Source organism: Citrus sinensis, chromosome 9 (genome assembly GCF_022201045.2).
Source record: "Citrus sinensis cultivar Valencia sweet orange chromosome 9, DVS_A1.0, whole genome shotgun sequence".
Lineage (NCBI taxonomy): Eukaryota > Viridiplantae > Streptophyta > Magnoliopsida > Sapindales > Rutaceae > Citrus > Citrus sinensis.
In genome coordinates, this window is record NC_068564.1 from 18965105 (window position 1) to 19253462 (window position 288358).

At 34.3% G+C, this 288358-nt stretch overlaps 10 protein-coding genes, 2 long non-coding RNA genes, 3 other non-coding genes and 7 pseudogenes across 24 annotated transcripts; 3 read left to right on the plus strand and 19 right to left on the minus strand.

Moving 5' to 3' along the window:
- Window positions 1–38: 38 nt before the first annotated feature.
- LOC102609344 (trans-resveratrol di-O-methyltransferase-like) lies at window positions 39–1769 on the minus strand (annotated as a pseudogene).
- Window positions 1770–30144: 28375 nt separating this feature from the next.
- LOC127899693 (trans-resveratrol di-O-methyltransferase-like) lies at window positions 30145–31460 on the minus strand. Its single transcript, XM_052433302.1, has 2 exons — window positions 31302–31460; window positions 30145–30675 (listed from the first exon to the last, which is right to left on the minus strand). The coding sequence occupies exons 1-2, from the start codon at window positions 31341–31343 to the stop codon at window positions 30373–30375; spliced, it is 345 nt and encodes a 114-aa protein (XP_052289262.1). The 5' UTR covers window positions 31344–31460; the 3' UTR covers window positions 30145–30372.
- On the minus strand, window positions 30145–65973 carry LOC102613513 (trans-resveratrol di-O-methyltransferase-like). 3 transcript variants are annotated; one of them, XR_008051631.1, is made up of 3 exons: window positions 65155–65973; window positions 64163–64522; window positions 30145–30315 (listed from the first exon to the last, which is right to left on the minus strand). XR_008051631.1 is itself a non-coding variant. In XM_052433294.1 (2 exons), the coding sequence occupies exons 1-2, from the start codon at window positions 65920–65922 to the stop codon at window positions 64220–64222; spliced, it is 1071 nt and encodes a 356-aa protein (XP_052289254.1). In that variant the 5' UTR covers window positions 65923–65973; the 3' UTR covers window positions 63984–64219. The 3 variants fall into 3 exon arrangements, 1 of the variants encoding a protein (XP_052289254.1); XR_008051632.1 differs by having other exon boundaries at window positions 30145–30258; window positions 64105–64522; XM_052433294.1 differs by lacking the exon at window positions 30145–30315 and having other exon boundaries at window positions 63984–64522.
- LOC127899906 (F-box protein CPR1-like) lies at window positions 37313–38352 on the minus strand (annotated as a pseudogene).
- Window positions 65974–67635: 1662 nt separating the features above from the next.
- LOC127899907 (F-box/kelch-repeat protein At3g23880-like) lies at window positions 67636–68660 on the minus strand (annotated as a pseudogene).
- A 12242-nt stretch (window positions 68661–80902) lies between these two features.
- LOC127900164 (small nucleolar RNA R71) lies at window positions 80903–81006 on the plus strand. The gene has a single exon (XR_008052181.1). It is a non-coding gene; the product is annotated as a small nucleolar RNA R71 (small nucleolar RNA).
- A 20497-nt stretch (window positions 81007–101503) lies between these two features.
- On the minus strand, window positions 101504–103575 carry LOC102624084 (trans-resveratrol di-O-methyltransferase-like). Its single transcript, XM_052433295.1, has 2 exons — window positions 102756–103575; window positions 101504–102122 (listed from the first exon to the last, which is right to left on the minus strand). The coding sequence occupies exons 1-2, from the start codon at window positions 103521–103523 to the stop codon at window positions 101820–101822; spliced, it is 1071 nt and encodes a 356-aa protein (XP_052289255.1). The 5' UTR covers window positions 103524–103575; the 3' UTR covers window positions 101504–101819.
- Window positions 103576–105232: 1657 nt separating this feature from the next.
- Window positions 105233–106272, minus strand: LOC127899908 (F-box protein CPR1-like; annotated as a pseudogene).
- Window positions 106273–124213: 17941 nt separating this feature from the next.
- Window positions 124214–126438, minus strand: LOC112498277 (uncharacterized). Of its 3 annotated transcripts, none has more exons than XR_008051634.1 (5): window positions 126142–126438; window positions 125271–125436; window positions 125039–125152; window positions 124668–124771; window positions 124214–124568 (listed from the first exon to the last, which is right to left on the minus strand). It is a non-coding gene; the product is annotated as an uncharacterized LOC112498277 (long non-coding RNA). The 3 variants fall into 3 exon arrangements; XR_008051635.1 differs by lacking the exon at window positions 125039–125152 and adding an exon at window positions 125540–125644; XR_008051633.1 differs by lacking the exon at window positions 125039–125152 and having other exon boundaries at window positions 126142–126428.
- Window positions 126439–129069: 2631 nt separating this feature from the next.
- LOC102619743 (arogenate dehydratase/prephenate dehydratase 2, chloroplastic-like) lies at window positions 129070–131697 on the minus strand. Of its 6 annotated transcripts, none has more exons than XM_052433296.1 (5): window positions 131110–131697; window positions 130931–131016; window positions 130776–130825; window positions 129976–130021; window positions 129070–129430 (listed from the first exon to the last, which is right to left on the minus strand). In XM_052433296.1, the coding sequence occupies exons 1-5, from the start codon at window positions 131384–131386 to the stop codon at window positions 129425–129427; spliced, it is 465 nt and encodes a 154-aa protein (XP_052289256.1). In that variant the 5' UTR covers window positions 131387–131697; the 3' UTR covers window positions 129070–129424. The 6 variants fall into 6 exon arrangements, with proteins under 6 accessions (XP_052289256.1, XP_052289257.1, XP_052289258.1 ...); XM_052433297.1 differs by having other exon boundaries at window positions 130751–130825; XM_052433298.1 differs by having other exon boundaries at window positions 130931–130998; window positions 131110–131695.
- Window positions 131698–132534: 837 nt separating this feature from the next.
- LOC127899909 (isoflavone-7-O-methyltransferase 9-like) lies at window positions 132535–133752 on the minus strand. The gene is made up of 2 exons (XM_052434055.1): window positions 133608–133752; window positions 132535–132818 (listed from the first exon to the last, which is right to left on the minus strand). Exons 1-2 carry the CDS (start codon window positions 133750–133752, stop codon window positions 132535–132537), a joined length of 429 nt encoding a protein of 142 aa, XP_052290015.1.
- Window positions 133753–139913: 6161 nt separating this feature from the next.
- LOC102613804 (pluviatolide O-methyltransferase-like) lies at window positions 139914–141014 on the minus strand. Its single transcript, XM_052434056.1, has 2 exons — window positions 140247–141014; window positions 139914–139988 (listed from the first exon to the last, which is right to left on the minus strand). Exons 1-2 carry the CDS (start codon window positions 141012–141014, stop codon window positions 139914–139916), a joined length of 843 nt encoding a protein of 280 aa, XP_052290016.1.
- Window positions 141015–143352: 2338 nt separating this feature from the next.
- LOC127899910 (F-box protein CPR1-like) lies at window positions 143353–144522 on the minus strand (annotated as a pseudogene).
- Window positions 144523–176026: 31504 nt separating this feature from the next.
- LOC102624371 (nucleolar GTP-binding protein 1-like) lies at window positions 176027–180241 on the plus strand (annotated as a pseudogene).
- Window positions 180242–180535: 294 nt separating this feature from the next.
- On the minus strand, window positions 180536–182327 carry LOC112495636 (pentatricopeptide repeat-containing protein At1g08070, chloroplastic-like). The gene is made up of 2 exons (XM_052433060.1): window positions 181351–182327; window positions 180536–181242 (listed from the first exon to the last, which is right to left on the minus strand). The coding sequence occupies exons 1-2, from the start codon at window positions 182174–182176 to the stop codon at window positions 180650–180652; spliced, it is 1419 nt and encodes a 472-aa protein (XP_052289020.1). The 5' UTR covers window positions 182177–182327; the 3' UTR covers window positions 180536–180649.
- An 8310-nt stretch (window positions 182328–190637) lies between these two features.
- On the minus strand, window positions 190638–191227 carry LOC102624653 (peroxiredoxin-2-like; annotated as a pseudogene).
- A 491-nt stretch (window positions 191228–191718) lies between these two features.
- On the plus strand, window positions 191719–193268 carry LOC107178493 (uncharacterized). Its single transcript, XM_015533756.3, has 3 exons — window positions 191719–192166; window positions 192776–192850; window positions 193158–193268. Exons 1-3 carry the CDS (start codon window positions 192038–192040, stop codon window positions 193185–193187), a joined length of 234 nt encoding a protein of 77 aa, XP_015389242.2. The 5' UTR covers window positions 191719–192037; the 3' UTR covers window positions 193188–193268.
- Window positions 193269–217137: 23869 nt separating this feature from the next.
- On the minus strand, window positions 217138–218890 carry LOC112499558 (putative F-box protein PP2-B12). The gene is made up of 3 exons (XM_052434057.1): window positions 218621–218890; window positions 218067–218185; window positions 217138–217866 (listed from the first exon to the last, which is right to left on the minus strand). The coding sequence occupies exons 1-3, from the start codon at window positions 218888–218890 to the stop codon at window positions 217458–217460; spliced, it is 798 nt and encodes a 265-aa protein (XP_052290017.1). The 3' UTR covers window positions 217138–217457.
- Window positions 218891–242174: 23284 nt separating this feature from the next.
- LOC102625778 (F-box protein PP2-B10-like) lies at window positions 242175–243383 on the minus strand. Its single transcript, XM_052433197.1, has 2 exons — window positions 242878–243383; window positions 242175–242687 (listed from the first exon to the last, which is right to left on the minus strand). The coding sequence occupies exons 1-2, from the start codon at window positions 242955–242957 to the stop codon at window positions 242285–242287; spliced, it is 483 nt and encodes a 160-aa protein (XP_052289157.1). The 5' UTR covers window positions 242958–243383; the 3' UTR covers window positions 242175–242284.
- Window positions 243384–268293: 24910 nt separating this feature from the next.
- LOC102626743 (uncharacterized) lies at window positions 268294–269612 on the minus strand. Its single transcript, XR_001509226.3, has 2 exons — window positions 269286–269612; window positions 268294–268905 (listed from the first exon to the last, which is right to left on the minus strand). It is a non-coding gene; the product is annotated as an uncharacterized LOC102626743 (long non-coding RNA).
- A 3302-nt stretch (window positions 269613–272914) lies between these two features.
- Window positions 272915–273022, minus strand: LOC127900084 (small nucleolar RNA R71). The gene has a single exon (XR_008052113.1). It is a non-coding gene; the product is annotated as a small nucleolar RNA R71 (small nucleolar RNA).
- Window positions 273023–277443: 4421 nt separating this feature from the next.
- On the minus strand, window positions 277444–277547 carry LOC127900093 (small nucleolar RNA R71). The gene has a single exon (XR_008052120.1). It is a non-coding gene; the product is annotated as a small nucleolar RNA R71 (small nucleolar RNA).
- Between the last annotated feature and the right edge of the window lie 10811 nt (window positions 277548–288358).

A 288358-nucleotide genomic window follows, 5' to 3' on the forward strand; every position in this document is an offset into this window, starting at 1 on the left:
CATACAAGAGATTTGCGGGAATACGGTTGCTCAATTCTTTATGGATAGACTTCAATGAGTGACTCCATGCTAAATATAGTGACTGAAAGCATCGAGGAATAGCTTTGCCCATTCACTTTCAGTTCTCTCTTTTCAAGTAGCGTTAATTCTCATCATAATGTCAAACAAGAACTTTGTTACGGTTAATCATGTTCCTCTTCCCTTGCATTGATAACAATATCTATTATTATTACCTTTCCTCTCTCACCATTGCTTGCAATTGCTTCTCTGCGTTTCTTCAGAATCTTCAACCCATTCTCATTACCTAATCCATAAAAAACCAACTGCAACAATGCCAATCACTCATTAATTAATATCCACCAATTATAGTGCAGTTCCGTTGTTTGATCTAACATTTTAGTTAAAATAGACTTTTTCTTTTTAATAAAATTCCAACAGTTCGTGCGTGCGTCTATCTATCTATCTATTTATCTATCTATCTATACACACACATACACAAATCACACTTTTTAGAATGCAGATTCGTTGTTTTAAATATTGTAAAATAATTTATAGTGTTGTAGATAAAACGTTTTACTACTCCGCCTATAAACACACGCACAACGTCTTACTACTCCGCCTATAAACACACGCACAGACACATGTATACATATACATATAAGTTCTGAAAAAATAAGTTTCAATGTTATACAAGCCTTTACCAATATGGTAAACTTCGAATCTACACTTGAAAAAATGCGGGCAACCGCACTAGAGAATCACTACGTAAATGATCATGCTCAGGCCTAAACTTCTAGATTCTGTAAAATCCAAATGTTTATTAAATTTAGAGTTGTATAGCATTTTACAGTTACTTTAAATCTGATTTGAATCATTCAAATCCTGATTTTGTAAGATTCAAACGTCCGGATATATGTGCTGCACACAGAACAATTGAAATAAATCATCTGGTATTCACGAAAACGGTTAAGAAATTTTAAAATTTCAAAATTGGATCTTACCTTGAAGAGAAAGGCATCTGCCGGTGGGATAAACTGAAACATGTCACCTGCTATGTATTTCAAGTTGTCGGTCTCAGGCAGGTTAGCAACAACATGCGGGAGGTCCAGTACAGTGCATTTGATGCCAGGGAATGCTTCAGAGATGATTCTGGAAAACGATCCGTTGCCACCTCCTACGTCAACCAATGAGCCCAATCCTTCAAAGATTTGCTTGCACTCGGCTTTGACAACAAAGCTTGTCATTATTTCAGAGTCACTGGCCATTGTTTCATTGAACCGCTGGTTTATTCCAGGGTTTTGATTCAAAAATTCCCAGAACTTGATTCCATGAACAGTTCCCCACAACGTGAGCTCAGTCCCTTTGAACCAACTACTTAAAGACTGAAATGGAGCGACAAAAAATGGGTCAACAAATACTGTAACAGTTGGTGACAAACAGTAGGGTTTTCTTTGATGAGCAGAGTAGAAGAAGCTGTGAGCCCGTATGCTTCTTCTTGTCCATTGACTTTGGTTTTGTTAAAGCAGCCCGAGTGAACTAACAAGCGCATGAGCCTGAATAGAGCAGTCGTTTTTTGTAGGCTGAATATCAAGTGCCAAGACCAACTCAGAAAGAGAGATGGCCCGTCCGTGGCTGTGAATTATATCCGCTATGCTTAGCTCAATCGCGCACTTGAGTGACATCGAGCTTAAATGATTAAACATGAGCTTATACGGTTGAGCTTGACCTTGAAACTACTCTTTTGCTCCTTGATCTTGATTCGCATCCATAGATACTGATGATCAATTAAATTAAGCTTGCCTGATTGATCACACACTATAATAGAGAAGCACATTATATATAATCACGTTTGCTCGCAAATATGATTTGTTATAATCTAAGTTACAACCTAACAACACTGTTAGCAATGACTTCCTAATGATGCATGCGCACGAGAAAAGGACAATAAGATATATTTACTGATCAATGATTCAATTATTAGAACACCGTGATTGGCAGGGTGTGATGTATATACAGGCACATTTTACATATTCAATGTGCTGGTCTGTTTTTCAAACTTTTAAGACATTAATTTGAGTCAAAATAATTGCACTCGGAGTAGCCAGTAGAGTTTTAAGTTAATTTTATTTTGTTGTCTATTCAAATTTAAATTTGACAAAAGTTAGAGAGTTAAAAGATTAATTTGAAATCATTTATCTCTCTATTTTACTATTTATTCATCGGTTGGCTGACAATACCAATGTATAAGAAAAAAAGATAATATAAAAAATAGTATGCCATCACTAAAAAAAATAAAAAATTTCATTACAAGAAGAGAATTCACCACAGCACAAGAATTTTTTAATTTTTTATGTTTTTGTAATAAATTTTGTGCTATTTTAAATACATGCAACATTATTCATTCACTAAACGCATATAAAATTTCCAAATTAACCATCTTTACTAAAAATTATCTCTAAATTCTTTCTACCGCCAACACTTAGCCAGCACTGTTCCTATTGCAAACTATAGTGTATCTTTTGACAGCTACAAAAAGATAAGAAATTTATAGCTTGTGCCCACCAAAGTCTCTTATTCTATGGAGTTGTTGAAATTTTGACTTGAATATAAAAGACTAAGTTAGGTTTTGAAAGCATGAAAAAAGTTTTGAAAATCTTGTTCGTGCAATTCGGTGATGCTGAAAATTGACGCTAGCAACAAATTACACATGCAATTGTTGACAAATATGCATGACTTTAATGCATACAACGCAAGTTCCAGCACAATGTTTTGGCCAATTGAACCGAACTTGGTGCAAAATGCTCTCTCTAAATAGAGAAGCTTTTTGCAATTGTAAGTATCCCAATTTGAGAGAAGTAGAGAGTAATTACAAGTGAAGTGATTTGAGAGATTTGAGAGAACTTCAACTTGAGTATTCTATTAAGGTTACATTTGGGTGTACTGGGGTTTGGGGTGTTGAGAGTTTCTCCAACTTTTGTAAATTTCCGTTATTAGTAGAATTATCTTCCAGTCTTTGCCCGTAAACGTATGCATTACACCGAACCACATAAATTATTGTCTTTTTTTTATATTCAATATGGGCTCTGTTAAAAGAGCTACAAAGGCACTAGGCGGGGGTGAGCCACCCCATATATATCATGCAAAAGAAAAGGAGTAACACAAGCTGGGCGACTATTCAATCTATGAAGGCCAATCGGAAGGTCAGAAGCATAATTTGCAATTAAGTCAACAACATAATTTGCCTCCCTGTAAATATGGTTCACAGAAATGTGCCAATTCCTGTTTATATGCTCTTTGATGGAGAACACCAGCGGAGAGTATTCATTAGTCATTTCTTCAAGATTACTCAGCATATGAACAATGCACTGACTATCAATTTCAACAAGTAGCCAGTGAACACCATGGTCCCAAGCCATAACCAAACCTTGATAAACCCCATATAGTTCTATTATTGTGACCGAACAATACCCAATATTCATTGCAAAACCACTAACCCAATTCCCGTTGGAGTCCTGGAGAATTCCTCCAGCAAAAGAACCCCCATTTCCTTTACATGCCCCATCAAAGTTAAGCTTGCACCAAGGCCATATAGGGGGTTGCTTCCCAATCTATTTTTGCACTTTTCTAGCCAGACCATTTTGACCAGACTTGTTCGAGCTAGTGATCTCCTCTGCACAAATAAGAACGTCTTGAGCCATGCTGGTTGAATTTGTTGATACCTTATTAAACCACTGAAAACCATTCACTATGCATTGGTTACTTCTCAAATTAAGAGTTAACCAATCATTAAGATTTGAAGAGAAAAAAGATTATCGCTACCCAATTGGGAGAAGTTAGTTCCATAATCTTCTTGCTATAAAACAATCACGAAGAGTCAGATTATTTTTAGATTTTATTAAAATCGACATGTGTTAAACTTTAATTGATTGCGTAAGATAATTAAAATAAACCCACACACACACAATCACGGGTATATATATGTTACAATTTCTTAAATCTTCATTTCCCCCAAAACAAAAGCTAAAATCAAAGATTCAAAATCGAAACCAAATCACCCACACAAATCCACTACAATCACGGCTGACGCTGCTCACCGGTGATAGTGTCACCGCGCAACACCTTCTTCCACCACGCAACACCTTCTTCTCAACACGCGAAAGCCGCAATTTCTTTTCACCGTGAGACAACTTCAACTCACATGCCTGAAGCCACCACGCAACAGTTTCTGCTTTCCTCGGTAGCCAGTAGCCACCGTGCTCCAATAGGTATGTCAAGCCTTGTTTCTTCAATTTTCTAAAATTAGTTGGTGTGTGAGTGAGAACTAAGAACAGAAGATATATATGCATGCTATTTTCTTCAATTTTCTAAGTGTTGGCTTAGTGGCTATCGATTGATTTTATTTTGACATGGCTGCCAAATGTCTATTGAGAATTTTCCTTTTCAAAAGTTGACAATGTAAATGAATCTTTGGCAGCCCCTCCTAGTCTAGCTGCTCTTGTGTTGTATCAAGCAAAGGCAGCAGCCAAATAAAAACAAATGTTCAACAACTTTTTTTATTTTTTTAATTTCATTTTCCTCCCATTGTTTTAATGTCTATTACTGTGTAGAGATAAATTGCATGATTTACAAATATAACTGTTGATTATGTTTATAATATGGCTACTGATTGTATGTTGGACAGTGGTTATATTTACTTTTTTAGATTTTATTTTGACATTATAATTGTTCTAATTTTGTAGGATGGTTGACAATGTTGGTAAAGTACAAATTAATGATGAAGTGCAATAAGTTAGTAGTGAAGAAGAGGTTAGCGGGAGTAAACAAAGAAAAATTGAGTTGAGATCATTTGTGTGGAAGCATTTTTCGAAGCTATGTAGAGCACACAGAGCTAAGTGGCACTATTGCTGCAAAAGTTATACAACCCATAGTAATTCTGGAACAAGTGGTTTGTCGACTCATTTGGATAGATGTAAAGTGCGTAAAAAATTGAAGGCTGCAAATGATGCAAAACAACAGACATTAGTTTGTAAAAAGGGTAAAGGTAAAGATGATGGTACTGCTAAGGTTATACACATAGGATTTAATAGAGAGGCTTGTAGAATGGCACTTGTGAAAATGATAATTAAAGATGAGTTGCCTTTTATATTTGTACAGGCTGAAGGGTTTTTGGAGTTCATGGAAACTTGTTGTCCGAAGTTTGAGGTACCATCTTGAAGAACAATTATAAGAGATATTCTTGAATTGTATTAAAATGAAAAGGGGCTACTGAAAAGTGTTTTGAGTGCAAATAAACAGAGAGTGTGTATTACCACTGACACATGGACTTCAATTCAAATGTCAAACTTTATGGTAGTTACGGCTCACTTTATTGATGAAGAGTGGGTTTTGCATAAGAGGATTCTCACTTTTACACCTATATATAATCACAATGGAGATGGCATTGGGAAGTTAATTGAAAATTGTTTAATTGATTGGGAGATTGAGAAGTTGTTCACAATTACAGTGGATAATGCAAGTGCTAATACACTTACAATAGCTTATGTGATGAAGAAGTTAGCAAATTGGAGTGGAAATTCGATAGTTTTGAATGGTTTATATATGCATGTGAGGTGTTCGGTGCATATAATCAACTTAATTGTGCAGTATGGGTTGTCACAAATGAGTCAATCAATAGCTAGTATCCGAAATGTCGTGAAATATGTTAGATCCTCTCCGGTATGATTACAAAAGTTCAAAACATGTGTTGATAAGGAGAAAATCTCACGTGGAGGGCTTATGGTGTTAGACGTATCGACTCGATGGAATTCAACATATTTGATGTTAGAAAAAGCAGTAGCAGTTGAGAAAGCATTTGATAGGCTAAAGGAAGATGATGGCAATTATACAAACTGGTTTGATGAGGATGAGAATTAAAAAGGAGGGTGGGGCCACCGACTGATAAGGATTTGAAAAATGCAAAGAGGTTAATCAAGTGTCTTTCGGTTTTTTATCATGTGACTTTAAAATTCAACAGCTCTTTAATAGTCACTTCCAATAATTTCTTGAGTGAAATGTGGAAAGTTTATATTCATTTGAAGTCATTTGTTGATTCTAATGATTTTTTGTTAAATCAAATGGGTTACAAGATGGAGGAAAAATTTGTCAAGTATTGGGGTTATTTTTTGGAAAAGGTTAACATGTTGATTGTGGCAAATGTGCTTGATCCTCGCTGCAAACTTGACTTCGTTATATGGTGTTTTAGTAGCTTGTATGATACTAGAAAGGTTGATGAATTGAGAGCTAACATTAAAGAGTTGTTGTTGAAGCTTTTTAAAAGCTATGGTGGTGAGAGTAATCTAAAAAGATGTGAGAGATATAGAGTTGTGCATGATGGTGCTAGTAGTAGTTTTGGGTCATCTGATGCCACCCCACACTGGTCACAGGTCCAATCAATATGGATGTGTCTTCGTCCAATCTCAGCTTTTGTCTTTAATCGATCATGGAGTGCAAACCATTTAAAGGTCTGCACACCAGGTGGTCCCTTCCATTTCCAAACAATGTTCCACCTAGAGTTTTCGATACCAGTTTCGTTTTCAGTAACAACTATATGGGTAGACTTGATAGAGAAATCCCCCTATTGAGAACTGGCCCAAAAAAATTTATCATCGCCATTTCCTTCCATTGGCGGCTGAACAGCTGCAATTCTTAAAAAATGCAATTCAGGAGGAAATGCTCAAACTAGTCCGAGCGCCAGTTGCCATTAGCATCGACAAAATCAACAACTAAATTTATTAAACTCTCGATAGGAATAGGAGCCACTGCATAAGAGCTTAAGGGTTTGTTCTTAGTAACCCAACAATCTAACTAAAAATAGACCCTCCTTCCAATTCCTATATTCCATCAAAGCTCTTTTAGAGTATCAGACCAGACCTTTCCAATTGATTTCCACATATGCGACCCACTGCGAGTTGGTAAAGCAAGAGGGAAATTCGAGTCAGCTACACCATATTTGGTATAGAGCACTCTACACCAAAGACTTGTCATCTTTAAGGCTTTGTTTATCATCTAAAAAATTTTAAGCCTTAAGCCTCCACAAATTTTTAGCTGACAAACCTTATCCCAACTGATAAGACTTATTTTTCTACACTTGTCCGACCCACTCCATATAAAATGCTTACATATCTGATTAAGGTTATTAATAACCCCAACTGGAATCTCCGACGTTTGCATAGTGTATACTGGTATTGTTTGTAAAACAAACTGAGTAAGCGCAATTCTTCCCGCCAGAGATAACTGGGAAGCATTCCAACCCGAAAGCAACTTTTCTGCCTTATCAATAATATCATGGTAAGTATTTCTTGTTACTCGTGAATGAAGCAAAGGCATTCCGAGATACTTCTCAAGGTCCTTTGTTATTGTAAAACAAAGGAAATTGCCAATACGAGAGGCCTCATCATTATGGACATTCTTCGAGAAAAATAACTGAGTTTTAGTTATGTTAATATTAGCTCCAGAGCTGAGACAAAAATCTTCCAAAATGAAGTTGACTATCCTTGCCTGTTCACACGAGGCATTAGCCAACAAAAGTAGATCATCTGTAAAAAATAAATGTGAGAAGGGGATTCCATTCCGTTATAGGTGTACAGGTTTCCATGCATTGTTGGTCACTTCTTTAAAAATGCCATGGCTCAACATCTCAATACACAACACAAAGATATAATGGGAAATAAGATCCTCTTGTTTAATGCCCCTGGAAGGTTCAAAGTCCTCCGTAAGCTCACCATTCCACAAAACATTCATTTGCACAGTGGTAATGCATTCCATAGTAACCTGAATGAAATCTAGAGAGAGTCCCGTCTCTCATTAAATATTGAAAATAAAACTCCAACTTCACCTGTCATAAGCTTTTTCAAGATCCACTTTAATAGCCATATAACCTCTCCTGCGAGACTTCCTCTTCATAGAGTGGACCACTTCCTGAGCTACAACAATGTTCTCTATAATATGGTTCCCAGGAACGAAACTCATTTGATGCGGCCCAATGACATGAGGAAGGATAGTTTGAAGCCTATTAGCAAGTAGCTTGGTCACGGTTTTGTAAATCACAGTACAGATACTTATTGGCCGGTACATCTTTAAATTGAGAGGATTAGCAACTTTCGGGATAAGGACTAAGAGGGACTTATTAATCTCCCTTGGGATGTGCTTATTCTAAAAAAATATTCTTAATACAACGACATACTTAGGGCCCAACGGTAGACCATTGAAATTGGTAAAAACTGCATGAAGTCCATCAACTCCAGGGGCTTTCAGTGGTTTCATACTGAAAATAGTTGATCTAACTTCATTATCGTCTATAGGAGCTTGCAACATATGAAGCATATCTGCATCAACAAGAGGGAAACAGCCCATGAGGGCATAATGATGAGAGCCACCGTATCCAAAGTGTATAAAGAAGAAAAAAATTCGACAGTGTGCTTCGTAATGTCATCACTATTGTATAACCAATGGCCTGTAACATCTTGAATAACTGTGATTTGATTTTTCTTCCGTCTGGTAATAGTTTTCCAGTGGAAGAAGGTTGTATTACGATCACCCGAACTCAACCATTCTTTTTGAGATTTTTGTAACCATAATAATTCTTCGTGATTCAGCACTTCCTCTAGCTCTCTGCGAAGTTTCCATTCCAAATGGTGAAGGCTTATGGAATCATAATCCTCTAAAGCACTTTGGATTCCCCCTAGGCAAGCTAGTAGCCTCTTTTTCTTGCAAAAAATATTCGCAAAACAGTCCTTGTTCCATTGGATTACCTCGCTAATAAACATATGAGCAGCCTCTATATATAGAACATTCGAACTTCAAAGAGAAGCAACAAAATCAGCAAAGTCTTTATTTGTAATCCAAGCAGCTAGAAAATAGAAAGGCTTGGGACCATGCATACATCTTTCCAGACTAGTAAAACAAGCGAGCAAAGGTCTATGACCAGACTCGATTTTTGGAAGACGTAAAACCGAGCCTTCAGCGAAAGTTCTGAACTAATCATTATTACAAATCACCGTATCAAGTCTTTTATAAAGATTACCTGTAACCTAAGTGTAATGCGACCCTTTATAATGGAGATAATGAAGCTTATTAGAATGAAACCATTGCCGAAATAAATTACAAACTCCACTTCTGTTATGGGAACCCCCTTTCCTCTCTAAAGCATACATAATAGCATTAAAATCGCCACCTACAATCCAAGGGCCCTGAACAAACTTTGCAATTTGATTAAGATGGACCCAAATATGCTTCCTCAGAACTGGGTTCGGACTAGAATAAACAATCGTAAACCAAGAAACAAAAGTATTACTCTCAGAAATTTGCATGTGAACAAATTGTTTATGATTCAACACCACTTTAATGACAAAAGCTTCTTGTCAAATAATCTAAATTCCCCCAGAAAATCTATTAGCCTCGATACGACGAGACCGAGCAAAACCACTTTTCATAATAAAATCAACCGCCTTGCAACCACTAATTCTTGGTTCTAAGATAACAATAACGCCCCATTTGTAGTTATTTTGAAGAGTTGCAAAAGCTCGTCGAAACTTCTTAGAAGTTGCACCTTGCACATTCCAAAATAAAATAGACTTAGATATAAAATATAAAAAAAGAGTGAAAAAGACAGCTTTACTTCGTCCTTTCCAAGAACTCATGGTCCAAGTTTATGTCATTTTCATTGTCTAAGGATACATCATCCTCTATTGAGTTAGAGTTTCCATCTCTAGTCTCATGCATGAAGTCACTATCATTGCTATCATCCTCAATACTTTCAATTGCCTCTAGAGTTCCAGCATCGGGAGGCTCCCTAGTGGCTGAGGGGTTTCTGCCACCATGGTGTTGGAGGATAAGAGCTCTGTTGGGTTGAAAGGCGTTGACATAGGGTTGTTTTTTGTATCATTTGGAAAAGAGATAGCATTGTGGAAAAAGGAGTTTAAGCTAGTATGGGCGAAAATAAAAGTGGGGTGATTAGGTTGATTTGCATGGTCTTGGTTCAGGTCACGTGGATCTTGTAAATTCTGCATGGGGCTTAAGACTGTTTGGGTTTTAGGGATGGCAATCTTTGGTTACGGTAGTACAGGTTGGCTGCATGGGAAGGAGGACTTTTTAAATGAGAACTGATTTTTAGGTTTTAATTTGTGTGTTAAGGTTATTGGTGGGTCCATGTGGGTCTAATTTAAGACTAAAACCTTCACTGTTTGCTTCCTTGTCAATCTCTCCAGCCATAACACAATCCAGCACTCCAAAACGGGAACTACTACTAAAATTATTCCGATGATCAAGGTCTGGATCCCGTACTATCTCTTTGCCCTTATTAGCACGTTGTTTTCCTTTTCTAGAGACCACCATCCATGGGCCAAACTTCGGTTCATCTGGAATAGCCTTTCCAGCATCTGTCTCCGGTGCAGCTGAAATTCTAGTTTTGCAACCCAAGAGGGGGGTGAATTGGGATTATAAAAATTATTCAATTTTTAAAGCAATAACAAATAAATTTATCACAATATAAAAAGATAAGGGAAGAGAGATTTAAATACGAAAAGTTTTACGTGGTTCGGCCAACCTCACCTACTTCCACGCCTCCAAGCTTTCCGGGCTTGAGGATTCCACTAAGCAAGCCTCTAAGGCTTCAAATGCTTACACTTGACTTTTAAGGTGTCAATAAACCTTTACAACAAGAGATTATCTCCAATCTCTTAACCCAAGTGTATCTCAACACTTACAATCACTCAATTTGATTTTAAAGAATGTTACAAAATAAATCTCTCTCACACAATGTGTTTGATTACAAATGAAGATTCAAAGTATGAGTAAGTCTTTATAAAGTGAGAATGATGATTTAAAACTCTATGAAAACTATTTTGAGCTTTTAAAAAATTAATCAATCTTAATCAAGTTTGCTATCATCAAAATCAATAATAAAGAAATATTTATGTTAACAATCTCCCCTTTTTTATGATGACAAACTTTTCAAGAAAATGCTTGTGCAATTTTACTCCCCTTAAATATGTGCTCCCCCCTAAGTAAAATATTTATAGAATTTAACTCCCCCAAAATATGTGCCCATCAATTTTTAACCTCATAAAAAAATAAAAATTTAACAGAACAGATTGATAAAGCATCTCCCCCTTCATCATAAAAAATAAATGAGTACGAAAAGATTAAAAAGAGAAGTTTAGAGATTACCCATGTTGGAAAAAATTTGGCATAATCTCCTCTTAAAAATGAACATATGCTTAACAACAAAAATAGTTAAAACACTCCCATACATAAATTCCAATTTAGCAACCAACCTCCATACCAACAAAATCAACATAATCATAAGCAATAACCAAACATGTCATCAAAATCAACTCAATCATAAAGTCCACACATCCAACAAAATCATCATAAAAGCATCACAGCAACTACATGAAATGAGTAATGTCTGTGCGAAAATCCTAGGTGCTAAAAACTAAAATGGGGGTTGTGAAGAGGAGCTGCCTAGATCACAACCAAGATGACCAAGAATGCGGCGCTGGCCAGCAAGTAACTCCATTTGCTGATCTAATATCTACTGCTGAAAAGTCGCAAAGTCAGATTGAAACTGCTGCTGCCGCTGGGAGAGGGCATCCACTTTGTCGAAAAGCTGCTGAAAACGGTCCTCAGAAACAGAAGAGGCTGCAAGAGGCATAGCTGGCTCGGCTGGCTCCTCATCCTGAGATGGGGCTGCTGCTGCTACTCGTCGGGGGGCACGAGGTCTAGCTCTAATGCGAAAGTCAGGTAACTCATCCTCCGATTAAACGTCATTGAGCAGTCGATCATCCTCGGGAGCAACCAAAGTGTCTTCATTCTTAGAGGATTGCGTCTTCACTCAATTGCCACGTTGCTTAAAGAATCCAATCGCAGAAATAATTTCTCTTCCTAGTTTGCGGGACTCGACATACACAGGCTCAGTAAAAGGTACATGATAATACCTCAAAATCCTAGTAATGATGCTACCATAAGGAAGAGATCGGTTGGTTACAGCTGGTGTGGATAGCATATGACGCATGATAGTGTAAGAGAGATTCACATGTCGTCCATGAATAAGGGAATCTAATAACCCAACATCAAGTCGAGTTACTTTATCACTATGACCCTGTCTAGGAGTAACCATGTGCTGTAATATGCTATGAAGTAAGCGAACTTGGAATGAAAGAAGTTGAGACTTAAAGGACAAAGAGTAGAGGTCATCGGAAAGATCCCGACACCTGCAAATGTTCCGTACGCCATCCACATGACAGAAATCACTAAATTCAAGCTCTTTCTTAGTGGTGTAAATGTCTAAGCCTCCATATTGAATTCCAAGTATAGTACACAAGTCTTCCTCATTAAACTTAATACGAATTCCTCCTACAGAAGTAAAAATTTGAACTTGTCGGGAAGAGGAGATTTCCATATTAGAGTAAAATACTCGCACAAGGTTTTCATAAACATGCTCTTCTATACCTAAAGCCTTATCCCAATGACTAAGCATGGTAGAAATATTGCGACCACAAATTGTAATATCCAAAAACTCTTTAATGGCAAGAAAACAAGAGGGAGTTACTAGTTTGCCCATGAATTTGTCATGAAATTGCTGAACAGAGAGCATTGGGATAATAGAGACTCTCGAAGTCCAGAGAAGGAGGCCTGGAGGGATTGGAATGTCGCGGGGCAGTGTGTTTGGTTCGAACACGCCTTGGTCGGGAAGCCATTGATGATTTTGGAGAAATTTAGATCGGTAGAAATGAAGTTTGAGAGATGAGAGAGTGATTACAAGTTGAAATGTGATTGAAAATAGAAGAAATTCGAGTCAAATTTGGCAAAGGTAGTGTGACTGGTTCTAGGGTTTTAAGTTAGGATTTTTCAATTTTTGAAGTGAAAACCGATTTTAATTTGTTAAAAAGGGTCTAAAGATGATAAGGATGGTTTTTAATGCTTCAATTTGGTGAAAAATGACAAGAAAAATGATGGATTTGAGAGAGAAATGAAGTTGCAGTTGCGGTTTTGGAGAGGAAGAGAGAGAGAGAGCAAGAACGAAATGAAGAAGAAGACTAAAAATTGTTCACTTAACGCAAGATAACGACGATCCGTTGTAGAGATATCGGCGAGCTGACAACGTCCAGAGAGTTCCCAAAAAATTTTTTCATGAAAACGGCAAGCCGTTAATGAATTATCGACCACCAGTGAGCTCCCAAAAAATTTTCATAAAAACGGTGAGCCGTTTAAGTATTATCGGCAAACCGACAGTGTCCAGAATGCTTACCATGGTTTCTGCCCGAAAACGGTTAGCTGTTTACTGAAATAACAGCAATCCGTTTTCTACAACTTATGATTTTGCACATTTATTTTAGTATTTGGCCAATAATTAAGACATTTCAAGATCATTTTATTGATCCAAAATGTTTTAAGTGCCAGTTCAATGCATAATTCATGAACATATATGTATTTCAACAATTAATCATACATATTAAAAAATACACACACTCCACATGTATATTATAATTAAGCATTCCATAGATATTAAATTATCAAATCATAAATCAATCAATTTTTAATAAACTCAATAACATGAATAAAGATGTTAATGCGAAAATTTCATCATCCCAAGTTCATGCCGAATTTTTGAAAATTGTTCTTCACAAAGTGGTTTTGTAAAAATATCGCAAAGTTGTTTTTCCGTAGAAATAAACTCTAATACAATATCTCCCTTTTGAACGTGATCTCTTAAGAAATGATGTCTAATTTCTATATGCTTGGTTCTAGAGTGTTGAATGAGATTCTTTGAAAGATTTATAGCATTAGTATTATCACACTTAATAGGAATTTGTTCAAGATTAATGCCATAATCTCTAAGTGTTTGTTTCATCCAAAGTGCTTGTGCACAACAACTCCTGGCGGTGATATATTCGGCCTCGTTGGTTGAAAGTGCAACCGAATTTTGTTTCTTATTAAACCATGAAACAAGTGAATGACCTAGTAAATGGAAAGTGCCACTAGTGCTTTTCCTATCAACTTTGTATCCAGCAAAATTCGCATCTGAATAACATGTTAAATCTATATGAGTGCCCCCAGGATACCAAAGGCCAAGATCTATGGCTCCACTTAAATAACGAAAAATTCTTTTTACGGCAAGTAAATGAGATTCCTTGGGACATGATTGAAATCTTGCACACAAACATACACTAAACATGATACCGGATCTACTTGCGGTTAAGTAAAGTAAAGATCCGATTATACCTCGATACATTTTGATATCTACTTCTTTACCTTTTTCATCTTTGTCAAGTTTAATTGTTGTGCTCATTGGAGTGCTTTGGTCTTTGAATCATCAATGTCAAATCACTTGAGTAGGTCTTTCACATACTTGGCTTGATTTATGAAAATTCCTTCCTCATTTTGTTTTATTTGTATCCCAAGAAAGTACTTCAACTCTCCCATCATGCTCATTTCAAATTCTTTACTCATAATTCATTAGTAAAACAAAAAATAATATCATCAACATAAATTTGAACAACAAGAATATCTTAGTTCTTATGCTTAACAAAGAGAGTAGTATCCATTTTACCTATCAAGAAACCATTATCTAATAAAAAATTCTTAAGTCTATCATACCATGCTCTAGGTGCGTTTTTTAATCCATAAGCTTTAAATAATTTATAAACATGATTTGGAAATTTTCATTTTCAAAACTAAGAGGTTGCTTTACATACACTTCTTCCATAATATAACCATTTAAGAAAACACTTTTCACATCTATTTGAAATAAAATGAAGTCTTTATGATATGCAAATGCTAACAACATTCTAATTGATTCTGATCTAGCTACGGGTGCAAATGTTTCATCAAAATCAATTCCTTCTTCTTGGTTATAACCTTGAGCAACTAATGTAGCTTTATTCCTTACAACCACACCGGATTCATCCATCTTATTCCTAAAAACCTATTTAGTAGCTATGATAGATTGATGTTTCAGTTTAGGAACTAATTCCCACACATTGTTTCTCTCAAATTGATTTAACTCCTCTTGCATTGTCATAATCTAAGATTCATCATTTTCTGCATCCGCAAAGGATTTGGGTTCAATTTGAGAAATAAATGCATTATGCTCACAAGCATTCCTAAGTGATGATCTAGTTGTAACACCTCGTGAGGGATCTCCTAAAATTACATCCTTAGGATGTGAAGAAATATACCTCCACTCCTTGGGGAGTGCTTGAGAAGTACCTTCATATTGTTCCATATTTGTTTTCTCTTCTTGTCCGTTCTCTTGATTTCTTTGTGGTGCATTCTCTTGTTTATCCTTTGATGATTCTTCTTGTAACTTTCCATCTGCATCATCATAAGTAATTCCTTTCTCCGCAGAGGAGGGGTTAGATTCATCAAATGTAACATGCATAGATTCTTCTACAATTAGAGTTCTTTTGTTATAAACTCTATAAGCTTTACTTGAATTTGAATATCCAAGAAAAATACCAACATTGGATTTTGGATCAAATTTGCCAAGATTATCTTTTGTGTTCAAAATAAAGCATTTGCATCCAAAAACTTTGAAATAACCAATATTGGGTTTTCTATCTTTCCAAAGCTCATATGGAGTTTTATTAAGATTAGATCTAATCAACACACGATTTAAAACATAACAAGCGGTGTTGACGGCCTCGGCCCAAAAATACTTAGGCAAAGAATTTTCATTCAATATAGTCCTAGCCATTTCTTGAATTGACCTATTCTTTCTCTCAACAATTCCATTTTGTTGTGGAGTTCTAGGTGATGAAAATTGTGCACAATGCCAAGATTATTGCAAAAGGTTTCAAATGCATAGTTTTCAAACTTGCCTTCATGATCACTTCTAGTGCATACAATACCATACCCTTTTTCATTTTGAATTTTCTTACAAAGTACTTTAAAAGCATCAAGAGCATCATCATTATTAGTTAAGAATAATACACATGTGTATCTTGAAAAATCACCAACAATTGCAAAAGTGTAATATTTTCCATTCAAGCTAGCATACCTTGAAGGTCCAAACAAATATACGTGAAGAAGTTGAAGTTGTTTTTAAGTGAAAATATGATTTTTGTTTTTAAAAGATGTTTTGAATTTTTTTCCAAATTGACAAGCTTTATAAATTCTATCCTTTTGAAAACCGATTTTTAGAAGACCTTTGACTAAATCATTTTTCAAAAATTTTGAAATCAAATCCATACTTGCATGTCCTAGTTTTCTATGTCATAACCAACTATCATCATGCAATGCCGAAAAACATTTATCAAGAGTAGATGCACATTCTATGTCAATTATATAAACATTACCACATCTATTTCCAACAAATAAGATCTTGCCATCACATGAATTCTCAATGACACAACTAAATTTATCAAAAATAATTTTATAACCTTTGTTACATAATTGACTAATACTAATCAAGTTTTGTTTTAAGTTCTCAACCAAACATACATTCTCAATTAGATTTGATGAAACTTTACCAACATTTCCAATTCTGAGAATTTTGCCTTTTGAGTTGTCTCCAAAAGATACGTCTCCACTATTTTCAATTTTGGTGAAGCTTGAGAACCATGCATAGTTTCCGATCATGTGCCTTGAACAACCATTGTCCAAGTACCATTTATTTTTCTTCTTCTTCATGCCCTGTAGAGCAAATTTCAAGTTTTATGTACTCAAAGCTTTTTGGGTCCTTGAGAATTAGCAATGGTTCCTTTTGGAACCCAAATGCATTTCATACCATAATATGTATTTCTTTTTACTGAACACCTATTTTTCATATGACCATCTTGATTATAGAAATGACATACAACTTGATTGCTACTAGATGTACTCTTCACAAAGTAGTTCTTATAATATTTTGTTTCAAGTTTGGCTTATACCCAATACCCTTTTTGTCAAAAACACATTTTTTGTGAATTGAGCATGTTATCCAACATCTTTTGCCCATTTGTAAATTTTAAAACAATTTCATTTAACTCATTTCTTTTTTTCTTAAGCGTTTCATTTTCATTTTTCAAATCATCTATATGTGATTCTAAATGCTCATGTGAGGTGCTAGCTTTCTTATTTGATAATGCAATTCTATCATGCAATGTTTTGTTCTCTACTTCTAAGCATGTAATTTTTGCATTTAGAGATTCATTTTCATTTTTGAGCTTTACCATTTCCTTTTTAAGACATACATTCTTTTTATCAATCTTCATCAACTCATTATGCAATTCTTTAAAAGCATCACACAATTCATCATAAGTAGGATTACTTACCTCATTGAGATTATCATCATCTCCTATTGCCATGAGTGCTAGGTTTGATACTTCTTGCGACTCTTCTTCATGACTTGAATCTTCATCGCTATCATCCCAAGTTGCAACCATGGATTTCTTCTTGAGTTTGTTGATAAATGGGCACTTCGATCTTATATGGCCGGGCTTTTTACATTCATAGCATGTGATTACCTCTTTCTTATCCCTTTGGTTCTTGAAGTTTTTAAATTTTCTTCGTTCATTGGTTTTCTTGAAAAATTTTCTGAACTTCCTTGCTAGCATGGCCAGCTCTTCATTATCCGGTTCACTCTCCCCATCACTCTCATATTTTAAGGCTTTGAGAGCAATATTTTTCTTTTTCTCCTCATGTCCTTTCTCTGCTGCCAAATATTCTTCATATGAAATGAGAGAACCAATTAAATCATCAAGGGGTAAAGTATTTAAATTTTTGGCCTCTTCAATAACAGTTCTTTTAGGTCTTCATTCTTTTGGAAGTGACCAAATGATTTTCTTAACGTTCTCGCTATTTAAGAAGGTCTTTCCTAGAGCTTCTAGGGTGTTTACTATGTCCGTAAATTTAGTATACATAGAGTACACACTCTCAATTTGTTCAATTTGTAACAACTCATATTGTTGAGTGTACCTACTAATCTTCGACTCTTTCACTTGATTTGTGCCTTCATAGACAACTTCAAGTTTGTGCCAATTTTCAATGGGACTCTCACAACTAGATACTCTATGGAATTCTTTCTTGTCAAAAGCACAAAACAAGGCATTAATTTCCTTGGAGTTTAAGGACATATTTCTCTTTTCTAACTCACTCTATTGACTTTATGGTTTAAGAATATCATCTCCTACTTCATTTTTAATCATAGGCATGAATGGACCATCACAAACAACTTCCCAAATTTCATAATCTAAAGCTTGCAAATAGATTCTCATCCTAGTTTTCCAATACGCATAGTCATTACCGTCAAAGAACGGTAGTCTAGTTGTGAATTGTCATTCTCTAAAGATTAAGTCATTTAGGGTTGCCATGGATCTTTTACTCTAGATGATTAAGTCCTAACAAGAGAACAAGGCTCTGATACCAAATGAAATTCTAGTTATGCAACCCAAGAGGGGGTGAATGGGGATTCTAAAAATTATTAATTTTTAAAGCAAAGCTGAATGCAAATCTAAAACAAATTTAAAGCAATAACAAATAAATTTATTACAATATAAAAAGATAAGGGAAGAGAGATTCAAACACAAGGATTTTTATGTGGCTCGGCCAACCTCACCTACGTCCATGCCTTCAAGCTTTCCGGGCTTAAGGATTCTACTAAGCAAGCCTCCAAGGCTTCAAATGCTTACACTTGACTTTTAAGGTGTCAATAAACCTTTACAACAAGAGATTATCTCCAATCTCTTAACCCAAGTGTATCTCAACACTTACAATCACTCAATTTGATTTTAAAGAATGTTACAAAATAAATCTCTCTCACACAATGTGTTTGATTACAAATGAAGATTCAAAGTATGAGTAACTGAGATGAATACAAGAATTTAAGGTTAATGAATGTTGTATTCTCAAGGTCTTGCTCAATAATAATTGTTAGAATCGTTAAAGTTTGAATTTGATTGAGTTAATTTATAGTTGGAGCTGAAAACTAGCCGTTATTGACTTTCTGCACATTGTCGGATCGTCGTTAACTAGATATCGGATCACCGTTTTAAATAGTCAATATGACCGTTGGACTAAATTTTTAAATTGTCGGATCGCCATTATCTAGATGTCGGATTACCGTTACTGTCCAGAGACTAATCTTCAATTCTGTTCGATGTCGGTGAGCCGTTATCAAGATGTGGGATCACCATTTTCAGCAGTGATTGCTACAATGAACTATTTTTGTAAAATTATAGCTTGGCCCTAAAAATTTTATAAAATTATACTATGGCCTAAAACTTTATAAGACTTGTCAAATAGGTCCATTGATAGGATTTGAAGCAATACTTGTTATTATCAAAATTCTTAAAGCTTTTTCAATTGAAACCATTAACATGAGAATAACTAAAAATATTTTCATAGAATATAAAGTCTTTATAAAGTGAGAATGATGATTTAAAAGTATATGAAAACTATTTTGAGCTTTTAAAAGATTAATTAATCTTAATCAAGTTTATTATCATTAAAATCAATAATAAAAGAATATTTATGTTAACAAAACTTCGGTAGTGGCTTTCTCACCACCGAGCCCCTTCTCTCTCATTGTTTCATTTCTCGTAACTCTATCAGGGTAGGCCTCATTATAGTAACCATATTTTCAACAGCTAAAACAAATAATTGGGAGATTCTCATACTTGACTTTCTGGACCTTACCATCCAAAAGAAATTGTAAGACCAGAGGATTTGAAAATGAGACTTCAACTGCAATTCTCACAAACTTGCCTCTTGTCGCGAACTCCGTATTATAATCTATCCGAACAACATTGCTATTTTCTGTCCAATCATCTGAAAGATGCGCTTATGATAGTAGTGAAGTGTCATCCCAAGTAACCTAATACATAATGTGATAGAATCACACTTCTTCTTCAAACTATCAAACTGTGGCGACCATGGCTAGACGATTAAATAATGCCCAATTATCGTCCATGGTCCTTGTGTTAAAATAAAACCCATGTCTTCTTTGGATTTAAACCGGATTAAGAAATACTTATTTTCCAAATCAATAACATTAAAACTTGTAGTTGAATTCCATAATGCTCCCAAACGATTACAAAGGGCTCGATAGCGAATCGATCGCCCAAGTAATTTAACCACCACCGCATACTGCAATGGCCTAACCAATTGTGCATGCATTCTCAGAGAGAAAGAAATAGATGGCATAGTCATCCCATGTTCAACCATAATCTCTTCGGGCTCAAACTCCAATGCATCATCTTCTGTAATTAGATCCTCCGCAACAGTTCTTTGAGACTCCAACAGTTTGTCCCTGAAAGAGAGAGTGACCAGATTATCTCCTTCAGCTCCTAAATTGAAAAAAAACTGGCATTCTTGGTTGAACGATCATCTCTTAAGAGCAGGGGGTCGGCTTTTTCGAAATCCATATTTCACGATCTAGATATTTTAAGGATATCTATTGTTTTAATTTTTAATTAAATAGAAAACAAGTATTGTGTAAGCTAGCAGAGTAGAGCGGGGCAAAAATGCAACACTCCACTATATTATTTACTTAAAAATACTTAAAAACATAGTTACTTTTAATATAAATACGAATTCTAAAAGTTTACAACAAACAAACATTCTTACAAAAAGTAAGAGTCATATAGAAACTCCTTAGTATAAAAACTTTATTTTACACAAAACTAAGATGTTTATTTTTATTGAAACAAAGCTGAGCCCAGTATAAACTCCCAAGGTCTATTATGCCCATATGCACTTCGTCTTGATTAGGACTTGACACCAACTTGCCCTACTCATCGTTACCTGCAATCTAAGGACTTAGGGAGCTAATGTCAAGTAAGATAACACTTTGATGCATGTATAAATTATTATGCATATGGATTACCATATTAAGCTCTTAAAATAAACTTAGAAAATACAAAACAACTTTATTTACACCCTAAGTATATTGCACTACAAAGCTGGCACTTTTACTCTTTAAACAATATGCCTTTGGGCCTCATTAGTTAATCTTTTGGGTGTTACATATCGCCATGCCCAAAATATTTCTTTTAACTTAGCTTTGAGGGCTTCCCCTCCTTAGAATTTTGCCACCTGGTAGTACAACTACTTATTTTTCATACATTCATTTTTTGAAACATTTTCTTTATAATGTAGTCCATGATATGCATGCATGCAATGCAACTTATAACATTTTGAAATTCCTCGATGCATAACAAAATCAACACACAACATTATTTAAAAACACGAGTCTTTAGTATAGGCAGCATACCCGACCATAGTATAATTAAGTATAAGTATCACATATTAGGCGGCAGAGTCGACCATAACATCACATATTATGTGCCAGAGCCGACCATAGCATTATATATTAGGCGGCATGGCCGATCATATAAAGATATAACTAATCACACTATAATAGCCATCATAATATAAAGAAATTGTTAAAACTGAACTTAAGTATGAAAAGAATTTTATCCTTACATTGTAGTTGAAGTGTTACTTACCTCTTGATCTTCACTTCTCTATATCTTTCTAAATTAAGGATTCATTTACTCTTGTTATTATGACTTAGAATATAAGGGAATTAAATTTTTAGGTTGCATTGAAAATGAGAAGCGGTGGGGGGTATTTATAGAATTTCTTAAAGCTAATGGATGGTTAGGATTTTGCCACCACAACTCTTGATCAATGGTTGAGATTAATCTTCATAAATAACTTACTAAATTCAATAAGTCTTAACTTTCTCTACATACTTCTTCTTACATCATCACTTATGTCATCATTTCTTATATCATTACTTATGTCATCATTCCTTAAAATTAAATATTATAAATTTTAGTGGCTTGTTAGATTAAAATAAAATCTATTATATTTAAGGGAGAAAATTGTACCTCACAATTTCCTCCCCCTTTTTAAAAATTTCATCCTCGAAATTTACTTACTTAATAACTTAGGATGCTTATTCTTCATCTCTTCCTCACGTTCCCATGTTGTCTCCTCTACTGAGTTATTTTGCCAAAGATTTTTAACTAAAGGGATCTTCTTATTCCTTAAATCTTTTATCTTTCTATCAAGAATTTGAATTAGACGTTCTTCATAAGTTAGGTCTCCTTCTAGTTGAAAAGGTTTATAATCTAGCACATAGGGGGCGTATTTCTTTAGCGTGGAGACATGAAAGACATTATGCATTCTTGATAATGATGGTATGATGGCAAGTCGGTAGGAAGCATTCCCGACACGATCAAGTATTTCAAATGGCCTAATAAACCTCGAACTTAATTTTCCTTTTTTCTTAAATCTCATCGATCCTTTTATTGGGAAACCTTTAGAAATACTTTGTCATCAATATTCCAAAGGCTTTTGCCTCTTATCTACATAACTTTTCTGTCGACTTTGAGCTGCCTACATTCTTTGACGTATTTTCTTGATCGCTTCAGATGAGGTAGTAATTAACTCAGGTCCAAGATGTCTTTACTCGCCCATCTCATCCTAATGAATAGGCGATCTACATTTTCTACCATATAGAGCTTCGTATGGTGCCATGTTAATTGTTGCTTGGTAACTATTGTTGTAAGCGAATTTAACCAATGGTAAATACTTGCTCCATGATCTTTGAAAGTCAATGACACATCCTCACAGCATATCTTCAAGCGTCTGAATCGTTCTTTCTGATTGGTCATCTGTTTGAGGGTGAAATGTTATATTGAACTTCGATCTTGTCCCCATAGCCTTATATAACGTTTCCCAGAATGTCAAAGTAAACCTTGCATCTTGATCAGAAATAATAAAAATGGGCACACCATGTAGTCTTACTATCTCTTTTACATATATTTCTGCAAGTTGGTCTATGGTGTACGTCGATCAACAATCACCCAAATGGCATCATGCATTTTGGTAGTTTTTGAAAGAATAACGACGAAGTCCATCGTGATTTCTTCCCATTTCCATTAAGGGCTTTGATTGGATTACTAAAGTCCTGCTAGTCTCTCGTGCTCCACTTTGATTTATTGACAAGTGAGACATTTTTTCACGAACTCCATTATATCTTTCTTCATTCCAGGCCACCAATAATTCTTCTTTAAGTTTTTGTACATTTTTGTTATACCAAGGTAAAGTGAACATGGAGTTGTGTGAGCTTCAAATAGAATTTCTTTCTTTTTTATCTTTATTGTCTGGCACACATATCCTGTCCTTGCAAACGATGATTCCCCTCACTGACTTTTAAATGACATCTCCTTTGAGTTGGCTTCTATCTTCAACTTCTTCAAGTTGGAATCGCTTTCCTGCCCCTCTTTAATCTTTTCTAATAAAGTTGAACCAAGTGTCATGTTAGCTAATTTTCATACTACTAGCTCGATTTCTGCCTTGCATATGTCATCTTGTAATGGCTTAAGTAGAATCCTTAAAGCTGACAAGCTAGACTTTCTACTTATTGCATTTGCTACCATGTTTGCTTTTCTAGGATGATAGTTTATTTCACAATCGTAATCCTTGGCAAGCTCTATCCAACGTCATTGTCGTATATTTAACTCCATTTGTGTAAAGAAGTATTTGAGGTTCTTATGATCAGTGTAAATCTTAAAATGTGCCCTCATTAAATAGTAATGCCATATTTTTAGTACTGCCAACTCTAAATCATGCGTTGGATAATTTTTCTCATATTCTTTCAATTGTCTGGAAGCATATGAAATGACTTTCCCATTTTGCATGAGGACACATCCTATGCCATTTTAGAGGCATCGTTATAGATGACAAATTCCTCAGAGCTACTAGGAACGGCTAGGATTGGAGTAGTGATTAGTCGTCTTTTTAGTTCTTTAAAACTTTTCAAGCATTCTAGAGTCCATAGAAACTTAGTATTTTTCTTTATTAACTGGGTCAGTGGCATTGCGATCTTCGAGAAACCTTCCACAAATCTTCGGTAGTATCCAGCCAAACCCAAGAAGCTTTTGACTTTTTTGGCATTAGTCGATCTAGACAATTGGTTTACATCTTCCACCTTTAAAGGGTCTACTAAAATTCCATCCTTAGACACGATGTGTCCAAGGAAAGTTACTTTTTCAAGCTAAAACTCATATTTTTTTAGTTTTGCATAAAGTTGCTTCTCTTTCAAGGTCTGAAGAAAAATCCTTAAGTGCTTAACATGCTCTTCCTTTGATCGTGAGTAGACCAAAATATCATTGATGAATACCACTATGAATTTGTCTAGGTAGTCTTTAAATACCATGTTCATGAGGTCCATGTAGGCTGTTGGGGCATTAGTTAGACCAAATGGCATTACGACAAACTTATAGTGTCCATAAAGTACTCTGACCTATACCCAGCAACCCAATCTACACCAAAATCAATCAAAATGCCTAATATTATCAAATGCATATCATCTATACTACAATCCTTAACAACAACCTTTATAGTTTAACACTTCAACTTTAATTTCAACAAATTGTAACAACTAATAACAAGGTGCATCTATAGTTTCATACTTATACTAACCAATTTGCAAATGCGACAAGGATGTGGAAAAAAATGGTTAGCCCACTCCAAAAGAACCTCATTAAGTTCATCCTGAGTGTATTCCTTCTTTGCATTAAAGTATTAATTGCAAGATTAATATTGTCAAACTTCAAAAATAATGCCACAGATATAGTATAAAAGCAAGTAGAGATATATACTATTCAAGAATTTTCAAAATCATCCCGCTTTCATGCTTTTGTTCTTCAGGCTTGTTGTACAGAATCCTGCATAACTCCTTCCAATTTCTTAGTTTTTATCCCGAGAGGGACCAAAATGTGCATTTACTCACCTAAACTTTTAGCCTCAACATAAACTTTTTAACTTTAGTCTGGTAACACTTGCAAAATTTATCAAACTCATCATCAAGCCTCCTAAAAAAATAATGCTGCTATTTCCCTTTTTCCTCAACAATCTTCAAAATGTTTTCAAAACAAAATAGTCCAAAGAATTGCTAAGAGCTGTTTTGACTTTAGAACACAGCAAAAAGCCCCTAAAAATCTACAAAGGCTGTCTTATTTTCGTTCTATAGTGAAAACAACCCTTGCAATTTACCAAGGGGTGTTTTACTGTAGAAAAAAAAAAGCTCCTGTAAACTTTCAGCAGCTATTTTGACAACAAATCTATTGCAAAATAGCTAAAGTTTGCACTAAATTCTCAATTGATACCTTTAGAAGAATTATAAAAGAAAGTAATGTTATTTATGATAGACACCATTGTCGAATAGCAAATAGCCTGCAAATTAGTAATAATAATAGCATTTGCATCAGTTTATTAAATTGTTTTTATTTTTTTTAGCAAAGAAATGTAAATGGAATAAATAATTCATTTGCATATATGTGAATTATCTAACTAACAAAGAAATGTAGGCTAAAATAACTATATGCATTAAAGAAAAAGAAATTATCCAGAACTAGAAACATCACCTTTCCCATAATAATTAGTTCCATTAGAGTGAATACATTTTTTTTGCAAGAGATAACTTAATACTTCACAAGTTCATGGAAGCCTAGAATCTATAAATGAAATTACAACTTCTAACAAGAGAGTTGGTAGCATGTTCGATTCTTTTAAAATGACTAAAGTTTTATTTTTAAATTCCTTTTTGTCCAATAAATAATTGGATAAGCAAACATTGAATTGCAATTCAACTTTCAGAAAAATCTACATCATAAAAGGTTGGAAAAGTTATTAGATGCAAAGTTTCTTATATTATGGCAATGAATCAAAACAACAACATAAATAAAAAAGAAAAATAAATTAAATTTACCTAAGCCCATGGATCATGTTGAGATTTTACCTTTAACCCAAGTTTGAAACAAAATTAGCCACTTATTATTGAATAAGGGGTAAACTGATAATTTTATTAAAATATGTAGAAAATACAAGATGGTGAGAGAATTATAGAAAATGGAGCTCGAAAATGAATTCAAGGGTGTTAAATTAGGCTGAGGAGCCCTCTATTATATATACAATGGGTAAATCGTGACCATCAGATGAAAATAATTCGGACGCTCACGATTGCGCCACATGGCAAGCTTTGATTAGTTGGTACACATCATTAGTCAACACCACATCAGCATTTCGGTCCCATAAGATGCTGCCACATCATCAATCAATGCTACATCAGTATTTTGGTCCAGTAGCATCCTGCTACATCATTGCAATGCCACATTATCATATCGTATATGTGAAACAATGCTGTACTTGTGAATATTACCTTATATTTGAACGGTACCACATATATGTCGAATACTCATTTATACTCCTCCTAAAATTTTCAACCATTCTGAGTTCAAAAATGCCATCCGTTTTGCTGTCTGACTTCTCGTTAGTTATGAAATGACCAAAATATCCCTGAAATACATAAAATACTTAAATTATAATAAAACACAGATAATAAAAACTTAGAGAATTTAAACACGTAAAAGTGAAAATGTTAGTGAGACATTGAGCATAAAATGACAATTTTACCCTCTATAAATATGCATTCTCTAGTACTCAACAATAGATTTAGAATAGCAAAGTTGATTTTATGCTTTTTTTTAACTTATATATAGAAAACAAGCACAACAAGCAAGAGGAATTGAACCAAGTCCAAACTTATTCATACTACAAGTTCGTCCCAATGGCTAAGCATAGAAAAGAAAATGGGAAGATAAAATATTTGACTTTGCTCATAAAAGAAGTGCGTTTATTTATTATGATCAAATTCAATTTCAATTCTTTATTGCAGTAACAAATAGGTACTGAACTTAATCCACTTAATTTATTCAAGATGTTTCATGTAAGGGGACATTGGCAAGTAACAAGGCAAAGGAAATGCATGTGTGTATTTGATATTAAATTTTCATAATATTCCTAATTTATTTGCATGATTTCATTACTATATGCACTCGCACAAATGTATTTATTTATTATAGGAAACAATGGAATCAATGAGATCCACTATTGTAGATCAAGGCTTGCCAGTGGATGAATGGAAAATATATCGAGAAGTGACAAGAGAAGCAGCACATGGTCGTGTTGTTGGTCAGGGAGCAGGCATCAAAGGCAAGGATGTGTATGTTTCTCCAAGTCAAGGACGTAACAAGCATCAATGTAGTAATTTAGAAGTAAAAGTAAAAGACTTAGAGAAAGAAATCCAGAAGTTGAAAAGAATGATAAAACTTGTTCTTGGAAAGTCTGTACAAGAATCATGTCATAAGGTATAGGTTGTTTATTTCATTTTATTAATAGATTAAGTGAATGAATTTTTCTATGCTTTGAGTTCTCACAAAAAATGATTGGTGACTTGTCATTGCTCTATTAGTTGATGAACTTAAGTAATTATGGACAATTTTCTAATATAGGTGAATGATGAAATAATTATTAGATTTTTTGAAATGGAGACTATGCATCTATATAAACTTGTTTTTATTACAATATTTTTCTCATTAGTCTCAGCTTCTTGATTATATTTTATACAAGTTCTTGTTTTGGTAATAATAATGATTAAAATTCCTTCTTTCACCTAGGACATTGTTTTGACGAGAGAAGATGATGATGGGTATGAGGATGATGAAGTTGAGGCAAATGATTCAGCAACTCAAGTTGTTTTAGAGGATGATTGAACATATCTAAGATATGGTGATATCATTTTGTTTATACTTTGGTTTTTTTTTTTTGTAAAAGATATTATAAAATTGATATTTTTGTTGCATTTTTGAATGATGAATGTGATTTTATAAATTGTTGAAATTAATGAAATTACATTTAGTATATTCCGTATATTATTATTATGTTTGTTACATTACTTCCCTAATATAGATATTTCAACAGTAAAAATAATAAAATAATAAAATAATGTTATTATATAAAATAATGGGGGTCATTAAACAATAAAATAAGTTTATTTCCGACAGTGTATCTTTTATTTCTTGGAAATGTCTCATTTTCTTGCAGTGTACGGCTAGCTAGTCAATGTCTAGGTTTAGAATGAATCCCATTATTTCAGCAAAATATTTCTTCCATATAACAATCACGTTTCTTAATATATAAATTAAAATAACACCTACATAGTACCAAACAAAAAAAATCATATGCTTCAAAGACAATAAAATGCACAAATGATACCAAGCGAAGCAAGATAAATGATAATATGTCAAATGAAATTTCTTTATGATGAAGTTTTTTTTTTTTCCTTTCCCAAGTTGACATCATGGATATCAGGACATCATTGTCAAACGAAATTTATGCCTTTTTTTGGTGTTGGGGGGGGGGGGGGGGGTTGGAGAACGTAGCTGTTATTGTCAAATTAAATTTTACGCACCTTTCTTTTCTTTTCGTTTTCTCATGGCAATTAATTAGTTTACTCATGTGGAATTACACATCATTGGCGTTGAAATTGACTTTTAGATACCTCCTTCCAACTTTTTTCATTTCAATTATTGATATATTTTTTCAGCTTTCTTTTGAAACTTTCTGAAATCTGAATGTATTGGGAAAAATATTTAATCAAACTGAAAGCTCATATTATTTCGTTTTCGGATTGCTCTGAATAAATCGTAGTGTATATATTCTGCAGGTCGCTTGGAATTTAAGGTCAAAATGAAATTTATTTGAAATTTCATTAGATATCCTTATCAAAATATTGGTTACACCAACTCTTTAGTTAAATTTTACAATATTGTATATTTAAATGCCCACAATACAATTTATCATTAAAGAGAAAATAATATTCACACTGAAATATTATGTGATATGCATGGTATGTAACATGTTATTCGCAAATATTACGTGAGTTAATTAAACTATGCCATCGTTATGAATATCATATCATTTGAGGTATAATTTTAAGATGCCTAATACTACTCTTTGTATAATCACACTGCACTTAATGGGGTGAATTACAATAGAGTCTTCGTTATCTTTCAAATTTACAAATGAGCTAGCAGTTAACATAATCAATCAATTACATCTTTCTTTAAGTGTTTTTTTCTTTCCACCATCTCTAGATCCATTGACCATCTTAGATACTAGCTTGCATTACAAGAAAATTAATTCAACTTTTTGAACCTTAAAAGGACCAAATTGACCGTATGGAGGTTTTCCCAGCATCGCTACCTTCAGGTCTCAAGTCTGGTCCAAGTCCACGTGCCAATTGCCACTGTTTATCGACATCTTCCACTGGTTTCTTGACGTCAGCCAAACAATCACAAATAGCTTCGAATTTCTTTTGTATACTGATCTACATTCAAGCAAGCCAACTTTCTTAAGAGGTTCACTAGTGGCAAACTCTTTTTCATTGAAACATAATAACCATGCATGTCTGTGACTCTCAAGATTGGCTGTGATACCATAAAAAAAAAAGTTTCATTGACGAATTGTTGGTTACATAGACAATATGGGGCATAGTGTTTTGCCCAAGATTCTTGGCTTCCACCTGGTTAAATTAAAAGAAACGAATAGAGGTCTAACGGCTAGTGATTAATTCATGGCTTCCATTATTCTTGCTTGTTATGTAAGGTTGATTGTGCTATTTGATCCTCAGTTTTAATTAGCTTCACTTGATTGAGTTGACTTGGATATTATACTGCATGTTAATTGAAGATTTTTGTAATAACATAGTGGAAATGTGATCAAGATAGATAAAACCCTCGCATAAAATAAGGATTTTAATGATAAATTATTAAGCCCATGACATAACTTTCTAATAATAAACCGGAAAAGAGAATCCATGCACCCCAAATACAAGTCCAATTATAAATTCTGCTTGAAAAAATTAAAATACTAAATAAAATAATTAAACTTCAATTTTGGCTTACATCAAACAATCTTAGCCAATGATGTTTCTGATTGGCTTAGAAGAATCGTGGGGATGTTATACTTTTGAAATATTAATTTTGAATAGTAATATTACTCATTAATTTGAATAGGTTATTTTTGCTTTTTTAATTTTTTTACAAATTATTATTATTTTTTACTTACATTGCAAATATAAATTTTGAATCATTTATCATTAATGTACAACCTAATTGAAGATATCCAAAGTAACAATATAAATTATTTTGCAGTTACTTGTTTTGGGAACACAATAACTTAAGAAAGATCGTAATTTAATTAGTAAAGATAAAACATAAGAGCAGATGCTGGAAACAATATAAAAATGCAATATAACATGGTACACACTAATCCTTTATTCTTAATATATTAAAGGGTGGTCTAGGATATTTAAGTTTCCATCCCAAAAGACTATAGCATTTTAATTGAGTGACTCATCCTATATTCAAACCCGTGTGTCACCTCATTTTCTAGTCATTTCGAGACATTTCAACTACTACGCATACATCTTGAACGAAACTTTGCTATCCCATCAAGCAGTACAAGAGACTTGCGGGAATACGGTTACTCAATTTTTTATGGATAGACTTCAATGAGGGATCTCATGCCAAATATAGGTGTTATTTTGTAGTGACTGAAACCAGCGTCGGAGAATAGCTTTGCCCATTCACTTTCAGTTCTCTCTTTTCCATTAGCGTTAACGCTCATCAAAATGTCAAACAAGAACTTTGTTTCGGTTAATTCGCGTTCCTCTTCCTCTGCATTGATAACAATATCTATTATTATGACCTTTCCTCTCTCACCATTGCTTGCAATTGCTTCTCTGCGTTTCTTCAGTATCTTCAACCCATCCTCATCACCTAATCCATGAAAAACCAACTGCAACCATGCCAATCACTCATTTAATTAATATCCACTACTTATAGTGCAGTTCTGTTGTTTGATCTGACATTTTAGTTAAAATATACTTTTTCTTTTTAATAAAATCCCAGTTCGTGCGTGTGTCTATCTATCTATCTATCTATCTATCTATGCGCGCACACATAGACAAATCATACTTTTTAGAATGCAGATTGGTTGTTTTAAATATTGTAAAATAATTTTATAGTGTTGTAGATAAAACGTTTTACTACTCCGCCTATAAACACACACACGCACATATTAATACATATACATGTAAGTTATGAAAAAATAAGTTTCAATGTTATACAAGCCTTTACGAATATGGTAAACTTCGAATCTACACCCGCACTAGAGAATGACTACGTAAATGATCATGCTAAAGCCTAAACTTCTAGATTCTGTAAAATCCAAATGTTAATTAAATTTAGAGTTGTGTAGCATTTTGCTTTTACTTTAAATCTGATTTGAATCATTCAAATCCTGATTTTGTAAGATTCTAACGTCCGGATATGTGTGCTGCACACAGAACAATTGAAATAAATCATCTGGTATTTACGAAAGCGGTTAAGAAGTTGTTTTAAATTTTTAAAATTGGATCTTACCTTGAAGAGAAAGGCATCTGCCGGAGGGATAAACGGAAACATGTCACCTGCTATGTATTTCAAGTTGTCAGCCTCAGGCAGGTTAGCAACAACATGCGGGAGGTCGAGTACAGTGCATTTGATGCCAGGGAATGCTTCAGAGATGATTTGTTAGGCCACAAGTGCGTTTCACATATGCAAGGCGCAAGGGTAATTCTAGAAATACCCATTGTGGCTGACGTGTCATTAAGTAGTATAGAGAGAGGAGTTTGTTATGCATTTCTGTTAGTAATAAGTTGATGGTTTTCGGTTTTGATAATTTGTTAGAGTTTTTCTGTTATTCTTTTGTGGAGGGGGTTATATGGGGGAAGTTGGTTTTTTGGGGAGGGCATCGAGAGAATTATTTTGTAGTGAGCTTGCTCATTTTGGGGAGAGATACCAAGCCTCTCGAATGCTTGGGTGTTTTGGTTTATTTCTGTTGATAAATACAAGTTTTCATACTTCCAACAACACTCGACTCTCTACCGGGTTGTTTAATTAACCATTTTAGTTCTGGGCTTATCAAATTGGTATCAGAGCAGTCACGTACCTTGAAAATGACTGGCAAAAATGTTGCTCAACGAATGGATTCCATGGAGGAGGCAATGGTTGCTGCGCAGGAGGAGTTTCAACGGGAAATGGGATCGTTGAAGGATGAAATACAGACGATGAACAAACGATTCGAACAGTTCATCAAACTTCAGGAGGATACGGGAGGTTCGAACTCGTATAAAGGGGAAAAGATGCTCAGTCCCAACTTCGGCGGTGGATCGAGCTCAGGCGGAACTCGCCACGATTTCCGATTCAGGAAACTTGAAATGCCACTGTTCGATGGCTCAAATCCGGATGGCTGGATTCTGAAGGCTGAACGATATTTTTCCGTAAATCGGTTATCCAATGAAGAAAAACTTGAGGCGGCAATAATAGCTTTCGAGGGAGATGCCCTGTTGTGGTATCAATGGGAGAATAGGAAGAGATCCATAGTGGTTTGGGAAGAGATGAGGGTCCTAATCTTGAAACAATTCCGAGTAACCCAAGCGGGTTCCCTCTATGAACAATGGCTAGCCCTTACTCAAGGAAGCAGTGTGCGAGAATACCGCCGGAAATTCATCGAACTTTCGGCGCCGTTGGAGAACATTACAGACGAACTAGCTCTGGGAAATTTTATCAACGGATTGAAGCCAGAAATTCGGGTTGAGGTTCGGATCATGGAACCCAATAATTTGGGCCGGGCCATGGACTTAGCCCAAAAGATTGAGGAGAAACTATGGGTGACCAAGACCCACAAAGCAGACAGTGGGTTTCAACGAGCAGGAGGGTCAACACGAGGTGTGAACCTCCATTCTGAAGCTTCGCGATCTTCGATTGGGGCAAATCATAACACGGCTCGATTGTCGGGAGAGATTAGGCGGTTGTCCGATTCAGAATTACAGAAGAAAAGAGAGAAGGGACTATGTTATCGATGTGATGAAAAGTGGGCACCTGGGCATCGCTGCAAGAAGAAAGAATTGACTGTCCTTCTCACCTACGACATGGACGAAGCAGAGCATGAAGAGGCAGAAGGTTCGGGTGAAGTCGATCCTGAGCTGGAAACGGCCGAAATTAATCAAGTGGTAGAGGTCTCCCTTAACTCGGTGGTTGGTCTGACTACACCAAAGACGATGAAGCTTAAAGGGATTATCGGGGAACAAGAGGTGGTGGTACTGATTGATTCAGGTGCAACCCACAATTTTATTTCTCTAGATTTGGTTAGTAAGATGCAGATACCCATTGTTAAAACTGGGGCTTATGGGGTGACTATGGGAACTGGAGCGGCTGTAAAAGGAGAAGGGTTATGTCGGGGAGTGACCATTCATTTACATGGAATAGATATTGTAGAGGAATTCTTGCCGCTTGGGTTGGGGAGCTCGGATGTTATATTAGGAGTTCAGTGGCTTGAAACTTTGGGGATGACACACACAAATTGGAAGACACAGGTGATGAAGTTCATGGTCGGAAATGAATCTGTTACTCTACGAGGGGATCTTTCCCTTGGCAAAACTTTGGTGTCACTGAAGGCAATGATGCGCACCATTAAACACGAGGGAGCTGGAATTCTGGTGGAATGTAATCAATTTGAAGGTTTGTGCGAAGTGAGCCCTGAGGTGCCAACGGATCTAAACCAAGTCCTAGCAGAATACGAATTGGTTTTTAACATGCCCATGGGCTTACCACCTACCAGGGGACATGAGCATTCCATTTTGCTCAAAGACGGCAGTCAACCTGTTAGTGTCCGACCATACCGCTATCCTCATGCCCAGAAAGATGAGATTGAAAGACTGATTCAGGAGATGTTAGATGCGGGAATAATCCAAGTCAGCAATAGTCCATTCTCGAGCCCAGTTTTGTTGGTTAAGAAGAAAGACGGATCGTGGCGTTTTTGTGTGGATTACAGGGCTCTCAACAAAGCAACGGTACCAGATAAGTATCCCATCCCCGTCATTGACGAACTTTTAGATGAGTTACATGGTGCCAGAATTTTTTCCAAGCTAGATTTAAAGTCGGGCTACCATCAAATTAGAGTCAGTAGTCAGGATGTTCATAAGACTGCTTTTCGAACGCATGATGGCCACTACGAGTTCCTCGTCATGCCTTTCGGACTAACGAATGCCCCGGCGACTTTCCAATCCTTGATGAATGATGTCTTCCGGCCTTATCTTCGGAAGTTTGTGCTAGTGTTCTTCGATGATATTCTAATTTACAGCCCTTCAATGGAATCCCATCAGCAGCACTTGGCTCTCGTCTTGGGAATATTGCAGGCCAACAGCCTTTATGCCAACCGAAAAAAATGTGAGTTTGGAAGGACTCAAGTGGCATACTTAGGCCATATCATCTCTGGACAAGGGGTGGCAGCGGATCCAAGTAAAATCCAAGCCATGAACTCGTGGCCGACGCCCACTAATCTGAAAGCGTTAAGGGGATTTCTGGGATTGACGGGATATTATAGAAAGTTCGTGGCTGGGTATGCTAGAATCGCATCGCCTTTGACTGATCAGCTCAAGAAAGATAGGTTTGGGTGGAGTTCAGAAGCTGCAGCGGCATTTGAAGAACTCAAACAAGCGATGTCTTCAGTCCCTGTGTTGGCAATGCCTGATTTCACAAAGCCATTTATTGTGGAGACTGATGCATCTGGTTTTGGGTTAGGGGCTGTTCTACTACAGGGGCAACAACCAGTAGCTTACTACAGCCAAGTTTTGGGGCCCCGGGCTCGCCTTAAGTCCATATATGAGAAAGAACTAATGGCCATAGTGTTTGCAATCCTGAAATGGCGGCCGTACTTGCTAGGAAGGCGATTCATTGTGCGAACAGACCAACAGAGCTTAAAATTCCTTTTGGAGCAGAGGATTGTTGGAGTTGAATATCAAAAATGGATCACCAAAATCATGGGATATGATTTCGATATTCAATATCGTAGTGGGGCAAGTAATCGAGTAGCGGATGCACTCTCACGCTTAACAGAACCTGCAGAGTGTTCAGCTTTGGCGATTCCTCAGTGGCAACATTGGGATTCCTTAAAGGTTGAGTTGGCAGAGGATACCTTTCTGAAGAAACTAAGGGAAGACATAACTTCAGGTACACAATCTCATGTGGGGTTCTCAGTTGAGCATGGAGTATTGTTCTACAAGAGTCGGCTGGTTATTCCTCAGACTTCTAAGCTTCTTTCTGCTCTCATAGGAGAGTTTCACACTACTCCGATTGGGGGACATTCGGGAGAAACAAAAACTTACCTACGATTAGCAGCAGAATTGTATTGGATAGGTATGCGCAAGGATGTCACCAGATTTGTACGGGAATGCACCACCTGCCAGCAGAATAAGTACTTGGCCACTACTCCCGCGGGGTTACTTCAACCTATTCCACTACCAGCCCAGGTTTGGGAGGAAGTCACACTTGATTTTATTGAGGGGCTGCCTCGTTCTGAAGGGTGGGATGCCATCTTAGTAGTGGTGGACAGGCTGAGTAAGTATGCTCACTTCATAGGATTGAAACATCCTTTTTCTGCTGTTTCGGTTGCTGGAATCTTTGTTCGTGAAATTGTTAGGCTTCATGGAATACCACAGTCAATTATCTCTGACCGAGATAGGATATTCTTGAGCCATTTTTGGAGTGAATTGTTCAAGCTACAGGGAACTACTCTCAAAAGAAGCACCGCCTATCATCCACAATCCGATGGACAAACAGAAGTTGTCAATCGTTGTCTGGAAACATATCTACGCTGCTTTGCTTCTGGAAAACCTCGAAGTTGGGCTCGCTGGTTGGCATGGGCTGAGTATTGGTATAATACTTCCTTCCACTCTTCCACACGTTGTACTCCATTTCGTGCTCTCTATGGAAGGGATCCACCCCCTCTTATTCGGTATGAGCAAGGAGCAGCTTCGGTATCTTTGGTGGAACAGTTAATGGAGGATCGTGATGCCATACTGGACGATCTGAGGATGCAGTTGCTTCGTGCCCAGCAGCGGATGAAGCTGCAAGCTGATCAAAAGCGCCATCATGTCGAGTTCCATGCAGGTGATTTGGTATTTCTGAAACTAAGACCTTACCGGCAGCGCTCCCTCGCTCAACGTAAGTTTGAGAAATTAGCTGCACGTTACTACGGTCCATTTAAGGTTCTTCAGCGTATCGGGAAGGTGGCATACAAACTAGAACTGCCTCAAACAGCAAAACTCCACCCTGTCTTTCACGTTTCGCAATTGAGGGCAGCACTTGGTGTGTCACCCTTTTCCCCCACTATCCCCCCACAGTTGACTCCTGAGCTTGAACTCGTGGTGGAACCTGAAAAATTGTTGGGAGTTCGTCCTAAGGTTAATGGTCAATCCGGTGAAGTGGAGGTGCTGGTCAAATGGAAATCCTTGCCTGAATTTGAGGCAACTTGGGAGGATTTTCATCTGATCCAACAACAATTTCCCGATTTCCACCTTGAGGACAAGGTGAAAGTTTGGGCGGATGGTAATGTTAGGCCACAAGTGCGTTTCACATATGCAAGGCGCAAGGGTAATTCTAGAAATACCCATTGTGGCTGACGTGTCATTAAGTAGTATAGAGAGAGGAGTTTGTTATGCATTTCTGTTAGTAATAAGTTGATGGTTTTCGGTTTTGATAATTTGTTAGAGTTTTTCTGTTATTCTTTTGTGGAGGGGGTTATATGGGGGAAGTTGGTTTTTTGGGGAGGGCATCGAGAGAATTATTTTGTAGTGAGCTTGCTCATTTTGGGGAGAGATACCAAGCCTCTCGAATGCTTGGGTGTTTTGGTTTATTTCTGTTGATAAATACAAGTTTTCATACTTCCAACAACACTCGACTCTCTACCGGGTTGTTTAATTAACCATTTTAGTTCTGGGCTTATCATGATTCTGGAAAGCGATCCGTTGCCACCTCCTACGTCAACCAATGAGCCCAACCCTTCAAAGATTTGCTTGCACTCGGCTTTGACAACAAAGCTTGTCATTATTTGAGTGTCACTGGCCATTGCTTCATTGAACCGCTGGTTTATTCCAGGGTTTTGATTCATAAATTCCCAGAACTTGATTCCATGAACAGTTTCCCACAACGTGAGCTCAGTCCCTTTGAACCAACTACTTAAAGACTGAAATGGAGCGACAAAACATGGGTCAAGAAACTTTAAAACCCAACCTTAAATGCACCCACTTGAGGCTCATGCATCTTGATCAGAAAAAGCAAATGAATATACGACATGGTAGAATATGAATATCGCAATTTTCTTTTCTATTTTTTCGCTTTTTATTTTTAAAGAGTTGTAAAGATGCCACTGCCATTATGAATCACATTTCAGATGCAGCAAGTGATAAGTGTTCAGAAAAAAAAAAAAAAAAGTCAAAGGCCAAAACTGATAATGTCATTATTACCTTTTCCTTAGAGCATTGTTTCTAAAACTTGCTTGCTTCATCAACAATTGGAGAAACTAAACTTTCCTCGCACATGATACCTTCAAATCAATGCCACTCATCATATATCTCAAAACTTCTGAATGTCTTTTCCTTTTTTGTTCTACAAAACTAACTTCCCTCCATCAATCTCCACCAAAACTTTATGCTCTTTAGTAAAGCCTACTAGAGTTGGATAATATTCATATTTAGGAAATATCTTACTTGAGATGCTGAACACTCTAGTCCATGTGATTCTTTCAATTCCCAGGCCCCGAAACTACGGTCCTTTTGATCGTTGAAAATGATAAGGCGGTCTCTCCAATTTCTCTAGTTTACAACATACGTATTTTGGTCAGTATGATCTTGCAAAGACAAAATCTCTTCGAATCTTTCTTCTATCAGATCGAATGACACAATTACATACTTCTTCTCAGAAGCTCCTTTTTGCATTTCAAGCCAATGCAGTAGGTTATTTGACAGAACTCCTATTCTGAAGATATCAGCACTCCAAAGAAAGTACTAAATTTCTTTCCAGGAACCGTTTTTCAGGGGAAAAAAACAAGAAGTTTAGTTTCCCTGGAAACGTTTCCATTTCCAATAGTTTAAATAAAACATCTAATCAGTTTATAATCATCACCAAAGATATCATAACCAAACCCATTTGAAAAATCATCTTGTTCAGGAAAAGGATCAGGCATTGAGAATTCCCTGGAAACTCGAGTACTCAGGTTCCACAAAACCATGTTGGTGGAATCAAAATATATGCACACCATGCCATTACAGGATCCTATAATAGTAGCATCATCTTCAGGAATTTTTTTCCCAGGATAACCAAGTTGCAGTGTTACATTACCGTTTCTCAGATCACCAAATCCAAATGCTCTATAATCGATGGATTGAAGTGGAGAAGTCGTGAGTAAGACTCTACAAATTTTACCACTGGTACCGGACTTTTAAAATTGCTTGTTAGAGTTGGAATTTGGCAAATTGAGAATTAGAGATTAAAGAAAACCATGTCTTGGATACACACTTAAACCATAAAAAGGGACCTCAATAGGTAGCCGCGATAGTGTATCAGTAAAAATATCTTGTGGAAGTTTGACCATGTCTATTTTAGCTTGATTTTGTGTAAATCTGGATCATGGAACCATTTTGGATGATTTTTCTACAAGTGTGCTTTACAAGATGTGCTTTTTTTTTTTTTTTTGGTTCATAATGTTAAGATGACTTGTAATTTGTACATAGTGAATTGAATAATCAGTACATTGCACTGACAGCAAGACTACTATACTAGAAGATTAATTATTTATTGAAACCAAGATGACTCTGATTAAATTAACATATTTTTTTCTAAAAAAATATTTTTCCTTTTCTTCAAAAAAAAAAGAAAAAAGAAAAAGACATTGACATCAGAATTTAAAAATTGTTACACAGGTCCTTTTGTGTTTAGAAATAGTCACACAGAATTTTAGATTTGTCTAAAATATTTTGTGCATCTAGAAAAGTGTTTACGTTACCAATTTATATTGCCATTTCATTATGGAAGAAACAACTGGTAGCTTGTTGAGAAAATAATAAAGGTATAATAAAAAATTGTAACATACAAAACTTGTTCGCAAAAACGAAAATAATGGAAAATTTATGTTTGGAGTCACTTTGAAAAAAATATCTTATGATTTTTTTTCTCATCATTTTTTTTCGGAAAAACGGAAAATGAACTCATGAAATGACAGAATGCCTGATTTGGAGTTTGTTCAAGATCAAGAGCTTGACTTGAAACAAGAATGCAATAGCCTCTGGATCTAATAACATCTTCTCACAGTAAGTTTCGTTCAATTTGTGAAATTGTGTTGATCGTTTCATTTGAAAATAAATATTGGGCTCTCTCTATAATATCGCAAAATAAAATTAAAGGTGTGACAGTAAATGATACATACAAAAGTGTATCTAGTCCGCATGTCCGAATTTTATAAAATCTAAAGGCTTGTTTATTAAATATTTGAAGTCTGAAATTCTATTAATTTCATATTTTTAAAAAACTTTGCATTTTTGTTTCTAATTTATCTCTGATTTTCAAATATTTACATTTAAATATAATAAATAAACTTTTGTAATTTTTACCAAAATAGAGAAAAGGTCTAAATGAGAAGTAAATGTTATACATTCCAAAACTATCTCTATAAAATATACTTATTTCCTAAACTATAAAATTTATTTATTTTTATTTAAAAGGATATACATATCAAATAATCATGTTTAATATTTTTATATTTATAAAAATAAAAAGATGCCATTTATATTCAGATATTTAAAAAAATATTGCTCAAATATTTGTATTCATACTTTAGAAAAATTAAAACTCATTTATATTTCAGCTAAAAAAATTAAATATTACTTTCATTTGGACTTGGAATCAAAATTGTCAAAATTGTACAGTGATGTAATATGTAATATATAATTTTTGAGGGTCATGCTACGTCACATCATATGTTACACACAACAATGCTTGAATTGTCACGCAAAATAATAAAAATTACAATAAGTGAAACAATTGAGCTGTTATAGGTTGACTCATGAGTTTATTTAAATGTTACATTACATTTAAGTGAGTCAAGCCCTAATTTTTTTTATTCTAGTTAAAATTTGAATTTTGTAAAATTGAAACATCTGGTCCTAAGCATTATTAACTAAATAATACACACAAGTATGTAATTAATTAAAGTATAAAATACTATTAAACTACTTATAAAAGACAACTATGTTGATATACATTGCCCACCACATGTGGAATTCATGGATTTCAAATAGTCACATCTGGTCCTAAGTAACAAACCCTTGGATACAAATATGGCAATTTGTATTACTCTACTAAAGGCCTGCAATGGAATCATCTCACACAATCTTGTGACATGCAAACTCGCGAAAAAAAAAAAAAGATAGCTAACTATCATTCAAGACTAGATTTTCTTCGTAACTTAGCCAACAACTAGCTAATGTCTAAGTTTATAATGAATCCCAATAATTCAAGAAAAATATTTCTTCCATATATAATTCCTCTATTCTTGATATAAATACATGATCCATCCTGTACCCTAAGAAAATAAGTCAATAAAGCATTCAACCCTTTATAATGTTAGGAAAAGAATTCGCACAAACAACTACAAAGAAAGCGAAAGCAAACTTTTTCCCTCCTTGTGTGCTTAAAATGGAATATGCATCACAAATTAATATGCAGAAAATAAACCAATACAATCCAAAGTAATAAATCAACTAGAAGAGACACAAATTTTTACATAGAAAACCCAAATTGGAAAAAAAACTATGAGATTATAGTCCAATATAATGTTCAACTAAATAAATAATGGAATTAAAACACAAATTCTTCTTTAGATAACATTAGATATTAACAACATCAACAATCTCAACAATTTTGGCTCACAATAACACTCTAATATCTATCTCTCTAACAAATGAGTATTTTAAATAACAGCCACCGAAAGGATAAAATAAAAATCAAGACTAGTAAGAATGTAGAGGACTATGCTAAGAACTTACATTCCAAATTCATGAGAAAACAGAGTTAATTCTCCTTCTAATTGTCCAATCAATTATTGAAACCCTTACTCAAAAATTGAATAGTCAGCCATAGGCTCTCTTTTTTCTAATTGATTCTGATCTAGCTACGGGTGCAAATGTTTCATCAAAATCAATTCATTCTTCTTGGTTGTAACCTTGAGCAACTAATCTAGCTCTATTCCTTATAACCACACCGGATTCATCCATCTTATTCCTAAAAACCTATTTAGTAGCTATGATAGATTGATGTTTCGGTTTAGGAACTAATTCCCACACATTGTTTCTCTCAAATTGATTTAACTCCTCTTGCATTGTCATAATCTAAGATTCATCATTTTCTGCATCCGCAAAGGATTTGGGTTCAATTCGAGAAATAAATGCATTATGCTCACAAGCATTCCTAGGTGATGATCTAGTTGTAACACCTCGTGAGGGATCTCCTAAAATTACATCCTTAGGATGTGAAGAAATATACCTCCACTCCTTGGGGAGTGCTTGAGAAGTACCTTCATGTTGTTCCATATTTGTTTGCCCTTCTTGTCCGTTCTCTTGATTTCTTTGTGGTGCATTCTCTTGTTTATCCTTTGATGATTCTTCTTGTAACTCTCCATCTGCATCATCATAAGTAATTCCTTTCTCCGCAGAGGAGGGGTTAGACTCATCAAATGTAACATGCATAGATTCTTCTACAACTAGAGTTCTTTTGTTATAAACTCTATAAGCTTTACTTGAATTTGAATATCCAAGAAAAATACCAACATTGGATTTTGGATCAAATTTGCCAAGATTATCTTTTGTGTTCAAAATAAAACATTTCCATCCAAAAACTTTGAAATAACCAATATTGGGTTTCTATCTTTCCAAAGCTCATATGGAGTTTTATTAAGATTAGATCTAATCAACACACGATTTAAAACATAACAAGCGGTGTTGACGGCCTCGGCCCAAAAATACTTAGGCAAAGAATTTTCATTCAATATAGTCATAGCCATTTCTTGAATTGATCTATTCTTTCTCTCAACAACTCCATTTTGTTGTGGAGTTCTAGGTGATGAAAATTGTGCACAATGCCAAGATTATTGCAAAAGGTTTCAAATGCATAGTTTTCAAACTTGCCTTCACGATCACTTCTAGTGCATACAATACCATACCCTTTTTCATTTTGAATTTTCTTACAAAGTACTTTAAAAGCATCAAGAGCATCATCATTATTAGTTAAGAATAATACCCATGTGTATCTTGAAAAATCACCAACAATTGCAAAAGTGTAATATTTTCCATTCAAGCTAGCATACCTTGAAGGTCCAAACAAATATACGTGAAAAAGTTGAAGTTGTTTTTAAGTGAAAATATGATTTTTGTTTTTAAAAGATGTTTTGATTTTTTTTTCCAAATTGACAAGCTTCATAAATTCTATCCTTTTGAAAACCGATTTTTAGAAGACCTTTGACTAAATCATTTTTCAAAATTTTTGAAATCAAATCCATACTTGCATGTCCTAGTTTTCTATGTCATAACCAACTATCATCATGCAATGCCGAAAAACATTTATCAAGAGTAGATGCACATTCTATGTCAATTATATAAACATTACCACATCTATTTCCAACAAATAAGATCTTGCCATCACATGAATTCTGAATGACACAACTAAATTTATCAAAAATAATTTTATAACCTTTGTTACATAATTGACTAATACTAATCAAGTTGTGTTTTAAGTTCTAAACCAAACATACATTCTCAATTAGAGTTGATGAAACTTTACCAACATTTCCAATTCTGAGAATTTTGCCTTTTGAATTGTCTCCAAAAGATACGTCTCCACTATTTTCAATTTTGGTGAAGCTTGAGAACCATGTATAGTTTCCGATCATGTGCCTTGAACAACCATTGTCCAAGTACCATTTATTTTTCTTCTTCTTCATGCCCTATAGAGAAAATTTCAAGTTTTAGGTACTCAAAGCGTTTTGGGTCCTTGAGAGTTAGCAATGGTTCCTTTTGGAACCCAAATGCATTTCATACCATAATATGTATTTCTTTTTACTGAACACCTATTTTTCATATGACCATCTTGATTATAGAAATGACATACAACTTGATTGCTACTAGATGTACTCTTCACAAAGTAGTTCTTATAATATTTTGTTTCAAGTTTGGCTTATACCCAATACCCCCTTTGTCAAACACACATTTTTGTGAATTGAGCATGTTATCCAACATCTTTTGCCCATTTGTAAATTTTAAAACAATCTCATTTAACTCATTTCCTTTTTTCTTAAGTGTTTCATTTTCATTTTTCAAATCATCTATGTGTGATTCTAAATGCTCATGTGAGGTGCTAGCTTTCTTATTTGATAATGCAATTCTATCATGCAATGTTTTGTTCTCTACTTCTAAGCATGTAATTTTTGCGTTTAGAGATTCATTTTCATTTTTGAGCTCTACCATTTCCTTTTTAAGACATACATTCTTTTTATCAATCTTCAACAACTCATTATGCAATTCTTTAAAAGCATCACACAATTCATCATAAGTAGGATTACTTACCTCATTGAGATTATCATCATCTCCTATTGCCATGAGTGCTAGGTTTGATACTTCTTGCGACTCTTCTTCATCACTTGAATCTTCATCGCTATCATCCCAAGTTGCAACCATGGATTTCTTCTTGAGTTTGTTGATAAGTGGGCACTCTGATCTTATATGGCCGGGTTTTTTACATTCATAGCATGTGATTACCTCTTTTTTCTCCCTTTGGTTCTTGAAGTTTTTGAATTTTCTTCATTCATTGGTTTTCTTGAAAAATTTTCTGAACTTCCTTGCTAGCATGGCCAGCTCTTCATTATCCGGTTCACTCTCCCCATCACTCTCATATTTTGAGGCTTTGAGAGCAATATTTTTCTTCTTCTCCTCATGTCCTTTCTCTACTACCAAATATTCTTCATATGAAATGAGAGAACCAATTAAATCATCAAGGGGTAAAGTATTTAAATTTTTGGCCTCTTCAATAACAGTTCTTTTAGGTCTTCATTCTTTTGGAAGTGACCTAATGATTTTCTTAACTTTCTCGCTATTTAAGAAGGTATTTCCTAGAGCTTCTAGGGTGTTTACTATGTCCGTAAATTTAGTATACATAGAGTACACACTCTCAATTTGTTCCATTTGTAACAACTCATATTGTCGAGTGTACCTACTAATCTTCGACTCTTTCACTTGATTTGTACCTTCATAGACAACTTCAAGTTTGTGCCAATTTTCAATGGCACTCTCACAACTAGATACTCTATGGAATTCTTTTTTATCAAGAGCACAAAACAAGACATTAATTTCCTTGGAGTTTAAGGACATATTTCTCTTTTCTAACTCACTCTATTGACTTTATGGTTTAAGAATATCATCTCCTACTTCATTTTTAATCATAGGCATGAATGGACCATCACAAACAACTTCCCAAATTTCATAATCTAAAACTTGCAAATATATTCTCATCCTAGTTTTCCAATACGCATAGTCATTACCGTCAAAGAATGGTAGTCTAGTTGTGAATTGTCCTTCTCTAAAGATTGAGTCATTTAGGGTTGCCATGGATCTTTTACTCTAGACGATTAAGTCCTAACAAGAGAACAATACTCTGATACCAAATGAAATTCTAGTTATGCAACCCAAGAGGGGGTGAATGGGGATTCTAAAAATTATTAATTTTTAAAGCAAAGCTGAATGCAAATCTAAAACAAATTTAAAGCAATAACAAATAAATTTATTACAATATAAAAAGATAAGGGAAGAGAGATTCAAACACAAGGATTTTTATGTGGCTCGGCCAACCTCACCTACGTCCATGCCTTCAAGCTTTTCGGGCTTGAGGATTCTACTAAGCAAGCCTTCAAGGCTTCAAATGCTTACACTTGACTTCTAAGGTGTCAATAAATCTTTACAACAAGAGATTATCTCCAATCTCTTAACCCAAGTGTATCTCAACACTTACAATCACTCAATTTGATTTTAAAGAATGTTACAAAATAAATCTCTCTCACACAATGTATTTGATTACAAATGAAGATTCAAAGTATGAGTAACTGAGATGAATACAAGAATTTAAGGTTAATGAATGTTGTATTCTCAAGGTCTTGCTCAATAATAATTGTTAGAATCGTTAAAGTTTGAATTTGATTGAGTTAATTTATAGTTGGAGCTGAAAACTAGCCGTTATTGACTTTCTGCACATTGTCGGATCGCCGTTAACTAGATATCGGATCACCGTTTTGAATAGTCAATATGACCGTTGGACTAAATTTTTAAATTGTCGAATCGCCATTATCTAGATGTCGGATTACCGTTACTGTTCAAAGACTAATCTTCAATTCTGTTCGATGTCGGTGAGCCGTTATCAAGATGTGGGATCACCATTTTCTGCAGTGACTACTACAATGACTTGTTTTTGTAAAATTATAGTTTGGCCCTAAAAATTTTATAAAATTATACTATGGCCTAAAACTTTATAAAACTTGTCAAATAGGTCCATTTACAGGATTTGAAGCAATACTTGTTATTGTCAAAATTCTCAAAGCTTTTTCAATTGAAACCATTAACATGAGAATAACCAAAAATATTTTCATAGAATATAAAGTCTTTATAAAGTGAGAATGATGATTTAAAAGTATATGAAAACTATTTTGAGCTTTTAAAAGATTAATCAATCTTAATCAAGTTTATTATCATTAAAATCAATAATAATAAAATATTTATGTTAACAAAACTTCGGTAGTGGTTTTCTCACCACCGAGCCCCTTCTCTCTCATTGTTTCATTTCTCGTAACTCTATCAGGGTAGGCCTCATTATAGTAACCATATTTTCAACAGCTAAAACAAATAATTGGGAGATTCTCATACTTGACTTTCTGGACCTTACCATCCAAAAGCAATTGTAAGACCAGAGGATTTGAAAATGAGACTTCAACTGCAATTCTCACAAACTTGCCTCTTGTCGCGAACTCCGTATTATAATCTATCCGAACAACATTGCCAATTTTATGTCCAATCATCTTAAAGATGCGCTTATGATAGTAGTGAAGTGTCATCCCAAGTAACCTAATACATAATATGATAGAATCACACTTCTTCTTCAAACTATCAAACTGTGGCGACCACGGCTAGACGATTAAATAATGCCCAATTATCGTCCATGGTCCTTGTGTTAAAATAAAACCCATGTCTTCTTTGGATTTAAACCGGATTAAGAAATACTTATTTTCCAAATCAATAACGTTAAAACTTGTAGTTGAATTCTATAACGCTCCCAAACGATTACAAAGGGCCCGATAGCGAATCGATCGCCCAAGTAATTTAACCACCACCGCATACTGCAATGGCCTAACCAATTGTGCATGCATTCTCAGAGAGAAAGAAATAGATGGCATAGTCATCCCATGTTCAACCATAATCTCTCCGGGCTCAAACTCCAATACATCATCTTCTGTAATTAGATCCTCCGCAACAGTTCTTTGAGACTCCAATAGTTTGTCCCTGAAAGAGAGAGTGACCAGATTATCTCTGTCAGCTCCTAAATTGAAAAAAAACTGGCATTCTTGGTTGAACGATCATCTCTTAAGAGCGGGGGGTCGGCTTTTTTGAAATCCATCTTTCACGATCTAGATATTTTAAGGATATCTGTTGTTTTAATTTTTAATTAAATAGAAAACAAGTATTGTGTAAGCTAGCAGAGTAGAGCGGGGCAAAAATGCAACACTCCACTATATTATTTACTTTAAAATACTTAAAAATATAGTTACTTTTAATATAAATACGAATTCTAAAAGTTTACAACAAACAAACATTCTTACAAAAAGTAAGAGTCATATAGAAACTCCTTAGTATAAAAACTTTATTTTACACAAAACTAAGATGTTTATTTTTATTGAAACAAAGCTGAGCCCAGTATAAAATCCCAAGGTCTATTATGCCCATATGCACTTCGTCTTGATTAGGCCTTGACGCCAACTTGCCCTACTCATCGTTACCTACAATCTAAGGACTTAGGGAGCCAATGTCAAGTAAGATAACACTTTGATGCATGTATAAATTATTATGCATATGGATTACCATATTAAGCTCTTAAAATAAACTTAGAAAATACAAAACTACTTTATTTACACCCTAAGTATATTGCACTACAAAGTTGGCATTTTTACTCTTTAAACAATATGCCTTTGGGCCTCATTAGTTGATCTTTTGGGTGTTACATATCGCCATCCCCAAAATATTTCTTTTAACTTAGCTTTGAGGGCTTCCCCTCCTTAGAATTTTGCCACCTGGTAGTACAACTACTTATTTTTCATACATTCATTTTTTGAAACATTTTCTTTATAATGTAGTCCATGATATGCATGCATCTAATGCAACTTATAACATTTGAAATTCCTCGATGCATAACAAAATCAACACACAACACTATTTAAAAACAAGAGTCTTTAGTATAGGCGGCATACCCGACCATAGCATAATTAAGTATAAGTATCACATATTAGGCGGCAGAGCCGACCATAACATCACATATTAGGCGGCAGAGTCGACCATAACATCACATATTATGTGCCAGAGCCGACCATAGCATCATATATTAGGCGGCATGGCCGACCATATAAAGATATAACTAATCACACTATAATAGCCATCATAATATAAAGGAATTGTTAAAACTGAACTTAAGTATGAAAAGAACTTTATCCTTACATTGTAGTTGAAGTGTTACTTACCTCTTTATCTTGACTTCTCTATATCTTTCTAAATTAAGGATTCATTTACTCTTGTTATTATGACTTAGAATATAACGGAATTAAATTTTTAGGTTGCATTGAAAATGAGAAGTGGTGGGGGGTATTTATAGAATTTCTTAAAGTTAATGGATGGTTAGGATTTTGCCACCACAACTCTTGATCAATGGTTGAGATTAATCTTCATAAATAACTTACTAAATTCAATAAGTCTTAACTTTCTCTACATACTTCTTCTTACATCATCACTTATGTCATCACTTATGTCATCATTTCTTATATCATTACTTATGTCATCATTCCTTAAAATTAAATATTATAAATTTTAGGGGCTTGTTAGATTAAAATAAAATCTATTATATTTAAGGGAGAAATTTGTACCTCACAATTTCCTCCCCCTTTTTAAAAATTTCATCCTCGAAATTTACTTACTGAATAGCTTAGGATGCTTATTCTTCATCTCTTCCTCACGTTCCCATGTTGTCTCCTCTACTGAGTTATTTTACCATAGTTTTTTAACTAAAGGGATCTTCTTATTCCTTAAATCTTTTATCTTTCTATCAAGAATTTGAATTAGACGTTCTTCATAGGTTAGGTCTCCTTCTAGTTGAAAAGGTTTATAATCTAGCACATAGGGGACGTATTTCTTTAGCATGGAGACATGAAAGACATTATGCATTCTTGATAATGATGGTATGAGGGCAAGTCGATAGGAAGCATTCCCGACACGATCGAGTATTTCAAATGGCCTAATAAACCTCGAACTTAATTTTCCTTTTTTCTTAAATCTCATTGATCCTTTTATTGGGAAACCTTTAGAAATACTTTGTCACCAATATTCCAAAGGCTTTTGCCTCTTATCTGCATAACTTTTCTGTCGACTTTGAGCTGCCTGCATTCTTTGACATATTTTCTTGATCGCTTCAGATGAGGTAGTAATTAACTCAGGTCCAAGATGTCTTTACTCGCCCATCTCATCCCAATGAATAGGCGATCTACATTTTCTACCATATAGAGCTTCGTATGGTGCCATGTTAATTGTTGCTTGGTAACTATTGTTGTAAGCGAATTTAACCAATGGTAAATACTTGCTCCATGATCTTTGAAAGTCAATAACACATCCTCACAGCATATCTTCAAGCGCCTGAATCGTTCTTTCTGATTGGTCATCTGTTTGAGGGTGAAATGTTATATTGAACTTCGATCTTGTCCCCATAGCCTTATATAACGTTTCCCAGAATGTCAAAGTAAACCTTGCATCTTGATCAGAAATAATAAAAATGGGCACACCATGTAGTCTTACTATCTCTTTTACATATATTTCTGCAAGTTGGTCTATGGTGTACGTCGATCAACGATCACCCAAATGGCATCATGCATTTTGGTAGTTTTTGAAAGAATAACGACGAAGTCCATCGTGATTTCTTCTCATTTCCATTAAGGGCTTTGATTGGATTACTAAAGTCCTGCTAGTCTCTCGTGCTCCACTTTGATTTATTGACAAGTGAGACATTTTTTCACGAACTCCATTATATCTTTCTTCATTCCAGGCCACCAATAATTCTTCTTTAAGTTTTTGTACATTTTTGTTATACCAAGGTAAAGTGAACCTGGAGTTGTGTGAGCTTCAAATAGAATTTCTTTCTTTTTTATCTTTATTGTCTGGCACACATATCCTGTCCTTGCAAAAGATGATTCCCCTCTCTGACTTTTAAATGACATCTCCTTTGAGTTGGCTTCTATCTTCAACTTCTTCAAGTTGGAATCGCTTTCCTGCCCCTCTTTAATCTTTTCTAATAAAGTTGAACCAAGTGTCATGTTAGCTAATTTTCATACTACTAGCTCGATTTCTGCCTTACAATGCGCCCTCATTAAATAGTAATGCCATATTTTTAGTACTGCCAACTCTAAATCATGCGTTGGATAATTTTTCTCATATTCTTTCAATTGTCTGGAAGCATATGAAATGACTTTCCCATTTTGCATGAGGACACATCCTATGCCATTTTAGAGGCATCGCTATAGATGACAAATTCCTCAGAGCTACTAGGAACGGCTAGGATTGGAGTAGTGATTTGTCGTCTTTTTAGTTCTTTAAAACTTTTCAAGTATTCTAGAGTCCATAGAAACTTAGTATTTTTCTTTGTTAACTGGGTCAGTGGCATTGCGATCTTCGAGAAACCTTCCACAAATCTTCGGTAGTATCCAGCCAAACCCAAGAAGCTTTTGACTTTTTTGGCATTAGTCGATCTAAACAATTGGTTTACATCTTCCACCTTTAAGGGGTCTACTAAAATTCCATCCTTAGACACGATGTGTCCAAGGAAAGTTACTTTTTCAAGCTAAAACTCATATTTTTTTAGTTTTGCATAAAGTTGCTTCTCTTTCAAGGTCTGAAGAAAAATCCTTAAGTGCTTAACATGCTCTTCCTTTGATCGTGAGTAGACCAAAATATCATTAATGAATACCACTATGAATTTGTCTAGGTAGTCTTTAAATACCATGTTCATGAGGTCCATGTAGGCTGTTGGGGCATTAGTTAGACCAAATGGCATTACGACAAACTTATAGTGTCCATAAAGTTTTCTGAATACTGTTTTAAGAATATCTTCTTCCCTGATTCTCAACTGGTGATATCCTGATCATAGATTAATCTTTAAAAATACCGCTGCTCCTTGCAATTAATCAAACAAGTCATCAATGCGTGGAAGCGGGTATTTGTTCTTGATAGTCACCTTATTCAGCTCTCAGTAGTCGATGCACATTTGCATTGATCCATCCTTCTTTTTTACGAACAATACTGGTGCTTCACATTTGCATGTCTAGTAATTCTTGCAATTGACTCTTTAACTCTTTTAGTTCTGGTGGGGACATCTTATAAAGCGCCTTTGAAATTGGAGCAATTCTTGTTAGCAAATCGATTTTGAATTCAATTTCTCGATTCGGTGGCAATCTTGTGAGTTTTTCAGGAAAGACCTCATGAAATTCGTTCACCATTGAAATATCTTTCAAATTTGGTCTTTGCTCTTATGGGTGCGTTTGGGATTGAGGTGCTGTACCTTTTAAGCTACAGTTGCTGTGAAAAAAAAGCTGTAATTATGAAACAAAAGTTAATAATATATAGTAAATATAAAATTTAAATAATAATTTTGATAAAATTATTAAAGACATAATAAATTTTATATTATACAAGTGAAAAATCATAACAATATAGCTTAAAAGCTACAACAGCTAGTGTTTACCAAACACTTTAGTGCTGTAGCTTTTAAGCTACAGCTGCCCAACCTCAATCCCAAACGCACCCTATGTTTCGATGACCACACATGCCAAGTACCCGTCACATCCTCCATTTAATAGTCTAGCTTCTTTTAATGTAGAAATGATAGACATTTTGTTCTCTTTGCATTCTCCTTTAAATGTAAACGATTCCTTTTGTGATGGTCGAAAAGTTACCTTTTTTTTCTTACAATATATCTTGGCAAAGTGCTTCCATAGCCAATCCATGCCAAGAATTATGTCATAGTCATGCATCTTAATAATTATTAGGTCAACATATAGTGTATTACCACTAATACCAACCTCACATGCCTTAACTAATTGTCCTGAATTCAATATTTCACCAGATGATACCATGACACTAAAAGGCCTATTTATTATGCCAGGGACATTTTTTATTTTCTTAATGAATGCTGGTGAGGCAAATGAATGTGTAGCTCCTGAGTTTATTAGCACATATGCATGAGTTTTGGAGTTAGATAGTTCACCTGATATTACTGAGAGGTTTCCTTATGCATCCGTCTCGGTGAGTGTGAATACTCAAGCATTAGTCTTTTCTTGTTCCGTACCATTTTCCTAGCAGTCCCCAATGAAGTTTCTTCCTTTCCACATTTGAAACATGTTCTGGTATGTGCTCAACATTGTCCAAGGTGAGTTCTACCGTATTGATTGCACTTTGGTTTTTGTGGGACTTCCTTTTGATGATTCTTTGGCGTTTGCTTTTACTCTAATCTTGGACCATTGGGTTCCCTTTCTCTTATTATTATTTGAGTGTTGTTTTATAAAGTTCCCCTGGTCCATACTTCTTTTGTTTCTTCGTTTTTCTTCCTTCTTTTCTTCATCTGCTTGTTCAATTACCAAGGCTCGATCGATCAGATCGTTGAAGGAAGCATCATGAACTCTAGCTACCTTTAAGTCTTTTGTGAGATTTTTATGCAATCCTTGCATAAAGTGGTCATTTTTCAAGTCTTCCGTTGCAACCATATGTGGAGCATATCGAGAGAGCTCATCAAATTTTCGGATGTACTCTAGCACAGACATACTTCCTTATTATAAATAAACAAACTCTCTTCTTTTGGCTGAGCGAACATTCTCTGAAAAGTATTTGTTATAGAAGTGTTCTTTAAATTCCACCCATTGCATTATTGCTTCATTTTAAATTCGTTTAACTGAGTCCCACCAGTATTCTGCCGCTCCTCGTAGCATAAAGGATACACATGAGACTTTTTTTTTTTATTCTGGTACTTTGCATACTTCTATCATTCTTTCCATGGTTCGCAACCATTGGTTTGCTACGATAGGATCTATACTGCCTTCGAATGTGGGTGGATTTAATCTTCTAAATTCGCTTCCGACGTTATTCATTGCCCGACCATGTTAATCTAAGATATATTGTCAAACCTTATTTTTGTTTAAATTTTTATTTTAATATGATTAAATCAAGTTTAAAAATAAAAATGTATTAGTTATTCGGAGATTGGGGACTCCTTGGTGATCCCCGTCCCCTCCCCTCAGGAATCCCCTCTTATTATTCGGGGAGGGGACGGGGATCCCCTCAAGCAATTCTGATGGGGACGGGGATATATAAATAACATCGGGGATGGGTGCGGGGATGTCGGTCCCCTCCCCTCCCCTCCCCATTGCCATACATAGAAATTATCTATATATTCACCAAAGCTCTCTCGAAAGTCATGTTTCCTAATTTTTGACAAAACCTTAGCATCCAGATCGTATATCACTTGCCAACTTGAGGGGAAGTAATAAGCAAGCTGTAAATGGTCAACAAAAGAAAATTTGCCAACAGTTAAAACACACAACATAGCTTGCACAAGTCAAGGTTATCATTGAATTTACCTATCAAGAATTTATAATATCATGTATCTCAAAAAAGAAAGTATTTTATTACCTATTTTGTAGTTTAGGAAAGCATATTATGTACTGCAGCTGTATTTATGTAGTTATGTAATTAAATCTCTGATAGCTAGTTATTTAATTATGTACATAACTTTTGTAAATTCACACTTTGTAAACAATCAAAATCAGAATACAAGTTTTTTTTTTTTCAATAATACGAGTTGTATTATTTGTGAGTGCTAATTATCTAAACCCCTCTCTTGTGTTCCAAGCCAATTCTTGATCCACAAATGTCAATTCTAAAGTGAAGGTACTAAGTTCTTTTTCAGGACTTATTTTCACGGAAAAAAAAAACCTAAATACGTTTCCTTGGAAACATCTCTATCAGTCGAAATGAAACCTCTAATGGATTTATAATCATCAAACGATTGCTTTCAAGAATATCATAATGTTAATCTTGCTAGTAATTTATTTATCGTTGATTTAATTGGTCAATGCATCAACACCTAAGCTGAGCTGGACATTGTTTTTAAACATCAGCCATTAGAGACACTGAGACTATATGCAAATGCAGATTTTATTTATAGTTGAAACCCAGATGACTGTCTCTAAATAAAAATTTGAACGATACCTCCATTATTGTGGCAGTAATTACTTCATATGCATTTAGGAGTTGTTGTAAGTAGTTGAGTGCTTCAGTGAACATTAAAATCCTGCCTCAAATTCACCCACTTAAGGCTCATGCATCTTGATCATAATTCCAGCCACATACCCAGTAACACTCCAACTAATACCCCAAATCATACGTAACAACCTACCATCTTGCGACAATGCTCTAACTCTAGCAATATACACAGCAACACTCTGACCTATACCCATCAACCCAATCTACACCAAAATCAATCAAAATACCTAATATTATCAAATGCATATCATCTATACTACAATCCTTAACAACAACCATTACAGTTTAACACTTCAACTTTAATTTCAACAAATTGTAACAACTAATAACAAGGTGCATCTATAGTTTCATACTTATACTAACCAATTTGCAAATGCGACAAGGATGTGGAAAAAAATGGTTAGCCCACTCCAAAAGAACCTCATTAAGTTCATCCTGAGTGTATTCCTTCTTTGCATTAAAGTATTAATTGCAAGATTAATATTGTCAAACTTCAAAAATAATGCCACAGATATAGTATAAAAGCAAGTAGAGATATATACTATTCAAGAATTTTCAAAATCATCCCGCTTTCATGCTTTTGTTCTTCAGGCTTGTTGTACAGAATCCTGCATAACTCCTTCCAATTTCTTAGTTTTTATCCCGAGAGGGACCAAAATGTGCATTTACTCACCTAAACTTTTAGCCTCAACATAAACTTTTTAACTTTAGTCTGGTAACACTTGCAAAATTTATCAAACTCATCATCAAGCCTCCTAAAAAAATAATGCTGTTATTTCCCTTTTTCCTCAACAATCTTCAAAATGTTTTCAAAACAAAATAGTCCAAAGAATTGCTAAGAGCTGTTTTGATTTTAGAACACAGCAAAAAGCCCCTAAAAACTCTACAAAGGCTGTCTTATTGTCGTTCTATAGTGAAAACAACCCTTGCAATTTACCAAGGGGTGTTTTACTGTAGAAAAAAAAAAAGCTCCTGTAAACTTTCAGCAGCTATTTTGACAACAAATCTATTGCAAAATAGCTAAAGTTTGTACTAAATTCTCAATTGATACCTTTAGAAGAATTATAAAAGAAAGTAATGTTATTTATGATAGACACCATTGTCGAAGTCATAGCAAATAGCCTGCAAATTAGTAATAATAATAGCATTTACATCAGTTTATTAAATTGTTTTTATTTTTTTTAGCAAAGAAATGTAAATGGAATAAATAATTCATTTGCATATATGTGAATTATCTAACTAACAAAGAAATGTAGGCTAAAATAACTATATGCATTAAAGAAAAAAGAAATTATCCAGAACTAGAAACATCACCTTTCCCATAATAATTAGTTCCATTAGAGTGAATACATTTTTTTTGCAAGAGATAACTTAATACTTCACAAGTCCATGGAAGCCTAGAATCTATAAATGAAATTACAACTTCTAACAAGAGAGTTGGTAGCATGTTCGATTCTTTTAAAATGACTAAAGTTTTATTTTTAAATTCCTTTTTGTCCAATAAATAATTGGATAAGCAAACATTGAATTGCAATTCAACTTTCAGAAAAATCTACATCATAAAAGGTTGGAAAAGTTATTAGATGCAAAGTTTCTTATATTATGGCAATGAATCAAAACAACAACATAAATAAAAAAGAAAAATAAATTAAATTTACCTCAGCCCATGGATCATGTTGAGATTTTACCTTTAACCCAAGTTTGAAACAAAATTAGCCACTTATTATTGAATAAGGGGTAAACTGATAATTTTATTAAAATATGTAGAAAATACAAGATGGTGAGAGAATTATAGAAAATGGAGCTCGAAAATGAATTCAAGGGTGTTAAATTAGGCTGAGGAGCCCTCTATTACATATACAATGGGTAAATCGTGGCCATCAGATGAAAACAATTCGGACGCTCACGATTGCGCCACATGGCAAGCTTTGATTAGTTGGTACACATCATTAGTCAACACCACATCAGCATTTCGGTCCCATAAGATGCTGCCACATCATCAGTCAATGCTACATCAGTATTTTGGTCCAGTAGCATCCTGCTACATCATTGCAATGCCACATTATCATATCGTATATGTGAAACAATGCTGTACTTGTGAATATTACCTTATATTTGAACGGTACCATATATATGTCGAATACTCATTTATACTCCTCCTAAAATTTTCAACCATTCTGAGTTCAAAAATGCCATCTGTTTTGCTGTCTGACTTCTCGTTAGTTATGAAATGATTAAAATATCCCTGAAATACATAAAATACTTAAATTATAATAAAACACAGATTATAAAAGCTTAGAAAATTTAAACACGTAAAAGTGAAAATGTTAGTGAGACTTCGAGCATAAAATGACAATTTTACCCTCTATAAATATGCATTCTCTAGTACTCAACAATAGATTTAGAATAACAAAGTTGATTTTATGCTTTTTTTTTAACTTATATATAGAAAACAAGCACAACAAGCAAGAGGAATTGAACCAAGTCCAAACTTATTCATACTACAAGTTCGTCCCAATGGCTAAGCATAGAAAAGAAAATGGGAAGATAAATATTTGACTTTGCTCATAAAAGAAGTGCGTTTATTTATTATGATCATATTCAATTTCAATTCTTTATTGCAGTAACAAATAGGTACTGAACTTAAGCCACTTAATTTATTCAAGATGTTTCATGTAAGGGGACATTGGCAAGTAACAAGGCAAAGGAAATGCATATGTGTATTTGATATTAAATTTTCATAATATTCCTGATTTATTTGCATGATTTCATTACTATATGCACTCACACAAATGTATTTATTTATTATAGGAAACAATGGAATCAATGAGATCCACTGTTGTAGATCAAGGCTTGCCAGTGGATGAATGGAAAATATATCGAGAAGTGACAAGAGAAGCAGCACATGGTCGTGTCACTACTACAAAAATGAGTTTTACTGACACCAACTTAGTGTCAGTAATCACTTTTACTGACACTTGTTAATTGTGTCAATAATGCTCAAACCAGAACGCACTGACACTAATTTTTAGTGTCAGTGATTTTGGTGTCAGTAATTCGTGTCATTATAGTATCACAAAAATAATGACACTATAGTATTAGTATTTGATAATACTATTTTACATGTCAGTAATTCGTGTTACTATAGTATCGCCAAAACAGTAACACTATAGTGTTACTATTTAATGATACAATTTACATGTCAATGATTTATGTGACTACAGTACTTCAGAATCAAGTGTTGTTATGCTAGTTTTGGTTAATAGGATATTTTTGTTTTAATTATATTTTCTTATTTGTTTTACAATTAAAAAAACTCAAAACCTATTACGTATACCAAATCTCGCAAAACAATTCACATAATAAATATATCAAACTCATCACTTAAATTAACATAATTCAATTACACTGTTTGGAGAAAAAAAATAATAAGTACCAAACTAAGTTTTTGACAACAAATTATTAAATTAGTTTCAATAAACATTATCCAACAAAAAAAAAAGCTCAAGGTCACTCAATATTTATCTGCGGCTTCATTTTTTCCTCATCTGCAAGTACATAAAATCAATTAGTACACCAAAATATCAATTATTATAATTATAGCTCCAATAATAAATTCATAATTCTGGAAAAATCACTTACAGCTCCTGTAATCAACAAGTCCTATAAATCAATGGATTCCTATAAAGTGAAATAATTTTTCCAGTACACTTATATTTAACAATATTAACCATGGCTATAAAAACTACTAGAGGCCATGAATAGTCAACACAAAATATATTGGACTCAACAATTATATTTCTAAAAACTAAAATGGATTATATGCATCTACAACCAATATTGAAATAAAATATTAGAAACTGCATTATTACTCTTCCAATTTAATAGTCTAGCGACCAAACGCTAATTATTTCGAACACTTTCACATTGTCAATGTAGTGGTAATTTAAGCTTATTTTAATATTTTAAGCCAGGTATGTTTATCTAATTCAATGGATTTGGTCGTCTATGGCATGTCAAGACTAAATTATTAATCATGAATTCAGTTTGACGAGTATCACAATTTCATAGAACTACTCTAGCAAATATTTTATTCAAATTTATGCAAGAAATAAATATAATACATGTAAACTCAGTATTTTGTTCTTATATGAAAAACTTATAAATTAATAATAACGTATGTATTAATTTGCAAACATTCCACTCACAATTAATCTTGATCAATCCTAAATCGCTGGAATGTCTTCTAATTGATCAGCAACTGATAGTCCTCCTATAAATTAGAGAAATATTTATAAGAAACTGTGCAATCTTTAAAAAAAAAGGTAAATTCAAAACTGTATATAAAGACAATCCATATTTATTAACTCGCTATATCAAATTAATATGTATCTATCATGCGCATGTTTTTAGGGATTCTTTCCATATTTTACAACTTTAGCTTAAAGATAATTAAACAAAGATGAATGTTATAGTTTCATCCACTATTTTGTCAATCCCTCTTTTAAATAAATAAATAAAGTATATAAAGTAAGCTAAAGTAATAGCCAAGATTAAAGTCAATGAGGAAATTCTTTCAAGCTTTATAAATAAATAAATATACTATATTGTAATCCAGCTTTAAAATTAGGCATGCACGACACCAGCAATTGGTGCACCATATTACGTAATAAATAAATAAAATTAAATTTAAATAGGACATTGGCAGTTCTAGAAAGTAGCCATATGCTTTAGCATGGTAGGGGCTTTGCTAAATTTTAAGATGCATATTTCTTTCAATTATGTTTCCCTCATTGCAAATTGTCTCTAGAAATATAATCTGTCACAAGAATTAAAGATATATGACAAGTGCTTTCTAGAACATCTTGTGAAAAGTATTATAATAAAAATATAATAAAAATTAGTAGAAACACTTGAAAATTAAGAAAAATTATTAGAAGCCTCTTATCCTTTTCATACCATCCAGGCTTCCAATTTAGAGATTCCCACATATAGACTGGCCATTACTCTGCCTTTTTTGTTCTCACCTGAATCACTTCTCTTGACTTCTCCACCACTCTATCATCATTTCTCTTTCTTTTTTCTCCATTCAATCCTTGCATACCAACTCCCAAAATCAACACAAAAACTTAATAATTTTATTATGATTTTTACATTTGCACAAAATAAATGATTCAACATGAAAAAGATAGAAATAAATAACTAAATAAAAGAAAGACCAATTAACCTTATTATTTTCACTTAACAACCCAATTTCGGAAGCCTGAGGTGGAGACAAATTCATAAAACTTTCAACAGTAAGCCCCACTGCCTTCTTTCTACTTCTGTTATCATGGCTAATATTTATTTTTATATGAACATAATATATATAGAAAACAACCACATACATGCTTAATACATAGTAGCCTACCCATGTAAAGGCTAGTAAGAAAACACATACAATATTATAAAGAGCCAGATAGTTACAAGATGATATTAAAAATTTGATGTATAGTGGAAATAAGAGCTTGTTAAGAAACAATGCAAACTCCTTGACAGTATGACAACATTTATTGATCCTAATAATCAGCTTTCCAGGAATTCAACTATCAGACCTTACATTCCTAAGTTTTTTTCTGATCTTATTTCAACACAAATTCTAGCAAACTTGTACATGCATTCATGCGCAATAACACTTGTCAAATCAAATATAATCATCCTACTAAGAAGTAAAACATGCATTTGTGTGGTCAAGGACTTTAACCATTCTCTGTTAAAAAAATCAATGAAACTCTTAGTCTCTTTAGTTTGATTAAAAATTAAACAAATGAAGATTAGTACCTAGTAGAGGTTCTGTACTGCTATTGTGAAGCAGAGGAAAGAGAAACGTTTGATAGAAAATACTGGGAGAGTGAGTGGGGGAAGGAATTGGGCTGCCAGTAGAAAGAGCCCTGTGAGGATGATGCTTTTGAACATCAAGAAGTTGCAGCCCCACTAATCTTCTACTTTGAAGCTCGAGGGCTTGTTGCAAATAAGCTTGCTCCTCTATTTTTCCCCTTCACAACATGTCCTGAGTATTATTATTGAACATTCTTGCTTTACAAAGACCAACAAAAGCCAGAAATTAAAGAAAATTCAATTTGGTATTGGAATGAAATGAATGAAAATGAGTTTTTTTTTTCTTTTGGTTTCTTAATTCTTACCAAGTGGAAGGTCAGAAGGCTCTCTTGAATCAAGCCTAGTTGGGGTTTCACAAGGAGAAAACTCCCCTTTTTCAATTTGTTGCTATTGCTTCATGTAAATAAATATCAAAGTATCTTCTTTTTATTTTTTAAAATAAAAAATAAAACAAAGTTACCAGAATCAAGCATTGCAGCAGCCACAACTCTTTGAGTAGGTTCAGCTATCAATTGGACTTCGCCATTGGAGTTGCGAAGTAGGACTATGCTGCCATCTACAGAGAACTGTAGAGCAGCACCGGATGAGACCACGAGTCTTCGCGTCGAGCAATCCATACAATTGTTTTATTTGCTAGGTTTCTGCTGTCAATGAGCCATATTCCAACCTTGAAGCCATTGCCACTGGTGTAAAATCCAAAAGCAAAATGGCCAAAAGGAGAAGGCCAAAAATTTGGAGATGAGAGTTTGTGTAAAGGGTGGAAATAAAAAAAAAACTCAAAAATTTTGAATAACCAGAAATGAAATTCAAAGGAAAAATGAAAAGTACAAAGATTGAAGAGAGCAAAGTGCCTGTACTAGTATGAAACTTTTCTCTCAGCAGTTTCAGTGCCTATAATGCCACTTACCCATGCCTAAAAGAAGATTGAATTACGCCTTTTACCTTGTACGGTTGACGACAGCAAACGAAGCTGGAAGGAGAACGAAACCAGAGGCAGCAAACAAAGCAAATGGAGAACGGCTAGAAGCTGCAGCGTCGGTACGTTGGAACGGAAGTGATAGCGGCGGCGGGGAGGGCGTGGGCATTTCGTAGCAGCGACAACATGGTCATTCTCCGTCTTTCACGATAGAGAAGAAGAAGTCAAGCAAGGGAAGGGAAATTAGGCGGCTGCGGCGCGGGCTCTCTTGCACAATAAAGAAGGGGAATTAGGGTTTTGTTTTTTATATGTTAAGTTTTTATATAACATTATGTCTTTAACTTAAATCTACATGGTTAAGTGGTTTGTGGTCTATATTTAGAACTTTTAGAGTTTTAGAAGTTCCAGGTTCGAGTTGAAATCAAAACAAATTATAATTATTTTTTTTAATCTCTGATACATTAGTATTAGTGATCTTTGATATTTAATTTACTGACACACTAATATTAATAATTTGTGACACCTATTTGTTAAAAGCGGAAAATGGTGCATAGTTAAGTAATTACTGACACTTTTTTTAAAGTGTCAGAAGCAAAGTGTCAGTGAAAGTCATTTTTTTAGTAGTGTGTTGTTGGTCAGGGAGCAGGCATCAAAGGCAAGGATGTGTATGGTTCTCCAAGTCAAGGACGTAACAAGCATCAATGTAGTAATTTAGAAGTAAAAGTAAAAGACTTAGAGAAAGGAATCCAGAAGTTGAAAAGAATGATAAAACTTGTTCTTGGAAAGTCTGTACAAGAATCATGTCGTAAGGTATAGATTGTTTATTTCATTTTATTAATAGATTAAGTGAATGAATTTTTCTATGCTTTGAGTTCTCACAAAAAATGATTGGTGACTTGTCATTGCTCTATTAGTTGATGAACTTAAGTAATTATGGACAAGCTTCTAATATAGGTGAATGATGAAATAATTATTAGATTTTTTGAAATGGAGACTATGCATCTATATAAACTTGTTTTTATTACAATATTTTTCTCATTAGTCTCAGCTTCTTGATTATGTTTTATACAAGTTCTTGTTTTGGTAATAATAATGATTAAAATTCCTTCTTTCACCTAGGACATTGTTTTGACGAGAGAAGATGATGATGGGTATGAGGATGATGAAGTTGAGGCAAATGATTCAGCAACTCAAGTTGTTTTAGAGGATGATTGAACATATCTAAGATATGGTGATATCATTTTGTTTATAATTTGGTATTTTTTTCTGTAAAAGATATTATAAAATTGATATTTTTGTTGCATTTTTGAATGATGAATGTGATTTTATAAATTGTTGAAATTAATGAAATTACATTTAGTATATTTCGTATATTATTATTATGTTACATTACTTCCCTAATATAGATATTTCAACAATAAAAATAATAAAATAATAAAATAATGTTATTATATAAAATAATAGGGGTCATTAAACAACAAAATAAGTCTATTTCCGACAGTGTATCTTTTATTTCTTGGAAATGTCTCATTTTCTTGTAGTGTACGGCTAGCTAGTCAATGTCTAGGTTTAGAATGAATCCCATTATTTCAGCAAAATATTTCTTCCATATAACAATCACGTTTCTTAATATATAAATTAAAATAACACCAACATAGTACCAAACTAAAAAAAATCATATGCTTCAAAGACAATAAAATGCACAAATGATACCAAGCGAAGCAAGATAAATGATAATATGTCAAATGAAATTTCTTTATGATGAATTTTTTTTTTTTTCCTTTCCCAAGTTGAGGTCATGGATATCAGGACATCATTGTCAAATGAAATTTATGCCTTTTTTTGGTGTTGGGGGGGCGGGGGGCGGGGGGGGGGGGGGGGTGGAGAACGTAGCTGTTATTGTCAAATTAAATTTTACGCACCTTTCTTTTCTTTTCTTTTCGTTTTCTCATGGCAATTAATTAGTTTACTCATGTGGAATTACACATCATTGGCGTTGAAATTGACTTTTAGATACCTCCTTCTAACTTTTTTCATTTCAATTATTGATATATTTTTTCAGCTTTCTTTTGAAACTTTCTGAAATCTGAATGTATTGGGAAAAATATTTAATCAAACTGAAAGCTCATACTATTTCGTTTTCGGATTGCTCTGAATAAATCGTAGTGTATATATTCTGCAGGTCGCTTGGAATTTAAGGTCAAAATGAAATTTATTTGAAATTTCATTAGATATCCTTATCAAAATATTTGGTTACACCAACTCTTTAGTTAAATTTTACGATATTGTATATTTAAATGCCCACAATACAATTTATCATGAAAGAGAAAATAATATTCACACTGAAATATTATGTGATATGCATGGTATGTAACATGTTATTCACAAATATTACGTGAGTTAATTAAACTATGCCATCGTTATGAATATCATATCATTTGAGGTAAAATTTCAAGATGCCTAATGCTACTCTTTGTATAATCACACTGCACTTAATGGGGTGAATTACAATAGAGTCTTCGTTATCTTTCAAATTTACAAATGAGCTAGCAGTTAACATAATCAATCAATTACATCTTTCCTTAAGTGTTTTTTTCTTTCCACCATCTCTAGATCCATTGACCATCTTAGATACTAGCTTGCATTACAAGAAAATTAATTCAACTTTTTGAACCTTAAAAGGACCAAATTGACCGTATGGAGGTTTTCCCAGCATCGCTACCTTCAGGTCTCAAGTCTGGTCCAAGTCCACGTGCCAATTGCCACTGTTTATCGACATCTTCCACTGGTTTCTTGACGGCAGCCAAACAATCACAAATAGCTTCGAATTTCTTTTGTATACTGATCTACATTCAAGCAAGCCAACTTTCTTAAGAGGTTCACTAGTGGCAAACTCTTTTTCATTGAAACATAATAACCATGCATGTCTGTGACTCTCAAGATTGGCTGTGATACCATAAAAAAAAAAGTTTCATTGACGAATCGTTGGATGCATAGACAATATGGGGCATAGTGTTTTGCCCAAGATTCTTGGCTTCCACCTAGTTAAATTAAAAGAAACGAATAGAGGTCTAACGGCTAGTGATTAATTCATGGCTTCCATTATTCTTGCTTGTTATGTAAGGTTGATTGTGCTATTTGATCCTCAGTTTTAATTAGCTTCACTTGATTGAGTTGACTTGGATATTATACTGCATGTTAATTGAAGATTTTTGTAATAACATAGTGGAAATGTGATCAAGATAGATAAAACCCTCGCATAAAATAAGGATTTTAATGATAAATTATTAAGTCCGTGACATAATCTTTCTAATAGTAAACCGGAAAACAGAATCCATGCACCCCAAATACAAGTCCAATTATAAATTCTGCTTGAAAAATTAAAATACTAAATAAAATAATTAAATATCAATTTTGGCTTACATCAAACAATCTTAGCCAATGATGTTTCTGATTGGCTTAGAAGAATCGTGGGGATGTTATACTTTTGAAATATTAATTTTGAATAGTAATATTACTCATTAATTTGAATAGGTTATTTTTGCTTTTTTAATTTTTTTACAAATTATTATTATTTTTTACTTACATTGCAAATATAAATTTTGAATCATTTATCATTAATGTACAACCTAATTGAAGATATCCAAAGTAACAATATAAATTATTTTGCAGTTACTTGTTTTGGGAACACAATAACTTAAGAAAGATCGTAATTTAATTAGTAAAGATAAAACATAAGAGCAGATGCTGGAAACAATATAAAAATGCAATATAACACGGTACACACTAATCCTTTATTCTTAATATATTAAAGGGTGGTCTAGGATATTTAAGTTTCCATACCAAAAGACCATAGCATTTTAATTGAGTGACTCATCCTATATTCAAACCCGTGTGTCACCTCATTTTCTAGTCATTACGAGACATTTCAACTACTACGCATACATCTTGAACGAAACTTTTGCTATTCCATCAAGCAGTACAAGAGACTTGCGGGAATACGGTTACTCAATTCTTTATGGATAGACTTCAATGAGGGATCTCATGCCAAATATAGGTGTTATTTTGTAGTGACTGAAACCAGCGTCGGAGAATAGCTTTGCCCATTCACTTTCAGTTCTCTCTTTTCCATTAGCGTTAACGCTCATCAAAATGTCAAACAAGAACTTTGTTTCGGTTAATTCGGGTTCCTCTTCCTCTGCATTGATAACAATATCTATTATTATGACCTTTCCTCTCTTACCATTGCTTGCAATTGCTTCTCTGCGTTTCTTCAGTATCTTCAACCCATCCTCATCACCTAATCCATGAAAAATCAACTGCAACCATGCCAATCACTCATTTAATTAATATCCACTACTTATAGTGCAGTTCTGTTGTTTGATCTGACATTTTAGTTAAAATATACTTTTTCTTTTTAATAAAATCCCAGTTCGTGCGTGTGTCTATCTATCTATCTATGCGCGCACACATACACAAATCATACTTTTTAGAATGCAGATTGGTTGTTTTAAATATTGTAAAATAATTTTATAGTGTTGTAGATAAAACGCTTTACTACTCCGCCTATAAACACACACACGCACATATAAATACATATACATATAAGTTATGAAAAAATAAGTTTCAATGTTATACAAGCCTTTACCAATATGGTAAACTTCGAATCTACACTCGAAAAAATGAGGGTAACCGCACTAGAGAATGACTACGTAAATGATCATGCTAAAGCCTAAACTTCTAGATTCTGTAAAATCCAAATGTTAATTAAATTTAGAGTTGTGTAGCATTTTGCTTTTACTTTAAATCTGATTTGGATCATTCAAATCCTGATTTTGTAAGATTCTAACGTCCGGATATGTGTGCTGCACACAGAACAATTGAAATAAATCATCTGGTATTTACGAAAACGGTTAAGACGTTGTTTTAAATTTTTAAAATTGGATCTTACCTTGAAGAGAAAGGCATCTGCCGGAGGGATAAACTGAAACATGTCACCTGCTATGTATTTCAAGTTGTCGGCCTCAGGCAGGTTAGCAACAACATGCGGGAGGTCGAGTACAGTGCATTTGATGCCAGGGAATGCTTCAGAGATGATTCTGGAAAGCGATCCGTTGCCACCTCCTACGTCAACCAATGAGCCCAACCCTTCAAAGATTTGCTTGCACTCGGCTTTGACAACAAAGCTTGTCAGTATTTCAGTGTCACTGGCCATTGCTTCATTGAACCGCTGGTTTATTCCAGGGTTTTGATTCATAAATTCCCAGAACTTGATTCCATGAACAGTTTCCCACAACGTGAGATCAGTCCCTTTGAACCAACTACCTAAAGACTGAAATGCAGCGACAAAACATGGGTCAAGAAATACTGAAACAGTTGGTGAAAAACAGTAGGGCTTGTCTTTGATGAGCAGAGTAGAAGCAGCTGTGAGCCCGTATGCTTCTTCTTGTCCATTGACTTTGGTTTTGTTAAAGCAGCCCGAGTGAACTAACAAGCGCATGAGCCTGAATAAACCAGTCGTTTTTGTAGGCTGAATATCAAGTGCCGAGACCAACTCAGAAAGAGTGATGGCCCGTCCGTGGCTGTGAATTATATCCGCTATGCCTAGCTCAATCGCGCACTTGAGTGACATCGAGCTTAAATGATTAAACATGAGCTTATACAGTTGAGCTTGGCCTTGAAACAACTCTTTTGCTCCTAGATCTTGATTCGCATCCATAGATACTGATGATCAATTAAATTAAGCTTGCCTGATTGATCATACACTATAATAGAGAAGCACATTATATATAATCACGCTTGCTCGCAAATGTGGACTAACTTTATGCAAGCATGTTTGACTCCTCATGTGAATATTTGCAAATATGATTTGTTATAATCTAACAAGTTACAATCTAACAACACTGTTAGCATGACTTCGTAATGATGCATGCGCATGAGAAAAGGACAATAAGATATATTTACTGATCAATGATTCAATTATTACAACACCGTGATTGGCAGGGTGTGATGTATATACAGGCACATTTTATATATTCAATGTGCTGGTCTGTTTTTCAAATTTTTAAGGCATTAATTCGAGTCAAAATAATCGCACTCGGAGTACGGAGGTAGAGTTTTCAATTAATTTTATTTTGTTGGCTATTCAAATTTAAATTTGACAAAAGTTAGAGAGTTAAAAGATTAATTTGAAATCATTTATCTCCTTATCTTTTAAAAAATAAAATTCGAAGAGGTGCAGAGATTTTTCACATTAATATTTTACAATTTATTCATCGGTTGGCTGACAATACCAATATATATAAAAAAAAGATAGTATAAAAAATAGTACGCCATCACTGAAAAAAAAAAAATTCATTACAAGAAAAGAATTCACCACAACACAAGAATTTTTTTAATTTTTTATGCTTTTGTATTAAATTTTGTGCTATTTTAAATACATGCAGCATTATTCATTCACTAAACGCATATAAAATTTCTAAATTAACCATCTTTATTAAAAATTATCTCTAGATTCTTTCTCCTGCCAACACTTAGCCAGCACTATTCTTATTGCTAACTATAGTGTATCTTTTGATAGCTTCAAAAAGATAAGAAATGATAAGAAATTTATAGCTTTGAGGCGCCCCATAAACAAACACACACGGGCATTAATAAGGTTTAAAGCAGACAATATTTTGTCAGGTATGAGCGAGGTCATGACATTATGGTATCAGAGCGATTCTGCGTGTCCTCTTGAGCGATAGTGGGGCAAATCTCAGCAAAGACGCTGACTCCCTAAGGGGGTGTATATAACACCCTAGGCGAATCCCATATCGGCAAAGCATGGGAGAGATGTTGAGTTCATAAGGGGTGATCCACACCTTACTAATAATCTATTTATGGTTGATTTAATTGGTCAATGCATCGACACCTAAGCAGAGATGGACATAGTTTTTAAATCTCAGCCATTAGAGACACTGAGACTATATGCACATGCAGATTTTATTTATAGATTAAATCCAGATGACTTTTGATCAAAATAAAAATTTGAAAGATACTTCCATTATTGTGGCAATAATTGCATTTATGAGTTGTTGAGTGCTTCAATAAACTTTAAAACCCAACCTTAAATGCACCCACTTGAGGCTCATGCATCTTGATCAGAAAAAGCAAATGAATATACGACATGGTAGAATATGAATATCGCAATTTTCTTTTCTATTTTTTCGCTTTTTATTTTTAAAGAGTTGTAAAGATGCCACTGCCATTATGAATCACATTTCAGATGCAGCAAGTGATAAGTGTTCAGAAAAAAAAAAAAAAAAAAAAAGTCAAAGGCCAAAACTGATAATGTCATTATTACCTTTTCCTTAGAGCATTGTTTCTAAAACTTGCTTGCTTCATCAACAATTGGAGAAACTAAACTTTCCTCGCACATGATACCTTCAAATCAATGCCACTCATCATATATCTCAAAACTTCTGAATGTCTTTTCCTTTTTTGTTCTACAAAACTAACTTCCCTCCATCAATCTCCACCAAAACTTTATGCTCTTTAGTAAAGCCTACTAGAGTTGGATAATATTCATATTTAGGAAATATCTTACTTGAGATGCTGAACACTCTAGTCCATGTGATTCTTCCAATTCCCAGGCCCCGAAACTACGGTCCTTTTGATCGTTGAAAATGATAAGGCGGTCTCTCCAATTTCTCTAGTTTACAACATACGTATTTTGGTCAGTATGATCTTGCAAAGACAAAATCTCTTCGAATCTTTCTTCTATCAGATCGAATGACACAATTACATACTTCTTCTCAGAAGCTCCTTTTTGCATTTCAAGCCAATGCAGTAGGTTATTTGACAGAACTCCTATTCTGAAGATATCAGCACTCCAAAGAAAGTACTAAATTTCTTTCCAGGAACCGTTTTTCAGGGGAAAAAAACAAGAAGTTTAGTTTCCCTGGAAACGTTTCCATTTCCAATAGTTGAAATAAAACATCTAATCAGTTTATAATCATAACCAAACCCATTTGAAAAATCATCTTGTTCAGGAAAAGGATCAGGCATTGAGAATTCCCTGGAAACTCGAGTACTCAGGTTCCACAAAACCATGTTGGTGGAATCAAAATATATGCACACCATGCCATTACAGGATCCTATAATAGTAGCATCATCTTCAGGAATTTTTTTCCCAGGATAACCAAGTTGCAGTGTTACATTACCGTTTCTCAGATCACCAAATCCAAATGCTCTATAATCGATGGATTGAAGTGGAGAAGTCGTGAGTAAGACTCTACAAATTTTACCACTGGTACCGGACTTTTAAAATTGCTTGTTAGAGTTGGAATTTGGCAAATTGAGAATTAGAGATTAAAGAAAACCATGTCTTGGATACACACTTAAACCATAAAAAGGGACCTCAATAGGTAGCCGCGATAGTGTATCAGTAAAAATATCTTGTGGAAGTTTGGCCATGTCTATTTTAGCTTGATTTTGTGTAAATCTGGATCATGGAACCATTTTTGATGATTTTCTACAAGTGTGCTTTACAAGATGTGCTTTTTTTTTTTTTTTTTTGGTTCATAATGTTAAGATGACTTGTAATTTGTACATAGTGAATTGAATAATCAGTACATTGCACTGACAGCAAGACTACTATACTAGAAGATTAATTATTTATTGAAACCAAGATGACTCTGATTAAATCAACATATTTTTTTCTAAAAAAATATTTTTCCTTTTCTTCAAAAAAAAAAGAAAAAAGAAAAAGACATTGACATCAGAATTCAAAAATTGTTACACAGGTCCTTTTGTGTTTAGAAATAGTCACACAGAATTTTAGATTTGTCTAAAAAATTTTGTGCATCTAGAAAAGTGTTTCCGTTACCAATTTATATTGCCATTTCATTATGGAAGAAACAACTGGTAGCTTGTTGAGAAAATAATAAAGGTATAATAAAAAATTGTAACATACAAAACTTGTTCGCAAAAACGAAAATAATGGAAAATTTATGTTTGGAGTCACTTTGAAAAAAATACTTTATGATTTTTTTTTCTCATCATTTTTTTTCGGAAAAACGGAAAATGAACTCATGAAATGACAGAATGCCTGATTTGGAGTTTGTTCAAGATCAAGAGCTTGACTTGAAACAAGAATGCAATAGCCTCTGGATCTAATAACATCTTCTCACAGTAAGTTTCGTTCAATTTGTGAAATTGTGTTGATCGTTTCATTTGAAAATAAATATTGGGCTCTCTCTATAATATCGCAAAATAAAATTAAAGGTGTGACAGTAAATGATACATACAAAAGTGTATCTAGTCCGCATGTCCGAATTTTATAAAATCTAAAGGCTTGTTTATTAAATGTTTGAAGTCTGAAATTCTATTAATTTCATATTTTTAAAAAAATTTGCATTTTTGTTTCTAATTTATCTATGATTTTCAAATATTTACATTTAAATATAATAAATAAACTTTTGTAAGTTTTACCAAAATAGAGAAAAGGTCTAAATGAGAAGTAAATGTTATATATTCCAAAACTATCTCTATAAAATATACTTATTTCCTAAACTATAAAATTTAATTTTTTTTATTTAAAAGGATATACATATCAAGTAATCATGTTTAATATTTTTATATTTATAAAAATAAAAAGAAGCCATTTATATTCAGATATTTAAAAAAATATTGCTCAAATATTTGTATTCATACTTTAGAAAAATTAAAACTCATTTATATTTCAGCTAAAAAAATTAAATATTACTTTCATTTGGACTTGGAATCAAAATTGTCAAAATTGTACAGTGATGTAATATGTAATATATAATTTTTGAGGGTCATGCTACGTCACATCATATGTTACATACAACAACGCTTGAATTGTCACGCAAAATAATAAAAATTACAATAAGTGAAACAATTGAGCTGTTATAGGTTGACTCATGAGTTTATTTAAATGTTACATTACATTTAAGTGAGTCAAGCCCTAATTTTTTTTATTCTAGTTAAAATTTGAATTTTGTAAAATTGAAACATCTGGTCCTAAGCATTATTAACTAAATAATACACACAAGTATGTAATTAATTAAAGTATAAAATACTATTAAACTACTTATAAAAGACAACTATGTTGATATACATTGCCCACCACATGTGGAATTCATGGATTTCAAATAGTCACATCTGGTCCTAAGTAACAAACCATTGGATACAAATATGGCAATTTGTATTACTCTACTAAAGGCCTGCAATGGAATCATCTCACACAATCTTGTGACATGCAAACTCGCGAAAAAAAAAAAGATAGCTAACTATCATTCAAGTCTAGATTTTCTTCGTAACTTAGCCAACAGCTAGCTAATGTCTAAGTTTATAATGAATCCCAATAATTCAAGAAAAATATTTCTTCCATATATAATTCCTCTATTCTTGATATAAATACATGATCCGTCCTGTACCCTAAGAAAATAAGTCAATAAAGCATTCAACCCTTTATAATGTTAGGAAAAGAATTCACACAAACAACTACAAAGAAAGCGAAAGCAAACTTTTTCCCTCCTTGTGTGCTTAAAATGGAATATGTGTTGTGCAAATTTTAATGTACTCGCAAGCGCACGAATCTATTGTAGTATAGATCAATGGTGACGAGTGTCGATCCCACGAGGAGGTGGATTTTAATTGTGTAGAATTAATTTTGTAAATGGGTGATTGGATTTGTGGTGGAAAAGATTTGGAATATACTAAAACTTAAATTAAAATGGCGAGAATAAATTCTAAAATTAGAATTGAAATGGCGAGAATAAATTGAAGAGAATTCTATTGAAATGTCGTACTTGGGTATCTGGATCCGTATCAACATGCATCATGGGCTAAATAATCCGTATTAATGCCAATTAAATCATAAGGGGGGAATCCACACCTCATGAACCACGCTCTAATCAATATGGTGCTAAGGGCTTATCGTGCCAAATAATAATAACCTTGTACTAGAGGGCCGGTGAAACCAAGGCGGTACTAGACAAGATTAGTATTATTTGTCGACGAGAAGTCAAAACATCCACAAAAACTAGAGGGGAAGAGAAAATAAATTTACCAAATTAAGCCCATGACACATGTTGAGACTTCACCTTCAACCCAAGCTTGAAAGAAAACTAGCCACTCATAATTGAACTAGGGGCAAAATGGGAATTTATTAAAATACGAAGAAAATACAAGATGGAGAAGAAATTACAGAAAATAGATCCCAAAAATGGATTCAGAGATATCAAATTAGGGGGGAGAGACCCCCTTTTTATAGATACATGGAGTAAATCATGGCCATCGGATTAAAAACAGTTTGGACGCTCAGGATTGCGCCACGTCATCAGTCAACAGTCCACGGTTTGACCACGCGGATGAACAGTAACACGGTTTGACCCGGATGAACAGTAACGCGGTTTGGTTGAAAATAATCCTGTGTGATGCATGCACCGTACGCGAGATTTTTCGTCCACTAATATGCTGCCACGTCACCATCAACAGTATATAAGAATTTTAGTCCAACAGGATCGTGACACGTCATCAGTCAATTCAACGTCATCAGTCAATGCCACATCATCGATCCGTCTATGTGAACAGTGTCATGAATAGTAACGTAGACAGTACCGTATCCGTGAATAGTACCGTACATGTGAATAATGTCATTTTTCCTTTTATGCTCCTCCTAAGGTTTTCGACCGTCCTGAGTTCAAAAGTGATATCCGTTTTGCCGTCTGATCTCTCCTTTATTGTGAAATGATTATAATGCCCCTAAAATACATAAAATACTTAATTAAAATAAAACAAACGGAATTAAATCAAAAGAAGGTTAAATTCATGAAAGTAAAGGTGTTAGTAAGACTTGAAATGTAAAATGACGGTTTTCTCCTTTATAAATATGCATTTTCTAACACTCAACACACCCCCCAACCAGCTTATTGCTAGTCCCTAGCAAATAAAGCGAAAACAAAATTCAAATTCAAAATAATTTTTTTTTTTAATAGAAACACTCATATTTATTCCATCAGATTAATGATAGCAATCAAATAAAAGTATAAGCATTATCTCCAGTCTAAAGCAACATCACACCCACATCAACCATCCACATGAATTAGCCCAGTAGACTTTGTTATAGCTACTTTCAAGAATGACATGTCAAACCCCAAAATCTCACTGGAAGTAGTGACAATCTCACAAAGAAATTAAACCAAATATAAATAGTCACTCCAATGAATGGTAATTGAGAGAAAATAATGAAGAAGTGATATCACATGCTCTCACCGAGATGAAATAAATATGCCTTCAGCTTAAAAATAATACGATCTCAAGTCAAATAAAAACTGTTAGTCAACCCAATTTATTTATTTATTTTTTTTATATGCACCACTACATCTTTTTAGCCCATATAACTAGCTTCTACTTCAGACTATAGTTCCCTAAAATCAAGAAGGACTTTTATTAGGACGTAACGTAGGCTAGGGACATGGTTAACAAAGAAGGGAAATAAGGAAAACAAATTGTATGTTTGAGAAAAAAAATTGCAGGGATTTTTTTTTTTTTTGGAAGTTGCAAGGTGGATTTCACCTATTGTTGTTATTTTTATTCTTTTGAAACAACAACTTTTGTTTTTTGTTTTTTTTTATTTTTTTTTGTTTTTTTCTTTTATTTGGCATAACTTCACTGAACAACATAATTATTTACATTTTCTCAAACATAAATAGGTGATGGAACTTATAAGACATCGGGTAATACTCCAAATTGAAGTGGGTCAAGATGATAAGTTGACAAAGAAAAGGATTTTTGTTTTTAAAGGCTCAAAAGGGTTAACTATGGATATTTAATAAAAGGGATGGCTAGAAAGGCTCAAACGGATCAAAGATGGCCTTTCCATCGTCTTTTAGGGCTCTAAATAATCATCCATATCTACTAGTTAGATGAGCCTCCCAATGTAGCAACACACATTTTTTTCTTTTTCTTTTTCTTTTTTTTTATTTTACCATTTTTTTAAGGGTTAACTCAAAAGAAATTTAGAGATCGTGTATAAAATAATAAACTGCTAAGCTGTATAGAGAATGGGCAAAAGGGTTACTCTCCAAGAAAATGATAGGCTCAACAACTCACTTGGCACTTATTTATGACATGTTCATTCCTTCAAGCAACTCATATTTGTCTCCGACATCAACATGTAAAGTAGCAAACATAACGTAACATCACTTAAGACCAAAGATAATACAAATACTAAAATTTGAAATTAATCATGTCATCCAGTGTTAAAACAAATCACACAAATTATTATTATTATGTTTTAAACAACATTCTACCCCCCAACATATTCTAAACATGAAAGGAAAATATGCATGCAGAAATGTGAAAATGATGCATAAAAACTAATTAGAAAAGTTACACTTAAAATGATAGAAAAAGAAAATGATTTTTTTTTTAACTAAGAAGATGCGTTTCTAGAGGCACTACACTCCATATTCAGCCATCTTCGACTCAAAAGTTGGAAAATGTATATTTATAGAGGAGAAATTAAAAAGAAGAAGAAAAATGAACATAAAAACTTAATAAAGAGAAAAAAAATGTCTAAATTTTTTTTTTAATTTTTTAATTTTTTTTTAAACAATGAAGATGCGTTTCTAGAGTCACTACACTCCATATTCAGCCATCTTCAACACAAAACGTTAGCAACAGTTAGTTTCTACAACAAAAAATTAGTAAAAACTTAACCAAGATTCCACAATTGTCGACTATTCCCTCCCCCCAACCAGAACGAAACATTGTCCTCAATGTGTTAAAGGAAAGAAGTAGAGTTCAGAAGACATCACCTGGGTGGTGCAACACAGAAGAAAATATTTACAGGCGGAGAGTTAAATCTAATTTGTATTTCTTATTGCTGCTACTGTTACCATCATTATTTGGACGCTCCAATACAAAGGTCCAGGGGTCTGGCTCCGGTTTATAAGCTTGTAATAGATTAAGTAGCTCATTAGCAGTGTGAGCACAAATAAAAAGTTTTTTCACATTAGAAGGAATGAAATAGTTTTTTATTGCATGGTTAAGAAATGCGATAAAGCCATCATAAAAGTTATTGACATTTAACAAACCGATGGGTTTCTGGTGGATGTGCAGATGGGCCCAAGATGCTAGTGTGATAAGTGCCTCTAGTGTTGCAAGATCTCCTGGAAGGAAAATAAAAGCATCAGCATGATTAAGCATTTCAGTTATTCTTTCTTGCATACCTGAGACGACTAACTCTTCTCCAGTTGATGAGTCAGACGAACCGCCCAATGGTTTTAGAACTCTTGGGATGATGCCTAACACTTGGCTGCCTCTGATAAAAGCTGCTTCTGAGACCATTTTTGATAACCCTCGGTTACCTCCTCCATACACCAAGTGTAATTTTCTCGCTGCTATGCTGCGACCAAGATCGATGGCTGCCTCAACGAACTATTTATGTTTGCCATAGGTAAATCCAGAAAGCACACAAATGTTCTTGAATTGTCTATTGGGAGTAGCTGCCATTGTGATACTTCGCAAAAACAATTTGTGAGTGCTTGACAAAGAAAATCACATTTAAGAGTCTTGGTGATAGTGGGTCACAGTTGTGTATGAGGTAACATGTCAGTGTCAAATAACGCGTAAAGCACGTGGCTCGCGAGTCAAAAAGGAAACAGTAAAAAGGAAAAAGCAAACAGTAATAAAATTATTAAGGACAATAATACACACAATAAAACAATAGTGAAATAAAATAACAGTAAAGTGAAAGGATATTTACAAGTAGTTGCGACTGTGGCTCACATCTTCCTCTGGTTTTACGTTCAGAAACGGCTTGAACGCCCTTTATGGATCGAGAATAGGCTTCCTATCCAGTTTTCTTATAAACTGGCAAACATGGTCGTTTATAGTCAGATTCCCGAGACTATATCGTGCATGCTCTTTCTGGAATAATGGCCATAATTGGAGAATCGCTCCTTGCACATATCCACTGGGATGCGTTTCAAGAGACAAAAGGATATCATCCAATGACTCCTTATTCAAGCCATCCCTAATGAATTGAATCTTATCTTCCCTGTTATCAGACATCATTCCTAAAGAACATGGGTTTTTATTGCAACTCATTCTGGCACACTTATGACAAGCAACAGAAATTCTTCGAGCTCGTCGTTTTCTTGCATAATTTCCTTTACCACAACCAGGCATATATGCAATAAATTTTGGAGGTAACTCACCTGCCGATCGTACTTTAGCCTCGATTAACCAACGGATGTCAGCAGGTATGTTATTCCTCATGAGTAATCGCATGCGTTCGGACCGAGCTTTATATATCGTAAGGAGGGCATTCTGAGGAAGTGAAGGGAATCGCTTGTGAAGCTTCGCTAGAATCTCGTTTCTGTCCATACTTTCACCTCAGAATATCAGTTATTATGGGAAACTGAAGTAACCGACTTGATTGTCACGGAGTACCGTTATCCGCCACTTCACTGGGGTAACAAACTAAAGCACACAAATAGAAAAACAAATTAAAACACACAAAGAAAATTAAAATCGTCCTCTTATTGAATTTACCTCAAGCTCCAACTGGATGTCGTAAACACTTCTCTCAATGTCTCTGAGTTGGCTTTCTAAACCCTCAACATAGGCTACTAACTCTGGTGGCTGTAGAGCCCAAATGCGATGTGTTTTACAAAATTGAATATGCCTTTTGAGATGAGTTTTGACACGTTGAAGTGGTTTAAGAATGTTCAGAAGGAACGGTCTAAGTATGAGACTCATGATTAACAATGATAAGAGAAAACTTACTAGTTAAACAAACACACTTATGCAAAAATAATTTCAATTAGCAAAAAAATAATATAAAGAAAGAAAGAAAAATCAAATTAACGAAAAGAAAAATCAATTCAAATCTGGTGGGCCACTCAAATTTATTTCGGTGTCTTCTCCATGTGGTTGGTATTCTAGATATGGCTTTAATCTTTGACCATTAACTTTAAACGTGACACCGTTCTTTGGGTCTTTAATTTCAATTGCCCCATGTGGAAAAACAGTATGAACAATAAATGGGCCAGACCAACGAGAGCGTAACTTACCTGGGAATAGGTGCAAGCGAGAATTGAATAAAAGCACTTTCTGACCTGGAGTGAAAGATTTTCTCATAATTTGCTTGTCATGGAAGACTTTCATTCGTTGCTTGTAAATCTTGGCATTTTCGTACGCGTCATTGCGAATTTCTTCAAGTTCTGCCAGCTGTAATCTTCTTTCTGAGCTGGCTTGCTGCATGTCAAAATTGAATTTCTTGATGGCCCAATATGCACGATGCTCGAGTTCCACAGGTAGGTGGCAAGCTTTTCCATACACTAGCTTGTAGGGTGACATCCCAATCGGGGTCTTGAAAGCCGTTCTATATACCCATAATGCATCATCAAGTCTTAATGACCAATCTTTTCTGTCCGACCTCACCGTCTTTTCTAATATGTGCTTTATTTCTCGATTGGATATCTCAACTTGGCCACTGGTTTGCAGATGATACGGGGTCGCCACTTTGTGTGTGATTGAATACTTTGTCAAAAGTGCTTTAAATGCTTTGTTACAAAAGTGGGCACCACCATCACTGATTATTGCTCGAGGGAATCCAAAGCGTGAAATAATGTTGCTTTTCAAAAATGCTATCACCACCTTGTGATCATTGGTCCTACATGGAATTGTTTCTACCCATTTTGATACATAGTCAACAGCAACCAATATGTATTGATGACCAAAAGACGGGGGAAAGGGTCCCATGAAGTCGATACCCCATACGTCAAAAATCTCAACCACTAAAATTGGATTTAATGGCATCATGTTCCTTCGTGTAATGCTCCCCATTCGTTGACACCTATCACATGAAGAACAGAAAGTGTAAGCATCTCGAAATATAGTTGGCCAATAGAAACCACATTGTAAAACTTTAGTCGCTGTTTTCTTAGCACTGAAATGGCCTCCACAAGCTTGTTCATGGCAGAATGAAAGAATATTCTGAATTTCATTTTCTGGGACACATTGTCTAACAATTTGATCTGCACAATACTTGAACAAACACGGGTCATCCCAAAAGAAATTCTTTATTTCTGCAAAGAATTTAGCCTTATCTTGCTTGGTCCAATGCTCTGGAAATTGACCTGTAACAAGATAATTCACGATGTCAGCATACCACGGTAATACTTCCACATTCATCAATTGTTCATCAGGGAATGACTCATTTAATGGTAATGGCTCTGTAGTTGTGTCAAAATGGAGACGAGAGAGGTGGTCCGCCACAACATTTTCTGTCCCTTTCTTATCTTTGAATTCCAAGTCAAATTCCTGCAAAAGTAACACCCAACGAATTAGTCTAGCTTTTGCATCTTTCTTTGTGAGAAGATATTTAAGAGCAGCATGATCTGTGAACACGATTATTTTACAACCAATGAAATAAGATCGAAATTTCTCTAATGCAAATACTACTGCTAGCATTTCTTTTTCAGTAGTTGAATAGTTCAACTGTGCATCATTCAATGTCATACTAGCATAGTAAATAACGTGGGGAATTCGATCAACTTTTTGTCCTAATACTGCTCCTACTGCATAATCAGATGCATCACACATGAGCTCAAATGGTAAGTTCCAGTTCGGGGGCTGAATGATGGGTGATGATGTCAACAAATGCTTTAATTTTTCAAACGCAACAAGACATGAATCATCAAAGACAAAAGCTACATCCTTAGCAAGTAGATTGCATAAGGGTCTAGAAACTTTGCTAAAATCTTTAATGAAACGTCTATAAAAACCAGCATGCCCAAGGAAAGATCTTAATTCTCTGACTGATTTGGGTGAAGGAAGATTAGAAATGAGATCCACCTTGGCTTTGTCAACCTCAATACCTTTGCTCGAAATGATGTGACCGAGAACAATACCTTGTTTTACCATAAAATGACATTTCTCCCAATTTAATACCAAATTCTTCTCGATACATCTCTGCAGAACTAGTGTTAGATGATGTAAACATTGATCAAATGAGTCACCAAAGACAGAAAAATCCTCCATAAAGACTTCAAGGAATCGTTCAACCATATCAGAAAAAATGTTCAACATGCATCGTTGAAATGTAGCAGGTGCATTACATAATCCAAATGGCATTCTCCTATATGCAAATGTGCCAAAAGGGCAAGTGAAAGTAGTTTTCTCTTGATCTTTTGGTGCTATGGGAATCTGATTATATCCTGAGTAGCCATCTAGAAAGCAATAAAATTCATGTCCTGCTAATCTATCAAGCATTTGATCAATAAATGGTAAAGGAAAATGGTCTTTACGTGTGACAGAATTCAACTTTCTATAATCAATGCATACACGCCATCCTGTAGTCACTCTAGTGGGTATCAATTCATTATCAGCATTCGTAACTACTGTGACTCCTGACTTTTTGGAGACAACTTGCACAGGACTGACCCATGAACTATCAGAAATTGGGTAAATGATACCTGCGTCTAATAGCTTAAGGACTTCAGTTCTAACAACTTCTTTCATATTAGGATTTAACCGACGTTGCATTTCCCTAGTAGATTTAGCATTTTCATCAAGGTGAATGTAATGCATGCAGTCTACTGGATTTATACCTTTTATGTCTGCTATGGTCCATCCTAATGCTCCTTTGTGCTCTTTCAAAACATCCAACAACTTACCTTTTTGTTCGTCATTGAGGGATGATGAGATGATTACTGGCAGAGTGCTTTCTTCTTCCAAAAATGCATATTCCAATGTGTTGGGCAATGGTTTGAGCTCGAGTTTCGGTGGTGATTCTGATGATGAGATGAGTTTCTTCTCTGATGGTGCTAGTTGTTCAACTCTTGACTTCCATTTATTAGTGTCTATGGATGGTGCTGAGTCAAGTAGGGCGTTGACCTCATCGACCGATCTGTCAATATCAAAATCCAAACCAAAGTGAGTTAAACATGTTTGTAAAGGATCATCACTAAGGTTTGAAAGAAAAGTGTTATCAACTATTGTTTCAATTAAATCCACATCAACAATTCCATCATCTGCACTGTGAGGTTGTTTGGCAATGTTGAAGATGTTCAGCTCCATAGTCATGTTGCCGAAGGACAACTGCATATTTCCAGTCCTGCATTGAATGTGAGCATCCGCAGTTGCCAAGAAAGGTCGGCCTAGAATAATGGGGATGTGCTTCCTCGAATCCTGTATTGGTTGAGTGTCAATTACAATGAAATCAACAGGAAAATAAAACTTGTCTACCTGGATAAGCACGTCCTCCACAATACCACGAGGTATTTTCGTGGACCGATCTGCAAGCTGTAACACCACTGGAGTTGGGTGTAATTCTCCCAGTCCAAGTTTCACGAATACAGAGTAAGGCAAAATATTTACACTAGCTCTTAAATCCAACAAAGTATTCTCAATTGTGTGGTTCCCTATACTACATGAGATAGTGGGGGAGCCTGGGTCTTTGCATTTTAAAGGAATTTTATGTTGGAGTATAGAACTAACGTTTTCTGTTAAAAATGCCTTCTTTTGAACATGCATATTTCTCTTTTTAGTACAAAGGTCTTTAAGAAACTTGGCATAAGATGGAACTTGCTTAATAGCATCAAGCAAAGGGATGTTAACACTTACCTGTTTGAAGATTTCAAGAATCTCACTTGTGGATTTTCCCTTTTTTCCTTTAGCTAACCTCTGAGGAAATGAAGCTTTGGGAACATATTCCCGTGGGTTGGTTTCTTCTTTCTCCTCTGGTGATGAGTCTTCAACATTCACAGGAATTTTCTTTTGTCACCGGCATCTCCACTTTGTTGTCGACTTCTTTTCCTTTTCGTAAGGTCATGACTGCTTTGACCTTTCCATGCTGTTGTGGTGAACTGGTACTTGCTTCATGTACTCCTTTAGGATTAGGCACTGGTTGACTTGGAAATTTGCCTTTCTCAACAGTCATTGCCAAGGTCTGAACTGAAGAAGCAAGTTGTCCCACCATCTTCTCGAGGCTTGAAACTGATTGAGCTTGTGAGTTGAAGCCTGCTCTTAACTCATTTCGTAGTCCATCAATGGTGCGGTTCTGTTGCTCAATCGTGGAGTGAGTAACATTCCTGAAATTCTGGAATGCATCCTCCCATGGTCTAAGTTGAGAGTGGTTCTGGTTCTGATTGTATGGTCTAAATGGTGGCTGAGAGGCTTGAGGAACTTGAGGAATTTGTTGCATTGGTGGAGCTGGAGCTGCTGGTCCATTCTGTTGGAATCCTTGAGACCATCAAAAATTGGGGTGGTCTCTCCATCCAGGATTATATGTGTTGGAGTATGGGTTGTAATTTGATGGTTTTCTCATTATACCTATGGCATTGGCTTGATCTGAGTATGAGTCAAGGTCATGTGGTTCAGTTGATTTAGCAGTCGATAACGATGCTATTTGTCGAGCAAGACCTTCAACCATCTCCTTGACTTCTTTGATTCCTGAAGTTGATTCGCCAATTTGAACCTCATTCACTCCTTTAATTCTTCTAGTAGTCCTGAGTGATCGACTCCGTTGTTGGGAATTATCTGCTTGTCGCTGGAAGAATTCCCAAATTTCTGATGCACTTTTTGACATTAGCTCTCCTCCACTTGTTGCCATTAGCCATTCTTGCACATTCGGTAGTAATCCCTCCAAAAAGTATTGATATTGGTGCCATTTCTCGTACCCATGATGTGGACACTTCAAGAGTAGCCCATTGAATCGCTCCCATGTTTCGAAAAATTGCTCGTCCTCTCTCTGGATAAACTCCGAGATTTCCCTGCGAATAGCATTGGTTTTATGCACTGGGAAATATTTATTCAAAAATTTAGTTACCATTTGTTCCCATGATGAAATGCTAGTAGCAGGTAAAGTATTTAACCATGAACGAGCTCTATCTTTTCGAGAAAATGGGAATAGTCTAAGTTTAACATCATCGTCTGAAAAATTTTCATATTTAAAAGTTTGACAAATGGCATGAAAATCATTCAGATGATTATATGGATCCTCATTTTCTAGGCCATAAAATGTTGGGAGACAATTTAGCACACTGGGTTTTAATTCAAAACTCCTAGCAGCTACATTTGGGTATCTTATGCATGATGTGCTCAAATTAGCTAAGGGACTAAAATAGTCTTTAAATGGCCTCTCCTGTGGTGCTTGTAAATCCGTTTCAAATTTATTTTTAATGTGCTTTTGTGTGCAAAGTGTTTTTTCTAATTCAAGGTCTATAGGTTCAAGATTAGGTAATAATGACCTACGACCATGCATGCAAAACAAATAAAAATAAATAAGATGGAGAAATTACGATACTAACCTTATTGCGCTATTAAAACCTTTCTATAAAAATACACAAAAATAAATACGTGAAAGAAATTAACTAAAAATTAAATTAATTAAAATAAAATAAAAAAATTACAAAGAAAAATAAATTGAAAATTAAATTACAGAATTTTAAAGAAGAGAAAAAGAAAAAAAATACTAACCTTTAAATGTAGATTCACTTTTTTTTTTTTAGAAAAAAATACAAGAAACAATTTAAATGGAATTATTCACAAAAATTAATTTTACGAATTAAAATTACTTACCTCCCCGGCAACGGCGCCAAAAACTTGTTGTGCAAATTTTAATATACTCGCAAGCGCACGAATCTATTGTAGTATAGATCAATGGTGACGAGTGTCGATCCCACGAGGAGGTAGATTTTAATTGTGTAGAATTAATTTTGTAAATGGGTGATTGGATTTGTGGTGGAAAAGATTTGGAATATGCTAAAATTTAAATTAAAATGGCGAGAATAAATTCTAAAATTAGAATTGAAATGGCGAGAATAAATTGAAGAGAATTCTATTGAAATGTCGTACTTGGGTATCTGGATCCGTATCAACATGCATCATGGGCTAAATAATCCGTATTAATGCCAATTAAATCATAAGGGGGGAATCCACACCTCATGAACCACGCTCTAATCAATATGGTGCTAAGGGCTTATCGTGCCAAATAATAATAACCTTGTACTAGAGGGCCGGTGAAACCAAGGCGGTACTAGACAAGATTAGTATTATTTGTCGACGAGAAGTCAAAACATCCACAAAAACTAGAGGGGAAGAGAAAATAAATTTACCAAATTAAGCCCATGACACATGTTGAGACTTCACCTTCAACCCAAGCTTGAAAGAAAACTAGCCACTCATAATTGAACTAGGGGCAAAATGGGAATTTATTAAAATACGAAGAAAATACAAGATGGAGAAGGAATTACAGAAAATAGATCCCAAAAATGGATTCAGAGATATCAAATTAGGGGGGAGAGACCCCCTTTTTATAGATACATGGAGTAAATCATGGCCATCGGATTAAAAACAGTTTGGACGCTCAGGATTGCGCCACGTCATCAGTCAACAGTCCACGGTTTGACCACGCGGATGAACAGTAACACGGTTTGACCCGGATGAACAGTAACGCGGTTTGGTTGAAAATAATCCTGTGTGATGCATGCACCGTACGCGAGATTTTTCGTCCACTAATATGCTGCCACGTCACCATCAACAGTATATAAGAATTTTAGTCCAACAGGATCGTGACACCTCATCAGTCAATGCCACGTCATCGATCCGTCTATGTGAACAGTGTCATGAACAGTAACGTAGACAGTACCGTATCCGTGAATAGTACCGTACATGTGAATAATGTCATTTTTCCTTTTATACTCCTCCTAAGGTTTTCGACCGTCCTGAGTTCAAAAGTGATATCCGTTTTGCCGTCTGATCTCTCATTTATTGTGAAATGACTATAATGCCCCTAAAATACTTAATTAAAATAAAACAAACGGAATTAAATCAAAAGAATGTTAAATTCATGAAAGTAAAGGTGTTAGTAAGACTTGAAATGTAAAATGACGGTTTTCTCCTTTATAAATATACATTTTCTAACACTCAACAATATGCATCACAAATTAATACACAGAAAATAAACCAATACAATCCAAAGTAATAAATCAACTAGAAGAGACACAAATTGTTACATAGAAAACCCAAATTGGAAAAAAAACTATGAGATTATAGTCCAATATAATGTTCAACTAAATAAATAATGGGATTAAAACACAAATTCTTCTTTAGATAACATTAGATATTAACAACATCAGCAATCTCAACAATTTTGGCTCACAATAACACTCTAATATCTATCTCTCTAACAAATGAGTATTTTAAATAACAGCCACCGAAAGGATAAAATAAAAATCAAGACTAGTAAGAATGTAGAGGACTATGCTAAGAACTTACATTCCAAATTCATGAGAAAACAGAGTTAATTCTCCTTCTGATTGTCCAATCAAATATTGAAACCCTTACTCAAAAATTGAATAGTCAGCCATAGGCTCTCTTTTTTCTAATTGATTCTGATCTAGCTACGGGTGCAAATGTTTCATCAAAATCAATTCCTTCTTCTTTGTTGTAACCTTGAGCAACTAATCTAGCTTTATTCCTTATAACCACACCGGATTCATCCATCTTATTCCTAAAAACCTATTTAGTAGCTATGATAGATTGATGTTTCGGTTTAGGAACTAATTCCCACATATTGTTTCTCTCAAATTGATTTAACTCCTCTTGCATTGTCATAATCTAAGATTCATCATTTTCTGCATCCGCAAAGAATTTGGGTTCAATTCGAGAAATAAATGCATTATGCTCACAAGCATTCCTAGGTGATGATCTAGTTGTAACACCTCGTGAGGGATCTCCTAAAATTACATCCTTAGGATGTGAAGAAATATACCTCCACTCTTTGGGGAGTGCTTGAGAAGTACCTTCATGTTGTTCCATATTTGTTTGCTCGTCTTGTCCGTTCTCTTGATTTCTTTGTGGTGCATTCTCTTGTTTATCCTTTGATGATTCTTCTTGTAACTCTCCATCTGCATCATCATAAGTAATTCCTTTCTCCGCAGAGGAGGGGTTAGACTCATCAAATGTAACATGCATAGATTCTTCTACAACTAGAGTTCTTTTGTTATAAACTCTATAAGCTTTACTTGAATTTGAATATCCAAGAAAAATACCAACATTGGATTTTGGATCAAATTTGCCAAGATTATCTTTTGTGTTCAAAATAAAACATTTCCATCCAAAAACTTTGAAATAACCAATATTAGGTTTTCTATCTTTCCAAAGCTCATATGGAGTTTTATTAAGATTAGATCTAATCAACACACGATTTAAAACATAACAAGCGGTGTTGACGGCCTCGGCCCAAAAATACTTAGGCAAAGAATTTTCATTCAATATAGTCATAGCCATTTCTTGAATTGATCTATTCTTTCTCTCAACAACTCCATTTTGTTGTGGAGTTCTAGGTGATGAAAATTGTGCACAATGCCAAGATTATTGCAAAAGGTTTCAAATGCATAGTTTTCAAACTTGCCTTCACGATCACTTCTAGTGCATACAATACCATACCCTTTTTCATTTTGAATTTTCTTACAAAGTACTTTAAAATCATCAAGAGCATCATCATTATTAGTTAAGAATAATACCCATGTGTATCTTGAAAAATCACCAACAATTGCAAAAGTGTAATATTTTCCATTCAAGCTAGCATACCTTGAAGGTCCAAACAAATATACGTGAAGAAGTTGAAGTTGTTTTTAAGTGAAAATATGATTTTTGTTTTTAAAAGATGTTTTGATTTTTTTTTTCCAAATTGACAAGCTTCATAAATTCTATCCTTTTGAAAACCGATTTTTAGAAGACCTTTGACTAAATCATTTTTCAAAATTTTTGAAATCAAATCCATACTTGCATGTCCTAGTTTTCTATGTCATAACCAACTATCATCATGCAATGCCGAAAAACATTTATCAAGAGTAGATGCACATTCTATGTCAATTATATAAACATTACCACATCTATTTCCAACAAATAAGATCTTGCCATCACATGAATTCTGAATGACACAACTAAATTTATCAAAAATAATTTTATAACCTTTGTTACATAATTGACTAATACTAATCAAGTTGTGTTTTAAGTTCTCAACCAAACATACATTCTCAATTAGAGTTGATGAAACTTTACCAACATTTCCAATTCTGAGAATTTTGCCTTTTGAGTTGTCTCCAAAAGATACGTCTCCACTATTTTCAATTTTGGTGAAGCTTGAGAACCATGTATAGTTTCCGATCATGTGCCTTGAACAACCATTGTCCAAGTACCATTTATTTTTCTTCTTCTTCATGCCCTGTAGAGAAAATTTCAAGTTTTAGGTACTCAAAGCTTTTTGGGTCCTTGAGAGTTAGCAATGGTTCCTTTTGGAACCCAAATGCATTTCATACCATAATATGTATTTCTTTTTACTGAACACCTATTTTTCATATGACCATCTTGATTATAGAAATGACATACAACTTGATTGCTACTAGATGTACTCTTCACAAAGTAGTTCTTATAATATTTTGTTTCAAGTTTGGCTTATACCCAATACCCCCTTTGTCAAACACACTTTTTTGTGAATTGAGCATGTTATCCAACATCTTTTGCCCATTTGTAAATTTTAAAACAATCTCATTTAACTAATTTCCTTTTTTCTTAAGTGTTTCATTTTCATTTTTCAAATCATCTATGTGTGATTCTAAATACTCATGTGAGGTGCTAGCTTTCTTATTTGATAATGCAATTCTATCATGCAATGTTTTGTTCTCTACTTCTAAGCATGTAATTTTTGCGTTTAGAGATTCATTTTCATTTTTGAGCTCTACAATTTCCTTTTTAAGACATACATTCTTTTTATCAATCTTCATCAACTCATTATGCAATTCTTTAAAAGCATCACACAATTCATCATAAGTAGGATTACTTACCTCATTGAGATTATCATCATCTCCTATTGCCATGAGTGCTAGGTTTGATACTTCTTGCGACTCTTCTTCATCACTTGAATCTTCATTGCTATCATCCCAAGTTGCAACCATGGATTTCTTCTTGAGTTTGTTGATAAGTGGGCACTCTGATCTTATATGGCCGGGTTTTTTACATTCATAGCATGTGATTACCTCTTTCTTCTCCCTTTGGTTCTTGAAGTTTTTGAATTTTCTTCATTCATTGGTTTTCTTGAAAAATTTTCTGAACTTCCTTGCTAGCATGGCCAGCTCTTCAACCCAAGAGGGGGTGAATGGGGATTCTAAAAATTATTAATTTTTAAAGCAAAGCTGAATGCAAATCTAAAACAAATTTAAAGCAATAACAAATAAATTTATTACAATATAAAAAGATAAGGGAAGAGAGATTCAAACACAAGGATTTTTATGTGGCTCGGCCAACCTCACCTACGTCCATGCCTTCAAGCTTTCCGGGCTTAAGGATTCTACTAAGCAAGCCTCCAAGGCTTCAAATGCTTACACTTGACTTTTAAGGTGTCAATAAACCTTTACAACAAGAGATTATCTCCAATCTCTTAACCCAAGTGTATCTCAACACTTACAATCACTCAATTTGATTTTAAAGAATGTTACAAAATAAATCTCTCTCACACAATGTGTTTGATTACAAATGAAGATTCAAAGTATGAGTAACTGAGATGAATACAAGAATTTAAGGTTAATGAATGTTGTATTCTCAAGGTCTTGCTCAATAATAATTGTTAGAATCGTTAAAGTTTGAATTTGATTGAGTTAATTTATAGTTGGAGCTGAAAACTAGCCGTTATTGACTTTCTGCACATTGTCGGATCGCCGTTAACTAGATATCGGATCACCGTTTTAAATAGTCAATATGACCGTTGGACTAAATTTTTAAATTGTCGGATCGCCATTATCTAGATGTCGGATTACCGTTACTGTCCAGAGACTAATCTTCAATTCTGTTCGATGTCGGTGAGCCGTTATCAAGATGTGGGATCACCATTTTCAGCAGTGATTGCTACAATGAACTATTTTTGTAAAATTATAGCTTGGCCCTAAAAATTTTATAAAATTATACTATGGCCTAAAACTTTATAAGACTTGTCAAATAGGTCCATTGACAGGATTTGAAGCAATACTTGTTATTATCAAAATTCTCAAAGCTTTTTCAATTGAAACCATTAACATGAGAATAACCAAAAATATTTTCATAGAATATAAAGTCTTTATAAAGTGAGAATGATGATTTAAAAGTATATGAAAACTATTTTGAGCTTTTAAAAGATTAATCAATCTTAATCAAGTTTATTATCATTAAAATCAATAATAAAAAAATATTTATGTTAACAAAACTTCGGTAGTGGTTTTCTCACCACCGAGCCCCTTCTCTCTCATTGTTTCATTTCTCGTAACTCTATCAAGGTAGGCCTCATTATAGTAACCATATTTTCAACAGCTAAAACAAATAATTGGGAGATTCTCATACTTGACTTTCTGGACCTTACCATCCAAAAGCAATTGTAAGACCAGAGGATTTGAAAATGAGACTTCAACTGCAATTCTCACAAACTTGCCTCTTGTCGCGAACTCCGTATTATAATCTATCCGAACAACATTGCCAATTTTATGTCCAATCATCTTAAAGATGCGCTTATGATAGTAGTGAAGTGTCATCCCAAGTAACCTAATACATAATATGATAGAATCACACTTCTTCTTCAAACTATCAAACTGTGGCGACCACGGCTAGACGATTAAATAATGCCCAATTATCGTCCATGGTCCTTGTGTTAAAATAAAACCCATGTCTTCTTTGGATTTAAACCGGATTAAGAAATACTTATTTTCCAAATCAATAACGTTAAAACTTGTAGTTGAATTCTATAACGCTCCCAAACGATTACAAAGGGCCCGATAGCGAATCGATCGCCCAAGTAATTTAACCACCACCGCATACTGCAATGGCCTAACCAATTATGCATGCATTCTCAGAGAGAAAGAAATAGATGGCATAGTCATCCCATGTTCAACCATAATCTCTCCGGGCTCAAACTCCAATACATCATCTTCTGTAATTAGATCCTCCGCAACAGTTCTTTGAGACTCCAACAGTTTGTCCCTGAAAGAGAGAGTGACCAGATTATCTCTGTCAGCTCCTAAATTGAAAAAAAACTGGCATTCTTGGTTGAACGATCATCTCTTAAGAGCGGGGGGTCGGCTTTTTTGAAATCCATCTTTCACGATCTAGATATTTTAAGGATATCTGTTGTTTTAATTTTTAATTAAATAGAAAACAAGTATTGTGTAAGCTAGCAGAGTAGAGCGGGGCAAAAATGCAACACTCCACTATATTATTTACTTAAAAATACTTAAAAATATAGTTACTTTTAATATAAATACGAATTCTAAAAGTTTACAACAAACAAACATTCTTACAAAAAGTAAGAGTCATATAGAAACTCCTTAGTATAAAAACTTTATTTTACACAAAACTAAGATGTTTATTTTTATTGAAACAAAGCTGAGCCCAGTATAAAATCCCAAGGTCTATTATGCCCATATGCACTTCGTCTTGATTAGGACTTGACGCCCACTTGCCCTACTCATCGTTACCTACAATCTAAGGACTTAGGGAGCCAATGTCAAGTAAGATAACACTTTGATGCATGTATAAATTATTATGCATATGGATTACCATATTAAGCTCTTAAAATAAACTTAGAAAATACAAAACTACTTTATTTACACCCTAAGTATATTGCACTACAAAGTTGGCATTTTTACTCTTTAAACAATATGCCTTTGGGCCTCATTAGTTGATCTTTTGGGTGTTACATATCGCCATCCCCAAAATATTTCTTTTAACTTAGCTTTGAGGGCTTCCCCTCCTTAGAATTTTGCCACCTGGTAGTACAACTACTTATTTTTCATACATTCATTTTTTGAAACATTTTCTTTATAATGTAGTCCATGATATGCATGCATCCAATGCAACTTATAACATTTGAAATTCCTCGATGCATAACAAAATCAACACACAACATTATTTAAAAACAAGAGTCTTTAGTATAGGCGGCATACCCGACCATAGCATAATTAAGTATAAGTATCACATATTAGGCGGCAGAGCCGACCATAACATCACATATTAGGCGGCAAAGTCGACCATAACATCACATATTATGTGCCAGAGCCGACCATAGCATCATATATTAGGCGGCATGGCCGACCATATAAAGATATAACTAATCACACTATAATAGCCATCATAATATAAAGGAATTGTTAAAACTGAACTTAAGTATGAAAAGAATTTTATCCTTACATTGTAGTTGAAGTGTTACTTACCTCTTGATCTTGACTTCTCTATATCTTTCTAAATTAAGGATTCATTTACTCTTGTTATTATGACTTAGAATATAACGGAATTAAATTTTTAGGTTGCATTGAAAATGAGAAGTGGTGGGGGGTATTTATAGAATTTCTTAAAGTTAATGGATGGTTAGGATTTTGCCACCACAACTCTTGATCAATGGTTGAGATTAATCTTCATAAATAACTTACTAAATTCAATAAGTCTTAACTTTCTCTACATACTTCTTCTTACATCATCACTTATGTCATCACTTATGTCATCATTTCTTATATCATTACTTATGTCATCATTCCTTAAAATTAAATATTATAAATTTTAGGGGCTTGTTAGATTAAAATAAAATCTATTATATTTAAGGGAGAAATTTGTACCTCACAATTTCCTCCCCCTTTTTAAAAATTTCATCCTCGAAATTTACTTACTGAATAGCTTAGGATGCTTATTCTTCATCTCTTCCTCACGTTCCCATGTTGTCTCCTCTACTGAGTTATTTTACCATAGTTTTTTAACTAAAGGGATCTTCTTATTCCTTAAATCTTTTATCTTTCTATCAAGAATTTGAATTAGACGTTCTTCATAGGTTAGGTCTCCTTCTAGTTGAAAAGGTTTATAATCTAGCACATAGGGGACGTATTTCTTTAGCATGGAGACATGAAAGACATTATGCATTCTTGATAATGATGGTATGAGGGCAAGTCGATAGGAAGCATTCCCGACACGATCGAGTATTTCAAATGGCCTAATAAACCTCGAACTTAATTTTCCTTTTTTCTTAAATCTCATTGATCCTTTTATTGGGAAACCTTTAGAAATACTTTGTCACCAATATTCCAAAGGCTTTTGCCTCTTATCTGCATAACTTTTCTGTCGACTTTGAGCTGCCTGCATTCTTTGACGTATTTTCTTGATCGCTTCAGATGAGGTAGTAATTAACTCAGGTCCAAGATGTCTTTACTCGCCCATCTCATCCCAATGAATAGGCGATCTACATTTTCTACCATATAGAGCTTCGTATGGTGCCATGTTAATTGTTGCTTGGTAACTATTGTTGTAAGCGAATTTAACCAATGGTAAATACTTGCTCCATGATCTTTGAAAGTCAATAACACATCCTCACAGCATATCTTCAAGCGCCTGAATCGTTCTTTCTTATTAGTCATCTGTTTGAGGGTGAAATGTTATATTGAACTTCGATCTTGTCCCCATAGCCTTATATAACGTTTCCCAGAATGTCAAAGTAAACCTTGCATCTTGATCAGAAATAATAAAAATGGGCACACCATGTAGTCTTTCTATCTCTTTTACATATATTTCTGCAAGTTGGTCCATGGTGTACGTCATTCGAATAGGCAAGAAGTGAGTAGACTTTGTAAGTCGATCAATGATCACCCAAATGGCATCATGCATTTTGGTAGTTTTTGAAAGAATAATGATGAAGTCCATCGTGATTTCTTCCCATTTCCATTAAGGGCTTTGATTGGATTACAAAAGTCTTGCTAGTCTCTCGTGCTCCACTTTGATTTATTGACAAGTGAGACATTTTTTCACGAACTCCACTATATCTTTCTTCATTCCAGGCCACCAATAATTCTTCTTTAAGTTTTTGTACATTTTTGTTATACCAAGGTAAAGTGAACATGGAGTTGTGTGAGCTTCAAATAGAATTTCTTTCTTTTTTATCTTTATTGTCTGGCACACATATCCTGTCCTTGCAAAAGATGATTCCCCTCTCTAACTTTTAAATGACATCTCCTTTGAGTTGGCTTCTATCTTCAACTTCTTCAAGTTGGAATCGCTTTCCTGCCCCTCTTTAATCTTTTCTAATAAAGTTGAACGAAGTGTCATGTTAGCTAATTTTCCTACTACTAGCTCGATTTCTGCCTTGCATATGTCATCTTGTAATGGTTTAGGTAGAATCCTTAAAGCTGACAAGCTTGACTTTCTACTTAGTGCATCTGCTACCATGTTTGCTTTTCTAGGATGATAGTTTATTTCACAATCGTAATCCTTGGCAAGCTCTATCCAACGTAATTGTCGTATATTTAACTCCATTTGTGTAAAGAAGTATTTGAGGTTCTTATGATCAGTGTAAATCTTACAATGCGCCCTCATTAAATAGTAATGCCATATTTTTAGTACTGCCAACTCTAAATCATGCGTTGGATAATTTTTCTCATATTCTTTCAATTGTCTGGAAGCATATGAAATGACTTTCCCATTTTGCATGAGGACACATCCTATGCCATTTTAGAGGCATCGCTATAGATGACAAATTCCTCAGAGCTACTAGGAACGGCTAGGATTGGAGTAGTGATTTGTCGTCTTTTTAGTTCTTTAAAACTTTTCAAGTATTCTAGAGTCCATAGAAACTTAGTATTTTTCTTTGTTAACTGGGTCAGTGGCATTGCGATCTTCGAGAAACCTTCCACAAATCTTCGGTAGTATCCAGCCAAACCCAAGAAGCTTTTGACTTTTTTGGCATTAGTCGATCTAAACAATTGGTTTACATCTTCCACCTTTAAGGGGTCTACTAAAATTCCATCCTTAGACACGATGTGTCTAAGGAAAGTTACTTTTTCAAGCTAAAACTCATATTTTTTTAGTTTTGCATAAAGTTGCTTCTCTTTCAAGGTCTGAAGAAAAATCCTTAAGTGCTTAACATGCTCTTCCTTTGATCGTGAGTAGACCAAAATATCATTAATGAATACCACTATGAATTTGTCTAGGTAGTCTTTAAATACCATGTTCATGAGGTCCATGTAGGCTGTTGGGGCATTAGTTAGACCAAATGGCATTACGACAAACTTATAGTGTCCATAAAGTTTTCTGAATACTGTTTTAAGAATATCTTCTTCCCTGATTCTCAACTGGTGATATCCTGATCATAGATTAATCTTTAAAAATACCGCTGCTCCTTGCAATTAATCAAACAAGTCATCAATGCGTGGAAGCGGGTATTTGTTCTTGATAGTCACCTTATTCAACTCTCAGTAGTCGATGCACATTTGCATTGATCCATCCTTCTTTTTTACGAACAATACTGGTGCTTCACATTTGCATGTCTAGTAATTCTTGCAATTGACTCTTTAACTCTTTTAGTTCTGGTGGGGACATCTTATAAAGCGCCTTTGAAATTGGAGCAGTTCTTGTTAGCAAATCGATTTTGAATTCAATTTCTCGATTCGGTGGCAATCTTGTGAGTTTTTCAGGAAAGACCTCATGAAATTCGTTCACCATTGAAATATCTTTCAAATTTGGTCTTTGCTCTTATGGGTGCGTTTGGGATTGAGGTGCTGTACCTTTTAAGCTACAGTTGCTGTGAAAAAAAAGCTGTAATTATGAAACAAAAGTTAATAATATATAGTAAATATAAAATTTAAATAATAATTTTGATAAAATTATTAAAGACATAATAAATTTTATATTATACAAGTGAAAAATCATAACAATATAGCTTAAAAGCTACAACAGCTAGTGTTTACCAAACACTTTAGTGCTGTAGCTTTTAAGCTACAGTTGCCCAACCTCAATCCCAAACGCACCCTATGTTTCGATGACCACACATGCCAAGTACCCGTCACATGCTCCATTTAATAGTCTAGCTTCTTTTAATGTAGAAATGATAGACATTTTGTTCTCTTTGCATTCTCCTTTAAATGTAAACGATTCCTTTTGTGATGGTCGAAAAGTTACCTTTTTTTTCTTACAATATATCTTGGCAAAGTGCTTCCATAGCCAATCCATGCCAAGAATTATGTCATAGTCATGCATCTTAATAATTATTAGGTCAACATATAGTGTATTACCACTAATACGAACCTCACATGCCTTAACTAATTGTCCTGAATTCAATATTTCACCAGATGATACCATGACACTAAAAGGCCTATTTATTATGCCAGGGACATTTTTTATTTTCTTAATGAATGCTGGTGAGGCAAATGAATGTGTAGCTCCTGAGTTTATTAGCACATATGCATGAGTTTTGGAGTTAGATAGTTCACCTGATATTACTGAGAGGTTTCCTTATGCATCCGTCTCGGTGAGTGTGAATACTCAAGCATTAGTCTTTTCTTGTTGCGTACCATTTTCCTAGCAGTCCCCAATGAAGTGTCTTCCTTTCCACATTTGAAACATGTTCTGGTATGTGCTCAACATTGTCCAAGGTGAGTTCTACCGTATTGATTGCACTTTGGTTTTTGTGGGACTTCCTTTCTCTTATTATTATTTGAGTGTTGTTTTATAAAGTTCCCCTGGTCCATACTTCTTTTGTTTCTTCGTTTTTCTTCCTTCTTTTCTTCATCTGCTTGTTCAATTACCAAGGCTCGATCGATCAGATCGTTGAAGGAAGCATCATGAACTCTAGCTACCTTTAAGTCTTTTGTGAGATTTTTATGCAATCCTTGCATAAAGTGGTCATTTTTCAAGTCTTCCGTTGCAACCATATGTGGAGCATATCGAGAGAGCTCATCAAATTTTCGGATGTACTCTAGCACAGACATACTTCCTTATTATAAATAAACAAACTCTCTTCTTTTGGCTGAGCGAACATTCTCTGAAAAGTATTTGTTATAGAAGTGTTCTTTAAATTCCACCCATTGCATTATTGCTTCATTTTAAATTCGTTTAACTGAGTCCCACCAGTATTCTGCCGCTCCTCGTAGCATAAAGGATACACATGAGACTTTTTTTTTTTATTCTGGTACTTTGCATACTTCTATCATTCTTTCCATGGTTCGCAACCATTGGTTTGCTACGATAGGATCTATACTGCCTTCGAATGTGGGTGGATTTAATCTTCTAAATTCGCTTCCGACGTTATTCATTGCCCGACCATGTTAATCTAAGATATATTGTCAAACCTTATTTTTGTTTAAATTTTTATTTTAATATGATTAAATCAAGTTTAAAAATACAAATGTATTAGTTATTCGGAGATTGGGGACTCCTTGGTGATCCCCGTCCCCTCCCCTCAGGAATCCCCTCTTATTATTCGGGGAGGGGACGGGGATCCCCTCAAGCAATTCTGATGGGGACGGGGATATATAAATAACATCGGGGATGGGTGCGGGGATGTCGGTCCCCTCCCCTCCCCTCCCCATTGCCATACATAGAAATTATCTATATATTCACCAAAGCTCTCTCGAAAGTCATGTTTCCTAATTTTTGACAAAACCTTAGCATCCAGATCGTATATCACTTGCCAACTTGAGGGGAAGTAATAAGCAAGCTGTAAATGGTCAACAAAAGAAAATTTGCCATCAGTTAAAACACACAACATAGCTTGCACAAGTCAAGGTTATCATTGAATTTACCTATCAAGAATTTATAATATCATGTATCTCAAAAAAGAAAGTATTTTATTACCTATTTTGTAGTTTAGGAAAGCATATTATGTACTGCAGCTGTATTTATGTAGTTATGTAATTAAATCTCTGATAGCTAGTTATTTAATTATGTACATAACTTTTGTAAATTCACACTTTGTAAACAATCAAAATCAGAATACAAGTTTTTTTTTTTTCAATAATACGAGTTGTATTATTTGTGAGTGCTAATTATCTAAACCCCTCTCTTGTGTTCCAAGCCAATTCCTGATCCACAAATGTCAATTCTAAAGTGAAGGTACTAAGTTCTTTTTCAGGACTTATTTTCACGGAAAAAAAAAACCTAAATATGTTTCCTTGGAAACATCTCTATCAGTCGAAATGAAACCTCTAATGGATTTATAATCATCAAACGATTGTTTTCAAGAATATCATAATGTTAATCTTGCTAGTAATTTATTTATCGTTGATTTAATTGGTCAATGCATCAACACCTAAGCTGAGCTGGACATTGTTTTTAAACATCAGCCATTAGAGACACTGAGACTATATGCAAATGCAGATTTTATTTATAGTTGAAACCCAGATGACTGTCTCTAAATAAAAATTTGAACGATACCTCCATTATTGTGGCAGTAATTACTTCATATGCATTTAGGAGTTGTTGTAAGTAGTTGAGTGCTTCAGTGAACATTAAAATCTTGCCTCAAATTCACCCACTTAAGGCTCATGCATCTTGATCATAATTCCAGCCACATACCCAGCAACACTCCAACTAATACCCCAAATCATACGTAACAACCCACCATCTTGCGACAATGCTCTAACTCTAGCAATATACACAGCAACACTCTGACCTATACCCATCAACCCAATCTACACCAAAATCAATCAAAATACCTAATATTATCAAATGCATATCATCTATACTACAATCCTTAACAACAACCATTACAGTTTAACACTTCAACTTTAATTTCAACAAATTGTAACAACTAATAACAAGGTGCATCTATAGTTTCATACTTATACTAACCAATTTGCAAATGCGACAAGGATGTGGAAAAAAATGGTTAGCCCACTCCAAAAGAACCTCATTAAGTTCATCCTGAGTGTATTCCTTCTTTGCATTAAAGTATTAATTGCAAGATTAATATTGTCAAACTTCAAAAATAATGCCACAGATATAGTATAAAAGCAAGTAGAGATATATACTATTCAAGAATTTTCAAAATCATCCCGCTTTCATGCTTTTGTTCTTCAGGCTTGTTGTACATAATCCTGCATAACTCCTTCCAATTTCTTAGTTTTTATCCCGAGAGGGACCAAAATGTGCATTTACTCACCTAAACTTTTAGCCTCAACATAAACTTTTTAACTTTAGTCTGGTAACACTTGCAAAATTTATCAAACTCATCATCAAGCCTCCTACAAAAATAATGCTGTTATTTCCCTTTTTCCTCAACAATCTTCAAAATGTTTTCAAAACAAAATAGTCCAAAGAATTGCTAAGAGCTATTTTGATTTTAGAACACAGCAAAAAGCCCCTAAAAATCTACAAAGGCTGTCTTATTGTCGTTCTATAGTGAAAACAACCCTTGCAATTTACCAAGGGGTGTTTTACTGTAGAAAAAAAAAATGCTCCTGTAAACTTTCAGCAGCTATTTTGACAACAAATCTATTGCAAAATAGCTAAAGTTTGCACTAAATTCTCAATTGATACCTTTAGAAGAATTATAAAAGAAAGTAATGTTATTTATGATAGACACCATTGTCGAAGTCATAGCAAATAGCCTGCAAATTAGTAATAATAATAGCATTTACATCAGTTTATTAAATTGTTTTTATTTTTTTTAGCAAAGAAATGTAAATGGAATAAATAATTCATTTGCATATATGTGAATTATCTAACTAACAAAGAAATGTAGGCTAAAATAACTATATGCATTAAAGAAAAAGAAATTATCCAGAACTAGAAACATCACCTTTCCCATAATAATTAGTTCCATTAGAGTGAATACATTTTTTTTGCAAGAGATAACTTAATACTTCACAAGTCCATGGAAGCCTAGAATCTATAAATGAAATTACAACTTCTAACAAGAGAGTTGGTAGCATGTTCGATTCTTTTAAAATGACTAAAGTTTTATTTTTAAATTCCTTTTTGTCCAATAAATAATTGGATAAGCAAACATTGAATTGCAATTCAACTTTCAGAAAAATCTACATCATAAAAGGTTGGAAAAGTTATTAGATGCAAAGTTTCTTATATTATGGCAATGAATCAAAACAACAACATAAATAAAAAAGAAAAATAAAATAAATTTACCTAAGCCCATGGATCATGTTGAGATTTTACCTTTAACCCAAGTTTGAAACAAAATTAGCCACTTATTATTGAATAAGGGGTAAACTGATAATTTTATTAAAATATGTAGAAAATACAAGATGATGAGAGAATTATAGAAAATGGAGCTCGAAAATGAATTCAAGGGTGTTAAATTAGGCTGAGGAGCCCTCTATTATATATACAATGGGTAAATCGTGGCCATCAGATGAAAACAATTCGGACGCTCACGATTGCGCCACATGGCAAGCTTTGATTAGTTGGTACACATCATTAGTCAACACCACATTAGTCCACACCACATCATCAGTCAATGCTACAGCAGTATTTTGGTCCAGTAGCATCCTGCTACATCATTGCAATGCCACATTATCATATCGTATATGTGAAACAATGTTGTACTTGTGAATATTACCTTATATTTGAACGGTACCATATATATGTCGAATACTCATTTATACTCCTCCTAAAATTTTCAACCATTCTGAGTTCAAAAATGCCATCCGTTTTGCTGTCTGACTTCTCGTTAGTTATGAAATGACTAAAATATCCCTGAAATACATAAAATACTTAAATTATAATAAAACACAGATTATAAAAGCTTAGAGAATTTAAACACGTAAAAGTGAAAATGTTAGTGAGACTTCGAGCATAAAATGACAATTTTACCCTCTATAAATATGCATTCTCTAGTACTCAACAATAGATTTAGAATAACAAAGTTGATTTTATGCTTTTTTTTAACTTATATATAGAAAACAAGCACAACAAGCAAGAGGAATTGAACCAAGTCCAAACTTATTCATACTACAAGTTCGTCCCAATGGCCAAGCATAGAAAAGAAAATGGGAAGATAAATATTTGACTTTGCTCATAAAAGAAGTGCGTTTATTTATTATGATCATATTCAATTTCAATTCTTTATTGCAGTAACAAATAGGTACTGAACTTAATCCACTTAATTTATTCAAGATGTTTCATGTAAGGGGACATTGGCAAGTAACAAGGCAAAGGAAATGCATGTGTGTATTTGATATTAAATTTTCATAATATTCCTGATTTATTTGCATGATTTCATTACTATATGCACTCACACAAATGTATTTATTTATTATAGGAAACAATGGAATCAATGAGATCCACTGTTGTAGATCAAGGCTTGCCAGTGGATGAATGGAAAATATATCGAGAAGTGACAAGAGAAGCAGCACATGGTCGTGTTGTTGGTCAGGGAGCAGGCATCAAAGGCAAGGATGTGTATGGTTCTCCAAGTCAAGGACGTAACAAGCATCAATGTAGTAATTTAGAAGTAAAAGTAAAAGACTTAGAGAAAGGAATCCAGAAGTTGAAAAGAATGATAAAACTTGTTCTTGGAAAGTCTGTACAAGAATCATGTCGTAAGGTATAGATTGTTTATTTCATTTTATTAATAGATTAAGTGAATGAATTTTTCTATGCTTTGAGTTCTCACAAAAAATTATTGGTGACTTGTCATTGCTCTATTAGTTGATGAACTTAAGTAATTATGGACAAGCTTCTAATATAGGTGAATGATGAAATAATTATTAGATTTTTTGAAATGGAGACTATGCATCTATATAAACTTGTTTTTATTACAATATTTTTCTCATTAGTCTCAGCTTCTTGATTATGTTTTATACAAGTTCTTGTTTTGGTAATAATAATGATTAAAATTCCTTCTTTCACCTAGGACATTGTTTTGACGAGAGAAGATGATGATGGGTATGAGGATGATGAAGTTGAGGCAAATGATTCAGCAACTCAAGTTGTTTTAGAGGATGATTGAACATATCTAAGATATGGTGATATCATTTTGTTTATAATTTGGTATTTTTTTCTGTAAAAGATATTATAAAATTGATATTTTTGTTGCATTTTTGAATGATGAATGTGATTTTATAAATTGTTGAAATTAATGAAATTACATTTAGTATATTTCGTATATTATTATTATGTTACATTACTTCCCTAATATAGAATTTCAACAATAAAAATAATGAAATAATAAAATAATGTTATTATATAAAATAATAGGGGTCATTAAACAACAAAATAAGTCTATTTCCGACAGTGTATCTTTTATTTCTTGGAAATGTCTCATTTTCTTGTAGTGTACGGCTAGCTAGTCAATGTCTAGGTTTAGAATGAATCCCATTATTTCAGCAAAATATTTCTTCCATATAACAATCACGTTTCTTAATATATAAATTAAAATAACACCAACATAGTACCAAACTAAAAAAAATCATATGCTTCAAAGACAATAAAATGCACAAATGATACCAAGCGAAGCAAGATAAATGATAATATGTCAAATGAAATTTCTTTATGATGAATTTTTTTTTTTCCTTTCCCAAGTTGAGGTCATGGATATCAGGACATCATTGTCAAATGAAATTTATGCCTTTTTTTGGTGTTGGGGGGGGGGGGGGGGGGGGGGGGGGGGGGGGGGGGGGGCGGGGGGCGGGGGGGTGCGGGGGGCGGGGGGGGGGGGGGCGGTTGGAGAACGTAGCTGTTATTGTCAAATTAAATTTTACGCACCTTTCTTTTCTTTTCTTTTCGTTTTCTCATGGCAATTAATTAGTTTACTCATGTGGAATTACACATCATTGGCGTTGAAATTGACTTTTAGATACCTCCTTCTAACTTTTTTCATTTCAATTATTGATATATTTTTTCAGCTTTCTTTTGAAACTTTCTGAAATCTGAATGTATTGGGAAAAATATTTAATCAAACTGAAGCTCATACTATTTCGTTTTCGGATTGCTCTGAATAAATCGTAGTGTATATATTCTGCAGGTCGCTTGGAATTTAAGGTCAAAATGAAATTTATTTGAAATTTCATTAGATATCCTTATCAAAATATTTGGTTACACCAACTCTTTAGTTAAATTTTACGATATTGTATATTTAAATGCCCACAATACAATTTATCATGAAAGAGAAAATAATATTCACACTGAAATATTATGTGATATGCATGGTATGTAACATGTTATTCACAAATATTACGTGAGTTAATTAAACTATGCCATCGTTATGAATATCATATCATTTGAGGTAAAATTTCAAGATGCCTAATGCTACTCTTTGTATAATCACACTGCACTTAATGGGGTGAATTACAATAGAGTCTTCGTTATCTTTCAAATTTACAAATGAGCTAGCAGTTAACATAATCAATCAATTACATCTTTCCTTAAGTGTTTTTTTCTTTCCACCATCTCTAGATCCATTGACCATCTTAGATACTAGCTTGCATTACAAGAAAATTAATTCAACTTTTTGAACCTTAAAAGGACCAAATTGACCGTATGGAGGTTTTCCCAGCATCGCTACCTTCAGGTCTCAAGTCTGGTCCAAGTCCACGTGCCAATTGCCACTGTTTATCGACATCTTCCACTGGTTTCTTGACGGCAGCCAAACAATCACAAATAGCTTCGAATTTCTTTTGTATACTGATCTACATTCAAGCAAGCCAACTTTCTTAAGAGGTTCACTAGTGGCAAACTCTTTTTCATTGAAACATAATAACTATGCATGTCTGTGACTCTCAAGATTGGCTGTGATACCATAAAAAAAAAAGTTTCATTGACGAATCGTTGGATGCATAGACAATATGGGGCATAGTGTTTTGCCCAAGATTCTTGGCTTCCACCTAGTTAAATTAAAAGAAACGAATAGAGGTCTAACGGCTAGTGATTAATTCATGGCTTCCATTATTCTTGCTTGTTATGTAAGGTTGATTGTGCTATTTGATCCTCAGTTTTAATTAGCTTCACTTGATTGAGTTGACTTGGATATTATACTGCATGTTAATTGAAGATTTTTGTAATAACATAGTGGAAATGTGATCAAGATAGATAAAACCCTCGCATAAAATAAGGATTTTAATGATAAATTATTAAGCCCGTGACATAATCTTTCTAATAGTAAACCGGAAAACAGAATCCATGCACCCCAAATACAAGTCCAATTATAAATTCTGCTTGAAAAAATTAAAATACTAAATAAAATAATTAAATATCAATTTTGGCTTACATCAAACAATCTTAGCCAATGATGTTTCTGATTGGCTTAGAAGAATCGTGGGGATGTTATACTTTTGAAATATTAATTTTGAATAGTAATATTACTCATTAATTTGAATAGGTTATTTTTGCTTTTTTAATTTTTTTACAAATTATTATTATTTTTTACTTACATTGCAAATATAAATTTTGAATCATTTATCATTAATGTACAACCTAATTGAAGATATCCAAAGTAACAATATAAATTATTTTGCAGTTACTTGTTTTGGGAACACAATAACTTAAGAAAGATCGTAATTTAATTAGTAAAGATAAAACATAAGAGCAGATGCTGGAAACAATATAAAAATGCAATATAACACGGTACACACTAATCCTTTATTCTTAATATATTAAAGGGTGGTCTAGGATATTTAAGTTTCCATACCAAAAGACTAACATTTTAATTGAGTGACTCATCCTATATTCAAACCCGTGTGTCACCTCATTTTGTAGTCATTACGAGACATTTCAACTACTACGCATACATCTTGAACGAAACTTTGCTATTCCATCAAGCAGTACAAGAGACTTGCGGGAATACGGTTACTCAATTCTTTATGGATAGACTTCAATGAGGGATCTCATGCCAAATATAGGTGTTATTTTGTAGTGACTGAAACCAGCGTCGGAGAATAGCTTTGCCCATTCACTTTCAGTTCTCTCTTTTCCATTAGCGTTAACGCTCATCAAAATGTCAAACAAGAACTTTGTTTCGGTTAATTCGGGTTCCTCTTCCTCTGCATTGATAACAATATCTATTATTATGACCTTTCCTCTCTTACCATTGCTTGCAATTGCTTCTCTGCGTTTCTTCAGTATCTTCAACCCATCCTCATCACCTAATCCATGAAAAATCAACTGCAACCATGCCAATCACTCATTTAATTAATATCCACTACTTATAGTGCAGTTCTGTTGTTTGATCTGACATTTTAGTTAAAATATACTTTTTCTTTTTAATAAAATCCCAGTTCGTGCGTGTGTCTATCTATCTATCTATGCGCGCACACATACACAAATCATACTTTTTAGAATGCAGATTGGTTGTTTTAAATATTGTAAAATAATTTTATAGTGTTGTAGATAAAACGCTTTACTACTCCGCCTATAAACACACACACGCACATATAAATACATATACATATAAGTTATGAAAAAATAAGTTTCAATGTTATACAAGCCTTTACCAATATGGTAAACTTCGAATCTACACTCGAAAAAATGAGGGTAACCGCACTAGAGAATGACTACGTAAATGATCATGCTAAAGCCTAAACTTCTAGATTCTGTAAAATCCAAATGTTAAATTAAATTTAGAGTTGTGTAGCATTTTGCTTTTACTTTAAATCTGATTTGGATCATTCAAATCCTGATTTTGTAAGATTCTAACGTCCGGATATGTGTGCTGCACACAGAACAATTGAAATAAATCATCTGGTATTTACGAAAACGGTTAAGAAGTTGTTTTAAATTTTTAAAATTGGATCTTACCTTGAAGAGAAAGGCATCTGCCGGAGGGATAAACTGAAACATGTCACCTGCTATGTATTTCAAGTTGTCGGCCTCAGGCAGGTTAGCAACAACATGCGGGAGGTCGAGTACAGTGCATTTGATGCCAGGGAATGCTTCAGAGATGATTCTGGAAAGCGATCCGTTGCCACCTCCTACGTCAACCAATGAGCCCAACCCTTCAAAGATTTGCTTGCACTCGGCTTTGACAACAAAGCTTGTCAGTATTTCAGTGTCACTGGCCATTGCTTCATTGAACCGCTGGTTTATTCCAGGGTTTTGATTCATAAATTCCCAGAACTTGATTCCATGAACAGTTTCCCACAACGTGAGCTCAGTCCCTTTGAACCAACTACCTAAAGACTGAAATGCAGCGACAAAACATGGGTCAAGAAATACTGAAACAGTTGGTGATAAACAGTAGGGCTTGTCTTTGATGAGCAGAGTAGAAGCAGCTGTGAGCCCGTATGCTTCTTCTTGTCCATTGACTTTGGTTTTGTTAAAGCAGCCCGAGTGAACTAACAAGCGCATGAGCCTGAATAAACCAGTCGTTTTTGTAGGCTGAATATCAAGTGCCGAGACCAACTCAGAAAGAGTGATGGCCCGTCCGTGGCTGTGAATTATATCCGCTATGCCTAGCTCAATCGCGCACTTGAGTGACATCGAGCTTAAATGATTAAACATGAGCTTATACAGTTGAGCTTGGCCTTGAAACAACTCTTTTGCTCCTAGATCTTGATTCGCATCCATAGATACTGATGATCAATTAAATTAAGCTTGCCTGATTGATCATACACTATAATAGAGAAGCACATTATATATAATCACGCTTGCTCGCAAATGTGGACTAACTTTATGCAAGCATGTTTGACTCCTCATGTGAATATTTGCAAATATGATTTGTTATAATCTAACAAGTTACAATCTAACAATACTGTTAGCATGACTTCGTAATGATGCATGCGCATGAGAAAAGGACAATAAGATATATTTACTGATCAATGATTCAATTATTACAACACCGTGATTGGCAGGGTGTGATGTATATACAGGCACATTTTATATATTCAATGTGCTGGTCTGTTTTTCAAATTTTTAAGGCATTAATTCGAGTCAAAATAATCGCACTCGGAGTACGGAGGTAGAGTTTTCAATTAATTTTATTTTGTTGGCTATTCAAATTTAAATTTGACAAAAGTTAGAGAGTTAAAAGATTAATTTGAAATCATTTATCTCCTTATCTTTTAAAAAATAAAATTCGAAGAGGTGCAGAGATTTTTCACATTAATATTTTACAATTTATTCATCGGTTGGCTGACAATACCAATATATATAAAAAAAAGATAGTATAAAAAATAGTACGCCATCACTGAAAAAAAAAAAATTCATTACAAGAAAAGAATTCACCACAACACAAGAATTTTTTTAATTTTTTATGCTTTTGTATTAAATTTTGTGCTATTTTAAATACATGCAGCATTATTCATTCACTAAACGCATATAAAATTTCTAAATTAACCATCTTTATTAAAAATTATCTCTAGATTCTTTCTCCTGCCAACACTTAGCCAGCACTATTCCTATTGCTAACTATAGTGTATCTTTTGATAGCTTCAAAAGGATAAGAAATGATAAGAAATTTATAGCTTTGAGGCGCCCCATAAACAAACACACACGGGCATTAATAAGGTTTAAAGCAGACAATATTTTGTCAGGTATGAGCGAGGTCATGACATTATGGTATCAGAGCGATTCTGCGTGTCCTCTTGAGCGATAGTGGGGCAAATCTCAGCAAAGATGCTGACTCCCTAAGGGGGTGTATATAACACCCTAGGCGAATCCCATATCGGCAAAACATGGGAGAGATGTTGAGTTCATAAGGGGTGATCCACACCTTACTAATAATCTATTTATGGTTGATTTAATTGGTCAATGCATCGACAGCTAAGCAGAGATGGACATAGTTTTTAAATCTCAGCCATTAGAGACACTGAGACTATATGCACATGCAGATTTTATTTATAGATTAAATCCAGATGACTTTTGATCAAAATAAAAATTTGAAAGATACTTCCATTATTGTGGCAATAATTGCATTTATGAGTTGTTGAGTGCTTCAATAAACTTTAAAACCCAACCTTAAATGCACCCACTTGAGGCTCATGCATCTTGATCAGAAAAAGCAAATGAATATACGACATGGTAGAATATGAATATCGCAATTTTCTTTTCTATTTTTTCGCTTTTTATTTTTAAAGAGTTGTAAAGATGCCACTGCCATTATGAATCACATTTCAGATGCAGCAAGTGATAAGTGTTCAGAAAAAAAAAAAAAAAAAGTCAAAGGCCAAAACTGATAATGTCATTATTACCTTTTCCTTAGAGCATTGTTTCTAAAACTTGCTTGCTTCATCAACAATTGGAGAAACTAAACTTTCCTCGCACATGATACCTTCAAATCAATGCCACTCATCATATATCTCAAAACTTCTGAATGTCTTTTCCTTTTTTGTTCTACAAAACTAACTTCCCTCCATCAATCTCCACCAAAACTTTATGCTCTTTAGTAAAGCCTACTAGAGTTGGATAATATTCATATTTAGGAAATATCTTACTTGAGATGCTGAACACTCTAGTCCATGTGATTCTTTCAATTCCCAGGCCCCGAAACTACGGTCCTTTTGGTCGTTGAAAATGATAAGGCGGTCTCTCCAATTTCTCTAGTTTACAACATACGTATTTTGGTCAGTATGATCTTGCAAAGACAAAATCTCTTCGAATCTTTCTTCTATCAGATCGAATGACACAATTACATACTTCTTCTCAGAAGCTCCTTTTTGCATTTCAAGCCAATGCAGTAGGTTATTTGACAGAACTCCTATTCTGAAGATATCAGCACTCCAAAGAAAGTACTAAATTTCTTTCCAGGAACCGTTTTTCAGGGGAAAAAAACAAGAAGTTTAGTTTCCCTGGAAACGTTTCCATTTCCAATAGTTGAAATAAAACATCTAATCACTTTATAATCATCACCAAAGATATCATAACCAAACCCATTTGAAAAATCATCTTGTTCAGGAAAAGGATCAGGCATTGAGAATTCCCTGGAAACTCGAGTACTCAGGTTCCACAAAACCATGTTGGTGGAATCAAAATATATGCACACCATGCCATTACAGGATCCTATAATAGTAGCATCATCTTCAGGAATTTTTTTCCCAGGATAACCAAGTTGCAGTGTTACATTACCGTTTCTCAGATCACCAAATCCAAATGCTCTATAATCGATGGATTGAAGTGGAGAAGTCGTGAGTAAGACTCTACAAATTTTACCACTGGTACCGGACTTTTAAAATTGCTTGTTAGAGTTGGAATTTGGCAAATTGAGAATTAGAGATTAAAGAAACCCATGTCTTGGATACACACTTAAACCATAAAAAGGGACCTCAATAGGTAGCCGCGATAGTGTATCAGTAAAAATATCTTGTGGAAGTTTGGCCATGTCTATTTTAGCTTGATTTTGTGTAAATCTGGATCATGGAACCATTTTTGATGATTTTTCTACAAGTGTGCTTTACAAGATGTGCTTTTTTTTTTGGTTCATAATGTTAAGATGACTTGTAATTTGTACATAGTGAATTGAATAATCAGTACATTGCACTGACAGCAAGACTACTATACTAGAAGATTAATTATTTATTGAAACCAAGATGACTCTGATTAAATCAACATATGTTTTTCTAAAAAACTATTTTTCCTTTTCTTCAAAAAAAAAGAAAAAAGAAAAAGACATTGACATCAGAATTCAAAAATTGTTACACAGGTCCTTTTGTGTTTAGAAATAGTCACACAGAATTTTAGATTTGTCTAAAAAATTTTGTGCATCTAGAAAAGTGTTTACGTTACCAATTTATATTGCCATTTCATTATGGAAGAAACAACTGGTAGCTTGTTGAGAAAATAATAAAGGTATAATAAAAAATTGTAACATACAAAACTTGTTCGCAAAAACGAAAATAATGGAAAATTTATGTTTGGAGTCACTTTGAAAAAAATACCTTATGATTTTTTTTTCTCATCATTTTTTTTCGGAAAAACGGAAAATGAACTCATGAAATGACAGAATGCCTGATTTGGAGTTTGTTCAAGATCAAGAGCTTGACTTGAAACAAGAATGCAATAGCCTCTGGATCTAATAACATCTTCTCACAGTAAGTTTCGTTCAATTTGTGAAATTGTGTTGATCGTTTCATTTGAAAAAAAATATTGGGCTCTCTCTATAATATCGCAAAATAAAATTAAAGGTGTGACAGTAAATGATACATACAAAAGTGTATCTAGTCCGCATGTCCGAATTTTATAAAATCTAAAGGCTTGTTTATTAAATGTTTGAAGTCTGAAATTCTATTAATTTCATATTTTTAAAAAAATTTGCATTTTTGTTTCTAATTTATCTCTGATTTTCAAATATTTACATTTAAATATAATAAATAAACTTTTGTAATTTTTACCAAAATAGAGAAAAGGTCTAAATGAGAAGTAAATGTTATATATTCCAAAACTATCTCTATAAAATATACTTATTTCCTAAACTATAAAATTTAATTTTTTTATTTAAAAGGATATACATATCAAATAATCATGTTTAATATTTTTATATTTATAAAAATAAAAAGAAGCCATTTATATTCAGATATTTAAAAAAATATTGCTCAAATATTTGTATTTATACTTTAGAAAAATTAAAACTCATTTATATTTCAGCTAAAAAAATTAAATATTACTTTCATTTGGACTTGGAATCAAAATTGTCAAAATTGTACAGTGATGTAATATGTAATATATAATTTTTTAGGGTCATGCTACGTCACATCATATGTTACATACAACAACGCTTGAATTGTCACGCTAAATAATAAAAATTACAATAAGTGAAACAATTGAGCTGTTATAGGTTGACTCATGAGTTTATTTAAATGTTACATTACATTTAAGTGAGTCAAGCCCTAATTTTTTTTTATTCTAGTTAAAATTTGAATTTTGTAAAATTGAAACATCTGGTCCTAAGCATTATTAACTAAATAATACACACAAGTATGTAATTAATTAAAGTATAAAATACTATTAAACTACTTATAAAAGACAACTATGTTGATATACATTGCCCACCACATGTGGAATTCATGGATTTCAAATAGTCACATCTGGTCCTAAGTAACAAACCATTGGATACAAATATGGCAATTTGTATTACTCTACTAAAGGCCTGCAATGGAATCATCTCACACAATCTTGTGACATGCAAACTCGCGAAAAAAAAAATGATAGCTAACTATCATTCAAGTCTAGATTTTCTTCGTAACTTAGCCAACAGCTAGCTAATGTCTAAGTTTATAATGAATCCCAATAATTCAAGAAAAATATTTCTTCCATATATAATTCCTCTATTCTTGATATAAATACATGATCCGTCCTGTACCCTAAGAAAATAAGTCAATAAAGCATTCAACCCTTTATAATGTTAGGAAAAGAATTCACACAAACAACTACAAAGAAAGCGAAAGCAAACTTTTTCCCTCCTTGTGTGCTTAAAATGGAATATGCATCACAAATTAATACGCAGAAAATAAACCAATACAATCAAAAGTAATAAATCAACTAGAAGAGACACAAATTTTTACATAGAAAACCCAAATTGGAAAAAACACTATGAGATTATAGTCCAATATAATGTTCAACTAAATAAATAATGGGATTAAAACACAAATTCTTCTTTAGATAACATTAGATATTAACAACATCAACAATCTCAACAATTTTGGCTCACAATAACACTCTAATATCTATCTCTCTAACAAATGAGTATTTTAAATAACAGCCACCGAAAGGATAAAATAAAAATCAAGACTAGTAAGAATGTAGAGGACTATGCTGAGAACTTACATTCCAAATTCATGAGAAAACAGAGTTAATTCTCCTTCTAATTGTCCAATCAAATATTGAAACCCTTACTCAAAAATTGAATAGTCAGCCATAGGCTCTCTTTTTTCTAATTGATTCTGATCTAGCTACGGGTGCAAATGTTTCATCAAAATCAATTCCTTCTTCTTGGTTGTAACCTTGAGCAACTAATCTAGCTTTATTCCTTATAACCACACCGGATTCATCCATCTTATTCCTAAAAACCTATTTAGTAGCTATGATAGATTGATGTTTCGGTTTAGGAACTAATTCCCACATATTGTTTCTCTCAAATTGATTTAACTCCTCTTGCATTGTCATAATCTAAGATTCATCATTTTCTGCATCCGCAAAGGATTTGGGTTCAATTCGAGAAATAAATGCATTATGCTCACAAGCATTCCTAGGTGATGATCTAGTTGTAACACCTCGTGAGGGATCTCCTAAAATTACATCCTTAGGATGTGAAGAAATATACCTCCACTCCTTGGGGAGTGCTTGAGAAGTACCTTCATGTTGTTCCATATTTGTTTGCTCTTCTTGTCCGTTCTCTTGATTTCTTTGTGGAGCATTCTCTTGTTTATCCTTTGATGATTCTTCTTGTAACTCTCCATCTGCATCATCATAAGTAATTCCTTTCTACACAGAGGAGGGGTTAGACTCATCAAATGTAACATGCATAGATTCTTCTACAATTAGAGTTCTTTTGTTATAAACTCTATAAGCTTTACTTGAATTTGAATATCCAAGAAAAATACCAACATTAGATTTTGGATCAAATTTGCCAAGATTATCTTTTGTGTTCAAAATAAAACATTTCCATCCAAAAACTTTGAAATAACCAATATTGGGTTTTCTATCTTTCCATCATATGGAGTTTTATTAAGATTAAATCTAATCAACACACGATTTAAAACATAACAAGCGGTGTTGACGGCCTCGGCCCAAAAATACTTAGGCAAAGAATTTTCATTCAATATAGTCATAGCCATTTCTTGAATTGATCTATTCTTTCTCTCAACAACTCCATTTTGTTGTGGAGTTCTAGGTGATGAAAATTGTGCACAATGCCAAGATTATTGCAAAAGGTTTCAAATGCATAGTTTTCAAACTTGCCTTCACGATCACTTCTAGTGCATACAATACCATACCCTTTTTCATTTTGAATTTTCTTACAAAGTACTTTAAAAGCATCAAGAGCATCATCATTATTAGTTAAGAATAATACCCATGTGTATCTTGAAAAATCACCAACAATTGCAAAAGTGTAATATTTTCCATTCAAGCTAGCATACCTTGAAGGTCCAAACAAATATACGTGAAGAAGTTGAAGTTGTTTTTAAGTGAAAATATGATTTTTGTTTTTAAAAGATGTTTTGATTTTTTTTTTCCAAATTGACAAGCTTCATAAATTCTATCCTTTTGAAAACCGATTTTTAGAAGACCTTTGACTAAATCATTTTTCAAAATTTTTGAAATCAAATCCATACTTGCATGTCCTAGTTTTCTATGTCATAACCAACTATCATCATGCAATGCCGAAAAACATTTATCAAGAGTAGATGCACATTCTATGTCAATTATATAAACATTACCACATCTATTTCCAACAAATAAGATCTTGCCATCACATGAATTCTGAATGACACAACTAAATTTATCAAAAATAATTTTATAACCTTTGTTACATAATTGACTAATACTAATCAAGTTGTGTTTTAAGTTCTCAACCAAACATACATTCTCAATTAGAGTTGATGAAACTTTACCAACATTTCCAATTCTGAGAATTTTGCCTTTTGAGTTGTCTCCAAAAGATACGTCTCCACTATTTTCAATTTTGGTGAAGCTTGAGAACCATGTATAGTTTCCGATCATGTGCCTTGAACAACCATTGTCCAAGTACCATTTATTTTTCTTCTTCTTCATGCCCTGTAGAGAAAATTTCAAGTTTTAGGTACTCAAAGCTTTTTGGGTCCTTGAGAGTTAGCAATGGTTCCTTTTGGAACCCAAATGCATTTCATACCATAATATGTATTTCTTTTTACTGAACACCTATTTTTCATATGACCATCTTGATTATAGAAATGACATACAACTTGATTGCTACTAGATGTACTCTTCACAAAGTAGTTCTTATAATATTTTGTTTCAAGTTTGGCTTATACCCAATACCCCCTTTGTCAAACACACTTTTTTGTGAATTGAGCATGTTATCCAACATCTTTTGCCCATTTGTAAATATTAAAACAATCTCATTTAACTCATTTCCTTTTTTCTTAAGCGTTTCATTTTCATTTTTCAAATCATCTATGTGTGATTCTAAATGCTCATGTGAGGTGCTAGCTTTCTTATTTGATAATGCAATTCTATCATGCAATGTTTTGTTCTCTACTTCTAAGCATGTAATTTTTGCGTTTAGAGATTCATTTTCATTTTTGAGCTCTACCATTTCCTTTTTAAGACATACATTCTTTTTATCAATCTTCATCAACTCATTATGCAATTCTTTAAAAGCATCACACAATTCATCATAAGTAGGATTACTTACCTCATTGAGATTATCATCATCTCCTATTGCCATGAGTGCTAGGTTTGATACTTCTTGCGACTCTTCTTTATCACTTGAATCTTCATCGCTATCATCCCAAGTTGCAACCATGGATTTCTTCTTGAGTTTGTTGATAAGTGGGCACTCCGATCTTATATGGCCGGATTTTTTACATTCATAGCATGTGATTACCTCTTTCTTCTCCCTTTGGTTCTTGAAGTTTTTGAATTTTCTTCATTCATTGGTTTTCTTGAAAAATTTTCTGAACTTCCTTGCTAGCATGGCCAGCTCTTCATTATCCGGTTCACTCTCCCCATCACTCTCATATTTTGAGGCTTTGAGAGCAATATTTTTCTTCTTCTCCTCATGTCTTTTCTCTGCTGCCAAATATTCTTCATATAAAATGAGAGAACCAATTAAATCATCAAGGGGTAAATATTTAAATTTTTGGCCTCTTCAATAACAGTTCTTTTAGGTCTTCATTCTTTTGGAAGTGACCTAATGATTTTCTTAACTTTCTCGCTATTTAAGAAGGTATTTCCTAGAGCTTCTAGGGTGTTTACTATGTCCGTAAATTTAGTATACATAGAGTACACACTCTCAATTTGTTCCATTTGTAACAACTCATATTGTCGAGTGTACCTACTAATCTTCGACTCTTTCACTTGATTTGTGCCTTCATAGACAACTTCAAGTTTGTGCCAATTTTCAATGGCACTCTCACAACTAGATACTCTATGGAATTCTTTCTTGTCAAGAGCACAAAACAAGGCATTAATTTCCTTGGAGTTTAAGGACATATTTCTCTTTTCTAACTCACTCTATTGACTTTATGGTTTAAGAATATCATCTCCTACTTCATTTTTAATCATAGGCATGAATGGACCATCACAAACAACTTCCCAAATTTCATAATCTAAAGCTTGCAAATAGATTCTCATCCTAGTTTTCCAATACGCATAGTCATTACCGTCAAAGAACGGTAGTCTAGTTGTGAATTGTCCTTCTCTAAAGATTGAGTCATTTAGGGTTGCCATGGATATTTTACTCTAGACGATTAAGTCCTAACAAGAGAACAAGGCTCTGATACCAAATGAAATTCTAGTTATGCAACCCAAGAGGGGGTGAATGGGGATTCTAAAAATTATTAATTTTTAAAGCAAAGCTGAATGCAAATCTAAAACAAATTTAAAGCAATAAAAAATAAATTTATTACAATATAAAAAGATAAGGGAAGAGAGATTCAAAAACAAGGATTTTTATGTGGCTCGGCCAACCTCACCTACGTCCATGCCTTCAAGCTTTCCGGGCTTGAGGATTCTACTAAGCAAGCCTCCAAGGCTTCAAATGCTTACACTTGACTTCTAAGGTGTCAATAAACCTTTACAACAAGAGATTATCTCCAAACTCTTAACCCAAGTGTATCTCAACACTTACAATCACTCAATTTGATTTTAAAGAATGTTACAAAATAAATCTCTCTCACACAATGTGTTTGATTACAAATGAAGATTCAAAGTATGAGTAACTGAGATGAATACAAGAATTTAAGGTTAATGAATGTTGTATTCTCAAGGTCTTGCTCAATAATAATTGTTAGAATCGTTAAAGTTTGAATTTGATTGAGTTAATTTATAGTTGGAGCTGAAAACTAGCCGTTATTGACTTTCTGCACATTGTCGGATCATTGTTAACTAGATATCGGATCACCGTTTTGAATAGTCAATATGACCATTGGACTAAATTTTTAAATTGTCGGATCGCCATTATCTAGATGTCGGATTACCGTTACTGTTCAAAGACTAATCTTCGATTCTGTTCGATGTCGATGAGCCGTTATCAAGATGTGGGATCACCATTTTCTGCAGTGACTGCTACAATGAACTGTTTTTGTAAAATTATAGTTTGGCCCTAAAAATTTTATAAAATTATACTATGGCCTAAAACTTTATAAAACTTGTCAAATAGGTCCATTTACAGGATTTGAAGCAATACTTGTTATTATCAAAATTCTCAAAGCTTTTTCAATTGAAACCATTAACATGAGAATAACCAAAAATATTTTCATAGAATATAAAGTCTTTATAAAGTGAGAATGATGATTTAAAAGTATATGAAAACTATTTTGAGTTTTTAAAAGATTAATCAATCTTAATCAAGTTTATTATCATTAAAATCAATAATAAAAAAATATTTATGTTAACAAAACTTTGGTAGTGGTTTTCTCACCACCGAGCCCCTTCTCTCTCATTGTTTCATTTCTCGTAACTCTATCAGGGTAGGCCTCATTATAGTAACCATATTTTCAACAGCTAAAACAAATAATTGGGAGATTCTCATACTTGACTTTCTGGACCTTACCATCCAAAAGCAATTATAAGACCAGAGGATTTGAAAATGAGACTTCAACTGCAATTCTCACAAACTTGCCTCTTGTCGCGAACTCCGTATTATAATCTATCCGAACAACATTGCCAATTTTATGTCCAATCATCTTAAAGATGCGCTTATGATAATAGTGAAGTGTCATCCTAAGTAACCTAATACATAATATGATAGAATCACACTTCTTCTTCAAACTATCAAACTGTGGCGACCACGGCTAGACGATTAAATAATGCCCAATTATCGTCCATGGTCCTTGTGTTAAAATAAAACCCATGTCTTCTTTGGATTTAAACCGGATTAAGAAATACTTATTTTCCAAATCAATAACGTTAAAAGTTGTAGTTGAATTCTATAACGCTCCCAAACGATTACAAAGGGCCCGATAGCGAATCGATCGCCCAAGTAATTTAACCACCACCGCATACTGCAATGGCCTAACCAATTGTGCATGCATTCTCAGAGAGAAAGAAATAGATGGCATAGTCATCCCATGTTCAACCATAATCTCTTCGGGCTCAAACTCCAATACATCATCTTCTGTAATTAGATCCTCCGCAATAGTTCTTTGAGACTCCAACAGTTTGTGCCTGAAAGAGAGAGTGACCAGATTATCTCTGTCAGCTCCTAAATTGAAAAAAAAACTGGCATTCTTGGTTGAACGATCATCTCTTAAGAGCGGGGGGTCGGCTTTTTTGAAATCCATCTTTCACGATCTAGATATTTTAAGGATATCTGTTGTTTTAATTTTTAATTAAATAGAAAACAAGTATTGTGTAAGCTAGCAGAGTAGAGCGGGGCAAAAATGCAACACTCCACTATATTATTTACTTAAAAATACTTAAAAATATAGTTACTTTTAATATAAATACGAATTCTAAAAGTTTACAACAAACAAACATTCTTACAAAAAGTAAGAGTCATATAAAAACTCCTTAGTATAAAAACTTTATTTTACACAAAACTAAGATGTTTATTTTTATTGAAACAAAGCTGAGCCCAGTATAAAATCCCAAGGTCTATTATGCCCATATGCACTTCGTCTTGATTAAGACTTGACGCCAACTTGCCCTACTCATCGTTACCTGCAATCTAAGGACTTAGGGAGCTAATGTCAAGTAAGATAACACTTTGATGCATGTATAAATTATTATGCATATGGATTACCATATTAAGCTCTTAAAATAAACTTAGAAAACACAAAACTACTTTATTTACGCCCTAAGTATATTGCACTACAAAGCTGGCATTTTTACTCTTTAAACAATATGCCTTTGGGCCTCATTAGTTGATCTTTTGGGTGTTACATATCGCCATCCCCAAAATATTTCTTTTAACTTAGCTTTGAGGGCTTCCCCTCCTTAGAATTTTGCCACCTGGTAGTACAACTACTTATTTTTCATACATTCATTTTTTGAAACATTTTCTTTATAATGTAGTCCATGATATGCATGCATCCAATGCAACTTATAACATTTGAAATTCCTCGATGCATAACAAAATCAACACACAACATTATTTAAAAACAAGAGTCTTTAGTATAGGCGGCATACCCGACCATAGCATAATTAAGTATAAGTATCACATATTAGGCGGCAGAGTCGACCATAACATCACATATTATGTGCCAGAGCCGACCATAGCATCATATATTAGGCGGCATGGCCGACCATATAAAGATATAACTAATCACACTATAATAGCCATCATAATATAAAGGAATTGTTAAAACTGAACTTAAGTATGAAAAGAATTTTATCCTTACATTGTAGTTGAAGTGTTACTTACCTCTTGATCTTGACTTCTCTATATCTTTCTAAATTAAGGATTCATTTACTCTTGTTATTATGACTTAGAATATAACGGAATTAAATTTTTAGGTTGCATTGAAAATGAGAAGTGGTGGGGGGTATTTATAGAATTTCTTAAAGTTAATGGATGGTTAGGATTTTACCACCACAACTCTTGATCAATGGTTGAGATTAATCTTCATAAATAACTTACTAAATTCAATAAGTCTTAACTTTCTCTACATACTTCTTCTTACATCATCACTTATGTCATCACTTATGTCATCATTTCTTATATCATTACTTATGTCATCATTCCTTAAAATTAAATATTATAAATTTTAGGGGCTTGTTAGATTAAAATAAAATCTATTATATTTAAGGGAGAAAATTGTACCTCACAATTTCCTCCCCCTTTTTAAAAATTTCATCCTCGAAATTTACTTACTGAATAGCTTAGGATGCTTATTCTTCATCTCTTCCTCACGTTCCCATGTTGTCTCCTCTACTGAGTTATTTTACCATAGTTTTTTAACTAAAGGGATCTTCTTATTCCTTAAATCTTTTATCTTTCTATCAAGAATTTGAATTAGACGTTCTTCATAGGTTAGGTCTCCTTATAGTTGAAAAGGTTTATAATCTAGCACATAGGGGACGTATTTCTTTAGCGTGGAGACATGAAAGACATTATGCATTCTTGATAATGATGGTATGAGGGCAAGTCGGTAGGAAGCATTCCCGACACGATCGAGTATTTCAAATGGCCTAATAAACCTCGAACTTAATTTTCCTTTTTTCTTAAATCTCATTGATCCTTTTATTGGGAAACCTTTAGAAATACTTTGTCACCAATATTCCAAAGGCTTTTGCCTCTTATCTGCATAACTTTTCTGTCAACTTTGAGCTGCCTGCATTCTTTGACGTATTTTCTTGATCGCTTCAGATGAGGTAGTAATTAACTCAGGTCCAAGATGTCTTTACTCGCCCATCTCATCCCAATGAATAGGCGATCTACATTTTCTACCATATAGAGCTTCGTATGGTGCCATGTTAATTGTTGCTTGGTAACTATTGTTGTAAGCGAATTTAACCAATGGTAAATACTTGCTCCATGATCTTTGAAAGTCAATAATACATCCTCACAGCATATCTTCAAGCGTCTGAATCGTTCTTTCTGATTGGTCATCTGTTTGAGGGTGAAATGTTATATTGAACTTCGATCTTGTCCCCATAGCCTTATATAACGTTTCCTAGAATGTCAAAGTAAACCTTGCATCTTGATCAGAAATAATAAAAATGGGCACACCATGTAGTCTTACTATCTCTTTTACATATATTTCTGCAAGTTGGTCCATGGTGTACGTCATTCGAATAGGCAAGAAGTGAACAGACTTTGTAAGTCGATCAACGATCACCCAAACGGCATCATGCATTTCGGTAGTTTTTGAAAGAATAACAACGAAGTCCATCGTGATTTCTTCCCATTTCCATTAAGGCCTTTGATTGGATTACAAAAGTCTTGCTAGTCTCTCGTGCTCCACTTTGATTTATTGACAAGTGAGACATTTTTTCACGAACTCCACTATATCTTTCTTCATTCCAGGCCACCAATAATTCTTCTTTAAGTTTTTGTACATTTTGTTATACCAAGGTAAAGTGAACGTGGAGTTGTGTGAGCTTCAAATAGAATTTCTTTCTTTTTTATCTTTATTGTCTGGCACACATATCCTGTCCTTGCAAAAGATGATTCCCCTCTCTAACTTTTAAATGACATCTCCTTTGAGTTGGCTTCTATCTTCAACTTCTTCAAGTTGGAATCGCTTTCCTGCCCCTCCTTAATCTTTTCTAATAAAGTTGAACGAAGTGTCATGTTAGCTAATTTTCCTACTACTAGCTCGATTTCTGCCTTGCATATGTCATCTTGTAATGGTTTAGGTAGAATCCTTAAAGCTGACAAGCTTGACTTTCTACTTAGTGCATCTGCTACCATGTTTGCTTTTCTAGGATGATAGTTTATTTCACAATCGTAATCCTTGGCAAGCTCTATCCAACGTAATTGTCGTATATTTAACTCCATTTGTGTAAAGAAGTATTTGAGGTTCTTATGATCAGTGTAAATCTTACAATGCGCCTTCATTAAATAGTAATGCCATATTTTTAGTACTGCCAACTCTAAATCATGCGTTGGATAATTTTTCTCATATTCTTTCAATTGTCTGGAAGCATATGAAATGACTTTCCCATTTTGCATGAGGACACATCCTATGCCATTTTAGAGGCATCGCTATAGATGACAAATTCCTCAGAGCTACTAGGAACGGCTAGGATTGGAGTAGTGATTTGTCGTCTTTTTAGTTCTTTAAAACTTTTCAAGTATTCTAGAGTCCATAGAAACTTAGTATTTTTCTTTGTTAACTGGGTCAGTGGCATTGCGATCTTCGAGAAACCTTCCACAAATCTTCGGTAGTATCCAGCCAAACCCAAGAAGCTTTTGACTTTTTTGGCATTAGTCGATCTAGACAATTGGTTTACATCTTCCACCTTTAAGGGGTCTACTAAAATTCCATCCTTAGACACGATGTGTCTAAGGAAAGTTACTTTTTCAAGCTAAAACTCATATTTTTTTAGTTTTGCATAAAGTTGCTTCTCTTTCAAGGTCTGAAGAAAAATCCTTAAGTGCTTAACATGCTCTTCCTTTGATCGTGAGTAGACCAAAATATCATTAATGAATACCACTATGAATTTGTCTAGGTAGTCTTTAAATACCATGTTCATGAGGTCCATGTAGGCTGTTGGGGCATTAGTTAGACCAAATGGCATTACGACAAACTTATAGTGTCCATAAAGTTTTCTGAATACTGTTTTAAGAATATCTTCTTCCCTGATTCTCAACTGGTGATATCCTGATCATAGATTAATCTTTAAAAATACCGCTGCTCCTTGCAATTAATCAAACAAGTCATCAATGCGTGGAAGCGGGTATTTGTTCTTGATAGTCACCTTATTCAGCTCTCAGTAGTCGATGCACATTTGCATTGATCCATCCTTCTTTTTTACGAACAATACTGGTGCTTCACATTTGCATGTCTAGTAATTCTTGCAATTGACTCTTTAACTCTTTTAGTTCTGGTGGGGACATCTTATAAAGAGCCTTTGAAATTGGAGCAGTTCTTGTTAGCAAATCGATTTTGAATTCAATTTCTCGATTCGGTGGCAATCTTGTGAGTTTTTCAGGAAAGACCTCATGAAATTCGTTCACCATTGAAATATCTTTCAAATTTGGTCTTTGCTCTTATGGGTGCGTTTGGGATTGAGGTGCTGTACCTTTTAAGCTACAGTTGCTGTGAAAAAAAAGCTGTAATTATGAAACAAAAGTTAATAATATATAGTAAATATAAAATTTAAATAATAATTTTGATAAAATTATTAAAGACATAATAAATTTTATATTATACAAGTGAAAAATCATAACAATATAGCTTAAAAGCTACAACAGCTAGTGTTTACCAAACACTTTAGTGCTGTAGCTTTTAAGCTACAGCTGCCCAACCTCAATCCCAAACGCACCCTATGTTTCGATGACCACACATGCCAAGTACCCGTCACATCCTCCATTTAATAGTCTAGCTTCTTTTAATGTAGAAATGATAGACATTTTGTTCTCTTTGCATTCTCCTTTAAATGTAAACGATTCCTTTTGTGATGGTCGAAAAGTTACCTTTTTTTTCTTACAATATATCTTGGCAAAGTGCTTCCATAGCCAATCCATGCCAAGAATTATGTCATAGTCATGCATCTTAATAATTATTAGGTCAACATATAGTGTATTACCACTAATACGAACCTCACATGCCTTAACTAATTGTCCTGAATTCAATATTTCACCAGATGATACCATGACACTAAAAGGCCTATTTATTATGCCAGGGACATTTTTTATTTTCTTAATGAATGCTGGTGAGGCAAATGAATGTGTAGCTCCTGAGTTTATTAGCACATATGCATGAGTTTTGGAGTTAGATAGTTCACCTGATATTACTGAGAGGTTTCCTTATGCATCCGTCTCGGTGAGTGTGAATACTCAAGCATTAGTCTTTTCTTGTTGCGTACCATTTTCCTAGCAGTCCCCAATGAAGTGTCTTCCTTTCCACATTTGAAACATGTTCTGGTATGTGCTCAACATTGTCCAAGGTGAGTTCTACCGTATTGATTGCACTTTGGTTTTTGTAGGACTTCCTTCTGATGATTCTTTGGCGTTTGCTTTTACTCTAATCTTGGACCATTGGGTTCCCTTTCTCTTATTATTATTTGAGTGTTGTTTTATAAAGTTCCCCTGGTCCATACTTCTTTTGTTTCTTCGTTTTTCTTCCTTCTTTTCTTCATCTGCTTGTTCAATTGCCAAGGCTCGATCGATTAGATCGTTGAAGGAAGCATCATGAACTCTAGCTACCTTTAAGTCTTTGTGAGATTTTTATGCAATCCTTACATAAAGTGGTCATTTTTCAAGTCTTCCGTTGCAACCATATGTGGAGCATATCGAGAGAGCTCATCAAATTTTCGGATGTACTCTAGCACAGACATACTTCCTTATTATAAATAAACAAACTCTCTTCTTTTGGCTGAGCGAACATTCTTTGAAAAGTATTTGTTATAGAAGTGTTCTTTAAATTCCACCCATTGCATTATTGCTTCATTTTAAATTCGTTTAATTGAGTCCCACCAGTATTCTGCCGCTCCTCGTAGCATAAAGGATACACATGAGACCTTTTTTTTTATTCTGGTTCTTTGCATACTTCTATCATTCTTTCCATGGTTCGCAACCATTGGTTTGCTACGATAGGATCTATACTGCCTTCAAATGTGGGTGGATTTAATCTTCTAAATTCGCTTCCGACGTTATTCATTGCCCAACCATGTTAATCTAAGATATATTGTCAAACCTTACCTTTGTTCAAATTTTTATTTTAATATGATTAAATCAAGTTCAAAAATAAAAATATATTACTTATTCGGAGATTAGGGACTCCTTGGTGATCCCCGTCCCCTCCCCTCAGGAATCCCCTCTTATTATTCGGGGAGGGGACAGGGATCCCCTCAAGCAATTCTAATGGGGACGGGGATATATAAATAACATCGGGGATGGGTGCGGGGATGTCGGTCCCCTCCCCTCCCCTCCCCATTGCCATACATAGAAATTATCTATGTATTCACCAAAGCTCTCTCGAAAGTCATGTTTCCCAATTTTTGACAAAACCTTAGCATCCAGATCGTATATCACTTGCCAACTTGAGGGGGAGTAATAAGCAAGCTGTAAATGGTCAACAAAAGAAAATTTGCCAACAGTTAAAACACACAACATAGCTTGCACAAGTCAAGGTTATCATTGAATTTACCTATCAAGAATTTATAATATCATGTATCTCAAAAAAGAAAGTATTTTATTACCTATTTTGTAGTTTAGGAAAGCATATTATGTACTGCAGCTGTATTTATGTAGTTATGTAATTAAATCTCTGATAGCTAGTTATTTCATTATGTACATAACTTTTGTAAATTCACACTTTGTAAACAATCAAAATCAGAATACAAGTTATTTTTTTTTTCAATAATACGAGTTGTATTATTTGTGAGTGCTAATTATCTAAACCCCTCTCTTGTGTTCCAAGCCAATTCCTGATCCACAAATGTCAATTCTAAAGTGAAGGTACTAAGTTCTTTTTCAGGACTTATTTTCACGGAAAAAAAAAACCTAAATATGTTTCCTTGGAAACATCTCTATCAGTCGAAATGAAACCTCTAATGGATTTATAATCATCAAACGATTGTTTTCAAGAATATCATAATGTTAATCTTGCTAGTAATTTATTTATCATTGATTTAATTGGTCAATGCATCAACACCTAAGCTGAGCTGGACATTGTTTTTAAATATCAGCCATTAGAGACACTGAGACTATATGCAAATGCAGATTTTATTTATAGTTGAAACCCAGATGACTGTCTCTAAATAAAAATTTGAACGATACCTCCATTATTGTGGCAGTAATTACTTCATATGCATTTAGGAGTTGTTGTAAGTAGTTGAGTGCTTCAGTGAACATTAAAATCCTGCCTCAAATTCACCCACTTAAGGCTCATGCATCTTGATCATAATTCCAGCCACATACCCAGCAACACTCCAACTAATACCCCAAATCATACGTAACAACCCACCATCTTGCGACAATGCTCTAACTCTAGCAATATACACAGCAACACTCTGACCTATACCCAGCAACCCAATCTACACCAAAATCAATCAAAATACCTAATATTATCAAATGCATATCATCTATACTACAATCCTTAACAACAACCATTATAGTTTAACACTTCAACTTTAATTTCAACAAATTGTAACAACTAATAACAAGGTGCATCTATAGTTTCATACTTATACTAACCAATTTGCAAATGCGACAAGGATGTGGAAAAAAATGGTTAGCCCACTCCAAAAGAACCTCATTAAGTTCATCCTGAGTGTATTCCTTCTTTGCATTAAAGTATTAATTGCAAGATTAATATTGTCAAACTTCAAAAATAATGCCACAGATATAGTATAAAAGCAAATAGAGATATATACTATTCAAGAATTTTCAAAATCATCCTGCTTTCATGCTTTTGTTCTTCAGGCTTGTTGTACAGAATCCTGCATAACTCCTTCCAATTTCTTAGTTTTTATCCCGAGAGGGACCAAAATGTGCATTTACTCACCTAAACTTTTAGCCTCAACATAAACTGAAAATGTTACCCTCTATAAATATGTTAGTGAGACTTTAAACACGTAAAAGTGAATTTAAAAGTGAATTTAAACTGAAAATGTTACCCTCTATACATAAAATACTTAAATTATAATAAAACACACATAATAAAAGCTTAGAGAATTTAAACACGTAAAAGTGAAAATGTTAGTGAGACTTCGAGCATAAAATGACAATTTTACCCTCTATAAATATGCATTCTCTAGTACTCAACAATAGATTTAGAATAACAAAGTTGATTTTATGCTTTTTTTAACTTATATATAGAAAACAAGCACAACAAGCAAGAGGAATTGAACCAAGTCCAAACTTATTCATACTACAAGTTCGCCCCAATGGCTAAGCATAGAAAAGAAAATGGGAAGATAAATATTTGACTTTGCTCATAAAAGAAGTGCGTTTATTTATTATGATCATATTCAATTTCAATTCTTTATTGCAGTAACAAATAGGTACTGAACTTAATCCACTTAATTTATTCAAGATGTTTCATGTAAGGGGACATTGGCAAGTAACAAGGCAAAGGAAATGCATGTGTGTATTTGATATTAAATTTTCATAATATTCCTGATTTATTTGCATGATTTCATTACTATATGCACTCACACAAATGTATTTATTTATTATAGGAAACAATGGAATCAATGAGATCCACTGTTGTAGATCAAGGCTTGCCAGTGGATGAATGGAAAATATATCGAGAAGTGACAAGAGAAGCAGCACATGGTCGTGTTGTTGGTCAGGGAGCAGGCATCAAAGGCAAGGATGTGTATGGTTCTCCAAGTCAAGGACGTAACAAGCATCAATGTAGTAATTTAGAAGTAAAAGTAAAAGACTTAGAGAAAGGAATCCAGAAGTTGAAAAGAATGATAAAACTTGTTCTTGGAAAGTCTGTACAAGAATCATGTCGTAAGGTATAGATTGTTTATTTCATTTTATTAATAGATTAAGTGAATGAATTTTTCTATGCTTTGAGTTCTCACAAAAAATGATTGGTGACTTGTCATTGCTCTATTAGTTGATGAACTTAAGTAATTATGGACAAGCTTCTAATATAGGTGAATGATGAAATAATTATTAGTTTTTTTGAAATGGAGACTATGCATCTATATAAACTTGTTTTTATTACAATATTTTTCTCATTAGTCTCAACTTCTTGATTATGTTTTATACAAGTTCTTGTTTTGGTAATAATAATGATTAAAATTCCTTCTTTCACCTAGGACATTGTTTTGACGAGAGAAGATGATGATGGGTATGAGGATGATGAAGTTGAGGCAAATGATTCAGCAACTCAAGTTGTTTTAGAGGATGATTGAACATATCTAAGATATGGTGATATCATTTTGTTTATAATTTGGTATTTTTTTCTGTAAAAGATATTATAAAATTGATATTTTTGTTGCATTTTTGAATGATGAATGTGATTTTATAAATTGTTGAAATTAATGAAATTACATTTAGTATATTTCGTATATTATTATTATGTTTGTTACATTACTTCCCTAATATAGATATTTCAACAATAAAAATAATGAAATAATAAAATAATGTTATTATATAAAATAATGGGGGTCATTAAACAACAAATTAATTAACACTATAAGAAAAAAGAGAATAATTGATATTTAAAAACTGTCAAATAAATGAATATTTGACAATTAAAAAGTGCCAAATATTCCTGTGTCAAATATGCTTATTTGACATTTAGTAAAATTGTCATTTATTTTTGTCAATTAATAATAATCAAATATTTTTCACAATATAAGATTGTCAAATGTGTATGACACATAATAATAGTCATATACATGTGACATTATTCAAAATGGTCAAATGCAAATGACTTGATAAAAATATCAAATATTATAATTCCTTGTCTTGGGCTGCACATAATATATATTATAACATTGAAACTTGATAAAATTCAAAATTTTTCAACTAACTTCAAACACCATAATAAAGCATAGGAAACCTGAATTCATATTAAAATGAACTTGCATTGTATGTATAAATGTATCAAATGTCTTAAGTATAAATCTAAAATAAGATTGTTTCTAAAACTATACATTGAGCCTATAGTTAGCATTCCACCATCGGTCCAAATGTTTTTCATAGCAGCGTTGTACGTACAAAAGGAAAATGTGTTCCTGTGCTTAAAATCACATTAAAAGCAACTCCAATACTGATCCCCAGAACCAACATGGGTTGAAACAAAAGTGCAAGGTCATAGTCGATAACGGGCATATCAAGTGTGGGATGCCTTTGCCTTAGATTGTAGACAACAGTAGCAACCACAGTACCAGTGATCATACCTGCTCAGTCATGAGGGTTAAAACGACTGTGAGAGTAAGCATATGATTGTCTTGAACAACCAAGATTGTATCTGTAAAAGAGGGGTTTGTTTCACTTACATTTTGATAGTGCTACAGATGATTTTGGATCAAATCCAATAATCAGATAAGTACAGGAACAAATATGCCACCCCCACCAACACCACCTACACTCCCACATAGCCCTACACATCAAGAAACCAAAATTACTGCCATATACTACTGTTATTGTTTAAGGAAGAGGCTAAAAAAGTAAGTCATGGTTACCAGTAAGGCATTGACAAATTTTAATTGAATTAACTGAGAGCTTTTATTATGAATCCAACTAGATGATATAGTTGCCTTATGCAATGAAAGCATAAGATATCTATGCACAAAGAGAAGGAAAAATCTATGCATGAAAAATATTAACAATAAACTAATGTACTTCAATTGAATCGTATGCTATTTACCTGCATTACTTGTCTCTTTTGCATTTTTTTTCAAATCAAGTCACTAACATAAGTGGTCCAATCAGAGCGAATTTCGTTGATCTCATCTTTATTATAAGTATCTTTTTCATTAAACTGACATCAAAAGACAGAAAACTATATTTATTTGTCACTCCTTCAATTCATAGGCTTCATTTTAACCACATTTCTCTGTAAAATCTGCAATAAGTTTAAGCTATGTTAATGATCTAACCTTTGCACAAAGTATACTTTGATCTGCAATAATCTCCTTCATGAATCACATGACATAGTAGCCGCATTCAACATTACCAATTTGCATAGGCACCTTAACATCATTCCATTTCAAATTAATCTTTTTCATTTGCTGTCCTTTTTTGGCAAGAAACATTCGAATCCCACTACAAAAAAATACAAATCAAATACGAAATATTAAACTCAATAATTATATCTATAGCAAAAACCACTAGTACACTTATAGCTAAATATCTTTAATATACTTACACAGTTACAATTTTTTTTTATATCAACACTGATTTCATTTCTCACTGAATTCAAATAATGAACAACCATTGAGGGCAAGTCGATCACAAGCAAGACCAATGACAACTATTAACAAATGAATAAAGAGTTAGAAAAAAATACTAATTAAAAAGTAAAAACTAAGTAGATAAACAAAGATATTTAAAGCAACAAAATAACTAACCTAGGAGTATATGGTAAGAAGATAAATTAAAATCTCATTAATTAATAAAAATCAATAACATTACTTCCAATTTGCAAGCAATTTGAGAATTGTTGCAGTTCTGTAAATTTCCTTTGTTAAAATGTATTAAACAGACCAAAATGAAGCTAAGTGCATTACGTTAATATATTACGAGAAACATCTCAATAAGATGCTTGTTAAAAACAAAAATAATCTTTTAAAGAGACATTTCATCAAACAAGTAATGTGCATTCAAATAGCAGAGCAGATACGACACTTGGAATCAATTAAATCAACCCTAGATTGTTTAAAAATACAAATAATTCAACTATAACCCTAAAATTATCAAACCAGAAAGAGAGAAGTAGAAAAAAATTATAAAAATTAAAGGAAACAATACCTGAAATTCGAGAAGCAAATGAGGCTAAAGCAAGCTGAAATTCTTTGTGCGTTCTTCTTCGAGAGAGGATGGAGATGAAATTTGAAATTGAGTGATTGATAAAAAATGCGAGGTGATTATTGAAAAGAAATACAAGTTTGAATTTTCTTAAAAGAAACAAAGGCATTCCAAATGTGATATGTGAACGAAACAAGCTCACTAGGCTAAAGCAAGCTGAAATTCTTGGAAGACGGGCAAGATGGGCATCTGGACTTAATACCATATCAATTACAGGTCCACAACATGTGCGTTTTTTGTTTTTTTCTTAAGTCAATAAAAGGAAAACGTAAATGGTAATTATTCAATAAATATATAATATATTTCCACTTATTTGGTAAAACGTCATAAGTATTTGACGTTTAAATAAATTGTCATTTATATTTCACAATTACTCAATTTTTCACAAAATATCATATTTATTTGATATTTCTTAAAAATTATCAAATAAAAAATGTCAAGTATTCTATTTTTTCTTGTAGTGAAAATAAGTCTATTTCCGACAGTGTATCTTTTATTTCTTGGAAATGTCTCATTTTCTTTTATTTCTTGGAAATGTCTCATTTTCTTGTAGTGTACGGCTAGCTAGTCAATGTCTAGGTTTAGAATGAATCCCATTATTTCAGCAAAATATTTCTTCCATATAACAATCACGTTTCTTAATATATAAATTAAAATAACACCAACATAGTACCAAACTAAAAAAAATATATGCTTCAAAGACAATAAAATGCACAAATGATACCAAGCGAAGCAAGATAAATGATAATATGTCAAATGAAATTTCTTTATGATGAAGTTTTTTTTTTTTTTTTCCTTTCCCAAGTTGACGTCATGGATATCAGGACATCATTGTCAAACGAAATTTATGCCTTTTTTTGGTGTTGGGGGGGGGGGGGGGGGGGGGGGGGGGGGGGGGTGGGGGTTGGAGAACGTAGCTGTTATTGTCAAATTAAATTTTACGCACCTTTCTTTTCTTTTCTTTTCGTTTTCTCATGGCAATTAATTAGTTTACTCATGTGGAATTACACATCATTGGCGTTGAAATTGACTTTTAGATACCTCCTTCCAACTTTTTTCATTTCAATTATTGATATATTTTTTCAGCTTTCTTTTGAAACTTTCTGAAATCTGAATGTATTGGGAAAAATATTTAATCAAACTGAAAGCTCATACTATTTCGTTTTCGGATTGCTCTGAATAAATCGTAGTGTATATATTCTGCAGGTCGCTTGGAATTTAAGGTCAAAATGAAATTTATTTGAAATTTCATTAGATATCCTTATCAAAATATTTGGTTACACCAACTCTTTAGTTAAATTTTACAATATTGTATATTTAAATGCCCACAATACAATTTATCATTAAAGAGAAAATAATATTCACACTGAAATATTATGTGATATGCATGGTATGTAACATGTTATTCACAAATATTACGTGAGTTAATTAAACTATGCCATCGTTATGAATATCATATCATTTGAGGTAAAATTTCAAGATGCCTAATACTACTCTTTGTATAATCACACTGCACTTAATGGGGTGAATTACAATAGAGTCTTCGTTATCTTTCAAATTTACAAATGAGCTAGCAGTTAACATAATCAATCAATTAAATCTTTCTTTAAGTGTTTTTTTATTTCCACCATCTCTAGATCCATTGACCATCTTAGATACTAGCTTGCATTACAAGAAAATTAATTCAACTTTTTGAACCTTAAAAGGACCAAATTGACCGTATGGAGGTTTTCCCAGCATCGCTACCTTCAGGTCTCAAGTCTGGTCCAAGTCCACGTGCCAATTGCCACTGTTTATCGACATCTTCCACTGGTTTCTTGACGGCAGCCAAACAATCAAAAATAGCTTCGAATTTCTTTTGTATACTGATCTACATTCAAGCAAGCCAACTTTCTTAAGAGGTTCACTAGTGGCAAACTCTTTTTCATTGAAACATAATAACCATGCATGTCTGTGACTCTCAAGATTGGCTGTGATACCATAAAAAAAAAGTTTCATTGACGAATCGTTGGATGCATAGACAATATGGGGCATAGTGTTTTGCCCAAGATTCTTGGCTTCCACCTAGTTAAATTAAAAGAAACGAATAGAGGTCTAACGGCTAGTGATTAATTCATGGCTTCCATTATTCTTGCTTGTTATGTAAGGTTGATTGTGCTATTTGATCCTCAGTTTTAATTAGCTTCACTTGATTGAGTTGACTTGGATATTATACTGCATGTTAATTGAAGATTTTTGTAATAACATAGTGGAAATGTGATCAAGATAGATAAAACCCTCGCATAAAATAAGGATTTTAATGATAAATTATTAAGCCCGTGACATAATCTTTCTAATAGTAAACCGGAAAACAGAATCCATGCACCCCAAATACAAGTCCAATTATAAATTCTGCTTGAAAAAATTAAAATACTAAATAAAATAATTAAACTTCAATTTTGGCTTACATCAAACAATCTTAGCCAATGATGTTTCTGATTGGCTTAGAAGAATCGTGGGGATGTTATACTTTTGAAATATTAATTTTGAATAGTAATATTACTCATTAATTTGAATAGGTTATTCACTACTAGAAAAATGGTCTTTACTGACATTAGAATGGTGTCAGTAATTACTTTTAGTGACACTTATTAATTGTGTCAGTAATCTGGGAGTCAGAAAAATTGTGACACTTGTAAGTGGTGTCAGTGATTACTATTACTATAATATCACTAAAATCATAACACCATAGTATTAGTAATTATTGATATCACATTAGTGTCTATAATTACTGTTACTATAGTATCACTATTTAATTTATTTAAAAAAATAAAAATTTGAATTAGCTCATTGCGTATTGATTTATTGGTGAAATTAAAAAACACCACAAAGTAACCAAAAAAGCTTAATTTATATTATAAAATCTTTCATTTCATATTTAAATATTATTAGTACACATTACAAATTCCAACACTCCAACAAACAAGAGATGCGAAATCTCACTCTCATAACTGAATAATCTAAATTACATACATAAAAATTTCAGCCACATCCAATCAGATGCCTACTAGTTGTGGCTAAATTTAACATTTCTAGAAGCTAAAATGAAAAGGATGATTGCCTCCACTATTTGAACATAAGTAGTGCAATTACGTTAACACAACAGTAGCTTCTCCATTCTCCATTCAATAGTGGATGGGTTAGAATACAAGTGAAGTTGAGAAAAAAGAAACTTCAAACACATTGATCAAATCTGCAAATGAATACATGGAAAAGGGAAAAAAAATTGCATGTTAATTTCCAACCATGTGAGAGAAAAAATGGTTAACAGAAATAAACTTTTATCAAATTCACAACACAAAACTCAAACATAAAAAAAAAAAACTTGATTTAACAAAAATAAAAAAATGACGTAATTACCATTAAATTGAACTTTATAACTTATAATATGACTATAATTAATCCAATGGCAGTTATGGTTGAGATGATATTTATCCTAATTTATTTCCCACAATTGCAGTTACGGTTGCATACAAATTATTGTGAAATCTATTTACTTAAACTTTATAACTTATAATTTGACTATGGAATGGTTATTTTTATGAATATTGGCTTATAATCCTTCCTTTGCACATGGAAGAAAGAGTAGAAACATGCAGCAATCAGAATACAGAGTTCATGCTTTAAAACAAAAGAAGAAAGAGTAGAAACATGCAGCAATCAGAATACAGAGTCCATGCTTTGTAAGCTCATCAAAAGTTGAGAAATATATACAGAAGGTTTAGAGCATACGGATACCTGGTGGTGATGTGTCATGCTCAAAAATTTAAACTCGCATACCACCCTGCACAAATATTTGAACATTCAAACAAAGTCATTGAAACTGGTTCTTAAGACAAGAATATGAATTTCAATAATTAACTAAACGAAAATATTAACAACATCTCAATCCTGAACCTGCTCTATGTATAAATAAAACAGGACTGCAACAATAACAATTGCTTCCAACACCAAGTGAAGAAAATTTTGTACATAGGAAGTATGATTGATACTACTGTCTAGACCTTACCAAGCATTGATTACATCAAAATTCCTCCTTTCTTTCACTTGGCAAGGAAAGTGAAATTTCTATTTAGCCATGGCAATGTTACAGACTTGAGTAAGTTATGTAATACAATTCAACTTCTTTTCATGGTAGTCTGAATTTCAATTATTAACTAAACCAAAATATTAACAGAACAGCCTCCAAAATTAAAATTCAAGTAGCTATGCCTAAATCCTTAACAGCACCACCAACATAATGATAAAGCTATCAGGAAGTGAGGGCATGTAACATTTTAACTGTACCACATGCATCTCTACAAATATTCCATTGACAGATCTTGCAACCAGAAAACAAACTTGCGCTTCCCATGGAAAGAGCCCATGAAAACCCATCTATGTTAGTTCTAAAGATCATTGATTGATTTTTCCAAAGTGAAAGAGAATAAATAGAGCTTCTAAAAAAATAATATTAGAAAGAAAAAAACATAAATATACTTCTTATTTCTTAACACCCAGTTAACCAACATACCATCAAGGGGGAAAAAAAAAGATACCAGCATAAGCAAGGAAACACACTGAAGTAGCTGTAAGCTCCACGAACTCCCTTCAATTATAATTATCAATCAAATATTTACAAAATCTCATCAAATCATAAAATTTTCAAAATTATACATAAGTAGCTGCGGTTTTGCGGAAATGAAACAAATACCTGGTACGCAACTCGAAGGCGGGACCCGTCGGATACAAAATTTGAAAACTGAGCCGAAGACAAAGGCCCTGAAACACAAACCAAACCTATACAATAATTAAAAAAAGAAAGAGAGCGAGAGAGAATAAAATCAAATAAAAGCGAATAAAGGAGAAGGACAAGATGGATATTTCTCATACGGGGAAGCGAATTCAACAAATCCTTCGAAGCGGCGTCCTCTTCATCATCATCGAGAATGCTCTGCCGGTGAAGCGCCAGAGCGGTTTTGTTATTGTTATAGCCGATTTTCTCATCGTTTCTGTTAATAGAGGCCTTAACGGTAACGTTAAACCACCGTGGGATGTTAAGCAGACGGAATCTGACGATGCATTTTGGTGTTTGATCCGACTGAGAGGGTTTAGCAGTGATCTGTCGCGAAAGTGGGGTCAGCTGTGATCGTGCAACGGAGGCCGCCATTAATCAACGCGTGAGACAGCGAGACTCAGTCGCAGGTGACTTGCGAGACGAAAAAAAATATATATATATGGGTCTTTAGTGGCATGGTGGATGTTTCGCAACCTCATGTAGCTCGTTAGGGTTTCGTATGGTATGGGTCTTAGAATTTGAGCAATGTTGTTAGGATTTCCCATGGCATGGACCCTTGAATTTTAGGGCTCGAAGGGGAGAATTTTTAGAGGTACGAAGAAGAAGAAGGATCTTGCCAGAGAGATGAGGCGGCTGGCCATAGAATTAGAAGTTAGAGAATTTTATGTTTATGTTGATTTTAGGGTTTTTTGCTTTTGCTTTATATTGTTGTTATTTTAATATGATAATTTGAACATTTTCAACATAAACTAAAATACGAATTTGGCCTGGTGGTTTGTTGTTTGAACATAAAGCACTCCAGTTTTGAGGTCTTAGGTTCGAGTAGCAATTAAAACAAAAATAGACTTTTTTTTTTGTTGTTTCTGATACCATAGTGTCGATAATCTCTGATGTTTAATCTACAAACACTATAGAATTAGTAACTTGTGACATTTGTCTGTTAAACACGGAAAATGACCCAAATATATGTAACTACTGATACTTTTTAGAAAAGTGTCAGAAGACGAGTGTCAGTAAAAGCCATTTTTCTAGTAGTGATTTTTGCTTTTTAAATTTTTTTACAAATTATTATTATTTTTTACTTACATTGCAAATATAAATTTTGAATCATTTATCATTAATGTACAACCTAATTGAAGATATCCAAAGTAACAATATAAATTATTTTGCAGTTACTTGTTTTGGGAACACAATAACTTAAGAAAGATCGTAATTTAATTTAATTAGTAAAGATAAAACATAAGAGCAGATGCTGGAAACAATATAAAAATGCAATATAACACGGTACACACTAATCCTTTATTCTTAATATATTAAAGGGTGGTCTAGGATATTTAAGTTTCCATACCAAAAGACTATAGCATTTTAATTGAGTGACTCATCCTATATTCAAACCCGTGTGTCACCTCATTTTCTAGTCATTACGAGACATTTCAACTACTACGCATACATCTTGAACGAAACTTTGCTATTCCATCAAGCAGTACAAGAGACTTGCGGGAATACGGTTACTCAATTCTTTATGGATAGACTTCGATGAGGGATCTCATGCCAAATATAGGTGTTATTTTGTAGTGACTGAAACCAGCGTCGGAGAATAGCTTTGCCCATTCACTTTCAGTTCTCTCTTTTCCATTAGCGTTAACGCTCATCAAAATGTCAAACAAGAACTTTGTTTCGGTTAATTCGCGTTCCTCTTCCTCTGCATTGATAACAATATCTATTATTATGACCTTTCCTCTCTTACCATTGCTTGCAATTGCTTCTCTGCGTTTCTTCAGTATCTTCAACCCATCCTCATCACCTAATCCATGAAAAATCAACTGCAACCATGCCAATCACTCATTTAATTAATATCCACTACTTATAGTGCAGTTCTGTTGTTTGATCTGACATTTTAGTTAAAATATACTTTTTCTTTTTAATAAAATCCCAGTTCGTGCGTGTGTCTATCTATCTATCTATGCGCGCACACATACACAAATCATACTTTTTAGAATGCAGATTGGTTGTTTTAAATATTGTAAAATAATTTTATAGTGTTGTAGATAAAACGCTTTACTACTCCGCCTATAAACACACACACGCACATATAAATACATATACATATAAGTTATGAAAAAATAAGTTTCAATGTTATACAAGCCTTTACCAATATGGTAAACTTCGAATCTACACTCGAAAAAATGAGGGTAACCGCACTAGAGAATGACTACGTAAATGTGTTAGGAAATTGGTGGGTGAAGCAGACACGCAGCTAAAGTAAAATTGTAAGAAAATAAAGAATGGATACCAGAAATTACGTGGTTCGGCTTTTAGCCTACGTCCACGGGCGAAAACAAAAGGAAATATTTTACTAGTGAAATAAGGATTACAAGTATTGTAATATTTTGGCTCACAACCCAAAACCCCAATACACCCAATCTCTCACTCACTAGACTCTCTGCTCTGCAAGAATTATTTCTCACAACTCTCGACTCTCTCTAAATTACTCTCTGAATAATGGAATTGGATACTCAATGAAATGGGAAGCTCTCCCTTTTATAGCCAAAAAATGGCTATTAAATTAATAATAATTTTTCCTTGTCAAAACCGTGTTCTTCATTTTCTTCTTTAAACTGCTTCTTTTTCCATTTCCTTTTCAAGCATTTCGGCCAGCCCATTTTTTCTTCTTCAAACCTTCTAGATGCTGCAGCTTCTTCAAACCTTCTAGATGCTGCAGCCAATAATTTTGACATTCTCCCACTTGGAGATTTGATTGAGGACCAATCAATCTCCACACCATCCTTTCTGCTTCGCCATAGTCATGTTGCCTACGTTGCTGCTAGGCCACAGGAGGATCTACTCCAGACAAACTTATCAGTATTTATCGGCTTGGTCAAAACATCTGCTAGGTTCTCCTTCGTATGGATTTTCTGTAAATCCACACTTCCATCTTCCACTACTTCTCGAACGAAGTGATACTGAACTCCTATGTGCTTTGTCCTGGAATGAAAAGCTGGATTCCTTGCAATGTGCAAGGCACTCTGACTGTCACAAAACACAGGAATTTTCTGTTGTTTGTGCCCGAGCTCCTCCAATAATCTTTGTATCCAGATAGCTTCCTTGCAAGCTTGTGTAGCTACCATGTATTCTGCTTCTGTTGTAGATAAAGCCACAACGGTCTGCAGTTTCGAAACCCAGCTTACAGCTGCTCCCGCAAGTGTAAACACATAACCAGTAGTGGATTTCCTTTTATCAAGGTCTCCTGCAAAATCTGAATCCACATAGCCCCTGACAGTAAACTCTGACCCTCCATAACATAATGCAACATCTGAGGTTCCTCTGATGTATCTCAGAATCCTCTTCACAGTTATCCAATGCTCTCCGCCAGGATTCGCCATGTATCGACTGACTGCTCCCACTGCTTGTGCAATGTCCGGTCTTGTACATATCATAGCGAACATTAAACTTCCCACTACTGATGCATACGGTACTCGAGACATCTCCTTCCTCTCTGCTTCATTGCTAGGACACATACTTGAGGATAATTTGAAATTAACAGGAAGTGGGGTAGAAATTGACTTACAATCTTGCATGTTGAAGCGCCGCAAGATTTTCTTCAAATAATTCTTCTGTGAGAGCCAAATCTTCCTGTTATTTCTGTCTCGGTGAATTTGCATCAGTAGTGGGAAGTTTAATGTTCGCTATGATATGTACAAGACCGGACATTGCACAAGCAGTGGGAGCAGTCAGTCGATACATGGCGAATCCTGGCGGAGAGCATTGGATAACTGTGAAGAGGATTCTGAGATACATCAGAGGAACCTCAGATGTTGCATTATGTTATGGAGGGTCAGAGTTTACTGTCAGGGGCTATGTGGATTCAGATTTTGCAGGAGACCTTGATAAAAGGAAATCCACTACTGGTTATGTGTTTACACTTGCGGGAGCAGCTGTAAGCTGGGTTTCGAAACTGCAGACCGTTGTGGCTTTATCTACAACAGAAGCAGAATACATGGCAGCTACACAAGCTTGCAAGGAAGCTATCTGGATACAAAGATTATTGGAGGAGCTCGGGCACAAACAACAGAAAATTCCTGTGTTTTGTGACAGTCAGAGTGCCTTGCACATTGCAAGGAATCCAGCTTTTCATTCCAGGACAAAGCACATAGGAGTTCAGTATCACTTCGTTCGAGAAGTAGTGGAAGATGGAAGTGTGGATTTACAGAAAATCCATACGAAGGAGAACCTAGCAGATGTTTTGACCAAGCCGATAAATACTGATAAGTTTGTCTGGAGTAGATCCTCCTGTGGCCTAGCAGCAACGTAGGCAACATGACTATGGCGAAGCAGAAAGGATGGTGTGGAGATTGATTGGTCCTCAATCAAATCTCCAAGTGGGAGAATGTTGAAAGTCATGGCTGGCGCCGGCCATCTAGATGGCCGGTGCCAACCATTCAACATTCAACACGGCCCGCCATTGTTGGTGGTGCCGTGTTGAATGACTCCAATAAAAAAAAAAAAAAAAAAAAGAGCCAAAATTTTGGCTATATAAAGAGGGCTTCCCACCCTCATTTTTCATCCAATCTTGAGAGAACAATTTAGGGAGTTGAGAGAGAGTTTAAGAGCTTGCATTTATAAGCTCTTATTTTAGTGATTTGAGAGTTTGGGTGTATTAGTGTTTTGGGTAGAGAGCTAAAATACTACAATACTTGTAACTCCTTTTCACTAGTAAAATATTTCCTTCTGTCTTCGCCCGTGGATGTAGGCTAAAAGCCGAACCACGTAATTTCTGGTGTCCTCTATTGTGCTTGTTCTTTATTTTATTTCCAATTTCATTTTAGCTGCGGTCCTGCATCACTCACCAAAGCGCCGCAAGATTTTCTTCAAATAATTCTTCTGTGAGAGCCAAATCTTCCTGTTATTTCTGTCTCGGTGAATTTGCATCCCTAGAATCTTGTTTGCTGGTCCCAAGTCCTTCATTTCAAACTCCCTAGCCAACTGTGCCTTCAATTCTTGGATTCGATCTTTGTTGGGACCTGCTACCAACATGTCATCCACATACAACAGTAAAATGATGAAATCATTATCTTCAAACCTCTTGTAATATGTACAATGATCTGAACTGAGTCTGTTGTATCCAAGGCTCATGATGAAGGAATCAAATCTCTTATACCAACACCTCGGCGCTTGTTTGAGACCGTATAGAGATTTGTTCAACCTGCAAACCAAGTTCTCCTTTCCTTTTTCTGCAAAACCTTCTGGTTGGAGCATATAAATTTCTTCTTCAAGTTCTCCATGAAGAAATGCAGTTTTAACATCTAACTGCTCTAGATGTAGGTCAAATGTAGCACACATTGCCAAGACTATTCTGACTGTTGTGAGTCGAACCACCGGAGAAAATATTTCGTTAAAGTCAATACCTTCTTTCTGAGCATATCCTTTCACTACCAGTCTCGCACGATACCGCTCCACTTGGTCATTGCCATCACGTTTGATCTTGTAGACCCATTTGTTTCCAATGGCTTTTCTTCCGTGTGGTAGTGGTACAAGTTCCCATGTCTTGTTCTTGTGTAGAGCTTCAATTTCTTCCTGCATTGCTGTCATCCACAAAGCAACATCTAAGCTGTTTAAAGCTTCATGGAAAGTTGAAGGCTCTCCATCCTCTGTTAGAAGACAGTATGCAACGTTGATCTCTGTGACATATTCCGAGTGCCACGTTGGCGGTCGTCTCTCACGAGTTGACCGACGAACTTCTGGAGCCTCGGACTCGACTGGTTCTTGTTCCTCGTGCTCTGGTGCTGCTTCAGAAGAATCTGAATTTTCTGGATTATTTTCGACATATACTGGCACAGTCTCAGACTTTTCTTTTACAGTGCCATCATCTCCATCTTTTCTTTGCAGTTGATCTTCTACAAAGATAACATCTCTGCTGATGACGATCTTATGGGCAGTGGGGTCCCACAGACGATACCCATTTACTCCATCAGCATACCCCAAGAAGATACATCTTCTAGATTTTGCATCCAACTTTGTTCTTTCTTGGGCATTGTACATCACGTACACAGGACATCCAAATGCATGTAGGTAGGAATAATCAGCTGGCTTTCCAGTCCACATCTCCATCGCTGTCTTCAACCCAATAGCTGTAGATGGCGACCGATTTACTATATAACAGGCAGTTTTGGCTGCTTCTGCCCAGAATGAATTGGGTAGACCAGCAGTCCTCAACATAGCTCTTATTCTTTCTGTAAGAGTTCTGTTCATCCGTTCTGCCACTCCATTTTGTTGAGGAGTGTATGCCACCGTGAACTGTCTCTGAATACCTTCTTGCTTACAGAAAGCAAGAAACTCGCCGTCTGTATATTCTCCACCATTATCTGTCCTCAAGCACTTGATCTTTTTACCAGATTCAAGTTCCACCCACGCTTTGTATTCTTTAAACACAGGAAATACATCTGACTTTTTCTTAATTGGATACACCCAACATCTTCTGGAATAATCATCAATGAAAGTCACCATGTACTTTGCACCTCCCATGGATATATCCGGTGATTCCCAAACATCAGAATGAATCAAGTCGAGAATGCATTTACTTCTAGCAATAGATCTACTGAATTTTAATCTATGCTGCTTACTTGTAACACAATGCTCGCAAAATGGTAAACTTACCGATTTGAGCCCTGGAAGCAATTTTCGCTCAGAGAGAATCTTCAAACCTTGTTCCGACATGTGGCCAAGTTTGAGATGCCACATCATCGTTGACTCTTCTCCATTTGATGCGACACACGCATCAGCCTCCTGTAGTGTTTCTCCTTTAAGCATGAATAGATTAGCACCGATCTTTTCTGCCTTCATCAATACAAGCGCGCCTTTAACGATCTTCATAATTCCATTCTCCACATGAGTTTTGTACCCATGACTATCCATTTGTCCCAAAGACAATAGATTTTTCTTCAGGCCATTGACATGTCGTACCTCTCCAATTATGCGAATTGTACCATCAAACATTTTTATTTTGATAGTACCAATACCAGCGATCTCCAAGGCATGATCGTTACCCATATATACAGATCCTCCTGAGATAGGTTCATATGTGTGGAACCATTCTCTCCTAGAGGTCATGTGCCAGGTAGCTCCTGAGTCTATAAGCCAGACATCAGAAAGTCGTTTTCTGCCTTCTGAAACAGTTGTTGCCTCACTGTAGAGAATTTCGCCATCATCTGAGGTACTTGCTACACACCCCTGAGCATTTGATGACTCAGGTTCTTTGCCCTCTCTTTTCTTCTGGTTACTCCAACACTCTTTTTTGACGTGCCCTTTCTTGCCACAGTTGTAGCATTTAACATTCTTCTTACTTCTGGATTTTGATCTACCATGATTTTGACTCTCACTGGGGCCACGTTCTGTTGATCTTCCTCTCGTCACCGATAGCGCCTCCGCTTGCTGCGAACTTGCTTGTCTGTTTTCCTTGTTTTTTCGCCTGCTCTCCTCATTTAATACGGAGGCTGCAACATCGTCGAAAACTAGACCCTCCACTGGATTGTTGTTCGTCAGGTTGATGATGAGTTGATCATACGAATCTGGTAGACTTTGAAGTAGAAGCTCTGCACGTTCATTTTCCTCTATATTATGACCCAACGTTGTGAGTTGTGAAAATAGAGTCTTCAATGTGTTGATGTGGTCGGTCACCATTGTAGATTCCGCCATTCGAAGAGTATAGAGTTTCCTCTTCAAGAAGATTTTATTGTGTAGTGACTTGGCCTCGTACAATTTTGTGAGAGTATCCCATATTTCCTTCGCCGTATTTTTCTCTGCCACACTGGATAATACTCCATCCGCAAGTGCCAAGTGTAGATCAGAAATGGCATTGCCGTCTACCTCGTTCCACTTGTCATCAGTTATCTCCATGGGCCTTTCTTCAATTGCTGCCAAGCAATTATTTTTCCTCAATACAGCTTTCATCTTCATTTTCCACAACGAAAAATTATTTCCGTTAAATTTCTCAATTTCATACTTTGCCGCCATTTTATTGATAAATACTGTACACAAGCTAGTGTACCACCTTGAATAGTTGTGAGTATGTGTGAGAATGCACACCAGGAAAGTTCCCAGGAAAGACTGGAGGGGTCACAATGGTCCCACTTAAAACCCAGACTCCTTAAGCTCTTATCGCCTTTGTGACAGAACTTTCCTAGACATGTACAGAATCACACAGTTGCTTTACTCACACCACTATTCCCTGCTTTGCACCGCAAAATTCTTGGATCGCTTCCACCGTTTCACGTGAATAGTACCGTATACATGAATAGTACCGTACACAGTATACGTGAATAGTGCCGTACTCCGTATACGTGAATAGTGCCGTACTCCGTATACGTGAATAGTATCGTATGCCGTATACGTGAATAGTGCCGTACACCGTATACGTGAATACGTGAACAATTCCTGACTCCAAAAATACAACCAATAGCTCTGATACCACTGTTAGGAAATTGGTGGGTGAAGCAGACACGCAGCTAAAGTAAAATTGTAAGAAAATAAAGAACAAGCACAAAAGAATGGACACCAGAAATTACGTGGTTCGGCTTTTAGCCTACGTCCACGGGCGAAAACAGAAGGAAATATTTTACTAGTGAAATAAGGATTACAAGTATTGTAATATTTTGGCTCACAACCCAAAACCCCAATACACCCAATCTCTCACTCACTAGACTCTCTGCTCTGCAAGAATTATTTCTCACAACTCTCGACTCTCTCTAAATTACTCTCTGAATAATGGAATTGGATACTCAATGAAATGGGAAGCTCTCCCTTTTATAGCCAAAAAATGGCTATTAAATTAATAATAATTTTTCCTTGTCAAAACCGTGTTCTTCATTTTCTTCTTTAAACTGCTTCTTTTTCCATTTCCTTTTCAAGCATTTCGGCCAGCCCATTTTTTCTTCTTCAAACCTTCTAGATGCTGCAGCTTCTTCAAACCTTCTAGATGCTGCAGCCAATAATTTTGACAAAATGATCATGCTAAAGCCTAAACTTCTAGATTCTGTAAAATCCAAATGTTAATTAAATTTAGAGTTGTGTAGCATTTTGCTTTTACTTTAAATCTGATTTGGATCATTCAAATCCTGATTTTGTAAGATTCTAACGTCCGGATATGTGTGCTGCACACAGAACAATTGAAATAAATCATCTGGTATTTACGAAAACGGTTAAGAAGTTGTTTTAAATTTTTAAAATTGGATCTTACCTTGAAGAGAAAGGCATCTGCCGGAGGGATAAACTGAAACATGTCACCTGCTATGTATTTCAAGTTGTCGGCCTCAGGCAGGTTAGCAACAACATGCGGGAGGTCGAGTACAGTGCATTTGATGCCAGGGAATGCTTCAGAGATGATTCTGGAAAGCGATCCGTTGCCACCTCCTACGTCAACCAATGAGCCCAACCCTTCAAAGATTTGCTTGCACGCGGCTTTGACAACAAAGCTTGTCAGTATTTCAGTGTCACTGGCCATTGCTTCATTGAACCGCTGGTTTATTCCAGGGTTTTGATTCATAAATTCCCAGAACTTGATTCCATGAACAGTTTCCCACAACGTGAGCTCAGTCCCTTTGAACCAACTACCTAAAGACTGAAATGCAGCGACAAAACATGGGTCAAGAAATACTGAAACAGTTGGTGAAAAACAGTAGGGCTTGTCTTTGATGAGCAGAGTAGAAGCAGCTGTGAGCCCGTATGCTTCTTCTTGTCCATTGACTTTGGTTTTGTTAAAGCAGCCCGAGTGAACTAACAAGCGCATGAGCCTGAATAAACCAGTCGTTTTTGTAGGCTGAATATCAAGTGCCGAGACCAACTCAGAAAGAGTGATGGCCCGTCCGTGGCTGTGAATTATATCCGCTATGCCTAGCTCAATCGCGCACTTGAGTGACATCGAGCTTAAATGATTAAACATGAGCTTATACAGTTGAGCTTGGCCTTGAAACAACTCTTTTGCTCCTTGATCTTGATTCGCATCCATAGATACTGATGATCAATTAAATTAAGCTTGCCTGATTGATCACACACTATAATAGAGAAGCACATTATATATAATCACGCTTGCTCGCAAATGTGGACTAACTTTATGCAAGCATGTTTGACTCCTCATGTGAATATTTGCAAATATGATTTGTTATAATCTAACAAGTTACAATCTAACAATACTGTTAGCATGACTTCGTAATGATGCATGCGCATGAGAAAAGGACAATAAGATATATTTACTGATCAATGATTCAATTATTACAACACCGTGATTGGCAGGGTGTGATGTATATACAGGCACATTTTATATATTCAATGTGCTGGTCTGTTTTTCAAATTTTTAAGGCATTAATTCGAGTCAAAATAATTGCACTCGGAGTACGGAGGTAGAGTTTTCAATTAATTTTATTTTGTTGGCTATTCAAATTTAAATTTGACAAAAGTTAGAGAGTTAAAAGATTAATTTGAAATCATTTATCTCCTTATCTTTTAAAAAATAAAATTCGAAGAGGTGCAGAGATTTTTCACATTAATATTTTACAATTTATTCATCGGTTGGCTGACAATACCAATATATATATAAAAAAAAGATAGTATAAAAAATAGTACGCCATCTCTGAAAAAAAAAAATTCATTACAAGAAAAGAATTCACCACAACACAAGAATTTTTTAATTTTTTATGCTTTTGTATTAAATTTTGTGCTATTTTAAATACATGAAGCATTATTCATTCACTAAACGCATATAAAATTTCTAAATTAACCATCTTTATTAAAAATTATCTCTAGATTCTTTCTCCTGCCAACACTTAGGTGGCGTTTGTTTTTTAACTTAATGACTTAAATTGACTTAACTTAATTAATTAAGTTAATTAGAGGTGTTTGTTTTTATAACTTAATGAGACTTTTTAGATAATTTTAACTTAATAAAATAAGCTAATTTTTTTGACTTTTTACTTAATGGAGAAATCTGAATTAAGTCAATTACTTGTTAATGTCAAAAATATCCCTATTTTATAATTTATTTTTCATGTCTATGCCAAAACTCACCCATGGATATTTACCCCACATAAAAATATCCCTATTTTTTCTTTCTTATATTATATATGATAAAATTTGAAATTTATGGTATTTTATATATTAAAATTCTAAAATAATTATGTATTCACTTGAATATAGTTTTACTTATAAATGTTAAAATATTGTGGTATTAATAAGGATACAAATTTAATAAGGATACAAATGTAAAAGTACATATTTTCAGCTTTTTAAGTTAAAAAAACAAACAATTTAATACTTATTTTCCGAGATTCAGACCAAAAAAACAAACATATTATTCAGATTCAGACATTCAGACCTATTCAGAATTCAGACTAATTCAGGTCTATTCAGATTTCAGACAAAAAAATAAACGCCACCTTAGCCAGCACTATTCTTATTGCAAACTATAGTGTATCTTTTGATAGCTTCAAAAAGATAAGAAATGATAAGATATTTATAGCTTTGAGGCGCCCCATAAACAAACACACACGGGCATTGTTAAGGCCTAAAGCAGACAATATTTTGTCAAGTATGAGCTAGGTCATGACATTATGGTATCAGAGCGATTTTGCGTGTCCTCTTGAGCGATGGTGGGGCAAATCTCAGCAAAGACGTTGACTCCCTAAGGGGGTGTATATAACTCCCTAAGGGGGTGTATATAACACCCTAGGCAAATCCCATATCGGCAAAGCATGGGAGAGATGCTGCGTTTACAAGGGGTGATCCACACCTTACTAATAATCTGTTTATGGTTGATTTAGTTGGTCAATGCATCGACACCTAAGCTGAGATGGACATAGTTTTTAAATATCAGCCATTAGAGACACTGAGACTATATGCACATGCAGATTTTATTTATAGATTAAATCCAGATGACTTTTGATCAAAATAAAAATTTGAAAGATACTTCCATTATTGTGGCAATAATTGCATTTATGAGTTGTTGAGTGCTTCAATAAACTTTAAAACCCAACCTTAAATGCACCCACTTGAGGCTCATGCATCTTGATCAGAAAAAGCAAATGAATATACGACATGGTCGAATATGAATATCGCAATTTTCTTTTCTATTTTTTCGCTTTTTATTTTTAAAGAGTTGTAAAGATGCCACTGCCATTATGAATCACATTTCAGATGCAGCAAGTGATAAGTGTTCAGAAAAAAAAAAAAAAATCAAAGGCCAAAACTGATAATGTCATTATTACCTTTTCCTTAGAGCATTATTTCTAAAACTTGCTTGCTTCATCAACAATTGGAGAAACTAAGCTTTCCTCGCCCATGATACCTTCAAATCAATGCCACTCATCATATATCTCAAAACTTCTGAATGTCTTTTCCTTCTTTGTTCTACAAAACTAACTTCCCTCCATCAATCTCCACCAAAACTTTATGCTCTTTAGTAAAGCCTACTAGAGTTGGATAATATTCATATTTAGGAAATATCTTACTTGAGATGCTGAACACTCTAGTCCATGTGATTCTTTCAATTCCCAGGCCCCGAAACTACGGTCCTTTTGATCGTTGAAAATGATAAGGCGGTCTCTCCAATTTCTCTAGTTTACAACATACGTATTTTGGTCAGTATGATCTTGCAAAGACAAAATCTCTTCGAATCTTTCTTCTATCAGATCGAATGACACAATTACATACTTCTTCTCAGAAGCTCCCTTTTGCATTTCAAGCCAATGCAGTAGGTTATTTGACAGAACTCCTATTCTGAAGATATCAGCACTCCAAAGAAAGTACTAAATTTCTTTCCAGGAACTGTTTTTCAGGGGAAAAAAACAAGAAGTTTAGTTTCCCTGGAAACGTTTCCATTTCCAATAGTTGAAATAAAACATCTAATCACTTTATAATCATCACCAAAGATATCATAACCAAACCCATTTGAAAAATCATCTTGTTCAAGAAAAGGATCAGGCATTGAGAATTCCCTGGAAACTCGAGTGCTCAGGTTCCACAAAACCATGTTGGTGGAATCAAAATATATGCACACCATGCCATTACAGGATCCTATAATAGTAGCATCATCTCCAGGAATTTTTTTCCCTGGATAACCAAGTTGCAGTGTTACATTACCGTTACTCAGATCACCAAATCCAAATGCTCTATAATCGATGGATTGAAGTGGAGAAGTCGTGAGTAAGACTCTACAAATTTTACCACTGGTACCGGACTTTTAAAATTGCTTGTTAGAGTTGGAATTTGGCAAATTGAGAATTAGAGATTAAAGAAAACCATGTCTTGGATACACACTTAAACCATAAAAAGGGACCTCAATAGGTAGCCGCGATAGTGTATCAGTAAAAATATCTTGTGGAAGTTTGGCCATGTCTTTTTTAGCTTGATTTTGTGTAAATCTGGATCATGGAACCATTTTTGATGATTTTTCTACAAGTGTGCTTTACAAGATGTGCTTTTTTTTTTTTTGGTTCATAATGTTAAGATGACTTGTAATTTGTACATAGTGAATTGAATAATCAGTACATTGCACTGACAGCAAGACTACTATACTAGAAGATTAATTATTTATTGAAACCAAGATGACTCTGATTAAATCAACATATTTTTTTCTAAAAAAATATTTTTCCTTTTCTTCAGAAAAAAGAAAAAAGAAAAAGACATTGACATCAGAAAGAATCTTTCTTTCAAAAATTGTTACACAGGTCCTTTTGTGTTTAGAAATAGTCACACAGAATTTTAGATTTGTCTAAAAAATTTTGTGCATCTAGAAAAGTGTTTACGTTAGCAATTTATATTGCCATTTCATTATGGAAGAAACAACTGGTAGCTTGTTGAGAAAATAATAAAGGTATAATAAAAAATTGTAACATACAAAACTTGTTCGCAAAAACGAAAATAATGGAAAATTTATGTTTGGAGTCACTTTGACAAAAATAACTTATGATTTTTTTTCTCATCATTTTTTTTTCGGAAAAACGGAAAATGAACTCAAGAAATGACAGAATGCCTGATTTGGAGTTTGTTCAAGATCAAGAGCTTGACTTGAAACAAGAATGCAATAGCCTCTGGATCTAATAACATCTTCTCACAGTAAGTTTCGTTCAATTTGTGAAATTGTGTTGATCGTTTCATTTGAAAATAAATATTGGGCTCTCTCTATAATATCGCAAAATAAAATTAAAGGTGTGACAGTAAATGATACATACAAAAGTGTACCTAGTCCGCATGTCCGAATTTTATAAAATCTAAAGGCTTGTTTATTAAATGTTTGAAGTCTGAAATTCTATTAATTTCATATTTTTTAAAAAATTTACATTTGTGTTTTTAATTTATCTCCGATTTTCAAATATTTACATCTAAATATAATAAATAAACTTTTGTAATTTTTACCTAAATAGAGAAAAGGTCTAAATGAGAAGTAAATGTTATATATTCCAAAACTATCTCTATAAAATATACTTATTTCCTAAACTATAAAATTTAATTTATTTTTTCTTTTGATTTAAAAGGATATACATATCAAATAATCATGTTCAATATTTTTATATTTATAAAAATAAAAAGAAGCCATTTATATTCAGATATTTAAAAAAATATTGTTCAAATATTTGTATTCATGCTTTAGAAAAATTAAAACTCATTTATATTTCAGATAAAAAAATTAAATATTACTTTCATTTGGACTTGGAATCAAAATTGTCAAAATAGTACAGTGATGTAATATGTAATATATAATTTTTGAGGGTCATGCTACGTCACATCATATGTTACATACAATAACGCTTGAATTGTCACGCTAAATAATAAAAATTACAATAAGTGAAACAATTGAGCTGTTGTAGGTTGACTCATGAGTTTATTTAAATGTTACATTACATTTAAGTAAGTCTAGCCCTAATTTTTTTTATTCTAGTTAAAATTTGAATTTTGTAAAATTCAAACATCTGGTCCTAAGCATTATTAACTAAATAATACACACAAGTATGTAATTAATTAAAGTATAAAATACTATTAAACTACTTATAAAAGACAACTACGTTGATATACATTGCCCACCACATGTGGAATTCATGGATTTCAAATAGTCACATCTGGTCCTAAGTAACAAACCATTGAAAACAAATATGGCAATTTGTATTACTCTACTAAAAGCCTGCAATGGAATCATCTCACACAATCTTATGACATGCAAACTCGCGAAAAAAAAAAAAAAAGATAGCCAACTATCATTCAAGTCTAGATTTTCTTCGTAACTTAGCCAACGGCTAGTCAATGTCTAAGTTTATAATGAATCCCAATAATTCAAGAAAAATATTTCTTCCATATATAATTCCTCTATTCTTGATAGAAATACATGATCCGTCCTGTGCCCTAAGAAAATAAGTCAATAAAGCATTCAGTCCTTTATAATGTTAGGAAAAGAATTCACACAAACAACTACAAAGAAAGCGAAAGCAAACTTTTTCCCTCCTTGTGTGCTTAAAATGGAATATGCATCACAAATTAATACGCAGAAAATAAACCAATACAATCCAAAGTAATAAATCAACTAGAAGAGACACAAATTTTTACATAGAAAACCCAAATTGAAAAAAAACTATGAGATTATAGTCCAATATAACGTTCCACTAAATAAATAATGCGATTAAAACAAAAATTCTTCTTTAGATAACATTAGATATTAACAACACCAACAATCTCAACAATTTTGGCTAACAATAACACTCTAATATCTATCTCTCTAACAAATGAGTTAACACTCCAAATTCATGAGAAAACAAAGTTAATTCTCCTTCTAATTGTCCAATCAAATATCGAAACCCTTACTCATAAATTGAATAGTCAGCCATAGGCTCTCTTTTTTCCTTTTTTTTTTGTTGGTCTCTCTCATTTTTGTGTTGTTCCCACGTTACCACTGCTTCTGCTTATTTACTTTTATGTATTATATTGGCTAATTTCACTTACCCCTATTCTTTCTTTAATTACTTAAACAACTACACTAATGGAAGTTTTGAGCTTAGACCATCCCAATAAGATGAACCTACAAATCTCCCCCTCTAGGTTATGTGGGGGGCACCACCAAGACCGCTCTCTGCTTATAATTTCTCAGATTCTTCTTTTACAATGACTTTGTCATTATATCTGACCCATTCTTCATTAGGTGAATCTTTTCAAACACTAATAATTGCTTCTGAAGCACATCTTGTATCTAGTGGTACCTCACATCAATATGCTTGAATTTTGAATGGTATATCGAATTTCTTTTTTCCAAGTGAATGGCACTGTGATTGTCGCAGTACACAGGAAAGCTATCTTTTTTCACACCTAGCTCTTATTGGAAATTCTTACTGCTGAAGTTTTTACTGCCATAAGACTACTCTCCCTGCAAAGATGAGCATATATCCTAATAGGGATTTTCTAAAATCAATACCATCTGCCATATTTGTATCTTTGTACACTTGTAACGCAAAATTGTCACCACCAAAGCATAAACATACCTTAAAAACACCTCTTAAGATATTTGCGAATCCATTTCACTACTGCTAGTGTTGAAACGACTAAGAGATATTTGCAAATCCTTTTTCAAGATTAGAGAGACATGACTGATTACACTTACTACATAAGCAATATCTAGCCTTCCACAGACTACAGCGTACATCAATCTACTAATTGTTGAAGCATAAGGAGCTCTTCTTGTCTCTTACTTCTCTCTCACACTTGAAGGACTGCTCGAAAGTAAGCTTGAAATAGCCTACTAGTGGAGAACATATAAATTTTGTTCTCTCAAGTGAGTTTTAAAGTTTATTTTATTTGTGTTTTTCTTCCTTACTAGTTTCTTTTATGTTATGTTAATTTATAGACTAGATCTCTTTAGATTTATATGGTATTTTGACATAATGTTGACACTTAAATATAGTTGTGGCACATTAAGTATTTGGTCCCATATTTATCACACTAATGGTTAGTTAAGAATTAAATGGCATAATAATTAACTGGAAAAAAATGCAAAATACAAATATAAGAGAATTGTTATAACTATAATTTTAAATCCAAGAGTGGATCTCGTAACCTTAGTATATTTTTATATTGATTCTTATTAATTTCCTTTCCCACATTTAATTTTCTTCGTTTAATAAATTGACTACTAGATTTTAAATTCCACGTGGTTCAACCCGGACTCACCAAGTTATACTATAACTAGATACTCTTATACTTAGGAGTAATAACACTTTTAAGTCATGTTAAGTTTATAGCGCCCTTGCCAAGGAGATATATGTTTGATTATATTTATTGATGTGTTTTTATTTTGTCGTTCTCTTTCACTTTTGACTTGATTTTGCATATTTGATTCATTGCTATGATATGTTTTGATTCACTTTCCCATATAAATGACAGATAACGGTAATCAGTGACTTTTTAAGTTGGTATTTTCATTTTTCCATAATAATTGAAACCAAAAAATGGAAGAAATACAACATAAATTGCATAAGCATTTTACCTCTCTCTCAAAATGCTCTTATGAAGATTTACAAAGCTCATTATGAACGATTGCATTTGTTAATGATCAATGAGATTTCTACCGACATTTGTTGGTTAATTGAAGAAAATATCCAATAGCCAGGTGAGGTTTCTAATCCATTTGTTTCTTACGTGTCTGGTTTTGGTAAAAACATATTTGTTAAAAAAAGAACAGCTAAGTGGCTTTGCTCTAAATGTCCTAACTGTGTAAGACTTGCTTGTAATAGACCACAACTTTAGGAATAGTTTCTATAAATCATGAAGATAAAATCAAGTTTGTTAAGAATGGCATGAGTAAATAATTGTTAGATGATATCTTACGATATCTTGAGATGCATCTGAACGGATATGTGGTAAGTGAGATTCAGAATTTATGGAAGTTGTTCCAAATAGAAAGTGTAAAGTTTAGTCTTAGGAATCTGACTCCAAAACCAAATGGTAGGGGTGTTCAGAATCCAATCCAATCCACTCAATCTGTCTGATCCGTGAAAATTCGATCTGTATAAATCCGATTCGTGGATCTGTGGATTGGATATGGATTGAAATTTTAAAAATTCGCAATCGATGGATTGGATATGGATTTACTTCTATAAATCGGTAAAAATTCGTGAATCCGCAAATATATATATTTATTTATGTAGTTAAAAAATTATTATAAATTTAATTAAAGAATATTATAAATGTGACATTACATAGTTACATAAGCACTATAACATATCTTAGCCATTACCCAATAATAATATTAAATAAAAAATAATTAAATAATCAAATATACAAATATAACTTGTAAAAATTGTAAAACAAAATAAAAGTAAAGTCACACGCACTAGCAAAAGCAAAGTAACATAACGCCAAGTTACTAACAATTTGCAAAGTCACCCAAAAACAAAGTAATGTAACGCCAAGTCACCAACAATTTGCAAACAAAAAGCCTAAGCTTCCCCGTCGTCACACGCACTAGCAACACCCAATACTGATTCGATATACACTCGACACCGATTTGTAGGATGCCGGCCGCGTGATTCTAGCGAGAAAGCAATCTTCTTCCCTGAGTCCATCGAGCCACTTCACAATCACTAGTTCCAGCCAAACAATTGTACTATCACAACCTTCAAGATCGCCACCCGTACTTCTCCTGTTTCCCATCGTTGACGGCTCCGTAATCACTACTTTTCGACAAGTGCGATAGCCCTAGTGAAGGATCATACTGTGTTTGGTTTAAAAAACTTCACCATTTCATTTAATTGTGGCTTTCTTTGAACAATTAATTTCAGTCTTATATTAATGTATTATTGTAACTTTATTTGAACAATTAATCTTATTGTGTTATATTTTGAAACTTTAAACGTATTATTGTAGCTTTATTTGAACAATTAATCTCGATGTGCTATATTTTGAAACTTTGAATGTATTATTTTAGTTTTATTTAAACAATTCATTTGTTTAAATTTTATTCAATTTTAAATTTAATTGGTAGTAAAATTATTTTTATGTTGGATTTTTTTTTAATTTCATTAGTTCATGGATTAGGGAGAACTAAAACTTTTTAATTTGGAAACTAATGCGGAAAATGGTGAATTAGATATGGATTAAGTTAAATCCCCATCCGATCTGCAGACGTATGGATTGGATATGGATTGAGTCAAATTCACATCTAATCCGCAGATGTATGGATTGGATTTGAATTGAGTTTAATGAATCCGTGGATTGGATTGGATTGAAAAATTATAATCCACAAAATTGTGAATCGGATATAGATTGATGTCTAATCTGTAAAATTCGATCCGCGAACACCCCTACCAAATGGTAAGCCTATCCTCGACCCATAGAGGGCATTCAAGTTGTTACTGAGTATAAAACCAGAGGAAGATGTCAGCCATAATCACAACCACTAGTAAATATCCTTTTATTTTATTGTTCTTTTATCTTTTGCATTATTATTATTATTTTTTGTCTGATTTTATATCTAATCACTTTTTTTTTGTTTTTACTGTTTGCTTATGAATTATTGAGCTACAAGTTTTACGCGTCATTTGAAAAACACACCACCCCAATCATAGTTATGTATCATTGTGTTTGTTACCAAGATCTTTAAATAGGTACTCCTTTTCAAGCACTCAAAAATTATTTTTTTTCTTTTTAGAATTGTTCAAATGGCAGCAAGTTTGAGCAGCAACTTAAGAACATTTGTGTGCTTTCTGAATTTCACTATGGAAAGTATAATGAATTCATTCAAGCAACCATAGATTTTGGTCGTGTTATAGCTAAGAGAAAATTACATCTTGTGTATAGAGGTGGTGACTGAGGATTGTTAAAGATTGTCTCAGAAGTTGCTTTCATTCGAGTAAGCCAGGTGCTAGACATTATTCCAAACGCTTTAAAACTTTTGGGATGTTTGCCCAGCCCACCAACTAGAGAGAGTTTGTTGTCTCAAGTATGCAAGAAGGAATATATGAAATGTTAAATCATGATGGTGCCTTCAATTTCTTGCCAGAAGATCTTACAACTTTAGGGACGTTGATTATATTTACTTCTTGGGATCATTTGAATATCCATAAATAAAATTCATTGGTTTATTAAATATTAATAACTTTCATTATGTCTTAATAGTATTTCCCAATCATGCAATCAAGAATTATTTCATTCTATCATCAACAAAAAAAAAACTCTTTATTTGTGCTCCTACTGCTAACGAGTTACTTGTTCTTTTGTAAGTTTACAAACTAGAGTCAGATCCCATGACTTTAGTGTTGGATTGGTCAACCAATGATGATGGCATAACCCTTGTAAAATGTATAAATTAGATTTAACTCTACATTTGTAAATATTTTCTAACAGTGGCTAGGTTATGTCTGTTACAATGTATATGTTTATAATATTGATTTTGACGATAAAAAACTTTATATGTTTTTTATTAAAAATGTTGGAGCTTTCTTTAAACAATTTCTTAAAGGCCGTATAATATTTTTAGATATGTTCATGAACTTTGAATAATCGTTAACTTAAATGGGAAAATCATTTTCTACGAAAATTATGTAAAAATTTTGATTCTGGAAAATAACGGTGAACCGTTTACTTCAAATTGTTAAACGATAATTTGCAAAAAGTTATTGACTTTTAATCTTGAACGTTGAACAAAAACGGTCAAGCCAAATTTGTTTTGCAGGTTTCTAGAATTAAATAGCGAATCGTTAATATCAAATGTTCACTGATAATTTCCAGAATAAAATTATATGTTAATCTTGAACCGTTTAGCAAAAACGGTCAAGCCAAATTTGTTTTGTAGGATTCAGGAATTTAACAACGAACCGATAATTCCAAACGGTTAACCGATTATTTGAAATTTAGGCCAATGATTATATGGACTAGTCAAAATAGTTAATCGATAGAAGTTAACGCCAATATGATTTCTCTCAAAAGGTGAACAACAGCTAGTTTTTAGCTCCAACTATAAAATGGTTTAATCAAATTCAAATAAAGAGAGATCCATGAGTTATCATTGAGCTTGCAATTACTAATACAACCTTCATTGAGCCTTAAACTTCTTCTTGTTTCATTTATTCACACTTTGAGCCTTCATTTGTAATCATATACATTGTGTGTGAGAAAATTCATTTGTAATCTTTGTTTTGAGTGATTGTACGTGTTGGGATACACTTGGGTTAAGCAATTGGAGATAATCTCTTGGTGTAAAGGTTGACTGACACCTGTAAAGTCAATTATAAGTGTTCTTAAAGCCTTTGAGGCTTGATTAGTGGAATCCTCAAGCCCGGCGAGCTTGGAGATGTGGAGGTAGGCAAGGTTGGTCGAACCACGTAAAACTCTCTGCATTTGATTTTCTCATCCCTTATCTTTTTAATTTTGTGCATTGTTAAATTTATTGTTATTGGTTTCAGTAAGGAATTAATTTATTTTATTGTGTGGTTTTGTTTGTTCAAAGTTTTAGAAACTCAATTCACCCCTCTTGGGTCGCATAACTAGGATTTCAATGTCTTCTAAACTTAACTTCTTTCTTCTAAGACAATGAGGACAATGTTTCCTTCAGGTTCGAGGGAGGGAATAGCTGACAGTTGTGGAATGTCTCAGTCCTGGTGATGTTTTTACTAATTTTTGTTATAAAAACTAACTTTCAACAAATTTAAGTCGAAGATGACTGAATATGGAGTGTAGTGATTTTGGAAACGCATCTTCTTAGTTTTAGAGTTTTTTTAAAAAAAATTATTTTCTAACTTGTTTTTAATCATCTCCCTTTAATTTTTTGTAATCCATTCATATGTGATCGCTCTAAACTCTTCTTTTTTTATTTTTTTATTTTTTAAAAGAAGCAAAAAAAAAATTGGTGTGATCTTTTAATATTGGATAACATAATGACTTCCAAATTTAGGTGTTTGTACTATCTTTGGCCCTGAGTTATGTTATACCATGTTTTCCACCTTGTAGGTTGAAATGTAAATTGAGAAATTTAATGAGTGAGCTGATTAAGTCATTTGAAGGAATGAATATGTCATGGTAAGTCCAAGTGAGTTTTCGAGCCTATTATCCTTGGAGAATAACCTTGTTTGCTTATACAACTTCACAGTTTATTATACAATATCTCTATATTTTCTTTAAAGTCAACTAAAAAAAGTGACAAAATTTGAAATGAAAAAAAAAATATTTGTGCAGCTGCATCTGAAAGTCCGTTGAATTAATGGATATAAAAGATTATTTAGAGCCCTGAAAGATGACAGAAAAGCCATCTTTGATCCATTTGAGTCTTTCAAGCCATCGTTTTATGAAGTATCCATAGTTAACCTTTTGAGGCTAGAGAAATGAAAAAAAAAACATTTTTCTTTGGTAACCTATCATCTTGTTCCACTCCAGTATGGAGTATTACACAATATTTTATGTTTTTCACCACCTAATTATATTTGAAAAATAAGGAAGATTATATATTTGTGAAAATAGTGTTATAAAAAATAAAATAAAAAATGAATAAAATAATATAAAAAAAGAAAAAAAATCCTAGTGAAAAGTACCTTACAATCTCCAAAAGTCCTTTATTTTTCAAATATATATTTTGCTTCTCCTATTATTCCTTCTTCTTAATTCTAGGGAACTATAGTCTGAAGTAGAAATTAGTAATATAGACTAAAAGATATGGTGATGCATAAAAATAAAAATAAATTAACTTGGCTAGTAATTTTCTTAACTTGAGATCATTTTATTTCTAAGTTGTGGGCTTCTTTCACCTTGATGAGAGATGTGATATTGTTTTATTATTCTCTTAATCTACCACTTATTAAAGTAACTGTTTTTAGGGTATTTTCTTTTGAGAGAGTTATTCTTAACCATGAGATTTTGGGGTTTAACATATCATTATTAGAGGTGGCTTGATTAATGTAGCTCTAATAATTTATCATTTTGCACTATTTTACTTGACTGATTTATGCAGGTGTGATTTTCTTTAGGCAAAAAATAATACTTACACTTTTATTTGATTATTTTCATTAATCCGATGAAAGAAGTAAACATAAATTTCAAAAAAAGAAAAAGAGATTTCAATTTGGGTTTACAATTTTGTTAATTTTTTATTGCTTAAATTGTTAGGGCCTAACAATAAGTTGGTATTACAGTGTTGATTTATCTGCTCATAACTCATAAATTATTTTAATACTCTCCAAATATAATTTTATGTTAAATTAATCTGTAGTATGTTAGTTTTATTTTAATTTTATATTGTTGATATATTTTAGGAATAAAGAGGAACTGGAACTGGAAACGAGAAACAGAGAAGAGTTACTAAAGCCATTTGGAATGCATGACTGAGGAAATATATTTAAAATAAAAAAAAGAGGAAAGTGAGCTAATAGATTGGTGATAGTCAGGTGGTCATTTTGCCACCGGACCATCACGCTTCTCTATGTAAATATATAATAAAAAATAATAAAGAATTAAAAATGCTATCTATTTATCATACTAATTGTTAGTTAAGAATTAAATAGCATAATAATTAACTGGCAAAAAAAATGCAAAATACAAATAGAAGAGAGTTGTTATAACCATAATTTAAAATCTGAGAATGGATTCTATAACCTTAACATATTTTTAGATTGATTCCTATTAATTTATTTACCGCTTTTAATTTTTTTTTGGTTAATAAATTGATTAATAGATTTTAAATTTCTCGTGGTTCGACCCTCAACTCACTTGTTATATTATAATTAGACATTCTTATAATTGGGAATAATAACACATTTGAGTCGTGTTAGTATGCTTCTTGAGATAACCATAACTTTCTACTTTTTCAATCATGGGAAATCTTCATGCCAAAAATCTGCTTTGCCTATGTAGTTGGCAATGGTCAAACAATGTCTTGCTGAAACAATGATTCTCCATAAAAGAATCAAACTTCTTATAATACTTTCTTAGTGCTTGTTTTAGGATACAAACTTTTCTTTAACTTGCACATTAGTTCTTCTTTCCTTTTAACATTGAGCCATTCAGGTTGCTCTATGTATATTTTCTCCCCTCAGTCATTATATAAGAGAGCTATCTTTACATCAAGTGTTCAATATCTAAATTTAAGCTAGCTACTAATCTATAACAACTCAAATAAAAGACATCCTCAACACAGGAGAAAATATTTCTTCAAAATCAGCATCTTTCTTTTAACTAAAACACTTCATAACCAATCCAGCCCTATATGCCTACTGTGAGTTATTTTCAGTCTTCAACATGTAAACCCATTTGTTATTCAGCATCCTCTTTCCCTTTGGATGATTTATATTGTACAAATTTTACTATACTCACAAGCGCACGAATCTATTATAATATAGATTTGTTATGATAAGTGTCGATCGTAGGAGAAGGTTGATTTAATTATGTGTAGTGTTAATTTTCTAAGTGTCTGTGTGAGTTGGTTGTAAGTGATTTTAAATTTTAAAATAAAATGGCGGGAATGAATTACAAATGAAGACTATGCAAATGAAACGCTTGAATCTCTGGATTCATAATCCAACGTTTCACCATGGGCTTAATATTTTAGTTTTTATTCCAATTAATTCACGAGGAGGGTATCTCCACTCCTCATAATCCTCACTCTAATAAATATGGTATCAAGCGCTGAATGTGCCAGAGGGTAATGATCTTCCATTAAGTGTGGTGTTAAGAACATGTTGTGCCAGACGATAATAATCCTTCTGTCGACAAGTAACAAGACTGTCCACTAAATAGCTTAAATGCACTCTCTATCGACACTAAGTCAAGACAACTCATAAAATACTAGAGGAGAAATTCTTTTTAATAATTATGGTGCTAAGTGCTCATTATACCAGATAGTAACGATCTTTAACTAAGGAGTCAATATATTGTGCAAAATCTAGACAAGATACACTGTTTATCGAATATGAGTCAAAACAATCACATAAATCAGAGAGGAAAATAAAATAAACTTACCTAATTAAGCTCATGGGTCACCTTAAGGCTTTACCTTCAACTCAAACTTTAAAGTAAATTAGCCACTCATAATTGAACTAGGGGTAAAATGATAATTTTACTAAAATACGTTAAAAATACAAGATGGAAAGAGAATTACAGAAAATGAAGTTCAAAAATGGATTCATGGACGTCAAATTTAGAGGGAGCCCTCTATTTATAGGTGCAAAGGGTGAATCATGGCCATTGGATGAAAATAATTCAAATGCTCAAAATTACGACACATGACAAGTTTTGATTGGTTGGAGCATATCATCAGTCAACACCATATCAGCATTTCAATCCAATAAAATGTTGCCATATCAGTATTTCGATCCAATAGCATCCTATCACATCACCGGTCAACGCCACATCGTCAGTCAATGCCACATCATTAGTCTAATAGGATACTGCCACATCATCGGTCAATGCTATATAATTGTACCGTATATGTAAACAGTACCATATAATGAACAGTACCACATGCCTTTTTATGTTCCTTGTAATATTTTTTGTTGTTTCGAATTTAAAAATGCTATCTATTTTACTGTTCAACTTTTGTTAGTTGTGAAATGGGCAAAATATCTCTGAAACACATAAAATTAGAAAACACATATAATAAAAGTTTAGAGGATTTAAACAAGTAAAAGTGGAAATGTTAGTGAGACTTGGAGTATAAAATGAAAAATTTTAACCTATATAAATATGCATTCTCCAACACTCAACATCATAAGTGTGGTTCTCATTCTATGGATTTCATCTATTATTACATGTAGGGCTGGGCAAATAAACCGACCCAACCCCATCTGATCCGAATATTTCGGGTTCGGATCAAATGCGAATTGACAGCAAGACCTTATTGGATTGATTTTTTTCAAACACGATCGGATTATGATTGGATCGGATCAAACCTGATCCGATCTAAAAATTCAATCGGATTGCAAATAAAAAAAATAAAGAAACACAAAACCCTAATTTATCATTTCTCAACACCATACAAGAACAAGCCGCCACTAGCCCACCACTATCCAAAAGTCCAATTCCAAAGGACCAATCTTATCGACACCAGTCACCACCATTGAACCGCCAGTGTCCGCCGTAAAATTAAACCAGCAAATCGCACCAAGTCATGAGCCTTGAGCCTTTGTTTTAAGCAATGAGTGTTGTGCAAATTTTATTGAACTCGCAAGTGCACGAATCTATTGTAGAATAGATCAATGGTGATGAGTGTCGATCCCACGAGGAGGTGGATTTTAATTGTATATAAAATTACTTTTCTACGAAGATGGTTGGATTTGTGGTGAAAGTGACTTAGATTATTCTAAGATTGGAATTGAAATGACGAGAATAAATTGAAGATAAATCTATTGAAATGACGTACTTGGGTATCTGGATCCGTATCAACATGCACCATGGGCTAAATATTCCTTATTAATGTCAATTAAATCATGAGGGGGGTTTCCACACCTCATGAACCACGCTCTAATCAATATGGTGCTAAGGGCTTATCGTGCTAAATAATAATAACCTTATACTAGGGAGCCGGTGAAACCAGGGCGGTATCTAGACAAGATTATTATTATTTATCGGCGAGAAGTCAAAATATCCACAAAAACTAGAGGGGAAGAGAAAATAAATTTACCAAATAAAGCTCATGACACATGTTGAGACTTCACCTTTAACCTAAGCCAAGAAAATTAGCTACTCATAATTGAATTAGGGGCAAAATGAAAATTTATTAAAATACGTAGAAAATACAATATGGAGAAGGAATTACAAAAAATAGAGCCCAAAATGGATTCAGAGATGCCAAATTAGGGGGAGGCCCCATTTTTATAGATATATTGAGTAAATCATGGCCATCAGATTAAAAACAGTTTCGACGGTTAGGATTGCGCCACGTCATCAGCCAACAGTACACGGTTTGAACAATGACACAGTTTGACCCTGCTTGAACAGTAACGTAGTTTGGTTGAAAATAATTCTGTGTATATGCATGTACCGTACGCGTAATTTTTGGTCTACTAACATGCTACCATGTCATTAATCAATAGTGTATAAGAATTTTAGTCCAACAGGATCGTGACACCTCATCATTCAATATCACATCATCGGTTAATGCCACGTCATCGATCCGTCTATGTGAACAATGTCGTAAACAGTAACGTAGACAGTACCGTACATGTGAACAGTGCCATTTTTCCTTTTATGCTCTTCCTAAGGTTTTTCGACCGTCCTAAGTTCAAAAGTGATGTACGTTTATCTGTCTGATCTCTCGTTCATTGTAAAATGACCATATAAAAAATATATAATATTTAATTAAAATAAAACACACGTAATTAAATCACAAGAAATTTAAATACATAAAAGTAAGGGTGTTAGTAAGACTTGAAATGTAAAATGATGATTTTCTCCTTTATAAATATACATTTTCTAACACTTACCACACCCCCCAACCAGCTTATTGCTAGTCCCTAGCAAATAAAGCAAAAACAAAATTTAAATCCAAAATAATTTTTTTTTAACAATCATGTTTATTCAATCAGACTAATGATAATAATAAAATAAAAGTATAAGCATTATCTCTAGTCTAAAGAAACATGACACCCACATCAACCATCCACATGAATCAGCCCAGTAAACTTTGTCACAACCACTTTCAAGAATGACATGTTAAACTCCAAAATCTCACTGGAAATAGTGACACTCTCACAAAGAAATTAAACACAATAAAAATAGTCACTCCAATGAATGGCAATTGAGAGAAAATAATAAAGAAGTGATATCATATGCTCTCACCAAGATGAAAGAAATATACCCTCAACTTAGAAATAATACGATCTCAAGTCAAATAAAAATAGTCACTCCAATGATTGGCACCACTACATCTTTTTAGCCCATATAACTAGCGTCTACTTCAGACTATAGTTCCCCAAAATCAAGAAAGACTTTTATTAGGACGTAACGTAGGCTAGGGCCATGGCTAACAAAGGAGGGGAAATAAGGAAAATAAAGTGTATGTTTGAGAAAAATCTAGAGATTCTTTTTTTTGAAGTTGCAAGGTGGATTTAACCTCTTATTATTATATTTATTTTTGAAACAACAATTTTTTTTTTGCTTTTGTTTGGCATAACTTTATTGAACAAAATAATTATTTATAATTTTCTCAATCATAAATAGGTGATGAAACTTGTAAGATGTTGAGTAATACTCCAAATCGGAGTGGGTCAAGATGATAAGTTTGACAAAGAAATTTTTTTTTAAAGGCTCAAAAGGGTTAACTATGGATATTTCATAAAAGAAATGGCTAGAAAGGCTCAAACAGATCAAAGATGGCATTTCCATCGTCTTTTAAGGCTCTAAATAATCTTCAATATCTACTAGTTAGATGGGCCTCCAAATGTAGCAACACACATTTTTCCTTTTTTTATTTTACAATTTTTTTTAGGGGTTAACTTAAAGAAATCTAGAGATCGTGTATAAAATAATAAACTGCTAAGTTGTATAAAGAATGGGCAAAAGGGTTACTCTCCAAGAAAAATGATAGGCTCAAAAACTCATTTGGTACTTATTATGACATGTTCATTCCTTCAAGCAACTCATATTTGTCTCCGACATCAACATGTAGAGTAGCAAACATAGCGTAACCTCACTTAAGACCAAAGATAATACAAATACTAAAATTTCAAATTAATCATGTCATCTAATGTTAAAACAAATCACACGGTTTTTTTTTTTAACTAAGAAGATGCGTTTCTAGAGGCACTACACTCCAAATTCCGCCATCTTCGACTCAAAAATTTTAAAATGTATATTTATAAAGGAGAAATTAAAAAGAGGAAGAAAAATGAATATAAAAGCTTAATAAAGAAAAACAAAATGTCTGAATTTTTTTTTTGTTTTTTTTTCAAATGATGAAGATATATTTCTAGAGTCACTCCACTTCATATTTAGCCATCTTCAACACAAAAAGTTAGCAACAGTTAGTTTCTACAACAAAAAATAGTAAAAACTTAACCAAGATTCCACAATTGTCGACTATTCCCTTCCCGCAACCAGAACAAAACATTGTCCTCAATGTTTTAAAGGAAATAAGTAGAGTTTAGAAGACATCACCTGGGTGGTGCAACACAGAAGATAATATTTACAAGCGGAGAGTTAAATCTAATTTGTACTTCTTACTGTGGCTACTGTTACCATCATTATTTGGACGCTCCAATACAAAGGTCCATGGGTCTGGCTCCGGTCTATAACCTTGTGACATATCAAGTAGCTCATTAGTAGTGTGAGTACAAATACAAAGTTTTTTCGCATTGGAATGAATGAAATAGTTTTTTATTGCATGGTTAAAAAATGCGATGAAGCCATCATAAAAGTTATTGACATTTAACAAACCGATGAGTTTCTGGTAAATGTGCAGATGGACCCAAGATGCTAGTGGGATAAGTGACTCTAGTGTTGCAAGATCTCCTGGAAGGAAAATAAAAGCATCAGCATGATTAAGTATTTCAGTTATTCTTTTTTGCATACCTGAGACGACTAACTCTTCCCCAGTCGGTGAGTCAGACAAACTGCCTAAAGGTTTTAGGGCTCTTGGGATGATGCTTAACACTTGGCTTCCTCTGACAAAAGCAGCTTCTGAGACCAATTTTGATAACCCTCGATTACTTCCTCCATATACCAAGTGTAATTTTCTCTTTGCTATACTTCGACCAAGATCTATAGCTGCCTCAACGAACTCTTTATGTTTGCCATAGTGAAATCCAGAAAGCACACAAATGTTCTTGAATTGTCTATTGGGAGTAGCTGCTATTGGGATACTTTCCAAAAATAATTTATGAGTGCGTAACAAAAAATCATATTTAAGAATCTTGATAACAGTGGGTCACAACTGTGTATGAGGTAGCATGTCAGTGTCAGATAACGCGTAAAGCACATGGCTCGCGAGTAAAAAAGGAAACAGTAAAAAGAAAAAAGAAACAATGATGAAATAAAATTATTAAAGACAATAATGCAAATGATAAAACAATAGTGAAATAAAATAACAGTGAAGTAAAAAGATATTTACAGGTAGTTGCGACTGTGGCTCACATCTTCCTCTGGTTTTACATCTAGAAACAGCTTGAACGCCCTCTATGGGTCGAGGATAAACTTCCCATCCAGTTTTCTTATAAACTGGTAAACAGGGTTGTTTATAGTTAGATTCCCGAGACTATATCGTGGATGCTCTTTATGGAATAATGGTCATAACTAGAGAATCGCTCCTTGCACATATCGACTGGGATGCATTTCAAGAGACAAAAGGATATCATCCAATGACTCCTTATTCAAACCATCCCTAATGAATTGAATCTTATCTTCCCTATTATCAGACACCATTCCTAAAGAGCATGGTTTTTTATCGCAACTCATTCGGGCATACTTATGACAAGCAACAAAAATTCCTTAAGCTCTTCGTTTTCTTGCAAAATTTCCTTTACCACAACCAGGCATGTATGCAATACATTTTGGAGGTAACTCACCTGCCAATCGTACTTTAGCCTCGATTAACCAATGGATGTCAGCAAGTATGTTATTCCTCATGAGCAATCGCATGCATTCGGACTGAGCTTTATAGATTGTAAGAAGGGCATTCTGAGGAAGTGAAGGGAATCGATTGTGAAACTTTGCTAGAATCTCGTTTGTGTCCATACATTTGCCTCATAATATCAGTTATTATGGGAAACTAAAGTAATCGACTTGATTGTCACAGAGTACCGTTATCCCCCACTTCACCGGGGTAACAAACTAAAGCACACAATCAAAGAAAAATAAACTAAAACACATAAAGAAAATTACAATCGTCCTCTTATTGAATTTACCTCAAGCTCCAACTGGATGTTGTAGACACTTCTCTCAATGTCTCTGAGTTGGCTTTCTAAATCCTCAACATAGGATACTAACTCTGGTGGTTGCAGAGCCCAAATATGATGTGTTTTACAAAATCGAATCTGCCTTTTGAGATGAGATTTTACACGTTGAAGTGGTTTACGAATGTCCAGGAGGAACTGTTTAGCTATGGAACTCATGATTAACAATGATAAGAGAAAACTTAATGGTTAAACAAACACACTTATGCAAAAATAATTTCAATTAGCAAAAGAATAATAAAAAGAAAAGAAAAAAATCAAATCACCGAAAAAAAAGAAAGAAAAACTCAATTCAAATCTAGTGGGTCACTCAAATTTATTTCGGTGTCCTCTCCATGTGGTTGGTACTCTAGATATGGCTTTAATCTTTGACCATTAACTTTAAACGTGAGATGTTCTTTGGGTCCTTAATTTTAATTGTCCCATGTGGAAAAACAGTGTGAACAATAAAGGGGCCAGACCATTGAGAGCGTAACTTACCTGGGAATAGGTACAAGCGAGAATTGAGTAAAAGCACTTTCTGACCTAGAGTGAAAGATTTTCTCATAATTTGCTTGTCATGAAAGACTTTCATTCGCTGCTTGTAAATCTTGACATTTTCGTATGCGTCATTGCGAATTTCTTCAAGTTCTGTCAGTTGTAATCTTCTTTCTGAGCTAGCTTGTTGCATGTCAAAGTTGAATTTGTTGATGGCCCAATATGCATGATGCTCGAGTTCCACAGGTAGGTAGTAAGCTTTTCCATACACTAGCCTGTAGGGTGATTGTTGGTTGATTTATATAATCAATTATTATCAATGCCAATGTGCAAGTATACACAACAAGTAATAAAGTGATAAGTGTTCAAGATCGTCTCCACAGGGAATAATGTTACTCAAAATGCTAAAGCAATCACAATAATGCACGTCAACTAAAGACCAAAACAAACAATTGCCAAATAATTCTATCGTAAATAATAATTGTGAAAGATGGGAATTAAAGCAATATCGTAATAAAATAAACTTAATTAAATATGTCCAAGGTTCAATTGAGAATATAGTAGTTGAATGATCAAACTCTCCTAATGGGGTGACTGTTGATTACCAAATTAGCACCAGTTGTTATGATAAGTGCTGCAGCACTAGGTAGAACAAATCTGCATTCGCAGCTATCGCATGTTGGAAATCTCATACCTTTAAATCTACTAACAATGACCAGTTGCTCATAAATTTAATGTATGGCTTTATGATCTTTAATGTCTCTACCCTACAAGGTGAACACCTATGTCTAGGATATCACAAATCTTAATTTCAAGCATTGCCCTTATGGGATTTAAGATAACCTAATCTAGGAAACTCAATTTAAGAACAAGTAATACTCTAATAATGTATGCTAAGACATGCCCTTTTGCTGCTCTATCTTAACTGAAACTATTAAATGGGTGGTCAACCGAAATAACAATTATGTCATAAAAACTATTAGAGTATAATGCTACAACATTATCATAACATCATATAAGAACAGTCAATAACCCATTGGATTATTTCTCACTCAACGACAAGTAAATTTAGTTCATATTCTAAATAAGAAAAATAAAACACAAATATACTGATCGTAGAATACATCCAATCAATCAAAGGAAGAAAGATAATATGAGTTGAGCACAATGAAAGTCTAAGGATCCTCTTCGGTACTTCAATGATGCCGAACAGCCCTCCTTAATCTTGATCTTCTTCTTGCCTTTGTAATTGTTTTTTAATGATAATTCCACCGTCGCTTCTATGTGGTGCATGCCTCCTTTATATATTTCCAAATTAGGTTTTCTGAACCAACGCTCATGCGCGTGCCTGTGTTTAAATTAGGAAACATGCAGATTGTAATTTAATTGCTGACCCGCACCTATATTTTCTCCCGCGCTTCTCCCAGATTGCTGCAGTATTGGTTGCTCTAACATCCGCAACAGCACTTGTGTCATTTCCGATTGTGCTTTCCTTCTTTTGTGATCATCTTCTTTCCTCCTCTTTTTCATCTAATGTTTTCGCATCTTTTTATGAATTTAAAACCTACAAATTAAAACCTGTTTTTAGCATAAATTACTATGATTCAAGCAAAACTTGTTAAGACTCAACTAAAATGAATGTTTATGCAAACGTTCACCAAAATGTAATCAAAATACATTATTTGCTTTCTAAATGGCCTTTATTCAAGTTTAGAACAGATGTAATAACTCTCATTTCCTGGAGTTATCATACCCCCAAACTTAAACTGTTACTTGTCCTCAAGTAATGACACCTATTAATATTTCCCGCAAACAAACATGCACACAACTTCAGCTCTTTTATCAAATTTGAAAAGATTCTTTCAACTTCAGATCATAATCCCAATCATACAAAATGCCCATAGTAAATCAGTTCTAGACTTAAGCTTCTTTCTGTCCATATTGTGTGTGTGCTGCCTTTGTGATTAAATTCCAGAGATGCTGTAACATTACCAAAGGGCTGCAGAAATTTCAGCATTGATATACTTCATGCTTACAAGAGGTAACATAATTTTCACATATTCAAACTGTGATAGCTTTAATATTGATAACCTGGGGGATAATCAACCTCCTCACTGTAATATTTATTTTTCATGTGAATGTCAATCATTTGTAATGATGACACCCAATTACTCAAGCCATGCTCAGATCAGAGTTGCTGCAGCAATATTTGTAGTATAATCTTATCTCGAGGTATCTTTGACTCAAGGCTGAACATGAGCGTCATGAACAGACCTGGCTACTCAATGCCTTAGACAGAGGATTTTTTTTTTTATATATATGCTACAACACTGCTCATAACTCTCGCTACTTTTTTACACACTTCTGCATATGAGGTGCATACTCAGATCTGGTTACTCAGCAACTTAAGCCATTGGAGTAGAGTTTTATTTTATAAATATCACAATCAATCAATATGCTTCTCCCTTTAAACTTAAGATATTTTTTACTCTTTTGGTTTTGCTCTAGCAGTCTCATACAACTCAATCAAGGGCTAAGTGTTGGGATAAAATTTCACTTCTATCTATAACTATCTCTACTTGGCATTCTCATAAATACTTAATAACACTCAATTTATCTTCATTAGGTTTTCAAATCCTTACACAAATAACAGATAATAGAGCTTCGCACTACACAAACATAAACACATACATAAAACACATGCATTCGGAAACAACCCCCCCAAACTTGAGAGATGTTGTGTCCTCACAATCAAACAAAATACAAACACACAAATGGAGAAACAAATCATTTTTTAAAAGAAGGAAACTAGTGAGAGAAAAGTACTCCCCTGTGGTGGGGATTACAGACATGATGTGATGTTATCAGTGCTTCTTGGAGGCACTGCGCAACTTATCCTTTGGTGACGCCTTTGGGGAGGTAGTTGGCAATGTCTTTGTCTTTTTCGCTGCAGGGCTAGTGAGAGGGGTGTGGCTGGGGTTGCTGTAGTAGTACCCGCAGATGTACTGCCTTTTCGTTTGTTGGGTTGTCTTGGACTGGTGCGGATAGGCTGGCTAGGACTTGGCTGTGGAGTCTTTTGAGTCAATGCGTCAGCTGCTTGGCCCTCGGCTGTGATGGCAGCTATTACCTCAAGTAGTTGCTGGGCTTGCTTAGATGTCGGCATGGCTCTAGCTGTTGCAGCAGCTAACTCAGCATCAACTTGCTCCATTTCATCGTCAGAGGCTGGAGGTGTTGCCATTTTTGCTTTACCCTTGGCCTTTCTTTTGCCTACAAAGACTGGAATAAGAGGTTCAACGTCAAGGTCTTCCTCCTCCTCTTCTTAAATAATGTGCTGCTTCTTATTTTTGTACTGGGTGGGGATGGGTGGTTCCTCACGTTCTTGCTCTGAATTATCCTCTGCCTTTGAGGGTGAGCTATTAGTCTCAGATTTGTCACCTTCGTCCTCAGGTGGGTCAGATGGTTCAGCATCTTCTGAGTCAACTTCTGCTGGTGGTTCAGCTGCAGCTTGCTCTGCTGGTTTATCTAAAGCAGTGGCTTTTTCACTGATTTCTGTTGGAGCACTTGTGGTGCTCGTGTCAAAATTGGATTGATAGAGTAGGGAAGCAGGGAAGTTCCAATGATTGTGTTTCATGTACCTAGCAAATTTGTGTAGTTTTCCATCCAGGTGTTGTAGATAGCTCCAAAACTGACCATTTTCCCTCTGCTGAGCTTCCACACATTGATTGATACTAGTGCTAAGTGCTTGGATGGTCTGTTCTAAGCTAAGAGTTCGTTGTGCTCCTGTTACAGCAGCTGGTTTAGTGGTTGTTTCAGCACTCTCGCCAGCAACTCTTTTAATTGTTCGTGCCATAAAGGCACCCTTATTCTTGACATGATCATCGCTGGCTTCAAGACGAACACCTGAAACTACACAAATGCTGGTGACAAGTGAAGGAATTATCAAAGCAACAGTTCGATGAGTTTTGGCTGCACATTCTTGGATTTCTTTTGCAATGATGCTACCCACATCTATGGGGAGCCCTCTAACAAGGACATATAGCAAAATCAATCTTTCTTGTGAAACCGTAGTAGTGTGAGTGGTGGGCATAAGTCTAGATTTCAAAAATTTCACCCACACCTTAGCAATAGGTTTCAAATCTATCATGTTAACTACACGCCCTTCCTCGTTAACGCATGATGCCCCTTCGATTATAAGAGTTGTAAAAATGGTGGTCCACTTTTTTGGGGTTAACTTGTCACGCAATTTAGCATACTCACAAGTAATCTTAGCAGGTAAGTTATAAAAAGCATTGATAACATGAGAGTCCAATGGGACAAGTGTATTTCTTACCCAGATGTTGTGCTGATCAGGGCTTACCATATTGGCAGAAAATTCTTTTACCACCGGTAGTACAAGATTGCGAGGGTGTTTGCAAAACTCTAGCCATCCTCGCTTTGTTGTAGCATTATGAATTGTTTTCACAATTCCAGTGGGTTAGTCTGGAAATTGAAACCTTTATTCTTCCAGAATCCTGCGTGGCTCTATGAATTCTTTGTATTTTTCTTTGGCATGGTAACTCTGGAACCGTGATAGATCTTTGAGGCGGCTCGTTGTTTTCTTATATCGCAGCATTGTTGTAGCAGTAACAAAGTTAGGCTACTGTTCCTGAGAACCAAAAGAGAAGAAGTGTTAAAGAATTAGGAGAGTTGGACTTGCGAAGGAGATGGGGAATAGTGGCTTGGACACTAAGCACAGTGACTCCTTTTTATAGTGGGCTGTAATTTGAAGATAACTACAATAATTAGAGATAATTGAGGGAATAAAATATTTGAATTAATTGTGCATATCCCAAAATTATCGGTTATTGATATTAAAGTTATGATTTCGGAGATTTGTTTCAGCAATTTCTATCCATATCCGAGCGTCCATCTGTCGCGATTTCATCTCCAACGGTAAGTGAAAGCTCTAGCCTTTAATTTACTGTAACGGGAAAATTTGTTGCTGCAGCCCCTCATTTGCTTATTCCAACAACGGACACAGAATCCATACCAAAGTGTCTGACACGTGGTTGTTGTCCTCTGAATTCTGCCAGCAGACACTTGCACTTGTCAATATGAAATTCAATTGTCACATTATTTCAAATTAAAATTAAGTCTAAAATTATTAAAATAAGGTAGATTAAATTGAATCAAAAAGAAGGAATGCAATAATGTAAAAGATTAAAAATGAATGGTTAACATGGCAAAACAAGATTTAATAAAATGGTAAAGAGGAAGAGCTGTCCATAAAACCAAAGGATATCAAAATTGGTTTGTAGTGGCTGCTTCCTCAATGGGCTGCCTCTTATGAAGCACTTGATTTAAGGTCCTTCAGCCTTACCTTCTGTCTTTGCTCAATAGTGGGGTTCTTGAAGAGATAACACCTCCTTTGACCCTTCTGCTGCTGGGTGTATGTAATGCTTAACCTTGTGCCCATTAACCTTGAATTTGTGACCCGTTTGTTCATCTAAAAGATCAACAGCTCCATGAGGGTAAGATTTCAATAGCTTAAATGGGCCAGACCATCGTAACTTGAGCTTTCCCGGAAACAACCTTAGTCTTGTATTGTGGAGCAACACTAATTGACCAGGGATGAATTTCCTGTGTTGAATATGCTGGTCATGCCAATTTTTTGTTCTCTCTTTATAAATTTTTAAATTTTCAAATGAAAACAACCTTAATTCATCAAGCTCACAAAGTTGAAGCTTCCTTTGTTCTGCAGTAGCATGCATGTCCCAATTTAGTTTATTCAGTACCCAGTGTGCTTTATGCTCTAGCTCTAGGGGCAAATGACAAGCTTTGCCATAAACAATTTGGTAAGGAGACATGCCGAGTGGGGTTTTGTATGCTGTTCTGTAGGCCCGTAAAGAGTCATGCAAATGTAAAGACCAATCCTTCCTTGTTGGGTTCACCACTTTTTCTAAGATCTTTTTAATTTCTCTGTTGGACACTTCAGCCTGACCATTGGATTGTGGGTGATATGCTGTTGCTATTCTGTGTCTGACTCCATATTTCATCATTGCTGAAGCAAAGATTTTGTTGCAAAAATGTGCGCCTTCGTCACTAATGATTGCTCTAGGAGTACCAAACCTAGAGAAAACATTTTTTTTTAAGAAAAGTCACCGCGGTTAAACAATCAATCCCCGGCAACGGCGCCAAAAACTTATTAGTTGATTTATATAATCAATTATTATCAATGCCAATGTGCAAGTATACACAACAAGTAATAAAATGATAAGTGTTCAAGATCGTCTCCACATGGATTAATGTTACTCAAAATGCTAAAGCAATCACAATAATGCACGTCAACTAAAGACCAAAACAAATAATTGCCAAATAATTCTATCGTAAATAATAATTTTGAAAGATAGGAATTAAAGCAATATAGTAATAAAATAAAATTAATTAAATGTGTCCAAGGTTCAATTGAGAATATAGTAGTTGAATTATCAAACTCTCCTAATGGGGTGATTGTTGATTACCGAATTAGCACCAGTTGTTATGATAAGTACTGCAGCACTGGGTGGAACAAATCTGCATCCGCAGCTATCGCATGTTGGAAATCTCATACCTTTAAATCTACTAACAATAACCAGTTGCTCATAAATTTAATGTATGGCTTTATGATCTTTAATGTCTCTACCCTACAAGGTGAACACCTATGTCTAGGATATCACAAATCTTAATTTCAAGCATTGCCCTTATGGGATTTAAGATAACCTAATCCAGGAAACTCAATTTAAGAACAAGTAATACTCTAATAATGTCTGCTAAGACACGCCCTTTTGCTGCTCTATCTTAACTGAAACTATTAAATGGGTGGTCAACCGAAATAATAATTATGTCATAAAAACTATTAGAGTATAATGCTACAACATTATCATAACATCATATAAGAACAGTCAAGAACCTATTGGATTATTTGTCACTCAACTACAAGTAAATTTAGTTCATATTCTGAATGAGAAAAATAAACATAAATATACTAATCGCAGAATACATCCAATCAATTAAAGGAAGAAAGATAATATGAGTTGAGCACGATGAAAGTCTAAGGATCCTCCTCGGTGCTTCAATGATGCCGAACATCCCTCCTTAATCTTGAACTTCTTCTTTCCTTTGTAATTGTTTTTGAATGATAATTCCACCATCGCTTCTATGTAGTGCATGCCTCCTTTATATATTTGCAAATTAAGTTTTTCGAACCAACGCCCATGCGCGTGCCTGTGTTTAAATTAGGAAACATGCAGATTGTAATTTAATTGCTGACCCGTGCCTATATTTTCTCCTGCGCTTCTCCCAGTTTGTTGCAGCATTGGTTGCTCTAACATCCGCAACGGCGACTTGTGTCATTTCCGATTGTGCTTTCCTTCTTTTGTGATCATCTTCTTTCTTCCTCTTTCTCATTTAATATCTCTGCATCATTTTATGAATTTAAAACCTACAAATAAAAACCTGTTTTTAGCACAAATTACTATGATTCAAGTAAAACTTGTTAAGACTCAACTAAAATGAATGTTTATGCAAAAGTTCACCAAAATGTAATCAAAATACATTATTTGCTTTCTAAATGTCATTTATTCAAGTCTAGAACAGATGTAATAACTCTCATTTCCTGGAGTTATCAGTGACATCCCAATCGGGGTCTTGAAAACCGTTCTATATGCCCATAATGCATCATCAAGTCTAAATGACCAATCTTTTCTGTCTGGCCTCACCGTCTTTTCTAATATATGCTTTATTTCTCGATTAGAGATCTCAACTTGGCCAGTTTGTGAATGATTAAATACTTTGTCAAAAGAGCTTTGAATGCTTTGTTACAAAAGTGGGCGCTGCCATCAATGATTATTGCTCGAGGAAATCCAAAGCGTGAAACAATATTATTTTTAAAAAATCCTATCACCACCTTGTGATCATTAGTTCTACATGGAATTGCTTCTACCCATTTCAATACGTAGCCAACAGCAACTAATATGTATTGATGGCCAAAAAAATAAGGAAAAGGTCCCATGAAGTCGATACCCCACACATAAAAAATCTCAACCACTAAAATTAAATTTAGTGGCATCATATTCCTTTGTGTAATGCTCCCCATTCGTTGACACCTATCACATGAAGAACAGAAAGTGTAAGTATCTTGAAATATAGTTGGCTAATAGAAACCACATTGTAAAAATTTAGTCGCTATTTTCTTAACGCTAAAATGGCCTCCACAAGTTTGTTCATGGCAGAATGAAAGAATATTCTAAATTTCATTTTCTGGGACACATCGTCTAACAATTTGATCTGCACAATACTTGAACAAATAACGGTCATCCCAAAAGAAATTCGTTATTTCCACAAAATATTTGGCTTTGTCTTACTTGGTCCAATGCTCTGGAAGTTGACCTGTAACAAGATAATTAACAATATCAGCATACCACGGTAATATTTCCACACTCATCAATTGTTCATCTGGGAATGACTCATTCAATGTTAATGGTTCTGTAATTTTGTCAAAATGGAGATTAGAGAGATGGTCTGCCACAACATTTTTTGTGTCTCTCTTATCCTTAAATTCCAAGTCGAATTTCCTACAAAAGTAACACCCAACGAATTAGTCTAGCTTTTGCATCTTTCGTTGTGAGAAGATATTTAAGAGCAGCATGATCGGTGAACACAATTATTTTACAACCAATGAGATAAGATTGAAATTTTTCCAATGCAAACACTACTGCTAACATTTCTTTTTTAGTAGTTGAATAATTCAACTGTGTATCATTCAATGTCATACTAGTATAGTAAAATAACATGGGGAATTCGATCAATTCTGTCCTAAAACCGCTCCTACTGCATAATCAGATGCATCACACATGAGCTCGAATGGTAAGCTCTAATTTGGAGGCTGAATGATGGGTGATGATGTCAACAATTGCTTTAATTTTTCAAAAGCCACAAGACATAAATCATTAATGATAAAAGGTACATCCTTAGCAAGTAGATTGCATAAGAGTTTAGAAACTTTGCAAAAATCTTTAATGAAACATCTATAAAAACCAGCATGCCCAAGGAAAGATCTTACTTCTCTGACTGTTTTGGGTAGAGGAAGATTAGAAATGAGATCCACCTTGGCTTTGTCAACCTCAATACCTTTGCTCGAAATGATGTAACCGAAAACAATACCTTGTTTTACTATAAAATAGCACTTCTCCCAATTTAAGACTAAGTTCTTCTCGATACATCTCTGCAGAACTAGTGTTAGATGATGTAAACAATGATTAAATGAATCACCAAAGACAGAAAATTCATTCATAAAGACTTCAGGAATCGTTTAACCATATCAGAAAAAATGCTCAACATGCATCGTTGAAATGTAGCAGGTGCATTACATAATCCAAATGGCATCCTCCTATATGCAAAAGTGCCAAAATGGCAAGTGAAAGTGGTATTCTCTTGATCTTTTGGTGCTATGGGATTTGATTGTATCCTGAGTAGCCATCTAAAAAGTAATAAAATTCATGGCTTGTTAATCTATCAAGTATTTGATCGATAAATGGTAAAGAAAAATGGTACTTACGTGTGACAGAATTCAACTTCTATAATCAATGCATACAGGGCATCCTATAGTTACTCTAGTTGGTATTAATTCATTATCAGCATTGGTAACTACTGTGACTCCTGACTCTTTAGGGACAACTTGTACAAGACTGGCCCATGAACTATCAGAAATTGGATAAATGATACATACGTCTAATAGCTTAAGGACTTCAGTTCTAACAACTTCTTTCACGTTAGGATTTAACCGACATTGCATTTCCCTAGTAAGTTTAGCATTTTCATCAAGGTGAATGTAATGTATGCAGTTTACTGGGTTTATACCTTTGATGTCTGCTATGGTCCATCCTAATACTCCTTTGTGCTCTTTTAAAACATCCAACAACTTACCTTTTTGTTCGTCATTTAGGGATGATGAGATGATTACCAGCAGAACACTTTCTTCTCCCAAAAACGCATATTCTAATATGTTGGGTAATGGTTTGAGCTCGAGTTTCGATGGTGATTCCGATGATGGGATGAGTTTCTTCTCTGATGATGCTAGTTGTTCAACTCTTGACTTTCATTTATTAGTGTCCATGGATGATGCTGAGTCAGGTAGGACGTTGACCTCATCGACTGATATATCAATATCAAAATCCAAACCAAAGTGAGTCAAACATGTTTGTAAAGGGTCATCGCTAAGGTTTGAAAGAAAAGTGTCGTCAACTAATGTTTTAATTAAATCCACATCAACAATTCCATCATCTGTATTATGAGGTTATTTGGCAATGTTGCCAAGAAAGGTCCTGCATTGAATGTCGTAGAAGGAAAATTGCATATTTCTAGTCCTGCATTGAATGTGAGCATCCGCAGTTGCCAAGAAAGGTCGGCCTAGAATAATAGGGATGTGCTTCCTTGAATCCTCTATTGGTTGAGTGTCAATTACAATGAAATCAACAGGAAAATAAAAATTGTCTACCTGAATAAGCACGTCCTCCACAATACCACGAGGTATTTTCATGAATCGATCTGCAAGTTGTAACACCACTGGAGTTGGGTGTAATTCTCTCAGTCCAAGTTTCACGAAAACTAAGTAAGGTAACTGATTTACACTAGCTCCTAAATCCAACAAAGCATTCTCAATTGTGTGGTTCCCTATACTACATGAGATAGTGAGGGAGCCTGGGTCTTTGCATTTTCAAGGAATTTTGTGTTAGAGTATAGAACTAATGTTTTCTGTTAAAAATGCCTTCTTTTGAACATGAATGTTTCTCTTTTTAGTACAAAGGTCTTTAAAAAACTTGGCATAAGATGGAACTTGTTTTATAGCATCAAGTAAAGGGATGTTGACACTTACCTGTTTGAAGATTTCAAGAATCTCACCTGTGGATTTTTCCTTCTTTCCTTTAGCTAATCTATGAGGAAAATGAGCTTTGGGAACGTATTCTCATGGGTTAGTTTATTCTTTCTCCTCCGGTGGTGAGCCCTCAATACTCATAGGTACAATTTGATTTGTTTTTGTCACCAGCATCTCCACTTTGTTGTCGACTTCTTTTCTTTTTCACAAGGTCATGACTGCTTTGACCTCTCCATGCTGCTGTGGTGAACTGGTACTTGCTTCATGTACTACTTTAGGATTAGGCACTAGTTGACTTGGAAATTTACCTTTCTCAACAGTCATTGCCAAGGTCTGAACTCAAGAAGCAAGTAGTCCCACCATCTTCTCGAGGCTTGAAACTGATTAGGCTTGTGAGTTGAAGCTTGTTCTCATCTCATTTCGTATTTCATCAATGGTGTGGTTCTGTTGCTCGATTGTGGAGTGAGTAATATTCTTGAAATTCTGGAGTGAACCTCCCATGGTCTGGGTTGAGAGTAGTTCTAATTCTGATTGAATGGTCTAAATGGGGGCTGAGAGGCTTGAGGAATTTGAGGAATTTATTGCATTGGTGGAGCTGGAGCTGCTGATCCATTTTGTTGGAATCCTTGAGACCATGAAAAATTGGGGTGGTCTCTCCATCCAGGATTATATGTGTTAGAGTATGGGTTGTAATTTGATGGTTTTCCCATTACTCCTATGGCATTGGCTTGATCTGGATATGAGTCATGGTCATGTGGTTCTGTTGATTTAGCAATTGTCAATGATGCTATTTGTCGGGAAAGACCTTCAACCATCTCTTTGACTTCTTTGATTCTCGAAGTTGACTCGCCAATGTGAACATCATTGACTCCCTTAATTCTTCTAGTATTCCTGAGTGATCAACTCCGGTGTTGGGAATTATCCCTTGTCGCTGGAAGAATTCCCAATTTTCTGATGTATTTTTTGACATTAGCTTTCCTCCACTTGTTGCCATTATCCATTTTTGCACATTCGGCAATAATCCCTCCAAAAAGTATTGGCATTGGTGCCATTTCTCGTACCCATGATGTGGACACTTCAAGAGTAGCCCATTGAATCGCTCCCATGTTTCGAAAAACTGCCCGTCCTCTCTCTAGGTAAACTCTGAAATTTCTCTGCGAATAGCATTGGTTTTATGCACTGGGAAGTATTTATTTAAAAATTTCGTTACCATTTGTTCCCATTATGTAATGCTATTAGCAGGCAATGTATTGAGCCATTAACAAGCTCTATCCTTTAAAGAAAATGAGAATAGTCTAAGTTTAATATCATCATCTGAAAAATTCTCATATTTAAATATTTGACAAACAGCATGAAAATCATTCAAATGATTATATGGGTCCTCATTTTCTAGGCCATAAAATGTTGGGAGATAATTTAGTACACTAGGTTTTAATTCAAAACTCCTAACAGCTACATTTGAGTATCTTATACATGATGTGCTCAAATTAGCTAAGAGGCTAAAGTAGTCTTTAAATGACCTCTCATGTGGTGGTGCTTGTTATTGCAAATCCATTTTATTTTTAACGTGTTTGTGTGTGCGCAGTGTTTTTTCTAATTCAAGGTCTATAGGCTCAAGATTAAGTAATAATGACCTTCGACCATGCATGCAAAGAAAATAAATAAATGGGAACAAAACAAATAAAAATAAAGAAGAAGGAGAAATTACAGTACTAATCTTATCACGCTATTAAAACCTTTATATAAAAACACTAAAACAAATACATGAAATAAATAAATTAAAAATAAATTAATAAGATAAACAAAAATTACAAAGAAAAATAACTTGAAAATTAAATTACAAAACTTTAAAGAAGAGAAAAAGAAAAGAAATTATTTCCTCTAAATGCATATTCATTTTTATCTTTTTTTTAATAAAAAAATGCAAGAAAATAAAAAAAGAAATTATTTACAAAACTTAATTCTACAAATTAAAATAACTTACCTTCCCAGCAACGGCGCCAAAAACTTGTTGTGCAAATTTTATTGAAATCGCAAGTGTACGAATCTATTGTAGAATAGATCAATGGTGACGAGTGTCGATCCCACGAGGAGGTGGATTTTAATTATATGTAGAATTAATTTTCTATGAAGATGGTTGGATTTGTGGTGAAAGTGACTTAGATTATTCTAAAATTGGAATTGTAATGATGAGAATAAATTGAAGATAAATCTATTGAAATGACGTACTTGGGTATCTGGATCCGTATCAACATGCACCATGGGATAAATATTCCTTATTAATGCCAATTAAATTATGAGGGGGTTTTCCACATCTCATGAACCACGCTCTAATCAATATGGTGCTAAGGGTTTATCGTGCCAAATAATAATAACATTATACTGGGGAGCCGGTGAAACTGGGACGGTATCTAAACAAGATTATTATTATTTGTCAACGAGAAGTCAAAACATCTACAAAAACTAGAGAGGAAGAGAAAATAAATTTACCAAATAAAGATCATGACACATGTTGAGACTTCATCTTCAACCCAAGCTTAAAAGAAAATTAGCTACTCATAATTGAACTTGGGGCAAAATGAAAATTTATTAAAATACGTAGAAAATATAAGATGAAGAAGGAATTACAGAAAATGGAGCCCAAAAATTGATTCAGAGATACCAAATTAGGAGGGAGACCCCCTTTTTATAGATACATTGAGTAAATCATGACCATCGGATTAAAAACAGTTTCGACGCTCAGGATTTTGATATTGAATGATTTGATTCTGTTAGCACTGTAGTGAATTCTGATGTTTTTATTTTCTGGGTTTTTGATGTTATTATATTTCATACGTTTTTGTATTTCATTGGAGATATCATGAATATATTGACTGGTTCAGTTTCATTTATGATAAAAATGTTAGAGATTATTGAATTTGATTTTGTTGTCATGAGTAAACTTTTATTGTTTTGAATATGGATTAGGCGTTTGCCGTTTGTATGATATGAATTTATTTAATATGTTTTATCAGGAAAATAGTAAAAAATGGTGCAATATAACTTTAAGAAGATTACCGTGGTACCCAATGGGAAAGACATTGTCGACATTATTCTATCCCGTACTCAGCGGCAAACACCAACTGTTGTTCACAAAGGGTATTCAATTACTCGTCTCCGTCGGTTTTACATGCGTAAGGTGAAATACACTCAACAGAATTTTTTTGAGAAGCTATCTACGATCATAGATGAATTTCCTCGCCTAGATGATATCCATCCTTTTTATGGAGATCTTTTGCATGTCCTTTACAATAAGGATCATTATAAACTTGCACTTGGCCAAATAAATACTGCAAGGAACCTTATTAGCAAGATTGCTAAAGACTATGTGAAGCTGTTGAAGTACGGTGATTCGTTGTATTGTTGCAAGTCGCTTGAGGTTGCTGCTCTTGGCCGTATGTGTACGGTGGTGAAGAGAATAGGCCCTAGTTTGGCTTATTTAGAACAGATCAGACAACACATGGCAAGGTTGCCTTCAATTGACCCAAACACTCGTACAATCTTGATTTGTTGGTACCCTAATGTTGGCAAGAGCTCATTTATGAACAAGATCACAAGGGCTGATGTGGATGTACAGCCTTATGCTTTTACTACAAAGTCACTCTTTGTTGGTCATACAGATTATAAGTACCTGAGGTATCAAGTGATTGATACTCCAGGGATCTTAGATCGGCCTTTTGAGGATCATAACATTATTGAAATGTGCAGTATAACGGCGCTGGCACATCTACGATCTGCCGTATTGTTCTTCTTAGACATATCTGGGTCGTGTGGTTACAGTATTGCTCAACAGGCAGCTCTTTTCCACAGCATTTAGTCTCTGTTTATGAATAATGTAAGAGAGATTGTAACATCTTTCAAGTTTGTTTGGTTTGATATTCTGGACGAAAACGGTTTGCCGTTTATTGAGAAAACGGCTAACCGTTTAAGTCCAGAGAGCATGTTTTATGTCCTAGAATAAACGGCTCACCGTTTATTGAGAAAACGGCTAACCGTTTATTTCCAGAAAGTTGTCAATTGAAAAACGGTTAGCAAGATTGAAAAGATTTCAATTGTAAATCGATGCATTTTCAAACCAAAAAAGTTTTTTCGAAGAAGTACCATTTCTAATGGTTGTATTCTTTCAAATAAACATCTTATTCATAAAAAGAAAGACATACAATAAGATCATAAATCAGATTTTGTAGGTTTCATATATGTTCTGGAAATACAATCTTATTTGCTAGAGATTGTATTCAGGATTTGATATATCTTGGGGGTAATTTGCCATTAATACTCTATAGCAAACCAAGATTGGAGAGGGCAAATAAAACCTTAAAGGAAAGTGTGCAAACACGTCTCAAATCCTAAGAAATTTTCTTTGTTCTTTGCCTCCATATTCTTAATATTCTCTAACAAATAAGCCCTTGATTATTGTCTGCAACAAGACTGATTTGCAGCCACTGGATGGGATTTCGGAGGAAGACAAGAAATTGGTCATGGAGATGAAAGCTGAAGCAATGAAGACTGTGATGGGTCAGGGAGGTGAAGTTGGTGATGATGAGGGAGTGCTATTGACAATGAGCACTTTGAATGAAGAGGGGGTAGCTGCTGTGAAGAATGCAGCTTGTGATAGGTTATTGAATCAAAGGGTAGAATTAAAGATGAAAACCAAAAAGATAAATGACTGCTTGAATCGCTTTCATGTTGCAATACCAAAGCCGCGTGACCAGAAGGAAAGACCACCTTGTATCCCTCAGGCTGTTTTGGAAGCTAAAGCTAAGCAAGCAGCTGAGAAGGAGAGGAGGAAAACTGAGAAAGACTTGGAGGATGAGAATGGTGGAGCTGGTGTATATTCTGCCAGTTTGAAGAAGAATTATATCTTGGCTAATGAAGAATGGAAAGACGATGTAATGCCCGAAATTCTTGATGGTCACAATGTGTATGACTTTGTTGATCCTGATATCTTATTGAGGCTCGAAGAGCTGGAACGAGAAGAAGGTCTTAGGGAGGAAGAAGAGGAAGACGATGATTTTGAAATGGATGGCAAGGAGCTGACGCCAGAAGAGAAAGAAGCGTTGGCAGAGATCAGGAAAAAGAAAAGCTTGCTCATCCAACAGCACAGGATCAAGAAAAGAACTGCAGAAAGTCGGCCCTCTGTATCAAGAAAGTTCGATAAAGACAAGAAGTTTACAACTAAGAGAATGGGTAGGCAGCTATCCTCTTTGGGATTGGATCCCTCTATGGCTATCGATCGTGCCCGAAGCAAGTCTAGGGGTCGCAAAAGGGAGAGGTCTGTTGACGGGGGAGACAAGGATAATGGTGCTGCTATGGATATGGACATGGACCAACCTAACAAGAAGTTGAGGTTGAGGTCAATGTCCCGACCTCTGTCAAGGTCAAGGTCACGGCCTCCAAGTGAAGTTGCCCCTGGTGAAGGCTTCAAGGATTCTGCTCAAAAGGTTAAGGCAATTAAACTCGGCAAAAAATCTGCTAAGAAGAGGAACAAGGATGCTCGTCGTGGAGAAGCTGATAGAGTTATTCCTACACTGAAGCCAAAGCATTTATTCTCTGGAAAACGTTCCATTGGAAAAACTGACAGACGTTGAAATGTTTAAGGTATATTTCTTGCATTACTCTTTGGTAACTTGCTTCAGCTTGTCTTTTGTATCTTTCTGTTCTTCTCTGTGCTTAGCTGTGCGTCTATTCCATATGAGTTTTTGTTATTTATGTTTGTAAATGAGAAAATGTTTGATATGTCAATCATCTTTAGCCATTAGAATTTGTTTGATTTTTTGCTGCTTGCTGTTTCTGTGATTATTAGATGAGAATGAAAATTTGCAGTTGCCTGACAGGTAGTTTTTTATTTAGTGGGCAGCCCTTCCTTCATTACAAGAATACACGTGAGTGCTCCTAGTTGTTTACAATCTTAAATGTGTATGTTAATCCTTACTTTCTTTCTTTTTTTTTTCTTTTTTTGGCTTTATTATTGAGACATCACATAGTTGATAGAATTGGCAATTTGAGGATTTTTACCTAGTCATACTACCGCATATTTTTTGGAGATGCATTTTCCTTTAATATTCTGCCCCTTGATGATTTTCATTGTTTTGAAAATGCTCTATGTTGGTTTATCTTAGTTGTTTATTTCATGGAAATTATCTGTAGACTTCTTGCAGCTACTTTTTGAACTCCTTTTCGTTGATGTCAATGGATATGAAATGTGCATTCTTTTCTATTCACGAGATAGTCTTTGGTGGGTGAGTTGCTCAGACAACAATGAATAACTAAGAGAATAAATGACATTTATATAAGTCAATGGACTTTAACCCCCTTAGTAGTTCTTAAATCCACTCCATATAAAAACCATCAAAGTAGTGCTGTTTTCATTTCCTTTCAGTCCTTTTTAGAGGTTTTCTTTGTAATTGCAATTTTTTTTTTTTTTGGGTCATCTCAGCAATTAATATTGTTTCTTTTCTTGCAGAGAAGAATGGTCTATGTATTGCATCGCCGGATTGAAACTTTTGAGCAATCAATATGGCTTCCCTTATTATGGAGAATGGTTTCTGTGTTGCAGTGGTGCACATACAATGGAATCGTATTTGCCATTGACTGAACTGTCTAGAGATTTTGAGTGGAGGAGTTTTCCTTTTCCTCTTTCTAAAAATGTTGTTGCCAGGGCGATTTTGAATTTGGGACATTATTTTGAGTTATGATATAATCTGAGCAGTTGTTACCTTACTGTTTTTTTATTTTTTTGGGGGATTAAAAAAAAAAAAAAGATAAAGATTTGACCTGAGTATACGTCTATGTTCTGTAGTTGCTGTTTGCTGAACTGTCGAGATTTTGGGTGGAGGAGCTAAAAATGTTAGAGCAATTTTGAATCTCTGAAGGTTATTACCTTACTGTTTTTATTTGGTTGAGATAAAGATTTAACCTGAGTTTACATCTTTGTTTCATAATTGCATGGTGGCTCTAATTTCTGCCGATATATGATAATTCTTCTCCGGTTATCAAACACTTTGCAAATTACAGCCCAGTCGAGCAAAGTTAGAAGCAAAATGTATCATATATGACGAGTCTGTACAGGGCTGGCTCAATGGCATGGATCAAAAAGAAGGGATGAGACCCGAAGATGGCGAAGAGTTGGACCAGGTATTGTGCCAATTTATGCTCACTAACAACACGATTGAAAAAGGGAACTATTGATCATGAATCGAGTTTGGAGAATGCATGTTTACAAGTAGCAATTGGTTAACATTCTTTTAAGCACCAAACAGAATCTTGTAAAAAGACTTTCTTCACCGTGGTAAGCATTTCACATGTTTTTATTTTTTCGAATGATACCCTTTCCTCTTAAAAGATAGATGGATTCACTTCAATCCAACTACAGCCTGTCTTCTTCTTCAACCCCATGCGTCTTATCTCATCACGGATCTTATTAGTATCCTCCCATCTATCAGCACCAGCAAAAGTGTTTGACATTAATGCAAAAGTCCCAACGTTAACTCCCTTCTTGTTGACAAGGTCTTGCCTGATTCGATCAAACATCTCATCATTCCGATGAATTCTACAAGCATTCAGTAAAGCTCCCCAAACTGACCACTCAGCTTCGATTGGCATCTCTCTAAAGAAAGCCTCTGCTTCCTCCAAGAGTCCAGCTCTGCCATACATATCAACAACACAGGCATAATGCTGCATTTGGGGCACAATCTCGTAAACAGTGCTCATAGCTTTAAAAAGTATCAATCCTTGATCAACAAGGCCACCATGACTACATGCGGATATCAATGCGATGAAGGTTACATCATCAGGAAAAACCGCATTAATGATCATCAAAGAAAAGAGCTGCAAAGCTTGCCTGCCACAGCCGTTCATGGCCAAGCCACTAATTACAGTACTCCATGAGATCTTATCCTTGTATGCAAGCATATTAAAGACTTGAATTGCTATACCCACATCACCACATTTAACATACATGTTAATCACAGCGTTCCCCACAAGATTGCTCACAGAAAGATCATATCGAGTACTTATATAGGAATGCACATACTTACCAAAACTCAATGCACTAATCGATGAACATGCTGACAATACATTGACAAGAGTGGCCTCATTAGGCTCAGCTTCCTTTGTTTTCTCCATTTCTTGAAAAACACTCACTGCTTCTTTACAAAATCCTCTTTCTGCATAACCTCCTATCATTGTAGTCCAAGAAACCACATTTCTCTTAGGCATTTTCACAAACAAGTAACCACAACTCGCCAATGACCCACATCTTATATAAAAATCCAATATTGCATTATCCAAAATAATGTTATTTTCATTTAAATTCCTCAAGCTATGTGCATGAATAGCTTTGCCTAATTTATGGGACACTAAACTAGAACAAGCAGATAAAACACTAACAAGTGTATTAGCATTAGGCTTAACATCTATCCCACAAAACATATCAATGGCTTCTTTATGAAAACCACATTTAGAAAGCCCAGAAATGATAGTAGTCCAAGAAACAACATCTGGGAAAACTACAGAGTTAAAAATTTGATGGGCAGAAAAAATATCTTTTACAGTTACGTAAAAGTGAAGCAATGAGTTCTGGATGAATATATCATGCAAATGGCCATATTCTATGACATGGGCATGAATCTCTAGGGCTTTTTGGTGTGGATGGGCTAAGGAACATGCCTTTAAGGCTTGAGTGAAGGTGTAGTGATTATATGAAGATGGGCAGCTGAGCATTTTGTTGTAGAGTGGAATTGCATTTTGTGGGGTGGATGATTGTGTTAGAAGTTTTAGCAATATGAAGATTTGGGCATGGATTTGGTTTAGTTGTTTGAAACTGAGTGTGGGTTTTAGTGACTTTAGGCCGTTTACGGACATGTCAAAATTGTACAAGAAGAACAACTAATGTGGAGATCATGTGATGAACTAAAGCCATATTGTATCCATATTGCCTTTTCTCACCAAGGATGCTAAATATTTTTTCGTCCTATAGATAAGCTACGCTAGCTCTTTTCTTCTTTATAGCCAATTTGATAAACGTTAAGCCTAACATAAATATATAATAATCTCTTTATGAAAGCCTAAATATATAATTAATACGCACGATATGAATTAATTTGAATTAAATCATTACTAGCTTCGTTATTCTAAGTGATTATATGCTATGTGATGAAAAACTTTTTATTAAACTCTTGGATTTAAGAATTCCTATATTATTTTTTTTTCAATTACATGAGACTAATGCTCATATTATAACTCATATTATATGATATTACAATTGATATTTATAATCAGACAATTACTAGGACTAGTTTACATTAATTCTTATATAGTACTGCCTAGATTTAATTGACACAAGAAAGACCGATTAATAAAATCTCTTAGTTTGTAGGTGACAAGAACCTTATATCAAATAAAAGAGAACAAAAGAGACAAATAATTTTTGGAAAAAAGGTCCTCCCAATTTGTTGAGACATACCAGTTCTTATAGTTGTAAAATAATTCTGTACAAGGTAAGTAGAATAATCAATCCCAATAATTTGGGTATTTTACAATAAGTATACAGCTAGCCCCAAGATTACGATAGTAATCAAGTGCTTGATTTATGCAATCAAGGTATTTATTAGAGACAATATAATGTTGACAGCCTCCCTCAAATTGATGCTAGTGAATCAACAAGCTTCAATTTGCCAACCAAGAACTGATGCTGTATCTTGGTCAGGGACTTTGTAAACATATCTACAATTTGAAATGTTGTGGACACATGAGGTAATTGAATGGTACCATCAGCATAAGCATCTCGAATATAGTGGCAGTCAACCTCAATATGTTTAGTTCTTTCATGAAACACAGGATTTTCAGCAATTTGTATGGCACTCTTGTTATCAGCATGCAATAGCGTTGGAGACGCTTGAGGAAAACCCAATTCAGATATAAGTCGTCGTAGCCATACGATTTCAGAACAAGCACCCGACATAGCTCTATACTCGGCTTCAGTAGAGGATTTAGACACCCTCTCTTGTTTTTTGCATTTCCAAGAGACAAGACTGTCACCAAGATACATACACCAACCTGTAGTTGATCGACGAGAGTCTGAACACCCAGCCCAATCAGCATCACTATAAGCTTTGAGAACAAGAGGGGAGCCAGCCTTGTAAAATAGTCCACGATTAGGAGTCCCAAGCAAATAACGGATTATTCTTTTAACTGCTGAAAGATGTAAATGTCGAGGCTCATGCATAAATTGGCTCATTAAGTTCACTGCATAAGAGATGTCTGGTCGGGTAATCGTCAAATAAATCAAACTCCCAACTAGTTTCCGATATAGTGTAGGATCAAAAAGCAAGTCACCATAATCTTTCGAATATTTAACATTGATCTCAAGTGGAGTGTTTATGACCGTTGAATCTTCAAGTCTTGCCAAAGCAATTAAATCTTTTGTGTATTTATGCTGATGGACGTAGATGCCTTCACTTGAATGATATACCTCAAGGCCAAGAAAATAAGTGAGATTGCCAAGATCTTTCATTTGAAAATATGAATGCAAAGACTCCTTAAATTGTTGGATACCAAATGTGTCAGTCCCCGTAATAATTATATCATCTATATAAACAAGAAGAATAATGATACCAGCAGCTGAACGTCGAATAAACATAGAAGGATCATTAGAGCTCTGGTGAAAACCCAACTGATGCAGTATTTGACCAAACTTTGTAAACCATGAACGTGGTGCTTGTTTAAGCCCATAAAGAGAACGTCGTAGACGACATACTTGAGCTTTTGAATTAAAGCTTACTCCAGGCGGAAGCTTCATGTAGACTTCTTCTTGTAGATCTCCATGCAAGAATGCATTTTTTACATCCATTTGAAAAAGAGGCCATGCTTGTGAACCCGCAATCGCTAACAAAATGCGAACTGTGGTCATTTTGGCCACTGGAGCAAAAGTCTCATGATAGTTTATACCATATTCTTGCCAATTCCCAAGAGCAACCAAACGAGCTTTATAACGATCCAAAGAACCATCAGCTTTTTGTTTGATAGAGTAAACCCATTTGCACCCGATTGGTGTACAACCAGCGGGACAAGAGACAATATCCCATGTATGATTTCTTCTTAACGCTTCTAGCTCTTCATCCATTGCAACCTGCCAATGTGAATATTGTTTGGCTTGGGAATAAGAGTTTGGAATACTCGTAGGTGACAATGTGGCCACAAGAGACAAGCGGTCAGGTGGTTTGATTTGTCTACTAGATCTTCGTAATGGAGGTGCAACGGATATTGTGTTTGACTCATGTGTTTCAAGACTTGGATCATGTGTTTCAGGGCTTGGATCAAGAGATAAGGAAGATTCTCGCTGAGGACCCTTTGTTTCTTCACTGTTAGTTTTGTCTCGTTGCTCACTTTCTATCCCAAGATTAAACCTTGCCTTGTTAGGAATATCACTATCAAAGTCATGAAGATTAGAACATGGAGACAAAGAAGTAGTGACATGGGTATTTTGAAAAAAATAAATATTTTCAACAAAAATAACATTCCGAGATATGCGAGTATGACGAGCTTTGGGATCATAACAAAGGAAACCTTTGCGATCAGATGCGTACCCAAGAAATGCACATCTTGCAGATTGTGCAGTCAATTTATTTCTATCTGATGCAGAAAGATGACAATAACAAAGACAGCCAAAAACACGTAATTGAGTATAATCAGGATGTTTATTATGCAAACGGAAATATGGAGACTCATTATAAAGGTTAAATGATGGCATACAATTATTCAAGTGCGCAGCTGTAGACAAGGCTTCCACCCAAAAATGAGAAGGTACAGATGCATCAAGAAGCAAAGCACGAGTAACATCCAAAAGATGTCGATTTTTTCTTTCAGCTATTCCATTTTGCTGAGGAGTGTCTGGGCAAGTTTTTTGAGATATTATTCCTTCATTTTGAAGAAAATTTTGAAAATCATTAGACATGTATTCCCCTCCAGAATCAGATCTTAAGATTTTGATAGAAGTGGAAAATTGATTTTTTGTATATGCAAGAAAACGTTTAAAGGCATCAAATACATCAGATTTATTATGTAAAAAATAAATCCATGTGTGACGGCTATAGTCATCAATGAAGGAAACAAAATATTTCCTACGAGAATGAGAAGGAAAAGGAGATGGTCCCCAAACATCTGTATGAATCAAATCAAAACAACTTTTTACATTATTTTGATGTACTCGAAAAGGCAGTGTTTTACTTTTACCAAGTTTACAGCTATCACAATTAAATACTACATCTGAAGAATTAACAAAATCTTTATTAGAAATCAATCGACTCTTTATCAACGATAACAAAGTTTTGGTATTTGGATGACCCAAACGTTTATGCCACAATTGAAAAAGAGAAATGAAAGTAGAATAATGTGAAGAGAACAAGGCTTTATTCTTGAGATAGCCAGGCAAGCTTAGAGTAAACAGTCTTCCACATTTAGGTCCCTTCCCGATCACTTTCCCCGTTTCTTGATCCTGTACAATACAACCAGATTTTGAAAAAAAGACTGTACAATTATCTTCAACCAATTGCCCAACAGAAATAAGACTCGAAGTTAAACAAGGCACATGAAATACATTAGTTAAAGGCAAAGTATGTGGAATATCACCAATTGATTTAACAGGAACACTTTCTCCATTTGCTGTTTGAATTTCTAAATTTCCCAAGGATGGTTTCACATTGACAAGAGATGTGGATGAAGGTGTCATATGGTTGGAAGCACCAGAATCAATGTAACAATGAGATGAAGAAGCATTTTTACCTGAAACACCAAGAGCTGATAATGCTGAAAAAATCATCTGTTGTACCACTTCAGGAGTAAGGCTTGTGGAACTAGGTTCTGAATGTGAATTTGAGCTAGTAGTTTGCAAGGCTTGAGGATTTTTATTTTGAGGCCGTCGTCGACATTCATCAATCACATGTCCAGGTTTCTTGCAATAGTTACAAAATTTCTTTTTGCATTGTTTGGCTATATGTCCAAATTCTTTGCAACTATAGCATTGCACTTTGCTCATGTCCCTTGCATGTGCTTGCGATGCAAATGCCACCTCCATTGGATTAGATATCTGATTATTCTTTATTTCAAGAACAGATTGAGTTATACATCGTTGTTCTTCACGAAGAAGTTCAGCAAGACATATATCCAAAGATGGAGAAGGAATTCTGGACATTAGATTGGCACGAATAGGTTCAAAACCACGCCTTAATTTCATAAGAAACTGATCTCATTTAGACACTTCATGCACTTGTTGCAAAGTAGACAGCCCCTCTTGTGAAACAGTAGCATAAACCAATTCTTGGTATTCAGCCCATAGATTTAAAAAACCAGAATAATAATCTTGTATTGACAAGTTCCCTTGACTATATTCAGACAGCTCTAATTCAAGTTGAAAACGTCTAGCAGAGTTTTCTTGATTGCAAATTTTTTTTAAATAATTCCACATATCCTTAGAACAACGAAAAGGCCTCAAACTAAGAACAATACGAGCATCAACGGAGCTCAAAATCCAACTAATTATTTTAGCATCATTTGAATCCCATTCCTTTATTTTCACACTATCAGTTTCTTCTTGTGGCCTAGAATCAGACCCATCAACATAACCCCACAAGTCTTTTCCTTTCACAAACATGCGAAATTGAAATTCCCAAGAGAAATAGTTTTTCCCATCTAATTTGATACCCAAGGTTTCTGATTGTGACATTTTAAACACTAGAATAAAGAAAATGTTCACTTACCCAAGATGTCCCACCGACACGATTCAAACTCTCAATCAAGATTGCAACAATAAGATCTCAATTTCCACGAATGAAAGTTGATATCTCTATCCGCGAACAACACAACAACTTGCTATGATGTTATAAGAAATTTCAAGATTTTCTCTTATACATGCATAGCTCTGATACCATATCAAATAAAAGAGAACCAAAGAGACAAATAATTTTTGGAAAAAAGGTCCTCCCAATTTGTTGAGACATACCAGTTCTTATAGTTGTAAAATAATTCTGTACAAGGTAAGTAGAATAATCAATCCCAATAATTTGGGTATTTTACAATAAGTATACAGCTAGCCCCAAGATTACGATAGTAATCAAGTGCTTGATTTATGCAATCAAGGTATTTATTGGAGACAATATAATGTTGACACCTTAAATTACCAATATATTATGCTTAGATAACTAAATAAATAATTGTGTCATCTTACCTATATTTCACTTTGTAAACCACTCTATGACTATTATTATCATTAGGATAAATAAATTACTTAAAAAATTCTTAAAGAGATTGAAGGCATATCCTCCTATCATTTATTTGTCATGATTGTACTAATTACGTAACCAACTAAAACTAACTTAATTCATTATGTTCAATATTTTGAGTAGGGACGGCAAAAAAAAAAAACTCCGTGTTTGGCTCGCATTCGTGCGTTTGGCTCGCATTCGTAAAAGTTCGGAAGATTTGAATCTGAAAAAATTTAAATGTACGTATTAGAAAATGTAGATCCAGATGCTAATATTAAAGTTAAAAACCTAACATAACCCTAAAACTAAAGTACACCAACTTGGAATTTATGTGATTTTGTGATGTTTTATTTATAGATTTGTACTAACATTAGACTTTGAACTGTTGGACAATTGAATTTATATTATTTTTTATGTTTGATTTATGTTGTGATATTTTTATTTATGAGTTTATGGAGTTATTGTATGTTATTCTAAATGTTGAAAGATTGATTGTTGAATTATAACTGGATTTTCACTAATAGAAAAATGGTCTTTACTGACTTTAGAATAGTGTCAGAAATTACTTTCATTGACACTTGTTAATTGTGTCAATAATCTGGGAGTCAGAAAAATAGTGACACTTGTAAGTGGTGTCAGTGATTACTATTACTACAGTATCACCGATATTATGACACCATAGTGTTAGTAGTTATTGATATTTTATTAGTGTCTATGATTACTGTTACGATGGTATCACTAGTTAATTTATTTTTAAAAAATAAAAAATTGAATTGGATCATTGCCTATTGATTTATTGGTAAAATTAAAAGGCACCACAAAATAATGAAAAGAAATTGATTTATATCACAAAATCTTTCATTTCACATTTAAATATTATTAGTATATATTACAAATTCCAAAACTTCAATAACAAAAATATGAGATATCCTACTCTCATAACTAAATAATCCAAATTCAATACATAAAAATTTCTACCATCCAATCAAATGCCTATTACTTGTGGCTAAATTTAATAAATCTAGAAGCTAAATTGAGAAGGATGACTGTCTTTCACTCTTTGAATATGAGTAGTATAATTGCGTTATCACACCAGTAGCTTCTCCATTCAATAGACTGCATGGGTTAGAATATAAGTGAAGTTGAGGAATAAACACTTCAAACACATTGATCAAATCTGCATATTAATACATGAAAAGAAAAAAAAATTAGCTGCCAATATCTAGCCATTAGAGAAACAACAATTAACAGAAATAAAATTATTTTGATCGAAAGAAAAAAATACTCATAAGCTATTTATAAATAAACTCAATTATTCTCTTTTGGTAAAGGTTATATATATAGCAAACTATAGCAGACAAGAAGTTTTCAATGTAATATCTACTTCCAGCACAAGCATGTTACTCTTTCTACATATACCAAATGATTTTTGTGCATAGTTAAAAGCTATTACAAATGCTCTATTATAAATAAATCACCACTCATTTCCTCAATTTATTCATTCTAAAAGCTTATTTAACAAGGCAAAAAATAAGTCCTCAAACTGCAGTTTCCTTAAACTAGGTATAAAATAACTATGAATCTCTATATTTATATTAGGCATAATAAAGTTTGGACATAAAATATTTCAATAATTTGAGAGTTCGATCCAAAATTATTACTACTAAAAGAAATAATATTTGCAAACTTAGTTATTCCTTTATAAAGTGAGTATGAGATTTATTATACTACTTAAATCTATTCATGTAAACCATTTAAAGAATATCACCCTAAATTGTAATTAAGTATTCATTAATTTTGCCTAATTATAAAACTTTAAGAAGATAAAAAAAAGTAAAAGAAAAATATAATCATTATATATTTCCACTCACAAGTAATGTTGCTTTAACTTGATTGACATCATAATCCAAAATCACTTTAAACATTTTCCTAAACCTAGAAAGGAAAAAAAAACAAACTGCAAAATATAATTATTATATATTAAGACATGCATATATAACATAACCATTTACTAGAATATTCATGGAATAATCCATAGTTCTTAAAATTAATATGCTACACTAAGTATATATTTGATACAGTAAATTAATTTTCCAACTATTACTCATATGCTCATCATCCAAAATCATTTCTTGGAAGCCTTCAAAGTCTTAAACTAGGATGTCAAACTCAAACCAACACAAAACAAGAATGTCAAACTCAAATCAATCGCAAACCATAGAAATCAATAATCAAGTTAATATTTAAGTTAAATTAGTTCAATTAAAAGGAATAGCTAACAAGCTCCTAGCTTTCTGGAACCACCCGGCTGGTCCTAAAACCATTCATTTTTGGGCTCCAACTACAGTAGTAATTGGTACTTAAATACATATTTATAAAATTTAAGATACTTAATACATTGGATTGATATTTTCCAATTTTTAACAACATATATGAATGAACAAATATTAAAATTTGAGGTTATTATGATATTATTATGTTGGTGTTTTGTAAGATCAAAAGTTAATAAATAGTTATGTCAAAAGAACTTGCTGCAGTGCAGCAGAGTTTAAAAAATCATTAAAAATAACCTGCAAGTTCAATCAACATAAAAATTTTCAGATTTGAAGTATGCATATAGAACTTTAGTTTCTCCAAATTTCAGCTCATTCAGACATGTTTAGACTATTGTTTTGCACCACCAAACATGATACATGAGCAATTTATGAAAGATTGGACAGCAACCAACCATTTTGAAAAATCGATTAAAAATCAGTTATAAACCCAATTCATTCCAAAATTTCCAGAACTGAAACATACACATTTAACTTTAATTATTTCAAACATATGGTAAAGTTTGGACAAAATATTTCAATAATTTGAGAGTTCATTCCAAAATCATTACTTATAAACAAGTCTTATGATTTTGGCCATGAATCTTATAAAATTTAAGATACTTAATACATTGGAATGATATTTTCCTGTTTTTAACAACACATATGAATGAACAACATATTAAAATTTGAGGTTATTCTGATATTATTATGCTGGTGTTTTGTAAGATCAAAAGTTAATAAATAGTTATGTCAAAAGAACTTGCTGCAGAGCAGCAGAACATTTGCGGCCTTCACCTTGAGGTCATCAACCAAGAGAGCAAACCTCCTTGATCGGGTACCAAGTCCTTTCTCACTGAGGTCAAGCTCAAGCCCCAAAGCATGGGTGTATTTTGCTGAGCCATCAGCCAGGAACTTCACGCTCTTGTTCTTAGGAAATGTTTTGGCCCATGCCTTCATCACAAATGGGTTATTAACGCTTATGCAGAGAATTTCATCGACGCCTTTTGACTTCAACTCATCAATCTGCAAGTAGGAGTGAAATCACCGGGGACGCCAAAGAGGATGACCTTTTTATCGGCAGCAAGCGAGTGTACGGACACTTGCTGCAACTGATCTTGTTCGTCGAAGTAAGCGAGAGTACCGTCCGGCAAGGGCTCACCGACTGCAATAGGAGCCATTTAGAGATAGAATCTGATCCACGCCTGTGATTAAATACACGATTGCCACCGGAGGGCGAGAGCTTTTTTGTATTTGAGGAGCACTTTTTGATAATTTGGATGTTAGGGATTTTTCAGATCTGGGGAGCTTAGGAGGGAACGAATACTTTGGTAGAGGGAGTTGAAAAGTTATATTTTGGATAAGATAAGACTTGTCTATTTGTTTTGTTTTTATCCACTCAAAAAGCACAACTCTAAAAAAATTAAAAATAATTCCTAGCCCAGTGGTCTTTTGATTCAATGTAGAAGCTTTAGGTTTAAGAGGTCTTGGGTTCGAATTCGGACTAAACAAAATAAAAATGATGATTTTTAATTGTTGATATCTAAGCGTCATTGATTGCTATTACTAAAGCTATTGATACTTCAGTATTAGTAATTAGTGATACATATCTGTTAAACGCGAAAAATGATCCAAATATATGTATATACTGATACTTTTAAATAAAGTGTTAGAAGACAAGTATTAGTAAAGTCCATTTTTCTAGTAGTGTTTATTTAATTTTATTACATCAATTCGTTGAATTTTTTAAATTTAAATTTAGTATTACACAGATTCCTATATCTAAAAAATTCGTTGCATCCAAGTCTGTATACCTTTTTACAGATATGGATGCTCTATCCAGATGTAGCCATATAGGATCCGGATCCGGATTTTACCTCCCTCTTGAGTTTCTATTATCCTACGATTTGAAATACTGAACAGAGACTGACATCAAAACCAGTCACCACCAATGTCTCCCCTACTTTCTCACCTTAATCCCTTCCTTTCTCTCTCTTCTCCAAAACCTAGAACCCTTCTTCACTCTCGTAACCAAAAACTAATCTTCCTTAACTCTTGTTCTCTGTCAACATCAACCCAGCTCACACTCTTTACAACACAATGCTAATTCGAATGTTAGTGTTGAAATTGAACCCCACTATCTCTCTTGCTGCATGTCCCATCGAAAGGGCCTTAAGGTTGCTGTTCTTTTGAGCGGCGGAGTTGATAGCAGTGTTGCAATTAGACTTCTTCATGCTGCTGGTCATTCTTGCATAGCCTTTTACCTCAAAATTTGGTTTCAAGTATGTCTTACTCTTTCACCTTTTAATTACTTTATGATTCAAGTGTATTGGTGTATATGCTTGCGTGTGTGATATATTTGGAGATTTGGCATGTTTATGTTTATTGGTGAAGCAGTGCTGGATAAATATTGCCATCATTTGAATTTGTTGAAAGTTTGAAATTTTTTTCAAATAATGGGATAATCAATACTGTTATGGCGATTTTTTGTATGTGTGTGTTGTGACTCAGTTTTGGTAATATGAATTCTCTGCGAAGTTAAGCTGAAATTGGGTGTAGAAATATTAGCATTTTGAATTATTTAAATAGATAGTTAGTTTCTTCTTTTTAATGTCGCTATTTTTTAGTTGTTTTTTTTTTATGATTAATGTCGCAATTGTTTGAGCGATCATTTGAACTTCTGCATGGTTTTAGTTTTGGTTCTTTGAGGGCATATTGAAAATATATTTATGGTCAAAATGTTTGTCAATATTCCTCTCCAATGTATTAAAATTGGTCTATGCATAGAAGCAGTTGTTTCTTTTCAACACGTGATACTACCCTAAAAATATTAAATCTTGTAGTCTATAAGACAGTAGAGCAGGCTGTTTCTAATTCCTCGTTTTGTGTAGGAAGATTTCGAGAACTTTTGGACTGAATGCCCATGGGAAGAAGATATGAAGTATGCAAAAGCTGTTTATGATCAGGTTGCCCTTCTCATTTTCAATTGTTTTACCCCTAAGCTATAAATTTTGAATTGCTTTGAAACACATGTGCAGTTTAAAATGATTTAGGAAGCAAGATTTGGATTTTCATTTTTTTTTTTTGGGCGGTGTCAGGGTGGTTAACAAGGAAGTATGACTTACATTTATTGTTTTCTAGTCCAACGAAGCTTCTTCATTTTTCGTTTTCTTATTTATTATGCAATACTGGCTCTTTACCTTCATGATTTTATAAAAGTATCTAGTTCTTATTTATGATTTGCAAAATCTTGTCTTGATCTTATTGTTATAGGTATTGCAGACGGAACACCTTCACAAGTGAAATTAAATGACGTATGTTTCATTCAGGTTGATGTACCACTAGAAGTGCATTTAACAGATGAATACCGGAAAAATGTGGTATGTATTGCCCCTTTAATGTAGCTTCTTCGATTTATTTTTATTGATTGCTCTATTAAACGGCAGGAAACATCTTTAAAAAACATGAGATGTCGCTCACTAACATTTTGGAAGTGGAACTTTTTGATGTATAGGGGAAAAATTTTATGGGACCATTCACATCCTCTTTCGGCAACCTATACATCCTAATGGCTGTGGATTATTTCTCCAAATGGGTTGAAACTGTAGCATTACCAACTAACGATGTCAAGGCAGTAGGGGTGTTCAGAATCCAATCCAATCTGCTCAATCTGTCTGATCTGCAAAAATCCGATCCATGGATTAGTGGATTGGATTGGTTTGAAAATTTAAAAATCCGCAGTTGGTAGATTAGATATAGATTTACTTCTGTAAATTCGTAAAAATCTACGAATCCAAAAAAAAATAAAAAAATAAAATATTTATGTAATTAAAAAAATAAAACTTGTAAATGTGCCGTTACTACTTACTAATAAATAAATAAGTTAAAATGTAGTTACATTAACATTATCCATATCTTATCCGATAATAATATATAATAAACATGATTAAATAGTTGAATAACTAAATAACAAATATAGCTTTCTAAACTGTTAATTTTAGTTAATTTTCATGCATTGATTTAAACATATGAGATTTTTTCTTTTCACTGTGTTATATTTTAAGATTTTGAATGTATTATTCTATCTTTATTAAACACTTAATTTATTTAAATCTTATTTAATTTTCAATTTGATCGGTAATAAAATTATTTTTATATAAGATTTTTTATTTAACTAGTTCGTACAATGAACAGGATTAAAAAATTTTAATTCGCAAATTAATCCGTAAAATGGTGGATTGGATATAGATTAGGTCAAATCCGCATCCAATCTGCAGACATATGGATTGGATTTAGATTGAATTTGCCAATTCGTAGATTGGATTGGATAGAAAATTTACAATTTGCAAAATCATGGATCGGATATAGATTGATGTTCAATCCGCAAAATTCGATTCGCGAACACCCCTACAAGGTAGTAGTGAAGTTCCTTTATAAGAACATCTTTTCAAAATTTGGCACTCCAAGAGCCATTATTAGTGATGAAGGAACACATTTTTGCAATAAAACATTTATTGAGCATTGGCTAAATATGCAACCAAGCATAAGACGGCTACAACATATCACCCACAAACAAGTAGATATATAGAGGTATCCAATAGGGAGATAAAGAAGATTTTGGAGAAAGTTGTGAGTCCCAATAGAAAGGATTGGTCATTGAGATTAAATGACTCCTTATGGGCTTATAGAATAGCTTATAAAACTCCAATTGACATGTCACCATATAGAATTGTTTATGGAAAAGCATGTTACTTACCATTAGAGCTAGAGCACAAAGCATATAGGGCAGTCAAACAATTGAATATGGATATGACTATTGCAACAGAGTAAAGAAAATTACAACTTTGTGAGCTAAAGGAGCTCAGGTTATTCTCTTATGACAAAGAAAGAATTTATAAGGAGAAGACCAAGCAATGGCATGATTAAATAATCTAGTAGAGGGAACTCATTCTAGGCAATCAAGCCTTGCTTTACAACTCAAGTGATGGTTGTCGAAGCCAACAAAAATAAATTCCTACTCTAAATAAATTGTGTATAGTGATTGAGCAGGGTCGTGTCCACAGAGATCGGTAATTATTTAAATCCTTTTGAAACGTAAAACGTAAAATTAGGGAATTGTTGACAATAATAAAAATCAAATTAAAATAACAAGAATGCAAATTAAAGTTGTAATTCAAATTAGAGAAAGCTCTGGTTGAAGGAATTAACTCAGCTTGATTCGACTACTGATCATTGATTCAAATATAGATTATTATTACTTATGAATAGACCGGTTATAGCTACTGAGACCCTCTAATAGCCAATCTCTCCTTAACTAGTCGATAACCAAGGTACGACCGTTGGTTATTTCCCTAATCAATAGACAACCCTAGATACGATCATAGGATTTAATCAATTGATAGCCTGAAAGACCAGAGAGACCCAAATCCTAATCAACACATATGATGATTCATTTAAATTAGATTGTTTATTCTCATAACACAACTCACTGCTATGTTATTTGTCACAAACATTAAAATCTTCATACGATGAATCCTTTAATTGACAATAGATTAAGTTGATAATTAAATAGTGGCCAATTACCTAATTAACAAACATAATCATGAAACTAATTCAGAGAATAAACAAATACCCAAAAAGCAATAAAACAATTAAAGCATAAGAAAGATCTCACAGTAGTGATGAATCAAAGCTTCATTATCCTTCAACCAGAAAAATAGGTTTAGTTCTTCATAGAGAGAAGAGAAAAGTTTAGATCTAGGGTTTCTTTCCTTTTTCTCCAATCCAAAATCCCCCCTTAAATACTCTCTCACTCCTCTCTTTTAGAATTCTATTTAAAATAAAATACTAATATCTGAAATATTAAATTCGTAATTACAAAAATAACCAAAAATACAAAACACGTTAAACTAAAAACTGCAGGTCCACAGTTGACAGCACGCGCCCACGCCTTATCAACAAAGTTCTTCTGCCGCTCATAATTTCTCCAAGAGAACAATCATCCTTAAACATCATCTTATAGCTCAATTTTATCACCAATCAATAGAATTGCACCTACAAAAGTAAAACACAAGTAAATCACTATTATTAAGTGCAAAACATCGATATTAAGGGAAGTAAACAATGCAAAACTAATGCATAAATTGCACTCTAACAAATTCCCCCACACCAAGATGATGCTTTTCCTCAAGCATATAACTCAAGATTAATCCCAAATCTCCACTCAATTCTCATCTCAACTCATCCAAAAACAATTTTAAGCAAGCATACCTCAAGAAATTAAGTCGATCAACATTCGAGAGACAAGGATTTTTAAAGTATAGAATCTCATAAGATAGAATAAGAACATTCAACCACCAAGAAGATCCATTCAAAATTCAAGTGCAACAAGATTTAATAGCCCTCTCAATGACTTCACTCCATGCACTCAAAGTGTTTAGGGTATCATTTATGCACTCAAATCAAATCAAAGAATGCTATTACCATAAGCTTGCTCATATATCACATCTCAATCCACAAAACATGAATAAAATGCAAAAATCTAAGGGTCTTAAAAAGGTTGTAATGGGGTTAAATAGGTTAAATGAAAAAGAAAGGTCTACGAAAGAAAAAGAGATCAAAATGAGAATAATGAACTCATTGAATGAACTTATGATATCAAAATGCTTATTTCTACTCAAGTCACCAAGAATGTAAACATTTTTTTTTCAATTTTTTTTTCGATTTTTCTTTTTCTTTTTTTTCTTTTTCCTTTTCTTTTTTCTTTTTTTTGTTGTTTTTTTAATCAAACAAAAGAAACGAACCTTGCACAATTCAATTCAAGCATAATGTTTGTTGATCTAATTGAGAAACTTTAATACAAGGTAGAAAAAGCAACAAAATATATCCACACAATGAGTCCAAAAAAAATCTCCTTAAATTGAGGCTCAAAAAGAAGAAAAATGGTTCAGTAGACGGAGAGAATTAGATGGGTAATGGTTAAGGCTCAAACAAAGATAGCAAATAAAGGTCTTCGGGTAGAGAAAAAAAAATGCGAGAATAGAAAAATGGAAAAGGGTTTGCCCTTATCATTTTAATGCATAAAATCCCATAATGCGGCTTCAACATGCATAACAAAGCAAGTTCTAGAATAAACAAACTAAGATTGATATTCACATAACAAAAATATTAGAGCAAAGTGATTGCTCAAAAACTCAAATCCTCACAAAGTTGGTAAATTTACCATCAAATCATGTACACTCTTCAAATGAATCAACCATCAATAGTGGTGTAGAATGAGAAGAAGGTATGAGTGATATATAAAAGGAAAGGTAAAAATGATAAGAAGTGAGAAAGATGTATGTAGTAATATGAAAAGTGAAAGATAAAATGTGAGTAATAAAAGAGTATGATAGAATAAAAATAGATGTAAACAATTTGAGATAGATGGGAAAAGAGTAGTGAGAAAGAAAAAGAAAAGAAAAAAAATAATAATATATGAAGCATACTAACTCCAAAATCATTTAAGGATGAGTAGAGTGAAAATAGATGAGTAGAGTGAAAATATTACTTCCAGACATCAATAATGCAAAAATCCCTCCCCCACACCAAGAACTTATATTGTCCCCAATGTAAGATAATCAAAGCTCACATAAAAATTAAAGCGTAAGGATAAAATATTAAAGGCAAAAACTTCCCTGAATTGTGAGCTTTGATCCTCATAACGTCTATGGGCTTGGCGCGAATGGTGGGATAAATCCCACACTCTTGAAGTATGCGGCCAAATTCTGCTCCATCTTATCACGGATTTCGATTCACGCGGCTGGAATGCAGGTCGTAGGCTGGTTGCGGACTATTGCTGCTCGACTGGAGCTTGCGGGTACACGGCTGCTGGTTCAGTTGCGCACGGATGGTTGTACTGCGCGGGTTGGTGCTGGTCGTGTTGCGCGTGCGGGCTGGGACTAATGCTGCGAACTGGTAACGCTGGATCTGCGTGCTGCGGCTGTTGCTGCGCGCTGGAGGATTGCTGGTGCGCGCGCTGGTGACGCTTGTTGCGTTGCGTGCTCGGGCTGGGGCTGGTTCGCACTGTACGCTGCTGAGGCTTGCTTTGCGAGTGCTGCGCTGCTGGGCTGTGAGACACTGGATGCTGGTGCTGCGCTCGCGGGATGGTGCATTTTCCGGCGGGCTGGTTTGCTGTTGGTGTGCTGTAAGCGGCTGGAGAAGAAAACAAGTTCTGGAAAATTAGGGATTTTATGAACAGTAAAATTTTTTTTTTTACAGCGATTTTTTGAAATTTTTTTTATAAATAAATAAATAAATATATAAAAGAAAGTACAAAAGAAAATCTCTTTTTTTCATTTTTTTAAATAAATAAATAGAAAAAAAATAAAAATAAAAAAAATAAATAAATAAAATTTTTTATATTTTTTTTATTTTTTTTTTGTGATGAATCACTTTGAGACACCAAAAATTTCAGAAGTACTTTTTTAATAAGCATGTTGATATGCCTTAAAACTATTTTACTTTAAAAATTACAGAAGTACTTTTTAGTTAAGACGTGGGCACGCCTTATCAAAAATTTTCTTCTGGCCAAAATAAGCAAACACATTATTTAAAAAAAATCTGAATCAAAATTAAAAAAAGATATAACAAAAACCAAAATAAATAAATCATTTGGGTTGCCTCCTAAAAAGCGCCTTTGTTTTATGTCTTTGACTAGACACATTTATGCATCAATCTCCATAATTGGGACTCTCGAGAGCCACATCCTCCACAATATTCACCGAAAAAACCTTCATAAAAAGGTTTTAAGCGATGACCGTTAACCTTAAAAACTTTGTCAGAGGTCGGACTTCGAATCTCAACTGCACCATGAGGAAAAACATTAGTAACAATAAAAGGTCCAACCCAGCAAGAACGTAATTGACCCGGAAAAAGTTTAAGCTTAGAATGAAAAAGAAGAACTTTTTGACCAACAGAGAACTCATTTCTCAAAATCATTCTATCATGAAATCTCTTCGTCTTTTTCTTGTAAAAAACTTCCTGCACTATAGGGTTAATAACATCCACAGAAAATACTGAATGTTCCTCACTAGGATATTTCATGGCATCATTCATATTGAATTCTATAACCTCTCCATCAAACTCCATAGTGAGAGTCCCTTTATGTACATCTATTTTAGTCCTAGCAGTCTTAAGAAAATGTCTTCCTAGCAAAATTGGGACAGAATTAGAGGAGTTATCATCTTCCATATCAAGTACATAAAAATCAGCAGGAAAAACCAACTCATTAACTTGTACTAAGACATCTTCTAATACCCCATCAGGATATGCATTAGACCTATCAGCTAGTTGAATTATCACGTCAGTTTCTTTTAATGGACCAACATTCAAAGATGAATAAATGGAATGAGGCATGACATTAATAGAAGCTCCTAGATCTAACAAAGCCTTTTCAATTCTAACACTACCAATTTTACAAGGGATAGTAAACATACCTAGATCCTTGCACTTAGAAGGTAGTTTCTTTTGAAGAACTGCTGAAACATTCTCCCCATGTGAACTTTTTCATCTCCTCTTAATTTTCTCTTAGAGGTGCACAGTTCCTTAAGGACTTTAGCATATCGAGGTATTTGTTTTATAGCATCTAATAAAGGAATATTTACCTCAACCTTGCGAAATGTCTCAAGGATGTCTTTATCTTGTTCCTCCTTCTTGGATTTTGCAAACCGGCTTGGAAAAGAAGGAGGTATCACAATAGGTAAGGGTTTCGCTCTGGTCGGTTGCGCATCTTGAGATTTAGGCATCAATTCATTCTTCTCAAGCTCATCTTCTGCATGCTTTGTCACTTTCTTACTAGGCTCTTGTAACTCCTTTCCACTTCTAAGGATGACAGCACTAACGTTTTGCTTTGGATTCACCTCAGATTGTGAAGGCAATCTCCCTAATACTTGAGACTCCAGACGGCTCACTGTAGTCGCCAATTGACTCATTTGGTTCTCCAAATTCTGAATGCTTGCTGTAGTTGCCTGCTGAAATTATTGAGTGTTAATCGCAAATGATTTAACAATTTCTTCAAGAGATATACCTGACTTGGAGTTTGATTATGGAGGTGCTGGTTGTCTTGGTGGATACTGTTGTGGGAATCCTGACGGCCTAACTCCATAGCTGAAGTTGGGGTGATCCTTCCATCCCGGATTGTATGTTTGTGCATAAGGATCATACCTCCTCTGAGGCATGCCTGCACATCCTCCAACTGCATTGGCTTGTTCAACGGGTTCTTCTTGAAGTGTAGGACACATATTGGTTGAATGACCCATATTGTAACAAATGCCACAAGTCTTCACCTGTTGCACATTACCTACAACAAACTTTTCCACAAGAGAAGTAAGTTTATTTAAACGTTGTTCAACAGAAGAAATATTTACCTCATTCATCTTCCTTGAAGTGAGATCTTGCCTGCTGCCAAATTGTTGTGCGTTGGCAGCCATATTTGATATCAACTCCCTTGCTTGAGTAGGGGTCTTGTTCACCAACACGCCTCAACTAGCAGCATCTATCATACTCCTATCCATCAATGACAGTCCTTCGTAAAAATATTGAATAAGAAGTTGATCAGAAATTTGATGCTGAGGACAGCTGGCACACAATTGTTTGAATCGCTCCCAATACGCATACAAAGTCTCCCTAGGAAGTTTTCTGATCCCACAAATGTCTTTTCTGATGTTAGCAGCTCTTGAAGCAGGAAAGTACTTCTCGAGGAACTGCTTCTTCAAACCATTCCACGTTGTAATCGATCCAGGAGGCAAGTAGTACAACCAATCTTTAGCTAACCAATCTAAAGAGAAAGGAAAAACACGCAGCTTAATCTGCTCTTCAGTCACGCCTTGTGGTCTCATACTTGAACACACAACATGAAACTCCTTAAGATGTTTATGAGGATCTTCACCTGCAAAACCATGAAACTTGGGTAATAAATGAATAAGACCGGACTTTAATTCAAAATTGACCTCCAAGTCTACATATTGAATGCAGAGTGGTTGCTGATTCAAGTCTGGTTCAGCTAACTCTCTAAGAGTTCTTTCTACAGGTGCAGCTCTATCCATCACTTGTTCTTCCGAATCGCTAGATGATTCAACTAAATCAGGCACCGAATCTGTTTCAGAAAGCAAAGGCGACGAGGATCGTTGCTTAGCTTGCTTCGTCTACTGTCTCAGCTGGCGAGCTGTCTTCTCAATTTCAGGATCAAATGAAAGTGTACCTGTACGAGAAAAACGAACCATACACAAAGTAAAATGTAAAAAAGGATTAAATAAACGACACTAATCCCCGGCAACGGCGCCAAAATTTTGATGGTTGTCGAAGCCAACAAAAATAAATTCCTACTCTAAATAAATTGTGTATAGTGATTGAGCAGGGTCGTGTCCACAGAGATCGGTAATTATTTAAATCCTTTTGAAACATAAAACGTAAAATTAGGGAATTGTTGACAATAATAAAAATCAAATTAAAATAACAAGAATGCAAATTAAAGTTGTAATTCAAATTAGAGAAAGCTCTGGTTGAAGGAATTAACTCAGCTTGATTCGACTACTGATCATTGATTCAAATATAGATTATTATTACTTATGAATAGACCGGTTATAGCTACTGAGACCCTCTAATAGCCAATCTCTCCTTAACTAGTCGATAACCAAGGTACGACCGTTGGTTATTTCCCTAATCAATAGACAACCCTAGATACGATCATAGGATTTAATCAATTGACAGCCTGAAAGACCAGAGAGACCCAAATCCTAATCAACACATATGATGATTCATTTAAATTAGATTGTTTATTCTCATAACACAACTCACTGCTATGTTATTTGTCACAAACATTAAAATCTTCATACGATGAATCCTTTAATTGACAATAGATTAAGTTGATAATTAAATAGTGGCCAATTACCTAATTAACAAACATAATCATGAAACTAATTCAGAGAATAAACAAATACCCAAAAAGCAATAAAACAATTAAAGCATAAGAAAGATCTCACAGTAGTGATAAATCAAAGCTTCATTATCCTTCAACCAGAAAAATAGGTTTAGTTCTTCATAGAGAAAAGAGAAAAGTTTAGATCTAGGGTTTCTTTCCTTTTTCTCCAATCCAAAATCCCCCCTTAAATACTCTCTCACTCCTCTCTTTTAGAATTCTATTTAAAATAAAATACTAATATCTGAAATATTAAATTCGTAATTACAAAAATAACCAAAAATACAAAACACGTTAAACTAAAAACTACAGGTCCGCAGTTGACAGCACGCGCCCACGCCTTATCAATAAAGTTCTTCTGCCGCTCATAATTTCTCCAAGAGAACAATCATCCTTAAACATCATCTTATAGCTCAATTTTATCACCAATCAAGAATTGCACCTACAAAAGTAAAACACAAGTAAATCACTATTATTAAGTGCAAAACATCGATATTAAGGGAAGTAAACAATGCAAAACTAGTGCATAAATTGCACTCTAACATCAAGATTAAAGCTCTTTCTTGGGAAATTGAAATCTAAATGGTCTTGACCTTTTAAGCTTGTCAGATTATATCCTGATGGGGTTGTTGAACTCTTAGATGAGAGAATAGACCAAGAATTCAAGGTTAATAAGCACGGAGTGAAGCATTACATGGGAGCTGCTGTGCACCATCCAAGGGAGGACCTGTTTCTAAGGGATCTAATATAAGAAATCAAGAATGGTCAGGCTAAAAGACCTAAAATCGAGCGCTAATTGGGAGGCAACCCAATGATGAGAGGAGTCGTTTTAATTTTTCCTTAAACATTAAGTTAGTTTGCATGATTTAATTTACAATTTTTGTGATTCTAAATAGATTATTAATTTCTTTTCTTTATTTTATTGCAGCACATCTTTGATATAAAAAAAAATTGGACAAAGAAACTGACTTAAGTTGCTGCAGCATCCCATGCAACATTACAATTGGAAAGTGGTTATCATCCACCAGGGAAATTTATCGCAATTGTTGCAGCACCAGATTAATTGCTGCAACAACGATTTTTACTGTTGCATTGATGAAACTGAGGAAATTCTTACCGTTGGGAATTTGCCAAGCTGGCAACAACGATCAGAGTTGTATATAAGGAAAGATTGTACAATCCCTAAATTACCGTGATCAATATCCTTTCCCTTTTAATTTAGATTTGTTTTAAAATTCAAATATTCTTTACAACTTACCCTCTTAATTACCTTCCTTTTTCTATTTTATCGCTAGCTATAAATTATGGATTAACTATAGCGTCTTTCACTCTTACCACAATTCTTTCACTTCTCGTCAACTCTTACAATTATTTATAATCCTTTTCACGATTTACTTCTCTTTTAGGCATTATACAATTCCATTCAGTCTACTCTGGCAATACCAAAGTTCAAGACAAAAGCTACTCGATGAAAGAACCCTTCACGCATTTATAGCTACAAAGCCAAAGATAAATTTGAGGAATTTATAAAGCCATGGAAACTTTTAGACTAAAAGGGCTTTATATTCCTTAAGCAACCAACAGGTATAATGAGCAGCATTCATAATGCTATAGCAAGGCGAGAATGGGTAAAATTTTACTCTCACCCTTAAGACCCAATCGTCCCGATTGTCAAAGAATTCTACTCCAACATGTTACAGCAGGATCAGAACAATATTTTTGTGAGGCAAGTACAAGTTCCTTTAGATTCAAGAGTTATTAATGCCTTTTATGATTTACCCATTGCTGTAGAGTGTGAATACACACAATTTGCTGAGAACATGACAGTGAAAAAATAGGGAAAATTTTTCAAAACATTGATTGTCCTTGGCAGTGAGTGGATGAATGAAGAAAATTGGTCATTCCCATTGGTACATCCTTGTGTTTGACGTGAGAATTTTCTTTATTGCATTTTCTTTATTTCATTTTTATTTAATTAGTTTATTACTTTCATAAATAGTCTTATTTTAATTTAGAACAAAATTGCGCTGTTAAGATTACTGTCGCAAATTTAATAACATTAATCCCTATGGAGACGATCTGAGTACTCATCAATATATTACTTGTTGTGTACACTTGCACATTGACACCCAGAGCAATAGAAATCACACACCACCTATATATTGAAAATGCAAAAAATTGGCCACTATTAGGGATAAAACGATGGAAAAGTGATTGATTCCAATATGTTATCTCAACAGATATTTAGTAGTAGTAGTAGTAATAATAATAATAATACAACGACTTCTCGATCTCTCAATATTGCATCAGATATAGTGCTTCCTACTTAACGTCAAAATGGTGAAGCTTGTGTTTCTACCATGGAGGCTTCAAGAATGGCTGGAGGTGCTACTTATTTAAATCAATTTAACTATTTAAATCAATTTAACAATTTAAATCAATTTAACTAATCTTATTGTTATAAGATGAAATATACGTGAATTGACTCTGACTAAAATAAGTAGAATGTTTTTAATTATTTTTAGATAGAAAGAAGAATAATGGTCGTGGGAAAGCTAAAGGTGTACCACCCTAAGGAAAAAAATATAAAAGTAGAAATTTATGATGTGTGAAGCCGAAGTTAGTTATATTCTGTTATGAGCTTACTGAGGTGGCTGATGAGCTGGCGTTTGTGGGGTCCAAGAGAGTAGGCAGGTAGTCATAACAACTTGATTTTGTTAGTGGATATAGACGTAAGAAAAGCAAATATATATGTGTTGTTTCTAAATCTCCAGAGAGAGACTTTACTACTGAATTACAAAAGAAAAAAGTTAACAAAATGGGAGGTTTTAATCTGTATGTAAAGTCATTGTAATTAGCCATTCTTGTTCAATAAAGCTTCTGCCATAGCTGGTGTTTTTCAGTCGTGGATGTAGGTTTCTTTGTGGAGCTAAACCACGTTAGTTTCTTTATGTGCATTAGTAGTTATTGGCTCCTCTGTCTTTCTTGCTTCTCATTCTTTCTTAAATTCATTGGTTCTGAGTTCGTGAGTTAATAATTCTTACTTGAATAATTTGATATAGCTCAGTTAACACAGCAAACTAGTATCAGAGCTTGGTGTTGTTTGAGATCAAATTCTAAAATGGCGAGCACCAGAGTTGGTCTTGAAAAGTTTAATGGAGATAATGACTTTTATCTTTGGAGTCTAAAAATGAGAGCAGTTCTGATTCAGCAAGGACTTGACAGTGCCCTTGATGATGATGAAGATCCTATGGCTAAGAAAAAAAAGGGGAGAAGGTTCTTCAAGTCTTGGTGGAGACCAGAGAGATATTAACAACAAGGCCCATAACATGATTATCTTGCATCTCTTTAATGAAGTCTTGAGAGAGGTGTCAAAAGAAAGAACTGTGTCTGGTTTGTAGGCCAAACTTGAAGAAATGTTTTTGAAGAAATCCTTAGCAAAAAGGTTGTATATGAAGAGGAGATTATACACATTCTCAATGAAAGATGGAGTAGACATTAAGGACCATGTGGATGAATTTAATAAACTCATTCTTGATTTCCAAAATGTCAAAATAATTCTTAAAGATGAAGATAGGGCACTCATCTTACTGAGCTCCCTTCCAGAATCTTATAAACACTTTGTAGACACTCTTCTCTATGGAAGACAATCTCTCACGTTAAAGGATGTAAAAAATGCTCTGGAATCTAAGGATTTGAAGAAAAGGGCAGAAGTAACAGATCAAAGCAATGCAAAAAGCTTAGTTGCAATAGGAAAGACAAAAAAGAAAAACAACAAGCAGAAGAAAAACAACAAGCAGAAGAAAAACAATAATCAGAAAGATAAAGCTAAAAAAAAAAGAAAAAGAAGAGGAACTGTTACTTCTACCAAAATGAGGGGCACTACATCAAAGAGTGTTTTGAGGAAAAAGAAAGCTAGAAGAACTGCAACAGAAGTCAAACGGGAAGGCTGCTGGAGCCTTTGAGGATGAAGGTGACTATGATGATGCAGATGTCCTAGTCGCTGTAGAAAAACACCTAACTGGTGAGTGGATATTAGATTCTGGTTGTTCTTTCCATATGTGTCCAAATAAAAGTTTCTTTAAGACCTTTGAAAATGTGAATGGTGGGAAAGTACTGTTGGTAAATAATCTTGCTTGTAAGGTAGCTGGAATAGGAACCATTAACTTAAAAATGTTTGATGGTGTCACTAGAGACTTACACCAAATGAGATATGTTCTTGAACTCAAAAGAAATCTAATATTCCTAGGAATGGTTGATCAATTAGGGTATACAATTAAGGTTAAAAATGGAGAAATACAGTTATAGATAAAGGTGTTATCGTTATGAAAGAGGTTAGAAGAAATGGGCTACATATACTTGTTGGATCCTCATCAGAGCATGAGATCTCGACAAGTATGTCTAGAGATAAAACTAAGCTTTGGCACATGAGACTAGCTCATATCAGTGAAATAAGTCTCAGAGAGTTAAGTAATCAGGGCTTGTTTGGTAATGACAAGATTTCCTCTTTAAAATTTTGTGAGAAATGTGTATTTGGAAATTCTACAAGGTTGAAATTCAGCATGGGGAAACAAGAAACCAAGTAGACCTTAGATTACATCCACTCAGATCTTTGGGGGGCCATTGTTGAGTGTTAGAAAATGTATATTTATAAAGGAGAAAATCGTCATTTTACATTTCAAGTCTTACTAACACTTTTACTTTTATTTATTTTAGTCTCTTATGATTTAATTATGTGTGCTTTATTTATTCAAGTATTTTATGTATTTAGGGGCATCATGGTCATTTCACAATGAACAAGAGTTCAGACAGCAAAACGGACATCACTTTTGAACTCAGGACCGTCGAAAACCTTAGAAGGAGCATAAAAGAAAAAATGGCACTGTTCACATGTACGGTACTATCTACATTACTATTCACGACACTGCTCATATTGATAGATCAAAGACGTGACATTGACCGATGATGTGGCATTGACTGATGAGGTGTCACGATTCTATTGGACTAAAATTTTTATGTACTATTGATTGGTGACGTGGCAGCTATTATGTGTACGGCACATGCATATACATAGGATAACTTACAACCATACCTCGTCACTGTTCAAACCGCGTCACTATTCAAACCATGTGGTCAAACCGTGTACTGTTGACGTGGCACAATTCTGAGCGTCCGAAATATTTTTAATACGATAGTCATGATTTACTCAATGTATCTATAAAAAGGGGGTTCTCCCCCCTAATTTGGCATCCCTGAATTCATTTTTGAGTTCAATTTTTTGTAATTCCCTCTCCATCTTGTATTTTTTACTTACTTTAATAAATTCTCATTTTACCGCTAGTTCAATTATGAGTAGCTAATTTTCTTTCAAATTTGGGTTGAAAGTGAAATCTCAACATGTACCATGGACTTTATTTGCTAAATTTACTTTCTCTTTCCCTCTAATTATTGTGGATGTTTTGACTTTTCGTCGACAAATAGTAATAATTTTGTCTAGATACCGCCCTAGTTTCACCGACTCCCTAATACTCGATTATTATTATTTGGCACGATAAGCCCTTAGCACCATATTGATTAGAGTGTGGTTCATGAGAAGTGAAAACCCTTCTTATTATTTAATTAGCAATAATAAGGAATATTTAGCCCATGGTGCATGTTAATGCAGATCCAGTTACCCAAGCGTCTCAATTTCAATAGATTTCTCTTCAATTTATTCTCGCTAGTTTAATTCAAATTTTAGGATAGTCCAAATCATTTTCACTACAAATCCATCCACCCTCATAGTAAATTAATTCTACACATAATTAAAATTCACCTCCTCGTGGGATCGACACTCATCACCATTGGTCTACTCTACAATAGATTCGTGTGCTTGCGAGTTTAATCAAATTTGCACAATAGCCATCACAAGTTCCATCTTTAAGTGGAACTAGGTACTTTGTATCCTTTATAGATGACTTCTCAAGGAAGGTCTAGATTTTTGTATTAAAACACAAAAATGAGGCATTAGAAAAGTTTAAAGAATGGATAACTCTGATGATGAACCAAACTGATAGGAAAATAAAGAGGCTAAGGACAGATAATGGCCTCGAATATTGTAGTGGAGAGTTTGAAGTTATTTGCAAATCAAAAGGCATAGCAAGGCATAGAACTGTAACATATACTCCACAACAAAATGGGCTAGCAAAGAGAATAAACAGAACCCTAATAGAAAGGGCTAGATATATGCTGCTGAATGCAGGTTTATCTAAAGGCTTTTGGGCCGAGGCAGTCACAATAGCTGCCTACTTGATAAACAGAAGTCCATCTTCAATCTTAGGCTTCAAGACACAATAGAAGATTTGGTCAGGGAAGCCACCAGACTTGAGTAACCTGAGAATTTTTGGGTGCCCAGCATATGCTCATGTAAAACAAGGCAAGCTTGAACCAAGGGCTATCAAATGGTATTTTTTGGAATATCCAGAGGGCACTAAAGGATACAAGATATGGACTCTCAATGGAAAACCTTCTAGAATACTCATCAGCAGGGATGTTACCTTTGATGAAAAGTTAATGCTTCAGTTAAAGGTAGAAACTGAAATTGAGGCTACAGAATCAGAGAGAGCAAAAAGTGCTAGACACAAAGTGGAGCACTCTGATAATTATAAGACTACTGAAGAGTCAGCAGAACAATCTAAAGAAAGGAAGAAATCTCCAGAATTAGAAACATACCAACTTGCAAGGGATAGAGAAAAGAGCTATCAAAATGCCAAGGAAATATGGCATAGTTAATCTTATTTCCTATTCACTAACTGTTGCTGATGTAGTAAATGGTGAAGAGCCCTTGAGCTTTAGAGAAGCAATGAGCTGTGGTGATAAGATGAAGTAGTATGCTGCAATGCAGGATAAAATAACCTCACTAAAGAAGAACAACACCTGGATCTTAGTTGAAAAACCTCCTAACAAGAAACTTGTTGGCAGTAAGTGGATTTTCAAATTCAAGGTCGGAGCTTCTGAGAAAGAACTACCAAGGCACAAGGCCAGACTTGTGGCAAACGGATTTACACAAAGAGAAGGAGTTGACTTCAATGAAGTGTTCTCACATGTAGTTAAATACAACTCTATTAGGCTGTTGTTGACCCTCTCTGCATATTATGACCTGGAACTGGAGCAGATGGATGTTAAAACTACTTTTTTACATGGCAGTCTTGATGACGATATTTTCATGGCATAACCAAAAGGGTTCATTAAGAGAGGATCAGAAGACAAGGTGTGTTTGCTGAAAAAGAGCTTGTATGGCCTCAAGCAATCCCCAAGGCAGTGGTATTTAAAGTTTGATGAGCTCATGATAAGCCATGCATATTGCAGAAGCCAATTTGACAGTTGTGTGTATTATAAATTCCTATCCAGTAGTTGTTAGCTTGTGATTCAAGCTTACTGTTGCTGTTGCACTGTAGTGAGAAGCATGAACAGAATAAAACTAAAGAGGAGATTTGTGAAGCCGAAGTTAGTTATATTCTGTTATGAGCTTGCTGAAGTGGCTGATGAGCTGGCGTTAATGGGATTGTAAATATATATGCTATTTCTGTTAGTGGATACACACGTGAGAAAAGCAAATATATATGTGCTATTTCTGAATCTCCAGAGAGAGACTTTACTACTGAATTATAGAGAGAAAAACTCTAACAAAAGGGGAAGTTTTAATCTGTATTGTAAAGTCATTGTAATTAGCCATTCTTGTTCAATAAAGCTTCTACCCTAGCTGGCATTTTTCAGCCATGGATGTAGGTTCCTTTGTGGAGCTAAACCATGTTAGTTTCTTTGTGTGCATTAGTAGTTCTTGGCTCCTATGTCTTTCTTGCTTCTCATTCTTTCTTGAATTCGTTGATTCTGAGTTCGTGAGTTAATAATTCTTGCTTGAATAGTTTGATATAGCTCAGTTAACACAACATGATGGCAGGTTGTTATGCATGAAAGAACAAATTTGCATATATTTTGATTAAATTTATCTATTTTTATTTATAATTAATGAATAATTTTATTGGTTTATTGCTTTAGGATCATAACTATTGAGGTTGTTCAAGAAATTTCTGTTATTTTCCATGAATGTATCTCAGGACCATGGATAAAATATTCTGAATATCCAACTGAAGCATTTGATAATTTGTTTAGAAATTTGAAGAACGCGGGATTTACTTATACATGTACTGAAGAAGAGCTTAAAGAAGTTGTCCATCAATTTGTAAAAACTCGCTACCTAGATTGTGTAGCTCCTACTATGTGGAGACAAATGGTTGATAAATGGATGGATGAGAACTGGAAGGTAATATGTAGAAATCCCAAAGTTTAACTTCTTTCTATTTTTTTCCTTTTTAATTAAAATCAAAGTATATTCTAATTGTCTATATGTTTATTGAATGATGATGTGTAGAAGAAAAGTGAGATAAATAAGGGCAATCGGTCTTTAAAACACACTGCTCATACAACTGGTTCCGTTCATATGGCTAAATGCAGGAAGGATATGGTAAAGCTTTTAAAAAGTAATCAACATTTAAAATAACCAAAAAAAAGAACTATCCAATTTAGTTTTATTTGTTTATTTCACTTCAGTTAGATGAAAACTGGAGTTGAGCCTGATCCAATTGAATGCTTCAAAAAGTTTCATGTTAAAAGAAATGGTGATTGGGCTAGTGAGAAAGCGAAGGAACGACATGTACATACTTTTATTCATATGTGATTTTAGTTTTCGTCTTTTTTTAATTTTGTCTAATCACAAGTTCATTATTATCTGTACGTGTGCAGGAGAGCATGGAATATTTGAAAGCAAATGGCAGCAGTGATGGTGCTGAAGAGTCTAGTTTGGCCATTTATCGTAAAACAGTAGGAATGCCTAAGAAATGTCGAGTTGTGGGCTGGGTTGGAGGTAATAATATAAATATAATGAATTGGTTTTTTTCTTTACTTTTAACCTTTGAACTTGAATAATTTACTTGTATAAATTAGATTCTTAATCTAGAATATTGTACTATTAATTATAAAATCTGATTGGCTTAGAGACTTTTTGTGTACTTTTTCTCGTTAATCTAAAGAAAAAAAAATAACTTTTTAAATGAGGTGTAGGTATGAAACCAAGGGATGTCTATTGTTCCTTGGATGACAGGAGCAACAAGGACATTAATTTTATACCAAGGAGAGAATTTTAATTACAAGTGGAAAAATGGAAGAGGAATTAAGTGAGCTTAGAAAAGTAAAAGAGCAAATGAAAACAATGGAAGAGAAAATAAAATTTATCATGTCTCAATCAAGCTTCCAGCAAGTGTCTAACATGGTATGATTGATGCAAAATGCTAAATGAAATTATTTTGCTTCTCTTTTAAGGATAAGTTTTATGAGAATTGTTGGACTGTGATTGTTTTAATTTGATAATAATTTGAAGGATAGTTTCATATAGTTGATTAAAAGAATGATGATTGAAAAATTAAAAATGAGGTAGGATTTTTTTGTTGCCATGATTGTTATTTTATAAAGATACCATTTCTTTTGGGTAACTAAAAGGATTGTTGTGCTTGTGTGTTAACTTATTTATAATGTACCATTATATGATGCTTGTGAAAATTTATTAAGTTTCAGGATGTTTTTTGCCTTCGGTGATTGGATTGTACATCTATTCGTTAGGTGGACTAAATAAGTTAGCGCTTGTTTGACTTTATATCTACTTTAATTTTTTTTTTTTTTTGGTTTTAATATGTCAAGTGTTTGGACTAATTTCATTTAGTGTTATTGTCCCTTTCTTTCTTTAGTTAATATTATAGCGTACTTATATAAAATAGGTTTTGAATAATAATGTAAGACACTAGAGTCGAGGATGAAGATGAGGAAAAAATTGAAAGTGATGAGGCAAATAGCTAGAATATTTTAAAAAGTATGAATGTACCACCTTGGCTGTTGACGTGTGAGAATCTAAAGATAAGGAATCATTTTGTATGAAGCCGAACCATCAATGAACTACACTTAGCTTTTGTTACATGTATTGGATTATTATTTTAATTTAATGAACTAACGATATTTTATAATAACCGTTTTAATTTTATTACACATTGATTCTATAATTTTAGTACCGAATAATTGATATAACAAAAAAGAACAAATAACGTAATATTAATTTTTTAATTAATTATTGATTTCTGATGAAATATTGATTTCCAAGAAAATGTTAGTGGTCAATATTCAATATTTCAGAGAGAAAATTCATTATCTCCGAGGGATTCATATATTTGGAATCTAGTAATTTCCAAAGGACTAATTTTTGTTCCAAGCGAACATATATCGTCAAAATTTCTATTTTCGATGGATCATAATTGTACCGACAAAAACAAACCATCGGAAGTTAACTATTATCGAGAATAAATAGCCCACCCTTTTCTCCTGTATTGAGGGAGGGAGTTCTCCCAAGCAAATTACTCTAGGCACAAAGATAGTAACAACTTTACCATCACACTCAAAGTTAGTCACATAAGAGCTTTTATATCATTTTCATTTTGAGAGAGGAAGTAGAAAGCCACAAGTATTGTACCCCATTTTCATTCCAGAGGTATTCACATTGAACTCAAATCTTGTCTTTTTAATAAAATAATAGGTAAACCACCCTTTTTGCTTGCTTTCTTTAGCTATAAGAGCATGCTCGTTTGTAGATTCAAATGTGTATCTTTGGTTACATATGCAGTATCTAATTTTATACTTTGTAGATATCTACTCGACATATGAGTCGTCTTTAGAGTTCAATACTGGTTCCCTACTAGTCCGCAAACTATTCCCTATTGATAAACTTTTTTTGGTTCCTATGAGTAACATTATAAACTTTTTTATACTCGTTTTTTTAGTTCAGTACTGGAAGTGTTTTTCTTCCTCGTTTGAATACTTTTACCAAGGAACATTATTTTCTATATCGAGGGAAATATCCGTAGGAAATAGGATCTATTTTTGAAGGTTTATTGGTTGGACAGAATTAATGACGAGCGCTTTTACAACAGACTTTGACGAACAAAATCTCGATAATCACTATTACTGAGGGATTTAGAGAAATACCGAGGGAATGGGTCCCTCAGTAATAATCAATTTTCTTGCAGTGTCCACAATAAGCATCAAGACCTGATCATAAACTTGTATTGTCTCCTGAGTTTCCATCTCAAGTTGACTAGGTTAAACCATCTTGGACAACTACAAGGAAGTCAAACAAAGGTAAGGAGAGAAGTAATACAGTTCAGTCATCTCATATACTTGCCAACAAACTTATGTGAAGATAAGGGCTTCTCAGAGGATTGCACAATAAAAGCCGAAGAGACAACTTGTTCCTACTAAGTCTTTGAAGACTAGTTGAAAGAAAAGAAAAATAAAATTTGTAGATTCTCAGTTTGTTAAGAGCAGGCCTAAGCTAATAAAATAAAGGGTAATTAGAAACTCTCAAATGTTAGTCCTTCAACAGAAAGAAAAGTGGATGATTTGCCTCATTCTTATGCTCAAGATGAGTTTTGTTTATGGTCTTACAAAGAAAATGATGGCAATGATAAAAAAGCAAGACATGGAATGCAATGATTTGTTTCATGATAATGATGATGGCATTGATAGAGATAATGGGATGTTAAAGAGTTATGAAAGTGGCAATGCTGATTTTGGTCCAATGCTATCATCAAATAATGAATATTCGTTCAGTACAATGTCTCGCGTATTGGGGGTGAAATATTGAGGATGGTACAGATCCAGTAGAGTTTAGGGTTGGATAGTTTTCAAAAGCATGAAGTCTTTTACATAGGCCCTCAATATTTTTTAGTGTGATCATACAACGAACAACGTGACTAACAATTAGAATGTATGGTTTGGAGATATGAGGAAGGCACTAATAATCACCTTGATAAAGCATATAAGGAAGACGATGAGGTAGACAATCATAGAATGAAAAATGGAGTGTTAGAGGTGCTAATTGAAGTTCCTTCTTACATTAATAAGAAGATGAACAAATTACTAAAGGCTGGAAGGTTCTGTCATGTTATACCAGCAGATGAGGTGTTGTTTAAAGTTAAGGATACCAATAGGTCCTATACGGTTAATAATTAGAAGTGATATGTGTTTAATTTAAAGGATTATACATGTGACTGTGGGCTGTGACAAATTAGTGGTCTACCATGCAGTCATGTCATGCCTTTGTTGCTCATTTAATGGCTACTTATGAACCATATATTGCTCATTGCTTCACAAAAGAGGTATTCCTAAAATGTTATTTGGGCATCATTCATCCTTTGCTTGACAAATCTAAGTGGCCGCACATACAAACTAATGAAATTATGCCCCCAAATGTTTTTAGACCACGTGGTAAGCCTAAAATTATTAAAAAAAGGGAGCCTAGTGAAAAACCATCCTACAGGAGAAATTTCTCAGTTTCATATACATACATACTGCAGAGGCATAGAGCATAATATAATAATCTAACCAATGCAAGCAAGGACACTAGAATAATAATGGTAAAGCTTATTGTCCAATGTTCATCAATTTATGTCTTTTTTCCAATTACCAACATCTGCTTCAATATCCTCTAATGACTTTTTATCTTATTTAGACGCATTGAAAGACTTTGGCAGCAGCTTCAAACTTTGGTGCATGGAAATGAATGCTTTTGCCTCAATGACAAGAATAGACACACCTACACAAGCAGGGGGTTCTGGTGCCTCAACAATTACAACACCCACACTGACACCAACACATATACAAGTATCTCTACTGTAGGAAGTGCTGATGCTGCACTAGGTACGTTTAAATTTTGTATTCCAAGGCATGATATGTTGTTTAATATTTAAAACATGAAGTTGATGATTATGTTTGCTTATTGATATAAGTTTGTTTTCTTAATATTTTAGCATAGATGGATTGTTATGATTTCGTAGTGTTCAAAACATGGTTGTGGTTAAGTAAAAGCTTTTTTAAGTTTCTACAAAGCATGGTAAAGCTTATTGTGTTGTGGTTGTTGGTCAATATAAAAATTCCAGTAAGGGTTCAACAAATAGAGGACGAGATAGACAACTTTTGGAAGTTGCATTTGGAATGCCACCTACAATATGAGTTGCAATGATAGAAAAGAACACCTATTGCAAGAGGCACTTCACAATCTTCCCCTTCTATAAGAAAGACAAAGGGAGAGTTAAAGGGCAAATTGGTCTTTTATATTTGCTGTAAGTTTTTTGATATGCTATTGGGTTCAAATGTCTTTCTATAATGTAGTTAAATTTCCTATGGTGTGGTAAAAATGCTTATAGTAATATAGAAAGTTTTGTTGTTGAGTTTTATTGCAAAGTATGTTTGAAGTGAACCCATAGAGCAACATCATTCATTTTATTGCATATTCACCACAAAGAAATGATGCTAGTCATTTTGTGTAACTTTTGTATTTAATTCACTATTACGGCAGTGAATATGATAGTTAGAGAGCAGCAAACTTAGTGTTTTTTTTTCCGGTATGTTGCAATGCATATTTGGACAATGATAGGAGCAGCAGCAGAAGGGTGAAGACAATGACCTGAATTTTTTTAAATATTCATTGCAACATGCATATATGTAGGAAGAATAACTCATGTGCTAACAAATATAATGAACTACCACTTACAGTTTTTGATGAAATGAAACATTTTAATAACTTATATACAGTATCTACTAATTTATCTCTATTATTTAAGTCTTGTCGTTGAGCTATTTTATTTTATGTCCAAGATGATAAATAACTGCATTATAATGATGGTATACAGCAAACCTTTCATCTTGTCTAATTTTGAAACAAGCTTAGTGGCCATCACTATTAGCTTCTTATTTTCATGATGAAAGGTATGGTTCTCTTCTTCATCTTCCAACTCACCCAACCCTCTTGCAATGACTTTGTACTCAAAACTAAATGGTTCCGCTACCTAAAATGGTCGCATCGATCCCGGCCTCTCACATTTGTAGTAAAGCCTTTCAGGATTTACAATAGATTCATAAACTTTGATATTTGCTCACCACAGCCAGTACATGATTTGTTTATGAACTTGATGACCTTAATTACCATTCACTTGCACTTTCTCTTCTTCGTTCTCATCAAAAAAGTTATTGGAGCTTCCCTTGGAAGATGGTATTCTCACTGGTTTGATGGAGCTTTCAAGTAATGGCTGGATTTCAATACTCTAGGGCGGTTAGTATATATACAAGGGTCTATAATATAAGTTAATGCTCGGACAAAAATTTTGAATTTGAACAATTTTGAACTAGTAAACTAGTGGAAAACTTGTAACTTGCATAACATGCCACAACTACACATTGGTCCAAAAATTTTGAAATTTGATTTCTATAGCATTATTGTGATTTCCATATAATGGTGTGGCTTGTAATTTGTTTAACTAATGTATCTAACTCAGGGAAACTATCAATTCAATTAGGCCCATTAAGTCATTTTCACAGTTATTTTTTTATTTGCTTCACTGTTTACATATTAATATATTAATAGTTAATTTTTTTTTCATTTTCAATGACTGATCATCAACTTTTTTTTACGAGCATCACAATGCCGTTAGAAGAACATTTTATAAGAGTAGAGGTACTTTTGAACTTTCACAAGTTAATGGTTAAAGATAAGTTTTGGGGCGTAACTTAATATTTTCAATAGTAATGGGAATAATTTGAAGATTGTCACTTCAGGAGGGGGATGTTGGAATTTACCCATTTTCTAAAAGAACAAAAAGCACATTGTTTAAATCATTCATAAATTAATTTTGATTTCTTTTTTAAATTTTTTTAAATAATGATTTGCTTTTTCCATATCAAGGCTTACTGATTTTTACAATGAATTTATTAAGATTTACTTAAATCAATTTACTTAGATCAAATATCTATTCTCATGTCTGATAAATTTACAATGAACTTATAATTTGTGAATATTCTAAATGTCAGCTTGGGAAACACAATAAAATGACATTAGTAGCTACTGATTTTTTTTCTTCTTTTGGTTTCAGAATTATTATATCTCCTGAACTATCCTTAATGACAAGTACAAATTATTAATCTTCAAATTTCAGTTTCATCCTATCATCTTTTTAAGGAAAGAAAATGGCAATATATAAAGCCTTGCAATTAACCTTTTATTTTTATTTTTCCTAGCAAAAGTTAAAAAGTATAACTAAAAATAGGATCCAACGACTTTGCCACGAGATAAGAAGAAATGGTCAATGAGCCATATCAAGCCTGTTGCAATTAACTAGAGATGGTCAATGGTCGGTTAACACAATGCTTAAAAAGTTGTTAACAAAAAACGGCTAATCTTATCTCCTCTAGTGTTGCTATGGAAGAACAAATGACAAAAGCCGAATAATTTTCATCCCCGTACTTGGCCCGATCTTTCCTCTATTGATTTACCACGGCACCAGTGATCACATTGACTACAGAGAGAACACATACAAAATGCAGAACCGATATATGAACAAAAAAAAAAAAAGGCTAAGAAGGAAAAAAAAAAAAAAAAAGTCAGAACTTCAGCTTTGTTTATCACACAGAATGTTCTCAAGGAAGTAATTGCGTTTGTCAGCCATTATTTACATACGTATCAGTATTTTATGTAATTCAATGCATCAGCCTTTTTTGGGCCTAACCTCAATTCCTTGTATAATCAGGCCATTGCTACTGCCAAATCTATCAAAATCAAATAGGGTACATAACAACGTCCCGTCATCTCCATTTTTATTGAAGAACTCACCCATCTCAATCTCCATCCATCCATCTTTTCTGTTATGAAACAACTGAGGTGTATTTCTAGAAGGATCTAAGAACCGTCTTTGCCTTTCCTTATCATTGATTCCTTCAATGTAGACCCCAGACATGAAATCTGTTCTTTGAAGTCCATGGATGGACTTGCCAAACTCGAACACAAGGTAAGCTGTATAGTTAGTTTTGTGAGACAAAATTCGTGTCTCTATCCTTGCGTTGACTTCGAAGAACCAAAAATACAATAAATAGGCAAGCTCGGCCACCTCAGGAAACCTGCCAATGCATAGATACATGGATGGAGCAAACGAAGTCATACTGTTAGTAAAAGCACATTCCCATCATTGTGAGTAGGATTTGAATGTTAAATATGTTCTGTTTCAATTCAAGAAATTTTAATGACTGAATTAGTTGGCTTCCGCAACACTGTTGATGAACTAACTGATTGTAATACTAAAGATAAAAGTTAAAATTACCTAGACTCTGGTAGCGAAGTCCATTCCCAAAAATTGGGTGCACTTCCCAATTCTATACAAAGGCCTCTTGCCCCTACCATGTAACATTTTTTCCCAGTCTCTTTCTCCAGTGCAAAGCTCTGTTGAAGGACATATAATGACCATATGTTAGCCAGGTAATAATTTTTCGAATTTATACTATGTGGTACGTTTATGCAAATACAACTGGATGGGACAAACTTTAAAACAAGATCGTAATTTTCAGAACCTCATAAGATTAAGGACACTATATAAGAAACTTAAAGTCGCCTATGTCATGACGTCAGGGTAGTTAAAGCTAGCAAGTCAGTTTTTGGATACTATATACAAGCTACAATAAGGCAGGGCAACAAAATCAATTATATGAACCAGCCAATCAAGCTTTTAGTAAAATAAAGATTCTTTCATAATTTCTCAATTTGAACACCGGTTTTAAGTTTCATTGATAATTCAATTAGCAAATTTAGGAGTCATAAGCATAGTCTATAAACTTGAGTGGTGATGAATAGTTAATAGAGCAATGACTCAAAGCTTACCATGGTACCATTGTTGATCAAGATGGGTTGGCGACAAAGATGAAAATAAAGATCTTTCTTAGACAAGGAAGTGATTAAAGATGAAGAAGTGACAGAGTTGGAAATGATCAACTTGGAAGCGGTTGGCAGAAACTTCTCCCACACCAAATCCGAATCCGCAGCTGATTTGAATATAGGAGATACCACTGCTAGTCTACAAGCATCACGAGGAGTTATAAGAGAAATTATGTGCGAAATGCACTCTACTGGCAGGGCATTTGTAATATCCATTTTACTTGTTCTGTTTACACATTAGACAAAAAGTTAGCTTTTATAGGAAACATTGACAAGGCCTTCTTTGTCAAGACGCTGGTTTCTTTTAACGACTTCTTTGGGAAGTTAAGGGAAAATATTATCCAACTACCTAATATATCAAATAATTACAAGAAGATTCAAACGATTATAAATAATTACAACTTATTGTCAACAATTTCTTTAGTTGAGTGAGGACTAGCTTAGGATGGAGCTGACTGATAAAATAAATTATTTTTACATTATTAATAAGTCACTAAACCAAAAAATAACTAGGTGTTTGGTAAGTGTGTTGTTGATAGTGTTATACATTTTATATGATAAATTTTGTTATCGAAATGTAGGTTCATTTTACAATTTAAGAGGATCAAAATTTTAAATTACCTTTAGTTTTTCCAGATTAATTCAATAAGTAGTCTAGAATTTTTTTTAAGCACGTAAATTTATACGAAGTGAAGAAGAAAAAAACTTAATTAGTTAAAATGTAATGAACTTAACAATGTTTCCATATAAAATATGACAAAATTTATCACGCAATACAAAAATTTTTAAAATTAAAAATAAAATATTTTGCATACTCCAAAATTTTGATGCTCCTCTTCAATTTCTGCTAATAGAACATACTGAACACGCTATTCTACTGTAGATAAAAATACTTTTTTTCCTAGAGTATTAATAATTTGATCTCGGTATCTAGAAATTGAAAATAAAGAATTTATTTTCTTTTAAGAATTTATTTATTTATTTACTTATCTTGTAATAAATTATAATAAGAATAGTAATGTCATTTTCTTTAACAATTTTCACATCAGGACCCGGCCATTTAGGAAATACTTGCCCAGCCTCAAACCAACGCAAACTTTGAACACAATTTTGAACTTATCAACATAAAATGATTTTCCAAAGACGAAGCATCAGTAATATATAGAATACGAATTTGATCATAAAAGTATCATATTTTGCCTGTCTAATGATCTTGAATACATCTTAATATTAACATACTCACCACCAAATGTTGCTGTGCCAAAGATATAATTCAATCTATCAATCATTTTTAGGCCTAAGCTCAATTCCTTTTATAATGAGGCCATGCTTGATGTTGGATCTATCAAAATCAAATATGCTACACACCAATATGCCATCATCTCTATTTTCAATGAAGTGCTCACCCATCTCAAACTTCATCCACCTGTCTCCTCTAACTTTAGATAGTCGAGCCTCATTGCTGGAAGGATCTAATATCAGTCTTCGCCTTTTCCTGTCATCAATTCCTTCAACGTAGACACCTGACTCTAAAGGTCTTCATTAAAATCCATAGCTGAACTTAGTAAACTTGGACAAAGGATAAGCTGCCTAGTTGATGCATGAGGACAGAATTATAGTCTCTATCCAACCTTTGACATCAAACAACCACACACACACTTGAGTTCAGCTACCTCAGGAAACTTGCTATTGCATTGCCACAGGCATGGAGTAAATCATGGAGTAAATGAAGTCATAATATATGCTGGTAATTAGATCTTTTCTTTCAACACAAGCAATTTTACCGACTGAACTGGTTGGTATCCAAAAGTGCCGATGAAATTGATAGTAATACCAAAAATAACAGGGCAAATTACCTTGACTTTAGTAGAGGTCCAATTCCAATAGTTGGGTGTACCTTCTCATACTAGACAAAGCCCTCTTGCACCAACCACGTGACGTTTTTTTTTTTTTTTCCTACTCTCCTTCTCTAGTGCAAAGCTCTGTTGATGGAGAATGACAATGTTAGCTAGATTAATTATCCCACTTTATTGACCAGTGTTGCGGACAAATACATAATACATGTATGGTTTTGCATACAGTTGGATATGACAACCTTCACTATATGAACTAATTAGATATTTAAAACTCATAGCATTAAGTATCTAATTAAATAACTATATTACAAACCTCTCGTCAGCTGTCTGATGACGTCATATCATATATAACGAAGGTTTTTTTTTTATGCTACTTCATATTACTATTATGATGAAGTAGAAGTCTTATATCGCAAGTAATCCTATTTCAATGGAAAATACAATTATAAGTACTATATAATCGTATCTCACAAGAAAATAAAATTAGAAGTCCTAGTATTATCTTTTTTTTTTTTTCATCAAGTTATATACCATCGGCAAATAAAATGATAATATATATGTGCATGGTTTTGTATATTTGACATAATTTCATTAGCTAAGTCTGCATATACAGAAGAAAACACAAAAATTGATTCACCTAATTCCGCTAGAATTTAAAAGCAGAGATAATTGCCAGGCAATTAATTGATGGGGTTTTTAATTAAATGCCCTTTAATAGTTCAAAAGTTATTTAAATGCCCCCTGCTTATTGATTTTTATGAACACCCTAAGAAATGCATGTAAAGTCTAAAATATCCTTAATAAATACATCAAATCTAATATTTCTCACTCTCTTCTTACAGTTAAATAAGTCTTCAAAAATTTCTCAAAACCTCTCAAACAAATATAACTATATATTCACATCTTTAACTTTTATAATTTTTCAGTTGAAAGAAGATGCACTACTCAACTAACAACCCAAGAAAGTATGTTTATATTGTTGGGTCTTTAAGTTTTACATTTTCTATATATAAAAAAAAAGATATAGATATTTTCCTCATGTACGATAATAAAGATCCTATAGAACTGCTCTACTCTGTACATGATTCTGAGTTCTCTTCAATGCAACATTATAGGGTCCAACTATGTTGCAATAGTGGTACGGTACCACTGTTGCTTTCAGCCATTGGATCTTGTTAATGTAACTGTACAATTATATATCCAATGGTTGGTTGCAACAGTGGTACGGTATCACTCTTGCAACATAGTTTTGCCCAACATTATAATTGCTCGAGATGGTATGTTTGTATTCTCATTCTTGTTCTTATATGTAATCAAGGTGGGAAATTTTGGAAAGTGGAAGAGAGCGTTGCTGGGGACTCTATGTGATTTTATTAAGCCAGTTACCTAAATGGAACACCCTTACATTGTTCATGAAGGAGACCGAGTTGACCAGGTGCTTTTTGTGGTGCAAGGTAACCTACAGACCGACAACTCCGGAAATTTAACAACAGCCTTCCTAGGCAATGATAATTATCTAAAATATGGTGACATTTGTGGAGAAGAATTTGTCGCTTGGGCTCAGGGCGCTTGCCCTTGAATTGACCATTTTTCATCTGACCTCCCAACCTCAACAGGAACTATTCAAGCACTTACAAAAATTGAAGCCTTTATTCTCACAGCCGATGGTTTATTACTTTTTGAGTGGAAATGATGAGCTCCATTCATTAAATTAGGTCGATTTTAAAAAATTTCCGGGAAATTGTAAAGGGAATTTTCTTATTTTCTGGTAGCCATGCTCAAATAGTCACTCAGGTGTAAGAGAAAGCCAACAATGCTTCAGCAGTGAGTCAGTGACTGACCTTCCCGTCTCAACCAGAACTATTCAAGCACAAAGTTGAAGCCTTGTTTCTTTGGCTAATGACTTGAAAAATGTATCACGCTCATTAAGCATAGTCGAGCCCTATTCATCCAAGCAGCTTGATTCATAAAATTGCTCATGGGCGCTGCGAAAGGAACTTTCTCTCAGTCAACGAGGAATGCAGAAATGTCTACTCAGGACCCCCAAAAATAATGTCTAAGCAACTTGTGGAACCTCATTTCATTCGTGTATGATAGGTAGAAGAGAAACTTTTAAGTAGAAATGGGGCAGATTGTTATATATTTTCAAGATTATTTTTCACCCTCCAATTTCAATGAATTTAACCAAGTTGATTCACATATTGATAAAGAAAAAGAAAATTAGGGGTCAAGTTTCATCAATTTCCATTCAGAACATGGGTCCTAGAAAATTAGGGGTCAAGTTTTATCAATTTCCATTCAGAACATGGGTCCTTATGAAAAACGACCAAAGTTGTTGGATCATTTATTCAGAGTCAACTACTATTACTTATAACAATAATAATTTTTATTATTGGGGCAATTAACATTTCATTATCACAGTTACACAACTATATTATTTAATTTCTAACAATACAAAAATTTAATTCCATAAATCATAATAATAATTAATAAAAATTAAAATTACAATCTTGAATTAACGATTACAAGAAGTCACAATCAATTATAACAAGTCACAACTTACAACTATAGAATAGAGATTATGACAAATCACAACTACAAAAGCACGAAATATCGATTATTAGTCACGAAATAATGCATATTAATCACAACTATGGATACTATAAACGAGCAAGGTTAATTATGTTTTCGTCTCGTTTGCGAGCCAAACAATTTGACGCGTGTCGATGTAAACCCCCTTGCCATGGGCTTTTAAAAAAAATAACTTCTTGATGACAATAGTTATACTCTGTTGATGCAAATTTCTGGTCAACTTAGAAAATTAATTTACGTGGGGGCGATATAACGAAAAGACACAGATAATTAACGTGATTCGGCCTTTGGCCTACGTCCACGGGCAGAGAAAGACAAATATTTTATTAAGATCGTACTTACAACTTGACTCCCTCTCTCTTTATTATTTTTTTTTCCGATCCCTTACATTGTGAGAGACCTCTGCTTTTATAGCCTTCTATAGATAAAGTCTTTTTCTAACTTAAACTCTATCTAAATTTCCTCTATTCTCTAGGATTTTAATTACAAAGTATTTCTACCTTTTCATATGTTGTATCTGAGTCAAACTCTACTTAATTTGCTTTTGGGCCAAGCAATGCCCTTCTATTATCCTTCAACGATAGCTCATCTATTTGGACTTGACTTTTCTTGTGTGATCCATAATCTAGAACTGGGTCAAGAACTGTCTGGAACCATGACTTCTGCCATTCTTCACTCTTGCTCCCTATTCCTGGGGAGCCTAATTCTTGCTCCATGTTCTTGGGGGAACATGATTCATGTTCCCCATTCTTGGGGATCATGGCTTCTGGGGCTCATAGGGTATAAATCCTGCTCCCCATTCTGGGGAGCATATTTTTTAGGGCTCCATTCCTGGGGTAGAATCCCTACTCTCATTCTTGGGGGAGTATATTTTTTGGGGCCCCATTCCTGTGGGTAGAATTCCTGCTCCCCATTCTTGGGAGAGTGTATTTTCTGGGGCCCCATTCCTGCGGGTAGAATTCCTACTTCCCATTCTTGGGAGAGCACGCTTTCTGGCGCCCCATTCCTGGTGGTAGAATCTCTTTTCCCCATTCTGGGGGAGCATACTCCATTCCTAGGGGTAGAATCCCTGCTCCTCATTCTTGGAGGAGCATATTTTCTAGGGCCTATTCCTAGGCTAGAATCTCTGCTCCCCATTCTTGGGGGAGCATACTTTCTGAGGCCCCATTCCTAAGGGTAGAATCCCTGCTTCCCATTCTTAAGGGAGCATACTTTCTGGGGTCTATTTCTGGGGTAGAATCCTGCTCCCTATTCTATGGGAGTATACTTTCTTGGGGCAATACTTTGTACTTTATTGATTACTTTATATTTTCTACAACAGCTGCTCCCCTGCTTTTAACTTCTAGTTTCACCCGAAGCATAAGAGCTTAAGTTGTTTCTCTTTTTTCTTATTTCTATATAAACAATCCTTTGCAGATTTGCTCACCCTGCTGTACAAAGTTTTGAGCATCTTCTTTCATAGTAGGCCAAAAGTATCATTGGCGAATGGCTTTATGGGCTAATGATCTTGCACTCGAATGGTTGCCACAAATACCTTCATGGATTTCTCTCATCACATAGTTTGCTTCTTCAGACGTTGAGCCACCTCAAGTAAGGCAGTAAATATCCTCTCTTGTATTTCACGTTTCCAAAATCACGTACATTGCTGACCTTAACCTGATCTTCCTTGCTTTATCCTCATGATCTGGCAATTTTTTTATCTTTTAGTTAACTAATGATATGATCTATCCAGCTTTCAATTGTATTCACAAGATTAACCTCCTTGTTCTCCTCGTGATTAATACTCGGATTTTGTAAGAACTCAACAAGGATTAATCCGTTTAAGCCTGCATTAGTAGCTGATGCCAGCCTTGCAAGGGCATCAGCTTTGCTATTTTCCTCTCTTGAAACTTGAGTGATAGTGTATTCTACGAAATTCATTAATAGTTCTCTGACCTTTTGTAAGTACGCTAACATCCTACTTTCCTTTGCTTAGTACTCAGATGTAACTTGATTCACGATTAATTGTGAATCACTAAAAATTCCCAACTTTTTTGCCCTCATCTCTTTTGCTGACCTGAGACCAGCAAGCGAGGTCTCGTACTCTGCTTCATTGTTGAAGGCCCTGACCCCAAACCTGAGGGCAAAGCTTATCTCTATATGCTCTGGAGTGACTAAAATCAATCACAGTCCACTCTCTTATTGGTTTGACGATCCATCCATATATAACCTCTAGGTTTGTATTATTACTTCGCTAATTCTGGCCCCTTTGAATTGGTTACCAATAAATTCAGCTATAAAGTCTGCGGCCGCTTGTCCTTTAATTGTTGTTCTAGGTTTGTACCTAATATCGTGCTCTTCTATCTCTACAGCCCATTGTACCAACCTTCCTAACACCTCTGGCTGCTGCGTGATCTGCCTCAAGGGCTGGTTTGTGAGCACCACTATGGTGTGAGCCTGAAAGTAAAGCCTTAGTTTCCTAGCGGATACTACTAGCACTAAAGCCATTTTTTCTATAGCTGGATACCTTGTTTCAACATCTAACAGAGCATGACTCACATAACAAATTGGCTTTTGTACTTTACTTTCCTCTCTTATCAATACTAAACTGACTGCCGAATCTGAAACAGCCAGCTATAAATAAACATCTTCTCTCAATATTGGCTTAGAGAGAATTTGAGGACTTCTCATATATCTTTTCAACTCTTGGAAGGCTTTCTCGCATTCCTTTGTCCATACCATTTCTTTCCCCCCTCCGAGGGTTTTGAAGAATAGTAGACATTTATCTGTCACTCGTGAAATAAACAGGTTCAAGGCCGCAACTCTTCTTGTTAACCTTTGAACCTCTCTAATTGATTTTGGAGACTCTATATCTAAAAGGGCTTGAATTTTTTATGGGTTGGCTTCTGTTCCTCGCTGGCTTACCACGAACCCTAAAACTTTTCCTAAAGAGACTCCAAATGCGCATTTTCTTGGGTTTAACTTCATGTTGTACTGCTTAAAAATCTTGAACGCTTCATCTAAGTCTGTGATATGATCTTCCATTCTTTTGCTTTTGACAAGTATATCATCTAGGTAGACCTCCATATTTCTTCCAATCTGGCTATGAAACACTTTCTTGACCAACCTCTAATAGGTTGCTTATGAATTTTTTAACCCAAAGGGCACAACGTTATAGTAGTACAGGCCCTTATTTATAATGAAAGATGTTTTTTCCCTATCTGGTGGGTACATCTGAATTTGGTTATACCCAGATATGCATATTTAAAAGTAAGCAGTTCATGCCCTGCAGTAGCATCAACCAACTGATCAATTCTAGGCAAAGGAAAACTATCTTCGGAACATGATTTATTTAAGTTAGTGAAGTCTATACAGATCCTCCACTTTCCATTTGGCTTTTTAACCATTACTACGTTGGCTAACCAGTTTGGATAGTAGGCCTCTCTAATGAAGCATGCTTTTAGGAGTTTTTCGACCTCCTCTTTTATTGCTTTGTATATTTCTAGATTAAAGGATCTCCTCTTTTGTCGTATTGGCTTATGACTAGGATTTACATTTAACCGATGGACTATCACTTCTGGGTTTATACCATGCATGTCTTCATGGGACCATGCAAACATATTGGACTGTGATCTGAGAAAATTTTCTAGTTGTTTTCGTACTTTTGGGGTTAATGATGACCCAACACGGACTATTTTACTTTAATCATCGTGCTGCACTTGGATGGTGTCTAGCTCTTCTACTGGTGATCATCTTTGTTCGTTTCTCTCCTCTATAGGATCAAGCGTGACTTGAAAACATTCTCGTTTGTCCATTTTTCCTTTTAAGGTTGTGGCATAACATTTTCTATATTCTTCTTAATATGTCCTTAAGATTCCAGTCTCGGTTTTTGTAGGGAATTTTATCATTAAATGGTAAGTTGAGGTTATTGCCCGGAAAAGATTTAGGGCTCGTCTACCTAAGATTACATTGTAGATTGAAGGGTGCTCCACTACTAAGAAGCCTACCATCTTGGTAGTTTTGTGAGGTGGTTCTCCAATAGTGATTGGTAGATCTATACTGCCCAAAGGAATTAAGCACTCTCCACCAAAGCCGATCAATGGAGTACGAATTTGTTTCAATTTTTCCCTTCCTATATTTATCTTGTCAAATGCTCCGCATATAAAATATCTGCTAAACTTCTGTTATTCACTAAAACTCTGAAGACTTTTCTATTTGCTAGAGTTATCGAAACAACCAGAGCATCATCGTGTGGTTGATGTATCCCTCTAGCTTCTTCTTCTGTAAAAGTGATGGTGTTACATTCCATTCTAGCCTCTTTTGGAGGTTTACCTACTAAGTTTACCAGTAAAGCCCTCGATGCTACTCGAACCTCCCGTGCGTTAGCTTTTCGTGCCCTGTTGGAGTCCCCTCCTTCTGCAAGTCCACTAAATATAATTCTTATAAGGGCTCCACCTGCAACATCTTGGTTTTGTATATGGTCGGGTGTTACTGTGGCAATACTTTGCAGCACATCAGCCGAGACTTCATTTTGAATATCTCCACGCTCTTTCCTTTTTACAAAGTCTTTTAAATACCCTCGTTGGATTAAAGACTCTATTTCCTCTTTAAGATCAAAGCAGTCGTTAGTATTATGGTCATGATCTCTATGATACCTACCATATTTGCTTCTGTCTCTTCGATTTGGTGCGGTTCTGATTTAAGTCTCTTATCTGCATGAGTAGATGTTCTCTTAGTACGCTAAGTGTTGTGTACCCAGAGTCCCTGCTTTGTGAGACTCTTGGTCCCCTGCTATCTCCTGGTTTATTTCTTGTCTCGATTTTCAACTTGTTCATCCTTCTTTTTTCGTTTTTCTCCAGCTCTATGAGGGTCCAGGTCTGCCCTCTTTGCATTGGTCAGCTCGTCGACATTAGAGTATTTCTAAACTCTCGATAGCAACTCGATGAAGGTCCTTAGTGCATTCTTAGCTAGCAAGTAATAGAATCTTCCTAGTCCAGACCTGCCATTATTGCCGTTAGTGCCACCGCATCTGTACAGTTTTATACTCTTTACTGCCTCTTTGTTAAAACGAATAATAAAGTCCTTTAATGACTCATCATTCCCTTGCTTAACTGATAACAAGTGAGTTGGGGGAAGCTGATGGTCTTTTACTCCCACAAATTGACCAATAAACATCCTACTAAGCTAGGTAAATGAAGAAATAGACCCAGGCTTCAGCTTTTCATATCACTTACGTGCTACTCCTGTAAGCGTTAAGGAGAAAACCCTGTACATGGCTGCTCTTGTCACCCCTTGCAACTCTATCCACGACCTGAAGGTCACTAGATGCTCAGTTGGATCTCCTTCACCTCCATATAACTTGATTTAAGGCATCTTAAATTTTGCTAGCGATGGGGCCTCTAGTATAACTTTGGTGAACGGTGGTTCTACCTCTTCTAATAGTGGTTCTGCAGGACTTTTCTCTATCTCATCCACATATTTCTTAAGCTTTTTCAATTCTGCTTTAAGACTTGCTGACCTAGTACTAGCACTAGAGGCCTCTGACACATGCTTCTTATATTGACGTTTTGAATTCAACTTGTGGCACAAATCCTGCTTAGTCTCCAGCATATGTCAGAGGTCCTTTGGGTGACCAATATGACTTCCATGAGTCTCTACTCTTCTGGCTAATTTGGTAGGGTTACTTTTCCGATGAACCCATTGTGAGCTATTATTGTTATCTTGTAGAGTATCCTGTAAGTTATTCTGTAACCCTTCCTCTTCCTACGGAGGCGGATTTAGGTTTGCTCAATGTTCCTGGTTCTCTATATACTGGAGAACCCTGGCCATATTATGCGTCAAATCAACCACTTGCTGCACGAGTGGTGGATGTGACCTAGCATTACTACGCTGTCTTCTTGGTGGACTAGGAACTGAGGGCAACCTGTTATTGCGGCTGCGATAACTACTCTGACTCATGGTTAGCAAGGGTTTGATGCGACTTTAATAACAATGTTTTTTATACCATCCCCACAGACAACGCCAAACTGTTGATGCAGATTTTTGGTCAACTTAGAAAATTAATTTACGCGGGGGCGATATAACCAAAAAAACATAGAGAATTAATGTGGTTCTCCCTTTAGCCTATGTGCACGAGCAGAGAAAGACAAATATTTTATTAAGATTGCACTAACAACTTGACTCTCTCTCTCTTTGCTATTTTTTTTTTCTGATCCCTTACACTATGAGAGACCTCTGCTTTTATAGCATTCTATAGATAAAGTTCTTTTCTAACTTGAACTCTATCTAACTTTCCTCCATCCTCTAGGATTTTAATTATAAAGTATTTCTACCTTTCCATATGTTGTATTTGAGTCAAACTCTATAAAATTTTTTGGGCGAAGCAATGCCCTTTTATTGTCCTTGAACGATAGCTCCTCTATTTAGACTTGACTTTTCTTATGCAATCCATAATCTAGAACTGCGTCAAGGACTGTCTTGAACCATAACTTCTATCATCCTCCACTCCTGCTCCCCATTCCTGAGGGCCTAATTCTCGCTCTATGTTCTTGGGGAACATGATTTCTGCTCCCTATTCTTGGAGAGCATGGCTTCTAGGGCTCATAAAAAGGGGGAGCATAATTTCTGGGGGCCCATTCCTGGGGGTAGAATCCTTGCACCCAATTCTTTGGGGAGTACACTTTCTAGGGCCCCATTTCTGGAGATGAAATCCCTGCTCCCCATTCTTGGGGGAGAACAATTTCTAGGGCCCATTTCTGGGGTAGAATCCCTGCTCCGCAAGAATGAGGAGCATATTTTCTGGGGCCCCATTCCTGGGGTAGAATCCCTGCTCCCCATTCCTAAGGAGCGCACTTTCTGAGGCTCATTCCTAAAGATGAAACCTCTACTCTCCATTTTTTGGAGAGAATATTTTCTAGAACCCTATTCCTGCAGGTAGAATCCCTGCTCCACATTCTTGGGAGATCACACTTTTTGGGGCCCCATTCTTGGGGGTAGAATCCCTTCTCCCCATTCTGGGGGAGCATGCCCCATTCCTAGTGGTAGAATCCCTGCTCCTCATTCTTAGGGGAGCATCCTTTCTATGGCTCATTCCTGGGGTAGAATCCTTGCTCCCTATTCTTGGGGGAGCATACTTTCTGTGACCCAATTCCTGGGGGTAGAATCTCTGCTCCCCATTCTAGGGGGGCATACTTTCTGGGGCCCCAATCTTGAGAGTAGAATCCATGCTCCCCATTTTTGGAGGAGCATACTTTCTAGGGCTTATTCTTAGGGTAGAATCTTGCTCCCCATACTTGGGGGAACATACTTTTCGGGGCTCATTCCTGTGGTAGAATCTTGCTCCCCATTCTTGGGAAGCATACTTTCTAGGGCCCCATTCCTGGGGGTAGAATCCTTGCTCCCCATTCTGGGAGAGCATATTTTCTTGGGGCAACACTTTGTACTTTATTGACTACTTTATATTTTCCACAACATACTCAAAGATTATCCGTTTGTAAGGAGAACGCAAACTATTATCTATTATTTCCTCCCTTATTGTAGTAAAATTTTAGAAACGTTCATTTAGATGACGTCTTCCAAGTTGATTTAGCCTTATATTGTTGTTTTGTTGAGGCCCTACCGCATCAACATCATGTTCTTGAAGATGTTGAGGTTCTTCTGCGTTCACATTGTGTTCTTAAAGATCCATGGTGATTTTTGAATATTGAAAAAAAAAGAAGAATTGTAATAAGCTTATGATATTCACGAGTTAAAACTTACAAGTGTCAATTATCATAGTCTATTGGTGTGTATATATAGTTATTAGTTAGTAATAAAAGAACAAAAATTAATTTGGTTAGTTTCCTAAGTGGGAGTAGTCGAGTAGATAGGAAATATTTATTGAAATATAAAAACTTGTGGTATGATCTTGTGATTTGTGAATTTTGTGATCTTGATTCTTATGAAGCGGTGGAAAAATTATTAAATTATTTAAAAAATAAATGAAAAACTTAAAACTTAAAAGAAAGGAAGAACATTTAAAAATAATAATAAAAGAAATGAAGAAAATTGCATTGTTTGCACGAGCCAGCCCACAAGACCACAATGAAAAAATATTGAATTTGATGATTATTTAAAAATAATTAATTTTTATTTGACAGTTTAACTACCCAAGCTGACAACACAATGCTCACAATTTTGCTCACAATTTTCTATTATATAAAATTCTGAATTTCATTTTCGGCGCTGGACATCTTTATATAATTACACCGCACACAATTTTGAATTTTCAAATTTCACAGATTAAAACAGTCAAATTGATATGACTACTTAATTTTACAGCTCTCTGCACGTTTTTTAATTTTACAACTCTCTGCACATTACACCAATTAAAATTAAATCCTTTTGATTATTTAATAATAATAAAATTTTAAATTGATTCGATTACTCATTTAAATATTAAATTGATTTGATTACTCAATACTCACCCAATGGACACAACAAATAAAAACTTGAAACAAAAGAAAAAGTAAAATGCAATGGCTCAATTTATTACTAGAAGCTCTGCGCGTCTGCCATTTTTACCATTAATATTTTTACTTTTTTACTCTATTTAAACAATTTATTCATTCTCAAGTTTCATCTCAATTCTCAATCTCTATCTCCTCATTAACTCTCGTCTTTACGGTTCTACACAATCTCTTCTAAACTCTCCTACAATCCCAAACAATTTCTTTTTCTTACACAAATCTCAAATAAAAGTGAAATACCATTTAACACAATTCTCTTGACACACTTCTTTCTTGCTCACTGAGTGTTTTCTTTTTACACAAATACACCACAGACATTTTTGTTTACCAAAAATTTATTTGAATAAAATGTCTCACTCTGACAAAATTTATATGGGAAGGCATTTTGAGTTGGATGAGAATTTTAATTTTCGTGAAGAGGGAGAGGACGTTCTAAATGAAAAATTGTTGCATCCAAACTAAATCCGAATAATATATTTATTATGCCACTTGAGCGATCTCCTCCTACTTCTCAAGCAAGTCAAAGTTGTTCTACTTCTATTACAACTAGTCGTACTTCTACCATCAATACCAAACGACCAAGAACATCAATTGTTTAGTCATGTTTTAGTTTGGAAAAATGTTTGAACAAAAAAGGTGAATTGGTGGACGCAACAACGTGCAAATTTTGTCAAGCTGTTTTAAGTGCCAAAAATAAAGATGGAATTGAACATCTCAAATAACATATGGAAACTTGCCAGGCAAAATACATGCCACAAAATCCAACACAAATTCAAATTTCACAATATGGTTCTAAACCTTTTGGTACTGTAACATTACTCAAATATTCACAACAGAACATGCGAGAAAAATTGGTTAGATATATTCTACAGTAGAGCAACCTTTAACATTTGCGGAAGATGAACGACTAACAAATTTTTACAAAGGTATGTTCAACTTCAACTTAAGAATTGCCTAGAAAGCACTAAAACGTTATTTAACCTAAATTTTTCATGACATGAAAAATTCTTGATTAATACTTTTATCAATTTTAATGGTGTTATTTTAGTTTCTTCTTATTGTTGGACTAGTATTAATATGACCGATTATTTTTTAGTGATTTCCCACTCTATACATGAGATTAATGGCAAATGGAGATTGGAAAAAACAATTGCTTGCATTTCACGAATTAGAATATCCTCATAATGGTTTAATAATTTACTCTACCATAATGTTTGTTTTAAGAGAATATGAAATTACTGATAAACTATTTAGCTTATAATTTGAGAATGCATCAGCGAATACTACTGCAATTGATATGTCTTTGAATAATATTTCGCTCTGACACCTACACGTAACTCAAATTTTTTTCGTATTAGAGGTATATGCCATATTATTAATCCAATTATTCAAGCTAATATGACCCATATGAATCCTTATTTACAAAAAATTAGAGCACCTTTAAGATGTCAATAGTCTTTATCTACATTGAAAATTTTTGGATTGAAAAAGAGGAAATTCAACCTTGACATTCTAAATATTTATTGTTGCTTTCTTGCCAAAACTATTCTGAAGTAATTTCTAATTTTTACAATGAGAGAATGAATGATTATGATTGGAATGTTGCATTTAAATTTCTGGATTTGTTTAAGGCATTTTATGAGTCTATTCTTGCATGTTTTACTGATTATAAGCCTACTTCTTGTAAAGTGCTAATCCACCTATATAATGTGAGTTATGCTTTTAAGACTTTTGAACAAAATATTATGTTTAAAAATATTTGTGATGCTATGGAGGAAAATTTTCAAAAATATTCAAAAGATATTCCTCACCTATTTATATGTGTAGTGGTGTTGGATCCTACAATCAAAGAAGTTGGTGCAAAACTTTTAGTTAAGGACATTATTGAAAATTTCCTAAGAGGAGTTGACACAAATTTTGATACAATAATGTCCCCTATGAATGAACTTTTTAATTTTATCAAAAAAAAATTGGATCAAGCAATACAGATTCTAATGTTCAACAAGCATCGACTTTTCATATAAATCCAGCTTATCTTTTGTTGCTCAAAGGTAAAGGTATTGTTTCTAATATTGATACTGATCGTAATGAATTGTAAATGTATTATTCTACCAATCTTGAAGATTTAGTAACTCCTTCACAATTGTAAAATTTTAATATTTTAAAATTTTGAATGAGTAAGAAATCTTTTTTTTTTCATTATACTATCCATTATAGTCGTATTTTACTAACCCCTCCAGCTTCAACTACAGCATCAGAGTCAACTTTTAGTGCAAGCAGCAAAATTTTATATGAACGTCAGTCAAATTTATCATCAAACTCATTAGACTTTTTGATGTGTCTGAAAGATTAGAAAGATGTTGAAAGTCTAGTGCAACAAGATTGGCAAAATGCTTAATGAAACAAATTAAAAGTTTAGATTCTAATCAAGAGGAAGTGGATCCAAATTATGCATAGTAGTCAACATTGAACTTACTTCAAGAGACTAGAGACCTTCTTTCCTTGTAACTTTTTTGCATAAATTTTACTAGTGGAAAGGTTGAAAACTTACAAAAGATAGATAGTTCAGTCGGTGTCAATCTAGTTGGGATGAACAGTTAATTGTAGTGATGTAAATTACAACTAATTTTATTTAAACTACTAATATTGTACTTGCACTTAAACTCCATTGAATGAAAATGCAACTTTTAATTTATCATAAAACATATTTCATTCATAATTTTATCTTGTGTGTACCTATGAAAAATATTTCATTTACAAATGAAACATATCTCCTTTAACTAATTTTTTTATTTCATAAATGAAACATTAATGTTGTAAAATTTTAGATTTATCATTTATATCATAAATGAAACATTAATGTTGTAAAATTTTAGATTTATCATTTATATCATAAATGAAACATTAATGTTGTAAAATTTTAGATTTATCATTTATATCATAAATGAAACATTAATGTTGTAAAATTTTAGATTTATCATTTATATCATAAATGAAACATTAATGTTGTAAAATTTTAGATTTGTCATTTATAAAATCATGATTTTAATAATTTAATTTATTAAAAATTTAAAATCATGATATCGTTTATTCTTTAATAAATTATAAATATAAAAAATTAGAATTTTTTTGAAACTAAGACTTAAACTAATTTTTTTAAATCTATGGTTATAAAATATATTAAAAAGTTTAATTTCAAGTTATTTGTAAAATCATATCATTCTATATCTATTTTTCATTAAAAATTTTAATTTTATATATTTTGTCCTAAATGCTATTGATGGCCCACGAAATATGCTTATTGCTGGTCTTTTTACGTGTCATACTTTATCTCATCTCTAATCGTGTCATATTTTTAAGGTCTACGTGCTTAAAATTCTAACCTAGCCCAGCTCCCGTGCATACCGTGCAATGTCGCGTGCCTTATCAAAACATGCTCATGTCGCACTGTGTTGTACAGACACATGCCGCTTGATCCGTTAGCCATCTCTATACTAGCAATGAGTCTAGACAATGGGGTATGCGTTAGTGCTTCGTTTTAGCTATTTGTCTTTTATAATTCAAGCAAAATAAGCTTCAAAAACTGAAGATGCATTACATGGTTTAACTGGTTTTTGTTTTGAACTGATGATGTAATGGTCATTCAATGTGAAAAGGTAGTTTGATTGGTGGTATAGAAATTGTTTTGAGCTCATGATCGTCTTAAATGTATTGTCATTTAAGTTGGACGTTAAGAATTACTTGAAGTGATGCAGTTTGTTTGCTGTCAAAGTGGCCAAATTTGATTTTTTTTTCTTTTTTTGCGTTATAATCTGGAGTTTATATGACTTAATTCGTTCAAAACATAATCTTACCTATTTCTAACATTTATTAACTCCTTCTCATTGTACCATTTTTTAGCCTTATTTACATGAACATTAAGGTTGTGATTGATGGTGAAATGATTAAAATTGGGCCTATAATCCTTGAGCAGTACACTTTAAAAAAGCTATATGATGTATTGGAAGCCTAGAAGATATGCCAGAAAAGTGAATTTTAAGATCACGCTTCCGTGGCAAAATTCTAAAAAAATGTTGCACAATGACTTAAAACTTCAAAATGCCTTTGAACAGTTGAGAGACAAGTCAAATGCATAGTCTATGTTCACAATCATGACCGAATTAGATTCAGGGGCCACTATCTATAGATAGTTTGAGAACCATGTAGATGCAGCACAATTTATAATATCAACACCCTAGTTGAGCAATTCCCTGTTTCGTTAAATAAAGAGGCTGAATTTGAGTAGTTTGACCTTGTTGAAGTAAATGATATTGTGGTGCTTGACTTGAATGAAGCCATAATATCTTCAGAATTTGAAAACAAAGGTATTATTATAAAGGATTCGTTTGAAGAGCGACAATAAGTTGAGGCTGCAAGTAATGAATTAGCAAAGGCCATAGTTATTGAAGAGTGGTAGTTATGATACTGGAAATGATGATGCTTGGGACGCTAGTTTGGATGACTATAAATACAAAGACAACAGTGGTTCAGAATAAGATAAATCTTTAGATGATGATGCGTAAGGTGAATGTAACAGATATTAGGTAAATTCAAGGGGTTTTGAGTTCAATACAGATGATTAGAGGATTGTGCTGAAGGTTAGAGCAATGAATAAAAGTGTGGATGAGTTTGGGAAGGTGGTGAAAGTATTTGCTATACAGAATGGTTCTAAGTTAAAAAGGGTGAAAAATGAGAACAGTAAAGTCACACTGATAAGTACAGCACTAGATTGTACTTGGAGGATTCATTCAAGTCCAAAAAGGAATATAAAGCACTTTCGAATAAAAACATTTCGGCCTGAACACATTTGTGCTAGAGCTAATGAAAACTGTAAAGCAAATTCGACTTGAAATGTTGCAACATTCCTTCATCTGCGTAGGACCCTTAGCTAAACATTGAAGTAATTGTAAGTGAGTTATTCAGGAGATTTGGTATCAAATGCAGTAACTAATGGCAATATAGGGCTGAGAACAAGGCATTAAAGCTATTATGGTAAGACTTAAGGCTAATTACAACAAACTATATAGGTATATGCATGCAATACACAATCTTAATCTTAGTTTAATTATAATTTTTTATAGAGATTGGTTAGATAGTGGCCAAAATGCCCATTTTAAGAGGTTCTTTATGATGTTTTATGCAAATAGGAGGGGAATTTTTTAAGGGGTGTAGATAATTTATAGAACTTGATGGTTGTCATTTAAAGGGTTATATAAGAGTGTCTTGTTGTCTGCTGCTAGTATAGAATAATGGTATATACCCACTAGCAATGTGTGTGCATAAGAGTGAAAATTCTAACTCTTGGTTGTATTTTATGGATAAATTAGATGAGCAAATAGACTGTAATGATGGCAGTTTGTCCTTTTCTCAACTATATTTGGATACTAATAATGGCTTAGCTCAGTCCCTTCTTTTTTCTTTTTAAGTATACAAGAGTGGCTTGATTGACTATATGTTTTATTGTAATTGAGAGTTATAAATGTAATTAACTTAGAAAGCACCATTGCATTTGACTTATAAAGCAGCAAAATACATTTTTAGTCGTCACTGTTACATGTAGTTTAAGAAACATTAGACATTTAGACTTAGTGGCACAATACATAAAGTATATCACAACATTGAATAGAAAGACTAGGACATTGAATACAACTATAACCTTACCAATAGTTGCACCATTCGCAGATTTTTGTGACTTCTCTATTATGGCCTTCTACGCCTTCATATTATTTTTCAGTTGCAACTAGTTTCTCATAGTGTACTTCTGTAGACACACATCCTTAAAATAAAGCTCCATCATTCAAATCATCTCTATTTGGTATCCATCACTTAAAATATTTGCAACCATTTTTGTTAGCATAACAGTAGTAAAGCATATGTAGATTGTCATTGATTATGCAATCTTCAAATCAAGTCTCATGTAGCATTTGCATACCTAGTTTGAGAACCTAATGAGCTTGTCATTGACTATATTCCTCCAAACTGACTCATAAAATGTGTTTGATCGAACTAAATTGTTTGAACTTTGTGAATCCATTGATGTGAAAGAGTGTTCTAGTTTTAAATAATGCTTGGGAAATGCTGAGTTTTTTAATTGATTGTCGAAATATATATCACAGATGGTTGATATGGAGATGAAGTGATATTGGTTGTGTTGGTTTGGTGCATTTGAAATGAGATGAATGCTAATTTGTTTTTCTTAAATTTGGGAAGCAAATGATATGCTGCATATTGATCTTGGCATTGACGGTTTATATAGCCACTACCATTGCCAATATCACTATTGAAGACAATGATAAAAATAGCAATTAAAGATAATTTCCAAATTTTAGCTTTTATATTTCAAATCTTTTTCAAACATAAATAATCCAAATTTTTTGTTTCATTCATCAAAGTCATTTTGAAAATTGACAAGGGTGATTTGTTATTTTCATTGTACTCACTCCCCTTTGCGCCAAAACAAACACATTGATACTAATCAACAATTCTTCTCTTCAATATACAAATTATTTTTTTATAAATTAGAGGTATTTTGGTCATTTTATCATCCAACAAACGGTTAGAGAAATGGTATACTAACATCAAGGGAGGTAGCTGAGAATACATAAAAATAATCTATGAGATTGAGAATACGCCAAACCTCAGGAGAGGTTTGGCATAATTACCCAAGAGAAAAATGAGAAAGGAGGGTGTGGTTTGATTAGGTCTAGTGCAATACATTGCAGAATCTTTAACAAAGTATGTCTAGCATATGAATACCTAACCATCTAATTTTCTAGTTTGGTTGCCATAGAAATTTTGAGTTTAATAAATTATATTTTTAGTGTAATTTGGCTAATATAATTATATTAAAATTTTAAGAGATTTTAGATTAAGTGTTTGTGCTGGATTTTATCTTGACAACCTAAACAATAAAAATAAAGGAAAAGAGAATTGATGTTAGAGGTTGCCAAGCTATGTCTAGGTGTTCACACGCAAATAGAGGAGGGTAATTGCATTAGAAGAGCATTGATGAAGAGGAGGAGTGAGATAAAGAGAAAACAAGGCTGGGTATCACCAAGTTGTTTGGTCAAACAACTCTTGCAACACAAAGTTAGATGATAGCGTTAGGGGTGGTGCCGGCGGTGGCCAGCGACCACACTCCAACACTCAAGTCAAATTATGTAAGATAAAAGGTCGCTCTAATGTCACAAGGGACCTCAAAGCTGTAAACAATGTAAGAAAGTTTAGAGAGAGAAGAAGATGATGAGCAAAGTGTGAGATAATGGATTGTTCTTACAGTTACAATGAACCTTGAGCTTTGTGGAGTGTGTTTGAGGACCATTTGATAATTTTGTACATGTGTTTCCTTATTAATGGCTACCCTTCCTCAAGCGAAGGCATTTTGTAATTAGATTAATGGTCCCCAGATAATGATATTCCTAAGCTTGGGGGGCAAGGAAACCACCAGCCACTCTATTGCCCCCTTGCTTTATGCGCATGGCATTCCCTCCATCTTGTGGTTCTGCTACTCTTTAGACCACTATAAAGGGTAGTTGACATGATGCTTGTTTATTAGCTTAATTGAGAAATCTCTCTTGCTATTGGTTCCTTATATTTAGCCAAAGGTGATGTATTTTTAATTTTACAAATGATGGCTTGCACTGCTCACGTGTGCTCTTAACAACTAAAATTTTTCAGTTCCAATTGTGCTCTTTGAAATCACATGTCTTTTCAGGTTTGCCATTCTCTACAATAAGCTTACCTTCCTGTCCTTCTCTAGTTGTCCTACCACTCTATTCAAATTGCCGTGGTTTAAGTTGTTTGACCCTCTTTTTGCCACCTGTCATCACTCTGTTGGTCCACATTTACTTCCACAATTCCCCTAAACATCAAGTGATGTATAGTTATTTATTAAATGATAATTTTTAAACCTTAAAAAATTATTGATTTATCCATCACATAATTTAATAGATGAATATCACATTACTTGACATAAAACTTATTAAAGCATTACATTAAAAGAACAATATTACCGACATAAAAATCTAAACATTGAAAAATGGCTAATAAATTATATGTCCACTTTTTCCTTGTTAGCTAAACTTCAATTTACCAACTTATCCCTCTAATTAAAATACCTTCAGTAGATTTCTGAAAATATATATTATTGTAACATACTTATCTATGTAAAAAAAAAAAAGAAAAAAGAAATTTGCCAATTGTTATTAAAACATTAAACAACTTTAAGAGCTCCATGTGGCTCATTTCTTTCGAACAAGGATAAACATCTGATGGATATTAGTAGAAATAGATTTTCAAGCTAATTTTATGTATTTAGACTAGTTTCAAATTGTAATATGCACATAAAATTTTACAATTTAAAAAAATTATTAAAAATTGCATCATCTCACTCTCGAATGTAATTTGACAACTATAAATTTTGTTCGGGGTTGGAGAACGGCAAATGTGGGTTCCCATGTTGATAACAGGCTTAAGCTCCCTTAAAACCCATCCAAACTTGAGCGGACCGAGCTTGGACATGCCTGTTGGGAGTAGGCTCACTAGGATTCACAAGCCGGCCCGGTATGACACTACCCAATGAGTTTGATGGGTCATGTCATGTGGTGTCCAAATATACTTTTTTTTTCCTAGCAAAAGCCAAAAAGTATAACTAAACATGGGTCCAGCTACTCTATCACGAGGTAATAGGGGTGTTCAGAATCAAATTCGATCTTCTCAATCCGTCTAATCCGTAAAAATTCAATCCATATAAATCTGATCCGTGGATCCGTGGATTAGATATGGATTAAAAATTTAAAAATCCGCAGTCGATGGATTGGATATGAATGTACTTCTGTAAATCCGTAAAAATCTTTGAATCCACAAAATATATATATATAGTTAAAAAAAATTATAAATTTAATTAAAGAATATTATAAATGGGACATTACATAGTTACATAAGCACTATAATATATCTTAGCCATTACCCAATAATAATATAAAATAATTAAATAATCAAATATACAAATATAACTTGTAAAAATTGTAAAACAAAATAAAAGTAAAGTCACACGCACTAGTAAAAGCAAAGTAATATAATGCCAAGTTACCAACAATTTGTAAAGTCACATGCACTAGCAACACCCAATACTGGTTCGATACACCCTCGACATCGATTTGAAAGATGTTGGCCGCACAATTCCAACGAGAGCATGCCATTTTCTTCCCCGAGTCCATCAAGCCTTCACAATCACTGGTTCCAGCCAAACAATTGCACTATCACAACCTTCAAGATCACCACCCGTACTTCTCCTGGTTCCCATCATTGACGGCTCTGTAATCACCACTTTTCGACAAGTACAACAGCCCTGTTGAAGGATCAGATTATGTTTGGTTTCAGAAACTTCGCCATTTCAATTAATTGTGGCTTTATTTGAACAATTAATCTTAGTGTGTTATATTTTAAAACTTTAAACATATTATTGTAGCTTTATTTGAACAATTAATCTCGACGTGCTATATTTTGAAACTTTGAATGCATTGTTTTAGTTTTATTTAAATAATTAATTTGTTTAAATTTTATTCAATTTTAAATTTAATTGGTAGTAAAATTATTTTTATATTAGATTTTTTTAATTTCATTAGTTCATGGATTGGGGAGAACTAATTTTTTTTTAATTCGGAAACTAATGCATAAAATGGTGGATTGAATATGGATTAAGTTAAATCTACATCCGATCCGTAGACGTATGGATTGGATATGGATTGAGTCAAATCCACATTCGATCCGCAGATGTATGGATTGGATTTGAATTTAATTTAATCAATCCGTGGATTGGATTAGATTGAAAAATTATAATCCACAAAATTGTGGATCGGATATGTATTGATGTCAAATCTGTAAAATCTGATCCGCGAACACCCCTACGAGGTAACTAGAGATGGTCAATGGTAAGTTAACATTTATTGCGACACTTATAAAATTGTTAACAAAAAGTGGCTAAGCTTTTCTCCTCCACCGTTGCACTGAAGGCAACATCCTGCAGAGAGGTCAAAATTGTCGAACTTGACTTCACAGAGCACGGGAGATCACAATTCGTATGAATCAAAAGCCTCTTCTTTTATGGAGAAGCTAATAGAATAGGAAATAAAAGAAAGCAATACGAGAAAGAACTACACCATGATACTAAAACACAAATTCCTAAAAAAATTAAATGAGTACAAGAATTTTCAATTTGCAGTTGCTTGACTTGAACAGCTTCACATTCCTGAAGCCTGCGTCTATCTTTGATAAATAGTCTCCGACTGCAAATTATTAAAACACTTTCTGATGAACATAGCGCGGTTTCCTCCAACAAGAGAATGCATATGCAAAGAATGTGAAAGAAGGAATAAATGACATAAGCCGAATAATTTTCATACCTGTACTTGGCCCGATCTTTACTCTGTTGATTTACCACGGCATCAATGATCACATTGAATACAGAGAGAACAAATACAGAAAGGTAGAACCGATATTTAAAAAAAAAATTGCTAAAAAGGAAAAAAAAAAAATAGAACTCCAGCTTTGTTTATCACAGAATGTTCTCAAGGAAGTGATTGCACTTATCGGCCATTAATTTACATGCATATCAGTTTTATATGTAATTCAATGCATCAGCCTTTTTTGGGCCTAACCTCAATTCCTTGCATAATGAGGCTAGTGCCAAATTTATCAAAATCATGTAGGCTACATAACAACGTCCCATCATCTCCATTTTTATTGAAGAACTCACCCATCTCAATCTCCATCCATCCATCCTTTCTGTCTTGAATTAGTTGAAGCGTACTTTTACAAGGATCTTGGAACAATCTTTGTCTTCCCTTGTCATTGATTCCTTCAATGTAGACCCCAGACACTATACGTGTCCTTTGAAATCCACTTATGGGCTTACCAAACTGGAACACAAGGTAAGCTGCATAGTTGGTTCGGTGGGACAAAATTCTTGTGTCTAACCTTGCGCTGACTTCACAAAACCAAAAATACATTAAGTGCACGAGCTCAGCCACCTCAGGAAACCTGCCAATGCATAGATACATGCATGCAGCATATTGTTAGTAAAAGCTCCTCCCCATCACCGGGATTAGGATTTGAGCGCTGAACATGTCTTGTTTCAGTTCAAGAAATTTTACCGACTGAATGACTTGGCTTCCACAAAACTATTGATGAACTAACTGATTGTAATACTAAAGATAAAAGTTAAAATTACCTAGACTCTGGTAGTGAAGTCCATTTCCAACAATTGGGTGTATTTGCCCATTCTATACAAAGGCCTCTTGCCCCAACCATGTAACATTTTTTTCCGTATTCTTTTTCCAGTGCAAAGCTCTGTTGAGGGATATATTATGACCGTCTTTTAGCTAGATTATAATTTTTCAAATTTATATTATGTGGTATGGTTATGCATATACAATTTGGTATGACAAACTTTAAAATAAGATCTTAATTTTTAAGAACCTCATAAGATTAAGAAGTACTATTTAACTATATAAGACACTTAAAGTCAGCTATGTGTGACTTCAAGGTAGTTAAAGCTAGTAAGTTATTTTTAGATACTATATGGCTCGTTTGGTATGCCGGATTAGATTAGATTGAATCGGATTGGATTGGATAAGATAGAATAATATTGGATTACCTATAATATTATGTTGTGCTTGATGCAATATTGGATTGGATTATAAATAATCATGTCTTATATTATAATATTACAATTTACAACTTGTTGTTGTTATTGTTGTTGTTATTATTATTATTATTATTATAAACTAAAATTTTGTATTGTTAATTATATAAATCAATCTTAATGATATTAATGAAATATAAATCATAGTTTAAATAATTTTCATTTTTTAAAATATTTTTATGATATTTTTATTCAATAATCTATTATTTTATAAAAATTTATATTTTTGAATATTAATTTAATAATTAATTTATAATGTAAATTTGAAATTATAAAAATATTTAATAATTAAATAGATTAAAATAGAATTTTAATTTAATGTGCAATTAATAATGATTTTTAGTATAATTTATTATTTACATTACTAAAATCAATATTTTTTTATTACATTTATCACATATTACTATAATTTTAATATTTATAAATTATTATGTTTAATTGAGTTATTAATATAATCCAATACTAACAAATCCCATGGCCCCCTTGGGATAATTTGTTTTACAAAATTAAGATTAGCTAAATCCTAATACTCTTGAGGCACCAAACATGAGACTAGGATAAATTTAAAAAAACGAGTCTAATCCCCACTTTTAATCCTTCAACCAAACACAGCCTATATATACAATGTACAAGAGAAATTACCAATTTCTCTCATATTATAATCAATATATACTATTTACTCCCCTACTATTTGTATAATAGCAAATAACCCCCTAGCAATACAATTTTCAATAATGATACAGCCACAAACTATTGTACAAATTTTTTTGTACAACCTGAGTTGGCAGCTGACATGGCTTTGGCCACATCATCAAGTTTAGTAAACCTAAGCTAACGGAGTTAAACCTATACGGTTTACAAATTCAAATAAAAAGCATTCTTTTTTAATTTTTGTTTTCCTGTTTCTCTGACTTCACCACTTCGCGGGCTCCTTTTATGACTTCGGCTCTTCGTTTACAATCTTCCTTTGCCACCATATTTTTTTCGATTTGTCTATAAAATTGCCAGATTGATTAAGGGTATTTTCTTTACAATCTTCCATGTTATGTCATTATTGTTTTCGATTTTTTTCTAATTGAATTTGAGTCTTTTGTTTGGGGAGGATTGAATCCGCTTTTGCTATGTTAAATTAATTAATTTCTTTTAGTTTGAAGTCAAACAAAATCAGTTTGAATCATATATTTACTACGGCTTTATTAATAAACTTCTTTATTGTATTTTATTTCCATGAACAAAAATAGATTATTGCTTATTAATTGTTCTGCAAGTTTGCAGTTGAACAATCTGGAACTTTAGTTTGGATCATGTATTTATTACAACAATTATTGGAAAAATTGGATGTCAATTTGGCTAAAGTTGATAAATTTAAATGCATAAGTCTAAATAATAAGTTTATTTTTCTTTTTCAAACGTTTGATTATAAGTGCTAATTGTTTTATTTTTATAAAACAAAAACATCTTAACTTTAATTGTCAAACATTTTTTAATAAACTTAATTGTTAAATATTAATTTATTAAGAGGTGGCAAATGGGTTACAACACGGATACAAAATAATTTTGTATCGATAAATATTAACATGATTAATAAATAGATTGACATGACATGACAAATCAAATAGCAGTGTTGTTTCGACTTTCTATGTTAAATCACTCAATACGATTGCACATTTATAATATGAATATTAATTAATACATAATAATATTATTAAAAAAATTAACTAATCTATATATTGCATAATAAATTAATTATTTGTGTCATATCTATACTGTGTTATAAAATTTATCTATATTATGTCAACTTATGTATGACCTATTTTAAAGAGTAATATTGCCTCATTTGTTAATTTTTAATTTTTTTTATAAGAATATGTTAAACGGTCAAAATGATTAACACCATAAGTAAACAAGTAGAAATCATGTTTTGATATTTTGACATGATTAATAAATGTGCAATATCCTTATTTGCTAAAATTTGACACGACTCGAATAAGATACAATAAGAACACAACACAATTACATGAATTGACTCGCCTAATTTATTTATTGTGTATGAATATCAATAATTAAAAATGTGAAATGATCTGTACAAAAATTATATTAGTACTACAAAATAATTTATTTGACTCTCTTTTATTATAAAAGTGTTGGCATATTATTATTAGAAAAAAAATGTTTTTTTTATGCACAGGAAAAGAGTAGCATTTAAACTATTATACATATATCTTCAGCCTTATTAAAAAAAAAGAAAAGAAAAAGAAAAGGCCAGATGCATAAATAATATATTAATGGTACTTTTGAAAAAATAATTATGACTCTCTTTCGTATCTTTTACCATTTAGATATAAGTTAGGAGAGTTAATTTTTTAAGAAAGTTCATTTTTTTCCCCTCAGACTGAATTGTTTCATATTTAAATATAAGTTATACATAAAAAAAAAAACTAGTTGAATTCTTTAAATGTCTGAAAAATTAGCAGATTCAGACTCAAGGAAAGAGAAAAGCAAACAGTTCATATATGTATCACAAATAAATAAGTAGAAATTAAATAAAAATATAATTCAAAGAAATACCAATCACAAGAGATATAAATTTTTACATGAAAGACCTAACTACTAAAAACCACATAATCTTAGTTTGATCTAACGTTTTACTATATAATTAGTGGGATTACAACATAAATACTCTTCTTTATATAACACGAGAAGCTCACAACATTAAAAATCTTATCACCCTTGGCTTGACTTACAATCTATTGCTCTCACAAGTATTTTAAATAACAGCTAAAGAAAGAATGCAACAAAAATCAAGACCAACAAAAACCTAAAGGATGATGTTAGAAACATGCCTTTTGAATTTGGAAAAAAAATCAGAATCAAAATTACCTTATCATCTTATTGAATTTTCAAACCCTGGCCCCTAGTTGCAAGTGTTGGTCACTGTTTCTTTTCAAGAGATTTTGGCTTCACTTATCACTCTTGACACATATAAAGCAACTGTCACTTCTACTTCGTTAGGAAATTGAGATGTTTCCAAGATTACTCTTAGGAATTTGTCAAGTAACGAATAAATAGAAAAATTAAATGGATAATGCACCAATCACATCCATTTTATTCCTTAAATACCCTTAAAAGGTCAAAAATATTACAAAAATAATTCACACACTCTCACAAATCACTCTTAGAAACTATTTTGCTTCTTATGTTTTCTTCTTCTTACACTTGATGCATACAACACAAATGACAAGGGTATTTATAGTACCCAAAACTTAATTATAACCACACACATAAACTAAACAAATTTAATCACAACCACTCCTTTACTCTCAACCACCACACTATTATTAGCCTAACTCATTCCACTTACACCTACTTCACTAACCACACCTACCACATCAATCACACCAACCTTACCTATCACAAGAAACTTTTATGAAGAGGACTTGGGTTTCTTCAAATTGGATCAAGTTTATGATCTAACGGCCCCCTTAAACTTGATCCTGGGGCACCAAGCAAACTTCTGAATTTTACAAAGTCTTCTTACTTGAGCGGCTTGGTGAAGATATCAGCTGCTTGATCCTATGATTTCACATACTTGACTTGAACTTCTTTTCTTGTAATACACTCCCTTATGAAAGGATAACGATTATCTATGTGTTTGCTTCGATCATGAAAAACTGAATTATTGGATAGGGCAATTGTTGATTTGTTATCAATACAAATTTTGGTTAGCTCTTCTTCTGGCAAACCCAACTCCTTCAGCAAATTTCTGAACTAAATTGCATAACAAACACTTGATGTAACAACTAAGTACTCAGCTTCATAGGTGTGAAGTGTGACAACTGATTGCTTGTTTGACATCCACATGAAAGTAGTGTCTCCTATAAAGAGCACAAATCCTCTGGTGCTCTTTTGATCATTTACATCTCCACCCCAATCACTATCATTATATCCAACAAGCTTGTAGTCATTAGAAAATGAGTATAACAAGCTAAAATTAATTGTACCTTTAATGTAGCAAAGAATTCTTTTAGCAGCTTTAAAATGGGTGGTTCTTGGATTCTCTATATATTGACTCACAAGTCCAAAAACATAAAGGATATATGGTTGTTGAGTGTTAGAAAATGCATATTTATAAAGGAGAAAACCGTCATTTTCCATTTCAAGTCTTACTAACAACCCTTACTTTTATGTATTTAACCTTCTTGTGATTTAATTACATGTGTTTTATTTTAATTAAGTATTTTATGTATTTTAGGGGCATTATAGTCATTTCACAATAAAGGAGAGATCAGACGGCAAAACGGACATCACTTTTGAACTCAGGACAGTCGAAAACCTTAAGAGGAGCATAAAAGGAAAAATGGCACTATTCACATGTACGGTACTATTCACGTGTACGGTACTGTATACGTTACTGTTCATGACACTGTTCACATAGACGGATGATGACGTGGCATTGACCGATGATGTGGCATTGACTGATGAGGTGTCACGATCCTGTTGGACTAAAATTCTTATGTACTGTTGATGGTGACGTGGCAGCATATCAGTGGACGAAAAATCTCGCGTACGGTGCATGCATCACACAGGATTATTTTCAACCAAACCGCGTTACTGTTCATCCGGGTCAAACCGTGTTACTGTTCATACGCGTGGTCAAACCGTGGACTGTTGACTGATGACGTGGCAAAATCCTGAGCGTCCAAACTGTTTTTAATCCGATGGCCATGATTTACTCCATGTATCTATAAAAAGGGGGCCTCCCCCCCCTAATTTGATATCTCTGAATCCATTTTTGGGATCCATTTTCTGTAGTTCTCTCTCCATCTTGTATTTTCTATGTATTTTAATAAATTCCCATTTTGCCCCTAGTTCAATTATGAGTGGCTAATTTTCTTTCAAGCTTGGGTTAAAGGTGAAGTCTCAACATGTGTCATGGGCTTAATTTGGTAAATTTACTTTCTCTTCCCCTCTAGTTTTTGTGGATGTTTTGACTTCTCGTCGACAAATAATACTAATCTTGTCTAGTACCGCCTTGGTTACACCGGCTCTCTAGTATAAGGTTATTATTATTTGGCACGATAAGCCCTTAACACCATATTGATTAGAGCGTGGTTCATGCGGTGTGGATTCCCCCCTCATGATTTAATTGGTATTAATAAGGAATATTTAGCCCATGATGCATGTTGATACGGATCCAGATACCCAAGTACGTCATTTCAATAGAATCCTCTTCAATTCATTCTCGCCATTTTAATTCCAGTTTTAGAATTTATTCTCGCCATTTTAATTTAAGTTTTAGCATATTCCAAATAATTTCCACCATAATTCCAACCACCCATTTACAAAATTAATTCTATATATAATTAAAATCCACCTCCTCGTGGGATCGACACTTGTCACCATTGATCTACACTACAATAGATTCGTGCGCTTGCGAGTACATTAAAATTTGCACAACAAGTTTTTGGCGCCGTTGCCGGGGAGGTAAGTAATTTTAATTCATAGAATTAATTTTTTTGAATAATTTCTTTTATTTGTTTTCTTGTATTTTTTTATTATTAAAAAAAAAAGAAAAAAAAAGTGAATCTACATTTAAAGGTTAGTATTTCTTTTCTTTTTCTCCTCTTTAAAATTCTGTAATTTAATTTTCCATTTATTTTTCTTTGTAATTTTTTTTGTTTATCTTATTAATTTAATTTTTAGTTAATTTCTTTCACGTATTTATTTTTGTGTAATTTTATAGAAAGGTTGTAATAGCGCAATAAGGTTAGTATCGTAATTTCTCACTCTTCTTTATTTTTATTTGTTTTGTTCCCATCTTTATTTTTTTGTTTTGTTTGCATCTTTATTTTTATTTTATTTATTTTGCATGCATGGTCGTAGGTCATTATTACCTAACCTTGAACCTATAGACCTTGAATTAGAAAAAACACTTCGCACACACAAACACGTTAAAAATAAATTTGGAATGGATTTACAAGCACCACAGGAGAGGCCATTTAAGGACTATTTTAGTCCCTTAGCTAATTTGAGCACATCATGCATAAGATACCCAAATGTAGCTGCTAGGAGCTTTGAACTAAAACCTAGTGTGCTAAATTGTCTCCCCACATTCTATGGCTTAGAAAATGAGGACCCATATAATCATTTGAATGATTTTCATGCTATTTGTCAAACATTTAAATATGAGAATTTTTCAGACGATGATGTTAAACTCAGATTATTCCCATTTTCTTTAAAGGATAGAGCTCGTTCATGGCTTAATACATTGCCTGCTAATAGCATTTCATCATGGGAACAAATGGTAACAAAATTTTTGAATAAATATTTCCCAGTGCATAAAACCAATGTTATTCGCAGGGAAATCTCGGAGTTTACCCAAAGAGAGGACGAGCAGTTTTTCGAAACATGGGAGCGATTCAATGGGCTACTCTTGAAGTGTCCACATCATGGGTACGAGAAATGGCACCAATGCCAATACTTTTTGGAGGAATTACTACCAAATGTGCAAGAATGGCTAATGGCAACAAGTGGAGGAGAGCTAATGTCAAAAAGTGCATAAGAAATTTGGGAATTCTTCCAGCGACAAGCGGATAATTCCCAACAACGGAGTCGATCACTCAGGAATACTAGAAGAATTAAAGGAGTAAATGAGGTTCAAATTGGCGAGTCAACTTCGGGAATCAAAGAAGTCAAGGAGATGGTTGAAGGTCTTGCTCGACAAATAGCATCGTTATCGACTGCTAAATCAACAGAACCACATGACCATGACTCATACTCAGATCAAGCCAATGCCATAGGTGTAATGAGAAAACCATCGAATTACAACCCATACTCCAACACATATAATCCTGGATGGAGAGACCACCCCAATTTTTCATGGTCTCAAGGATTCCAACAAAATGGACCAGCAGCTCCAGCTCCACCAATGCAACAAATTCCTCAAGCCTCTCAGCCCCCATTTAGACCATTCAATTAGAATCAGAACTACTCTCAACCCAGACCATGGGAGGATGCATTCCAAAATTTCAAGAATGTTACTCACTCCACGATTGAGCAACAGAACCGCACCATTGATGGACTACGAAATGAATTGAGAGCGGGCTTCAACTCACAAGCTCAATCAGTTTCAAGCCTCGAGAAGATGGTGGGACAACTCGCTTCTTCAGTTCAGACCTTGGCAATGACTGTTGAGAAAGGAAAATTTCCAAGTCAACCAGTGCCTAATCCTAAAGGAGTGCATGAAGCGAGTACCAGTTCACCACAGCAGCATGGAGAGGTCAAAGCAGTAATGACCTTGCGAAAAGGAAAAGAAGTCGACAACAAAGTGGAGATGCCGGCGAAAAAAGAAAATCAAATTGTACCTATAAATGTTGACGACTCATCATCGGAGGAGAAAGAAGAAACCAACCCACGAGAATATGTTCCGAAAGCTCCATTTCCCCAGAGGTTAGCTAAAGGCAAGAAGGGAAAATCCACAGGTGAGATTCTCGAAATCTTCAAACAGGTAAGTGTTAACATCCCTTTACTTGATGCTATTAAACAAGTTCCATCTTATGCCAAGTTTCTTAAAGACCTTTGTACTAAAAAGAGAAATATGCATGTTCAAAAGAAGGCATTTTTAACAGAAAACGTTAGTTCTATACTCCAACATAAAATTCTTTTAAAATACAAAGACCCAGGCTCCCCCACTATCTCATGTAGTATAGGGAACCACACAATTGAGAATGCTTTGTTGGATTTAGGAGCTAGTGTAAATCTTTTGCCTTACTCTGTGTTTGTGAAACTTGGGCTTGGAGAATTACACCCAACTCCAGTGGTGTTACAACTTGCAGATCGGTCCACGAAAATACCTCGTGGTATTGTGGAGGACGTGCTTATCCAGGTAGACAAGTTTTATTTTCCTGTTGATTTCATTGTAATTGACACTCAACCAATAAAGGATTCAAGGAAGCACATCCCCATTATTCTAGGCCGACCTTTCTTGGCAACTGCGGATGCTCACATTCAATGCAGGACCGGAAATATGCAGTTGTCCTTCGGCAACATGACTATGGAACTGAACATCTTCAACATTGCCAAACAACCTCACAGTGCAGATGATGGAATTGTTGATGTGGATTTAATGGAAACAATAGTTGATAATACTTTTCTTTCAAACCTTAGTGATGATCCTTTACAGACATGCTTAACTCACTTTGGTTTGGATTTTGATATTGACAGATCGGTTGATGAGGTCAACGCCCTGCTTGACTCAGCACCATCTATGGACACTAATAAATGGAAGTCAAGAGTTGAACAACTAGCACCATCAGAGAAGAAACTCATCCCATCATCAGAATCACCACCGAAACTCGAGCTCAAACCATTACCCAACACATTGGAATATGCATTTTTGGGAGAAGAAAGTACTCTACCGATAATCATCTCATCATCCCTCAATGACGAACAAAAAGGTAAGTTGTTGGATGTTTTAAAAGAGCACAAAGGAGCATTAGGATGGACCATAGCAGACATCAAAGGTATAAATCCAGTAGACTGCATGCATTACATTCACCTTGATGAAAATGCTAAATCTACTAGGGAAATGCAACGTCGGTTAAATCCTAATATGAAAGAAGTGGTTAGAACTGAAGTCCTTAAGCTATTAGATGCAGGTATCATTTACCCCATTTCTGATAGTTCATGGGTCAGTCCTGTACAAGTTGTCCCCAAAAAGTCAGGAGTCACTGTAGTTACCAATGCCGATAATGAATTGATACCTACTAGAGTGACTACAGGATGGCGTGTATGCATTGATTATAGAAAATTGAAATCTGTCACACGTAAAGACCATTTTCCTTTACCATTTATCGATCAAATGCTTGATAGATTAGCAGGCCATGAATTTTATTGCTTTCTAGATGGCTACTCAGGATACAATCAGATTCCCATAGCACCAAAAGATCAAGAGAAAACTACTTTCACTTGCCCTTTTGGCACATTTGCATATAGGAGAATGCCATTTGGATTATGTAATGCACCTGCTACATTTCAACGATGCATGTTGAGCATTTTTTCTGATATGGTTGAACGATTCCTTGAAGTCTTTATGGATGATTTTTCTGTCTTTGGTGACTCGTTTGATCAATGTTTACATCATCTAACACTAGTTCTGCAGAGATGTGTCGAGAAGAACTTGGTCTTAAATTGGGAGAAATGCCATTTTATGGTAAAACAAGGTATTGTTCTCGGTCACATCATTTCGAGCAAAGGTATTGAGGTTGACAAAGCCAAGGTGGATCTCATTTCTAATCTTCCTCCACCCAAAACAGTCAGAGAAGTAAGATCTTTCCTTGGGCATGCTGGGTTCTATAGACGTTTCATTAAAGATTTTAGCAAAGCTTCTAGACCCTTATGCAATTTACTTGCTAAGGATGTACCTTTTGTCTTTGATGATTCATGTCTTGTTGCGTTTGAAAAATTAAAGCATTTGTTGACATCATCACCCATCATTCAGTCCCCGAACTGGAGTTTACCATTTGAACTCATGTGTGATGCATCTGATTATGCAGTAGGAGCAGTATTAGGACAAAGAGTTGATCGAATTCCCCACGTTATTTACTATGCTAGTATGACATTGAATGATGCACAGTTGAACTATTCAACTACTGAAAAAGAAATGCTAGCAGTAGTGTTTGCATTAGAGAAATTTCGATCTTATCTCATTGGTTGTAAAATAATCGTGTTCACAGATCATGCTGCTCTTAAATATCTTCTCACAAAGAAAGATGCAAAAGCTAGACTAATTCGTTGGGTCTTACTTTTGCAGGAATTTGACTTGGAATTCAAAGATAAAAAAGGGACAGAAAATGTTGTGGCGGACCACCTCTCTCGTCTCCATCTTGACACAATTACAGAGCCATTAATATTGAATGAGTCATTTCCAGATGAACAATTAATGAGTGTGGAAGTATTACCTTGGTATGCTGATATAGTTAATTATCTTGTTACAGGTAAACTTCCTGAGCATTGGACCAAGCAAGACAAGGCAAAATTCTTTGCAGAGATAAAGAATTTCTTTTGGGATGACCCGTATTTGTTCAAGTATTGTGCGGATCAAATTGTTAGACGATGTGTCCCAGAAAGTGAAATTCAGAATATCCTTTCATTCTGCCATGAACAAGCTTGTGGAGGCCATTTCAGTGCTAAGAAAACAACGACTAAAGTTTTACAATGTGGTTTCTATTGGCCAACACTATTTCGAGACGCTTACACTTTTTGTTCTTCATGTGATAGGTGTCAACGAATGGGGAGCATTACACGAAGGAACATGATGCCACTAAATCCAATTTTAGTGGTTGAGATTTTTGACGTATGGGGTATCGACTTCATGGGACCCTTTCCCCTTTCTTTTGGCCATCAATACATATTGGTTGGTGTTGACTATGTCTCCAAATGGGTTGAAGCAATTCCATGTAGGACCAATGATCACAAAGTGGTGATAGGATTTTTGAAAAACAACATTGTCTCACGCTTTGGATTCCCTCGAGCAATAATCAGTGATGGTGGTGCCCACTTTTGTAACAAAGCATTCAAAGCACTTTTGACAAAGTATTCAATCACACACAAAGTGGCAACCCCGTATCATCCGCAAACCAGTGGCCAAGTTGAGATATCCAATCGAGAAATAAAGCACATATTAGAAAAGACGGTGAGGCCAGACAGAAAAGATTGGTCATTAGGACTTGATGATGCATTATGGGCATATAGAACGGCTTTCAAGACCCCGATTGGGATGTCACCCTACAGGCTAGTGTATGGAAAAGCTTGCCACCTACCTGTGGAACTCGAGCATCGTGCATATTGGGCAATCAAGAAATTCAACTTTGACATGCGGCAAGCCAGCTCAGAAAGAAGATTACAACTGGCAGAACTTGAAGAAATTCGCAATGACGCATACGAAAATGCCAAGATTTACAAGCAACGAATGAAAGTCTTTCATGACAAGCACATTATGAGAAAATCTTTCACTCCAGGTCAGAAAGTGCTTTTATTCAATTCTCGCTTGCACCTATTCCCAGGTAAGTTACGCTCTCGTTGGTCTGGTCCATTTATTGTTCACACTGTTTTTCCACATGGGGCAATTGAAATTAAAGACCCAAAGAACGGTGTCACGTTTAAAGTTAATGGTCAAAGATTAAAGCCATATCTAGAGTACCAACCACATGGAGAGGACACCGAAATAAATTTGAGTGACCCACCAGATTTGAATTGATTTTTTTTTTCTTTTCGTTGATTTGATTTTTCTTTCTTTCTTTTTATTTGTTAATTGAAATTATTTTTGCATAAGTGTGTTTGTTTTTCCATTAAGATTTTTTTTTCTTATCATTGTTAATCATGAGTACCATGCTTAAACCGTTCCTCCTGAACATTCTTAAACCACTTCAACGTGTCAAAACTCATCTCAAAAGGCAGATTCAATTTTGTAAAACACATCGCATTTGGGCTCTACAACCACCAGAGTTAGTAGCCTATGTTGAGGGTTTAGAAAGCCAACTCAGAGATATTGAGAGAAGTGTTTACGACATCCAGTTGGAGCTTGAGGTAAATTCAATAAGAGGACGATTTTAATTTTCTTGTGTGTTTTAATTTGTTTTTCTTTTTGTGTGTTTTAGTTTGTTACCCCGGTGAAGTGGCGGATAACGGTACTCCGTGACAATCAAGTCGGTTACTTCAGTTTCCCATAATAACTGATATTCTGAGGCGAAGGTATGGATAGAAACGAGATTCTAGCAAAGCTTCACAAGCGATTCCCTTCACTTCCTCAGAATGCCCTCCTTACAATCTATAAAGCCCGATCTGAACGCATGCGATTACTCATGAGGAATAACATACCTGCAGACATCCGTTGGTTAATCGAGGCTAAAGTACGATTGGCAGGTGAGTTACCTCCTAAATTTATTGCATACATGCCTGGTTGTGGTAAAGGAAATTATGCAAGAAAACGACAAGCTCGAAGAATTTCTGTTGCTTGTCATAAGTGTGCCAGAATGAGTTGCAATAAAAACCCATGTTCTTTAGGAATGATGTCTGATAACAGGGAAGATAAGATTCAATTCATTAGGGATGGCTTGAATAAGGAGTCATTGGATGATATCCTTTTGTCTCTTGAAACGCATCCCAGTGGATATGTGCAAGGAGCGATTCTCCAGTTATGGTCATTATTCCAGAAAGAGCATGCACGATATAGTCTCGGGAATCTGACTATAAACGACCCTGTTTGCCAGTTTATAAGAAAACTGGATAGGAAGCCTATCCTCGACCCATAGAGGGCGTTCAAGCCGTTTCTGGACGTAAAACCAGAGGAAGATGTGAGCCACAGTCGCAACTACCTGTAAATATCCTTTTACTTTATTATTATTTTATTTCACTATTGTCTTATTGTTTGCATTATTGTCTTTAATAATTTTATTACTGTTTGCTTTTTCCTTATTACTGTTTGCTTTTCCCTTTTTACTGTTTCCTTTTTGACTCGCGAGCCACGTGCTTTACGCGTTATTTGACATGGACATGTGACCTCATACACAACTATGACCCACTATCACTAAGACTCTTAAATGTGATTTTCTTTGTCAAGCACTCACAAATTGTTTTTTAGAAGTATCGCAATGGCAGCTACTCCCAATAGACAATTCAAGAACATTTGTGTGCTTTCCGGTTTTACCTATGGCAAACATAAAGAGTTCGTTGAGGCAGCCATAGATCTTGGTCGAAGCATAGCAGCGAGAAAATTACACTTGGTGTATGGAGGAGGTAACCGAGGGTTATCAAAAATGGTCTCAGAAGCAGCTTTTATCAGAGGAAGTCAAGTGTTAGGCATCATCCCAAGAGTCTTAAAACCATTGGGCAGTTCGTCTGACTCATCAACTGGAGAAGAGTTAGTCGTCTCAGGTATGCAGGAAAGAATAACTGAAATGCTTAATCATGCTGATGCTTTTATTTTCCTTCCAGGAGATCTTGCAACACTAGAGGCACTTATCACGTTAGCATCTTGGGCCCATCTGCACATCCACCAGAAACCCATCGGTTTGTTAAATGTCAATAACTTTTATGATGGCTTTATCGCATTTCTTAACCATGCAATAAAAAACTATTTCATTCCCGCTAATGTGAAAAAACTTTTTATTTGTGCTCACACTGCTAATGAGCTACTTGATCTGTTACAAGCTTATAGACCAGAGCCAGACCCCTGGACCTTTGTGTTGGAGCGTCCAAATAATGATGGTAACAGTAGCCGCAGTAAGAAGTACAAATTAGATTTAACTCTCCGCCTGTAAATATTTTCTTCTATGTTGCACCACCCAGGTGATGTCTTCTAAACTCTACTTCTTTCATTTCAAACATTGAGGACAATGTTTCGTTCTGGTTGGGGGGAGGGAATAGTCGACAATTGTGGAATTTTGGTTAAGTTTTTACTAATTTTTGTTGTAGAAACTAACTGTTGCTAACTTTTTGTGTTAAAGATGGCTGAAAATGGAGTGTAGTGACTCTAGAAACGCATCTTCATCGTTTATAAAAAAAAAAAAATTCAGACATTTTCTTTTTCTTTATTATGTGTTTATGTTTATTTTTCTTCTTTTTAATTTCTCCTCTATAAATATACATTTTCCAACTTTTGAGTCAAAGATGGCTGAATATGGAGTGTAGTTCCTCTAGAAACGCATCTTCTTTTTTTTAAAAAAAAATCATTTTCGTTTTCTATCATTTTACGTGTAACTTTTCTAATTAGTTTTTATGCATCATTTTCACATTTCTGCATGCATATTTTCCTTTCATGTTTAGAATAGGTTGGGGGGTAGAATGATGTTAAAAAAAAAAAAATTGTGTGATTTGTTTTAACATTGGGTGACATGATTAATTTTAAATTTTAGTATTTGTATTATCTTTGGTCTTAAGTGATGTTACATTATGTTTGCTACTCTACATGTTGATGTCGGAGACATATATGAGTTGCTTGAAGGAATGAACATGTCATAATAAGTACCAAGTGAGTTTTTGAGCCTATCATTTTTCTTGGAGAGTAACCCTTTTGCCCATTCTTTATACAACTTAACAGTTTATTATTGTATACACGATCTTTAGATTTTTTTTGAGTTAACCCTTAATAAAAAAAAAAAAAAGTGTGTTGCTACATTTGGAGGCCCATCTAACTAGTAGATATGGAAGGTTATTCAGAGCCCTAAAAGATGATGGAAAGGCCATCTTTGATCCGTTTGAGCCTTTCTAGCCATCCCTTTTATTAAATATCCATAGTTAACCCTTTTGAGCCTTTAAAAAAAAAAAACATTTTCTTTGTCAACTTATCATCTTGACCCACTCCGATTTGGAGTATTACCCGATGTCTTATAAGTTCCATCACCTATTTATGTTTGAGAAAATGTAAATAATTATGTTGTTCAGTGAAGTTATGCCAAAAAAAAAAAAAACAAAACAAAAACAAAAACAAAAGTTGTTGTTTCAAAAGAATAAAAATAGGTGAAATCCACCTTGCAACTTCCAAAAAAAAAAAAAAAAAATTCTCTGCATTTTTCTCAAACATACACTTTGTTTTCCTTATTTCTCTTCTTTGTTAACCATGTCCCTAGCCTACGTTACGTCCTAATAAAAGTCCTTCTTGATTTTAGGGAACTATAGTCCGAAGTAGAAGCTAGTTATATGGGCTAAAAAGATGTAGTGATGCATATTTATAAAGGAGAAAACCGTCATTTTCCATTTCAAGTCTTACTAACAACCCTTACTTTTATGTATTTAACCTTCTTGTGATTTAATTACATGTGTTTTATTTTAATTAAGTATTTTATGTATTTTAGGGGCATTATAGTCATTTCACAATAAAGGAGAGATCAGACGGCAAAACGGACATCACTTTTGAACTCAGGACAGTCGAAAACCTTAAGAGGAGCATAAAAGGAAAAATGGCACTATTCACATGTACGGTACTATTCACGTGTACGGTACTGTATACGTTACTGTTCATGACACTGTTCACATAGACGGATGATGACGTGGCATTGACCGATGATGTGGCATTGACTGATGAGGTGTCACGATCCTGTTGGACTAAAATTCTTATGTACTGTTGATGGTGACGTGGCAGCATATCAGTGGACGAAAAATCTCGCGTACGGTGCATGCATCACACAGGATTATTTTCAACCAAACCGCGTTACTGTTCATCCGGGTCAAACCGTGTTACTGTTCATACGCGTGGTCAAACCGTGGACTGTTGACTGATGACGTGGCGAAATCCTGAGCGTCCAAACTGTTTTTAATCCGATGGCCATGATTTACTCCATGTATCTATAAAAAGGGGGCCTCCCCCCCCTAATTTGATATCTCTGAATCCATTTTTGGGATCCATTTTCTGTAATTCTCTCTCCATCTTGTCTAGTACCGCCTTGGTTACACCGGCTCTCTAGTATAAGGTTATTATTATTTGGCACGATAAGCCCTTAGCACCATATTGATTAGAGTGTGGTTCATGCGGTGTGGATTCCCCCCTCATGATTTAATTGGTATTAATAAGGAATATTTAGCCCATGATGCATGTTGATACGGATCCAGATACCCAAGTACGTCATTTCAATAGAATCCTCTTCAATTCATTCTCGCCATTTTAATTCCAGTTTTAGAATTTATTCTCGCCATTTTAATTTAAGTTTTAGCATATTCCAAATCATTTCCACCATAATTCCAACCACCCATTTACAAAATTAATTCTATATATAATTAAAATCCACCTCCTCGTGGGATCGACACTTGTCACCATTGATCTACACTACAATAGATTCGTGCGCTTGCGAGTACATTAAAATTTGCACAACAATGGTCTCGTGCATGTCAAATAACGTAAGCTTCCGACCAAACCCTTAAAGAATATTGGATCTACATCTTCACCTTCATCATGTTTAGATAACTTGACTCCACATTCCACTAGCATGCTTATAGGCTTGCAATCATTCATCTTAAACTTCTTGAGAATCTCTCTTGCATAGCTTTCTTAAGAAATAAATATGCCTTCTTCTTTTTGCTTGACTTCAATCCCAAGGTAATATGCCATCAATCTGATGTCAGTCATCTCAAACTTTTTAATCATCACTCTTTTGAACTCTTCAAATAAGCTTGGATTATTTTCAGTGAAGATGAGATCATCCACATACAGACACACAATCAAAATGTCTTTATCATTTTCTTTGACATAGAGAGCATGTCCATATAAGCATTTGGTGAAGTTGTTCTCTTAAAAATACTTGTCAATTCTGCTATTCCATGCCCTTAGTGCTTGCTTTAACCTATAAAAAACTTTCTTCAATCTCAGAACTTTGCCGTCATGTCCTTTTACTACATAACTTAATGGTTCTTCAATATAAACTTCTTCTTCGAGGAATCCATTCAAGAAAGCAGGCTTCACATCCATTTGAAAAATCTTCCATTTTTTTTAACAACCAAAGAAATAATAAGTCTAATAGTTTTAAGTCGGGCTAAAGGAGCAAATACCTCATCGTAGTCCATGCCAACATTTTAACTATAGCCTTTTGCAACTAGCCTTACTTTGTGATTTTCAATTTCTCCTTTGGCATTTCTCTTCGTCTTGTACACCCATTTGACACCGATCGCCTTGTGACCTTTGGAAAGAGTAGTAAGTTCCCAAGTGTCATTCTTTACGATGACTTTGATTTCTTCCTCCACTTCTCATCTTGTGCAGCTTTTTGGAAGTTGACTGGCTCACAATCAGTAAAGAGGCAAAAGAGAGTGAGATTATCGAGTCTTTTAGTTACCTTGTAGAGATCTTGAAGACTTCTTGTACGTTCTTCAATTCTTTCATTTAAAAAAATGGTGGTGAATCTTTACATGTGGTTGATGCTAGTGAGATAGGTGGAGTAGTTGGATCTTGTTGTTCTTCTATTTGTTTTATCTATGTATGATTATCTTCTTTAATAGAAAAAAATGTTGAAGTCATCCACACCAGAGCCAAAATCTCATTCTCCTTCTTCATTGAAAATTACATCTCGGCGGATCACGATCTTCCTATTATTTGGATTGTAAAGCTTGTATCATTTGGAATTGTTGTCATAGCCATTAAAGATGAACTTATCACTTTTGTCAACTAGCTTGACTTTTCTCTCGTCCGGTATATGTACATGGGCAATGCTTTTAAAAACTCTTAGATGGGCGACGTCGGCTTTCTTCCACTCCATGCTTCTTATGGCGTCTTGCCCCTCACACTTTTTCAGTTGGATTGGTAGACTACATATGCAACAACTTCAGCCCAAAATTCTTTAAGTAGTCTTTACTCTTGAGCATACTTCTTGCCATGGCGAGAATGGTTTTGCTCTTACTTTCTATAACATCATTTTGTTGGGGCGATATTGGAAATGTCAAAGGGCACTGAATTTCATTTGCTTTTTAAAACTCTACGAATTCTTTAGAAGTGAACTCTCCACCTTGATAAGATCTTATGGCTTTTATCTGGTATCCACTTTCGTTTTCTATTACAGTTTTAAACTTCTTAAAAGCTTCAAAAACTTCTGACTTCTACTTCAAAAAATACACCCAAATTTTTTTTGAAAAATCATCTATGAAGAGAAGGAAGTAGTTACTTTCATCAAAGGAGCTTGGCTTGAATGGACCACACACGTCAGTATGAATAAGCTCGAGTGGCTTCGATCTCTTAAGTTTGACTCCTTTGGAAAGCTCTTTCTGAACTGCTTGCCAAGTAAACATCCTTTACAAAGTTGATTGGGATGATTGATTAAAAGTAGTCCTTTCACCATGTTATTCTTTGATATTAGTTCTAGTCCACCAAAGTTGAGATATCCAAATCAAAGATGCTAAATCCAAGTTGGATCTTTGTGACAAGCGTTGAGACACTTTGCAACATCATTTTGAATATATTAAAGGAAACATTCTATTCTTCGACATTCTCACCCTTGTAATTATGTTTTCTTTATCATTTCTTAATTATAATATTTTTAGTGACTATCATAGCCATTTTTCCAAGAGTTGACTTAAATTGAGGATGTTGCTTTTCATTCTGGGCACATAACAAACATTTAAAATTAATTGGTGACTACCATCTTTTACACGAAAAAGAATTTTACCTTTGCCGTTTACTAGTATTTTTGAATTATCTCCAAAAGCAAAATTGTCATTCATAGATTCATTTAGTTCACGAATATACTTCTGTTTCTGCTTATGTGATTACTAGCACTTGTGTCATTACGTGCTAATAAAAGTGTACCATTTTCACCATTCTTCTCTTCAGCATAATTCACTCTCTCATCAATTCTGGTACTTGGAGCTCTGCATTCTAAAGTATAATGCATAAACTTTGGCCAATTATAGCACTGTACTCAGGATTTATCGTACCTTGATCCTGGATTACCTCTGCCTCATCCTCAGGTTGAGCTTTCTCTTTTTCTATAATTAGAGTTGTTGTTGCTAAAAATCCAACCTCGTCCATGACCACGACCTCTACCTCGTCCTCGACTTCTATCTCGGACATAATGCCTTCTCTCGTTGTCGGAGATTTCTTCTCTCTTTTTTGGATTGATTTCCATTTTGAGGAGTTGTTCTTCGATCCTATGCTTCTTCTTTATTTTTTCTTCGTAGGCTTGTAACCTTCCTTGAAGTTGTTCAAATCTTTTGTTTCTTCAATTGTCACAACAATATGGTCAAACTTCGAATCCACAGGACAAAGTATCTTTTCAGTAATCTTACTTCGTTTAGCTCTTTACCATTTCTTTTTAATTCACTAGCCACAGTCACAACTCGAGTAAAATAATATAGAACAAATACGATACTTTCATATGTAAGGATTTAAATTCTCCTCTTAGGTAGCGTTTACTTTTTGGATTGGATTGGAAATCCTGAGGAGTGGGAATCCTAGGATTGGGAGTGTGGAGTGGGAGTGAGAGTAGGTTGTTTACTTACACTGGAATGGAAGCATGGAATAGAGATCAGAATTCAATTTATGTGTTTACTTTGTCTTGGATTGGGAGTAAATAGTTTCAAATTACAATTTTATCCTTATTTAAAGAATTATAGTTTTTAATTACAAAACTAATAAAAAATATATTTAATGAATAATATTTATTTTATTATATTTGTAAATTTATTATAATTATTAATATTCTTAATTATGAACAATAAATTATTAATTTTAATACAAAATGAAACCTTATTTTATTTTATTTAATATAATTATATTAAATTTATTATTATATAAAATAATAATATAATATTATTTAGTACAAAATTAATATTTTCTTAGAATAAACTATTTATTATTATTAATATTAAATAAATATAGTACTATTATTTTTAAAATAAATATAATAATATTATATTTATTAATTCTCTATTAATATAATAATATTATTTTAAAATAATTTTAACTTAGAATCAATGCAAATTATTATTTAGTTAAATATAATATTATTATTCAAATAAATATAATAATATTTATTTTATTTTATTAATTATAAAATATTAAATTAAATAAAATTAAAAAAATAAAAGGGTAAAAAAGGGAGAGGTGGGAGTGGATTCCCACTCCCACTCCCCACTCCAAAAATGGGTGGGGCCCATGGAGTGAGATTCCCACTCCCTTCCCATTTAGAGGAAGTAAACGCTGGAGTGGGAGGAATCCACACTCCTCACTCCCACTCCAGTAAGTAAACACAGCATTAATGTTTGGAGACGAACCTTCTAAACTTGTTATGCTTCTTTGTAAGAGATTTCTAATTTCTCCCATGCTTCATTTGAGGAGGTTGCGCTAGCAATCTTTTCAAAAGCTTCTTGATCTAATGATTGAAAGATAAGATACTTTGCATTATTCTCTTTTTTCTTCAAGTCTTTTAAATTCTCCTTTCACGCCGTGTTTAAAGTTGCTTCATTTTCTGGCATTGTAAAACCTTTTTACACAACTTCTCATACATCATGTGCACTTAATAGAGCCTTTATTTTGATACTCCAATTGTCAAACTTGTTTCCCTTCAATTGTGGAACTTAAAATGATATCATGCCACCGTTTGTCATATTTCACAAATTGAGCAAGAATTTAGAAATTCTAAATGCACGAATAGATCTAGAACGTCGCAAAACCTTGGAAGGAACTGAGGTCAACTTCAGTCAACGAACACTGGTCAACAGTCAACACTTCAGTTTAGATCGGTTGACTTGACTTGATTCTAGATCGGTTTGGTTCGGCTTGAAACAATATGGTTTAACTTGGTGAGTCGACTTAGTTGCAAGGCAGAAACTTCCAACGGTGATTACAGACACATTCAGACTCCGATCATGCTGATTTTTACCGCATTGCACTCGTCTCATCGAGATCTTTGATTTGATATGCCACATTGGTATGTCGAGCACCGATTACTAGATCTAATACCACTTTGTTGGCCAATTTGAAGAATTAAACACAAATTTTATTAGAGAAAACTCAAGAACAGTAAAATAATAATTCACACACTCTCACAAATTACTTTTAGAAGCTATTTTGCTTCTTATGCTTTCTTCTCTTTACACTTAATGCATACAACACAAATAACAAGGGTATTTATAGTACCCAAAACTTAATTATAACCACACACATAAACTAAATAAATTTAATCACAAACACTCCTTCATTCTCAACCACCACACTATTATCAACCTAAGTCATTCCACTTCACCTAATTGACCAACCACACCAATCACAACAACCTTGCCTACCACAAGAAACTTCTATAAAGTGGGCTTGGGTTTCTTTAAATTGGATCAAGTTTATGATCCAACATGTTTTGAGGAGTGCCAATAGCTCTACTCTTGTTTTAATGCAAAAGATGACTCTCTTATTTTATCTCATTAAGCCACACTAATCACTTTTGTATTGATATTCATTTTATCCAAAGACCATTTGGGATTGCCTTGGGGAGGCTCAACAGTGATTTCGAAAAGTTAAAAGTTAATTTTTGTATTTGATTTTTTTTAAAATCAGTTTTGGTAAAACCATCCATCCTATAATAGATTTTGAAAAGCAGGGAAGGAGTAGCTTTTCAAAATCTGATTTTGAGAATCACTTTTATATTTAATATAATTTCATATATATCCTCATACCTATTATAAAAAATATAAAATTATCGTTATTAGCTAGGAAATGAAATTAAGAATAATTATTTTAGTTATCAATTATAATATGTACACAACAAAGAATATTTGTGTGTGTGTGTGTGTGTGTTGTGTGTATTATAAATGTTTAAATAAATTTTATTCAACATTCTATCTAATTCAATCATTTATATTTTTACAGCAATTTAACAGTAAGATTTACCAAACACATACGACTACTTTTAAAACTCAAAATACTTTTAAAAATAAAATTTACCAAATGTTTAACTGATTCTCTTCCCAACTGATTATTTCTACAACATAGCTAACGATAAGTATTTTAAATGCTATACTATTACCAAACTAGCCCTAAAAATGATAAATAGAATTACTGACATTTATACTAATATTTAATTGAGGGCGCCTTAATTTGTACCCTTATATTTAATGCCTATTAATAGTGAGGATTACATTATTATTATTATTATTATTATTATTATTATTTTGTCATTCTATGGTGCCGTAATTAAAATTACAGCATCAATGCCATAATGGATATGGACCGTTAGATTTGAATGAAAAAACTCCACCACTAATTCTAAATAAATAGGTAACCTATTACTTAAGTAACAGATAATTATCATTTTCTGCGCAAGTTGCAGGTTATATTTACTAGTTTAATATATGATTTATAAAATTAATGTGTTATTTGACATTTAATGTTAATTTACAAGTTTTATGTCATTTTTCTAGATTTTTGTTTTGTTCACAATTTCGAAGACCAATTTACCATTGCAACATTAATTTAGCACTTTTTCCTTAAATTTACAAATCTTATTTGTGGTTTATAAATTTTTTGTTCTATTTCACACTTAATATCAATTTACAAGTTTTATGTTATTTTTCTAAGTTTTTGTCTTGTTTACAATCTCTTATTCAAATTTACAACTCCAATATTAATTTACTTCTTTTCCCATCAATTTACCACTCTTATGTGGGATTTGTAAATTTTTTATTTAATTTCACACTTAATGTCAATTTACATGTTTTGTGTCATTTTTCTAAGTTTTTGTTTTATTTATAATTTTTTTGTTCCTATTTACCACTCCAATATTAATTTACCACTTTTTCCTTCAATTTACTAGTCCTATATGTGGTTTATAAATTTTTTGTTCCATTTCACACTTGATGTCAATTTATAAGTTTTATGTCATTTTTGTAAGTTTTTGTCTTATTTATAATTTTTTGTTCCTATTTACTACTCCAACATTAATTTACCACGTTTTCCTTCAATTTTCTAGTCCTATGTGTGGTTTATAATTTTTTTGTTATATTTCACATTTGATGTCAATTTACAAGTTTTATGTCATTTTTATAAGTTTTTGTCTTATTTACAATTTTTTATTTAAATTTACAACTCCAATATTAATTTACCTCTTTTTCCTTCAATTTACTAGTCCTATGTGTGGTTTGCAAATGTTTTGTTTTATTTCACACTTAATGTCAATTTATAAGTTTTGTGTCATTTTTCTAAGTTTTTGTTGTTTACAATTTCTTGTTCCTATTTACTACTCTAACATTAATTTACCACTTTTTCCTTCAATTTAGTAATCCTATGTGTGGTTTATAAATTTTTTGTTTCATTTCACACTTAATGTCAATTTACATGTTTTATGTCATTTTTTTAAATTTTTGTTTCATTTTCAATTTTTTATTCTAATTTACTACTCCAACCACTTTTTCCAACAGAATAGTTAGAGCTAGCAAAATTTGACACGATCGGATTACCCAACATGAAGACGACACGAATAAATGGTTATGGGTCGTCAAATTTTAACACGATTATTAAATGAGCTGAGTCCAAGTTAACACATTTTTTTCCTATCGGATTAGAGTTAAAGCTTTTCACTCATTTACCTGACTAATGACATGATTAGATTTTCTTTTTTAAATTAATTTCTAGGTTGTTGTCATTAAAACTCAAATATTAGATATGATTATCTCTTTTTATTTTTTTTAGAAGGATATATATATATACACAGTATTTTATTTATAAAATTTTATATAGATTTAAAACTTTAATAGTGTAAGTGTGTAAAATATTGGTACACATGTATATTTTATGATATTAATATATAGTATTATTTACATATATATAATTAAAATCTTTAACAGTGTAAATGTGTAATATTTTGGAGTGTTTGTGTGTGTGTGGGTGCGTATGCGTATGCGTGTGTGTGTGTGTGTAACATGTATTAAATATATAGATATTGAATGGGTTATTGCGTAACCCATTTATTTTTTTGTCAGGTTTGGATCTGAATATTTTGACACGATTATTAAATAGGTCGTGTTTGAGTCAACCTAAATTTGACACAATACGAACACGACCCAATCACCTATTTTGCCAGCCCTAACTATTTGCCAAGCTACAAATATGTTGCCCAAGTCAAATGTTGGTAATAAAAAATTTATACAATTTTTATTAAAAAAATACTACTGCATAGAATAATAACAATTAAATACTATTTAAACTTAAAAATCTGAAATATAAAAAAGGGAAAAAAAGTCAATATGAGAGCAACTTATCTAACTTCTGTAAAAATAGAAGGTAAAAAAGCTCAATGATTTATTATCGAAACTTTCCACTTTGGAGCCACTAGGCTTTACCCTAGGTTAGAACACAAACCTCACAAGTGTGAGGTCATGGATTCGCCCCCACAATGTATTGTGGGGGTTTAATTTTCTTCCTCAATTTGAGTGAAGACAATCTTCTCCCTTTCGAAATGTCAGTGGAGTAGACGTTCCTTGAATATTAAAGAAAGTAAAAATCTGGACAGTGCTTCATAAGAATTGATGTAAACTAGTCTTAGTCTGATTTGTAAATATCAATTGTAATCTCATGTAATATGAGTTGTACTCTTGAAAAATAGTCTCATATAATTAAAAAAAAAACTTTCCACTTTGACATATATACAATTTCAAAAAAATAATAAAATTTAAAAATAAAGCAAAAGGATATTCCACCTAATGAAAAATAAAGAAATGCGTAATTTTTAAATTATATTACAAACTATCAAGCTTAGCTGGAAATGAAGTCTTCGCTTTTTGTAAAATAATGATGATACATACTTGCATAATTTGGATACGTAATTTATCACCAATCAAAACTTTCCCCATCTTAAATGTTCTTGCCATTATTTTCCATCATTAATATAATGTTTATATGCACTCTAAAATTTACCCGAAAGCTCTTAGTTTTGTAAAATATTATATTACATAAATGTCCTTAAACCAAATTATAGAAATACATATATCATCCCACCTTTTAAATAATTGGATGGAAAACAAAAGCATAGTGAGATACAATATTATCCCTTGTCACTCATCTCATTTCAAACACTATGCGTTATTCTTTACCCACCATAATCTCCAACAAATTATCAATTTTTTTTTCTTTCCAATCACAATATCATTTATGCAAATATGTTGCAGCACTCATCAAACTAGTCTGCCAATTTCATTTTTAAAACTCATTGTCACATTTGTGCTACGCATCAAGAACTCATTGTCCGGGAATTTCTTTAATTTTTTTCCTAAATAGTGATTGAAATGAGCCAAAGCAAACTTTTATTTTGGTTGGGGGGGGGGGGGGGGGGGGATTTTGGTGTTTTTGTGATACCATCTTGCTAAATCACAAATAAGATACAACTCATTTTTTCGTAAAGCCACATGCGCATGACACAAAAAAAGGAGAGAAAAGAAAATCACAGTAAAATTTTGATTTTTAATTTTAAAAAATAAGTATAAACAATAAATGAGTGTTCAGAATATTAATTAGAGTAATATAACTCCAACCATAACAATATTACACCACTTATCCATGAAAAATAAGTCATTTCTTTGCATAATACGGGATGCAAATTATATATCTCCACAATATATGTGCACCATTATTCCTTGTTAATTAAAATGATAAAAACTCACTAACTTCAACGTCATCAATTACCTTTAACTACAGCATAATTAATTATTCAACCAGAACCTGAGGCCTGAACTCAATGCCTTCAATGATAATCCCACTTTTCCTAATACCTGAATCATAATCACATAGTCGACAAGCCACAGTCCTATGATCTTCGTGCTCATTCAAAACTGCCCTAACTCAATTTCCATCCATCCGTAGTTTCTTCCTAATGAATCTCGAGAATATTCACCTCGCAGCTCTGACAATCATTCTCCCTTCCCTCAAAATAATATTTTTGACTCAAAGATTCTTCCATCGAAACCATCTCTAGGTCCGGAAAATTTGAACACAAGGTAAGCTTTATAATTTGTTTGAGGATAAAGAATTTTAGTCTCTATCTTCCCCATGACATTAAACCAGCGAACCTCCAGTAGCTGTGCCCACAAGAGAACCTATATAAAATATGCAAATACATGTACATGCATCAGCAGACAGCATTAGGAAGTTTGAATACACACGCACACACATAAGGTTCCAAATTTTTTTTTTTTTTTCAATTACTTGTAGTATATGGTATCACCAATGGGCTACACACTGGTGGGAATTGGGACTCACACCATAAATGTTGAGAGCGTGAGTTTATTAAATAGGTTAATGATCTCGTCTCTTGTAGGTGCGGATTCCTGAGCCATGCTCGTCAGATCTCTAGGTTGTACTATCAATAATCCTGACTCTCAGTAGACAATATATTATCATACATTTATAGTTGTAAGACTGCGACAAATTCCCAAAAAAACAAAGGTACATTATATCAGGATTCAAGTCAACTGACCTGGACGACAAAATATTCCTGGAATCCGTTGAAGATGGCCATTTCCGTTTCTTGGGTGTCTCCGAGTGTGTAATCGTAAGCCCAATTGCTTCAACCATATAACATATTTTCCCATTCTCATCATCAAGGGTAAGACTTGTTCCAAAGAATGCAAGTATAATATTAAAAAGCCAAAGGAAAGGAAATGATTTTTATTCGCCATATACTGTCTATTTTACAACGATATAAATATACAAGCTATTATAACAATTAAAAGAGAAAGTCAAATGAAAATAAATGAAGAAGAGTAGTAGTTGTCTGGTGAGAGGAAAATAAATGGAGGGTAGTAGAGTTTTAATGGGGTTGGTGGCAATTATTATGTCTATTTCAAAAATCAAAATTGCATGTCAAAAGTCATCATTGATGTCATCATTGCATTTTTTCATGTACTTTGTAATTATTATGCTTGCCGGCCAATACTCCCCCTCAAGTTGGAGCATGGATGTCGATCATGCCAACTTGCCAAGACGACAATCAAATTGTTGAGAAGCTAGAGGTTTAGTGAAAGGACGGTTAAAAATTAGACACAAATTTCCTAGACTATTACCAGTCTGTTTAAGTCTTAAAATGTTTATTATCGAACCACTTTTCCGTTAGTTATTTTATGCTGAAGCAAAAGGCTAATTAATTAGTTTTCCAAGGACGTAATTAGTGGTCTTTCTGTAAGAATTCCTTAAAATATTCTTACGGAGTTAATCAAAACGTGGTTTAGTGATAAATATTCCAAATTTATTAAATGGACAGGTGATAATTTGAGAGACCTGTTTGAATTTTAGAACATAAGTAAAAATTTTGATGGAAAAATGACAATTTCCCTTTATTTCATTAACCAATCCATGCATAATCGATTTTATCGTTTTAGTAATAAATTCTCGGAAACCTTCAAAAGTTTAAGTCAATCACTATTGTTCATGACGATTACTTAACAATAATTATTTAAGCTTATTATATATTGGCAGGCAAGCATAATTACAGAGCACATGCAAAAATGCAATGATGACATGAAATGATGACTTTTGACATGCAATGATGATTTTTAAAATAGACATAATAATTGTCACCGACCCCATTAGATAACTACTACCCTCCTTCATTTATTTTCCTCCCACCAGACAACTACTATCCTCCTTTATTTATTTTCGTCTGACTTTCTCTTGTAATTGTTATAATAGCTTGTGTATTTATCTCATTGTAAAATAGACGGTATATGACGAATAAAAATCATTTCCTTTCCTTTGGCTTTTTAATATGGTATCAGAGCAGATTTCCTCCCTTCTTCCTTTTTTATTCTTCATGGTTGATTCCACTAGTAATATATCAAATGTGGATACTTCAATTCCTGATCCTTTCTCAAACCCATTCACTTTACATCAATATGATAATCCAATAGTCATTCTTGTGTCACATCCCGATAACTCTAGGAAATGAGAGTTATTACATTAATTCTATACTTAAATCAAGATCACTTAGAGAACAAATAAGGTGTTTTTATTACATTTTGGTTATATTTTGCATAATCATTCATTTTAGTTGAGTGTTGATAAGTTTTGTTTGAATCAAAGTAATTGATGCTAAAAACAGGTGCATAATTGTAGGTTCTCAGAAAGTCTTAATTCATGAGAGGATGGTGAGACAGTGGATGAGTAAGAGGAGGAAAGAAGATAGCCGTAAAAGAAGTAAAGCACAATTGGGAATAGTGCAGTGTTGTAGCGGATGTTAGAGCAACTAGTGCTATAGCAATCTGGGAGCAATGCGGGAGAAAATTTAGGTGCGGGTCAGCTGTAGAATTGCGATTTTCATGTTTCCTAATTTAACTCATGCACGCCTATGGACTTTTGTTTTACCCTAGTTTGCAGTATAAAAGAGAGGCGTGCACCACAGAGAAAGGGGGCAAGGGAATTATCATAAAAATCATTAGAGAGAAAAAGAGAAAAAGATTGGAATTGAAGAGTGCTATTTCGGCAACATTGAGGAATCTTGCAGAATTATTCAGATTTGTCTTTCACTGTGCTCAACTTATATTTATCTTCTTCCTTTGACTGTTCTAATGGATCCCTTGAACAACATATCTATGTTTTTTTTTCTTATTCAGAATATGAACTAGATTTGCTTGTAGTTGAGTGACAAACAATCCAATGGGTTCTTGACTGTTCTTATGTGTTGTTATGTCATTGCTGTAGCATTATACTCTAGTAGTTATTATTAATATAACTGTTATTTCAGTTGACCACCCATTTAATAGTTCCAGTTAAGATAGAGCAGGAAAAAGGCATATCTTAGCGGACATTATTAGAGTATTACTTGATCTTAAGTTATGTTTCCTGGATTAAGTTACCTTGAATCCCATAAGGGCAATACTTGAAGTTAAGATTTGTGACACACTAGACATAAATGTTCACCATGTAGGGTGGAGAGATAAAAAGGATCATAAAGCCATATCATGAGTAGATTAGCAACTGGTCATTGCTAGTGTATTCAAGGTTATGAGAGTTCCAATATGCGACAACTGAGGATGCAGATTAATTCCGCCCAGTGCTGCAGCACTTGCCGTAACAATTGGAGTCAACTTGATGAAAAACAGTCAGCCCATAAGGAGAGTTTGATCATTCAATTACCATAGTCTCACTTGAATCTTAGACACATTTAGTTTAGTTTATTTCATTCCGGTTTTGCTTACTTTATTCTATCACAATCATTAATTACGATAGAACACATTCCATGTTTGTTAACTTTTGATTTAAATTAGTTTGCACTATTGTGATTGCTACAACATTTCAAGTAACATCAATCCTTGTAGAGACGTTCTTGAATACTCATAACTTTATTACTTGTTGTGTACACTTGCACATTGACACAAAAATAACCAACAAGTTTTTGGCGCCATTGCCAGGGATTGATTGTTTATTTTTGAAGTTTGAAGTAAATCTTGATGGCACCAAGCTTGATTTAATTCATTATATTTATTGGCAGATCAGCACATGCATGCGCAAGGATAGATATGTGGTATTCCAATTCGATCATGAGATTGAAAGAACTGTCAGGAGACTGCGAAGCGATCAAAGGAATTCAAAAACTGTTTCAAACATGAATAATTTGCAGGATGAGGGAAATTTGAACCCTCACGGGCCCTTACAACTAGTCAACATACAAGAAGAACATAATGAACATGCAAACGAGAGACAACCAGCCAATAACAACATTATTTACATGGCTGATGATAGAGACAAAGGTATTAGAGATTATGTCGTGTTAACTCCTCAAGTTGTATACCCTAGGATAATTAGACCTGAAGTAGAAGCTGCTAATTTTGAGTTGAAGCCAATGATATTTCAAATGTTGCAAACAGTTGGTCAATTCAATGGGTTGCCAAATGAAGATCCTCATCTCCATATTAAATTGTTCTTGGAAGTGAGTGATGCTTTCAAGATTGCTGGAGCAACATAAGATGCCTTAAGGCTGAGGCTTTTTCCTTATTCCTTAAGAGATCGAGCAAGAGCATGGTTAAATTTGTTACCATATGATTTCATCACTATATGAAATGAGTTGGCTGATAAATTCCTAATGAAATATTTCCCATCGACAAAAAATACAAAGTTACGGAATGAGATTACTTATTTCCATCAACTTAAAGATGAGAGTTTGTACGAGGCTTGGGAAAGATTCAAAGAACTGCTCAGAAGGTGTCTTCATCATGGCATTCCTTGTTGCATTCAATTGGAAACTTTCTACAATGGGTTGAATCCAAGTACAATGTTAATGGTGGATGCTTTAGCAAATGGAACCCTGTTATCCAAATCTTACACTGAAGCTTATGAAAATTTGGAAAGAATTGCCAATAATAATTATCAGCGGCCATCAACCAGGCAACCAGTAGCAAGAGGATCAACAAGGGTACATAACATAGATGCAATTACAGCCTTATCAGCGCAAGTAACCTCATTGACTAACATGGTAAAAGCCATGACATCTGCTCCAGCAGTAGTGAAGCAAGTTGCTGAAATTTCTTGTGTATACTGTAGTGAAGGACATGACTTTGATAATTGTCCTGGAAATCCAGCATCAGTAAACTATGTGGGTAATTTCAATCGATAGCCTCAGTACAACTCATATTCAAATACTTACAACCTTGGATGGAAACAACACCCAAATTTCTCATGGAGCAGTCAGAATCGAAATGCTCCAGCAGTAAATGGACAAAATAGGAACATTCAACCATCTGGATTTCATCAGTAGAGTCAGGGGCAAAAACATATCGGTCATGATCCAATCACTTCACTGGAAGCATTGATTAAGGAGTACATTGCAAAGAATGAAGCAATTGTGCAGAGTCAAGCTGTATCCTTGAGGAACCTGGAAAATCAAATGGGACAACTTGCCACAGCAATGAGTAGCAGGACTCAAGGAAGTTTACCTAGCAATACAGAAGACCCTAGGAGAGATGGCAAAGAACACTGCAAAGCAATTAATTTGAGATTTGGAAAGAATGTTGACATCCCAGTTGATGTGACTCACAAGGGTAAGGAATTTAATTCCTCACAAAAACCACCTCAAGATGGAAGCATGTTACAATAACCCAACCATCAAGACACTGGTTACATGGGCCAAGCTACAGCAACTGCAGAGGGAATTCAACCAGAACACGTTGACAAAGAAGTTGAAACACCAGTAGCCACGACTTACACCAAACCAAACAAATAGAGTTTGGTATCTCTTGAAGCTACCCAGCAGTTTAGACATCCACCACCTTTCCCACAGAGATTCCAGAAGCAAAAACAATACAAGCAGTTCAGTAAATTCCTGGAAGTGCTGAAGCAAATACACATAAATATACATTTTGTGGAAGCCTTGGAGCAAATGCCAAATTATGTGAAATTTCTAAAAGACATCTTGGCACGAAAGAGAAGGCTGAGAGAGTTTGAAACTATTACTTTAACACAGGAAAGCAGTCATATGCTCCAAAGTAATATTCCTACAAAAGTAAAAGATACAAGAAGTTTTACAATACCATGCTCTATAGGAACGAGGTATGCTGGCAGAGCACTTTGTGACTTGGGAGCTAGTATTAATTTGATGCTATTGTCTCTATTTAAGCAGCTGGGAGTAGGGGAATGCAAACCGACAACAGTCACTCTGTAATTAGCTGACAGATCTCATTCATACCCTGAAGGAAAAATTGAGGATGTACTGGTGAAGGTGGACAAATTCATCTTCCCAGTAGACTTCATTGTACTAGACTTCGAAGCTGATAAAGAGATGCCTATTATACTTGGAAGACATTTTCTAGCAACTGGAAAGACTTTGATAGATGTGCAGAAAGGAGAGCTCACAATGAGAGTAAATGATCAACAAGTCATATTTAATGTACTGGAGGCTATGAGGAGTCCTGATGAAGTAGAAGATTGTAATTTCCTAACTGTTGTGGATTTTGTTGTAGCAGATAGAATGGACAGATGCTGCAGTAATGAAATCAACAAAGTCACCACCTTTGAGGATGCAGAAGAGGAAGATGTTACAACAAATCAGATAGATTGGATGGAAGAAAAGCAATATAAGAGGCACAACATGTTTATTGAGCATCTAAATCTTTCAGACAGGGAAGTAAAAACAACTTTACCATCTATTAAATCACCTCATAATCTTGAATTAAAATTGTTACCTTCACATTTGAAGTATGTTTATCTTGGTCAAAACAACACACTCCTTGTGATCATTTCTTCTACTTTAAATGCAGGTCAAGAACAAAGTTTAGTAGATTTGCTGGGAAAATACAGAAGAGCAATTGGATAGACCATGACAGACATCAAGGGGATAAGCCCATCCATATGCATGCATAAAATCATGTTAGAAGATTGCTGTTGAGTGTTAGAAAATGCATATTTATAAAGGAGAAAACCGTCATTTTACATTTCAAGTCTTACTAACAACCCTTACTTTTATGTATTTAACATTCTTATGATTTAATTACGTGTGTTTTATTTTAATTAAGTAATTTATGTATTTTAGGGGCATTATAGTCATTTCACAATAAAGGAGAGATCAGACGGCAAAACGGACATCACTTTTGAACTCAGGACGGTCGAAAACCTTAGGAGGAGCATAAAAGGAAAAATGGCACTATTCACATGTACGGTACTATTCACGTGTACGATACTGTATACGTTACTGTTCACGACACTGTTCACATAGACGGATGATGACGTGGCATTGACCGATGATGTGGCATTGACTGATGAGGTGTCACGATCCTGTTGGACTAAAATTCTTATGTACTGTTGATGGTGACGTGGCAGCATATCAGTGGACGAAAAATCTCGCGTACGGTGCATGCATCACACAGGATTATTTTCAACCAAACCGCGTTACTGTTCATCCGGGTCAAACCGCGTTACTGTTCAAAGTCGGGTCAAACCGTGTTACTGTTCATCCGCGTGGTCAAACCGTGGACTGTTGACTGATGACGTGGCGCAATCCTGAGCGTCCAAACTATTTTTAATCCGATGGCCATGATTTACTCCATGTATCTATAAAAAGGGGGCCTCCCCCCCCTAATTTGATATCTCTGAATCCATTTTTGGGATCCATTTTCTGTAATTCCCTCTCTATCTTGTATTTTCTTAGTATTTTAATAAATTCCTATTTTGCCCCTAGTTCAACTATGAGTGGCTAATTTTCTTTCAAGCTTGGGTTGAAGGTGAAGTCTCAACATGTGTCATGGGCTTAATTTGGTAAATTTATTTTCTCTTCCCCTCTAATTTTTGTGGATGTTTTGACTTCTCGTCGACAAATAATAATAGTCTTGTCTAGATACCGCCTTGGTTACACCGGCTCTCTAGTATAAGGTTATTATTATTTGGCACGATAAGCCCTTAGCACCATATTGATTAGAGCGTGGTTCATGAGGTGTGGATTCCCCCCTCATGATTTAATTGGCATTAATACGGATTATTTAGCCCATGATGCATGTTGATACGGATCCAGATACCCAAGTACGTCATTTCAATAGAATTATCTTCAATTTATTCTCGCCATTGCAATTCCAATTTTAGAATTTATTCTCGCCATTTTAATTTAAGTTTTAGCATATACCAAATCATTTCCACCACAAATCCAACAACCCATTTACAAAATTAATTCTACATATAATTAAAATCCACCTCCTCGTGGGATCGACACTCGTCACCATTAGTCTATACTACAATAGATTCGTGCGCTTGCGAGTACATTAAAATTTGCACAACAAGTTTTTGGCGCCGTTGCCGGGGAGGTAAGTAATTTTAATTCATAGAATTAATTTTTGTGAATAATTTCTTTTATTTGTTTTCTTGTATTTTTTTTTCTTATTAAAAAAAAAAAAAGAGAGTAAATCTACATTTAAAGGTTAGTATTTCTTTTCTTTTTCTCTTCTTTAAAATTCTGTAATTTAATTTTCAATTTATTTTTTCTTTGTAATTTTTGTTTATTTTATTAATTTAATTTTTAGTTAATTTCACGTATTTGTTTTTGTGTATTTTTATAGTAAGGTTGTAATAGCGCAATAAGGTTAGTATCATAATTTCTCCCTTATCTTTATTTTTTATTTGTTTTGTTCCCATCTTTATTTTTTGTTTTGTTTGCATCTTTATTTTTATTTTATTTATTTTGCATGCATGGTCGTAGGTCATTATTACCTAATCTTGAACCTATAGACCTTGAATTAGAAAAAACACTTCGCACACACAAACACGTTAAAAATAAAATGGATTTACAAGCACCACAGGAGAGGCCATTTAAGGACTATTTTAGTCCCTTAGCTAATTTGAGCACGTCATGCATAAGATACCCAAATGTAGCTGCTAGGAGTTTTGAATTAAAACCTAGTGTGTTAAATTGTCTCCCTACATTTTATGGCCTAGAAAATGAGGATCCATATAATCATTTGAATGATTTTCATGCCATTTGTCAAACATTCAAATATGAGAATTTTTCAGATGATGATGTTAAACTTAGACTATTCCCATTTTCTTTAAAAGATAGAGCTCGTTCATGGTTAAATACTTTACCTGCTAATAGCATTTCATCATGGGAACAAATGGTTACAAAATTTTTAAATAAATATTTCCCAGTGCATAAAACCAATGCTATTCGCAGGGAAATCTCAGAGTTTACCCAGAAAGATGACGAGCAATTTTTCGAAACATGGGAGCGATTCAATGGGCTACTCTTGAAGTGTCCACATCATGGGTACGAAAAATGGCACCAATGTCAATACTTTTTGGAGGGATTATTGCCGAATGTGCAAGAATGGCTAATGGCAACAAGTGGAGGAGAGCTAATGTCAAAAAGTGCGTCAGAAATTTGGGAATTTTTCCAGCGACAAGCGGATAATTCCCAACAACGGAGTCGATCACTCAGGAATACTAGACGAATTAAGGGAGTAAATGAGGTTCAAATTGGCGAGTCAACTTCAGGAATCAAAGAAGTCAAGGAGATGGTTGAAGGTCTTGCTCGACAAATAGCATCGTTATCGACTGCTAAATCAACAGAACCACATGACCAGGACTCATACTCAGATCAAGCCAATGCCATAGGTGTAATGAGAAAGCCATCAAATTACAACCCATACTCCAACACATATAACCCTGGATGGAGAGATCACCCCAATTTTTCATGGTCTCAAGGATTCCAACAGAATGGACCAGCAGCTCCAGCTCCACCAATGCAACAAATTCCTCAAGTTCCTCAAGCCTCTCAGCCCCCATTCAGACCATACAATCAGAACCAGAACTACTCTCAACCCAGACCATGGGAGGATGCATTCCAAAATTTCAAGAATGTTACTCACTCCACGATTGAGCAACAGAATCGCACCATTGATGGACTACGAAATGAGTTGAGAGCAGGCTTCAACTCACAAGCTCAATCAGTTTCAAGCCTGGAGAAGATGGTGGGACAACTCGCTTCTTCAGTTCAGACCTTGGCAATGACTGTTGAGAAAGGAAAATTTCCAAGTCAACCAGTGCCTAATCCTAAAGGAGTGCATGAAGCAAGTACCAGTTCACCACAGCAGCATGGAGAGATCAAAGCAGTAATGACCTTGCGAAAAGGAAAGGAAGTCGACAACAAAGTGGAGATGCCGGTGACAAAGGAAAATCAAATTGTACCTGTGAACGTTGAGGACTCACCACCGGAGGAGAGAGAAGAAGCCAACCCACGAGAATACGTTCCCAAAGCTCCATTTCCTCAGAGGTTAGCGAAAGGAAAAAAGGGAAAATCTACAGGTGAGATTCTCGAAATCTTCAAACAGGTAAGTGTTAACATCCCTTTACTTGATGCTATAAAACAAGTTCCATCTTATGCCAAGTTTCTTAAAGACCTTTGTACTAAAAAGAGAAATATGCATGTCCAAAAGAAGGCATTTTTAACAGAAAACGTTAGTTCTATACTCCAACATAAAATTCCTTTAAAATGCAAAGACCCAGGCTCCCCCACTATCTCATGTAGTATAGGGAACCACACAATTGAGAATGCTTTGTTGGATCTAGGAGCTAGTGTAAATCTGTTACCTTATTCAGTGTTTGTGAAACTTGGACTGGGAGAATTACACCCAACTCCAGTGGTGTTACAACTTGCAGATCGGTCCACAAAAATACCTCGTGGTATTGTGGAGGACGTGCTTATCCAGGTAGACAAATTTTATTTTCCTGTTGACTTCATTGTAATTGACACTCAACCAATACAGGATTCAAGGAAGCACATCCCCATTATTCTAGGCCGACCTTTCTTGGCAACTGCGGATGCTCACATTCAATGTAGAACTGGAAATATGCAGTTGTCCTTCGGCAACATGACTATAGAGCTGAACATCTTCAACATTGCCAAACAACCTCACAGTGCAGATGATGGAATTGTTGATGTGGATTTAATTGAAGCATTAGTTGATGACACTTTTCTTTCAAACCTTAGTGATGATCCCTTACAAACATGTTTAACTCACTTTGGTTTTGATTTTGATATTGACAGATCAGTTGATGAGGTCAACGCCCTGCTTGACTCAACACCATCTATGGACACTAATAAATGGAAGTCAAGAGTTGAACAACTAGCACCATCAGAGAAGCAACTCATTCCATCATCAGAATCACCACCGAAACTCGAGCTCAAACCATTGCCCAACACTCTGGAATATGCATTTTTGGGAGAAGAAAGCACTCTGCCGGTAATCATCTCATCATCCCTAAATGACGAACAAAAAGGTAAGTTGTTAGATGTTTTGAAAGAGCACAAAGGGGCATTAGGATGGACCATAGCAGACATTAAAGGTATAAACCCAGTAGACTGCATGCATTACATTCACCTTGATGAAAATGCTAAAACTACTAGGGAAATGCAACGTCGGTTAAATCCTAACATGAAAGAAGTTGTTAGAACTGAAGTCCTTAAGCTATTAGACGCAGGTATCATTTACCCCATTTCTGATAGTTCATGGGTCAGTCCTGTGCAAGTTGTCCCCAAAAAGTCAGGAGTCACAGTAGTTACAAATGCTGATAATGAATTGATACCCACTAGAGTAACTACAGGATGGCGTGTTTGCATTGATTATAGAAAGTTGAATTCTGTCACACGTAAAGACCATTTTCCTTTACCATTTATTGATCAAATGCTTGATAGATTAGCAGGTCATGAATTTTATTGCTTTCTAGATGGCTACTCAGGATATAATCAGATTCCCATAGCACCAAACGATCAAGAGAAAACTACTTTCACTTGCCCTTTTGGCACATTTGCATATAGGAGAATGCCATTTGGATTATGCAATGCACCTGCTACATTTCAACGATGCATGTTGAGCATTTTTTCTGATATGGTTGAACGATTCCTTGAAGTCTTTATGGATGACTTTTCTGTCTTTGGCAACTCGTTTGATCAATGTTTACATCATCTAACACTAGTTCTGCAGAGATGTATCGAGAAGAACTTGATCTTAAATTGGGAGAAATGCCATTTTATGGTAAAACAAGGTATTGTTCTCGGTCACATCATTTCGAGCAAAGGTATTGAGGTTGACAAAGCCAAGGTGGATCTCATTTCTAATCTTCCTCCACCTAAAACAATCAGAGAAGTAAGATCTTTCCTTGGGCATGCTGGTTTCTATAGACGTTTCATTAAAGATTTTAGCAAAGTTTCTAGACCCTTATGCAATCTACTTGCTAAGGATGTACCTTTTATCTTTAATGATTCATGTCTCATGGCGTTTGAAAAATTAAAACAGTTGTTGACATCATCACCCATCATTCAGGCCCCGAACTGGAGCTTACCATTTGAACTCATGTGTGATGCATCTGATTATGCAGTAGGAGCAGTATTAGGACAAAGAGTTGATCGAATTCCCCACGTTATTTACTATGCTAGTATGACATTGAATGATGCACAGTTGAACTATTCAACTACTGAAAAAGAAATGCTAGCAGTAGTGTTTGCATTAGAGAAATTTCGATCTTATCTCATTGGTTGTAAAATAATCGTGTTCACAGATCATGCTGCTCTTAAATATCTTCTCACAAAGAAAGATGCAAAAGCCAGACTAATTCGTTGGGTGTTACTTTTGCAGGAATTTGACTTGGAATTCAAAGATAAAAAAGGGACAGAAAATGTTGTGGCGGACCACCTCTCTCGTCTCCATTTTGACACAATAATAGAACAATTACCATTAAATGAGTCATTTCCAGATGAACAATTAATGAGTGTGGAAGTATTACCTTGGTATGCTGATATAGTTAATTATCTTGTTACAGGTAAACTTCCAGAGCATTGGACCAAGCAAGACAAGGCTAAATTCTTTGCAGAGATAAAGAATTTCTTTTGGGATGACCCGTATTTGTTCAAGTATTGTGCGGATCAAATTGTTAGACGATGTGTCCCAGAAAGTGAAATTCAGAATATCCTTTCATTCTGCCATGAACAAGCTTGTGGAGGCCATTTCAGTGCTAAGAAGACAGCGACTAAAGTTTTACAATGTGGTTTCTATTGGCCATCTATATTTCGAGACGCTTACACTTTCTGTTCTTCATGTGATAGGTGTCAACGAATGGGAAGCATTACACGAAGGAACATGATGCCACTAAATCCAATTTTAGTGGTTGAGATTTTTGACGTATGGGGTATCGACTTCATGGGACCCTTTCCCCCGTCTTTTGGTCATCAATACATATTGGTTGCTATTGACTATGTATCAAAATGGGTAGAAGCAATTCCATGTAGGACCAATGATCACAAGGTGGTGATAGCATTTTTGAAAAGCAATATTGTTTCACGCTTTGGATTCCCTCGAGCGATAATCAGTGATGGTGGTGCCCACTTTTGTAACAAAGCATTCAAAGCTCTTTTGACAAAGTATTCAATCACACACAAAGTGGCAACCCCGTATCATCCGCAAACCAGTGGCCAAGTTGAGATCTCCAATCGAGAAATAAAGCACATATTAGAAAAAACGGTGAGGCCGGACAGAAAAGATTGGTCATTAAGACTTGATGATGCCTTATGGGCATATAGAACGGCTTTCAAGACCCCGATTGGGATGTCACCCTACAGGCTAGTGTATGGAAAAGCTTGCCACCTACCTGTGGAACTCGAGCATCGTGCGTATTGGGCCATCAAGAAATTCAATTTTGACATGCAGCAAGCCAACTCAGAAAGAAGATTACAACTGGCAGAACTTGAAGAAATTCGCAATGATGCATACGAAAATGCCAAGATTTACAAGCAACGAATGAAAGTCTTCCATGACAAGCACGTTATGAGAAAATCGTTCACTCCAGGTCAGAAAGTGCTTTTATTCAATTCTCGCTTGCACCTATTCCCAGGTAAGTTACGCTCTCGTTGGTCTGGTCCCTTTATTGTTCATACCGTTTTTCCACATGGGGCAATTGAAATTAAGGACCCAAAGAACGGTGTCACGTTTAAAGTTAATGGTCAAAGATTAAAGCCATATCTAGAATACCAACCACGTGGAGAAGACACCGAAATAAATTTGAGTGACCCACCAGATTTGAATTGATTTTTTTTTCTTTCTTTTCGTTGATTTGATTTTGTTTTCTTTCTTTATATTATTCTTTTGCTAATTGAAATTGTTTTTGCATAAGTGTGTTTATTTTACCATTAAGTTTTCTCTTATCATTGTTAATCATGAGTCTCATACTTAGGCCGTTCCTCCTGAACATTCTTAAACCACTTCAACGTGTCAAAACTCATCTCAAAAGGCAGATTCAATTTTGTAAAACACAACGCATTTGGGCTCTACAACCACCAGAGTTAGTAGCCTATGTTGAGGGTTTAGAAAGCCAACTCAGAGACATTGAGAGAAGTGTTTACGACATCCAGTTGGAGCTTGAGGTAAATTCAATAAGAGGACGATTTTAATTTTCTTTGTGTGTTTTAATTTGTTTTTCTGTTTGTGTGCTTTAGTTTGTTACCCCGGTGAAGTGGCGGATAACGGTACTCCGTGACAATCAAGTCGGTTACTTCAGTTTCCCATAATAACTGATATTCTGAGGCGAAGGTATGGACAGAAACGAGATTCTAACGAAGCTTCACAAGCGATTCCCTTCACTTCCTCAGAATGCCCTCCTTACGATCTATAAAGCTCGGTCCGAACGCATGCGATTACTCATGAGAAATAACATACCTGCTGACATCCGTTGGTTAATCGAGGCTAAAGTACGATCGGCAGGTGAGTTACCTCCAAAATTTATTGCATACATGCCTGGTTGTGGTAAAGGAAATTATGCAAGAAAACGACGAGCTCGAAGAATTTCTGTTGCTTGTCATAAGTGTGCCAGAATGAGTTGCAATAAAAACCCATGTTCTTTAGGAATGATGTCTGATAACAGGGAAGATAAGATTCAATTCATTAGGGATGGCTTGAATAAGGAGTCATTGGATGATATCCTTTTGTCTCTTGAAACGCATCCCAGTGGATATGTGCAAGGAGCGATTCTCCAGTTATGGCCATTATTCCAGAAAGAGCATGCACGATATAGTCTCGGGAATCTGACTATAAACGACCCTGTTTGCCTGTTTATAAGAAAACTGGATGGGAAGCCTATCCTCGACCCATAGAGGGCGTTCAAGCCGTTTCTGGACGTAAAACCAGAGGAAGATGTGAGCCACAGTCGCAACTACGTGTAAATATCCTTTTACTTTACTGTTATTTTATTTCATTTCACTGTTGTTTTATTGTTTGCATTATTGTCTTTAATAATTTTATTACTGTTTGCTTTTTCCTTTTTACTGTTTTCTTTTTGACTCGCGAGCCATGTGCTTCATGCGTTATTTGACACTAACATGTTACCTCATTCACAGCTGTGACCCACTATCACCAAGACTCTTAAATGTGATTTCTTTTGTCAAACACTCACAAATTGTTTTTGAGAAATATTCCAATGGCAGCTACTCCCAATAGACAATTCAAGAACATTTGTGTGCTTTCTGGATTTACCTATGGCAAACATAAAGAGTTCGTTGAGGCAGCCATAGATCTTGGTCGAAGCATAGCAGCGAGAAATTTACATTTGGTGTATGGAGGAGGTAACCGAGGGTTATCAAAAATGGTCTCCGAAGCAGCTTTTATCAGAGGAAGTCAAGTGTTAGGCATCATCCCAAGAGTCCTAAAACCATTGGGCAGTTCGTCTGACTCATCAACTGGAGAAGAGTTAGTCGTCTCAGGTATGCAAGAAAGAATAACTGAAATGCTTAATCATGCTGATGCATTTATTTTCCTTCCAGGAGATCTTGCAACACTAGAGGCACTTATCACGCTAGCATCTTGGGCCCATCTGCACATCCACCAAAAACCCATCGGTTTGTTAAATGTCAATAACTTTTATGATGGCTTTATCGCATTTCTTAACCATGCAATAAAAAACTATTTCATTCCCGCTAATGTGAAAAAACTCTTTATTTGTGCTCACACTGCTAATGAGCTACTTGATATGTTACAAGCTTATCGACCGGAGCCAGACCCCTGGACCTTTGTGTTGGAGCGTCCAAATAATGATGGTAACAGTAGCCGCAGTAAGAAGTACAAATTAGATTTAACTCTCCGCCTGTAAATATTTTCTTCTGTGTTGCACCACCCAGGTGATGTCTTCTAAACTCTACTTCTTTCATTTCAAACATTGAGGACAATGTTTCGTTCTGGTTGGGGGGAGGGAATAGTCGACAATTGTGGAATTTTGGTTAAGTTTTTACTAATTTTTTGTTGTAGAAACTAACTGTTGCTAACTTTTTGTGTTGAAGATGGCTGAATATGGAGTGTAGTTACTCTAGAAACGCATCTTCATTGTTTAAAAACAAATTCAAAAAAAAAAAATTCAAAAAAAAAAAAAAATTAATTTCAGACATTTTCTTTTTCTTTATTATGTGTTTATGTTTATTTTTCTTCTTTAATTTCTCCTCTATAAATATACATTTTCCAACTTTTGAGTCAAAGATGGCTGAATATGGAGTGTAGTGCCTCTAGAAACGCATCTTCATCGTTTAAAAAAAAAAAATTGTTTTCTTTCTCTTTCTCCTTTATAAATATATATTTTCTAATTTTTGAGTCGAAGATGGCTGAATATGGAGTGTCGTGCCTCTAGAAACGCATCTTCTTAGTTAAAAAAAAAAATTCTTTTTCTAATAAATTTTTCTACATCATTTTCACATTTCTGCATGCATATTTTCCTTTCATGTTTAGAATAGGTTGGGGGGTAGAATGTTGTTTAAAAAAAAAAAAAAAAATTTGTGTTATTTATTTTAACATTAGATGACATGATTAATTTCAAATTTTAGTATTTGTATTATCTTTGGTCTTAAGTGATGTTACGCTATGTTTGCTACTTTACATGTTGATGTCGGAGACAAATATGAGTTGCTTGAAAGAATGAACATGTCATAAATAAGTGCCAAGTGAGTTGTTGAGCCTATCATTTTCTTGGAGAGTAACCTTTTTGCCCATTCTCTATACAGCTTAGCGGTTTATTATTTTATACACGATCTCTACATTTCTTTTAAGTTAACCCTTTAAAAAAAATGGTAAAAAAAAAAAGAAAAAAAAAAAGAAAAAAAAGAGTGTGTTGCTACATTTGGAGGCCCATCTAACTAGTAGATATGGAAAATTATTTAGAGCCCTAAAAGACGATGGAGAGGCCATCTTTGATCCGTTTGAGCCTTTCAAGCCATCCCTTTTATTTAATATCCATAGTTAACCCTTTTGAGCCTTTAAAAAAAAAAACATTTTCTTTGTCAACTTATCATCTTGACCCACTCCGATTTGGAGTATTACCTGATATCTTATAAGTTCCATCACCTATGTATGTTTGAGAAAATGTAAATAATTATTTTGTTCAGTGAAGTTATGCCAAATAAAAGCAAAAAAAAAAAAACAAAAAAAAACAAAAAAAAAAAACAAAAACAAAAACAAAAGTTGTTGTTTCAAAAGAATAAAAATAGGTGAAATCCACCTTGCAACTTCCAAAAAAAAAAAAAAAAAAAAAAATTCTCTGCATTTTTCTCAAACATACACTTTGTTTTCCTTATTTTCCTTCTTTGTTAGCCATGTCCCTAGCCTACGTTTCGTCCTAATAAAAGTCCTTCTTGATTTTAGGGAACTATAGTTTGAAGTAGAAGCTAGTTATATGGGCTAAAAAGATGTAGTGACGCATAATTAAAAAAAAAAAAAAGATAAATAAAGTGGGTTGACTAACATTTTATTTGACTTGAGATCGTATTATTTCTAAGCTGAGGGCATATTTATTTCATCTTGGTGAGAGCATGTGATATCACTTCTTTATTATTTTCTCTCTCAATTACCATTCATTGGAGTGACTATTTTTATTGGGATTAATTTATTTATGAGAGTGTCACTACTTCCAGTGAGATTTTGGGGTTTGACATGTCATTCTTGAGAGTAGCTAAAACAAAGTCTACTGGGCTAATTCATGTGGATGGTTGATGTGGGTGTGATGTTGCTTTAGACTGGAGATAATGCTTATACTTTTATTTGATTGCTATCATTAATCTGATGGAATAAATACGAGTGTTTCTATTAAAACAAAAAAAAAAATTATTTTGAATTTGAATTTTGTTTTCGCTTTATTTGCTAGGGACTAGCAATAAGCTGGTTGGGGGGTGTGTTGAGTGTTAGAAAATGCATATTTATAAAGGAGAAAACCGTCATTTTACATTTCAAGTCTTACTAACAACCCTTACTTTTATGTATTTAACATTCTTATGATTTAATTACGTGTGTTTTATTTTAATTAAGTAATTTATGTATTTTAGGGGCATTATAGTCATTTCACAATAAAGGAGAGATCAGACGGCAAAACGGACATCACTTTTGAACTCAGGACGGTCGAAAACCTTAGGAGGAGCATAAAAGGAAAAATGGCACTATTCACATGTACGGTACTATTCACGTGTACGATACTGTATACGTTACTGTTCACGACACTGTTCACATAGACGGATGATGACGTGGCATTGACCGATGATGTGGCATTGACTGATGAGGTGTCACGATCCTGTTGGACTAAAATTCTTATGTACTGTTGATGGTGACGTGGCAGCATATCAGTGGACGAAAAATCTCGCGTACGGTGCATGCATCACACAGGATTATTTTCAACCAAACCGCGTTACTGTTCATCCGGGTCAAACCGCGTTACTGTTCAAAGTCGGGTCAAACCGTGTTACTGTTCATCCGCGTGGTCAAACCGTGGACTGTTGACTGATGACGTGGCGCAATCCTGAGCGTCCAAACTATTTTTAATCCGATGGCCATGATTTACTCCATGTATCTATAAAAAGGGGGCCTCCCCCCCCTAATTTGATATCTCTGAATCCATTTTTGGGATCCATTTTCTGTAATTCCCTCTCTATCTTGTATTTTCTTAGTATTTTAATAAATTCCTATTTTGCCCCTAGTTCAACTATGAGTGGCTAATTTTCTTTCAAGCTTGGGTTGAAGGTGAAGTCTCAACATGTGTCATGGGCTTAATTTGGTAAATTTATTTTCTCTTCCCCTCTAATTTTTGTGGATGTTTTGACTTCTCGTCGACAAATAATAATAGTCTTGTCTAGATACCGCCTTGGTTACACCGGCTCTCTAGTATAAGGTTATTATTATTTGGCACGATAAGCCCTTAGCACCATATTGATTAGAGCGTGGTTCATGAGGTGTGGATTCCCCCCTCATGATTTAATTGGCATTAATACGGATTATTTAGCCCATGATGCATGTTGATACGGATCCAGATACCCAAGTACGTCATTTCAATAGAATTATCTTCAATTTATTCTCGCCATTGCAATTCCAATTTTAGAATTTATTCTCGCCATTTTAATTTAAGTTTTAGCATATACCAAATCATTTCCACCACAAATCCAACAACCCATTTACAAAATTAATTCTACATATAATTAAAATCCACCTCCTCGTGGGATCGACACTCGTCACCATTAGTCTATACTACAATAGATTCGTGCGCTTGCGAGTACATTAAAATTTGCACAACAATTGCTACAGCAATTCGGTGGAGCGGCAGAGAAGGTTAAACCCTATTATGAAAGAAGTGGTGAAGAAGGAAATCATCAAATGGTTGGATGTTGGAATCATATACCCAACATCAGACAGTTTGTGGGTGAGTCCAGTTCAATGTGTTCCAAAGAAGGGAGGGATAACTGTGATAGCTAATGAGAGAGATGAACTTATTCCTACAAGGACAATGACTGGATGGAGAGTATGTATGGATGGATTACAGGAAGCTCAACAAAGCCACAAGGAAAGACCACTTCCCATTCCCATTCATAGATCAGATGTTGGACAGATTTGCTTGAAAAAAGTACTATTGTTTCCTAGATGGGTATTCAGGCTACAACTAGATTGCTATAGCTTCAAAAGATCAGGAGAAGCCTACATTTACTTGTCCTTATGGAACATTTGCCTTCAGAAGAATGTCCTTTGGGTTGTGCAATGCTCCAACAACTTTTCAGAGATGCATGATGTCTATTTTTTC

Coding starts and splice junctions, on each gene's coding strand:
- LOC102613804 (XM_052434056.1), bottom strand. CDS start 141,014: ATGGATGCGAATCAAGATCAAGGAGCAAAAGAGTTGTTTCAAGGCCAA. Junction 139,989..140,246: donor CAGATGCCTTTCTCTTCAAG/GTAAGATCCAAT, acceptor TATTGGCTGCAG/CATCTAGAAGGTTTGAAGAA.
- LOC102619743 (XM_052433296.1), bottom strand. CDS start 131,386: ATGGCGGCCTCCGTTGCACGATCACAGCTGACCCCACTTTCGCGACAG. Junction 131,017..131,109: donor TTTGTTGAATTCGCTTCCCC/GTATGAGAAATA, acceptor ATTATTGTATAG/GTTTGGTTTGTGTTTCAGGG. Junction 130,826..130,930: donor GCCTTCGAGTTGCGTACCAG/GTATTTGTTTCA, acceptor TTATAATTGAAG/GGAGTTCGTGGAGCTTACAG.
- LOC102613513 (XM_052433294.1), bottom strand. CDS start 65,922: ATGGATGCGAATCAAGATCTAGGAGCAAAAGAGTTGTTTCAAGGCCAA. Junction 64,523..65,154: donor CAGATGCCTTTCTCTTCAAG/GTAAGATCCAAT, acceptor GCATGGTTGCAG/TTGATTTTTCATGGATTAGG.
- LOC102624084 (XM_052433295.1), bottom strand. CDS start 103,523: ATGGATGCGAATCAAGATCTAGGAGCAAAAGAGTTGTTTCAAGGCCAA. Junction 102,123..102,755: donor CAGATGCCTTTCTCTTCAAG/GTAAGATCCAAT, acceptor GCATGGTTGCAG/TTGATTTTTCATGGATTAGG.
- LOC107178493 (XM_015533756.3), top strand. CDS start 192,038: ATGTCCCATCGAAAGGGCCTTAAGGTTGCTGTTCTTTTGAGCGGCGGA. Junction 192,167..192,775: donor ACCTCAAAATTTGGTTTCAA/GTATGTCTTACT, acceptor CGTTTTGTGTAG/GAAGATTTCGAGAACTTTTG. Junction 192,851..193,157: donor CAAAAGCTGTTTATGATCAG/GTTGCCCTTCTC, acceptor TTATTGTTATAG/GTATTGCAGACGGAACACCT.
- LOC127899693 (XM_052433302.1), bottom strand. CDS start 31,343: ATGTTTCCGTTTATCCCTCCGGCAGATGCCTTTCTCTTCAAG. Junction 30,676..31,301: donor CAGATGCCTTTCTCTTCAAG/GTAAGATCCAAT, acceptor GCATGGTTGCAG/TTGGTTTTTCATGGATTAGG.
- LOC112499558 (XM_052434057.1), bottom strand. CDS start 218,890: ATGGATATTACAAATGCCCTGCCAGTAGAGTGCATTTCGCACATAATT. Junction 218,186..218,620: donor TGATCAACAATGGTACCATG/GTAAGCTTTGAG, acceptor GTCCTTCAACAG/AGCTTTGCACTGGAGAAAGA. Junction 217,867..218,066: donor ACTTCGCTACCAGAGTCTAG/GTAATTTTAACT, acceptor ATGCATTGGCAG/GTTTCCTGAGGTGGCCGAGC.
- LOC112495636 (XM_052433060.1), bottom strand. CDS start 182,176: ATGTCCGTAAACGGCCTAAAGTCACTAAAACCCACACTCAGTTTCAAA. Junction 181,243..181,350: donor GATTAGTGCATTGAGTTTTG/GTAAGTATGTGC, acceptor ATGTGGGTATAG/CAATTCAAGTCTTTAATATG.
- LOC127899909 (XM_052434055.1), bottom strand. CDS start 133,752: ATGTCAAAATTATTGGCTGCAGCATCTAGAAGGTTTGAAGAAGCTGCA. Junction 132,819..133,607: donor AGAAGAAAATGAAGAACACG/GTTTTGACAAGG, acceptor TTCATGGATTAG/GTGATGAGGATGGGTTGAAG.
- LOC102625778 (XM_052433197.1), bottom strand. CDS start 242,957: ATGGTTGGGGCAAGAGGCCTTTGTATAGAATGGGCAAATACACCCAAT. Junction 242,688..242,877: donor ACTTCACTACCAGAGTCTAG/GTAATTTTAACT, acceptor ATGCATTGGCAG/GTTTCCTGAGGTGGCTGAGC.